Below are 277,732 nucleotides of genomic sequence, written 5' to 3' on the forward strand. Positions count from 1 at the left end.
GGTGACTAGGTATGAAAGAACCAAGCAGCCTTCCAAGGCTAAACCCTTCTGAGATGTGTCAGGCCAGCACAGTGCAGCCACACACGCATGGACAAGTGGCGTTTTGTGATTTACAACCACATAAAGTTGGATCAGGCATAACCTCAGAAAGCAGTGCAGCTCCCTGCTTTCAGGACTGGGCTAGCCTGTCTTAGACCAAGCTCAAGTAACTCTGCATGGCACTGCACCCTCACAGCTGGTCATGCCCCTTCCTAATCACCAAGGACTTGATTTATCCTGGCTGAAACAACAGTGAAGGTGCCTAACAAATCTCCACCCTGCCCGTCCTCCACTCCCCACTAGTAAGCAGGGATGACTTCTTCAGCAAAACCAGCCTACTCATGGTAGTGCTCCAGCACAGAAGATCACAGACCCTCCCAGCTCAAACTCTACAGATGACACAAGGCACCAGCTCTTTGCCAACAAATCATTCCTCACAAAAACCCAGCAGCTCTTCTTCAGAAGCTGAACAGCCTGATATGAGGCCATGGCTGGCCAAATGCTAGCTACACCAGGTGAAGGGCTGAATTACTATTAATGCCAGACTGGGATGTCACTTTGCAATATGGCTGGTCATTTATTTATTGTTTTATCATGACACATAAAATGCTATGGCTGCAATATCAAAATACAGTGCCACTTATAAAATACCAGTATTATTAATGCGGTGGTAAGATAATGTTAACATTTACAGAGAGGTGTATAATAATTCGATAGTCTTGCCTAATGGTTTGCTCCAGTGACAAAACACCCTGACAAGCAGATGATGGATGGATAACAGTGCCTATTTATTATCACAGTTTTTGCTCCTTGATTACTGAATGGCCTATAATGATACCAATAATTGTTGCTGAATCTAATCCTTTTGAATATGGTAGAGAGGTCTTTTTCTTTTACAGTATGTGTCAGAATAAAAGAGAAGCATCTGAAAAATAAAAGAGACGGCATTTCCTTACAAAATGAGATGAAAAAATAAAACAATATAAATGGAACTTTCAAGTGTTTCTTTTTATATTTAAAGCTCTTATTTCAATATACTGTATTTAAACATTTTTAAATAATCATTCTGTACCTTTGATTTTCTGTTTCATCTTTGAAAACAAATAGAGTAATCTCACTATAAATGTGTGCAAATAGAAAATATATAAATATATTTAAGGCCCATGTCATAAAAAGGTGGTCTGGGAATTGTCATTTTTACAATGCTCAGCTGGGGTCCCTTTCATTTTGTCCTGCAAGTTATTTGAGCTCTGTTCTTTTAAGCCTTTGAAGTCCACATGCGAAGAAGAGCCAAGCACACACATACTGTCCTGTGTTTCATTTTGTAAACTGCTTGATGACACCTGTAAAACAGTCCCAATGCGACTGAACAATGGAGTTGATGTGATCCACCTGAACAAACTGAAGTTTGCTTGGTCAACTGCTGAGCTCCATGGGAATGCTGCTCCCACAGGCAACGACTCCATCTCTGAAGTGCCATGTCTAACTTCATGAAATCCCATGGACCTTTCCAGACTACTTGCAGATGAGGGGAGTTTGTTTTCCCCATACAACACAGCACCCTGGGGACAGGCAGCCACAGTCTGATCTGCAGTATGTTTTGCCTTTGTGTGCTCTTGGAAAAGTGACTCCCTTGTTTGAGGAGATGTTGGCAAAGGTGTGCTTTGGTTATAGGCCTTGTAGGAATCACTGGCATTTGAGCCAAGGCTTGGTGAGAATCTGTCTGCAAAGGGTTGTGTCTGACGTACTGTTTCCTTTACATTCAACTTGGTCAGAAGCTGGGTGCGGATCTCTGGGGGTAGTTTACTCAACAGGCATCCAAGCTGAAGCTGGGTTGGGAATAGTGTTCCCTGAAGGGTTCTGTACAGAAATCTGCAAGAGGAGAATGTGCACGTGAAAAGAACTGAAAGAAGGAAGTACCCAAGATATTAAGAGAAAATATCCAAGAAAAAAAGTACAACACAAAAAAAGAGAGTTTTATGTGCCTTTCTTATGTTCGAGACAAGCTTCCAGACAAAAAGCTCTGAATGCTGTGCTAGTATTTTGCTTAATAACAAGCAGTGTAATAAATCTGTGCCTTTAGCCAGTGATCGACCTTACATGATCTTTCATCTTTCCTGATGAGGAATCAAAGACAATGGGGGTCATTCTGCAGAGCAGACTTCCTACATCCATAGGTAGTCAAGAAAGTTCACAACATACTATCAGAATTTCTGTACTGTGCGTGTTCACGGAGGATGGGTTGAATCTGGAAGCATCATGGAAAACCTCACAGTAGCAAATCCCTGCATGGCCAGGAGGTTTGACCAACAGTCTACAATTATCCCACTCCTGTGGTCTATGGTCAGGAGCTGTGGTCTGTTCCTGTGGTCAGGAGCACAGAAGAGGTTAAACAACCTGACTTCATATAATCAGCCACTGAAAAAAAATGACTTGGCTGGTAAGGCAAAAAGAAAGAGGGAGACTGGAAAAAGAAATGTTCCTTGCCCTCCCAACCATAGGCATAAAGTGCTTTCACATATGATAAAAGATATGAGAGAAGATGCAATACCTGGGCAGCAATGCAACGACTGGTGATATAATGCAAGTGAAATAGAACATAGGGTCTCCCATCAGCCTTTCCATAGTCCAGTAGGGATTGGATGGAGGATGGCATACTGGGCAGGAAGCGTTGTAAACCAGAGCCACAAAGAAAAATAAAAGGATACTGAAGATGCAAGATGACCAGTGGAGAAAAGTCTAGAACAAAAAACCCCACAAAATAATAATGATTCTTTATATTCTGAGAAATTTGCTGTTATTCTGAGTTGAAGCTTCTTAATTTCTGGCACCAAATCCATGTACAGTGAAGAATTTAAAGCACAGTGAAGATTTCAGAAAATTAAGAGAATTTTCAAAAATTCTCATTATAGATACAGCACTACAAAGCTGTTCACAGTTCACAGTTTAAAACCTTTTTTACATTTGCTTAAAATGCTCACTAAAAATAGAACGTGCTGAGGGAATGGAACAACCATCTTCTGTTTTTGAAGAATGGCACTAAGAAAAGAATTACATATATGTCAGCGAGTTTCTATATAAGCCTTGGGTTCCTTACCCAAGTTTTGGTTTCAATAGCCAAATGTAGTATGATGGTGAACAGTGCTACTGTGGTGATGGGAGTTCCCCAGGAGAAGATATCCACCTCTGAATCATAGTAAGTCTGTAAAGAAGGAGACAGAATTCAGCCCATGCTGTGTTGCCAGTTCTCCTCAGAATGCTTGAAATCAAAAGTCTTAAACCAAACACTTACAAAATAGGGGATGAAGAAGCAAACCAGGCTTTGATACATAGCATCAATCATGTTCATCCAAAACATGTGTGGTTGGTACTCCTGTGGCATAAAATAAAAAAAAAAAAAAGAAAAAGACATGAGAGCCTAATGAAAATGCTGTTAGCTGGGATAAGTATTTTGAGGGGGATATTCCAATGGACACTTTTAAGGGCTTCTGCAAGTAGCTCCGTGACTTTGCCAATCAGTTAGACACCCTCAGGGATGAAGTATGAGGAGTCTACCTGAAAGTCACCCTGCTCTGGGAGGTGGGTCCTCTGCTGCTCCCCACCCCCCCCTCCCTTTCCCCCCTAGCAGAGGGTATAATTTGAATCTGACACTCAGATCAGTAAACATTTATGAAGGTGTCCAACTCTATGCACTACACTTAGACCACTGATTTCAGGAGGATCTCTCTGAGGTGTAACCATGTGTGTAAATGGGTTTTAGACACAAGCACAGGGTATTTATTCACAAGACAAAAAACAGAAAATGTACACATACTTGAAAGAAGATCCACAACAATGGTCTTCAGCAGTTAATTCACGCAGGAATATATGCTATGTTAGGAATATGTATATAAAACATAGATATATATAACACATATATCTCTGTGTGTGTGTACAAAACTGCTCACCAAGAAACAATATTAAACTAACATATTGGCTTAAAGAAATAAACAATTGAAGAGGTAAGGATGGTCATATAAAAGACCTAGATATAAGAAAAAGTACTTTGTAAATGGCAAAATATTTATTTGATTTTGGGATATAGGCTACATCTCCAACCACTGGGTTCATAAAGGCTCCTCCCCTCTATGGAGAATATTACTACAGCCTAAAAATGGGAATTGAAAGACACTAAAGAATGATGGTGTTCTTTGGCTTACTGAAATAACATGTGGTTAAACACTAACAGGTGGCTCAGAGGGACTGTGTTATCTCAATTGTTGGAGACATTCAAAACTGGACTAGATAAAGACCTGAGCAACCTCATCTAGCTTTGAAACTGTTTTGACCAGGGGTCTGGATCAGATGGCCTCCAGAATTATTCTATAATTCTACAGGCTTTGAGTCAGTGATATCTTTTTGAAAGGGATACTACCTGAAGCAGGACTTTTGGCAAGTTTTAAAAATACCTTTTTAGGTAACTATTCACAGAATATGCTCACTAGATTTCAAACAAATTCAGAATAGTCCCTAGGCTTGCCTATGAGAGGTAATTGTACTGTGAACCTGGGAGACTTCTCTCCTTGGTTTGCCAGCTGAAGACAGGTAGACACAACTTCCCAGCAAGCTTAAGCCATTACAAGATTTCTATCACCTTAAAAATGTGCAAGAAAGGAAGGTATTAAAGTTACAGATTAAATTTTAAAGTACAATACACTGGAACAGAAGAAGTGTAGAAAATGGAAAACAGCTGGGTGAAAAAGAATTTAGACTAAAGTACTAAAAAATAAGTTACACTAAAATTTTCCTTTCATTTTTCCAGGACACTGTCTAGCAATAGCGCTGGATGTGAGGGGTACCGAATGCAGGTGTACAGTTAACGGCAAAACCCACTCACTGTCTCTTCTCAGAGGGCACAATGGCAGATACTTTCAAGAAAGGCTTTTGCCTTGGAAGCAGCGTCTCAATATAAATAGTTTTGCCAAGCAGAAAGATTTTCCCACAGTACACTGTGGCTGTAATTACCAGAAATGGTTTGGCTTGGATCCCTCCTGCAGTTCCTTCTGATTTCATTGTACAATTCATGCAGATGGGGACAAGGTGTTTTCAACAGACGTTTCAACTGCTGTCATCTGCTGGTGACTACCTCCCTCAGAGTCTGTCTGTTGACCTCCACGCTTACTCCTTAAGCCACCTTTCTCTTCTGATGTTTATAAAGGGCTGGGGCCTGAAGTTCTGAGTAAGTACTGTGAGGTTATAGTGTGAAAGTCCGCACTATGCAGTGTAATCTGCTTTACTTTTGTTGTTATTTGTGAGCCTGGACCATAAACGGGGTGTTCAGCTTAGGCTGACTTAAAGCATCCAGCCTTCTCTCCTGTTACATATTTCAAAATACAACTGGGTGGTATTTTTTGTTGTTTTAAATGTACTTTTGGCATTTAGATAGTTTGATTCAGATGAGAAATATAATGAAATAATAATGACTTTTCAGACTGTTTTTATCAGTCATCCATCCTTTGGGAGCAGGGTTGGTTTTCAGCTGAAACTAAAGACATTTAGGAAAAAAAAAATCAAGAAGTTTTTACCTCCATATTCTGGCCACTTTTATAAAGCTGAGGTACAGCAATTAACACTTCAGCTGGCACATCCTTATCCAGCACACCAGTGATCAGTTGTGGAAGGGAAGAAAAGAGTAAATTAAAGAAGATGAGATACCACTGATCAACCATTGATGAGCCAGAGAACCCGCAATAGAACTGGTACCAGAAGAGAAGGGCCACAAACATCTGAAACAGAACAAGCAATGCTGTAAATATGACAAGGTATGCAGGATCATCAACAGCACATCATTGAGTTCAGAAACCATCCTGATGCCAGTTCTGAAACTCACTGATGCCCTGGCTACTTAGCTAAGCTGCAAACATTTGGCACTCCTGCGAGTTTGTGCTGCTGGAACCTCAGATCTCAGGTGTCAGGGATGACTTCACACAAAATTAACTTTCAGTTCAAGTGAAACTCTGAGGTGCAATTTAACTAACCGTAAAAAGCCCTCCCAACCATCACTGATCTCTAGGTACAGGAGTACCGATCTCATAGCACTTGCATTACTATCATGAATAAGCATTTCCATAATAATATTCTCTACTGGCTTGAGATGTTTTGGGAAGCTCTGCTGATCTTCAGTAGGTAAATGCAGAGCTTTTTTGCAAGACCAACACGAGACTAGCAGCAGCAAGAGAAGTGAAACTGTAAGGTCTAGTAAAGCTGTCTTAACTGTCCTATCTTTGTGCTTTGAAACTCAGCAAATAAGCAGTGCTGTAACAATTCTTGTCTCTCTTATTCTTCAGCTGTACACACAGCCGCGCTAGGACTCTTCATGTGGTAATTACCCAAAAAGGGACAAACCACACAACTCATTTCTTCTACAGTCTCAGCATGGAGAATCCAGAGGTTTTTAAGGCTCTGGAGAGGTGCTGATTTCACCTGGTGAGGGGGGATTTGAGCCTAGAAAAAGGCGGGTGGCTGCTTAGGAAAGGAAATAAATTCCCAGGCTTAGTCGTCCTAAAATTGCCGTTTTTATTATTCTTTGTAAAGCGATTAACACTAAATGGAAGGCAATCAGAAAAACCTCGGCAACTGTTCCTCGAGGGTTTTCCCCATTTTAACCATGAAGAAGGGAAATGGCATCACCTCTCCTTTTACTTCCTCTTAACTTTGTATTATGTTCTCAAACACTTTCAGCCAGCTGGAGTATGTTAACCCTTCATCATTTTTAGATATACAGAGGAGAGTCTAGATCTGTTCTATCTGTAAGCCAAAAATGTGGTTGAAATTTAAACATGGGGGGAAAAAATGCTATGGTCTGCTTAGTCAGTGACAACTGCTATAAGGAGATTAAGCCTGTCCTGTGAGGGGGAATTGCCACAGAATAAGAGTCAGTCCTGCTGCGTGTAAATGTACATATATGTGTTTGTATATATAGAGAGAGTATATATATGTTCAGGCAAGGTTTGCATACTACATTGAAGTAGCCTGTATATCAGCAGCAACATATATATCTCACTGTTTGTGAGCCCATACTATAAAATAACATATTAGAAATTAAACAGTAGCATTTTGGATGGTCTGGATGAGAGGACTGAGTGCACCCTCAGTAAGCTGGCAGGTGACACCAAGCTGGCTGGGAGTGTTGATCTGCTGGAGGGCAGGCAGGCTCTGCAGAGGGATCTGGACAGGCTGGATCGATGGGTCAAGGCCAACTGTGTGAGGTTCAACATGGCCAAGTGCCGGGTCCTGCCCTTGGGTCACAGCAGCCCCACGCAGCGCTACAGGCTTGGGGAAGGGGGGCTGGGAAGTGCCTGGTGGGAAAGGGCCTGGGGGTGCTGGTCAGCAGCCGGCTGGACATGAGCCAGCAGTGTGCCCAGGTGGCCAACAAGGCCAACAGCGTCCTGGCTTGTATCTGAAACGGTGTGGCCAGCAGGGCTAGGGCTACCCCCCTGTACTGGGCACTGCTGAGGCCACGTCTCAAACACTGGGTTCAGGTTTGGGCCCCTCACTGCAAGGGGGACGTGGAGGTGCTGGAGCGTGTCCAGGGAAGGGCAACGGAGCTGGTGAAGGGTCTGGAGCACAAGTCTGATGAGGAGCAGCTGAGGGAACTGGGGGTGTTTAGCCTGGAGCAAAGGAGGCTCAGGGGGACCTTATCGCTCCCTACAGCTGCCTGAGAGGAGGCTGTGGGCAGGTGGGGGGCGGTCTCTTCTCCCAGGTAACAAGTGACAGGACAAGAGGAAACAGCCTCAAGTTGTGCCAGGGGAGGTTTAGATCGGATATTAGGAAAATTTTCTTCACTGAAAGGGTGGTCAAGCATTGGAACAGGCTGCCCAGGAAGGTGGTTGGGTCACCATCCCTGGAGGGTTTTAAAATACACATAGATGTTGTGTTTAGGGACAGGTTTAGTGATGGACTTAAGAGTGGTGGGTTAATGTTGGACCTGATCATCTCAAAGGTCTTTTCCAACTTAAATGACTCTATGATTCTATGAATTATTTTCAGGGTCATCTGTAGAAATGTTTCTGTAAATACATTACAGGAGACATTATCTTCCACTGGCTAAACCAAAACTGAGTTACCAGAGCTAACCCTCTTCAGTACAGTTTGCTGGGAGACGGCAATTTCATTTCAAAATTGAACAGATTTTGAAAATGATTTCCTTGACACACCCAACACCCAACAAAATTTCCTGAGTCTTTTCTCAAAAAAGAATTGCAATAAATATATGGATTTAGATAGTTCTCTGTCATTGGAAATAAACAAAATCCAGCTAATCCTAGACCTAAGAAATTTTCATCTCTAGAGCCTTGCTAAAATTAACCTGTCTTGTAAACAGTATGTCTCTGACAAAAATGGGTAGTCTGATGAAAATACAGTGAGCTGAAAATTTTCCTACCACCTCTGGTACGGGTTTCAGCAGTGCTGTCAAAGAAAACTGTACGAAAAAATGACATTTCAGTAACTAAGCTCAAATCAGATTTTTTCTCCCTGAAATTTTATTTTTTATTAAACAAGCATTTAATGTATCTTCAAATATAATGCTCCTCCTTGCTTCTGTGCATTACCTCCTTGAAAACGTAAAATAAAATTTACATAAAAATAGAATTAGATTTTAAATAAAAAAGGTTTTCCTTTTTTTCTCCCAGATGAGACTGTTCTAGGAATGTGGCCCCAGACATAATTTCTCAGTGAATGTCCAGTGCTGTCTTGCAGAGAAAAAGTATAAAGGGGAAGAAGCAGTGCATGCTTGTGCAGGTAAGATTTTGTTTATATGAAACACTTTTTCATCCAGCTCAGATATTTCTAGTCATGCTATGTTTTAGTTTATATTTCACTTGTATTTTTATTATCTCCACCAAGCTAAACATCTTCTTGGATAAGACATCTGAGTTTCCAAATAGCTTTTGCAGCAACTTGGAATTTAAACATTGAGTTAGATAGGTTCTAGTGGGGAATGGAAAATTTCATACTATGAGCAAATGGGAAAAAAAAACACTTGAGGAAACAGAAAACTTGCAGAATGTTTGCACTGTAGCTGTATTGACCCTCTTGTGAAGAACCATCCAGAATAGTCTCCTTGCAAAAGGATCAGGTGCTCACATCTTTCATTTCTGAATATTCTTTCCTTAGGGGCAAGCACTGTATCAGACATATTCATGTCTGCATGCTGGATACCCCACTACAGTTTTAGAGTCAGTAGCAACAAGTATTGCTCAGAAAGCTCCCAAGGCTGCCAAAGCAGAGTCAACACAAAGAGATTTCTTCAGTTATATTCTAGCCTTGAGGCAGCAGCTTCTGAAAATGTCTTACTAAAAATGGCACGAGAAATACTCAAGGGGAGCTGTACCAAAGGAAATGGAAGATTTTACAAGACCTGAACAAAATGTAGATGTATAAACAACATCTCTGGCTGCTGATTGCTTCCAGCAATCTTATTGTCTTATGTGTATTACCCTTGGGTGTTATTATTTATTTTAATGTAAGATAGCTCTGTATACACTTCTTAGAAGTTCAGATTTGATACTCTCAAGGCAAAGAGTATCTTGGAAACGTACAGCACTGGGTGGGGGGAATACAGACGTTCAGCATCATTCAGGATCAAGCCTTAAAACTCAGGCATATGAACACCAGCATATATTTCACAGGTGGCTCTCCACTCAGTGCAGCATTATTTAAATCTGCTTGCTATTTCAGACTCAGGCAGCAGTTCAGATCGTCCAAGACCCTTCTTTCTTTTTTGTCTGGAAGGATGCTTGCATGCAGTTTCTCATCAGACCACAGAAGTTATTTTAACACGCTTGTGTTAATACAAAGACACTTTGTTAATTCTTTAACTCCCTCAAGTATTCCTGTGATGTTTAAAATTTTGAGCAAGTTATGGTCTTCCCCCAGTAAAATACCAACCTTCAGACTGAAATCAGATGGGAATTAGTTAGGCCACCAATTAAAAACAAGCCCTGGATTAGATTAAATTTGGAAAGCAACTTTTAAAAAATTGAGAGCCATTTTTTTTCTGATATTGAGGACAAAATCCAGTCTCCTGCTCAGAATTCGTAGATTTCCCTCTGGAGCAAACAGGTCTGAGAGCTCTGACTCTCCGCCTTTTCCATCTTCTTCATATCCCTTGCTCCCGTGGTGATTTGTAGGTGTTGCAAGTGAGCAGATCTGTGTGTCTGCCAGTGAGTCCCACCCAGCTGATGGAATTCTTGGTTGTCTTCTTAGGCAGTTTTCAATCAATCATCTTTGTACTCCAAGATCAATGCAAAGGGCCTTTGTTAGGGCCAAGGAGTCGAGCTGCTACTGGCTCAGTGCCCAGTACTGGACTAGCTCCCGTTTTATACACCAGGGAGGAAACGCAGACCCATAGTCTGTTCTTTACCACTGTGTGCTTCCTTTCTAATGAACTCTTTCGGTTAGTTGGAAGTGAGATAAAGCAAGAAACTGCCCTCCCAATCTCTGCCACCTGAGACACAGAGAGGACTCAAATTATCTCAGGTCACTAGGGAATATGCACAGTGATTCATAAGCAATGACAAGATAGGGTCAGGAAGAGAAAACACACTAAACTGCTACTTTGGACCAATGCTGAATGGCTTTGGCATTAAAGACTCCTGTGTCTAGCCAGCTAAATTCTGCAAAACTGATCTATAAAGAAACTTTTCTTCAGCAGTGCTTGTTATTTCTGTTACCTAATTTGCACATTCAGCAGGACACTGTAGCTGTTATGGAGTGGGTCCTGTATTCCTGCAAATGGCAGCCAGCTGTCTCTCAACTCTGCAAATTTCTTTGTAGCTTATTTATAAACCATTTGAAGGCTGACCTAATGCTCACGTAGCACAAAATAAACCCTGGAAACATGTGGTAGCATAAAGCTGCCAAGTCAAACACTTACGGCATTTTTGTAGAAGAAATACAGCACCATGTTGGCGAGTCGGGAATAACACCAGTGGCCATGAACAAGCAAGAGCTTCTCCAAATGCCGGAACCTTGGGATTGCAAAGTCGCTTGCCATCACCGCCTTCAATGAAAGAAAAGTTGGAATCATTATTGGAAAGCGTTGCTTTCAACACCAGCAGTGAATCTAGCCATCTTCTCAACCCATACAGCCAATGGAAATTGTACTGATGAAGAATGAAATCCATTACAGTGCATCTGAAATGCAGATATTGTTGCATCGGTTTGGAATACCTATGAGCAAACCTGGCAGCTTGGCAGAACATGCAAGGCAACGTGGTCCTTGCCTAAAGGAGATTACAGTCTACATTCCAGATGGTGACAAGCAGCAGCAAAAAGCAAGAAGTGGGAGAATGGCTGGCAATTGCAGTTGCATGAGCATGAAGGCTCAGGGCCCGTGTGTGTGAACATCTTGGTGGCTGTAATTTCTCTCTCTGTAAAAACTATGGGGTACTTACAGGGTAAGTAAGAAATGAACTTCCAGAGAATACAATAAAAAAAGCACAATTAACTGGTTGCATCATAATTACTGGACTTTAAAAGACAAAACTATAAAAGCATTAGTTTTAATTACATTTGCAATCCTGGCTCATAACGTTTACTTGCCTGTCCTGAGATATCAGTATTTTGAGGGATTTTATAAATTGCATGTTTTCTGTAACTGTCTATGAAAAAATCACACTAGATGAGATGCCTCCAGGACTGTGCAGACTGCCAAATCACACTGACAAAATGAATCACCAGTTTCTCTCTACTTCTGACTAAAATTCAGGGTACTGTACATCTAGATGAGACTTTCTTGTAAATGATGGTGATACCACAATTGTTTCATGATCTTCCTTATCCTTAGGATTGCATTAAGATCTCATTTAATATTATTTTATATTTCATCTTCTATCTTGGTATCACCTTTCTCCTCACAGTTCAGCAAAAACATGAAGAAAAGTAAAAACTTCCAAAGGAGCGATGTCTTCATCACACTCTGCAGGGTGTATTTTTAACTGAGACAGCTTTAAATTTTTCCTAATTCGCTTTCTTGGTAAATCATCAAAAGGGCTGAGTTTTCCCAAGTAACTGTTTGTACAAGCTATTAAAACAAACTCTAAAACAGTATGCAAGAGAAGGTGTAATAATTTGTAATTTAAGTAGTAGATGTGCATAAGCACTGGGACATTTTTTAATATGTTGACACAACCTGGGATTTCTCAGGTACTGAGACACACTTCTTGTAACCTCCCTGCACAGAACAGTCTCATTTGTCTTGCAGACATACAGCTATCTTGCAGTTTGAGGAGAACAGAGCTGTGCTATGTCTGCTTCCTTGAACTCCACCCCATCTCAGCCTATTCCAATGTCAAAACAAAACTGTTAGCTTCTTTTCATTTGTGCTTCTAACACAGTACTTCGCAACACGTTGTGAGAAGTGACGGGTTTTTTTTCTTTTTTATTGCATTTTGATTACTGTGAGGAACAGTGAGGAAGATAGTGTTATCCAACTACATTTGCTTGTTTATTTTGTCTCAAAATATCCCCTTGATTTTCACATTTTTATTTTTTCTTCCAGCTTTTTCACAGGAAAAAGTGATTCATGCTCCACATGCTTCCATAGAATGTGGAAAGAAAACAAGTCAAAGAGTATTGCTGTTTTATACATCTAAATAAATGCTCAACGCCTTCTGAGTACCTGTATGTGTAAGATTCTGACAGTTGTTTACAGAAGAGAGGTCTGCATGGTTCCTTAGGACCTTGGAGTAAAGGAAGGGATCTATAAACATTTTCCACTCTGTTGAACTTTCATTTAGAAAAACCCCAGTGGTTTAATGGGTTAATGAGCAAATCGTTTTCAGATTTGAATACACCGCAAAAGCCAGGGGCATTGAAGACTGGTTATTCTAAGTGTATGAACTCAAACGAAAGTGGCATAATGGGGAGAGGAGTAGAAAAATGCTATGAGCACTGTATGTCTGCATTAAGAAAAAAAGTGATCTGAATTAATACGTAGATGTTAGGAGCTGGTAAGTTCACAAGAGATAGTAAGACCCAAGAAGTTTGGGTCAAATGTTTTTGAATTGATACGCTTGGAGGGGACCCCACAATGCCAGTCTCCTCTGGGGTCTCTGGAGCCTGGACTGCCTGCAGAGTGATACCGCAGAAATTATGCAAAGCTCTCTGATCCTGGTGAAGGCTGTGGAACAACAAATACATTTGGTATCAGCTTAATTCAAGACCTCCTTTTCTTCTGCCCTCTCCGGCCATCAAAGTCAGACTTACAGGGTCCATGGCTGGGAATGCCATATGCATAATGAGTACCTGAATATTTTTGTGATAGCTTCTTTCCAGTCTAATTTTCTCCTGCTAACATGTTTGGAGAAGCATTTTTAATGGACTGCAGGCCCGAAATCTGTCTGTCTGAAGAGCGCTGATGGCCATCCATTTGTCCTGGAGATTACTTTGAACCCACTGGATGATTACAAGAACAAGTGTAATAGCTATGCTGGGTCAGACTATCTTCCCTAGTAACCAACCTCCAGCAACAGCCAAGTGAGCATGCCTTTGGAAGAGTATATGAATAAATAAAAGAAGACATGTACTGACTTTTCTCCAGAGTACTGTCCTAGTTTCTGGTGATCTGCATGTCAGAAAATGCAAAAAGTTGGCATGCAAATTCATAGCTCAGTCAAATTTTTGTTTCAAAATATTTGTGTGTTGAACCAAATAAATTAAAGCATGGAATAAAATTCTATAGCCAACCTGCACATTGTGTGAAGGAGGCCTTTTTTCCCTTTCAAGCAAAACATCCAGCCAGTGTTGCAAAAAATGCAATGTGGGTCAGAGAACCACCCACTGGTAACTAAGTTAAGGAGCATGCTCATCTTCTCAGGTCCTCAGGATGGAAACATTTCCCACCTTCTCTGAAGCACTCTTTGACATATACTCAGCTACTCTGTTTTCTGAGGCGATCAGCCTGCACAGCAGCCCAAACACAAGGTAAGTTGTAGAAATAAGGTATTCTCCTCATCCTCTGTGTCTTACTGCCACATCTGGTGCTAAGACTGCAACTGAACTGCACTAGAAGTAGAGGAGGTAGAGGTAATAGGTAATACAGTATGTAGTACATCCTATACATATACATCCTCTCTTCTGGGGATGGGGGAAGTGCCTCTTATACAGTGGTAAATACAGTAATCACAGGCTGAATACATCCAAAAGACTACAGGGGCAAGGCCCCTTATCTTGCTTTTCCCTGTGGCAGGAAATGGGGAGAAAACCAAGACTTGGAATGCTATGTAGGATCAGTGGTTCTGCAAAGGGCTTCAGTTTTCTCTTTCTTCACTGTTCTGCTGTCTGAATAGGCTGAATGAGCAAGATGTGTGGGTGGCTGGGTTAAGGGTCACCATCACACCATGCAAAGAAGCTGCAGCATCTGGATGGGCTTGTGCAGCTACTTCACAGAAACACAGAAGCAGTACAGGAGAGATTAGAATAAAAGTCAGAATAAGTGAACCTTTGTAGAAGAATGAAGCTGGGTTAATTAGCATTGATAATATACAGCTGTGGGCTGACTTCAGGGGTGGCGGGGTGGTCGATGTAGACAAGGTGCAGCTGTGGCTGGTTCTGTTAAGTGGTTGAGAGCCAATGAAGAGAGAAGAGGAGGAAGCAAGAAAAGAGAGAGCGGGCCCTGGATGAGGTGAGACGAGGAGAAGGCAGCAGAGGGACTGGCATGAAGAGTATGCTGGTATGAGATGGTAAAAAAACTTGTTGTAGCTGGCTAGTTTGGAGAGTGCTGTGACAAACATTTATCTCCTAAATAATGCATAGCTGAACTTTTTTCCTTCTTTTAACCTCTATTTAATAAATGATTTAACAATTAAAACATATTTCTTAGAGGAATTTGATAAGTTGAATTTTCTGAGAAGGCAGCATGTTTAAACTCACTATGGACCTGAGAACACAAGCTCAAACTGAAGCTGAAAGCATTGTTACAATGTGCAACTGGGACCCCCCAGCATGACTTGCTACTTCTCCTTTATTTGTGCTGGCTATCCAAAGACAGCTTGGTCAAGCTGATATATGGGAAGTGCCTGTTCCACCCTTTCATGGGAGAGCTTTTTCAGTGAACAAGCAACATTACCTGCATGCCTTCTTGACCAGAGATCCCCACGCCAACATCTGCCACTTGGATCATGCTGACATCATTAGCACCATCACCTAAAGATGACAAGATCAAGATCTGTTGTCACTAGTAGGCCAGGAACACTTAGCAGCAGCAAAGCAAAGGAAAACCGCTTGTTATTGAGTTATTGGCTGAGTATAGTAAGGGAGATGTGTACTAAGGGTTTGGTGGGTATAGTAAGGCAGATGGTGGTTAGGAAAGGGTCCATCTTCGGAATATAAGGTTTGACATTTGGCAAAGCTGCCATTCTGATCTTTGTAGACTTTTTTTTTTTATCATGGAAAAGTAAAAATAAACCAAGTTCCTTTCTTTTTAGTAAAACCTAAAATTCAAGTATCAGGCCTGAATGGCACAAATACTTAAAAATTGGAAGGCTAAGAAAGAGCTTCCTGGTACTTCTGCTTCTTAACTAATTGTCTGCCTGCAATCAGGTATGACTAAGAATGAAAAGTGCAAGGACACCTAAAGCCAATGACATTGTCTACACAGTAAAAATACAATAAAATTAAAAAGTAGATGAATTCTTGACTTGGATCAAACAGTCCAAGATCTTTAGTACACCCATCACAGGCAGATTTAACTGCAGTGGTTGTACAGCCACCATCTCTGGTTCTGCTTCCAATCATGATACCGCAAGTGATAGGTGACATAGAAAGGATACCAGAATGGGACATGGAGAGACTCCTTAACCTCTTAAATTTACAGGGAGTGTGCTAGTGGAAAATGAGACTCTGTTAGCTGATGACAAGACACACTTGGTTTTAAACTTCAGTGGCTGAGGTGCACATTCACATCGCACTCCCAATTTCCCTGCTGTTGGCACATACAAGAGTGGTATCTGCTCAACTGACAAAGCTGACGTCTTTGTGACTGTACAACACAACCCTAAGTTAGCTCATGTTGGTTAAAAGGGAGGATATAACTGCTAGGCTTTTAAGCCAGAGCAGGAGCTCATCAACTCACAGGCTCAAGATGCTCAGAAAGAATGAAAACACAAGCTTCCCAGTCTCTACTAGTGTTTTTAAGCATTCTGGATAATTCAAGTTAACAGCCAGACGTTTTTGACAACATATGCAAATGATTATGTCCACAGTCAGTCAGCCAAAGACATAAATTCAGTATGAGGGAGGCATATTTGGGCTAGATATAATATAGTGAGCATAAGGATTATTACAATCAGCACACATTTGGTGATGTGGATGTTACAGGAGCCTTGACAATTATTATATATATCTTTAGGGTTTCTTATGGGTAGGTCCAACCCACATGTGTTCCTGCTGCGATTAACTAAGACAGGTAGATGAAAGCTAGTGTGTTTGTGACAGTACTGCAATCGTATTTTCCACTGCAACATAAGCCTAACCTTCAGCTGGCTGACTTTTCTTATGTAAAAATCATGGAAACATGGAAGATGCTGCCAGTTTTACGACAGGTTGACTGACAAAATCTCCCCTTCACCAGCTGAGTGATTAGCTGGGAAGAAGTGCAAATGCTGGCACGATGCCAGTTGTAAATCCATTCTCCATACTGACAAGGCCAAGTCATATCCTGTGCTGTATGGCTGACTTGTGATGAAAAATGCAGAATCTTGAGTTTAAACGTGACTGGATGAAACAACACTGTGCACAGTTTTGTTCTGTGCAATACAGTGACTGCAAAATGGTTATCTGCACAGCAATCAGCTAACCCAATTCTTCACAGCTGTGTTTGGACATGCCAAAACCTCACAGCATACCTGGGTCCTGATTACTTAACATCTGTAGGAAGAAAACCCAAATACCACTCCAGAGTTCTATCTTGGTTTTGAATACATATGTTAGAGGTGTCTGACACATTTTCAGACAAAACTGGAAGGCTCTTTGAATTCTGAGGCAGCTGGAAAGTTCCTATTGCAAGTCAAAAAATCAAAATTCTCAAGGCACAGTATTCATGAAGGCAGACTAGTTTAAACTGAGATATTTACCTATTGCCAAGGTCATGGCTTTGAGTTTGTCTCTGACTAGTTTCACTACCATGCTCTTTTGGAGTGGGGTTGAGCGACAACACAGTACTGAACGGCATCGCTTGGCTAGTGCAAGAAATTTATCTTCTAGTGTAGGTTCCAGGGCGTAAGCTAGAGTCCTTCCATCAATCACTAGGCCCAAGCTGGAAAGCACAGAGGAAGAGGGTGGATAGAGAGGGGTGAACCCAACAGTCATGTTTCCAGTAGCTTCGTCTATTGTGTTGTTTGAAAATTTAGACTCTACGCATTGCAGACACTGTTCCAGCAAGACAGCACATGTCTCCTGAAAAAAAAATCAAAATAAATATGCTTGAGAGAAAAGAACATGTATTCAAATATTTGTGCTTGCTGTATATTTAGGCATAAGGAATATGGGGAAAATATTAAATTTGCTGCACTGTTAAAATTTTAATTTCTAATAATCTTCTATTCACTCTAAACACACTTAATTCTTTCAGATGTGACAGCAATGAGAACTCGAAAGGCTTAAAATCTAATTTCTCTTTAACATGCAGTATTGTATGCTAAACTAATTTCTTTTAGCTCCATCTCAGAATAACAGTGCTGGGAAATGATATAATCAGTATCAGTACCAAGTTAAGTATGGTGATGAGCACCATGTACACGCCTACAACTCAGATCAAAGAGTTATGCATTGTTAAAGGCCAATTAAAGGTTGTTTAAACTGAATTCTCTCTCCTAGCCATATTCAACTAAAAGATGTTATCGAGAATATATGAACATTTTAAATGAAATGCTATTGGTCTTACAGCAAAGTATGACAAAAAGGAAAGATCATGGAAAATCAATTTACCAGTTCAGTTGATACACTCAAGAATGGAAAATGCTGTTATCTTTTCTTCCTTTTCGAAAGAACCTGGAGCTGGATACTGCTGGCCTACCTCTCCTCTGCTGATCTGAAGTTCAATTTTATCACCCCATTAAAGGACTACAGCACTATCAGTCTGGTTCCTTGTATGTTAGACCATATCAGTAAACTCTCTGTGACTGGCTGCTTGCAACAACTTGAGCACAGGAAAGATCAGTAATTCAGAAGAATTAGAAAAGGTCTGTTAGCAAGCAAGGCATTACTGTAGATGTCGTTTTCTGACTCTCAGTGTTAGCATCGAAATTTAAGTATTGCTTCTCCAGAGAAAAAGCCACCTGAGAAAACATGAATGACTGCGTTATTTAAACACTACATTTCAGTGGTGTAAAATAAAGCACAGATTTTCAATAGGTTATCAATTGTTTTCTGCCTCAACACATGTTTAATAACAGGTTGCTTTTGGAGACCTGTTAGTGCCAATAAGCTAACCTAGGGATGTTTTGAGAATGCATACCAAAGAAAGGCATTCATTTATGCTGCTATGGCATCCTTTCATTCATGGTGGAGCCCACTACACACAGTTACATGTTTTCAGTTAAGTTTGTGATACATGACACTGACTTAGAAGCATGATTCACTGAAAAGTATTCAAAGACATGTCCTACCTGAAAATTACAGATGAAGCAGGAAAAGAAGAAAAAAAAAGAGGGAAAGGAAAAAAAGCCATCAAACTTTAGTTGTACAAGCTGAAAATAAGGCAAAGCTAGTTCACAAGTAAACTTGTGTATTGGATCTGCTTACTGGTGATTCAGCATTCAAAGTGATGATTTCTTCATCGTGATCTAGTAGCTTGCAGGCATATGCAATATTAACAGCTGTTTCTTGCTTGTCTCCAGTAAGAACCCAAATCTGCAACCCAGCTTTGCGCAAGTTTGCAATGGTTTCTGGAACACCATCCTGTAAACGGTCTTCAATGCCAGTTGCACCTAAGCACAGAGAAAAAGAAAAATACTCCACATCAAATGAACAGTTAACAGTTCACCTGAAATTGCAAGCTTGGATTTTTTGAAAAGCAACAACAACAAAAAAAACCAACCCAAAATCCCAAACCCAAACAGCAGTCACTTTTATTGAGAAATAGCTAAACTACCAATGGTTGCGAGATTAGGGCACCTTTTTGGGGGTATCAGGAAAGAGGTGTGAAAAGTAGCTGGGTTAAACATCTGCATCAACAGTCATCAATAAATCCAGAATTCAAAACTTCAAAAGTTTTTGAAACTTTTGAGAAAAACTGATGCCACTTCTAGTCTCAGAGGTTCACAAGGCTGATGTATCTTTCCTTATTGTCTCTATGCTCTGTATCTTTACCATCTTTACCATTCTTCCAAATGTTGCTAGAGAAGATACTGCTGCTCCTAGAAGATAATTTCGGTTCTTAAGGCTCTCAACTGCCTTTCCTCAACTAGAAGAGGCTGGGTGACTAGAGATTTCTCCTTTTTCAAGGGGAGTGACAGCGGGACTGCAGCTTGGTGACAGCACATTAGGCTGAGGACACAAACTTTTTCCTGCCTTGTTGCTGCTCTTTGCTCTTGCAGAAAGACACTGGTTGACAAATGAGATACAGCAGAAAACAAATCATAAATCTGTTGGCCATGATATGAAAGTAAAATGTGGCTTTCAATGTATCTTTCTATCTGTTTATAAGAGACTGGGTATATTTCCTACGCTTACATAAATGAATTGTCAGAGACAAGATTTTAAAATACTGTAGCAAAAGCCACTCAGGACCAAGTTCAGTGTCACCACTGATACATCAGTGCTACACTGAGTGTCAGAGAGAATTTCAGAGAGTTTCAATATGAGGAAATGTAAGCCCTCACTGCTAGAGAATGAGAAGGTGACAGACATGCAAGTTACCTGGAACAATAGGAAAAGCAAAGCAAACTTTGCTCAGCTATTTATTATTCCTATGGTTGTTCCTTCTAAAAAACATTTTAGGAAGAGAAGTCCACCTGAAGTCTGAGCACCAGTCATGCAGGTGGAAACACATTCTTAGGGCAATGTCAGGAAAGCTATTATTATCCAAACAAAGGAAAAGATTAATTCCTTTTCTAGACTCACTTTTTTATTCCAATGACCTAATCATGACTGGTCATTGCAAGATACAAACCTCAGTATGAGGTTCTTGGGGAATGACTGAATGGGTAGTTTACTTCTGGCTAGAGCTCATTTACTTGTCTGGCCGTTCAATTTCATTTCCCACCCCACTCCACTCCCCCCCCTCCCCTCCAAGTGCAGGCAGAGCCAACAGGCACAACCATGGTGGGATCTTCCTGGCTAAGGCGGTCTCAATTACTCACCTCATGCTCCCACTTAAGTCAAAGGAGAGAAGGAGACACTTCAAGGGTCTTCATCTAATCCCAAAGTGGGTATTAAGACAGACTAAATGAACTGCACTTTCTCTTTTTTTGTCTCTCCATTGGTTATACAGAGAGACTTAGAGATGTGTAGTAGATACATCAGAAGCTGGGTGAGAAGGATCTAGTCTCCCAGACACAGGCATGTGGGCAATTAGTGAAGGTTGTTATTTCCAACAGTGTTATGGCTGTCCCAGTTTCTTTGCCAGAGGAAGCAGTTGGATGCATGGAATAATAGTGAATATACATACATTTTAGAATCTCAGTGCTTTCAGCATCTCAACTCAGCAGAGGAAGAGTATGACTTAGTTCTTGGAAGCCATTTTACATACATTGATTTTATCTGCATCATCATGAAGTACTGCAATCCCCTTCCACAGAATGCCCTGGGTGCGTGTGGTGAACCAGATAAATATGAGAGTTGATGCCTCTCGCAAATGCAGTTTATGCGCTTTTGCTTTATGAGTGTCTCTGGTGCCCCTGGAGTCATGGAAATCTCTGACATGTTGAAGTGGCACTAAGCTAACAAAATTCTGTAGACAGTTTGGGCCAAGCCCTCCTCCTGTTTACAGCAGCAGTTCCCATTTATGATATTATGTCAAATTCATCCCTGGTATTACTCCACGCATTTCACTAGTGATAAAATGATGGCAGGAGCAGGGGAAACAGGGTAGGCCTGTTATGTTAATTATATCCCATTCCTTTGTGGTGCTGCACATGACAGCCATGACAAAGTCCAAGAGAAGCCAATTTCTGTACTGTCAGAAACCATTTAAGGGAAAGAACGAATTTCATAGCCAAGCTTTCAGAATTTTTAACACATTTTCATTTCATGTTCAGCTCTCTTTTCATTACCTAGCAGATGCAGATTCTTCTCTATCCGCAGTGCTGACTGAAACAGAAGTTCTTCACGATTTTCAATAGAGGATTCTGCTTCTAAATGACTTTTTAACCAACAGGCATACTCTTCCTTGCTGAGAACCTAAAAAGAATATGTGAGGGTACAGTCAATGTGATGCAGAGGCATTCATACTTTTCTGAATAAAATGAAAAAGGAGTTATGAATCAAGAACAATAAATTAATAAATGCCTTCAGTAATCTTTGTCAAGGCTCTCCTTAAAAGCAAACTAAAAGTCTGCATTTACTTACTCTTTTTGCAATACAGAGGGTTCGCAGCCCATCTACAGCATACAGATTAAGGTAATTCTGAGTTTTGCTTTGGATTTTTTTTTGATGTTTGCCCCGAGGGTCATCTAGATAAGAATAAAAAAATAAATTAGTGATTGAAAAATAGCAGCAGCTGAATGGCCTCAGAGAATAAAAACTTGTCTACAGTACTCACTGTACTGGCACTTTATAACTGATCCATTTAAAGAGCTGCTGATGTCTCCTGGGAAACTCAATGAAAACATTCCATACAGAAAAACAATCTCGTCTTTTTGTTCTATCTTTTCTGCCTTCTCTCTTCAGAAGTCGTTGTGAATGTATGTTAGAAAGACCTTTTTTTTACTCCTTAAGTATTTGTTTGGCCAGAATACTTTGAGAAATCATGATAATCTCAGCAAACAACAATGTCAGAAAAAGTATGATTTTAAATACGCTAGTAGAAAATGCTTCTTGCCACATCTCATTCTGTGCAGAAAAATTACACTTTAAAATAGCAATTAATTTTCTGCCAAGGTTAGTATCTCAAAAGAAACAGAAACAGTACTCTTTGTGTATCTCAGCGTATGTAGGTACTTTTACTGCTGTACTGATACTACCTATTGGCCTAGGTCAATGGCAGAAGTTCTGGGTATGATTTTGATTTCATGTACAAGAGAATTTACAACCGTGCAGACCTCCCAGCTATCTTCTACCTTGAACGCAGCAGCACAACTTGCACTTACTTTTCACATAAAGCCACCTGTAAGAACTCAAAACCAGGGCTAAGCATGTGTTCCTTGTCTCTGTTTAGCTGGGATTGGTTCAACGTGATCACACTGTGATCAAAAAAGAGTAATGAATATGATGGTAACACATTTTGTTCCATCTTGTTACCTGAAATGATGTCTTCAAAAGTTAAAAACAGGTGACATACATCTTTTTTACCATCTAGGATCAAGACAGGTTCATGTACAATGTACTGTAGTAGCAATCTTAAATAATATGAGTTGCAGGGTTAGTACTACAGTAAACATACAAGCTGGTAATTTTTCAGATTGGAACCATTGAGTGAGAATGACTTGCACATTATAGCAGGTTTTCCCATCCCTTGATATAATTTTTATTTTTGAAGTCTACATGTTTTTTTGGGGTATAGCATCATTTCAGGATTATAATTTTGTAATTGGAGCTGTTCCTTAATGCAATATTTGTGTTACTGGTAATTGCACAGTAACCATCCACAGAGTCAGGTGAACACCACTCACCACCAGAAGCCTGAGCACCTAAAGAAACCTACTACCTATGGTCTCCGTTCATCATTGGATGTGCTCACCTTTCTCAACTGACCATACTGAGGACCTAAAGGCACTAACTATATCTTTATATTAAGCACTTAGTACAAGTATTTAAATTAGATGGCATAAATATCTTCATGTTCAGTGCCCATTTTCCCAGTGGGCGTTCATACTCAATTTGACCTTACTATGTGTAATAAACTTACACAGCATTCTGTCTATAAACTTACACAGCATTCAGCATTTTCACATTTATCCAGCAGCACAGTGTCTAATGGGGTGTTCAGAGGCTCTGTCACAAACACATACAAGTATTAATGTTGTAGGAAGGAAGGAACTGGGAGCTTGAAATTCCAGCATTCTGGTTTTTGTTCCTGTTATCTCAACCATCTATCAGCATATAATCAGAAGTTAGAAGAGGGGAAGGAATCTCTTGCAAACAAAAGTCAGTTGTTGAGATTCTTTTTAGCTGGGATGCAGTCTCTACGCTAAGCACTGTGACCTCAGGCACCGTGTCAATGGAAACCAGCAAACAAGTCTTCTCCAAAAGCATGACAGAAAGCTAGGGGTGTGCTGCTTGCTTCATTTCCTCCCGTAATTGCTAGCTGCGGAAAGCCAGCCCAGTCATTGTTTTCTCAATGACTTACATTCACAGTTCCTGTGTGAGCTGGGTATTGACTCAAACAGTAACTTTCTTATTTATGAACATGGTGACTGTTGAGATAAAGTAAAAACAATACATGCTTGGGAATAATTTCAAGGCTTTTGAAAATAACTTTATGCTATCAGAAAACATCAGGTGTCACAGTTTCAACCAGATATACCCACAGAGCAAATAGAGTCAATTCAGAAAGTCTTTAAGTTTTGAAGCACATGGTGATTTCTGATTTTCTGTAAGACACAACTGAAGCTACAACATAGTATTTTTACTTCTGATTTTGGGCTGTTCCTGATTTCATATTTTAAAATACTATTCCCCCCAATCAGGGACGTTTGTGTCTGATGGGACCCAGTCATGACACATATGTTTGAGCAGGGAGATCACAGACACAGTGTTGCCTTGGTCCTTCAGTCTAAGGGCGCATGTACCACAAAGTCTCAAAGATGCACACTTGATGGGTGAACAATACACCTGTCCCTGAGGCACTAAGACAGAAAAGAGCAAACACTGGGATTAGCTGTCATGTCCATTCACTTACTAGTCAATTCCTTGAAATGATAAATGCCTGAATTCTCATACATCTCCTCTCACAGTCATGTTCCACCATCAGCAGAGAACAGACTGAAACCACCAATAGATCCCACAATATAGGTAATAGCCACAGCATAATCTTCTGAGGTTTTCTCTACCTGGGGAGCACCTCCCTGTAATGTGAAAAGGATGCTGTTCCCTCGGGAATTGACAACATATCCACTAACATTAGGATACTTCAAGCAGAGACGGTTAATGTGGTTCCAGGAGTGAAGCTGCTCAAGAAAAATGTCAAACATTTTTCAGACAGATCCACTGAAATGTATAGAATTTCTGAAGCCAGAAGTGGCTTAGAGCTTAGAGGGCTAGAAAACAAGGGAAACTGCTTATGATGTTCTAGTAGCTGCACTTGATATTGCTTGCAAAAGCGTAACATGCTAAAACTCATAGTTCAATTTGGGCTAAAAAACTAAAAAAAAAAAAACTAAAAAAACCCCTAAACCCCCACCATTTCAAAGCCACCTTCAGTCTGCTGGCCTGTAAAGATGGTGGAATCCTTGTATTTGCCGAGCTGCAGAATCTGCCCACTGCCAGCACCATCTTCGGGAACTCTGCTTCCCTTTATCTGACATAGACCACCTTTGGTAATGTCACTGTTGTTTAGTTTTCTAACTGTCCTTGCTGTTTTTACCTAGGTGGGTCCTAGATCTGCCTGAAATTTGCCTGAAAATTCCTTGATCCATTTAGTGTACTGTGAATGGACACAGCAGTTTCAAACATTGTTATATGGTGACAAAATATTTAAGACTTGGCATTAAAATAATCTTTTCCTTTCTTTTTAATGGTCAGTTCTCATTCTGAGAACTCACTTTCAAACATTATTTTCTGGGTATGTTATTAGAAATTCTCAATACTACAAATTCTCTATTAGTACTTTCAAGGAAACAAGTTTCTACAGATGCTCTATATATCTTCTGTGATATCAGATCTTTACTAGAAAATTATTGATGAATACTTTGTTGTTAGTTAAGGACAAATTGCTTTTAATTTTTTTGGCTCAGATTTGATTTATAAGGCTGTAAACAGAAAACTAATACCAAAATTTTTCTGTATTTCATTAAACTAAAATTACACAGTATAAGCCTTTCACAATTGTTCACTCCAACTGATGTCAAAGTAATTTCATTGCATTAGTGAAACATGGGAAGTACCTCAGCACTTTCTATTATAGACAGGGCTCTGTCTATTCATACTGGGGTAACCTTTAAACACTGGATTAAATTCAGTGTTGAAAATGCAGTAAATTAGATGCAAACTGATGCATGCAAACTGAAACCCATGCATCTCCTCTAACTTCTGAAAGCTTACAGGGTTTTTCTTGAATCCAACTGATTACAATTAGCAGCTAATTAAAGTTGTCCCTATATCTTGTGACATCGGGGGGCTGGAGAAGTCTCCATGCTTTAGGGAAGTTCCATGTTGACAACTACATGTTCTCAGCTACATGTCTATTCCCTGCTAGTCAATTATGTATTTGAAGCCAAGATTTTTCATCTGAACAGCATGTCTCCTTTTGCCACATCCATTCTGTTTTGATGGCTGATTGATTCCCAGTGCCCTTTAGCGTCATAGTCAAACCAGCATAAATACATTGATTTATGCAAACATATTGCAGCAAAAGGATGCAAAGATTCACAAATGAAAGAAAGAGGGAAGCTGCAATAGGAAGAGCTTGGGTTTCACATAAAATACTCAAATAGCTAAGTACCACCAGGCAGGTTTTCTGAAGAAATGTAAATTGCTTTGGCAGAATTTCCAGAAATTCCTTCAAAATAAAGTTTGCTAGTAGAAGATCTTGTACAGAAATTCATTTCACTCATTCTTGTAAGGTAAGGTACCAGTTATTTATTACAGAAAATTTGCTATAATAACGAAGTATTATAGAAGAATACTTTGATGGCTGCCATTCTACCACTCCCTCTATTCACAACAAAAGCAGGCAGGTCTACTTGCTAGAGAAAGCAATAACATACGATGAGTTTTTCAGCAGTTAAGCAGAACTGCCTCCCACCACTCCCCACTCCCGCAAAGGTAAGTAAGAGGTGTACCTGAAGAGGAGGGCAGAAGAAGATCCATAATAACTGAATCTGCTCCTTTAGTGTAAACATTTATTTCATCTGTGAGAGGATGTCTGACCACTACTGACATCCTCTTCCTGATGGAATCAAAGCCCAATGTATGTAATACTTCAAAGCTTAATGTTCCCAGGTGAGGTAGCTCCACTGATACCTGGTCAGATAGCCTTCCAACCAGAGAACAGTTATACGCCCTTGCTGCATAGACGAGAGCAGCTTCATCTGGACTCTCTGCTTCGTAACGGAGTTCCCCTTCCTCAGGTCCACTCCCCACAGCCGTCCTGCCCTGCTGGGAGCTGTAGCCATTGTTATTCATCTGCGCAGAGTATGCCAGCTTTTCTTCCAGTTTTAAAAAAGTGCTATCCGTAGATGTAGATGAAAGCACACTTAACCCAAATCTGTTCACGGATTTGCTTGTAGCTAGACTAGATGAACTGCTGCTGTTAGATCCAGTCAAGCGACTCGGAGTGAATCTTCGTATGAAGTCTTCTATGGTTTTTACTGGAGATTTTAGTTCAAAGCGATCTCTAACCTTGAGAATTAAAAACCAAACCAATGAACAAAACCCAAAGAAAAGCTGTAAAAGAATTCGGACATGGATATCCAGTCTAAGCAGCCCCAACTAAAGAGAATAATTTCTCTGAGAGCAAAAAGTAATGGAATTTGTATTTTGAGAAAGGAAAGTAAATGGACAAAACTGACTCAACAGCAAAACTTACTAGAACTACAGAACTGTACCTGTGTGTGAAACGACATAAATTTGTGTTAAGAACATCTTTTATTTTTTCACATCCTCAGATATGACTAATGGATAGACCATCAATATTGCACCACCACCAGCAAGGCACCCTAAAAGCTACCATTAGTAGGAAACATTGGCATTCTTTGTGCCCATTCAGTGAAGGTAGTAAAAAAAATGTTAATGCAAAAATTTTCTGTCGAGAAGTGTGGTATCAGAAAAGTTTTATGAGAATATGCCAATGTCAACAACATTCTCAATAGGAACATGTTGAAATAAATGATTTCCACTACCTTCTCTTTCAGCATCAAAGCATTCTGCTTCAGTTTTATCACTCATCTCAGTTTACATAAATCTTTTTCACAGATACAATGTTATTAATAGTAATAGCATATTCATAGTAATATGTATTAAATTATTGTATAACAGTGTAGCATTCCTGAAACAGCAGAACCGAGCATTCTCCAAATGTTTCCCTGGCACAAAATCATGCCATTTTGCAGACTATTTCACTTTTTATTCCAATCTGGACCAGAAACAAATCACAGAATTTTCTCCAGAATGGAAATTCCAGATGTTGGTTAGCTTTAATACTACATTCCCTTATATTTTTGTCTTACAGATCATCTTGAGATTAAGTATTTGAAATTCTCATTCATCAATGACACTGGTTTAGGCCAATTTAACCGGTAATGATAATTATTTCTCATAATGACCTTAAGACACATCTTTTACATAATTTGAAAGTTTTAAGTGATTTTTTTCAACTATATTATTTTTTAAAACTTTTAATAAATGTCTCACTCTTCTCTTAATTTAGTCCATACATATAAAATATTCACAGACAGCTTATATTCTTTTTTGGGAAATCCTGAACAATTATGAATTAGTTTCCACGCATGCTTACACACATACATATATTTATTAACTGAATAAGTTACAGTACAAGAAATCGGGGAACTTTCAGAAGTATCTTGAAATTGTTGATGAAAGCATCTTACCTTGAAGGTAAGTGAAATAGCCAACATACACCTTTTAACTAATGCTTAACTAAACCCATTCAATCACATAGTGGTTCTAAAAGTTGCCTCACAACTAGTTCTAGTTGTTTCTTACTGGAACAGGAGGTTTTCATTTCCCCAATTTACAAGATAAATTAGTATCAATACAAAAGAGGCTTAAACTCTCTTTTGCTGTTTCTTTAACTCACCTTCTGTCGGGGCTGATTTGGTGCAGTAACCATGACTGTATTACATATAGTCAAAGCGATGAAGAAGTCAAAAATATCACATAGTTCTGGACTCAGATGGGATAATGGCTGTTCGTGGCTCCTCATGACCTCCAGATGTTTTGCACATTCATTCACCTTTTCTAACAAGCTTGGGTCAGGTGTGATGTCCTTTTCCTAGTAATAAACAGCAGTGATTAACATCTGTGATTCTGCAGATTTCCAAAGCAGCAACAGGCAATCAAAGCATCCAAAGCAGTGTCAATATCAAGAGTTTTATTGTGGCCCTGCACCACAGAGTGGAGGTGAGGAGGACTGTAAGACACTCATTTTAGACAATAAAGTTAACAGTGAACCTACCTACAGAAAACGAAATGCGAGTGTGTTACGAACATTTTCACTACAGATAATTATAGCAGCAATATTAATCTACTTTGAGGGTAGTGGATAGGAGAAGAGTTACATACTAATATTCCTCCTCCTCCCTGTCTAATTCAAGACAATATTATCTATTACTAAGGAATGGTACACTACAGAGATCAAAAGAGTGGAAAAATTAGACAGCAATGACATTCAAAGCTCGGCCTCACATCAGCACAATAAAATGAAACCATGCTAGAGAACAAAACCCATCCTATATTTGAAGGTAATTCATGAAACACAGAACACCTTCCACTCTATTTCGTCAGTACTTTCCACTTATTTAATCTATTTCTTGTTAGAGCAAACTCCAGTATTATGATAGGAGGATGCAAAAATACAAAAGATTGAAAGCCAAACTGATCCAAGGCTCTTCCTTCAGTATCTGCTGATGCTCAGCAGCTTATGAATCTGAGCAACCACAGAACCCTGTGTGTAAAAACTGCAGATTGAAATTGGACCAAGACAGCTTACTCTTGACTGAAATCATGAAGTTCCATCAGTGTAAACACCATCTTTTTGTGTCTATATTTGTAATTTGTTTTAAGGGTAAATTTGTGTCAACAGTGCACAATACAAAATCCCTAAATGAGCAAAACTTGGCTTCTCTGCTCTCTTATTACCATTCAGCTCATGTAAAACTTCCACGAATTACAGTAGTACAAAATAAATTAAACAAAGAAAAGTTTTAAGGACATAAATTCACTAGTAGTTTGAAAGGTAAAGGTTTTTACTTTTAAAAATACAACATATGCAATACAACATATGCAATCCACTGATAACCCTGAAGTACGCTAAAAATTATACTACAGTGTAGTCAACAGTGTCTAAGAATTGGAATACACAGTGTCCAGCCCAGCACTTTGTTAGTTTTAAAATCCTCTGACAAAAGAGAAAAGGCATACACAGAGCAATTAGAGTCGTTAACCTCACACCTTATGCTACTCTCAGCTTCTGTAGATAAAGGGAAGGCATACATTTTCTTTTAAAAATCTAAAACAAAGGTTTTAGATTGTCTTTGCCTTTAACTTGTTCCCACAGAGAAGGTATTTAGATAAGATCTATGCCAACATTTGATTGTTTTTGTACAAACAGCTCTGACGACAGAAGAAAAAATGCCAAGATGAAGTCAAGTCTGTAAAAGTCTACCTTTCCCTTTCCAGGACACTGTTCTATTAAAAGACACAGGACACTATGCATTCAGGTCTCATGACTTACCATTGGGCTACTGAATGCAGTGTGCTTCGAGAGTATGCTTGCTCTTTTTGCTTCAGCTCTGCTACCCGTGCGCCGGTGGGTTTTGGTGCTCTGGCTTCTGTGTATTACTTTGATACTCTGATGGCTGCAGATACTATCGCGCTGGGATAGAGTTCCTCCTTTTGGAGCTGACTCGTCTTCCTCAGAATCAGGTTCTTGGTACATTGCTAAGCGTTTGGCTATCGGTAAAAATACAGAAGGAGAAATGCTGTGTATGTTCAACATGTCTTGAGAAAGAGGGAGAGGGGCACAAAGACTTTGTTCAAGGGATCTGGTTTTAATATTATACTGTGCTTTCATGGTATTAAAGATTGATTCCATTATCAGGAGATGACAAAGTCTGGTCCTAATTGAATGGTAGTATCTAATGGAGGATGCAGATAACATAATTAAAAATGTAATACAATACACTGCCTCCCTCATCATCACACTCTCTGAAAGGCAGTTAGACTCTGCAGTAACTCACTACATTCCTGGAGACTATTCGGCAGCTCATTCTCATGAAATCAACCAAATAATTTGGTCTTCACTTGCAGTCTGAGAAGGATATGCAATGCTTAGCAACATGGTTTAGTGATGGACTTGGCAGTCCTGGGTTAATGGTTGGACTTGATGACCTCAAGGGTCTTTTCCAACCTAAATGATTCTATGATTCTATGAAATGAACAATCCAGCAAATTTTCTTGTCCTTTCCAACAGAACATGGAAATTTCACAGAAAGTATTTTCCAGCAAAGTGTCGCATTTTTCCAGTACCAGTTAACTGACATCTGAAACATCCTCAGAAGAGCATGTCTATAGAGCACTACTGCCCTTATTTTATATAGAGAGATGAGGTACAGACAGCGTAAAAGCCTTGCTTAAGGTCAGGGCCATCTGCTGCAAAGTGGAGACATGAACACTGATTTGTGACACATAGCCGAGTGCTAAAACCACCCTGGAGTCCATCCCCTCCTCTCTGGACAGTATGATAGCCAGGACAACGCATCATGCAGTATCAGAGCCAGGGTACCCTCACCTGCTGCAACCCTTGTTCTATCACTATTTGTTGCAGTGAGCAGCACCTAGTTTACATGGAATGAAAGAGTTTTTCCAAATGAGATATTTTAGATGAATGTTTCCCCAGCCAAGAATCCACTACAATTAATGTTAGAAACCAGTCCTGGCAGTCTGATATACAGAAGGTAAAAAGGAAACAGAAAGAAGGGGTGTGAAACAGCCGTGCAATCCAGCCCCTCTATTGACAGGCTCTGTTTAGTTCTGATATATAACAAATTTTTCCATTCCAAAATACCACGGACATTTAATAATCTGGGTTATTCATTAGGCAGGCACATGCCACTCCAACAGGTATCTATTTATTCCTTCATTAGGTATTCATTGAAAGGCTTTTCATTATACTCTCAAAATAATCCATACTCTCCAGATATACAGTACAAGTTATGTATTTGTGGCTCGGCTTTGTTTCGGTTCTCTGGTGTAACAAATTAGATTTTCCTAATGTCAAATAATAAATCACTAGCATGTAAGTTAACTATTCAGGCATTTAACACAAAAAAAAAAAAAAAAAAAAAAAAAAAGAGGATTTTTCTTCCAAAATACTTTCTGAGAAAAATCTTGCATTACACGTAGTGAGTTTGGCATGGGATCACTTTAACTTGGCTAGCTTTACAACCAAAAAAGCCACCATCCTCATCATCCACTGCAATTTTCAAACGTATTTCAGCTGTTAGAAAGCAGCTGGAGGACTTGAAATCAGACCACACACAAGAATACATGGTCATAGCTCTATCAGTACAGTATTGTACCTCTGAGGTTTTTTCCGCTCCATTTGGAAAATGTATTGGCTCTGTCTAAAATATGGGAAGCTCTCCCTACTTGTCACCCTAACTGCATGCTCAGGTATGCAACATCCTGCACTGTGCTCTGGCTCCTGCTGGAAGAAAATTCAGGCCATGCAGGTAGAAAGGGTCATAGTGCATTTGGAGACATGAAAAAGAGACTGCAGGGCATGCTGCAAACCACTTGGGTCTCATAGCTTGAATATAGCCCTGCAGCACAGGCCCTGAAGCTGATGTAGACTAATTGTGAATGAGGAGGATTTCCTTCATTAGCATTATTTGGTGTGATTCACGCTCCTCTGTGTTATGTGGTGGGAAAGAGGTTGAGCGATGGCATGTTCAGCGCTGTGAGGGCAGCTGCTCCTTGAGCCACACAGCTGCAAACAGAAGAGCACAGCACCGTCACCTTCTCCTTTCAGTGCCTACCTTGTCCTTTGATTCATACGACAGAATCTAGGAGACAGCTCAAAAAATGAGGGAGGTCACTGGTTTCCTGTGGCCCATCTGTTGCATGGTAATGACTTGCAACGAAATAAAGTTCAGTTCACCTGCACAGGCTTCTTCCTGCAACCTGTTGCATGTGCCTTGGGACAGCACAGTTCTAACCCATCCCATCACTTTCGTCCACTAATTCCCACTTCTGCTCTGTAAGGCTCTATGCATTTTTCCAGTGGAAATGCAGATCCTTATACTGTGAATTTAATTCAACTGATCATAGGTTTGCCTATATCAGAAAGAGTCTACACTGAGGGCCCAAAGTGATCTGCAGCATGTCACAAACACTGATCCAGGTCCTCAATCAAGTTGAAAGCCAGGCTGCTCACTGTTCCCTCCAGCATCCTAGTTTCCTTCCAAGGGAAACCCAGGCAAGCGAAGAAGGAGCCATGTGGACATGACAGTGTGTCATCTTAAGAGGATGCCTCAAGTACCAGAATGGAGCAGCACACTCAAGGACTTCTGTCCCCTTCACTGGGGAGGTGATGGAGTGTACATGCTGGAATGAGGCCAGTGGAAGGCAGTGCCCAGCCTGACAGCGCAAGCCCTGCAATTATCTTCTGCAGGCTCCTAGTTACATGCTGCAAATCCCAGGCTGAAAAACCATTGCTCAGGACGACACGCCAGCAAGGTTTTCTGCACTTTATTAACATTTAAGATTTAAATCATTCCTAAGAAGCATTTAATTTTTGTGCCTCATCTTCACTAAGGCTCTCAGCAGCAAACCCAGTCTAAAGGAGAGTTGGTGTGACATGTGGACACTCAGCCTCTCTCATGAAAAACATAAGAAAAGCTTGTATTTGCCACAGGGATAATCATCCTCACTGTGGATGCTGGGCATTTGAAAGGTAGACTGACAGAAGCTTCTTGTAACAGGTAATATTTCTCGACAGGGAAAGGACTGGCTACAATTGCTCTTTTCAGTTTTGCAAAATGTGCTACCCAGTTGGTCCAACTCTCTTCTGACCACAACTTTTAAAAAAGGACAAGTTTTCTTTAATAATCATACCTAATTTAAGCTTCTGCTCTGAAAATAAATCTTGAAATACATGACTCCAAAGACCCTGAACTGATTATAATTTTATTCCATGTATAAAAACTCTATGGTTAAGCAGAGAATGCACTTCAGGCACAATACAGCATTATGATTGCAAACCATATTTCTGTATTCCTCATTGCTCTTTTTTCTTTCTTATACTACATCTGAAAATATTTTGGTTGTTCAACACAGCAAAAGCTGTTTTCTAATGCAGCACTGAGCTGATTTATTAGCATTACACCAATAGCACGGTCCTTTCTAGTCTATGCAATGTTAACTATCTCTTGCTCTCTATATAGGTTTTCATTGCAGCACATTCATTTAATTGTTCCTGCCACTGAGAAAACAGGAAAAAAGGGGAAGTAGATACAAGACTAGAATCTCATTTAACCAAGTCAAATTATTTTGATACAAGTGGTGCTATTTCAGTTTATACCAAGGTAAGCTTGATAATAAAATAACAGGCCTTAGCACCTTTCAGCATTTTCTCAAGTGCAATCTTACACATTATGCAGCAAGAATTAAGTATGAAGAAATAATGAAACCTGGTTCAATCATTATGTTATGGCTAAGGTTCACAATGCTTCAGCTGTGCAAAGCGTGCTTCTTTAGGAACATGCTGTTCTCTCCACCCACTCAGCCCTCTCCGATTCAGAACCTTTTCCTGTGAACATTGTAACCTGAAAGACTTTGTTGTGGGATGCTTTTCAGTTTCAGCACTGAAAACTGATGGCCTTGATCTTTTGTCTGATAGTTTTTTATTAAGGGCAAAGACACAAACAACTTTTGAGAAACACAGCAATGCAATTCATGAAAGTCAAATTTCACTATCCTCTAGTTTGTTTTATATTTACGGCACAAAGAAGAAACAATAATTAATACTTCAGCCATGAACTCTCTTCCCTCTTTCAGAAGACAACAACACACAATAAATAAACCTCCTGTAGTAGCTGCTAAGTATTTGAAGAGACATTATTTCATTTTAAAAAGGCTTTTATTTCATTATTTTTTGGGTTTGCTTGTTTTTGTTTTATCTTCCATGCTATCTATGTTCTACAATGAGACATCCATTTTGCAGGGTGCCAGAGACACTTGCCACACTGCCAGATGTTCCACTCACTAGAAAAGTGGGACCAGGAAGCTCTAAAGGATTTCCCTTCAGGCAGAATAGAACTGCAGACCCGCTAAACCAGAATAATTCAGCTGTCACTGTGTGGGCCCTGATTTCACCATGGGATGTTCCACTTCACCCCAAACCATTGAGTAAGGCTGTTATTGAGCTATCATGAAATAAATCTACATGTGCAGTACTTACACCATCACACCAACTTTTTTCCTTCTTATGAGTGCAAGCTTATTTCACTTTGAAGTGCACTCTAGTGTCTACATAAATAGTCGAGCAGCTAGCATGCTATAAATTTGTACAAGTGTGCTAACATAATCTTCATTTACTTTGCAAGAATTTCCCTGTAAGGACAAGTATTGAGATTAGAAAACACCAAGATTTTCCTTCCTCTCCTGTCTTAGCATCCCCAAGGGCTTAAAATTAATAACCTTAAGTAGTTCATTAAGAAGTCTTTACTCCAGTTAAAAATGGGTATCATTCCTACCTTTCAGGAGATTTTCCAGAGCAACTGTAAGTGTAGGTATATGCTTAGAAAAAAGTATCACCTGTCTCTAAATATGAGTTATTCTGTCTTTACAATTTAAAATGGGGCATTCCCAATGTACTGAGTTCTATGTGTGCTAGCACCAGTTTTCTCCTCGGTTACCAATAAAATTTTTCAAAAGGCAAGAGAAACTATCAACAAGCTACACAGAGTGTTTGATCCATCCTGTTCTGCTAAAGGTTTTGACCTTTCTGGGGAAGGCCTAAATGGACTCTCCTGATTTCTGAAGATTGTCAAATTGTAAAGGTGGCAGATGAGAAGTCCCATTGGAAGCAACAGACATTTATTGAAACAGTTTTATTGATTTTTATGCCTTTTTTAAAAAAAAAATAACCCAATTCTCCAATGTGGTTGGAATGTGCAGTCTTACATTCTCTTGACTACATACAAGAAGAGTAAGGAAGTTCCACTACAAAACAGCCCCCCAAATTAAGAAAGATTTATTTAATATAATAATGTAATTTTCACATGAAAAGCAGTTGCTGGCCAATCTTCAGCCAGAAAATATAGAAAGCAGAAGAAATTCCTTCTTTCTCAGACTTAGGAATGAGGAAACTTTGCTAGGCAATAGAAAAATCACTGAGGTTTCTATCATCTGCCTGTACGCCCATAAACTTCTGTTATGTTGTCTAGATCTTTTTTCAGTGTCATTGGAAGAAAGGGAGAGGAATGCAAAGAATGAAAAATTAAGTTTTTTCAGATTTGAGTGGTTACATTCATGTAGATTCAACTCATGTTTTGTCAAAAGTTCCATACAATGGGTGGCTAAATCTAGAAAAACAGAGATCACACCCTATAGGCAAGAGAGCGATTAATTAAGCATTTGGAAAAACACCCGGACAAATGCCAGGCCACCAGCATCTGGTTGTAGCTAAATCATATAACGACTTTCAGAAGCACAGTCTGCTTTTGGGCACCTACTGTCTCTGGGATTAGCAGACAGACTTGGGGCATGGCCAGTTCTCAGAATTATTAGAAGCTGGCCACTGGCCTGAAGGGAACAGCTACGGTATGGCAACATAATTTTACATATAGGGAAATAATTCCTTTTTTTTTTTTTTTTTCTTTTTTTTTTTCCCCCTAACATTCTTTTGGGTTAGGAGAAGTAATGATTGGAAGAATAATTCTGGGATTTAACCAGAGTATAGCATCACTGGGTATTCCATAAATGCCTAGGACATTTATGAATGGGACAACCATTCTTCCACTTGGAGTGGTCCATGACATACCCTGCTCCTGAATTAACACTCTGTGAATCAAGAAGAACCTTTGAAGGAGACAACAGAACAGACAGAAGAATGCAGGTCACACAGACGTGAGGTGGGAATTCTCTTCACCTGCGTTTAGAATTCTAAGCCACAGAGAAACAGGCACGTATTACGCAACAACTGTAGATGTCTAAAACAGGTCTGATGAATTACATCCCACAAATGCTTAATTTTCTCCAGTAACTGTAAAGCTACTAGATGACTGTCTTACATACAAGTATCTAAAATCAGGTAACAAGAATCCCATTCCTATCAACATAGTCCCCACTGGGCCCAAATGGGCAGTGCAAATTCCCATAGTTTGACCCCAATCAGCACACAACCATCACCAAATATTATAGGTGACCTCACCAATAATGAATATTTGATAGAGTTTGTATCATGGAACTGTGGCTCACACTTTCCCTCACAGCCTTCACAAGTGTTCCTGGATTCCTCTTTGGTGCTAAGTTCTTGCACAGCAGTACCTATGAGTAACAACACTCTGTACTACCTCCAGCTAGCCAAGAGATTCTGTTCCACACTGGTGCAATTTATTGGCCTCTATTATGCATGTTTCTGTCACCTATTGTCTAGACTAAAACAATGCAGTACTCCTGGGCGTAGCGCCATCAGCCTCATAAGAAACTTACAGCTAATAGAGAATTCTGGAGGAAAATATTTTCTCCAGCAAATTTGTGAAGACTTCCCCTTGTTCCCTATACTACCTAAAATAAGAGTATTACGTCTTGTTCAGAGTTTCAGTTTCTATTTTAGAAGCATTTAATCACTTCAACCCTGCATAAGGTCCATATAAGCCTCTGAGATGAAAACCATGATTAACATGTCCATGTCTGATGCAAAACAGAACTCTCCCTTGTAATCATAAAGCTCACCTTTCACATGGTTTTATGGGACAAATTTCCAAAAAAAATAGGGGCACTCCCACCCCTCATGAAAACAAACCCAAATATGCCAAACCTAATACAGTGTAGCACATGCCTTTTCAGTGGCCCTCAAACCCAAACAAATTGTGCACTGCACACACAGAGAGAGGAAGAAGGGGAAAGACCAAGCTACACATAAGGGAAGTCACACACATTGCTTAGTGCACTAATAGAAGGAACTCATGTATGATGATGACAAATGCAGTGTTAACAATCCTTGTAGAACAGAAAAGAGTGTGATAACTTGTCATTAACTGTGAACAAATTTTAGGAAGAAAAGCTTACAACGCAGCATAGATAAAATTTAGGAAGACTATGCAAAATCTGTTGATTGAGTAATTAACAGAAACGCGGTGGTTCCAGATTATGCAGAAAAAAATGCCTCAACAGAAAATTAAAGTTCCAAAGTGTCGTGATTTATCCCCAGCTGGCAACTAAGCCCCATCCAGCCACTCACTCACTCCCCTCCAGTGGGATGCGGAGAGAAACGGAAAAGTAAAAGTGACAAAACTCGTGGGTTGGGACAAAGGCAGCTTAACAGATAAAGCAAAACCTATGCACGCGAGCAAAGTGAAACAAGGAACTCATTCACCACTTCCCACTGGCAGGCAAGTGTTCAGCCATCTCCAGGAAAGCCGGGCTTCATCATCTGTAACAGCGACTTGGGAAGACAAAATGCCATAACTCCAAAAACTCCAAACGTCCCCCCCTTCCTTCTTCCTTCCCCAGCTTTACATGCTGAGCATGACCCCATAGGGTACGGGATACCCCTTGGGTCAGTTGGGGCCAGCTGTCCCAGCTGTGTCCCCTCCCGACTTCTTGTGCCCCCCAGCCTGCTCGCTGGTGGGGTGGGGCGAGGAGCAGAAAAGGCACTGACCCCGTGTGAGTGCTGCTCAGCAGTAACTAAAACATCCCTGTGTTACCAACACTGTTTCCAGCACAAATCCAAAACGTGGCCCATACTAGCTACTATGAAGAAAATTAACCTAAGCAGCACACAAAGCTAGGAAATTTCAGACCTCAATCTGCACCTGTAGGCATAACTCTCCTGCTTTGCATGAGCGTGGCTGAGCCCCAACATACATGGCCTCTAGATGACTTCAGAGGAAAATCTGACAGAACTCCATTAGCATGGGGGAAAAAAGTGTGTTACATCTTAGCCTTATTCTTGGATATGGCTGAATGGAGCTGTTCTGACTGAATTTTTTCCCCAAGAATTCATGCCTGAGGCAAACATATGGCATGAAAAACTTGAAAAAAACAGTTTTGTAAACCCATTCAAAACTGAAAACAGCATCTTACCATGGGAAGGGTCAAGAAACTAGAGTAACAGGCACTGCTACCCAGCCACAGCAGAATAACAAACTTAGACCAAACTGCTCAGAACAAGGACACCTCCATTCTGAGCTATCTGCTTTTACAGTAGAAAACAGACCTTCACCAGGAAGTGTGCCTGGATGACCAAGTCACTCCTGGACAAACTCAGACACAAAAAAGAAGATAAAGAGGGTGGAAGCAAGGACAGGGAGCCTGGGAGGAATACAGAGAAACTGTCTGAGCAGCCAGGGATCAGGTTAGGAAAGCTAAAGCCCTGACAGAATTACATCGCGCCAGCAACAAGAAAAGCTTCTATAGGTATGTCAGTGATAAAATGCAGACTAGGGAAAATGCGGCTCCTCTCCTGAAGGAAACAGGAGAGCTGGTTACCTTGGACATGGAGAAGGCCAAGATACTCTGTGACTTCATTGTCTCAGTCTTCACCGGGAAGTGCTCCAGCCATACTGCCCAAATCACAGAACACAAAAGGCAGAGACTGGGGAGAATGAGGAACTGCCTGCTGTAGGAGAAGATCAGGTTTCAGACCATCTGAGGAACCTGAAGGTGCACAAGTCCATGGAACCTGATGAGATGCATCCATGGGTTCTGAGAGAACTGGCCGATGAAGTGGCTGAGCCACTATCCATCACATCTGAGAAGTCAGGGCAGGCCTGTGAAGATCCCACTGACAGGGAAAGGGGACCAGTGATGAGTGGCATTCCTCAGGGGCAGGTACTGGGACCAGTGCTGTTTAACATCTTTGTTGGTGATGTGGATGGTGGGATTGAGTGCACCTTCAGCAAGTTTGCCTACGACACTTCTGGGCAGTGAATGGATTGACAGCAGTCTTGAGAAGGACTTGCGGGTGCTGGTTGACAAGAACTGCAACATGACCTGGCGATGTGTGTATCCTGGACTGCATAAAAAGAAGTATGACCAGCAGGTCGAGGGAGGTGATTCTGCCCCTCTACTCCACTCTTGTGAGAACCCACCTGGAGCACTGCATCCAGCTGTGGGGTCCTCAGCACAAGACGGACATGGACCTGTGGGAACAAGTCCAGAGGAGGGCCAGGAAGGTGATCAGAGGGCTGGAGCACTTCTCTTATGAAGACAGGCTGAGAGAGTTGGGACAGTTTATCCTGGAGAAGAGAAGTCTCTGGGAAGACCTTATAGCAGCCTTCCAGTACCTAAAGGGAGGCTACAGGAAAGCTGGAGAGGGACTTTTTACAAGGGCATGTAAGGATAGAAGGGGTAATATCTTTAAACTGAAAGAGGGTAGATTCAGATTAGTTATAAGGAAGAAATTCTTCACTGTGAGAGTAGCAAGGCACGTTGCCCAGAGAAGCTGCAGATGCCCCATGCCTAGCTTCCAGGCCAGGCTTGTTCAAAGTCAGGCTGGATGGATGGGGCTTTGAGAAAGCTGGTCTAGTGGAAGGTGTTGCTGCCCATGGCAGCGGGACTGGAACCAGATGGTCTTTAAGGTCTCTTCCAACTCAAAATATTCTATGATTCTGTGATTGAGACCTGTTGTCTTCAGCTTTTGAATCTTAACCCATGTACAAAAATTCTGAATTCATTTCTTCATCTGAAGTGCTACTCAGAGTTTGATTCCAAAAACCAAACCAGTATGACTGAAAAATTGCTTAGATAAGGGAAGACACAGATCAGAAAAGGCAGATGCATTTTACTTGGTTTTCTTGCATATATGGCAGCATCAGATTGCTTGTCAAGTGAAAGATTTTAGAATGTTCTAATTCATTAAATCTTCAGAAAAACCTGAGGTGCAGAGCAGGATGGCATCAGTTATAACATATGTCCCAGAACCTCAGAGGGGAACTCGGATAGTCTGGTGTAAGACATAGAAAAGCAGCTGTCAAATCTTTTGCATGTAGAGCACACAGCAATGAAATGTTGATGCATTCCCTAAAACCAGAAAGAGCTGACAGACATTTTACCATAGCTAATCAAGAAAGTTTCAGCAGCAGAAAAGATAAGAGATGGTTAGAAAATCAGACTGGAGAAAAGAGCTAACAAAAGACTTGAGTGAAGAATAGTTTTTACTGTGTTATTAATCCTGATTTTAGGGAAAAAACCCCAATAAAAATTATCACCATTTATATACAGAATGACAGAGAAAGACCAAAATTCTGTAGAGGAGAAAAAAAAAAAAAAAAGAGTAAAATATTGTGTATAAATTCCATGTTAATTTAAAATTGTATTTGTCAGAAATTTCATACTGACTGGAGTTGCAAGAAAGCCCAAACATAGCCATATGTGAAAAGAATGACAGAGAAAAATCAGTTTAAGTACTTATTTGACATTTCCGTTTGTAGTGAAATTCACTCTGCTTTCATTAACATTTATATTGTAACCTGAAATCCTAAGAGGAAAGCATGCACAAACTTAGATTTCTGTTAAATACATTACATTTGAAGAAAAAAGATCTGAAACTCAATACTCAAATTCAGGAGTCTGAGTTCAGTCTACATATCAGCTGATGATACCAAGCTCATAAAAACACCCTTTCTGCACTGTTTTAGGTGGCAGTATCGTCATCATTCCTGCAAGGAAAAGTGTACACTCTGAAACTAGTATAAAAAAGCAAACGATCAATGGCAATGAGAAAACAAGAATGAAGAATCAGAGTGTCACAAGCAGAATTAGGTGTCCAGAAAGATGCTCCTAATTCTCTCTTCCTTACCTACAGTACAGAGGTAGGAAGTCATAACTTCTCTCTGTTTAAGTTCTTTCTGTAACACTGGGATCATAACACTACCGAAACAGCAAGTTTCTTGAAAAAGAGTGCCTTAAATGTAAGGTCTCAGTACTATTATAAAGTAGAAGAAAAACCCCCGATCCTTGCAAAATCCAAAACTTAGTATCTTTTTTCAGTTTGGAATCTTATGAACTCTCTAAAGCATGTTTTAGATTTTCCAGTCTATTTTGATTATTCTCTTATTCTGTATCTTATTTGTAAGCTGAACTTCTGTAATGGTCTTTGAGAAAACTTACTGATCTTTATATGTTATGTAGATTAAGAAAATAATTTATTTACAAATAGGAATGCATTATTGTAGCTATCAATATTTCCCCGCATACAGAGTATGATTTGAAGAGTTAAGATATGCTATGCCAAAAATTATAACAATAAAATGTTACAGGAAAATAACACAAATTACAAAGAAGTCACAAAACAGGAATTCACTTACTAATTTTAAAACGGTGATGACACAGGGATGACAACCCTCACATTCCCTTTTTAGTGACTTTTTAGTGTTTCAAGAACATAGTACTTGGAGACATTATTTCAACTACAATGTTCATAGAACAGTGAGCATACCTTAACACAGACCTGTCACACAGGATCACTGAAAAGAATCTGACAAAGGTAACATAAAACAAGCTATTACACCATATTATGTTTCCTGTTAATATGAAACCCAGTAACTTTGTTTATATTTATTTCTCAGCAGAAAAGGATAATCTCATTCCAGGTATTAAATCAGATACTAATCTGGCTGTATGCTTAAAATTGGTATTCCACATAGCATACTTCAAACACCCTAAACAATAGTGATACCAGCAGCACTATTCAATTTGCTTACATTAGCCACATGCTCAAGTGTTTGTGTTATCAGGAGCTAAAGCCAGAAGCTTTAACTGCCTTAATATACTGTAGATGTTACAGAAGACTTGGGTAAAATTGGCATTGCTAGCTGAACACAGCCATCAAATTATACTAATCTGAAAACAGCTATTACAGACTTTGCTGAGTGGATACATGTAAATTTTTTTTAATTTTAATTTTAATTTTTTTTAAGATGACAGTAGTTTTTATATCTAGTTCAGAATGCTCAAAGTACAACTGTTAGATAGAAAACAAGATCATGAGCTCACCGTTATCATCATGGGAATACTCTATTCCAGAAACAGTGCATCTTCGGAAAACCATCTTGTTTTCAGTAAGTGTCCCAGTCTTGTCTGAAAAGATAAACTGCACCTGACCTAAGTCTTCTGTGATATTTAAAGCTCGGCACTGCAGCTGAGAGTCTGTTTCTTCATCATATAAATCTTTATCTTGATGAATAAAGTATACTTGGCAGATTTTAACTATTTCAATGGATACATACAAAGAAATAGGAATCATAACCTAGAATACACAAAAAGGAAGAGAATTAGGACAAAACGGAAGGATACAATGAATTAGTAAAATCTAGTTAGATTGGTACTAGACTAGAACATAAAGAGGCTATGTACTTTAAACATCTACTGTAAAGTTATTATGTTTGAAAGGTATTTACTGTGTTAGATGAGGAAAACCTACGGTGAATTGCCAAGCTGAAATGCATTACTCTGTCTAGAAGGGTCATTATCAAAACTTGGACAGAAGCAAATCTTTTTCAGGCTAATGAGGTGAGCTTGAAACTAGCTGGGAAAGGAAAAGAAAAAAAGCCCCGACCAAACCCAGACAGTACACTAGAATCCTGTAAATGTGAAAGAATGGGATAAATTTATTCTGCATAAACAATAGACTGTTCACAAATTCACCTTGCAGGACGGTGGGAAACAAAATAAGGAGTGTTAACCTCTTCACAGGAACAATCTTTTTGGCCTTAACTTTTGCACTGCAGATTATCTGAACGAAGAACACATTTTATAATTGCTGAAGAAAGAGATGTGAGAAGGAGTTTCTCCAGAAAAGATTTTCAACTGTTTCTTGAGGATTGTTGAAACTCCATGAAATACCTAATTTGTACCTGAGATTTTCTCTGCAGATGTTTTTCAGGACAGAAATTCCTGACAGCACACATTATTTAGCTTGCTGAATTAGATATGAAGGATAAATTATAGCATGTATATAAGTGGCAAATGTGGTTATTTAAACAAAAACTACAGTTAAAAGTTGGCATTTGAAGAATTTGGTGGTGAAATTTTTTAATCAATATCATAATTTAATACTTTATGGAGTAAAAAGTTATTTAACATCCTTTATCATTTCTTTTCATAAAGGAGTTGCTGCCTCCAGTAATGCAGCCTCCTCTAGTGTCCCACTGGGCGTACTTCCACATGTCCCGGTGACATGAGTCTGTTACTTCTCTTAGCTTACTGCCACCTTTGCCATTCAGTACATTTCTCCTCAGGACCAAAAGATTTTTAATGGAGTTTGTTATCTAGCTGAGATATGGAGTTGTTAAGAGCAGTATCTTTTGAAACAGGTGAAAAGAGTATACAACTTATGTTCATACCAGGACACTGTACCCAAAGTGGCACCTGCAGTCTTTGAGGTGTTGTTCCACAGTGGACGGATATGAAACATAAAACTTGTTTTCTCCCAGCAAGGCCCATTGCATCCTATCTTTTCCTACTTGTTTGAAGTAAAATAAACTAAACTAAAATACTTGAGTCTCTTGGGGAATGTTCTCAGATGATTACCTTCCCTAACACCAAGGGAGCTCTGACAGCTTACTGTGTGCATCGGTTTATTTTTCAGAGAAGCTACCACCTTTTTACCACTGGGTAGGCCACTTCTTTTATTTAATTTAGCTTCCTGTTTATATATTATCACATTTCTTATAGTTAAAATTTGATTTTAAAGTGACTGAATGTACTTCTTTTTAGTGCATTATTAGTTTCCTACATGCTTTATTGCTGGAAGGGGTACTACACATACTGTAAATTTATAGCTTTATTACAGCAAACTGTGAACAGAGGTGACAGTATGTACAACTTGATTACCTGGAAAACTATGATCACTGTCAGAAATAAATATACTGAAGCTAAAACAGGAGATAAATATTTGCCATCAGGTCCTGGAACATCAAAAACTGGTTTCTTCTTCTCACCATATTGCCATACCCATAGGCCATGACCTGCAGAAGAGTTGAAACAAAGAAAAAAGCAAATTAACTGCAAGGAAAAATGCTTATGGTATGGATTTGTTCTTAGAGTTGAATTATGTGGGAAAGTGGTATTTGTCTTCAACTGTTCTGCACGACTTTTGAAGAAGGCCCCAAACCCATGGGGGTTTTTTCTGCCTTGAGATTTGGGGCTTAAGAAAGGGATTTGTCTGGCCTTAAGGACAGTATGCAAGAGTAATTTCACATAATAATAAAGTGATCTGGCTAGTCTAGATTAGCAGTTTAGGGTCTTTCTGTAATCAGCAGAGAAAATGAGTCTTCAGAAAGTGATTTATTTCAGCGATATTCAATGTGTTATAATGAAGCAACTCCATTGACTGCACTAGGTATATCACTAGCCAGCTATCACTAAACTAATTTCAGCTGGATAAAGTCAGAAGAGACTAATCTTACTGTGTGAATCTTACCCACCATGTTTACAGAACTAAAGAAAAAACAGTATCAGCAGAGTCAATAGCACGTAAGCCAAGGAACTAAGTACAGAAGGAACTCTAAGCCAGCCTTGCTCAAAACGTTTTTTATTGAATTTGCTGGTAGCTAAATAAATATAAAGTTAATATTATTACTATTTTGGGAAGATGACAGTCTTGTTAAAGAGACAGAAAGGTGCCTTTTTAGTTACAGTGCTAGGATTTGCAGTCCTGAAAGACCTAAAATAGTATGCCTGATGCTTTTAAGGTTATAAACAAGTAAGGATTCCTGACTCGTAAGAACCGTTCAAACTGTCTTCACCATGCCAGGAATCAGAAAAAAAGGGCACAACTATACTTTAAAAGCAATCTTTTTCAGCCACATTTGACAAGGTCATTTACATCTTGATACAGAAACCCAACACTGAACTCTCAAAAAACCCCCAACCAGTACGTAAGCCAAATAAGCAAATTATTTTGTCCCTGTACTACCAATATGAGCATATCACCATAAAGATGTCTTTATTGATGTCTATGTTTTTATTCTTGAGAGCAAAACCTGGAAGTCCCATACTGAGTGCAACCTACACCAAGATTTGTTTCATAAACACCCTAACTCAGATTTTCAAGAGAATTAGTTGTTGTATCTCCACTTACACTTTCTTGACAGAAAGTAAAAAACATTGCCTGACTCTTACAGAACACAGCTTTGCATGTCTTGAAGCATCAGGCACTTCTGGTTTACAAGGGCTCAAGCAAATTTCTTTCCAGCTGTTTTTGGTCATTACCACCTCCAGCAGTTTGCTCTGGCCCTCCGCTGGTGGTTTCTACCCTTGTAGCATGGTCACCTACTTTCTAGCTCTGTCACCTACTGTGTGCCACCTCCTCCCATTCACATTCATACATTTCAGGAGTTTCAGCTGAACTGAAGCCACCACAGTGGGCACCCTGCTGCTGCTGCTCTGGGGACACCACCTCAGATGCATGCAGTGACTATCTGCAATTAAGCCTGCCATGGCACTTCAGCCCTGAGGACTGGGCTCCCCAACACAGATGCTATGAAAGGGTGTCACGAACTCAGTGGAAACAAATATGCTGGCTGAATCACAGCTGGAAATACTCATCTTTAAGAAGCTTTTAACAATACCTGGAAAAAGGCACACAGAGATGTATTAAAATGGCATAAGACTGTTACTAAACTACACCATGGTTGTTAGGAAACATTCTGGTGTTTATGCTGATTGACTCACACAAACATTACAGAAAACACAAACGTTAAGGATATGGAATACATATGCCATATATAAAAAATCATTTTGGGTGCCAAACATAAAACTCTTCTTTCTCACAAATGAATAGAAATAAAGGCTTTAAGAGTATTAACCTGAACCTCAGCATTTCCTTAAACACTACGTGAAGTCTCAAGTGTCTTCTACCTGGATTTATGCAGATTTAGACTTTTATTTATTTCTTCTATGTTAAAGCTGCAGCCTTGCGGACAGTGTGTCAATGTTGTGGACTGTGCCCTTGATTTAATAAATAGTACTGGGGAACAGCACTGTGCTAATTATGTTTATTTGCTGCTCATAAATTACTCTGTTGACTGTTTAATGGCACGTTACACTCTACCACCTGTAATTTTGAGGGGACTACATACTACCAAGTGGCTTCTTTTGGCCTTGACATTTTTGTATGCTATCAAGGGTAATAGAACCTAAACCTTCAGATCTTGGTACTAATAGCATGTATTTGACACATACTAAGAAGCTACTTAGATGAGTGTAGATGATTTCAAAGAAGACAACACAACAAAAATTAGGAAGTAAGGAGGCAGCTTGATGGATTTCATATTTGGACAGATACATATGTTTTTGACATAGCTAAGCAAAGCACATGAAGCCCAAGAAAGTCTGATACTTCAGTTTGTACTTTTAAAGAGCACTTACCGATGGCAGAAAACAGACACATGATTAGAAGTATGAGGACACACCAAAGGACATCAGCATTCATCTGTCTTTCAAGCTTACTGCGCTTGTAACGGGGTCCATTATTATTTAACAAAGCTTTGGTCTCATGCCCTGCAGAAACAATTACATCAAATGATGTCATATGGATTTTTGTTATTATTTTAAGGAAACTATAAAAAGGCAGTATGCCTTGTCAGGCAGAAAAGCAGCTTTTACCTGCATAGATTACTATTCCTGCAACCTCTTCTGTATTTCTAATGGTACATCCACGTAACAAAAGATTTTCTTTGAACAGTCCATCCTTTTTTCCACTTTTATGTACACTGCAGAAAATTTAAAAACAGAACAAAGCACAGCATGTCAAAACATTAAGCTTGTTAAATCATACTACTCTGTAATATAACAAGCCCAGGAAACAGCTTCAAAGTTTAAGTTTTGTCAACCTGATGGTGAAATATTTCCTTAGATCTTCCTCCTGGGAAGATTCTCTGGCAGACTTTGAAAACTGAGATTACCTACCCAAGAATCCCAGACATGCAGCAGCCCAGCTGGAGCAGTACCAGTTGCTGTTGGATATATAAATGTACTGCACAAATGCTCACTAGAGATATGCAGGCCTAATCTACAGCATGTGTGCCGCCTATCTAATTCTTTGAAAATGCATTGGACTTTCTGTGTATGGGCAAATGGACTGTGCAATCACAATTAACCCAGTCCAGCTAAGAGCAGCTGTGTAGTGCATATGATACTAAGGAAGATGTGCCAGGAATAATATGTGTCAGTGCAGTGAAAAAGAAAGGAAAAAAATTGCATGTGTTTATCAGTGAGAACAAGAGAAATTCCTTTCAGAAGTGCCTCGGTGACTCTAAGAAAGGCAAAATGACCTGCACCCTAATGATTCTTGTTGACTAGCACCAAAAGACATGAGAAAAATGAGGCAAAGTAATGTCTGCACTACAACTTGTTGTCTGCTGTGCATGGACTGACTCAAATTTCATACTGACAGAGAAATACAGAAAACAGCCTCATGAGAATTAACAGTCACCAGGGCAATGTTAAACCATGATAACAACAATTAAAAAATAGCATTAGAATGTTTTATTAGTAAAACAGTCGAACCAAATAGTAATTTCAAACCTTTTCTAAATGAATAAAATTTAATCGACTGCAGTATCATGCCTCAGAGAAGACTAAAGCAAAGTCTGAGATGTTTAAATGGTCTATCTTCAGTTTCAGAGCATCAAGACAATCACAATTTCAAAGTCTAAAAACCAGACTGCAATAAAAAACTCGTAAAAGCTGGGAGTTGAAGAGAAATCCTGGAAAAGCATGTGCTATATTAAAATTAACATTGTGCTGTTGCAACATTGAATTTTATCGCTAGCTGGATTTCAGTATTTAAAATCCTGTGTCCCTTGAAATCTGCAATCTGGCTTAAAATTGTGCCTTTTATAAAAAGATGGAGTTCTTTTTATTTGCTTCCTATTTTCTAAGCTTTCACACCTGGGTTATATCTTCATGCTTCTTTCTAATTATTAAAATCTTTTCTTTTTCTGAATGAGGATCAAAATTCTAACTTCAGTGCATGCTCCTAGGATATCAGGCCTAAAGAAAATATCCTGAGATCTGCAAGAAGAAAAGGTTCACAGTGGTGAATCCTTTGTACTTTTCCCCAGCCTAGCAGAACTACATGCAGATTATATAGTTATGCTGCTTATGCTATGCAGCCTCTAGTCAGTGCTCTTAGTGAGTATACACACAAATAAGATCTAGATATACATTCATACATACGTATATATCTACAGACACATATACACAGTCCTTCTAAGTTCAGTGTAATATGTTATACTCACTTCCTGCTCAATTTTAAAATTAAAAGCATTGGTGTTTCAACAGGTATGCTTAGCTTTTCACTGTAGGGATAGAGAGGAAGTGATGGGTTTGACAGCTGAGGCAGCAGCAGTGATAATATCTGACTAGAGACCAGAAACAAATGGAGAAGACGTAGATAACATAATTTGTAATTCTGATACAAAACTGAAGATCTGTTTTTCATCAGGTGAGAATTTCTCCTACCCAGTCCACCCTCCCTGCTGGCCTCAGATACAAGAGCAGAGGTTTTACTTCTGTCCTCTTCTGCAAACCTCCTAAACCCACTGCCTCACCTTTTGCCAAAGGAGCTTCAAAAACGGGGGCTGCCCAACAGCCCTCTTGCAGTATGTTAATAGGTATAAGCACTGATTGCCAGCTAGAGAATTACCCACATTTGGCTGCGCTTAAACTATGGGAAATAACTGCTTAATGATTTCATGCTGTAGAAATTACCCTACTACCAGGATTCTGCCATTCCTCTGCTTTTTAAGGCTGAATTCTACATTAGCATTTCTTGTAAATCATGAGAATGTTTGAATTTCCAATAAAGTCTCCAAATGATAGTTACAATTCCTGTTAATAAATGGGACTTTTTAAAGATAAACCTACTTAAGATGTAATTGCTCTGGCTTATGATTTTATAGCCTTCATCATTTTTTTACACTTCACAGTAACAGTGGACTGTGACAGGTTTATTTCACATAGCAACCTTTACACCCAATTACTTGTGTATTTGTTCTATATAATTATATATCTGTTCATACTATCTTAGCTTATACAAGTGCCCCAAAGCAACAGAGCAACACCTGAAGTTAACCTGCAGGTGCCAAGACCCCAGTCTAGGGCTCTCACCCACAGTCTGAGCCTTCTCACCTACAACTCATCTTTACATTCATTTGCTACTGCTTTTTACTTTTTCACATCCAAATTAAGTCATTCAACTCACCTGTTGCTCACCAGACCTTTAGAAAACATGGATGAAATAAAAAACTGTGAGAAAGAAGCTGGCATGGGCTGGAGGAAACTCAGTTTCCTTCTTGCCTGCACTCATTCCCAGTGACTCGCTAACAGAACATACATGTAAGACAACTGGGCACTGATGACAAAAGGAAAAAAAAATTACAGACATAAAGGTCTAGATTAAAAAATAATGAAAACTAGAGTTAGATAAAACTGCTCACTTTGATAACAAACCTCCCAAGGCTATAACTTTATGTCTGGGTGGAGAGATGGCTTAGATCCCATTTCTAGCCCTGCAGAGATATAAACCTTAAGCTTGTTACAGAGGCTGAACAGTCTGCTTTCCCCTCTCTGGATTCAGGCCAGTGTAACTTTGGAGGCAAAGAAGGAAACTTTTCTCTTGTCGGTATTTAAAACAGCGGCCTGCTGAAGCTGCTCAGACACACGGAATGTGAAGGCTAGTCCACGAGGAAATGCCACGGCAAGTGCAGGTGCAATGCTCTTTTTCTCTGCAATTTTTCACACAGATGACACTACAAATATGCAGTATCTAAACATCTAAAATACACGTGCACCACGAATTAGGAGAAATGGGCAGACCATATGCAGTTAGCTACTACTTGGCTACAGCACTGTGAAAGTGATTGTGTAAAAATTAGTCTCCTGGTTTAAAATAGCAATGCAAAAATATGTCTGATGGTAGCTCACTTCAGCCTTCTATTTATATTTTTCCTTGTTACGTGTTTACCAGCACTAAAGGACAAGGTGATGTATCAAAATTGTATTCAAAAGAGAGTATTTTCACACTCTGGTTTCTCAAGTATCTTACAAAGCAAATGGTAGAGCTGGCATTACTTTCCAAGGCTTGACACTCCCAAAGAAAATATTCAGCATCTTAAACACAGTTTCAGTGCACATCATCAGTCAGAATCTTCCTAACTCTCAATTCTGATGAAACTTAATCTGTTTTTTTTTTTTTCCCCAGGAGAGGTGGTGTCACTATAGTACATTAAGAAAACATCACTATATAGATTTATAGATTTTTTTCCCCTCAAAAAAATTGTAACCTGATTTTATTTTAATTTGCTTTTGTTATCTTATGACAAGCTTTGAACTAGAAACACACAGATGTATTCTTATTATTATAATTCATTGCTATAGTTATTTTGTATGATCAGATAAAGTTTTCTGTTCTTGTCTAATAATAAAATTCTTACTTTCAGAGAAAAGCTGAAAAGCCAGAATGCCTACTATTACTTCTCTTCTCTTTTGCCCATATACACACACAGAGCTAGAAACAAGATTTTAAAGCCTCTTTTGTTATTATTGGAACCTCGCATGGGATTTTTGAATGTTGTCCATGCATACTGCACATAATCTGGCTAGGCCCTGACAGGCAGGAGGCATGTTAGGTTTTATTCTATTCTTTTTACACAGAAGACTTCTTCTAGGGGAAATAGAATGAAGAAGTATGCTTGGGATATCTGAGGGTGCAGAAACCGCAAAACTGAAATAAAGCAAGCACCCGAGTAGAACTGGTAGTGTGCCTGTCTGTCTGCACACCCAGAGTGTGTTCAATGGAGATTGTGCCAATGTAACTGAGGAAGTCACATGTAGTAACGTGCATGCTATACTTTTACAGATATAGGATAGGACCAGGCTCATCTCAACACATTTTGCAATATTGTTGTGATTTTGTATTATCATGTCTCCTTTTACACTGTCCTGCCTGTGCTACATTGGTTTTCTGTAGTGATCTTTTTTTCAGAAGAACTGCAGGTAACAGAACTTTCACATGTTTACAACACAGAGACTCAGAAAGACACACAGACTCTCTCTTCCCCTGCCCGCCCGCCCCCCCCCCCCCCCCCCCCCAGCTCCTTGAAAGATTTGTCAGCACAGACATTAGAACTAAAGGAGCTCTTTATATTTAAAACACAAAAAAATAGTCTTAATCGAAACTGGAAACCTACTAACTGGTCAAAACTTCAAGCAAACCTTGACAGTAATGTCTCAGCACAGCTTTTACATATGGATCTCTTGCAAGTCTATTATTTCATAGCATCCCTGTTTAAGTAGCTCACTAACATTTCTTTTCAGTTGAGCTTTTACCAGCTGAGAGCTATCTGGATCTTTCTTTCGAGCAGTGACTACTGGTAAGATTTTGAACAGGAGTTAAGATCTGAGTTTGACACAGCAATGACATTTCAATTCAGATGTGCTAATTACTATTCATCTTGCAAATGTTTGATTTGAAATAGACCCATGATTTCATGATACTAATGAAGGAAATTTAAAAAGAGAGGGGGAAAAAAGCCTTATCCCATGATACATTAGGACACTGAGAGTTTACTTGTTGAGGGGTTGGTCCCTGCTCTTTACTTCAAGTGCCCCATGGTCCATTAGTTGTAAATTTCTTGCAGCATAGCTGATGAGACCTGGACATCACCTGATGCTTTCTGCCAGATTCAAAACTGATGTCTTGTTTTTTTGCTGTGTCAAAATATATTACAGCATTTGTGAAACATTAAAATATGAAGAAGATTAAATAGAATCAATATTGAACAACAGTCTTCCAAAAGACACTAGCATGTTTTTTGCTACGTAATTCAAATGGTTCTGTAACTTACACACTGCAGAAATTTTCCACATGGAGTACAAAATTAAATATATAATGAAACACCAATTTATGCATATCTTCTACAGTGTTCAACCGCTGCTCAATATTTTGGGGACTAAGATTCACACACATGAAGTGTGTTGGAATAGCTGCCAAACTTTCCACTTCCATATCCGGAAATGTCCTTTCTGCAGTAGAGCAGGCTCTCTATTAAATGTAGACAGTTACAGACTCTTGTGCAGTAATGTCTAATACTAAAACTTTTACCTTTAAATGTACTGTAGGGCTTTGTGCTGCTAAATAAAGGAAAACATTTTCCCACACTACAACCTGATGTAGTTTCAAAAAAACCTGTCGTGATTTACACCAATTGACAGTACATCCTACACAACCTGTGACATCTGAGAGTAGTAACTGAAGTGGTAAATAGCATTACTATAAAAAATTCCCCAAGCTCTAGCAATTTATCTTGAGCCATTTAAGCAATTCAATACTGCTTATCACTATTAATCAATATGGGTAATAAATCATTGTATTCTAGACAGAATTAGTGTCTGTTTAACTCTCTTCATTAAAATTTAGACAAAAATTTAAATATCCTGGGCTCTCACTCTCCATGTGGTTACAGGTTGTAGAAAAATGTCATGCAAGAGTGCATCTCCTAAGTTACCATTATCAGCATGCCTACACACTACAGTCCTGGCTATGTTAGAAGCAAAGTGCTTTGCACATACTAAATCATCTTTTTCTGAGGACTTTCTCCAGGACTGATTGGCCAGAGATGAGAACCCTATTAATACAGTTCAGTTTGCTTAGAATTAAGACAAGTGGACGTAGGTGACTCTGCTTGGTGATGCACAAGCACACCCACTGTGTGAGCCAATTGTTTTATTTTATCTGAATGACAGGAAAGGAATACTGCCATACTTGCAAAAGTACCAGTTTTGCCTTCAAACAGACCCACCTTCATAAAAGTAGTATACAACAGACTGTGTTTGTTTGTTGGCTCTCTTGGACCTGTCTTCTATTTCCTCCCATTTCCAGATGGGCTTTTTTGATCCATGGAAAGAAGGCAGAAGAGTATCTATAACTGCACTACTTCATGCATTCATTGCTGGAGTGTAAACCGAACAAAGCTAACAACTAAATCCACCCTAAGGAATGGAAATGTGAGGCTTCCATCTCACTCTGAAATCTCAAATGAGGATCCTCTAAAAGATCTTTAAATATGCAGCCCGACTTAAATGTGAAGATGCAACTTACAGAACAATGCCCAAAAGAAACCTGCTTTTTTTTTTTCCATATTAAAGGAGTGTATACTGAAGGATATTATATGAAATACTCACATGTAACCTCGAAACCTACTTAAGTCATTGTTTGGCTTCTCACATTCAATGACACTGGTGAACTTCAAGGGGTCAAATTCTGAGTCCTGGAATAATAAAAGTGTTAATTACTTAGGGCAAAGACTTGCAAATTACAGCCAAAATAATTTTATATTCTATTTTTCATAATATGTTAAAGTCCATTTTTTTCAAAGGCAATTAAATGAATGACACTGACCACTGGCACTGAAAATCAAAGGCACCTGGGCACCAAAATTCCTTCCAAAATCTCCCTTGCAAGGATGACTTTTTTTGTTCTACCAGTGGAATTAGAGAAAAGATGCTGAGCCCAGAAGTCAAATGAATTTGGTCTGGGAAGGCTCAAAATATTCAATAGTATTTGATGTTCAGCGAAGCTACTGAAAATCTAGGACATCATAAGTCAATATACTGCTAATTATGAAAAAGCTAATACGAGCTTTTGAAATATTAGCAAGACTTCTTGATTGCTTTATGTCAACACGATAAATTAATCTACTACAGTAAATACACACATATAGCAGAATAACTTTTTCCTAATTAACACTTAAAAACTTCTTTATTCTCTAGCTCATTAGTCTGAAGCTGGTATTTTTGCTGACTATCTAAGTTTACCTGTAGCTAGCACCTTGTTGTGTCTGAAGAAAAATATCGTATCACAGCATAATTACTTGATTTTGTTAAATAAAAATCAAGGTTCTCCCTTCTTTGCCAGACCAAACAAACTATGCAGTGAAATCAGAGATACCCGGTCCTGGTGCTGCTGAGAAGGCTGTCTCCATCAGTGAGGACTGCTTTTAAGTAAACTGCTTTTCACACCATTTAAATGAAAGAACAAATTGTGAATTATTATATTATTAAGCTTTCAACAGTAATAATACTGCAACTGTTATGTTTTGTAATGTTTTTTCTGAGCAGCTGTAGACCCCAACCACTACTTTTCAGAACACGGTACGGGAATAGCTGACTAAGAATCAGTAACTGAAGGACAGACACAATCTTATTGCCAGCCTCTCTGAAACACAGCTGCCTTTTTTTTTTTTTTTTAAAAAATATATTGTCTCTACTCAGAAGAGGTGATTTTAAATAAAAGATAAAAGAAACTAGAGGATATGTCAGCATCACCATCAACGCCCTCCATTTTTCCACCAGCTACACATGCAAGAAAAAAAGACTTAGAGCATACAGGAGACAATTCAAACCACCCACACCTGACACTTCGGGAAACCTTTTCTGTATTTTCAAGAAACAAGAGATGATAGAACCATGAAGATGGGCTGTCACTTAGAGACAGCTACAGCCCACTGGAGGAAAGAATCACTTTTAGATGTAGAATTCAGCTTGTAAACAAGGGGGGTGGGGAGTGGGGAGTAAAAACAAAGGACAGCTCTGAGCAAGGAAGATTGCTATGCTAAGAATCAGACTCCCTGGATTACATTAAAGTGGGCAGACAAGCACCTGAGCCTTAGGAAGAAATCCAGATGATCTCAGCACCAAATACTGTTGGTTAAGATCATTAGATATTTCTCCTGGTCAGAAGAAAATGACAGGGTTACAGTGCTGTAGAATAAGGAAAGACCAACTGACATCATCTACCAGAATTGTGCAAAGCATTTGACACTGCCCCTCGTGACATCCTTGTCTCTAAACTGGAGAGACATGGATTTGATAGATGGACCACTCAGTGGATAAGGAATTGACTGGACAATTGCATTCAAAAGGCAGACTGGGATCAGGTTAGGAAAGCTAAAGCCCTGACAGAATTACATCAGGCCAGGGACATCAAGGGCAACAAGAAAAGCTTCTATAGGTACACTAGTGATAAAAGGAAGACTAGCGAAAATGTGTCCCCTCTCCCGAAGGAAATAGGAGAGCTGGTTACCTGGGACATGGAGAAGGCCGAGATACTTAATGACTTCATTGCCTCAGTCTTCACCGGCAAGTGCTCTAGCCACACTGCCCAAATCACAGAACACAAAAGGCAGGGACTGGGAGAATGAAGAACTGCCCACTGTAGGAGAAGATCAGGTTTGAGACCATCTGAGGAACCTGAAGGTGCACAAATCCATAGGACCTGATGAGATGCATCCACGAGTCCTGAGGGAACTGGTGCCTGCAGGTCCTGAGAGAACTGGCCGATGAAGTGGCTGAGCCACTATCCATCACATCTGAGAAGTCAGGGCAGGCCTGTGAATTTCCCACTGACAGGGAAAGGGGACCAGTGATGAGTGGCATTCCTCAGGGGCAGGTACTGGGACTGGTGCTGTTTAACATCTTTGTTGGCAACACGGACACTGGGATTGAGTGCACCCTCAGCAAGTTTGCCTACGAACACCAAGCAGTGTGGTACAGTTGACACACTGGAGGGAAGGGACACCACCCAGAGGGACCTTGACAGGCTTGAGAGGTGGGCCCGTCTGAGCCTCATGGAGTTCAACAAGGCCAAGCGCAGGGTCCTGCATGTGGGCTGGGGCAATCCCAAGCACAAATGCAGGCTGGGTGGAGGACAGATTGACAGCAGTCTTGAGGAGAAGGACTTGGGGATGCTGGTTGACAAAAACTGGAACATGACCTGGCAATGTGTGTTTGTAGCCCAGAAAGTGAACCGTATCCTGTGCTGCATCAAAAGTATGACCAGCAGGTCGAGGGAGGTGATTCTGCCTCTCTACTCCACTCTCATGAAAACCCACCTGGAGCACTGCATCCAGCTGTGGGGTCCTCAGCACAAGACAGACATGGACCTGTTGGAGCAAGTCCAGAAAAGGACCACAAAGATGGTCATTAGGCTGTAGCACTTCTATGAAGACAGGCTGAGAGAGCCCAGAGAAGAGAAGTCTCCGGCGAGACCTTATAGCAGCCTTCCAGTACCTAAAGAGGGTCTACAGGAAAGCTGGAGAGGGACTTTTTACAAGGGCATACAGTAACAGGTCAAGAAGTAATGGCTTTAAACTGGAAGTGGGTAGATTCATCTTCACTGTGAGGGTGATGAGGCACTGGAACAGGTCGCCCAGAGAAGCTGTGGATTCCCTATCCCTAGAAGTGTTCATGGCCAAGCTGGATGGGGCTTTGAGCAACCTGGTCTAGTGGAAGGTGCCCCTGCCCACGGCACAGGGATTGGAACTAGACGGTCTTTAAGGTCCCTTCCAACCCAAACCATTCTACGATTCTGTGATTCTCTAGGTGACTGAAGTTTGATGCTGGACATGCTTGGAAGTATCTAGTTCTACAGAGGTGCCTAAGACATCCTTGGGCTGTAAAATAAGGCAGATATTGTAAAGCAACACATTCACTTCCTTTGATGCTCACTCCTCAGCTGCTCACTTCAGACAGGCAGAGACACCAGCAGTCACAAGGAAGGAATCTCTGGCTAGAACAGAAATCACGAAGGTTTTAGGCCTTGACATCTGAAATCTGTTACTACAGCTCCTAAAATGTATATACTCTGCCTGTATCCTTGCCTCCAGCAGCCAAAAGGTTCACATTACAGAGACATACAGTAGCAGCCAGAGCTACATGGCAGCTGGCTTTACTTGAGCTTCTTGGAGAAGGTGAAGTTCTCCCAAGTCACACCAAAGCTTGTTTTTCTGGGAAAGCCTGTGCTGTCTGCGTAACACCTGCTCTGCTGCTCCAGAACATGATCTTTTCCTTCCTTGCCCTGGTATGTTCCTTGGCAGGAAAAAAGAAGCCTCAAACAAACCTACAAGAAAAATAATCCATATACACTGCTCAAGGTATTTAATAATATACTGTCTGCCTATGGACTGTGTTAAAGAAGAGTCACCACTGTAACTTAAATTGCATTTATAAAATGAAGATACTGGAAAGGGAAACATTTCTTGTCTTTTTATTATAACATACTATATATAATACAGTTAATTTAGCACAAATTTTCATTCAGTGGTCTTAAAAAAGAAACAAAAGAAATCTTAACATCTTTGATGAATGCTCCTGCGGGAATCCTAAAGACACCTAAAAATAAAACCCAATGTAATAAAATGCAGCTTTTCTATCGCTGCTGAACTCAGCAGAGAGAGCATGGTCTCAGTGCTGTAAGGATACATTAGCTTCTAAAGCAACTGGAAGTTTGCAGACTGAATTCCCTTTCTGCTAAGAAAGCCTGTCAGCAAAGCCAGTGACTTTACAAATAAGAAAAAACCTACTAAAAATCTAGAGATAAAGTCTTCACAAAGAAGAAAGATCCTGTCAAGATCAGAAAGGACTAAACCTACTCAACTTCTTCATTGCTACCATGCAACTACCATGTAGTCTTTCTCCCTCCTTTGTTGGATTCTTTTCATTTATAACTCAGTTTTGGAAATAGAAGTTCTTTATTTTTAAGTTTATCGTCTGTGTATTTGTGTTCTGTTACAATTAACTTGAAATATGTGATTATGGTCTTTAACCAGATAATATCTGGGAAGTGAGAAAATCCAATTAAAATAGTAGTTTATGTAAGGAAACAAAACTGCTGAATTCTGATTTATGGCAGAAACTCTTTCATTTATTAATAAATCAAATAGTTTCATCTCTTCTCTGTGAAATGGAAGGGTAGATATACATTGTATATAACAGCTGATGACACTGTTTTGATGTGAAAATGCCTTCCAGTAGATGAATGAACAAATATATTAAACAGTGCCTGCATGTGACTGCTTTCGGTGGTTATAAAGAAGCACAAAGTTAACATAAGATTTCAAAATGATCAATATTTTGTTCCTTTTTATGCTGATATCCACACTTCAGCAGCAAATAAAACAGAAACTGTGATGCTGGTCTAATATATTAACAGCTGAGAAGCTACAGCTAAACAAAGTTAAAGTCAAAAGTGTTGATTTTACACTGCACAAATCAAGATTTGTGCTGTTTTCTGGGTAGAAGTCCATGAAAAAATTAAATTCTCTGCCACTACCTTTAATTCTTCTCTTTCTGCATCACTGTTACAACACAGAATACAAAATCAAAATATGGTTGAGAATAGCTCTTCCCCAGACTTTTGTGCATCAGTTATCTGATGTGCCTGATTTTCAGTGTCATGCTTGCCACTTACAGAACTGCTGGGCATTAAAGCGGTCCCAGCTTCAAGAGGGATGAAAAGCTCCATGCCTAGGCAGACTGCAACCTGAGTTGAGGCTTTCCAGTTCCTGATTTCCCTGAAAACATGACTGATTTGGTGTTCTTATGGTCTCCCAGTGCACACCAACAAGGCCAGGTTACTCACAAAAAGCAGCTGGAGGCATTTTTTTTCTTTTCTGAAGGTACGTATCGTATTTATTATACAGTACTTCTGCATGTGTCCCAGACTTGTGCCTTGTGCACCGCTGATTTGAACAACTGACTTTCTGGTTGATATAAACCTGGGAGAGATTCACTGACTGCAAATAAGTTCCCCAGTGAACTTCACAAAACTGTTGGATGGCAAAGGCCAGGGCCAAATTCTGTTCATGTCATTCATATATTTCTGTTAAAAAACTGTCCTAGTTTCAGCTGGGATAGAGTTAATTTTCTTTTTAGTAGCTGGTATAATGCAGTGTTTGGGATTTTGTATGAAAATAATGTTGATACCACACTGATGTCTTTAGTCGTTGCTAAGTGATGTTTATACTAAGTGCAGGACTTTTCAGTTTCTCTGGCTCTGCCAGCCAGAGGTCTGGAGAAGCACAAGAACCTGGGAGTGGACACTGCCACGACAGCTGACCCGAACGAGCCAAAGGGATTTTCCATACCATAGAACCTCATGCTGAGTATATAAACTGGGGGGAGTTGGCTGGGGCCTGCAGATCGCTCCTGGGGGATTGGCTGGGCATCAGTCAGTGGGTGGTGAGCAGCTCTGTTGTGCATCACTTGGTTTTTTTTCCTTTTGGATTTTATTCTTCTCTCCCTATCTCTTCATTACGATTGTTGTTGTTATTATTATATTTTATTTCGGTTATTAAATTGTTCTTACCTCAACACAAGGGTTTTATTTTTTTCCAAATTCTCTCTACCCTGTTGGGTGGTGGTGGTGGTGAGTGAGCAGCTGCATGGTACTTAGTTTTGGGCTGAAGTTAAGCCACAACAACAACAACCTGTTCTCCTTTTGCTACAACATACATTTTACTTGCCATGACTAATTCTAAGGATAAGTCCCTGTAAAATAAAGTAAGGCCAGGCTTTGCATAATTTCATAGTTCTTAAATATTATTATCATATATGCAATCTTATCCCATAATTTCCACAAATAATATAGAGGTGTTCTGTGTTGATAAAGAATAATCTTTCATGTCGAGCCAACCAAGTCTATAATATAGGGAGACAGCTTGCATTATGAAGAGGCAGCATGCATGTTTCATGTGTTACAAAGAAGCAACCGAATAGTGACTGTACACGTATGATGGGTAGCTGAAAAGGTTATTCAAACATTAGTGATTTTTGATGCTTACACTTAAGACAAGTATCTCACTGCTAGGTAGTGCTTAATTTATTTGAAGCACAGACTGGTCATTGTTAAGGTATTACAGAAAAACTGTGTTTGAAAGGATACTCAGAAATAAGAAATCTAAAAGAAGGGCCAGAAAGGATTATGCTAGTTTCAGTGAGTGTTGACTTTGAAAAAAGTCACTATGAGCACCATGTATGTTAAAGTCTATGCAAAGTCAAGCACATTCAGTTACGTTAAAAGAAAAAAAGAAACAGCAACCAGAACTCAAATGTTTTTACTCCTGCATTAACACTCTAAGGCTGCAGACAATCATATTGCCACTCATGCTTCTCTCCCTCCAGGCCAATCAATTTCTAATTCTCTTTGAAATGGTGGAAGAGCAATGGTCTATGAGATGGATGATATTTAGAAGTCAAGAAATGCAGATTTGACTTCCATGAAGTTGAAAGGAAACAGAATCCTTGGTTCCCTTTGTCTTGAGCAAATGGGACTAGTGTAAATCCCTCTGCCCATGCTATACACGCTACCTTAGCACTTACAGGCTCTAAAAAACTAATACTTTCATTCTTTTTCAAATGTTAGGTATTGCCTCTGCTTTTCTAACAGAGTTAGCATGGATATAAGCATCATCCATACAGGCACCAATCTGGTTTTCTGCTGGTGTTTCAGATGGATGCCGTTCCTCCTGTTGGATTTGAATTTCACATCACCATCATGGTATCACAACAACGTCACTCTACAACAGGGCTCTCGAGCTGTGCTGCCTGCACACCGGCAATAGGATGCAAGTCACTTCAAAAGAGTAAAACCACAAGATATATCTGGATGCCTTTGCTCTGGAGAATATAGGGAATGGTTGGATGGTTGGTAAACACTGCCTGAAATACAGAATGACCATAGGCCTGCACGTAGGGGATGAGAAGATAAAACTGGTGGCATGCCTTGTCCAGTGCTGTGTGGCCCAGCAAGACACCAGGCACCTGTTGCTGTGACCACTATGGCACAACATCATTCTTTTTCTGTGGGTAGGTCATAACATGTGAAACAGAGGTTTCAGTCATTTCTTCCCATATGGTCTGAGAGTTTCAGAAATACAGAAATAAAGAAATACACCATTTGGTCAACCATTAATGCATAGAAACATTCAGGTGTATCTCCCCATTGGAGTTGTTTGTACCCTGCATTCAGAAGCCTTCGGTGACTAAACGTTATCCACTTCACTCTAGCGGTAAGAATTCTTTCTTACCAATATAATTTTAAAAATGGGTCTTGAAGGTTTCTGCATGTATGAAGTGATGCACAAGATACATCAGAGGAGTGAACACCACTTCTTGCTCCACTCTCCTGCCATAGTAATATCAAGTCAAAATGAAAAAAAAAAGAACAAGAGGAAAAAAAAGAAGGGATTTAATTACATAATAATAAACAGAATTTCCTCAAATACCTGACTTCAGATTTTGATTTTGTCAAAATGCCCTTAGTTCAATGCCTTCCTCTGAAAAAAATGCTGACCCTTTAGAAACTCAGAGGTATTTCTGAGAGCTTAAAACTTGTCAAAAGGACACACAGTGATACTTACATTAGATATGTTATGTACTCAGGGATTCCACAGAATATATTTCAATTCTTCCAGAGTCTTCTTGCTAGGAAACTGTTTAACAGCCTATCCATAAATCCTACTTCTTCCAATTTCTTAACATTTAGGGAAATTAATTCTTACTCTAAATGAAGCAATGGGAAGGCTTATTTTCCTTATGTAAGCAAACTTAGTCATATTGCAAAATCCTGTTAAATATTGATTCCTTCAAAGCTGAATTTCAAATTAAAGTTAAATTGCAGATGTAAAGGGTTTTGTGACTAGGCTTTAACAATGCTTTACCTGTTAAACCTGATAAAGAGTTCCATTTAAAACAGTAACTTAGGTCTGCAAGAATTGGGCTGTCTCTCTGGGGAAGCACAACAAACACAGGAGAAGAAAACATAATGGAAAGGTGTTTTATTCAAAATTTTCCTTAAAATAAGCCACTCTCTGTTATCTCTCAGGTGAATATTGAAAAACTTATATCCTAAAAAGGTATACTGTTGAGGAAAGGAAAATGTTACAACACCTCTACAGAGTGGGAAACCCGCAGGTAGACAGACGAAGGAACTACAGAGATCTGTCACAAAAAAAGGAGACTGAATTTAGCTTTCTCCAACATGACTTTGGAGCTTTAGCTGCAAGATAATTCTGAATCTCTACAGTGAAATGCCAACCTTTCTGACTGCTGGCAACCTCACGAAACTGTCATAGCTCAAGAAGCAAAGCATGCTGCTCTGCCAGATGACTTAGTTTGACAATTACACAGTGTTCAAACAACATATTCCCCTTCATTAAATGCGTGTGGTATGGGTGATTTAATGGCCTGTTAGTGATATTAATAATGCATAGTTATTAAAATGTTTTCCTTTACTCATCTGCCCTACTTTACTGCTGCAGAAACCTGAGTCTGATGTTCAGTCCTTCCTTTTAACAGGACAGCATGAGTACCCCAGGATGCCCTTGGGTGACACTGACAGTTACCCACTTATCACGCTGTGTTTACTGGCTATGCTGGGGAACTTATCCAGACTTCTCCCTGCAGTACAATGGCTAGATGAGGGCTCTGGGACTTGTTTTGGCATGTATTTCTGGAGGAAACAAAAAAGGAGAAATGAAGTCATGGAGACAACTCAAAAGAAATATTTAATAGACAAAAATCTGCCTAGAAAAACACCTTTCCAGTTTGAAAGCTTTTAAGTGCAATAAGAACACATCCTCCTAATGCATTGGTCCATCCTATTGTTGCTTTATATAGCAGTACCCTGCATTTACCATATAAAATTAATCTGACCTTTTATTAATGTGCAACTGGAATTACATATTGATTTTACGTATCCAAAGCATGCAGACTGTTTATAGACTAAAAGACTGAAATGTTTTAATGTCTAAACTGCATTAGTCTCTGACAGAATTTATCTGTGCCACTAATTCACAAGAAAAGGAAGAAACAGTTTGATCTATGCTGTTTAGGAACTAAACAGATCCACCCGTACATCAGAATTTAATAGCTTTGTTTTCCACACTGACAACTACTACTATAATTGGATTTTTTTCAGTACTGTTTGTTTAAATGGAACTGAGATGTTCGCTATTCAGAGTCACTGGAAGAGCTGAGCAAGCCAAATACACATTAGGGGGGATGGTCTTCCTCTGGCTGACTTAAGTAAAAGTTTTCCCCTTTGTACAAAATAGTATGAGGGAACAGCACAATACCCGGCTTGCAGGAAAAGAAATGTGTTGCTTGCAAGGCCTAGGAAGACCTCAACATTTATATGAGAGCCAGCTGAAGAAACTGCTGTTAGTCAATCACAGGACAAAACTACCAAAAAAATGTCAACAATGCTGAAAATACACACATGCAAATTCAACGTCCCTTGGGATTATGGCTATCCTTAGTAATGCACTGAAAATTACAGTGGTGTGAATGACTTCGTTCATGAACTATAGCAGCACTGGAGAGTGGTAAGAGAACAGAGTATGTCAAGGCTGAAATATGGACCCAGACTTGGACAGTTAAGAAAGTGGTATCTGACTGTTCCAAAAGCCAGTCACTGAAATAAATGAATGGCTTCATAGTCTGTCTGTAAGAGCCACCCTCAGCATTAGCTCAGCGCTTCAACTAAACCACAAATCCAGCCTCTCAAGGGCTCACAAAACTGTACAACCCACACTGCTCCTCCAGAAGCTTTTCACTTCATGCTCACAGACACTCAGCAAGATGTAACCCTCCCCACCCTTCAGTGCCTTCCCCTTTCTGGAGAGATTTTAGAAGTCTTTCTGATGCATTTTTTAACTGCTGGAGAAAACTTATTAGTGGCAGAAGCATTGCACGGTCATTTTAATTTAGCAGCACAACAGCTAGCTCAGCTTCTGAATATACCTTGGCCTGCTCCTGCTCTAGTCTGGGCTGCTGGCCAGTCTGACTTCTTGTGGGATGCAGTTCTGCCAGAAGAAATGGGAATGGGAAGGACCAAGACCCTTCAACCAGAAGAGGGAAATGCCAAACACCTCTCTTACATCAATCCACAAACAAAACCCAGAACATCAGAGTCCTGACAGAAGAGACAGTGGCTGGTAATGAAGGGTTTTCCTTATGAATGGTAAAACCTAGCAGTGGTAGCTGTAATGCGAGGACGCAGTTAAACACACGAAGGCTTGATGAGTCCATCTCAACCTGGAGACAGGGAATCTGGTTAAAAGTAGCTTCACCTTGCAAGGCATCATGTTTAAGAAACATTTCTAGGATGTGGGGGAAACCTGTAACATAGGGCAACTGCCCAAGGAACTGAGAGACTCCAACACCAGCCAGTTGCAGGAGAGCACAGAGGGAAAGAAGCAGTCCTAATGAAAAGACACTTTTTTCACCAAATACTACAGGGCAACACTCATATCAGCACTATCACAAGTTTGTCAGCCTTTCCATGAGCATCTCCATCATGAGAAGGCTATATAGCCAAGTAAAAACTCCCTGAGCTGGACACTGGCATCCCATCTTCACTTGGACTTGTGTCTTGTATCAACATGCACTATCACATACCTGCTTTATTAATGCTCCTAACACAAACATGGCATTCAGAGCACACCTTCTCTGCTTAAACCCTTGCTGTTTCTGTACTTCCCTTATAGCTCTGTGGAGAGGGTGGAGGGGCAGCTGTGAAGGTTAATAGTCAGTCTGAGGGCAGCAAGGCTGTGGCTGGCATGCACGGTACCTGGGGGAAGTTGGGATGGTTGCAGAATACTTTGGCTAAGAGCTCTGCTCTCTGGTCTGTCTAGTCTCATCTACTATCTATTTCACTGAACGAGTTCCTTCTTGGTCAACATGCTAAAGACTTCAGTAGCAAAGTGAAAAACACCTTTTCAAAAAATCAAGGAATTCAAGGGTGATTTTTTTCAGACAACAGCTGATTGCATAGATGTTATGAAAAGAAATTCATGATGGCCTTGCCAGTTCCAAAACCGGACAGCAGAACCGGGAAATGAGCTAAGGGGGACGAACATGTATCACTGGGGCCGAGACTGAGGTTTGCTACCCTGTTCAGCACTCTAGCCAGGCTCATGCTTCAGGCACGCACAGTGGTTACAAAGTTCCTGTGCAGCCTTCAGTAATCTGTATGCTTTGTTAAGTGTGGAATTAAAAGCATACATGAATATGACCTGTTGAATCAGAGCACAGCAGAACAGCAGAGTCTATTACTCTTGTACAGGCTTCCCTCGCCAGCTATCTTATCCTCTGGGTAGATGTCATCTACCTGGACTTCTGAAAGGCCTTTGATCCACAACATTCTTGCCACTAAATTGGAGAGATATGGGTTTGATGGATGGACTGTTAGATGGATAAGGAATTGCCTGGATGGCTGTGTCCAGAGAGTTACAGTCAATGGTTTTATGCCAAGTGGAAACCAGTAATGAGTGGTATCCTTCAAGGGTCTGTACTGGGACCAGCATTATTTATCAATGATGTAGACAGTGGGATTGAATGCACCCTCAGCAAGTTTGTGGATGACATGAAGCTGAGTGGTGCAGCTGATAAACTTGAGAGTAGGGATGCCATTCAGAGGGACCTTGACAGGCTTAAGGGATGGACCCTGAAGTTCAACACTTTCTGAAGTTCAACAAGGCCAAGTGTAAGGTCCTGCACCTGGATCGGGGCAATCCCCAATATCAATCGAGACTGGGGGATTAATGGATTGAAAGCAACCCTGTGGAACAGGACTTGGGGATCCTGGTGGATGAAAAATTGGATATGTGCGGACAACATGTGCTTGCAGCCCAGAAAGCCAGCTGTCTCCTGGGCTGCATATGAAGCACTGTGGCCAGCAGGTCGAGGGACGCGATTCTGCCCCTCTGCTCTGGTGAGACCCCACATGGAGTACTGCATCCAGCTCTGGGGTCCCCAACATAAAGGACATGGACCTGTTGGAGTGGGTCCAGAGAAGGGCAATGAAAATTATTTGAGGGCTGGAACATCTCTCCTGTGAGACAGTTGGGGTTTAGCCTAGAGAAGATGAGGCTGCAGAGAGACCTCATTGAGGCTTTTCAATATGTAAAGGGAGCTTATAAGAAAGATGGAGAGATACTTTTTACTAAGGCCTGCAGTGACAGGGCAAGGGGCAAGTTTTAAACTCAAAGAAAGTAGATTTACATTGGATATGAGGATTATTTTTTTACTATGAGGGTGGTAAGACACTGGAACAGGTTGCCCAGAGAAGTTGTGGATGCCCTGTCACTGAAGTGTTCAAAGTCAGGTTGATGGGGCTTTGAGGAACTGATCTAATGAAAGATGTCCCTGTCTGTGGCAGGGGTGTTGGATTAGATGGTCATTAAAGGTTCCTTTCCAACCCAAACTATTCTATGACTACATGATTCTTATGTAAACATTCATTATTATAAGCATTCAATAAATGTGAGATGTGGAAGTGCAAACAATGACATCGAATGTCAGGGATAAGACCAACAGGTAGAGCATCAATTAATAAAATAACTTGTGTAATTTTTCTTCCATGTCATTATCAGCTATCTGCCTTAACCAAAGATCATTGAAACAGCTTCCTGTGAAGCACCAGGAGATGCTCCATTGCTTTTTGTTTCTCAGTGGCTGATGTTCCTACCTCCATGTAGTTAATAGCAGGACAAAGTCATTTTTATCTCTTCCTGTTACACTGCAGCAGCTTGTAAGTCAGATCCCTGTCGTCTCAGCCATACAGTCCACATTGCTATACAGGTATATGAGTATACTTAGCCATCTGGGGCATGGTTTTGAATCTGCTATTCAATCAAGTCAGGCCAAAAATATAATAAGCAGACAAGCTTATAAAAGTTAAATAGAGGCTTATAACAACTTATAAGTGCTTTCTAACCGTGTTGAATGTTAAACATCAAATTCTCTTTCTCTTAGAAGCCAAAGAGCTAAGTGTTCCCTGCTTTGGTGTAAACCAGTCCATTACTGTGTCATTAGTAAGAAAGCTGAATTAGTGTATTAGCACCGCTGTCGGTTAAACTCCATGCACTACTGATGTTTTTAATTCAAAACCAAATGGAAGTATAAGCACTATAGTTCTGTGTGAACAGTATCTTCTCCAGTCACGTACCTACAGCGCAATCATAGCTTGCTCTCTCACAAGAATATACACATATGTAAAGTGTTTGACCATCACAGAGTCATAGCAGACCTTGAAAGTATGAACCTGAGTATAACCAATGAATGGAAATTTTCATAAGTTTATTGAAACAACAGCTTTGAGACATACGCCAGTCACTTCCCATGCAAGTAACATTTTAATGCAAATTTTTACTGGCCTCCATGGCTTTATCAGTACTAAAATGTGTAAAAGACTTGGAGGGTAGCAGGTGGAGAAAAGAGAAGTGGGATGAGGGTTCACATCCTGGATGTTGAGATAAATACAGGAGTTCCTCATTCTGCTGCTCTGCCTTTTCTGGCAGGAAAGCAGACCCCTTTTCCATCTCAGTGCTTCCAAAGGAAAGTGAGCCCATACCATCATGGCTGGGGTTACACATGGCTTAATAAGCCAGCTCTGGAAAAGAAGGTCTTTCCATCGTTACCTAATCACTGATACTGCCAACTGGGGCTGCAGTATCAGAGACAAATGTAGAGTGATGTGTTTCCAGCTCAAAAAACTTGCCCTAAAATCATGAGTTCTCAGCGTTATAGGACAGATATTCCAGATACTTTCTGTTCCCCGCTGACAGGCCAATGTATGGCTAAGGAATAAACAGCTCCAGAAATAAACTTTTGTTCAGTAAAACTGAATTAGGCTAAGAGACCAGAAAAGTCATGACCAAAAAAATAAAAAATAAATAAATTGGAAAATCTCTCTTTAACTTGCTTTAAATGTAAATGTTTACTTCTCTATAACAGAAAAGCAGTATAGCATTTTATTTTGTCTGCAAACCTCATGTTTTCTAATGCTTTTTCAGAGAAACAGCAGAACAGACAGATGCTGGACTATCGATACAGGGAATGAAATGTCCTGCCTCTCTAAAGGTCAGATGCAGTACAAGTACTGGCATAATATATTTCCTTACATGGATTTGCCACTGTTCTACCAGTGCTGGAAGGATTACCCTAGGGATGGGAGGTCCTTCACAGCCAAGACACAAACTTTGATTCATCAAGTTAGCCCCTTTAACCTATATTTAAGCACAAACCAAACAGCATTTTAGCCAATGCTAAAAGTGAAGTACTCGGCACTCTTCAGAACTGGACTCTTCCTCTGCTCCCCACAATGCTAAGATTAAGATGCTAAAACTTTTCACTTACAGTTATTCAAATTCTTTGACCCTCTAATGAACCTCTCTTGATTGTCAAATTTGTGGCCTGGACACCTGCACAATGGAAACTAGAAAGAGACAATAACCTTGCTCAAAGCTCACCAAGGAGGAAGTGAACCATCATCCTTTTTTATTTCCCTATACCTCCAGTGTGAGACTGCTGACTAAATGCCATGGTAAGCCAGCAGAGTGAAAAATTGTTCTCAGCCTTCCTTTAGGACTTTTAGCTTGCACAAGAGTTAGCCACAGCACTGACTTGGTCCTGCTCTGCACCAGGCTGCTCTGCATGCAGCTGCTCTATGTTTGTTTCTCTATTAGAGAGACAGGAGTTGCTTCCTCTTCTAACTAGATGTGTCCATGGCTTCCACAGAAGTCATCTCTGAACACTGTACTACCCAAAAAAAGAGACAACAATATAGGTGTAGAGCTCTTCATAGCAATTCAACCCTCATCACAGAAATCTACTGAACATTCAAGGCATGACCTCGGACAAAGGTCTTAATGGGATGTAACATGCTTGCATTTTGCACTGATAAACACAAGTATTCATACAAGATTTATTTCTCTAATATCTTAAGCTAAACTGTAAAACTAAAAAAAAAAAAAAAAAATTTAATATTCTGGTAGTACATAGGGAAAAACATTGTTTTCTTTTGGTTATTTTTTTTTAACTCTCTTCTCCCTCAGGGAAATCTAATTTTGGCAACGTGCGGGACAGAGCACTAATCTGCTGTTTTAACATGTGCATATCTGGAATTTTTGAGCCACTTTTCCTAGCCTGGTGAACCTTCTCAAAATGTTCCAAAAACAGAAAGGCAAAGGGATAACCCCCAAAAGATGCAATATAGACATTCACTATTCTTGTGGCCTGATTCTACCCTGTTAAAGTACTTTCAGTATAAACAACATTGAGTATGCTGACCAGTTCACATCTACTTGATTATAACATTGTACCATTCCCACTAATTAAAAGTGGATGATAGCATGAGGGTATTAGTGGGATAAGGCCTGACAGGAAGAGTATAGCTATGCCCATTCTTGTGTTACTTTAGACTCAATCAGACCCTTCGAGATAAGAAGCTTGTATCAGCAGCCGAGTTGTAAACTGGGTCTGGGAGTTGTCCTAGCTTAACTTCAACTGTTCTCTCCAACTGGGCTAGTTTAACCAATGCAGATGGCTACACAAGAAATCTCAGTTTAGGCTAACCCTAAATTTGAAAACTGCTTTCTTTCCTTTTTTTTTTTTTTAAATGGAGAAAAACAATGCAAAAGGAACATCTACACTGAGATACCAAAGCTGCCCTGTGAGTTGTATGCATGCAATTAGCATGGGTTGCCCTTCCCAAAGTGAAGCCTCCAGCCACCAACTGTCAGACTTATAGTTCAGCCCTTCTAGAAAGTGGTCTTCTCTTCTGGACCAGTTTCTGCCTAGGACTCACAGGGAAAGAAAGAGATGGTATAAATGGCTTAATGCTTGGAACATGGAGCTGTGGAACTGTTCCTTAAGTCCAGCTGTTCCCAGTATGCTTCCAGCACTATGCAAGAACAGGAATAAAAGCTGGGTCTGTCAATTCAGCCCAGCTTCCAGGCTGGAAACTGATGAGCAAAAGTGCCTGCAGTAAGCACAGGCTCTGAGTTTATAGATATTCCAGAAGGGTTCACATACTGACTTGTGAGGAAATTAGACTGATGTGGTGCTAGTCTGCATGCAAATGAACCCTTCCAAACAGGCAGACACCAAATTCAGATGTGCTTTTTAAACAAAGTAAATAAGCAGCCACATAGTAATTTGCAAGGCCTATCTAAACCTGTTTAATCACGCTAATACAAGCTTGTTTTGAACAAAGGTCTACTCTTAGGAGAAAAAGAGAAGGGGAAAAAATTGCATCCCCTAGCCCCACCAGCTCTGAGAGGGATACATGCACCTTCTCACAGGGGATGGAAGCTGCAAGATTTAGCTTAGCTTTCAGCTGAAGTTTTCCACATAAACACCCAGGACGTGGCCAGTGGTTAATAAACCATAAGCTGCTCCAGAATCCACAGTGAGTCTTTGTGGATTTTGTTAAAAGGCATACTGAGTAGAAACAGTGGAGCAAGGAAATGTAAATGTTTTTCATGAGTCTAGATTCATACTATCAAAATATCCTAAATCAAGTTTATGAATCCTGAAAGGGAGTTTTGAGCTCTTGCAAGCCCAAGCTGTATCTGCTTATCCACTCTGAAGAGTGGCTGACACTACGTCTCAGATGGATGGAAAACATTCCATAAGCAACTGCGGAGGGTGTGGTGGCACAGCAGCCTGCAGAGTAGCACAGAAAACACATTGATTCCTCCTGCCTACTGTGTCTCTGATTAGATCCAGTGCACCAGAAATGGCTGCTGTGACTCGGCAGCAGCAAGGGTGGGTTAGAAATTAGAAGAAAACTGGTGGAATACCAAGAAACACTCGTTTTTTCCAAGAGATGCTTACTGGTCACTGTTAGATCACTCACAGTGGGATTTAGCACAGTGCCTTCTCCAAGCTGCACTCGCCAGCGTGTCATGCTGCACACATGGATCTGATCCGTGTTTCAGTGTGAAGACAGTCCACTATCCTTTTGGCTTTAAAAACACAGCATGCAGAAGTAAATTTCTGACCATTTCAAACACTTCTAACAAATCCTGTCACTGCAGCAGCTGGATAACAAGACTAGAGTATTTAAAGTCTCAGAGGAAAAAATGTCAAGGCCTTTGAAAAATCTGGTTTTTCTTGACTGACTATTTTGAGTATAGAACAACAAGGTATACATTCAAACTGGTATCTTCAGACATACAAGCCACAGAGGGACATATCAGTGACTCTTCTTACAGCTTGTGTATTGATAGAATGCAGAATCATGTACAGAAAGTACAGGTTTATGTCAGACAGATCACATTTGTTAACAAACACACGAAGCTAACAAGCAGTGTGTTCCCAGTCTACTATAAATTACTCAGACAAATCAAAGCAGCACTAAAATTAGCAATATTTCTGGTCACTTGCACTATAAAGGAAAACAGTTTCTTGGAATTCACAAGCAGAGAGGTCCAATCCAAGCCCACAAATGCTGATCTTGGATCTTCTGAGCATATACTTAGAGTAAAATAATGCCTGCAAAGCACTGGAGGCAAGGATATAGAACAGCTTCAATAATTGCTTATTGTTGCTTCAAGAGTCAGGCTAAAAAGAGATCAGAATGGTACTTTTATGAACAAAGGTTTGGAAGGGGGAAACTATAAGATCTTTTACTCTCTGAAACTATGGACCTTATATGCTGCTAATGCTGAAGAGAGACACACAAAGATCCTTCAGAGCATGCTGGCAGAATGGCTGCCCTTCCAGAGGACAGCTGTACTGAATATAACAACGCTGGTCTTGCTGGCCTCCGAAGAGAGCATTTGGAGAGAGTGCTGTGGTTGCAAGAGGACTGCCCAGCACACACCCCGCTTCAGTGACTCCAAATTGGCAACCAGGCTCTCCATGGAAAGCAGCTCAGCACAGACCTGTGGGACTGCAATTTGCATGGGTGGGCATAGGGCAGGGAGACAGAATAAGGAAAACATAGAAGTGGCTTAAAAAAACTGTTCCCACCCCCGCTCTTTTCCCATGCCTAGCAGAGTGATGGATATAGAAATAGCTATCCTTCATCGAGCTGCTTCACAGGCACGTGCTCAGAAGTTATCAGTTAGTTCATTTAAGAAACACAGAAAGGCCAAGCTTTGTAACACAGCTTCTTTTAAATGCTTGAGATACTGCTGGAGACATTATTCAAAGACAGCTATTGACAGCTGATACTTTAAGAAGAAGCTTCCAAAAAATTCTGTTTCTTGTCCCATGATAAGCCACATGACCAGGCATGTCATTCTGTAAGGGAGGTGGGGAAAGAATTTAGCAGTGTGGGAAAGACAGGGTCAGGACTACATAATCTATTTGTTTTACTGTTTGAACAACAGGGCTGCAAAATGACACAGAACCAAACAGCTATAAACAAAACAGAGTTTTTCTGCTGAGTACAATGGTAATATAAAAATGTAAAAGCATTCCTGTCCAATGCATGAACAGGCTGGGATGGACGTCCTATAAAACACTTGGAAATTAACTTCTCTGAGGTTGAGTAAAAGGATGGTCAGTATTTGGTGCAACAAAACTCCAGTCTTGCAATGTATTTTATGAGATCCATCAGTAATCTCTCTCCAGCTGTGGAAACTTAAGACATACCTAGATAGGAACTGTGCTTCACTTCAAAAAATGGGCATTACTTTGCTATTCCATGTAGCTGGCTGTGGGCCTACTATTGATCCAACATTTCCCAAGTAGTTTTCTATCCTGCTGCTGAGTGTCTCTCAACAGGGCAACACCTTCAAGAACCAGTAAAAGTCTACCCCTACTAGTATGGGGTGAGGAAACTAATGCTGCTGCATGAATTAACAGCATGCTCAGACAGGTTTTGGCTAGGACTTTAATGAGGATGGCAAGTATTCTGCTGGATAAATTATAGGATGATGTATAAGAGAGGCTCTGTGATGCTGCAGCTGCTGAGGACTCGGTACTTGCAAGTGTGCACTTTGCCTACAACCTAGTTGACGCAGGAACCTGGGCTTGGGTATTTCCTGCTTTCTTAGCTATTTTAAGAGAGGGGAGGTAGTCACATGTGGTTTTCTTACAAACCCTCTTTCAATACTTTACTTCTTGGGGCCCAGTCTTGTTTTCATTGGAATGAATGAGCTTTCTGTCATTGACCCCAGTTTAAACCCTAAAAATTTATTATGGACCTCACTGCTATCGTAGCTAGGCATCTTGTGACCTAAAATTTATTTTAAAAAATTATTTATCCACGTATTTTGGAGCACAATTCTGAGATAGAAAAGTTCCATAATCATAATACAAAAAATTAAGATACAGAAGGAGGATGGGCCTGAAATGCAAAGTGTGTTAGGTGTCTACAAAGCTGACTGTAAGCGATTTCCTCAGTAAAGCAGGGTATGCTGAGCAAGCCAAGCCACGTATACCCTGATGTACTGAACGGTCTGGCACATAAACTTAGCTTTGCCTTTCTAGGTGGGCACTGTCTCCTCAGCCTTCTTCCCTAATGTGACCCAATTCAGTCTTTGAGAACCTTTAACCCCTTTGAGGAGGAAATGGCACTGCCACTTCATTTCCATGCAACAGTCTAAACGTTACAGGTCTTGCCAAACCATACAAAACCCAGACTTGAAGTCTTTAGCTGCCTGGTTTTGATCAGCAATTTAAACCTCAGCGAGTATGCCAAACACGAGATTGCAGGGATACTCCCTCCCAGTTTTCCTGCTGTATTAATGCATGCATGTGTTCATTGGCTAAAGACAAAAGAGTGACTCCACAACTGATAGCTCAGGCACACATCTAGGCGTCACAGCTTCCAGGAGCAGGGGATTTTGTAGGGTCAGCAGGTCCCCTCTTAGCTCAACAGCTTCCAGCAATCACACTCCTAGTGCTGAATTGTGACTCTGACACCAGGAAGCCAGGGATACAGTATAAGGAACTCCTCTGGGCAGCAAGGCTCTTGAAAGTCAGTCTTGTGGTGATCTGTACTTGGACGCATCAATTCCTTTCACTGTGTTTACCAACACCTCTTGCTGTGTCAGATGGTCTTGGATCACAGAAATCCAACCATCTGCTGTGGATGAGTGGAGGAACTGGTACCTTCCCAGCTTCCTTTGAGACAGACCTGTGACATGCCCTTAGCTTATAACAAACATGAAAAAGCATCTCTGTTCAGTAGCCTATGCAATCTATAATTTCTGCCCTATATAACGTGCCTGAGGTCATGAAGGAAGTCTACGCTGGCAGACAACTGGGATACATCATCTGAGTACCTCCCTGGAGCTCTACCCACTGGGTGAAATTTCCTCTCAGTGGGAACAGGATGGGATGTTTGAAAGCAATTCCAAAAGCTTCTTTGAAACAAACGGAGTTTTTTAAACTTTTGGCCTGTAGCTGATTAAGCTTCTTGCCGTGGCAGGAGCTGCTGTGTCATGTCTAAACTCTATGTGGAAATCACTGATGGTTAAACAAGTTTTTATCTCATGTTTTTACATGCTACTCAAAGGCTCTATCTATCATAAAGAATTATCTGGAAGACACATTGATTTTTATCCTATAGGTTGGATTGCAACTTCAGTAATGCTGATCTACCTCAGTACAAATACAGGCTTTTATAGTTACTTTTGATGACAGTGGCAAGGACAGCAGCTCCCATTGTTTGCAAAATTTCTCAAATGAGGAGAGCTCATAGGAAAAAAAGATGTAGCTGTGCTCTAGAGAATGATGTTTTTTTCCTGACAAAATACAGGAAACCGGAGTTAGCTGGCAAGAGGGATGGGAGAGGAGGGCATAAAAACAAATACTGTTTCAGGAGGATTATTAAAGTGTGTAAAACTTCAGGTAATTTCCTCTAATGCTGCTGACAGTAACTGATCTGGATTTTGTTTATTTAAAAATAGTGCTGTTTGGGGGAGATAAACACAGTGAGAGAGCAATAAAACAGTTTTTCAGCACAGACACCTCCAGAATACATGCATGCTGTCCCTTTAAATCTTACAAGCTTTAATGCTCCAAGTGCTGGAGGGATATTCTGCAATAGAGTTTCAGGCAAAATTCCTAATTGAAACTGATCTGGTTTACAGGCAGGAAAAGCAGTTGTTTATATTTAAATATCTTCTCACTGGGCAGTTAAAATGTGTTTTCAAAACTCAAGCTACAATAGAAGCCATTAGAAATCCCCGTTTTCCAACCGCACACAATTGCCCCAAATAATTCCTATTCAAATTCAGGGGAAAATTATGGTCAAAATTCTGATACTATGATGAGGTCAGCTGTTGGCAAGTGCTAGTATTTTAATGACAACCATAACAGTAATTCATTAACACTACTAGAACAAGCAGATTTAGCTGGTGTAGAGTGGGTTGGTAAACAATTTACTTACCTGAAACAAATTCTTACCTTAAATGAGAGTTAGGAATGGTGACTTACCAGCTCTAAGAACCTCCTCACCACCTGTCTTTGTTTTAAGTTAGTTTCACCATCCAGGTTAGCTGTTTCTATATGGCACAGCCCATCGGGATCACTTGAGGAGAGCAGCAGTATGTCAGCAGGTATAATTTCATTACAGCGAAGCTGCACAAAGTCTCCAACTTTCACTTCTTTCCAGTATCTGCTTATATATTTCTTCTCATTCCTGAAAAAAAAAAAAAAAAAAAGACATTTACAGGACATATATATAAAAAATTAATACATAGACTGGCATGCTTCTGTTAAGATCTGGTTTGATTTGTAACAGGAGTATAGCGCCTTTGGAAGGTCCTCAGGTACTCTCATGTTACGCTGGGAAAAGGCAATGCAGAGTGCCAGGAGGCCACTTCCCACTGACGCAGAACCACGTCCGAACTCCCAAGAAAGTCTTTTAAGGCCCAGAGGAAAATATGTTGTTAGACCTGGCTAAGCGGGGTAAGCGGGAGCTTCAGGCATTCTCCTTTCCCTCCCTCCATGCTTTGAGCCATCTGTCTGACCCCACGAACGGGAGGGGGCTGCTGTCTGTACTGGCTGAAAAGGAGTCACCTTCAGGGCAAGGGGGGAACTGAGAACAGTCTTGGGTGCAGGACACCTGCTTGGCACAGCTCCTGAATGTCCACCATCCAATGCTCCCTCAGATAGCTTCCCCTTGTTCCCTCTTTCTAACAGGGACAAACTTTGTGATATTGGGATGAAGAAGCCAAAAATCCCTAAGTACAAGGAATTTCCACTATTCATCACTAAACCTAGAATTACAAGGGCATGTCATGTGGAAAAATGCAGTTCCAATAACTCTACGGGGAAAGGACACTGTCATTTGTTTTAAATATTTCGGCAGTATTTCCATTCTAGCCACAGCACCATCTGTTACATAGCTAATTGCTGCTTAGTTACACTTAACCTTTTACTTTGGAGTGCAATTTCTTTGTCAGCTCGAAGACTTACCCGACTGAAACAGCAACGTGTATGTTGTTCATTTAGATACAACCATTAAACCTCATTTGATTTTTTTTAAACTTCTTGAGAGCAAGAGCAAAACGGAACAGGTGACTGCTTAATTAATTTTAGCTAAAATTCAAGGTTTTATTTTCATGAGACGCACAGACTCATGTGCTTTCTTGGCATTTGTGTAAATTGCTTTCTGTTGTGTTTCTGAAAGAAATTAATTTCAAAACAGTCACAAAATTAACTTAGTAAAATACTTACTGAAAATGGGAATCTGCTATTCTGACACTTTTCTAAGCTGTCAGAAGACCTTTTGCTGTGTGAGCACCTAGATGGCTGTCAGCGCTGGCACTGTCACCGTCACCAGAGACAGTCTCCTGTGACAGCACTTAAACTGGCAGAATGGGATTCTGATAGGGGTGGAGAGTGGTAGTAGCTATTTAATGTTCTTTAAAGTATATTATTTTAAAATACAGAAATTTCAGAAGTAACATGAATAGATTTGTAACCAAACAGAAACACGCAAGTCCTGTCAATGTTGCTACTTTGGAGTTACTGATAGTTACGCCATGCCTAGTTTATCCTTGTCATGCCTTCACTGCTGTCACAGGAACTGGTAACTTAATTGGCTTTTATGCATGTATTTAGCCCAAATCCTGAACAATAACGTGTCAGGTAGCACAACAAGGATGTATCAGATCAGGTTTTACCTCCCAAAATTTCCTCACATCCAGTTTATAAAGGGAGGAATGAAAATGATGGCTGTGATTTCTAATTTGATAAAGCCTGGAATGTATTAAGAGCCAAGTATAAAAACTTGGTAGTCGAACAAAGGCAGGTAATACACACACTAGGTGCTGAAATTACCCAGTTCCTTCACACTCAGGCCACAACCAACATTTAACTTTTCCTGCTAATGAGTATGAATTGCTTTGAAACCCAGTGTGCCATAACGTAGTACAGATCATCACACCGCTGATCTGAATGGTGTGTTAGCCATGCAATATGTAACTCCAAATCCCTTTAGGTGTGGCCATTGCTCTTAAGCCTTTTAAATTTAACTGTGAAACTGGGTGATGTTCAAATGCATGTACAATGAGTAGTAGTATAGAAGTATGATCAGGATAAAAATAGCAAGTAGGCCCATATTACGTTATAAGAACTACAATTTTTTATTTAACTTCTATTGTTTAAAAAGCCAAGGCTATTTTAGCATTTCCTTGTCTTTCACATGCTTAGCAACTGCCACAACTATACACACTGTGGCAGGAAGGGTGGATATCAAGCAACACAAGGCCAAATGGCTCTGCTGGGATAAATGTAGTCGTTCAGCCTGGAGAAAAGAAAGCTGCAGGGAGACCTTATTGCAGTCTTTCAATATATAAAGAGGGTTTGTAAGACAGACTTTTTACCAGGGCTTATAGTGACAGGACAAGGGGTAACGGTTTTAAACTGAAAGAAGGTACATTTAGATGAGATGTAAGGAAGATTTTTTTTATGATGAGAATGGTGGGACATTGGAACAAGCTGCCCAAGAGACACTGTGGAAGCCCCATTATTGGAAGTGTTCCAGGTCAGGATGGATGGGGTTTTGAGCAACCTGATGTAGTGAAGAATGTCCCTGCCTGTGGCAGGGGATTTGGACTAGGTGAGCTTTAAAGGTCACTTCCAACCCAAAGCATTCTGTGATTCAGTGAATCTATGAATGCAAGACCTCCTGCACACACACCAAAGCCCCAGAGAAAAGCCCCCTTCATCAGACACACAGGAACAATTTGGCCCAGCATTTCACTTGATCAGTTCTCTGCTAACAAGGGCCAGCAGTGGATGAAAATTACTGTCTGCATGGAAGATTAGTTCCTAATCCTCTTCAGCCAGGGTTGCTCTATGTCCTCTAGCACAGCTCTGAAGTCAGACTTGTCTCGCTGCAGCCAGTGACTGATCACTGCAAGTATTCTCAGTAGAGTGGCATGATACCACCTTTAGATGGAGCAGTTCAGATACTAGATGCACTATAAATATATCAGTCCTTTAGAAGCTTTCCATTAACATCCCTAGCCTACTCTTCTGAAGAAACAGGTCCGTTTGCATCGAGACAACTGTCATACCTCTAGCCAGTAAAAACACACAAAGTGACCCCGTTAATACAGTTACAATTTTGCCATTGACTTCTGCAGGGACACTACTTTGTCATCCAAGTTTTATATCAGCTACTAAATGTTTATTTTTGCTGTTATGTTGTGCCAGTAAATCGCAGAAGTTATATGATCTAGAGAGTTAGGAATACCAGACTTCTTATAAAAGAAAGGTTGTCTTTAAAATTTAAGCTCTCCTTTGTGTTTGTAAGGTGCGGCATACAAGTGTGCTTGATTTAAATTTTATTTGAAGTTCAGGGATTTGAGCAGTTTTGCCTCAGTGTGTCCTCACAGACATTATTCTTCCAACCCCTCTTCAGAAGGGGCCCCTTCTACATCTTTAACGATGTACATTGCATTGGCCTGCTGTGATAGAAAACCTGAATTAAACACAATATATCCATGGGTGGGCATTATGTGCATGATCGTGTTTGGTGGTGTTTTCAAATGGTTCTGTACACTTTTCAAGTTCAGAGCAAACACAACATTTAAACAGATGCTTCAGCTGAGCTCTCCACAGTAAGGGCCATGGAGGATACCAGCAGTTTTACACACAGGACTGGAATGCATACCAGATCCCAGGCACCACCTCCTTGCACCTGTAGATATTTAGGTACTGGAGACCACAACCTATGCACTTTTACAGAACATCAACAAAATGCCGCAATGTGGGTACTTGTTACTCACATCGTGTATGAAAAGCCAGACATAAGCGCACAACGTGCACTTGCAGCCCAGAGAGCCAACAGTATCCTGGGCTGCATCAAAAGCAGTGTGAGGGAGGTGATTCTGCCCCTCTGCTCTGGTTTGATCCCACCTGCAGTGCTGTGTCCAGCTCTGGGGCCCTCAGCACAGGAGAGACATGGACCTGTTGGAGTGGGTCCAGAGAGGGGCCACGAAAATGATCAAAGGGATGGAGCACCTCTCCTATGATGACAGGCTGAGACAGTTGGGGTTATTCAGCCTTGACCAGGAAGACCTCATTGCAGCCTTTCAATACTTAAAAGGGGGCTTATAAAGAAAGATGGGGACAGATTTTTCAGTAGGGCCTGTAATGATAGGACAAGGGGTAATGGTTTTAAACTAAAAGAGGGTGAATTCAGACTAGACAGAAGGAAGAAATATTTTACAATGAGGTTTCTGAAACACTGGAGCAGGTTGCCCAGAGAGGTGGTAGATGCCCCATGCCTGGAAACATTCAAGGTCAGGCTGGATGGGGCTTTGAGCAACTTGATCTCATTGAAGACGTCTCTGCTCACTGCAGGAGAGTTGACCCAGATGACCTTTAAAGGTCCCTTCCAACCTAAACCATTATGTGATTCTATGATTCCATGACACTCATCCAACAGTCAGCACAATTTTTCTTGGCAGGGTCCTGTCAGTCCATTTACCATTTTTGAAAGGTGTTTTTGGAAAGGCTTTCCTGTCTCTGGTCCTTAATGTACTAAAATAATCTGCAAATTTTGGTGTCTTTCCTCTCCTAATTACCCAGATGAGAAATTAAGGTTTCAAACACAGACGCCTTGGTCTGTGTCTCTGAGACCTTGACATTTATTCTTGCTTTGTCCTGACTCCATAGCTATTGTGTGGTCAATGACAGTCCTCTGCAGTCTCGGCACAGGGCTTCAGGCAATTCATGCAAAGGACTCTTCCACAAAAGCTTTCCGAAAGTTTAAGTACACATCATCAAACCTCCTGGAACATTTTGCTGAAGGGCTCAAAGAATTCTAGCCAGAACATAGGGCTGTAGGCAGAATCTCAGTTAGTGGGTCCAGCCCCCTCCCACTATTGCAGGAAACCCTGACACGGATATTTAGCCCAGAAACTAACACCCCACAACTCAATTTCCACCTGTTCTCACTTATCACAAGGCTGGAGACAGATTTTAGTACTGATAATAAACTTAAGGTTGATGCTGCAAGAATCCAAAGCTGCAAACCATGATGAATCACAGGAAGAGGTCAGAGATACTAATTCTTATCTTTCAAACCTGAAGAGTTAGACAAAAGTCTTCCAAATCAATATGCTGTCATGAACTACTGCCATTCTGCAAAAGGAACAGATAGATAGTGTTATTACTCTCCAGTTAAATCACCATGATGAACTATTAATTTCAGACAGCTATGCCCACCTAAATGTAGTATGTTGTGTTGAGCTTACATATTAAAAATGTCCATCCTCCTGCACACAACCTAATCTTTATCAACACACTTGCATGCAACGAACTTGTCAGCTGTGGTTTAAACCCACAGTCACATAAATCTTCAAACTCCTCTCTGCCACTATAGGGAGCAGAACTTGCCACTGCGCTCACTTTTCTGAGCATATCTTTACAGGTAGACATTGACTGAAATCTAAAGATGGATGGCTAAAAAGTCAGCTGGTGCAGGTGCATCAACATCATCACTGTTGCTACCCAATAGCAAACGTGGCCCTGGCAGAAGTCAAACTCCTCTAGAAGTTAATGTTCTTTTGCAGCAACGAAGTGCAATTATCCCTGCTTTTGAACATACAAGGGAAAGTCGGCAACAACCTTTCAAGTGTATGAACATAGAGAAAATTATTGTAATTGGTATTAAAATTTTGTATTAGCTTACCCACTGCATATATTTGGCCTGTGCTCTGTTTTGAAGCAGAATAGCCTGCAGGTTTGTGCCAAACGTCACTTTGTATCTATAAAATGCCAAAGATTTCAAACTGTCTCTATTTAAACATTACAAAAATAATTGCTTCCTTCTTTTGAATAGCTTTTAACTGTTTTGGTAAAATAAGGAATTAGTCAAATTTATTTAAAGGGAGATAACAAAACTATACACACACAACATTTAAGAGGAATCTTCCTTTGCTCTTCTCTGTCTTTCTGTTTCCTTAAAGTTTGGGGAAAATATCACAAGCAACTGGGTAAAGAAATGTGGAGGCCATGCAGCTGTGACCTGTTCCACCTGTGCAAGGTCTGCATACTAGGAATTTTATGTTAAATCCAGAAGATGGGACTACTAGGTAATAATTTCTTATTTCATATACTTCTCCACTGACAAAAATTACAGTTAATGAGTGAGAATGGCTGATGCAGATTTGCTACACTAATTCCAGCGAGTGGCTGGGGCACCTGTGCTTCTATGTAACACTACCCTAGCTCAGTCCCAGCACAGACTCCTATATTAATTTCAGCGAGGGTTTTACAATACATTTAGCAAACGATAGAGGATGTTCTCTTGTACCTTTTGGGTTGTTCAGTCTGTTCTGTCTGGCTTACACAGCATACCACTTCCTACACAGGTTGCAGCTGCAACCCAGAGGTTTTTAAGCCTCTCAAAACATCCAAATGAAATGTTGTTTCCCAGTCCAAGCCCATCCGCTGACCTGCTTTTGAAGTAACAATCGTCTTCACTTCAAAAGAAATCAGACTCCTTTTGGCCTTCCCTGCCAGCTGAGGTTGGTCATTGAACCAGTGGGCTTTAAAAGGAGCACAGCAATAAATTAAGTCTGTGGAAGAGGAAAAGCCCTCCACAAAAGGCAGGTCAAACAGTTGTGTATGTACAAGGCATATTTTGGAGCTGTTCTTGATGTCAGCCAGGTCCTTCCTTTCCTTCTCAGGAGGCAAAAATAGTGGGTTAGTGCAAAAGAACGTATCAGGTAATCCGTGGTCCCGGTGACTTAAACCATGTACAAATCAGTTGGCTACAAGAGCCGTGAGAAGTCTCCTGCTTAGGACCAAGCTAACCAAAAGAACTTGGGGCTAATTTGCAGGCTGCAAGTAGAGCAACTCCTGAAGGAGAAATTCAAACTATAACACAGGTAAGTGTCACATCGGCCAAACTATCTTTAAAAAGGCTCCAGCATCTAGCCGTTTCTCAACAGGTCCTTCATGCTCATACGGTTTTCCCAAATTTTCTGTTCTTTCCCTTGTCTGGGCTGGAGCCCTTGCTTTCAATCCTCCACCTCTTCTGACATCCCTGCAGATGTGGAGAGAGTTCATGATAACTGAGCCCATAGCACTCTATGAACACTTTGGTGGCTGGCAGAGATTTTGCATAATTCATCACTGGCTACAAAAGCAGAGCTTGTGGACAGCACTGAAATATATGCAAAAACTGCTGTGTTACAACCAGTACCAATTATGATTTGAAAACTACAGGTGTAGTAGATCTCAGAGTTTAAAAACAAGAGCCATCTGTGAGACCAAGGCATATATTACACAATGTCTGAACGCATTATGTATCTATGGAAACGCATTGAGAACAATTTGGGTACAATTACAATGTTGTGGCAGAATGAAGGAAAAACATGTAGCATAAGTTAATGCCAAAGGAGGTTACATAATGCCCAGAATATGTCTCCATTCCACACAAACGATAACATCTGTTTCTATTAAAATAAATCATGAAGAGGCTCTGAATCTGATATTAATCAGAAAAAACAGATTAACAGAGTGTGTTCTTGAGAAATGTTGAACATTGAAATGAAGAAAAAAATCTCCTCATGAATGAAGTTTCTATATAGACCCTTTAATCTTCACATTATTTTAACAGCACTTCAAAGTTTTCTTGTTTTCATGGACTTCAAATACTCTTTTTCTTTTTCGGAGGATTAGCAAGTACAAACCTATGTTACAGTTACATGAAGCAAATGTGTGTGTATAGCAATGATGAGGCATAAAGGTGCCTTTTATTAAATTCACACTTTCTAAAAACTGCTCATTTTTCTGTTACAAGTCAAACTTCCTATGAAAAAAAATTACCCAGGAAACCTCAGTGATTCAGGTTTATAATGTGGAAGTAATAATTCAGCTTCTCTTGGCACTGTGATCTCCATTATACATCATGTTGAAAGAAACCTCACTATTGTTCATTATAATGAAACATTTGCTATTCAGAATAAATTATTTTTCAGCCAAGAAACTTGTTATTGTGATAACAACATGAAACATAAAAGTGGAACATGTAATGAAACTTTACACTAACTGCAGAAAGAAAACACTGTCTTCAAGAACTTGATTTTAAAACCCAAAAAGTGTTTCAGAGACACAACTAGTATTATTTTTTTTAGTGGTATGATTCTCGACACTGTCAGAATCTTAATTAATTGTTAACAGGAGTTGCTCTGCTTGCAGCCTGCAAATTAGCCCCAAGTTCTTTTGGTTAGCTTGGTCCTGAGCAGGAGACTTGTCACGGCTCTTGTAGCCAACTGATTTGTACATGGTTTAAGTCACTGGGACCACAGATTACCTGATACGTTCTTTTGCACTACCCCACTCTATTTTTGCCCCCTGAGAAGGAAAGGAAGGACCTGGCTGACATCAAGAACAGCTCCAAATTAAAGATTAAATTAAAAATCCAAATTTGTCAGTTTACTGTCAAAAATGTTAATGAACTCCTATCACTCTTCCAGTAAACATATATTGGGAGAAAAGACTGACAGTTGTTTATACTTAGCAGGATGGATAAGTGATGGTTAGTATTGAGGCCTTCTAAATGGATATCACACGAGGAGGCGGAAGAAGTGGAAGAACAGCCTGGATGTAGTTTGCATCTAGTCCTACAGACATTAAAACCCGAGAGTTAGTCACCTCCATACGAAAGCCTCAAAGCTTTTGATAGTTTGAGACATGAGAACTTCTGGTCTGAAGAAAGTAATGCAAGAAGTGCTCATCTTTAGATGTCGTCTTCCAAGTATCATGAAATACAACCCTTGCAGTTCACAACACTGCTTACTGGTACCTAGAACAAAATAACACAGACACAAAGGAGGCAGCTACCTCACCAGAGGGTCCACAGCCAGGTAAGGTTCTCATCCAGAATTTCAGAGCCATCACAGATAGTAGGATTGAATATTCATATTACAGTGCTGCTCCAAGCCACTGCAAAAAGATTCAGCTGAGCTTGGCACTCTGCAAGTATGGGAGGAGAAGTGATCCCCCGCCTGATGGAAACCCACTCAAGTAACAGATACCTAATGACACAAATCCCCTGTATCTGTGCCTGCTGCATAAACAATTAAATAAAAAGAAGTAATTCATCCCAGGGAGATCATAGGTGCCAAAATTTGGTAAGATGTGAGTTCTGTGTAGAAGCCTTCCAGGGCCCCTGTCTTCTAAACTAATAATTAATGGCATGAAGACACTTAGGAAAACTGAGTGCCTAAAATTCAGGTGCGAGCCACATGCATAAATCCAGTGGACTAAATCCTCCATTCAGTGGTATCCCACTGCATTTAAGCCAGTGCTTAATTTAAGCCAGGTGACCATTCCAACAGAGCTCTTCATACCTTAACGATATATAACATGGCTCTGCAGAGTTAATGACGAAAATCCCATTCTGTAACAGAATCTGACACCTCAATGGGAATTTTTTTTTCCTTCCTATTGCTCTGGTTCTATGCACCTGCCTCATTTGATCTACCTGACCTAGGCCATAAAAATGCATTAATATATTCACTACATATACACAAAAAGCCATGTGTAAAGAACTATTAAAAGAAAAGTGCTTCCTAAGTGCAACAGTTTTTATTTGAAAAATAATTAGGTCTTTTAGTTGAACATGTAACAGTTGAAAGAATTTTTATTAGGAAAGGCATTTACTGCTAATTATGTGCACAGCTGTGATGGAGTTCTTCATTGATACTGATACTCAGTTTGGGAGGCTAGTCTTCTCCACATAACTGGGCCATACAAACACATCTCCTTTAAAGATCTGAAGATAACATATTATCTAATCACTGCACAAAAGCACTCTAGAAGTTAATATAGTTCAGCTATTTTATGTTAACAAGACAATTAGTGAAAAGAATATTAATAATTCACTTTCACATTTAACAGGTAAAATCAGCATCTCAGACTGAAGTGTTCGATCTTCTCCAGTTCTTCCTGAAAATTATAAAGTTTTACATTTTCCTGCCATTTCTGCTCTTCTCTAGGTAACATCCATCCATGACATTCATCTCATCTGGAAGCTCTCGTTTGTTCTCATCTGGACGTCTAAAGTTCAGGTTGAGGACAGGAAAAATATTTACCTATCTGAATACCAGCTGAGATCTCAGTGGGTTCCAGAGTGCAATGCTCACTCGGAACAACTAAGATTAGCCTTTGCATGTTGTTCCCTCTAAATTTCTTCTGGCTGCAATTCCAGAAATTAGCTTTAGCCCATACACCAGACTTTGCTACTTCCAGTGCCACACAAAAACTGCTTAAAGAACTGGTAATGATTTTTTAAAAAGTAGAAAAAAACCCCTTTTGCCTGTAATATTATTGGAAGAATCTTGCAGAAGAAAACAAAGTTGGATGCTACTATATATTTAGAGAACATGTTAACATTTTTTTCTACTCTGAAACTGAGGTGCAAAGCTGTGTAATATGTGGGTTACTGATTTGCTAGGATATTGGAAGTATGTATTCATTTGTAAATTATGAATTTTCTTTAACTCTACAGTTACTAGAGATCTACTTCCCTCCATGTGAGGACATGCATTCAATGGAGATTGTATAAACAGGGAAACCTCAAACTCAGGCATACCCAGGCACATCTCTGTTGACACTGAGAGGTACAAAGGGAGATTTAAGGTGCTATCCTGAATAACACTGTGGTCTATCTCCACATCTATTCAGTTAGATGCCTGCACCAAACACCCCCAGCCAGGTACAGAAAAGAGGGAAGTTTTACCTGGCAGTCCTGGATGCCTACTGGCTAACAGGCAAAGCAAACTGGACACATCTGTCTGCTTTTGTGATAGTGATGGAAGAAAGGTTTGGCAGGATTTGTATGCAAACATTGACCTTACCTGGAATGCCAACCTGTGAATAAAAGAGGCCCCAGTATATTCAAAAGTCCAAAATGTGTATCACGGTAGCACCTGACAAACCTTTGTTGATCAGATGCTGTATGCTGCTTTTAGAACCCTGTCACTGGTATGATGACTGGCTGCCCTATGCCCCAATACAAATTCCCAGTGGGGTGAGGCAATGCTTCAATTGTGAGCTACTGCCCACGCACCATCACAGTTATGTCTTCCTAAGTGGCTACAGCTCTGCGGAAAGGAGGTCAGCAGTATTGGGGTAACTGGGTTCTCAGAAGTTTCTTCCCTGTTTGGAGGAAGAGAAGGGTCAGCTAAGAAGCTGAGACATGAACATAAAGATCTTTTCACTTAAAGCCTTTGCTTTTAGTATTTACTATCGTTACCTCTTCTTTGTTGCTATTTGTCCATGCAGTTTCTTAAACACAAGAGCTATGAGACTTCTCAGAAAAGACATCTCTATCACAGTAGCTGAACCAAACCTGGAAGAGCTGGAGGTTATTGCAGTGCTCTCACTAGTGCTTGTACTGGTAGCCAGAGCCGAAGAACTGCCTGACATTTTTAATTTATACCTACAAAGTCACTTTATGAGAAGCAGTATCAGTATAAATCCCTGGAGAGCCCCTATCTAAAGCATAAACATCTATCTCCAGCATCAGTACATCCCCAAGAGTGAAGGAGCAGTAAAAGGCATTACAACTCTGAAGAATCCTAATTCTTCCATGTAGCTGGCAGGAGAATAGGCTTTAACTTGTACTTCGGGCTGATCTAAAAACCACAGTTGAAGTTTTAAACATAGTGCCTTATCTTAGGCTGTATGTAGCCAATTTCTCTATCTTTAGCTGCCCTCACAGGTTATGTAGCCTTGTTTACGTTTCTGGATCACTGCTTGCCCCAGCAAGACAATACCACTAATGCAAGGAAAATCAAACAGCCTCAAGCTCTATCTTAGTACTAAGATGTTTAAATTACCATATCCTCAAATGAAAAAAAAAATCTGAAAATCTCTAAAATTCTGGTATAAAATAATAACAAGGTGTTTCCCAAGAATGCTTTCTTAGTGAAGACTGGTAAGACCACATCTAAACTGGGACCTAGAAGCACTTTCCAATATTCATGACTGAGTACACACACTGGGTTGGATCCTGCCTTAGTCTGAAACCAAGGTGTGCATAAGTCTGAATTTGCTATGTTCTAGGTCCTGATGCAGTCTGAATTCAACCTCACTGAAAACTCAGACTGTTTTACAAAAACTCACAGAATATGAAAATGTTCCTCACTTCCATCAGAGAAGAATTAGAAGACCAAACTCCATGCAAATCATATGCAGTGATATGAATCTTTGAAGGTTTGAGCCAAAACAAGTATGTCTACGGATGCAAATTCTATATTTAAAATTCTTGGTGAAAGTAAATAATAGAGATCTATATTGAAGAAGTGAGAACCACAAAATGCAAAATTCAACTATTTAAAGGAAATGTAGGATGCCTTTAGAAACATTTGAGTAGTTCAGATTCAACAACTTGATTACTGTTGGTATGCACATATAAAAAATTCAGGGTAAGAATTCATTTAATGTTTTCAATGTCAATTTGATTATACTGAAAGCCCCCGTTTTCACACTATCTGTTGCTTCCCCTGAATTCAAGATGTTGGTCTTCTCATTAATATTCTAAACTTGCTGGAGCCAGTCAATGAGTGTAGTTGAATATGAAATACTAAGCTAGAATACTACTTTTGTTTTCACAGAGATAAATGCACTCCTTTCCTGTCACACTGATTTACAATCAAAATGACTGAATTATAGTCAGACCAATGGAATTATGAGACACAGTCAGCTAACGAAGCCAGTACACCTCAACCTGTTAACACAGTTATTCAAAGACCTTGTAATCAAAGAGCTCTGCAGGGAAGCAAGTAATCTTTGCCACTTGTCCACTACTACTGAACTATCATCAATAAAATGGGCAATTTATAATGACTACAGCATCAATATAAATTTTGATAGCCTGTTTCCATCAGTTTACTACACAATACTTTTTCACAATGAAGTGTATCTTTCCATAATAATTTCCATAGTAATTATCCATACATTTTAAAATCACTGAGGCAGTTATAACCTGAATATTTTCAAGACCTTCCTTGTTGATTGTCAGATGTGTACATATTTCATGGAATCACAGAATCATTTAGGTTGGAAAAGACCTTTAAGATGATCAAGTCCAACTGTTAACCCAGAACTGCCAAGTCCATCACTAAACCATGTCCCTAAGCACCACATTTGTACACATTTAAACAAAAACATTTACACATTTGAACATTTACAGACACTTAAAAATATAAAATATTCTTCACTATTGCCCTATTATGAAGAAATAATGTCATTTCTGAACACTGTTTCATGGAAACTCCCTTTTTAATTCATTTTCAAGAATTCAAAATCTAAGTGGGCCAACTAATAGAAATGGATATTGTGCTTTGATTCCTTTTACATGAAAGGGTTACCTCATCAAGCTCAATCTTTCTAGGTAATTGCTAAATAAATTATTTGCAAATATTATTCTTACAATTAGAAAAGAAATGCTCATGCATGGTTTTAACTTATTGTTCACTGAACTTCAAAACCAGGCTACAAATCTTGGCCCAGATTTAGCAAGGTACCTGAGTATGTGTCTAACTCAGGCAGAAAAATACTCTTTCTGGCCAAACTCTAGAAATAAACCTTATCTGTAGCTTGCATTCATACCTTCCTTGGGGTGAAAATGATAAAACATTGAAATTCAATAGCCTACAGAAAAATAAATTTTAAGGTCTTTACAGCAGCCAAAAGAAGAAAGTGACTGGCTGCGAACAACTCTGCTTTTGAAACACCCTGAAACTCAGCTTAGAGCAAGCGATTACAAAGAGACTACTTACTGAAAGGGTTTGAATCATGGAGGGGGAACAGCCTAAAAAAGCTTCTGAGATCTGAAACACCTCAGCAGGTGGCAGGCCACCCTGGTTGCGGGCAGAAAAAGCAGCACTCAGCAGCCTGGCATATACTGAAACCAAAACATTTGTGTCACAACTGCTAAGCAGAAGCTAGCTTAGAAAGGCAGGAACATCAGTTTTAAAACTGAACTTCAACCTGATCTCTCAATGTGCTATTCCAAATTAAACCAATCTAATCTTGCAGATAAAAGTTGCAGACCTAACATAAGAAATTTTTACCCTGAACCCTTCCTCTACAAGTCTGTAAGAAATTCAAAAAGACATTAAAAATCTGAATCACAGCTTTTTAGAGATAGTTGAATTTTAACACATTCAAAGTCCAGTTCTTAAACTTCCTTTGTAGTGATATTTTTCATTCCTTCTCCCCCCATCATAAAAAATCCCACCACATCTTAAATGTCTGCCTTTCTTTCTCTCCTTAATGACAAACTCTTATTAAGACACTCATTTGAAGTCTTGCCTCCATCCTTTTTCCATACTTGTTCTGCTTCAGTCAGTTTCCTTCTCTGTCCTCAGCAATTAATGACTTTGAACTCAACGGCTCCTCTTTGCTACATCCAGTTGGAAGCTAAATCCTCTCCAGAGCACCCATCTCATCTAGCTTTTGCTACACCTCTGTAGATGGTGACCTTTTTTGTTAACGCCTCATGACTGATCATGTATCTTTTTTTAGGACTCATCTAATGGACAAAACGTTTCCAAACATTAAATGGATTGCATTCAGTTCTGTAACTGTAAGGTTAACTAAGGAGAATTTTTGCAAGGAAGACACCTTAGCTTGTAAAGCTTCTAAAACTAAAAGTCATGACTGCAATCCCCCTGTGATGTGGGTCTCACTCATCAAAGGAAAATAATCTTTTATCTGCAGGCACTAATTTAGACCAGGCTGCTTTGTAAATGCATAGTACAAATTCTGAAAATGCTTTCCTGATTATCCTCAAAACAACCCATTTCTTCTGTAAACATATGGCAAGAGTTACTTGTGTCACCAGGACAGAAATTCAGTCTAGACAGCTTCTAATATACAGCAGGTCACTCCATCAGCATGCTGCCAGCTTGCGTGCTGCCTACAGCTTGGTCTGTCTATGGAGACAAAAGCCATACAACATTGGCACTTTCAGAAACCCCTGACCTACTCTGGCAGTTGAGCTGTGGTATTGCAGCAAGAAAGCGGTGTAAAAAGATGTATAAATTCTTCAGGGTCAAACTAAATTTTGTCATTTTAAAATTTTTTTAGTGTAATCCAAACAAACACATTTCCTTGACACTTTTAGACTTATATTCATTTATTCTGCATAAAAATAAGCAGAATGTTTTATGGAGGACAGGAAGGCATTTTTTGTGCAACGTGAGAAAAAAAAAATTGCTATTAGCCCAAAATCTTGTTTGAGAGCTCTACATACAGAGTGTCATTTTCCTTCATCTTTTCAAACAGGACACAGTAGAAGCACTGACATGATCTTAACCTGAGAGGCAACGCTGTAAGCAGCTTCAAGTTCTTCCTGTGACTACAGAGCATGCCTTCAAAAAATCCAAGCTGATAAATTCTAAAAATAAATGGAAACCACTGTGTTCTCCAAGGGTTAAAGTGTCTGTCACATACATATTACTTTCTAACACACAGGTTACTATGACATATTATGACATGAATAGACTCTGGAGACTGTCAAATGAACCATGAGAAAGGGTGGCATCGTCTAGCAAACAGGTTTCTACAGCCTAAGCTACTGCCATGTGCTACTCCATCACAGCTGGCAACCCACTGGAGAAGACCAGGCCACTGTAACACACTGTTCACCTGACTTAGGCTGAGTGAGCCCCAAAGGAGACTTCTGCAGGAAACTATTTGGCACTTTTGTGCAATGGAGCTACATTTGGGAAAGGCACCTGTGGAATCAAACCAGCTGAGTTACAATGCAACTAATTTTCAATTCAGGTTAAAAGAGGGCTTCTAGCCCTACACATTTGCCAGTCTATAGATTTATTTTTGACAAGGAATATGAAAATGTTCTCTCCTTTCTTATCATCTTTATATCAGTAAGCAGATCCCTTTCAGGCTGGGTTTACATCCTTTTAGGAGAACCCTGATTTTACACGTCTCAGACACTTATGAGGAGACAGCAGAATAGTCTGCTGGATGGGTCAGAGAGATGAGAAGTACATGAGATGCAAGAAGAGGTACATGAGAGACGTACATACAGAAGAGGAAAGTGTGAGGTATACATGGAGGAAAGCCTGTAAAGAAAATTAAAAGCAAAGAAAGGCAACTAATGGCCATTTGAAAACACAGAGCAAGGGCTGCTAAGGAAAACTTAGCAGAAGTTCTGGTTTTGGAAAAAAACAGTCAGCAATTTGAAAATGGGGAGAAACTAAGGCTGGCTGGTAATAAAAGGTTGTTGATTCTGTGACTCTGCTTTTGCTGGGGACTGGAAGTTTTATTGCTAAGGCTGCAAAACTGGGTAGTTACTGGACAGCTCTGTCTTCTGGGTCTGCCATATTAGCTTTGGGATTCTACCAGTTTGTGGGCCACAGTGGTCTTTGGAGGTGCAGACTGAAATAAAATCACATGCTGAATCCATGTTGAGGGCTGCACTCTTGAAGTGACTTTCAGCAAAGCAGACAGGAGACGTTGAAGAGAATCTCAATGGACTATTCACATTCAGTTTCATACATGGGGTATATAAGTTTTTAGAGAGAGACTACAGCAAGATGTTGTATTTTATTGTTGCAAAGATCCACCTCAGAGCAGTGAGACTTACACAGTTTCTCCTGAGAAATCTAGGGAGGGAAAACAGATTTCCTTATTTGTGCCTTTCACAGCCAGCCTTAGTTCACTTGGTACAGCATCTTGAGTTCTGTACATTTATCGACATATAAAACTAAAGGACCCAGTAATATTTTTGTATGTATGATATGTACAATACATCCTATTACACTTTGTTATCAATCACTTCCACATCAGTTCATTTGGGAAACATTACAGAAACTCTGTAGATCCATTTTTCCTGCTTTGATTTAGAATTCATTTGAATTACATTTTTTTTAATCAACCTGAAAACTTAGGATGATGACACTGAAAAGTCTTCCTGAAGGATGAAGGTAAAATGATATAATCCATAGTCTGGGATTTTATAATCAGTATGGTTTATCACTAGACTCTTTCTATTTCTTATTAGAGTGAATTTCATGTAAAGAAGTCTATCAATTGAAAACTAAAGAGCAGACTGTATCATTCTAGCTGGTCAACCCAGATAAAGTACTCCTTTTGTCTCCTTCAGCCCTTAATAGAGAGGTAAGTGAAGCATGGCAGCAGATGGGAAAGCAGGAATCCAGCAGAATCCCAACTTTTATCTTTCCACATGCACATAGTTATCTTTGAGTCAGAAAGCCTCAAATGATTTAATCTTGGAGTGGACTTAATATTCTGCACTCAGTTTAATGACCTTAAACTTCAACACTGAGCTCAGCAGAGCTCTATCTTCTGACAGGTATCACTAAAGTTATCCAGTATTTAGCTGGACTCAGGTGCTCAGGCTGGACTCAGTATTTCCCCAGCAAAACATCCATGACATTTCAAGCCTCAGAAGCCCAGATTGGACTTCAAAACCTGTTTATATCAAGTGATTAGTTATTTGAGATAGCATGCACAGTACAGCTTCAAAATGAAAGGTTTTTAATACTGGTGTGGGAGTCATGCAATCCTAGGTTTACTGCAGATTCTGAATCTGTCCAGCATGGCAATGAAACTGAGAGATCCTTAGCCAAATTCCAGCACCTATCAGCTACAAAGTTCTATGTTTTTATACATAAACTTTTTTATACATATGAAAGTTTTATCAGTTTCAAAGTTCTTAGCAAAAAAATGCTAGTGTCAAACTAGTGACAGACTGCTGGTTAGAACTGACCAGTCAGCCGAAACCAAAGCAAGTTGTGTTTGGCATGAGGTCAACACCATCATCATCTGAAATCCAGTGAAAATGAACAAAGATGTCTCCTTGTTTTATAAAACGAAAAAAGTATGAAATAGAAAACAATCAAAGTTGCTGTACCATAAAACACTGAAATACAGTCTTTTAAAATCATGTAATCTCACTTTCAAGAAATCTGCAGAAGTAGGTATTTGGTTTGCATACGCTCCTCAAATATCAGACCTCCCCATCTCAAAAAACCTTGGACATTTTAATGCTGCTGCTGTCATTTTGCTTTCAATGGAAACTTATCTTAATGCCTTAGGATAGACAGAATGTCTGCATTTCAATAGAGAATGAAATACTATATAAAAGTATCACTAAATCTATTATTTCTGGTCTAATATAAACTATTACATATAAATCAGAAAATACAAAAGGTGTTTCCCTAAGATTGATCAATTACTCTGAGTAAATCCAAGAAATGAGCCAAAGTTGAAGTCCAATAATAAAGTCTACAATCTATGAAGGTAAACTCTGATTCCTTCACGGTAAAAACCTATGACTCCCTTTTACGCAAATACACACACTCCTTTCTTCAAGCAGAATCATACACTTTTCTATTTTTTTAAAATAGCTTGGTGGAAAAATGAGAAAAGAAATAACTGTCTGGGGACTATTTTAACTGCTAACATGCCTCATTCCACTCTATGCCTAAAGTAGATAACTTAGCAGGGTCACTGTATATAACTTTGTATGAAGGAATAACTCTCTGTAAATAAAACCACTGACTGTATTGTACTGATTACTATTTTATTTTTTACTAATTATTATTTGAGTTTTGACTAAAAAAACATTCTATTGCATTCTATGAGAAACTGGAGTTTATGGAAAGATGTGGATTATTATAGTGGCTTCTTAATTGAAGTGACATGATGAGAGACATGAGTCTGCATTTGAGTCGCCAGTGTAACAGGGGATTATACAGATATACTCAAAATCCTCACTTTTTTTTTTTTTTTACTTTAAAAAAGAATTGGGTACTACAAGTTTCAACACTTGCAATCATATTTTTAGGGTGATGGTGTAACATTTGAAGAAATACATTAACTGCCAGAATGAGTAATAATGACGAATCACAAACCTCTCAAAGAGTTACATGTCAAAATTCTCACCGATGACAACTGCAGATTTCTGGCTGGCCTCTCTGGCAAAAAACAAGTACAGAAAAACACCTACAAGGATGTAATTCTAAATGTGATTGCATTTCCAAAAGCTTAAAAGTACAAGAAGAAAAGAGAGTGCGTAAATGCCTGACTGTTAGTGCTGTCATCAATGTAGTGTTTCACGAAAGCTTTCTGGAAATGTTACTTTTAATAGTATCAGGTGTAAAGAGCAGTGTAATATGGCTTATAAATTACTCAAAGGCTGTTGACATAGAATAAACGACAGCATATGGAGTAGTGAGGGAGAGTCACAGAGGAGCGCTTGATTAACTCCAGTTTTAGTCACCATCAAAGCTAACGATCTGCAGGCAGTGGTATGCACCATGGTAAACTAGACATATCAAACACACAGAGTACGGGACCTACTGAGCTAAGTTATCTCCTATCTGCAGAGAGAGATTCCTAATTCAGTGCTTCTGGAAAGATGCACAATACCCAGATTAGGTGTAAGATTTCTTATTACTGTAAGTAGCACTGAAGAACCCTTCTCCTGAAAACCCTTTGGAAATTATGTGCATGAAGAAGAAACAGGGAGCTATTAAATATAACACAGAAGCATGGACTTGTAAAGTGTGGGAGGAAGGAGGCTGTACTATCCTCTGGTCAAGTCACAGGTCCAGATGACATAAAAGATTAGGATGTGAAAACACACTGAAGCTCATGTGTCCCACTCATGCTAGATGAGGGTGTGGATAGCAATACTATCTTGAAACACACCAGCTGAAGGTCAGCACAATTTGTAGCTAAACACAGAGATAATCCCATCATCTAGCAGGGATTTCTACTCCTTTTACCGCTCTGCTATTTGAAATATTGCCAGAGATCTCAACAGTGGAATGAAAGGGATGAGAATCTGGGCAGAGTTCAAAGAACACAAACATGGAAAGGTCTTTATAAGGAAATATAAAAATAACTATGTTGTACAAGTGCATTCAAATCATTGCAGAGATGTGATAAACTTACAAACTGGGATCTGTTATGTGAAAGAGGGAAAGCACACTTAGTGTGGTACAAAGGGGCACAGACAGAACAAAATAATGAAAATCCATCAGGTGTTTTACATCTGGCCAGCAAACACATTAACATAGAGTACTGGACTGGGACTACTAGACCAAAACTGCTGTTGTGCCCAAGCAGCACAACATCCACACATGTTCAAAGAAACTTGTATTTTATTCACACTTGAGGAAGGGAAAGGCTGGATATCCCCATGGCTCATCCTGAGCACTAGCATAGCAGAGGCAGTGGTACTTCATGTTTTCCCTGCACTGCTCTAGGAGGATACTGCAATGGCTTTGCCTGTTCTGAGTACGGCTGGGCCCTCTTGCTCACCACGGAGTGCTCACCATTGCCTTCCTGTAACAGGTGACTGACGCCTCCAATTGCTCACACAGCTGCTGGTGTGGCTGCTTAAGTCAGGTCAGTTAAAAAACAAACAAACAAACAAACAGAGTATCACTATTAGAAGCGCTGGAGCTCATCTGGATCATTTTGACTGAAATGACCTACAAAGAGACCTTAAAAGCAGTTAAGCTGAGCATCTGAAGGGGTGGAAGAGGGTCCTGGCGGTAACCACCTCTGCAGGGCTCTGCTGCAGCTAGAACAGGCTGTGTAACCACACTGCTGTCCCTGCTCAATGTTGAGGGGACGTTTCTGCTGGAGAAAGCAGTTCTTTCTCCAAGCCTGTTCAAGCCCTCTCAGATGAGAAAGCATCACAGTTGCCAGTAATTGTGGTGGCCTGTCCACTGCCCACTAAGCTAGGACTGCAAACTACCTGACACTTCAATTGCTATCAGCAAATATGAAATGTTCCTTCTTGTTACTAGTCTGGACAGGATTAAAAGAAAAAAATAAACCAATCAACCTTGAATATGAAACTCTACCATGTTTATGGTCCCTTGCCTCACCCAGTAAACCAAGTATGAAATGAGGAAAACAGAAACAACCTCCCTGACCCCTTCACACACTCCCAGACTTACTTTTCTGGGGGTTTACTTGGCATGTAGCTTAAAAATAAGGTACTAAACAGAACTGCTGAGTGAAGATGTCTGTCATGGACAAGCACCCTGTGAAACTGCTAGTACAAATCCAAACCTGACCAGAGCGACTCCCACTACAGCTACTGTCTGAGAGCCATGACCTTTCAGCGATCCAGCTTTGTCCCTAATGTGCTGCAACACCTTTAGAATGGTCTGCTAGGAGGATAAATGAGTTTAATGAGTAGTTCCATTCTGGGAGACTGCCCCTGCCAGTATATTTCTGGGCTGTGTGGTTCATTTCTTAAACTGTAATAATCCTTACGAAAAAGAAGGACAATTCTTGGCTGCAGGGTGGATACTGAAAGGTGGTTTTCCTAAATAATAAATTAAGTCAGTTTTTAAATAAGTCATCGTCTTCTCCCTGGATAAATATTTACTCCTCCCAAACTAATATTAGGTTTATGTGTCTCCCAACAACTTTATTCTGTTCTGGTTTTCATTAGTTCTGAAGATGGCCATGATACAAATCTGATAGATAGCTTCAGGGGATGAAAAAAACCCACCGAAACAACAACAACAAAAACCCCTTGGGCTTCTATTTTCCAATAGAATTAACATGTGTTAACTCAGCAGCCAGGCACAGCCCACATTTTAAGGTAAGCAATTTGAAAATGTGTCATATGGTCAGCTGAAAGAGCCCATCGGAGCTTACCATCAGGCATTGCTGCAATTCACAGCTCCCCTCTCTAAAGAAGGGAGGTTAATAACAACCAGAGGAATGGAAATTTGATCATTTAGCCTTGAATTTTAGGACAAATGAGAATTTTTCAATTGTTATCTCTTCTTTCCTAATACTGGGAACTGTAAGAGCAGATAGGCCTGGTTTCAGCAAGCTTTACATGCAACAAAAGCCAAGCAACAGCAATGTAAGTCAAGTTAAGTTCTCAGAGGCTTTTATGATGAGAGTTTTGAAAATAGGGTCTCTTGTTGTGGACCAAGTACAAAGCTCTACTTGTTTATTCTTTCTTCCATAGAGTGTGTGCTTAGTTGAAATAGAACAATGAGCCTGAGGAAACATTCCTAAAAAAAAAATAAATGGTTTCATTTTTTTATTATTCAAAAAAGGGGAGAAAAACAAACATGAAATTTCAGTATACGCCCGAGAGTTTTTTTCCAAGAACACTTGTATTTGTTATTAGATCAGTAAGTATGCTTTGCTGGCCACATCAAAGCTCTTGAATTTATCTGTGATCAATCTGGGGTAAGCTTGTAAGAAAATACTTCTTTTCCCCCATCAGCTAAAAAGAATAAGCAGGAAAAAAAATATCCTAGACATCAAACTAATCAAATTATACATGTTTTTAGTCTCTAGCAGCTCCTTAAAAGTGATTTTGGACAACAAAGCTGTCTGCTTTAAGATTACTTACAATTAGAAATATTTGCCATTTTCTTTTCCTTTCAGGAAAGTCCCAGTGCTTTATCCCAAACTCACTGAAGTCGCGGAGGTTTTTTTGCAGTGATTTCTGTGTGCTTTGGAACAGGTCTCTGTTGTGTTCAGATTTCTGCCAAGCAAAAGGCTCTGAACTAACCCCATCCTCCCATGCTAGAATGGATGGGAGTGAGTCTCATTCTCACTGTGCTCAGAATATCTTGCACGATGTTTGATACTGCAAATTTTCCATATATTAATAGCTGATTTGCATGAAAACTAAAGGCAAGATATAGTCCTTAGCAAGTAGTGAAAAAAGAGTATCGTGCTAAAGTAATAAAGCAGTGTGTAATCCATGGTCTGGAAATACAACAAATAGATAAATTTTATTTACTCTACTTGTCCACATTACTTCTGATTCTTACACTTTTACCATGCAAAAAGAAGGAACTAATTTTGCATCCATTAGAAATAATGGGACTTGTGCTATTTGGTCCAACCAAAAGACCCTAGATTCTTTTGATGCTATTCATAATTTGGATTATCAAGGATAGATTAACATTTAAATTAAAAACTTGTCTTTGTAAACTGAATAGATAACATACAACTATGCAGGAGGAAAATCCAACCAAATACTGAGCTTGTGATATACTGTGAATAACAGGGGTAATACTGGGTTTCTATACCATGGGTCCATTTAATTAAGAAAGTGGAGGATGAGAAGTGACCTGATCAAAATTTGTTGACAGCTACTTGGGGCAAAGCTTTCTGAGAGAGGTGGGCAGGCAAGGGAAGAACAAGATTCACTGGTGAAGAACTACATCTAAACAAAGTTCAGATAGAAAACGATGTGCAAGTTTTTCATTGTACCATCAGGGCAATTTCAAAAAGGATGTGGTGGATTTGCATTCAGATGAAATCTTTATGACAAGATTTTGTGCATCGAATAGCAACATGAAAACATGCAGAAATCTTTTAAAGAAGTTGCATCTTGTGCCGTGAAGACGACATAATTATCAGACACCAGTTATCTTGGTATCACTACCTGTAATCTATTTTCCATGATGCAATGCCTTTAAACTTTTTTAGGCTTTGATCACAGCATAAGATTTTGTACCTGGAGTGCCCAGCTCCAGCATGGAGGTTCTGAAACTCCATTTAAATGACCTTATTTCTAGTGGTAGATCAGAAATAGGAACCTGCTAATTTGTAGGAGAATGCCTTTCAAAATTCAGCTTCCCCACACCCTTTCCCCCCTTCTTAATTAGGTAAGCAATAGTGAAATTAGGCTTTTGTAGATTGTGATTCTTAGAATTACTGGGATGCCTCTGCAATCTGAAAGGTTAGAACAGCTTTCTTCAAAACACCTGCTGTGTTATTACTGGAAATAGTGCTTTTCTACAGCAATTCACATCCTAATCACTTCCCATCTGAGGAATGTCTGACTATCACTGTTATTCCTCAAAAGCTGTAATGAAATTGAAGCACAGTGTGAAAATAAAACTTTTACAGATAGTTGGTACACTTCCATTTTCTGTTTGTTTATTTGTCATTTTTTTCCCCCCAAGAGAAAGCAATTAAGAACTCTTCGGAGGAAAGAGGCTTTGCTCACCATCCTTACCTGTTGAGTAAGGATCCCTCCATTTGAGACATGCTGCACAGCTCTCTTTAAAGAAAACATGTACCTCATTCCTTCCTACAAGTCTGCTCAGGTTGTATTTACAGAATAAACTTAGAGCTTCTCACCCTGAAGAAACATCAAAAACCTTTTTTGCAATGGGGTGACAGCAGTAACTGTGATAACAGAAAGACTGAGTACATTTTAATATTTTTTTTCAGTAGAATGCACTAAATTAGATTTTGTCTACTTGTTATTATTTGCAATATTCCAAAATGGCACCAAAAGGTGCTGGGACAACAACTTGGCTCAGATGGATCAAAGTGGATGAACTGGATAGGTTCAAACAAGCAGATCATCTCGTAGTCTTTGCAGTTTGGAGCAGGCTTCAGTCCCAAACAGCAGACATCAGGAAATTTACCATTTCGCTTTTCCGAAGTGATAGCAGAGGTTTTTGAGGTTTGTCTTATTTTTTTAAGTGCAAGCATTTTTCTAGTGAAGAACAGATCCAGCATGTTAAGCCTATTGACAATAAGCTTGTTTTTACCTTTCACAGAATATGCGTAATGCCTCCCACATCTCCTGGGATTTGTAGATGCAGGTGGAAAACTACTGCGGGGAGCAATTCAGGAGAAAATGTCCAAGACCACATAGGCAGACTCAGAGCTGGGGAAGGGAACAGACTCCAACACTACTGAGTCCCAGCATTCATTCCTATACCTGAGTCTGCTATAGTCCAAACCTCTTTATAGGCCTGGTAGGAAAGATGTCTTCAGTTTTTTTAAGGTTAAATCTTGTACATGTGGCTCTTCTTTCTGGGTCAGTGAATAACATGCATATTCTGTTCTGACAAAACAACTTCTTTTCCCATCTTATTTATAAGCATGCCCTCCTTTCCCTGCCTCCCCTCCACCCCACGAAGAGCAAAACAGGAGAGAACTAAAGGCTTGGAAAGAGAGTTTTTCTTCACAAAACAATATATCTCTATCAGCTCTTTAGCAATGTCTCTTTCCCTTCTACATGAAGCAGAACACTTGTATTGCTCAAAATAGCCTAATGTTTACAAAACTATTACAGAGGTACAGAAGACAGCAGGGGCAATGGACAGACTCTCAGAAGTACGTGTCCTTTTCAAACATCTCCCTATTTTATGGAAGATACCATTCTGCAGAGATGTTCAGTGCTATTGAAAATGGAAAAGCATTTAAAGTGCCTATATATCTGACAGAGGAATTCTTCCTGTAGCATCATCGAAGTCTTTGCCAGAAAGACTTTAGCACTGACTATTTAGAAATTTCAACTTCTTAGTTACGGATAACCATAAACAGCATTTGAGTACTATTCAGGAAATGTAAGGTCTCCCAAGTAATTTTTTTAAAGGATACCATAAAGGGTTAACTTCTTTTGGCAGTAGATCTGAGTGGATTCAGATATGCCCACAGCTTTTGGAAGCCTGTATTTTCTTGGGCGAGAGTGGTGGCAAAGGACATGGCCAGAAAGGCTCCGTCTGCTGGCAATACGACTTTGACATTAGAGGGCTCCCTTGGCACCATGCTGGCACAGGGCTGGGGGTGGCCTGGGTCTGGACTTCTGCCTTGCTGCTGGGTTTGCTAGCTTCAATCACACTTGATGGGAAAAGCAAAGTCTCTCCAGTGAGAAATGAAGCATGACAATTGTTAGAAAAACAGCAGGTGCACTAACAAAATTACAGGACTTCTGACAAAACTGGGTCTATAATACAGCACAGGATTTGGTGTTGATGAGCAGCTCAGTGATACATGTACGACAACAAGAAGATCTGCCCCTGAGAAAGCACATCCCTGGCTTGTATAAAGCAACGGAACAGCAGTAATTGGGCTTAAAACTTAGTAACATTTCGGCTAAAATTCTTAACAAAGTTTGATATTTACAACAAAGTCAAACAAGCAGGTGACAGGTTTGTTAGTAAGACCACCTTTACGCACATCCACATCCACACTTCTGAGGAGACAAGGTTTTTATCTCACCTTATTTCAGCTGTCCAGATGCGAGGGACCTCATCTGCTTTACTTGCCTAGCTGTCTCCACTGCAGATGGCAAGGTGGCCAAGGGCACTTCTGATGGTTGATTCTTCCCAGCAGAAGATGAATAAGAACAACAGCTCTCTGGAGATGCCTGTCTTTCTGCCCAGGCTAGTAAGGAGGCAAAGAGTTTGTGGGACTGAATGCCTAATATCCAAACAGCTGAAGCCAAGCAAGACAAATCTCATCTTGCTCTAGACGGTTTCAGAGAAAACCAAGCAACTTCAGCAGTTTAAAGGTAGTTTGGCTGGTAGATACAGAAGGTACTTAATGCCTTAATCTCAACCTTTCTGGGAATCCCAGTTTTCCCTCTGATCAGATTGTCATGTGTAAGTCCTTTCTTTTGCTCACAGAGACACAGAATCACATAATCACATAATGGTTTAGGTAGTCCAACCCCTCAGCCATGGGTAGGGACACCTTTCATTAGACCAGGTTACTCAAAGCCCCATCCAACCTGACCTTGATTACTTCCAGGGATGGGGCATCCACAGCTTCTCTGGGCAACTTGTTGCAGTGCCTAATCACCCTCATCGTAAAAAAATTTCTTCTCAATGTGCAATCTAAATCTCTGAGTTTAAAACCATTGCATAGTCCAGTTCTAGGGAAGGTAAGTGAACACAGAATTTGGCTTAATGTTTCACTTGTTTATCACCACTTCCTCTGTGCAAGTTTTCCAAAAAAACACACCCCATTTTCAGTCTGATGACATTAAGTGATCCTTGTGTCCAGGTATTTGCAGAACTCCTCATTACCTACAGTAAAAATCTGTGAGACTGTTACACAAGAAAAGTTTCTCACCTGAAATATTTTCAGAATATCTGCTAGAGATAGTTTCAGTATTACCCTTCCTTGCTACAAAGTCTTTTTTTATTTGATCTTTCGAACAAATATTTCACAGGATTATTTCTAGCTAAGGAACATGATGGAGGACTTGTAATATTATCTCTTTCTGCACATAATTTGTCACTGTACATATGTTCTAATTCTGCATTGTTCCTTTCCTTTAAGTTCTTCCACCTCTACCAGCTGGCAACTGTTCCTGTGCAGTAACATTTTTTCAGTAAAGAGGTATTTCTGAAAGTGGTTATTTCTACACATGGCACCTCCAAATGTTTTGCTTTGTCTTAACTAAATGCCCATCTTTTTTCTTGACAATGCCCCCTTAAAATATTTTTTATTTCACAGTTTCCCTGAGAATCATGGGAGAAGTAGAGTGATTATAATCCATTTACCACATTAGTGTTGGGACTAATCAGATCCTTTTAGATGGTAGATACAGATTTCTTTATGACCGGGCCTGTAGTTTTTCCATAACCTATTTGTTACTCCATTTTAAGAGATCTTGAAATCAAATCACTAATAATGCAGAAATCCAAGGGGAAAAAGAACAAATAATCAAGCTTTTCTACATAAGATAGCTGCTTTGAAAACCCCTGAAATGAGACAATCAAGACACTGAACTTCCATTCAGTTTTAAGGGGAATCAAATCACAACAAAGACCTCTTTTAAAAGTCCCAGGTCAAACCACAAAAATCCTGTGAGATAGATCATGCTGTTCCCCTTTTGCAGACTATGACTTTGACGCACAGAAAGGGTTATGTAACTTGCCCAAGATCCCATCGAAGACTCTAGTGGAGATCTGCTGACTTCCCATGTTTAAGATTCAACACCATCCTCTTTCCTAAAATGCTTGAAGGCCTTTTAGTAATTCAAAAAGACACTAGTCCAAACAAGAAAAGAAAAAAAGAGGGCAGAAGGGCACATGACTCTGGTGTAGATGGGATATTTAACAGTGCTCTGGATAAACAGGAAGGATATGGTAAGCACATCTTCATCCACTGATGCCCTTAAAGACCTGAGTTGGGGAGGATACAGCTTGCCTTGGGACTGCTGACTTTCTCTCACAGGTGATGTTCCCATCTTGCTGCGGGGAGAGTTCATGTGCTTGTGAAGCAAAATTAGTCTGTCATGATACAGAAAACTGTCCATCAAAAAAAGAAATCAAGGGCGGGATGTAAATCAAAACCATCACACAGAGCCCTAGTCTACTTCCAGGGCTCATTTCAAGGCCCAGTTATAAGCACTAACAGTTCATTTTTCTGACATTAGAGGTCAGAACCACATTTGTCTTTTGCCTTATTTTTTAATTTATCTTAGCATTGGTCTTATCTTAAGCGGCCTTCTAATAATCAAATTTTTCCTATTTTTTCCCCAACTGTCTCTCCCATAGCTGACCTCTACAGTATTAACTGAAAAGCCGTCAGTTTGTCGATCTTGCAGCCACAATGTTTTGTCCACAGCAGCTGGTAAGAAGCACTGTTTTTCTGAAAACATGCAAGCAGAAAATAAAATCAAGAATGCTGATGCAAAAAATAACTTGTTTTGGCAAGCTCAAGTATCTTGTGTATGTGTATCTGCAAGGTATTGGTAGCAAAGTTAATTTCTACTTCATCCTAAATATTGCAGAAGAATAACCAAAACAAAACACAAACCCCCCAGATACCAGTGCTTGCCAAGTGGGAAAAAAACCCAAAACACACTGGTGGAAGAAAAATATTTACTTCCCAGCATCTAAAATTGTTATGGGCATTAGAGAGCATTCAGTAAAATGCCTTTTAAAAAACACACTGAGTGTTATTTTAATAACTTGAAACAGGATACAGAGCCAGTGCTACTTATGCATGAAGTCTGGCTCTATTCTTCCCTCTCCTAGCAGGATGAATTAAGGACTGCTTGTACCACCCTTGCAGCCTGATCTTCTTGTCAGCCATCAGCCCTCTCTGTGCCAGGAGAGTTCAAAGCACAACTTCAGAAGTAAAGTGCCTCTCCTAGAAACGTAAAACCACGACCAAAAGTTCGAGCTGGCCAAAGCATAATCCCAGGTCATGGTGAAAAGACTGAATTTCCACTTTCTTGGCTATTTGCATTGCCTGCTTTCAGTACCATGAAAACACTGTGGTTATTTTGGCCATCAGTTTCTCAACTCTTCAGAGGCCTGGGGAAAAAGACCCACCTCTGCTTTTGTAATGGCCACCCATTCAGTGGCTGTTTGTTGTCTACTATTCAGAGGTTTGTTGATAAATAGCACAGTTATGCAAAATAAGACAGCTGTCCCAGCATACAAACTGCTAACTTGCTAGTTACGAAGTCACACTTTCTCTTGGCAAGACAGCACAACTGTCACCCTGGCCGTTTTCTCCTTGTACCCACTCTGTCGTAAAGCAAACCAACTGAGGTGTACAAAACGCTGTTGGCTGCCTTTACAGAGGAAGAGCTGTGACTCCATTCGTACACATTTTAAGATTTATTAAGCTCCCAATCATCTTTTTAATATTTTCCCAGTCCAAGGACTGAACATTTGATGGTGCTATCTATAGCTGCAAACACTTTAACCTCAATTTTTCCTCTTGATTAGAACATTTATGTAAACAAGTTCACAGAGTCCTCTGAGGTGCAAAATAATCTTGAAACTCAAGTTAGAGACATCTGAACCAACTGCTGTACAGCCAGCTTCCCTCTCAAAGCAGTATGACCGTACCAGAGCATTACGTGCCTTACACAGACTAGTTCACAAGCCTTGCTGAGCAGCTCAGAGACACTAATCCCAGTAATGCCACAAAGGGCTCTGCCCACACTGCCACACTGCCAATACAGACCTCCTTGCCTCATGGCATAAATGTGCCTTTGAGTTCCCTACAGAAATCACCAGGGATTGCCCTTACAACAGGGATAGATGCAGAGAGATGTCAAGTATGAAAGCCGGCAAAGTTGGTCATGCAAGGTGATCCTGTAGATCACATGGTGGATGTCAGATTGACCAAATTATTTTAGAAAGCGAGGGGAAAACTCATGGCACAAAGAGAGTTCTGCTGACTTCAAGCAGGGTGAACATGATTCTGGAGCACAAACTACCTACACAGCTGTGGCACGACAGGTTGCTTTTTTGAAGCTTTGGAAAACTAAGAATGTTATGCTTCCTTCCTAAGTATTCAAAAGCAGCTTTTTCACTTCATTTACGTTCTCAGTAAAAATGGGTTCAGATGCAGAAATATGGTAGGATAACAACTCACAGTAGCACTTGTTTACATCTGTTTCACTTGCGTATCTTAAGCCTGTATCCAGCTTGTTTAATTTGCTTTCCAACCCCAAATTGTGAGTCTTCTAGTAACCTGATCTATGCTGATGTGGTAAATCACACCTATTACATTAATGTCTCTAAAAAAAATTATTTCCTCATCCAAAGTTACTCAAGAAATACTGCTGTCATTAACTGCTAGTAATGAGAATCACGGTTTACCGTCCATTTGGTCAGAGTTAAAATGAAACAACTCCCCAAAACTAAGTGGTCATGTAATTTGCATCTGTATTTACTGAACATTCTTACTGGCTTTTTTCAGTCTAAGGACAATAATTAGGACAGGGTGCAGGGTCCCACACACAAGCACCAGATGTGCCCCATCCACAGACAGAAAATGGTTAGCCATGTGAACTTGGCCATGTTCAAGCTGACAAGCCTTGCTAAGAGACAGCACAGCAGTAATGGCCCATATTGCTTCCAAAGCAGCAAGCACCTCTGCATGGTGCTGTGAAGCTGTTCAGATTTACCAGCTGGGACAGCCCCACTTCAAGCTGAACGTATACCATATAAACACACTTTTTATGGCTGAATTTTAAGGACTGGCATTCATGCAACCAACTGCATAGACAGAAAAAAAATTGCTTCTTATTTGAGTTACACTTGGGCAAAAGGATGAACAGAGTAAGCTTTCTAAATACACAGTGCATAGTTTCTCACTCTATACTGCATATCACCTTAGAGCTCCCACTAAATATGTACAGGTGTGTAGCACAGAAATAAAATTTACAGGGAACACTGACTGGTGTTATGATATTTTTATATTCTGTATGACCTCTGTGGAATGAACTGCTGTGGAATCTAACTGGAACTAATGAGTTACAAAAGCAGGTCAGAACAGAGTTAGACATGGATGAGGAGACATCCCATGGAAGTGCTGGACATCCGGATATATATTCAGAAAGTGGAAAAGTAAGAACTCTGCTCCTAAATGATCAGCAATCAGGTCTGCATCTAGTTTAAATACTGCTTGACTAGCTGGGGCAATGCACCATTGGTCTTAATCACTTCTGTAGATGTGGTTGTGTTTCTAAAGTTTCTTCCAGTGGTAAAGAGTAAAGAACACGTATCCTATTTTTCTTGCTTAAAACTTTTTGGTAGGGTGCAGCACTAGGCATGCTTTCTGTAAATGTGGATAGTGGTTAAAAAAAAACCAAACCAAACCAAAAAACCAAAAACCTTTCTGCAACTTGACAGATAGGACAGCTGAAGGGAATGTTATTATGACAAAGAGGCTGGATTCACTGCATAAACCAGCTATTTCTAGTGATAAAGCATAAAGGTTAAACAACAGAGGATGAGATTGCCAGATGTAAAATAATAAACTGGAAAGTTTCCAATTTAGAAGCAGCAGCAGAAGAATATGAATTAATATGCAAGGACCAATCAGCATTATAAAAATTCTCCAAGCCAAACCAAATGCCATTGAAAATAAACTCAGGAACTCTCCTCCTCCTCTTCTGCTCCCTGCATTCCAAGAAGGATTGAATTTAGAATAACCATGGGGAATTTTAGAGAAATCTTACACTAAAATGCTGAACAAAGTCTTTAAAAGGTAGAGACACTGTATGTGCTTCAAAGACACTATTTCTGTCTTTATAACACTAGATTCTTCTTCAGTACTTCTGTTTGAAAAAAGAATAAATCTTTTGGGCTTAATTTTTCTCATGAGTTTTATCTTTAGTGCGATTGGTAATGATCAGTGTCATCCTTTAACAGTTTTGAAACTGGGGTAATAACTGATAATTTCTACCTGGCTTATTAACTGGAAGAAAAATGGAACACAAAAAGAAACCCAACAAAAAAAACAATCAACCCAAAATAAAAAACATATCAACAACCAAACACTTGGGAAATACAAAAAATTAACTGGTTGTTGATTTTTCATCCTTTCAGTGCTAGCTTTGCTAATATACTGTCAGGCTGGAGATCCTATGCTTCAGTATTCTTTGGCAGATGGATCTTACTGGTGTTCTACACATTCTTCTGGCATGAGCTGGCAGATGCTCCACTCCAGGAAGAAAAGCTATTTCACTGCTAATAAGTCAAGTTATTTTATAACATGGTAGAACTTTAAAAAGCATTCCACTGGGGTATTCCTGAAATTGAAGAGATATCATGGATTGTTTGGTCCATGACAAGGGCTATTACAGACTTATTGGACTCCTGGGAAATGGGTGTGGCAGATTAAACATCAGCACTACTGGACTGATGGTTGGCTCAGCTGTGGTACAGCTTTTCTGTTGAACTTGCATTTTGGAAAGCTCCCACAGGATCATGGTGCTTAGGGCCATGGTTTAGTGGTGGTCTTGGCAGTGCTAGGTTAATGGTTGGACTTGATGGTCTTAAAGGTCTTTTCCAACCTAAATGAATTTATGATCCTGACAGAAACAGGAGCTCCCACACACACCTACGATCCCACGATAAAAAGCAGACAGACACAGGGAACTGTACTGAAAATAAATAAGGGACATAATGTAAGATAAAACCAACAGGAGACTATACATTTAAGCCTGAACAATCAGGAAGAGCAGAGTGTAAATGTTGCAAACAAGCAGATGAACAGGACTTCGGAATTTCAAGACAGCAAACAGTGGCACCACATCTTAGGGTGCTGCCCCTCTTCTACAGCTACATAGTGTCTGCATGTGCCTGTGCTCCCTATGGGTGGGCACTAAAATTCCAGCATCGAAACTGGCAACCAAGGGTAAACCAGCAATACTAAAAAAAGCAAAATAATTTGATCATTTATCCCTCTGATTCAATCCCTGATCGCCTAGTAATGTCACTTGCAGGTTTTAACACCTGATCCAACTGGACGTGAAATGTAAGCCCAATGTGGTATTTGTGAGGCACCTGGCAGTGAAGCCCCACTTTCACTCTTGTAACAGCCATGATTTATGTGAAACACACAACTGCCCTCTGCATTTTAAGAGACAGAGCTTGGAAAGTGGTTTTAGCTGACCTAACATTTAGGTACATCCAGACAAACAGAAGAATTAGGAACATCTTACCTTACGTTTCAACAGTCCTCCCCAAAAGCTGCCATCTGAGATTAAAGAGCAAACAACAACCAGAAATACCAAGATTCCTCACATTATGTAGGCAGCCTGAAAAACTTCAAGGGAATGCAAATGCCATCAGTTATTCAAAGAGGAAAATTATTTATTGATAACAACTCATCTCTTACATTGTTCCTCAGCACTGAGATAAATGATATATATACTTTTCACAAGTATGAACAATATGTTCATGGCTAATGCTGAAGGCAGAATGTGGCAAGAGTTGAAACAGTGGATACTGGGTTATGACCTTCACCTTACAGGTGAACATACTTGCATCTGTTATTCTCAAAGTGTAGTTCTTAAATCATTAAATGTATTGAGAAGGACAGGCTCCCTTTCTACAGTCCAAAAATCATACGGAGCATTAAGAGGAATTAATATCTATTCCCACTGAGCTTACTAATGGGATTCATCTTATCTGAAATCAGCTGTATAAGCTAGTTCAGCTTCACCTATGTCATCACTGGAGAGAGGTAAAGACCTCCTGATTCAAACTAACCTAAGGTAAGTGTCTCAAACTGGAAGGATTTCCCCCTCCTCCTCAAACTGTTCAGTGCTCTCCACAGATCGTGGCACAAGTGTAGATGACTTAGACTGTTGCTAAAAGCAACATGAAATAAATCTCACCTCTTGTCCCAGAAAGAACCTGAATAGGCTCCTTCAGGAAATATTCTCCTCAGGTCACAGACAACCTAATCAGCACTTTGGAGGGTTTCCTGCCAGCCAGCTACAATCAGCAGCTCACTACTGTTTACAGGGAAGACAACTAATGGCATATGCAGAAGAGTTAAGACACAAATCAACTCAGGAGACAGGCACTGCCACCCAAACATCTCTGATAAAATATGAACATAAGATAGCCAAGAAGGAAGATCAGAATGCTTTCAAGTGTGCAGATAAAATCAATATATGTATTCTAGTAAACTGTGTAAGATCAAGTTTTCACAGCTTTGCAGGTGTACAGCAGAGGGAAGTATAGCAAGGGGATGCTGACAATGAGAACATGGGAACTGTGAAAAGTGAGAAAAAGAAAATATGGAACCCTCAAACGTTAAGTGTGGGCCCACATAAAAAAAATGTACTACAACTGCAATATCAGGCTTAGGTGGATTAGATTTCATTTCTTATTATCTACTTTTGCAAAAAACATATTATGTTGTTCTAACGTGCTTAATGAACTTCCTGCATCTTTAAGGGTTTGGCTGCTAAATCTGCCTGCTAAAATTTATCCACTGGCATCTCTTCTAAGATGTCTTGCTCCATGTCTGGATTTTGAGAGAATCTGAACACTGCTCTCAGTTGTATTTAGGTGACTGCTATTCAGCACTTTATGTGTTGCCTTAGTATTTTGCGAGATTCCACAACAATGCCCAATGACTTGTTAGTGAACAAACAGGATCAGCTAAACAGCCAAAACAGCCATATTCAGGTTGTTACCAGAAGGTAGGAAGGTGAACAGTCAAGGGGCAAGCATATAGGTATGTGGCTGTTCAACCTAGAAAAAGTCTAGCGATAGCGAGCGTAAGATAACGTGCAAAGGTAAAACAGCTATGGTTACAAATGCTGTCACTTCAGAATGGACTTTCTCTTCCTCTCCAAAAGGTCAAAACTACAAAAATACCAAATATTCTGCAACAGCGTTCACACCCACAGTGTCAATATAGTAGCAGCACAGATATATAAGAACTGCAGTGCAGTTGTCAGTCAAGCATTTAAACTCTTCCTTGAAGTAGGTCAGTATTTCCAGGCAACCAGAACATAAAAACAAAACAAGTGACCTCCATGCCTATTATAACAAATCTCCAGCAGAGTCTGGGTTTATGAAATGACTGAGCATGATGCAAATGTTGGCCGCTGCACTGAAGAGACTGGCCTATTTGTCACTCTAGAGAAACTGTGATCAGACAAGAACAAAATTGTAATAAAACAGCAGAGGAGATGGACAGATGTTTCCCATCCCTGAAATGCATGCCTTGCCCCTGAAAACACATGCCTTGCCAGTTCAAGACTGTCCTTTGACCAACGTGTCCTTAAGGATGTATGCTGACCATGGCAGAGATCTTCACCTGCAACAATTTCAAAACAGAATAAAACATTGCTGCCATTGGAGCAATGAACTAGATGGTAGTTTCCCCGCTGGTAAGGGTTAGGCATCCTCAGAAGTCCACAGCACAGAACACCCTATTAGCTGGGTGGCTAGCAGCTTTCTATGGACAGGCTGTGTAACGATATCCTAAAAATGGCAAAAGAGAGAAAGTTGTTCCTTGCAGCTCACATCCTGCAGGCACTATAAACTCTCGGTTTGGGCCCCCCTCATTCCCACTTCCTGGACACACAGCAAAGATTAAACCAACTCATTCAGAAACATGCAGGTCACCTTCCTCAAACTAAATCTGAAGCTTGCTTTATCAAATCTTTCAGAATCAAAGATATATTTGTGTATGCACCTTTCCTCAGTTGAGCTCAGTACTTAGAGCTACTCAAGCTCCTAACACCGCATGTCACTGTCATGCCCTTTGCACCTCCTCTCCCCTGCACACCACCACAATCCCTACCCAGGAAAAGCTATAAGCTAGCACCTTTCACACATCTGCGTTGTGGCTGCATTTTGGGTCAACTTTTGTGCTTGACATACATCAGAGGAAGATGCTGCCCATACACCTACGCAAACTTATCACTAAGAGGTCAGTGTCCTGGCTTTTAGCATCAAGTTGGCTCCTCACTTTATGATTATGCCATTCATTGAAATGCACTCTCCCTGGCCCCACGTATGGAGACTCCCACTGTCTGGCTTCCACATCCTGGTGAGACAAGATGAAGCAGAGTGTATTGCTGCAGGGTAGCAGCAGGCTTTGGATTGTGTTTTTGCTGTGGATCTCTTCTGGGTACAAAAATGACTGGCCACTAACATACTTGCGTTAGTGCCAGCTCCCAAGTGAAAAACACTGAGGCTGAAGGTCGGCTGTGGAAACTGGTTCGCCTCCCCAACTATGTGAAGTGAAACAAATTGTTCTGCTTTTCATGAACTTAATTGCTCTCAATATATGTGGTTGCTAAAACCAAGCCTGCACAGCGTAAATCCTGCAAATTGGGCATAACCCTGAAGCCATGTGTTTGGCTTGCCAGCTGCATTGTCCTTACTGTGTACATACACAAAACGCCCACACGTACCCAAAAGGTCTAGTATTGCAGGGAGAGAGGAGAGGCACCTCTTACACTGTTCTTGGGCAGAGTGACTGCCCTGCAAATGCAGAGCATGCTGGATTACATGGCAAAGGGAGATCAGGCACTCGGACTTCTCCTGCTGCTGTTGTCAAGGTAGGCTGCCTATCCACACACGAGTTGTGTAAGCCTGGATGAGGCGTCTGAATTAAATCCTGCCCAGCGACAGGGACACTCCTTCCTTCTCTATTTTCACCTTCCTTATCAGCTAACATTAGTCAGGAGGAGGAGGGAAAATCGCAAGAAGCTGCTTAAGTTTTTTTCATTCCTGGGAGTCCTCCAACACTCCCATAGTAAAATTAAGAACTCCCAGGCAGAGCTTGAGAGCACTACTCTAATAAGTACTTCTGGAGGACTGGTCTGCTAGCAGAAGGAATGCCCTGGCTGAGTTATGCCATGCTAACTAACAAGCAGTTCCACAAAACACTGATCTATAGCATGATTGTCATGGTTTTCAATTCTCGTTTTCAGTTCTGACTAGATGACATGTGGAAGGTGGAATCTGGAATCACAGTACCAGGCAGAGCTGAACAATACACACAATTACTTCCTCTTGTATAGTTTCTTTGGAAATGTACTCTGACAGAACCAAGTGGATCTGCTATTCTTTTGGCCACCTCTAGTTATAATTATGGTCTCAAGGTAATACTGACACATGACAGCAAGTAGATCTGCGTATAAGGTGGCCACCTATATTTCTGGGCTGTGGTCTGCTTAGCACAAGTTATGGTGTCTCTCCAGAGTGCAGCATGCACCTGCAGAAATTAGTTTGGGGACATCACTAAGTCTTTCAGTGGAGACTAACATCATCTTCTTTGGCATTTAGCCAGAGGCATATTAAACAGCCTATAACTGCTCTCATGACAGCCTATACCAATGAAAGAGCTCAATAATGAGGCATTTTTCTTTTCCAGTAGTGAAACTCAGGCACTTAGAAAATCTGCCCTACACTAAATAGCAAATAAACAGCATACTTGTAGATGGCCAGACAGATGGGTTCTCCTGTGCATTGCAGCTGGCTACGTCTCAGCTTAGCACAGACGTCCCTTGCTACTAGGATAAACTACTACAGAATGAAATTGCTCCCTATCAGTCTAATAGAAGAGCCTCTACTACATCTCCCAATGAGTTTACTTACTGCCAGCCCAACCCAAACTGAAGCGAAGGACAAAGATACAGTAAGACAAACAGAGCTGCACCTCTCGGAAACTCAAGGAGGGAACACTGATGTCACCAACAGATTCAGACTGCTACTTTCTGCTTTCAGCTTTCTGTGCACCAAGCTCGCTCACTCACAGAGGAAATTGAGTAATCCCAGGTAGTTTCCTTTTGAATCACATTTAGTGACATTTGTGTTCTGGAAGGAATGAGACAAACTTATTCTGTTGAGAAATGTCTTACCCTGCCAGCACGTTTTGGGACAAGAAGCTACTCTGGTCTATTCGGGTAGTAGTGGGAGATAATCACAACCCATCTCCCCAGAGACTGGTGTTGCCAGCAAAATAAGGCACCTAAGAAGTGAAGTGGTTGCAGGGCAAGTCATCATGTGACTATTTTAGAGGCCATGAGTGGGATCTGCTCTGCCCTTGTGAGGGTTTGGTAACACTGTTGTATCTTCTGCCTCCATGGCTGGAATTGCTTTCAGTGGCGGGTTGACAGAGGGTGACAGAGGGGAAGAAGAAGGGAGTGTATTTTGGAAATTTTATGAAACATGTTGCCCACATCAAACTCTCTTCTCTCCTCCTCTTGAGTTTTGCAGAAAGAAACTAACATTTAATGTAAAACAGCCTGCTTTGATAGCTGCCTGAGTGCCCCATTAAACATTTTCCACACCTGAGGGGAGACAAATATCCAGTCGTAAATTCCAATTTGTCTTGAATTTTCTAAGTCACAGGTTGACAGAGGAAGCAGTTATCACTCCCTGATCAGCATGCAGAGACCATTACACTCTTTAGCAATACTGTTCAATGGCCACAACAAGAGTTAGAGAGTAGATTTAAAAAGCAAAGCCCTTTGCTTTTTAACGTAAGGCTCCTAGAAAAATGGTAGCAGAGATTATTTCAACAACACAGCACTGAATCAGTAACAAAATGTAATTCCCTGCTGGATGAGTGCCATTATTTGTTGTGATTGTAGTTATCACTATTCATCTTCTATTTACATACCATGTAAATGTATACCACACTTTGTAAAAGCACACTGAAAACAAAGCCCCTACTTAGAAGAGTTTTAATACTTCTGCTCCAGTGACAAATTTAGTTGTATCAAATACTTAGGAGCGGCAGCAGTGTGTGCATCCTGGAATTACCTGGAGCAAACATTTACATGTATGATGCACAACTCCAGCCACAGCTGGTGAGCACTGGAGGACAGTAATCGCAGAGAAAAAAAATCACCCTTCCATCCTCCAAGTCCAAGATAATAATGCAGAATAGCCAAATAAGTTTTCACCATTAAGAGTGCAAATTTTTAACCTCCACTCTTCAACCTCCATCCCTGTGTGATGGAAATGAGGAAGAAAAATAAAGAGACACCAAGATGATCACAGGTTTGCAAGTATTATGTACACAGAACAATTTTCTGCAGGTGTGGCTCTAATGCCTTTGGAACTTAAAACAACTAAGAAAGAGTTTTGGCTGTGATCCAGCATTCCTAATTTAAGCGCCTGCACGGAACCTAAATTCTAGGTGTCCTGTGAAACTGTCCCCCTAAAATAAGTGCCAAATTTCCTCTGTATTGCTAAATGGGAGAGCTGCCCTTAAAGGCCTCCAGAGAGAGGCCCCATTAATTTCTCTTGGCTAAGAAACCTTCCCTCTTTGCCTGTAATGGCCCTGACTGCTCTTACAAGCAGACCTGCAAACTCCATCACAGAGCAACACAAGCCTGCAATTCTCTAGCATGTTTCATTCTTCAGCATACACTGCCAATTCAAACTCAACAGCTTCTTCTCATTTTATTCAAAGAATCAGGTCTTTTCACTTGACACCATCTGACTCTAGAAAGAGGTATCTTTTGAGGGACTCTCCCAAACATCCGGAACTTCTAAACAAAAGCTGCCTTCCTTCTGTGAAAACAAGCTGCGTCTTTCTTCAAGCTTTTTACTTTAGGTTGCATCATCCTTTACTGTTCTGTTGTCCACTAAGTGTTGCCAACTATGAGCCACTGAGTCATTGATTCAGCAGTGGCTGTATGAGAACAGGTCATCTGAGTCCACTGGGCAGGCAGGAGGAAGGCAGCCTGGTCTGCACACCAGCGCACCAGTGTCAAGCAGTCAGCCTAGCAAGAGCACAGTATTTTCCCCCAGACTGGATTACTGACATGATCGCCTGAGTAGGCTGTTCCCGAGGAGCTCGAAGTGGATACTGCTCGCACGCTCTTGAACCTCCTCCTGATAAGCTGGCCTGAGTAGCAGTAGGCTCTGCCTACCCCTGCATTCTCTCTGTCCTGTAGATCTTGCATCATTAATTGCTACTTGAATCAAACAGGGGACGGGTACTTCAGCAGCCAGGAAAGAAGCACATGGAGGATATATGACAGAATATACAGGATCTGATTTGAGTATTTACTGGGTCACTAAACAGTGTATAACATAAGATTGAGGTCTTTTCTCTGCTACTGCGAAGCAAAAGTCCCCGTCTTAAGCTGCTGATTTATAATTCGCTGTCATTTGCTGTAGTCTGCATTTGAACGCTGTAGTCCGTGTTTGAGGTGGCTCTCTTGCAGCTTGTGTGAGGCCATCATGGCTCAGAGGACCACCCTGGCACCCAGATACATCCTGTCTCACAGAAGGCCTCTTTCAGAGCTACAAAGTACTGACCAGGAAGAGAGGAGTTGCTGCTCTCTGACAATCCTAGGGGAGCACATCACTGAAGCTATGTTCATTAACCTGCCACACCTACACAAGCATCTCTATCGAGGACAGCATTTGCATCAAAGTCTGCCTCCACAGCACCACAAGGAAGTGGCAGAGTGGGGAGGAGAGAGAGTGTCTGGGTTGGTCAAAAGGAGGTAAAACTGATCAGCACAACTGATCAAAAAGGTCATCACCATAAAACGGCGGATGTGGGGAGAAAAGCTGTTATTTACTACTTCCTTATGTGACATTTATACTTCAACATTTTTCCAGAACAAGAGACTAAGGAAACAAGGTAACAGTCATGTCCAGTCACTTCTGTTTCTCCTGGCATGACACCCTTCTGAGAAAACAGCTTTTCTGAACTCAACGCCCAGCACCTTTCATAACCTTGATACAAATCTCTCAATCTTGGTTCCCTGTCACTCAAGTTAGTGAGAATCTTAGTTTTTATCTCCAAAACAGCAAGTTTCTAGTCCCATCTCACTCACTGGGGGTGGAGCATGTTCAAAAGATGACTCGGTGAAGTTTAAAAAAGGCTAAAAAAGAAGAAAAATTGGGCAGATTAAAAACATTTAAGCAAATTATTTTCACCTCCTGTTTTGTTTTTATTGTTTTAATTGTGGGAGGGAAGCTTTTCCTAGGGACTGCTGGAAAGTGGAAATAGGTGACCTGCTACTGGGGACCAGGCTTCTGCAGTGAGCTGTAAGGACACATTGTCCAGTTCTGCTCACAACCAGAAAGCTGTCCCTGAACAGGTGATGGAGCTCTTAAGATTCCGTGTTTGCTGCCCCACAGGGCCTAGGCTGACACACGCCTGTGATGCAAATGTAAAGTCAAACTACTCCCAAATTTATCTGTCTAAGTATCACCCAATAGCAATCTAACCTCTGCAATAAAAGGAACAATTCTGATTTTTTACTCTGGAACAGCACAAGCATTATAAAGGGCAATGCACTTAGCTGGGAGTCCCTTTAAAAGAGCACAAGTGGTATTAACACCAAAGGTACACCTTTTCTCATAGTCATGTCGACTTTTTTGGCAGCAGAGAGGGGTATGGAAAATTGCAGGGAGTAGAAACATTCCAGAATATCCCAGTACTGGTATCTGTTAATATTTTGAACAGCTTCTGCAACAGGTATTTCTTCTTTCTTTTCAATCTAGGAGATAAGAGAGCTTATTTCTAAATGGATTTTAGTTGGTAAAGGCTAGATTAACCATCTTTATTATCACTATTTTATTTTACTACAAGAATAGCCTCTTACTAGCCCTCCTACCACCCACCTCCCTAAACACCAAAGCGTTCAGAGTTAACGACAACTATAGGCAAACAAGGCACTAGGCACAGCCTTAGGTTAGAAATGCCTACGTGTGTGATTCGGCTAGGTTATTTTCGATTTAGTTTACAGAAATAAAGCCATTTTACTTGTGTTCCCATGCATGTGTACCTACTGGTGGGGGAATATCCCTGGGTGAGATTTCTTGTCCGATATGATTTTGTGAAAAAACAAGCCGAGTCACTGATGTTGAAAATGCAGCCTTTTCAGAGTTCTTTTTATCATTTTATGTTATTTTTTTCCACATGCTTTTCTTGCAGTAGGAGAGTTACTCTCTGCCTCAATGCTTACGTCAGCCCAGAGGACCCCTCCCAGCCAGCCCGTGGAATCACAGTGTAAGCTTCTTGGCACGTGTTTCATTTCTGTTAAAACTTAGAAGCACCAGAAACAGAACTAAAGTCTGCTCTCTCAGAAAACGTATTTTTCTCTCAGTCCCCAGAAAACCTTAGCCTTAACTACTATGTGATTACTATCTAGCAATGAGAGAAAAGCAAAACAAAATTACTGTAAAGCTGGATTCTGAGCACATAAATGATGGTGCAAAAGTAATTTCAGTCTGATTTATGGATACCAAGTGTTCCAAATGCATAGCCCAGATCATTAAAAAAAAATATATTCTGAAGGAGACAAACGACCTAACACTCCATCCATTGGAACACTGAGAAACAGCAAAGTCACAGGGAATGATGACAATTGAGACAATAAATAAAAAGCAGTCACTTAAAAGTAAGCGTTCAATGGAAAGACTGCCTCATTCTTTGGAAAAGCAAACAGCTTAGGCTCGCTAATCCACATGTCATGAAACCCCACAGACCTAACTCAAATGCAGATGCTTCTGACCTCCATGCTTCCTTCACTGAGTGAAGATTTCATAGATTACTTGACTGAGGCCTCACATTACTATAAACCAAATTAATGCCTGAAACTACACACCAGTGTAACTGACCGCTCAACACTGGCAAGTGTTTGCATAAAATCTTGCAAATCAAACACATTCACTTTGCCATGCACTGTCCTTCCTTTAAAGCACAGAACACTAACAAGCCCAGAGCACATGTGTAGACCTATAAAAAATGCTGCTTACTCATAAATCAGTGATTTACTGGGGGAGCCCAGCAACCGCAGGGGACTCACTTCCACCTCAAGGTACAGGACCGTAGGAGCTCCCGCAGTTCTGAGTAAAGAGATGGAAGGCACCAGCTCCAGGAGCAACTGGAAGTTTCTTCATGCTTGGAGCAGAAAGGAAAGCCCTCTGCAAGGGACCTGCTCGCTGCCCTGCTTTCACACTTCTGCTCGCCCACATCCTCGTGCCTGGTGCCAGCTGCCGCCGCCACAGTGCCCCCCATCCCCGTCCCCCACCTGCACCGCCTCACCTGCTGTACACCAGGCACTCCATGTGGTTGATCTCCTTGTCGGAGAGGTAGCGGCTGTAATCCTCCCACAGGTCCTTGATGGCAGTGACCGCCAAGATGAAGAGGACGGGGGCCAAGGCCAGCTCTGGCTGGAAGGCGTTGACAGCCGGCACGAAGTTGAGGAGCGCAATGAACACAAAGTAGACATTGGCCAGGCGGTGGAACTGCTCGAAGAGGTTCTTGGGCAGGAAGGAGAGCGCCGTGTACTTGGTGGTCTTGAGGCGGTTGCAGGCCAGGGCCGTCCTCTTGGACTTCTCCACCTCGGCCTCAGGTAACAAGTTGGAGCGCACCACCCGTGTCTTGCTCTCCTTCTTCTTCCTCCGCCTCCTCTTCCTCTGCCTCTCCTTCCCCTCCGGCAGCACCTGGGGTGCCCCCTCTGCTGCTGCCGTGCCCTGGGACATCGCTGCCGCCCCCCCAGCCGCCCCGGCCCGGGCAGCGCGGGCAGCTCCCACGCCGGGCACGGCCCTATGTTATCATCCTCCGCCGCCCGCCACGGCGCTCCTTTCCTCTTCCCCTCGGGGGGGAGGAGGGCCCTCACACCCGCTCCTAACCGCTCTGCCGGGACCTCTCTCGCTTTCTCCTCCTCCTCGGCCGGGGAGGGGACGTGGGCAGGCGGCGGCCCGAGCCCTCCTCCCGCGGGCCTCGCCCCGTCCCGCTGGCGGGCTGGGCCCCGGGCCGGCCCCGGGCGCGGGGGATGCGGCGGCCGCCGTCCCGTACGCCATGGCGCGGCCGCCGGCGGGGCGCGGGGGCGGCGGGGCGGCCCGCGGGGAGCGGAACGGGAGCGGGGAGCGGCGGTGCCGCACACAGCCCGCCCGGCCCGGGGCGCCGAGCCGCCAGGGACGCTTCGGCGGCTGCTTCTGACTTTCAGCCAGGCGCGGGGAGGAGGACCAGGAGGGTCTGGGCGTAGGATGAAAAAATTCCCGCGGGAGCGCTCCTGGCGCCGCACCGGCCCGCGCCCACGCTCCAGCGGGAGTTTGTACCCGCTGGCTCGTGCCACAGCACCGCGCGCCGCGGGCGCCGCCGTCCCTGTGCGCAGCGCGGGCGGCACAGCGCGACGGCCGGTCCCCGCTCCCGCTCCTCGCTCCCCGCTCCTCGCTCCCCGCTCCTCGCTCCCCGCACACGCTCCCCGCTCCTCGCTCCCCGCACACGCTCCCCGCTCTCCGCACACGCTCCCCGCACACGCTCCCCGCTCTCCGCTCCCGCCCGGTACGGGCGCGGTGCCCGGGGCCGCCCCGGGCCGGCCGCCGGAGCGGAGGTTTCTGCGGAAAGCGGTGTGTGCCGCCCGCCCCGGGCCGCAGCCTTTGCGTGGATGCCCGTGCGGGTCCCTCGGGGCAGGGGTCTCCAGCCAGGGGTGGCAGTGCCTGCACCGCGCGCGCGGCGGCTCGCGCTCCCTGCCCGCGCGGGGGGTGGGGGTGGGGAGCGCGATAGACGGCCTTGAAATACGGAAGGGAGAATAAACCAGGTTGAAAGACTTGGTCTAAAGTCACAAGCACATGAATGTATGCAGATGTTTCAAGATCAAGTAATACCAGAATAACGGAGGTTATTGCTACCAGGCGGGACGTGAGTCTTTGCAGCATCGCTTGAGGTTGGGGTTTAAGAGCAGTTCTTTTAAATATGAGATTCCTCAGGCAGCACAAAAGGTTGCTACAGGTCGCTCCAGGCTGTGCGTTTTGTGGTGTGACCCTTGGTCCTGATCCTGTGATATCCCAAGGTGGGATCTTGCTGCATTCAGTAGCGAGCCCCCGATACTTCTCAGTGAGTTTCTTGTTATCATGGAAAACGGGCACAAAGTGTGGACCTCTCATCTCAAAAGGAGGTCAGGACAGGACAGGGGCATCTCCTGGGGAGAGGACCTGGGTCCCACATTTAAGATGCTGCCATGACAAAATGCCTGAAAACTGCGTGAAAGCCGTTACCTGAGTCTCACAGCCTGTAGTTATAACACAGTGCTGCGCCTTCATCCTTTCTTTCCCCATTTGCAATATGTTTGTAGTTGCTCGGAAACGTGTAGATAATTATGACCCCCTTTCAGGCCCTGAGGCACTAGGTGAGTGCTAGTTCAGTGCACGGCCTGATATTAGTACTGTGTGAAGCCACAAACCCTTTACCAATCCTGCTGTCAGCTATGCTGATGCTACTGCAAGGTTAGCAGGGATTTCCTGGGTTTCCCAGCTCATTATACGGAAGCAACAAGGTTTTACTTTGTGCAAGGGGAAAAGGGAGAATTGGCCTGGGTTTCTTTGGTAAATCTGCTCCTTACTTGATAAGGGAAAAAATACAAAAATGTTATCCCTTACAGACAAAGGAGACAAATTAAAAAAAAAAAAAACACAAACACTACCTCCCAATTTTAATTTTCTGTGTTTGTTTTTTGCCTTGATTAAACCAGTTCCTGACTTGCTTACACTTGGGGTTAACTTGGGGTATGCGGGAATGAACAAAAATCCTTTTCCTGTGCTTTAGAAATGCCAGAATGGGATAAGGAGGATACAGTATGACTCTGCAATGTTCCCAGAAACCAAGCTTACCCACCTGAAGGCTCCTTGCAGGCAGCTGCAGATACGCCAAAAAGCAGGTTGCTGGACTCCACGACTTGCCTCTGCGACCCACTGTTTTGTGGGGCTCTGGTTCACTCCTGGCTCTCAGGAGCTTGAGCAGCGTTGAGGCTTCGTCTTTTCTCTGGAGAGCCCTGTAGCTTGTTTACACAATGGTTGGTGGTTGAGAGGAGAAGCAACAGTAATCTTTGCTCTTTTCTGATGTCAAAGCACATCACCCCTCAGAGCAAACTGTTCACATCTGTATCAGTGCCACGTGACTCACAAGTATGGCATGTCTGAGCCCAAGGAAGGTGCAGACACCAGTGCTGCGGGGTGGTAGGAACCTGTGCTGGGAGGGGACACGAGCCGGTCGCTGAGTCACTGAGAAACAGGTGAGTCCACCGCACCCTGATGCCATGCAAGAAATGGTGTGTAGATTAGGTTTTGCACTGTATGTTCAGCAAACAGTAACTGAAAGGGAATGAAGGATTGGAGATGTAATAGCATTAAATTTTAAATCACAATGCTCAAGGCAAGGTAAGAAAAGACACATGCTCACATAACCCTTAAGCTACTTGTTTAAGGAAAACACCTGTGTACTGGCAAGTATGCAGAGCCTAACCTGGGATGAACTGTGCTTATGCTTTGTGATACTGACTGAACCTGTGACACCAGATATCCCAAAATTGTCAGTTACAACCACATAGCTATGCGAAACGGTCTATAAGTCAGTGGGCTATATTTTAAAACCTGTTTTATTTGCATTCTGTTTTGGAGTGCTCAGGGTTCTCATTAACAAGCTTTGTTCCACAAAGGAGTAACAGGAGAGAAACTTAGTTTAAAGATATTAAACAGAGCGAAAGTTCTTCTGTAATCCCCAGCTCGCATAGCTGAGTTTTGCAAATAGATACAGCAGCAGAAAGATAACAGTTGGGTGAGAACCTCTGTGTTTGCTAAATCCTTAATTTCAAAACAGTTTAAAGCCCTTGTATTTGAGCACACCAGAGCCAAGGGCCACCCTTGCAAAGCTGCAGTATAAATAAAACAGTAGAAAGAATGTAACACCCCACTGGTCGAGAGCTGAAAAATTATTGTTCTCCTATCATTGGCTTGGACTTTCTCTGTTGCTAGTAAACTGCTTTCTTATTAATATAGGCAAGCTAAACTATCACAAGGCAGTATCACAAGAAAATTTTCCCATTGACTGTAACAACCTCTCAGTCTCATGAAGAATCCTGTCCTGGATGTTTATATTAAAATCAGAGGACCCTTAATGTGTGATACATAAAAACAAGAATTAGCTTTATTATAAAAAGCCTATAAAATCTGGTGATTGCCAGGCTTTTCTAGCCAAAGATTTTGGCAATGTAGACACTCCCAAGAATTTAATCTTTCCCTTTCTAAGTAAAACTGTGCACATGAGATTTGAGAAAGCATAACCATTTCTATCTGAATTCATAGTTGATCTCTCTCCGCCTACACAGTCCAAGTATGTGAGGTTGCAAATAAGAGGCAGGCAGCAAATTCAGCTTTCAACTGGTACAAAATACACATGCACAAGTCTGGCTCTACCTTTCAGATTGCAAAATGACAAGTATGTTGCTTTTGTTGTTAACTGCAATACACCAGCATCTCTTTTTTATGGGGTCTTCTGGAGGAAAGGGGGTGGAGGGAGTCTGGCTTTAAATCAGTCCAGATGATGCATGGTCCCTGCAAGGTATCACCCTCTAGGAACATGAGCTAACTGGAAAAGCCTGAGGACCCAAGAGCCAAGGGCTAATTTTACTGGATAACCTGACCTAAAATGTGGGCCCTTTACTGTCTTTCAGGGTCACTGGAGCAAAGCACTAAAACTGAGGTATGCCTGAGGATTACTCTGTGTTCTGACTGAGCAATCCCTGCCATCCATTGATGACCCCTTCCCTTGCAGAGCCCTTCCTTTGATGTCACATGGATGCTTCTGATTGTCCTCCACCTCACGGGCCAAACCATTCTGTGTTTTGCTGGCTGTCTGTTCTCTGATTTCTCCTGCCGTTAACCTGAATTCAGCCTCTGATGCCCAATATCTCTTGCATGTCAAGCTTTCCCTAGAACCTTTCCCAATGTCTGACTTTTTTCTTCAACAGCACAAATTTTCTTCAGATCAAGGACTAAAGCTGAAAAAGACAGAGGCTCTAAGCATTGGTTATGCTGATAATATGACTAATGAGCTCATCTTTGATAGCCTAGACCATTAAAAGCTGAGCCTTTAGGTATAACCTAGCTCTTAAGGCTAGAAGGAACTATAGAATTGTCCAGCCCAAGACATTGTATTAACCTGGCCTTTTAGATCCCACATGGCCTACAGCTTGAAATCATTATCAAGTTATTATGTGAGCAGGCGGGTTCCTTAGAGATTAGATAGCCATTTCTTTTATCTTCTCAGAGTCATCAACTCTGATTATATTTGAAGTATTTCTATGGTTTTGGGGTTTGTGGGTATGTGAGAATCGCAATGTCAACCAAAAAATGTGTTTGGCCTGGTAGTTGTGTGGAACAGTTTGAGAATGTACCTACCTGAACCCTAAGGATGAAAACCCCATAGGCAAGGAGGAAGGATCCCAAATATATTACTGATGTAATAACTCATTATCTGACTTGTCATGGCCTTTGAATGCTTGGAGTTGCCATTATTCCATTTCAACAATTAACTTCTTCCTATCATCAGAAGATGAAACAAATCTAATTTTAACATATTGTCCAATTTACTAGGACACTTTTGTAATATTTATATGATCCTAAAATAAAGATTTCTCATGTTGGATATGGTCAGAAACATCTATCAATTTACCCCGATCCTCATAAAGGGTCACCTCTCTGTTCCAAAGGACTTATTTTAATATTAATATGCTTAATATTATGGAACCACCCAGAGGCCTCAGTCAGAATCTGGGACTTTAAGAACTATAAAAATAGCTGTAAAGACATGGTACCACACATCAGACAAAATCTGTTCTGCCCTTTGCAGATGAGACATATCCCATCTGGCTCTCTGTAAAGCGGACAGGTGTACATGTTTCAAACTAACAGAAAGAAGGCAAGAGGTTTTCAGTGTGAACAGCATGTTAAAAGTGCCAGAATGGGATAAGGAGAGACAACACAGCCAAAATGCCATAATTCTTCATTTCCTTCCATGCTACAGGAGATACATAGATACACACAGACAAGCGCATGCATGCACAGAGGCATATATGACCTTAAAGGCCTTTTCAAACCTAAATGACTCTATGATTCTGTGGTTCTATACATACGTACCACAAGCAGCTTCCAAATCCTGTTTGTTTCTCAACAGCCAGAGTGTGGAGATTTGGGTCCCAAGGTGAGCAGGAGCCATGTGTGAAAGACAAAGAGGGATATTCAGTGTTGCAGCATTAAGGGAAGCGGATCTTGTGCAGGGCCTGAGCAGTCCAGCTAGACTTTTTCAGTGCATTGGTAAGACATTATTGAGAAATGGTTTCTGCCCTTTGGAAGTGAGAGCAACATTACCAGGACCTAACAAGTCTCTCACATTCTGCATGCCTTTCACTGAAATGTTTTTCCCATCTACTGTGCCCTCAGGGCACCTGCATCTTGCATCCTGCCAGCTACATGTTGCAGGATCTCCTGCTCTAGCACACCATCAGCCTGAGCCAGCTGTTCAGCCCCATCTGCCCCTGGCAAATGAGTCAACTGGTCCCTGTGACGCTGCAGGGACTGGCGACAAAGGATATGGAAATCTGTACTACAAAGGATATGGAAATCTGTACTACATTGTAATAAACTATATAAGAAACTAATCAAGGTGTAGCAGAGTCTGGAAAGTAAAGAAATAAAGCAATCAGGTAGCTGTAGTTAGCTTATAGGGATAATTCTTGTGGAAAATACTAGTCTGCAGATACTTAATGACAGTAATATTTGAGCTGTAAGAACTAACCATATAGAGCCATTGATCAGCATTTAGAGATTTCAAATCTGGAACTTTCCTCTAATGATCTCACATGACTGAGTTATTAACGGTGGAGAGAAATCATCACTTTTAGGGCACCAAGAACATCCTGAAGTGGGTTAGTAGGTAAACAGGTCAGGTGAAGCTCATGCTCAAAAGCACTTACTGCTTTCCACTGACTGTAGAAGCCATAAGTCACTAGTGCAGAGGAAGGTGTTTCTCTGGTGGTATCCAAAGCTGGGGGAGGTAAATTTCCCCTTAAAGTCTTGCCCAAGCCAGTCCAGAGCACAGAACAACAAGCTCTCCACCATGAAAGACAAAGTTAAACTGGATGGGGCACACACAATAGGAGATGCATGCAGGAGAAACCCCAGCCTGTCATGATCCTGCGGTGATTCATCTGTGCCTGGCACACTTGCCAAAAAATATAACACACCGCAGCAAGCTGCCCCCTTCTGCAGTGGGAAAGCAGAGACAGCTCCTTACCCACCTAACCTCCCCACTTGCAGAAATACGTTCTTTTCTATCAATGCTTTAATGTTGAAGGCATTTACTGGGGAATAACCATAAACATTGCTTTAGTCCATGAGCCAACATACTGATTCACAGGGACACTGCAGAAGAGGAAATGCAGGAAAATCTATGTAATTAACTGCAGGAGTAAAAGCAGACAGACGCTATTTATAGAAAACGCAGTTTGGGAGGACACAAAAGTTAATATCCTTACTGCGACACTGCCAACTTGCTATTTTATGGTGAGCCTCACAATATTTGTTGCTGTTCTAGAAACTGCATATCCTTGTATAATTGCGACAATCTTAGCTTGCTAAGGCAAGCAACTGTGGTTGGAAAAAGCTCGAAAGTGGGAACCTTAAAGCAGAAAATAAATGGGAGAATATAAAAAAGATGCAAGTTTATGTTTTTGAAGACACTGTGATTCTTAAAGCAATTCTGTGAGTTTTTTAATCCTGGCAATTTTTAACACCATGTGCTTGGCAATGATTCTACTCGTATAAAAGCTGTTGTACGATTTCCTGTACACACGGAGTCAAAAACTCAGTTTCACATCTCTCTAAAAAGAAACTACTGTCTAAGGATACTGTTCCTGAATACCAAATTGGATGTCTCTTCAAATTAAGGGGTATTTAATGACCCATTATGCTTACATTTTGCTATATCTAGGTTTCTTAAAAAACTTCTCCCCAAAAGGCTAATTAGAGCTGCTTGAACGAGTTTTTACAAGGATTTGTCTGAGGGGAGCTATGCCATCACTGGAGAATTAACAAAGGGAAGTTGGGGCTCTCCTGCTATTTGGTTGTTAGTCAGAATTGCTTGAAGAGAAAGTTCTGCAAACCAGTATTACCACATGGTTTGTTTGCTGGCCAGTCATTGCGGTCAGATTTGTCTTTGGATTTTGTGACTCTGCAGGGTGAAAATAAGACTCCCGTTCAGCTGGGATGCTGGGTACGCAGGGGAAAGAGGTGGCTGCAGGCTTTTTCTCCTTCTGGGAAGGTGATGGCCACTTTCAGTCTGCTGCAGGTCTAGGGCAGTGCTGATTGATTGTCTGCTGCCTAGCACTGACTCAGAATGCCCAGGCTTAGTACAAAATGGTGTAAATGGGCTGTAAACAACAAGATTTGAAAAGGAAAGGAAGAAAAAAACCTCAACAGCAGGAGAGTGAAAGGGTGACTTTGCCGCCTTTGGGGAACTCATCTGTAAGTAGAACTGAGCAGAAGAAATTCTGGTTCATTGAGCCTGACTGCTGTGTTTGAAACCTAATAGCCTGAAGAGCTTTTGCTGAAATTAAGGCAGCATTCTCTGTGGTACCTGCTGGGTTTGTCAGGAGACTCGTGATACTGCTTATGGGGAGGTTTGCCCAGTCTGCATTTCCACTTGCCACAGCAGCAAGGGATGCACTAGGGTCTGGGTCAGGGAACCGCAGCACTCATCCCTGGTAGTTGGGGCCCTTCTAGCTGCTTGGGCAGCTTGCAAGCTTCTTAAAGTGTCTGTTCATATTAGCAGAGAAACTGTCAAATTCAGTATTTTAGTAACTTGCATCCTGAAAAATCCTTCAAGTAAAGGAATGGTTTGGGATCAATTCAGACTATCTACAAAATAATATATATATAAAAGTAGAAATATCCCTGTAATAGGGCAACACAAGTTCCTGACTACTTTTGCTTTTAATACCTATGACCAAATTTAGTGGTGAATACCAAGATCCAACTATACAGTTGTTTGCTACTCCCTTAAAAATTCTAAGCACAGACTGCTAAAAGACCACATACTTTAAGAACACTGTGATATATGTCAAACTTATTGTCTCTGTTTATATTATAGGCCACTGACCATAAGAAATAAGTCATCCTTTTGGTCTACTAAAGCTAGTGAAATTCAGTGGAGACCTGCTTTTAATAACCGTTATCTAGTTATTGTGTTTCTGCAATGCTAAATAGACCTGACCTGGCTTCTACTGAAGTTGGTTCAAGAGATCTCATGAATTCCCTAGAATTTCCCAACAGTTTAAAAACCGATAAAGATTCACAGACACTTGTTATTTGGTTTTTTTTCCTAGTGTAATAGTGAAATTGTATTCTCTAGGTATAGTGATTCATCTTACTGTTCTGTAGACCTCTCTATTGTGTAGCAAGCAATAGTTTGTCAAGGTTGTATGGCAGTTGAGTCTATATAAGCATCATATACAGCTAGGTACCAGTGGGGAATGTATGTCACAAAAACAGCTGAAAGGTGATTTCTAATTCAGCATTCACTAACGCAATAAACAGACGTTTGTATGTCAAAGACAGTATATTAAAATAGGAGGGTAGGCTTTTAACTGACTAGCTTTTCACGTGTTTGGAAAAACAGAAAATGAGCACTGGCATTCTTCTGGAAGTAACTCTCAGTTATGGAAAAAAATGATTATTTCTTCTTCTGTTGTCCAGAAGCTGAAACTTCCAACCAGTTCCCCATGAACAGTAAGTACTTCCATGATGCTGCGCTGGCTTTACTGGCTTGGGAAATTGCTACTTCTTTTTTGTCAGCAGTGTCAGTGATCCATTCCTTACTCCAGTCTTCCTTGCTGACCTTAATTTAAATGGGTTTGTATTGTCTGTGGTTTTATATTATCAGGTAACACTACTAAGCCACGCATGACTGAGACTGACCATAAATAAGCTATATATACACTATACAGCACCCACCATATGAACACAATACACATACATGTGTGTATACAATACCCATTGTATGTATACACGTAGTCTGTGCATACATACACTGGATCTATCTTTGCGTAGTATATAGAGATGTAGTACAGTGTGTAGTAACAGTATCATAATCTGAGAGATTTCATTAGGGCATTTCTTGTCTCTCTTAAATCAATTGTGTTCATTAAGCCACAGCAATAATCTCACACTGCAACTCAAGCTCCTGTATGGCTTGCAAGAAAAGCGCTGGACCTGAGATAACTAATGTTTTAAATAAATAATACATGGGAAACCAGAAGGACTGCCAGTGAAAGGGTGGTGCATCAAAAATAGTTAGAAGAAATCTGAAGAGCAGCCAGCATAATAAATTTAAAGGGTGGAGGAGATCTGCAATGGCAACACCATGTTTTGATGAAAATAAAGCAATTTTTACCTGTAATGAAGCACTAGCCCATGATTTTTGAAGGCTCATGTATTCAACAGTCACAGGCTGCCTTTCAAGTTTACAAGCTAATATATCTTTATATTAAAAAAGGATATCTCTTATAATGCTCTTTCAACAAAACACCAGACAGCTAACACAGCAATGAAAAACAGAGGCTTCTCTTTTAAACAAAAAAAATTCCAAGTTTATATGGCTAGAATTAGAAGTTCATCCAGCAAACCATGGTGAGCACTGTTTATCCGTAATATGTTGATCTTTTTTCCACTATTATTCACCCTCTGCTTGGTTGCAACATGAAAACTTCTCTACTCTCTTGCACTTTCATCCTCCTTGTCTGGTCTGTTGACTCCCTCTCTCTTGGCACAGTCCTTGGCCAGATCAGCATGACAAACTGTTGCAAGGTATGTACATCAATCAGGGGAGTGCTGAAGTCTGATTTGCAGCCAGTATAGCTGTGCCAGCAGAAACCCCTAGTACGGATTAAGGCGTATCAGCAAAAGTGCTCTTTTACAGGATGGCTTTTTTTTGTTTACCCCCTTCCTCAAGAGGGCTGCAACAACGCTACCAGCAGAAGCAGAGTTTTCCCGATCTAACCTGCAACTGGAGTATGAACACTTGGCTGGAGTATAGCCTGGCAGTACCAAGCTACCTCATACAGCACTCATAGCATAAATTTGGCTTTCTGCACTCCGAAGGTCAGTGTTAATAAGAATATCTCCTGAAGTCACACCATGGCCTGGGCTCTCTCTCCTCATTTCCTCACTCATCGTTGTCCTGCTTTGCCTCTCAAACACATCCAAGACTGTATTTCACCTCACCACCATTTGTTCTGTGTAGTCTGATCTTTACTGTCACATTCTCCACACACGTTCTACTATCTCATGCCAGCCCTCAGAAAATTACCTTCCTATTAGCTAGATATGAGCATTTTTGTACCAGACTGCTAAAGCAAGGCATATAAAAATGAATCTTTTTGTTCCCTAAGCCCCTCTAATGTACAGAAGAAAAATAGTACGTTTGGGTCTTTTTTATTTGCCATCTGGTATTTGGAGTGTTGGGACTTATTTTCAGGCAATCAGGAATATATTCCTGCTTTAGTTTTTATATGAAAACTGAGATTCTCAAGTAATAACACAATCTGAGTATCTAGGGGTTTAAGGATTATTATTTTTTATCACCTACTTTTTGCTGAACAAACTGGTTCAAATCCTGCAGTACTTCTTTGTTCTCTGCCTAAAACTAGTGAAAACCACCTAACCTCTCCCCAGCTCCCAATGTTCAGGCTGTGCCAATGAGGGGAGAGGGTGGCAAGTGGAAGTACCCAGACCTCAGCTGCAGTTCCATTGCCGGTGGCAGTTTATTCCAAAGTGATCAACGTCTCAGGCAATGCCATCAGACGTGAATAGTCACCCTTCAGCTTCAGTGCTAAGGCTCCATTCACCACAGGGCAGCTCATTTGGGAAGGAAAAGATGTCTCATCCTGTCAGAAGGACAGAGGAGCTTCTAGTTCTGCTATGCATCCAAAGTCACCCTGGGAGGTTACACTTGTGCTGGTGTACTGAGGAACTGACATCAGTCATGACTAAATATCTAAGAACCCAGAAAGTAATGAATGCTTTGTGAGGAGCGTTCAGCTATTGCCATGACAGAGCGGTCACTGATTGCAGGGGCTGAGACCCTACCTTTTGGCAAGTGTGTATGAAGCCTTGAGGTTCTTCTGGGAGACTGGGAACTTGTGTGAGAATGTGTTATTTCAATATCAAGCGACTCAATTTGCCTAATAAAACAGATGGAGCAACTATGTAGATAGTACAAAGTTCGGTCAAATTGTTCCCCCCCACCTTTAGCTCCTCTGTGGATCAGGGCCCCATATGCCATCCTGGGAGAAGAACTGTCTTCTTTGACTCCTCCACGCTTAAGAGCAAAGCAGAAACAAACTTTGGGCACAAGCATCAGTGTATAGTCACCTGGAATGCTTACTTTTTAGCTAAGGATTTGGTCTCCAATAGTGCTTTGTTTTGTGCCACCTACCAGTCTTTCAGGCAACGTCTGGCCAATAGTTTGGAGCATAATATGTACCAGGTATTTGAGAGGGGAGTATGAAGAAGACAGCTTAGCTCTTCAAATGTGAACAGGACCATCCTAATAGCCTGCAGAGATTGGGCCCTGTCCCATTTGATTTATTATTATACAAGCAGCCTCTGAGGCTGAAATTTTTCCTTTCACACTTCCATTTAACCCATGTTTTTTATCTCTTCCCTTTATATCCTCTTCTCCACCTGACTAGCTTGCTTTGTTCCCAGAATGAGCCAAGAAAGTAATTTTTCCTACCTGCAGACAACATTCACCCTAATTCCCATGGCCATGCATCGCACAGCAAAATTAGGCAGTACACTAGCCCCTGGCAGGTACCTGCTTCTCAAAGGATAAATAAAGCTCAGGAAGCACCAGCTGATGTCTGGCTGGACAGACCAGTTCATGAATCTCTTTACGGGTGGAATATTCTCTGCAGTTCATTGACCATCACATGAAAAAGCCACTGCTGTGCTCCATTTTTACATCACTGACAATTGATGGCACAGCTAGGAACTCTCATAATCTCTCTGCTCCAGATGTTTCTCTCCCCTTTCTTCCTACTATATGAAATCCTCTTTTTTCCCTCTAATGGTGGTTTTGATCACCTTACAGAAAAAATTATGTGGGACTTGTTGATTGCCCTGCAAATTAAGGCATCCAAAAGACCCCAAGAGAGGGTCAAAATAAAGCTTTGAGTTGGTATTTAATTAGCATTTATCAACAAAGGGATTTTAAAGCAAATATTAGTATAAGCTTACTAAGAAAGGGAAGTGTTTGTGTAATGTCATTCCCACTCATTTTCACCTTGAGATATTTTAAGGGTTGATGACCTGGAAAAGTAAACAAGTGGTAAGTGCTGTACAGACTGTGGGCAGTGGGAAAAAGTTTGTCTAAATTCAGTGTTGTGACAACACTGTGATAGAGACATCAGGCGCTGGTGTTCCTGGAGTGTAGGTGGGCGGTGAGTCACTTATTGCTGTCCTGACATGCCATAAGTAGGTGGCTGTACTACGTTGTCAGAGCATGGCCCTTCAGTTTTTATTCCATGAGAGACATCACCATTTAAAAATGGATTTATTTTGGCTCACACTTGAATACCCGGTGTCATTTTTCACTCTGGGCAGTGAACCGCTTAAAAACAATACACTTTAGACCTGTCTACTGCCATTTACCAGTCCCATAGTCTCAAACCACTTTGTCTGCTTCAACGCAGTGCAAGTTGTCCGAATGTGGACACTGTAGCTGGAAGCAAAACTGCAGCCAAAACCTACCTTTGAGAAGCAATGTGCTATAAATGTCTTTTATTACTGGTCGTGCTACCTATGACAGAAACCATACATGGGAAAAGGTGTAGGAAAAACTTGTAAGCAGCACGATGGGTAACACACTTATCTTATTCCAGACATTATTTTCTCAGAAGACTGGAAAAATGTGCAGAGGCAAGAAATGTGGTATTGCTGCTATCTAAATGGGAGTTTAACATTGGCTTCCCTGGAACTGGTTTTTGTTAAAAGTGCGAAAATCTGTCAGAATTATTGACACAAAATATTGAAAAGAAACTTCGGAGTTTATAGTTCCCTCCAGTGCACTGCTGCAGTAGTCTTTTGCTAAGGAGCAAATACTGCCCACTAACAACCATGGTTTAGCTTTAGGTAGTCTTGTGAGGAGCAGGTAGTTGGACTTGATGATCCTTATTCCAGCTTATGGGTTCCTTCCAACTCAAGTTATTCCATGATTCTGTGTGGCTGAAGGGGCTGTTACAGAGCTATTCCATGAGGGCTCATTAACTGAAGGTCTTCTATTACCATTATTAAAAATGAAACATTCATCCATACTAACGTACATTTTTGCTTTTATTAATTACGAATCTGGGTAATTTTGTCACAGGCCGGACAAAGCCTCCCAAACCTTAGGAGAAAGCCCTGGAAATGTCTGAATTGTTAAGGTCCAAACCAGCCAGCCACAATATGGCAATCTGAAGGACTTTGTAGTCACGCTGAAAGATACCTGTTCAAAACTGTCATTCCTATTTGAGAGTCCTCCCTCCTCACTCTCCTGCACTCTTAGGAAACTGGGCATGGACCCCAAAAGCAGCACCAATTCTGCAGCCTCAGCAACTTTCAGATTCAGAAACTGGTTATCTGGCTTTGGGTTGATTTTTTTTTTCTCTTCTTGTGGAAGGAAGAGCTTGTATTAAAATTTCTTTTTCCTTCCTATTCTGTTCACTAGAGAACTTTCCTTGGATATGCCCAGACACAGGCCTGTTTTTTGTATTTCAGCCAACACAGTCTGGTCAAAGAGCTGCTGGCCTTGATCCAAAACGGAAGGGCCTTTCCCTGTTCCCTAGATATCCAGCTCTGCTGCACTGGTATCCTGGCTTCCAAGGGCTTCAGGCATGGCCACTAACTCTGAACATATTCAGCCTTCCCCAAGCAATCTCTTTTTCTCTTCTATTTCTTCCTCCCAGTTTCTCTGTTTTAGCATATACCACAATCACTTTGCTACTCCTCATCAATCCAGCCCAAGCCATGAGGCAGTTTGCTTCTTCCTGAAAGCCACAAGGATCTGGCCTCCTTCTGTCTCTCATGGTCCTTGTTTCTCTTGAACTCAATGAGTTCACTTTGTTCCCTCTCTCCTGAAGAAAAAGCCCTCAACAGCTTGTACCTACACACCTCTTCTTCCTAAAGCTTCCTAGTTCAGCTAACAGCCTGAGAAACCCACAGTTAAATGGCTCTGTCTTTAAGAAATAGAGGCAAATTTTAGTTTGGTACAAGTAGTCACAACACCATTAATGCTAATAGATTTATACCAGGGACAAAATTAGTCTAAATTGTCTGTTTTCCATTTAAAATAACTATCCAGAATAGACGACGTGCACTCTGCCCAGCCACATAGTTCATTCATCCTCATTGCCTGTTGTGGCAGAGTGTTCTTCTTAAAGAATTCAGTAATAAAAAATGTTTCCATTTCTATTAATATGTAATTTTTTGCAAGTTTAAATAATTCAGCATACTTTTGATAGGTTTTCGAGGATTAGCTCTTGCATACTGCATTCTTACTTTAGTAAAAGAAAGACTGCTTATGCATATTTGTTGTTATAGTTGAATTTGCTGCTAGAAATAAATCCGTACAGATACATGTTATTTTGAAAATCAATAATGTAGAGATTAATATAGAGTGAATATTTAAAGTTTTGCTCCAGTTTTCTGTCCAAGGCTACAAGTGAACATAAATGGTGTTTGGAATAAAATTAGAAAATTACATTAGACTAAGAGTGAAAGTGCACCTTCCTTACCTTTCTAGCATTCAGTGTGACAGATGTCATAACAAAAATACCTCATTTTCTGAGATTTCTTTTCCAACTTTTCCGTCACCTGGAAAAATGCAGGTGATTTTTGAAAATCAGTTTAGTGACCAGGTAAGTTATATGCATGCAGAATTAAAAAAATTAAATCCTGGCTCAATTTATAGGCTGCCTCACTTTCAAGAACAAGCTTTGCAAGCTACCCGCCTGTCTCAAGGACAGCAGAATACAGCATGGCCTCTGCCAAGAAAGGGAGTCTTCTGGGTCATGGTTGAATAATTCCAGTCAAGGAAGTTTCCACTAAGTCTGCTTTTAACCTGCATCTGCTCTGTAGGTCAAATGGGGACTCTGTCTTTCAGGCTCTGAACCTAACCGCACCCACACACCACGGTGGAAGAGGTTTTGTAGAACAATTTTTTAGAGTTTTGTTCTTTGTTGTCACCATGGATGACTGACAATGTATGTCCTTGCTCTATCACTAGTGACAGGGTCTACCCAGGGCTGGGTCACCTCCCTACTCTACCCAGTTTTCTGCTTCATCTCGTTTCCCAGTTAGCTCCTTAGGTGTTGCCTGGTGTGGGGACCACCTCTTGCTGTGGGTAAGTGCAGCATGTTGCGCAACGGGTACTTAAACTTCTTTGGTACTTAGAGTTTGTATTTCAGTACCACATTACACTGATTTGAGAGGTTAATATAAAAACATAGTTACTGTTGGAGCAGGTAGGCGCTCACGCTCATACATAGCACTCGTGTGACATTTGTACTGCTCCTTCCCTCCACAGCCTCTTGTCCCTGTTCCTTTGCTGCAGGTCACCTGAGCAGTGCATGTGAACAACTGCCTTTGTCCTGATACAGCGGGGGATCCCTTGGTACTTTCTTCTGCTAACCAGCCTCAGCAGAAGAGTGGTGACAAGCACTGGGGCAAGGTGGGTTGGGAACACCCCAGGCAGCTATGTCTGGCTGCTATGTGAGCTGGTACCTAAGCCCTGTGAAATAGTTTTCAGCTGTGTTTGTACCACATCGTCTGGAAGCAGCCTGTGGAGCAGCAGAGCTTCAGAGCCTCAGGAAGCTACAACAGCAAATGAGTTTCTGGTGCGCGCAAGCTGATGGTTTGTTACCTGTAAACGTAAGAGGAAAACAGACAGGAGAGCGTGGAAGCCAGCTGAGCACCCAGCAGAAGTCTGGAGAGAATCACAACTCACACAGTGGTCCAGAGAAACCACCACAAGTACTTCAAGCAAAAGGGTTCCCCTTTTTCCCCTCTTTTGCACCTTTTGCAAGCACATGGACCACTGACTTCAGAGTAGTCCTAGTAATAATTTAGTGGACATGGTGATTTAGTGAACAACAGTGAGAACAGAGGAATGTACAGCAGTGGTCATCCAAACAGAGATGGCGGGGGGCGGGGGGGGGGGGGGCGGGGGACCCCAAACATTCAGAAGACTACTTTTGTAGAGAAATGCCACCATGAGACATGCATGTATGAATCTAACCCACTGACAAGAGTGGACAGACCTAACAATTCGTCCAACAGATCACCCAGGATCTGCTTTGATAATGCAAGAATTTAGCCATTTTTGTGCAAGATGTTGGCTGTGGTGTGGGGGCATACAAAGGATAATGAAACATTTAAAATTCAAGGCTGTCTATGTAAGAGGCAGTATAGCATGAATGGCCTCATTTGAAGCAGATTCCCGTAATGAGGTTTGAGAGGAAAAGCTGTCAGACAGCTAATAACTACTTATAACCTTGTGTTGATTTTGAATTCCTTCAGATTGGTATACACAGCAGAATGTTGACCACATTGGGTTTAAAATACATCTGACAGGACATTATTAGAATTCCCTCTTCCTTCAAGTATTTTATGTCCTCACCTGAAAAACTAGAGGGGGAAAGTGCCATTCAAGGAACAAACTGTTGCACTCAGGAAACCCTCAAACTCTCATATTCTCGCAGGACATGGCTAGGGCAAAGAAATCAGTGTTTGCATTTTCTTCTACCATGCCTGTAATTCCTCTTGCCCAGGGTAAAAATGCAACACACCTCTGCTTCTGTCAGACACCTCTACCAAAGTCAGTGGGTGCTGACACAAGCTATTTTGTTATCATTAAAGTCCATATAGCTTTGCCAGCTTGGCAATAGTCTGCGATTTAGAACGATAAGTAGGCTGGAGTGCCTTGATATTTACAGCACAGTAGCTATTTTCCTTTAATTACAAAATCACTATGGCTACATTAAATCCCAGATGCTTCTTGTTACCTTCCTGTTCCAGTTCACTTCAGTTAACACCCTGAGTAGTACATCTTGACTGAAGTACCATTTCCCTTGTGCCCTTTTTTTTCCCACCTGAAGTATTTCCTCATAGTGATCGTCTGCTCATAATCCAGACCAATGCAAAATCAATAAACTGGAAGAGGGGTACAGTGGGCTTCGACGTAAGGGGGTGTTAGTTATATCCAAGGGGCTTTCCAAACAGAAAAGGTCACTCCCCTTCTCTTGGTGGCCATCATCTGCTGGGAGGCAGGCTCTTGCTTCAGTGCATTCACAGTCTTAACAAAGCGAGTTGGATTTTTTAAACTTTGGAGCATGGTGGTAGTGAGCATGACACCTGCATACAGGAGTGGAAGGTGGGAGGGGAGGGCAGCTGCTATGTTCTTCTTGTCCTTCTTTGTTCCTTGGCTGGTGGATATTAAGGCTTATAAACACAGACTACATGGATGGTTTCTGAAAAAAAAAAACAACAAGCAACCAACAACCAAACCACCCCCAAAGCAACCAAACAGAAAAAAAGCCGCAACAGAAAGTAGCTTCTCAAGTCAGTGCAAGCTAATTATAGCAACTGTGTGCCAACCTGTCATAAGGCCCACAGCGAGCAGACATGGCTTCAGGGTGAAGGACCTGTGGTGAGTGTTTCTGTCTCACAGCTATTTCCCTGGCTCACAGACTGTAACTGTACGCTGTTGTGATTGAAGCCAGGAAAAAAAAAATCTCTTTCCTGTCTGGTTTCTACATTATGTGAATCTCAGAGGCAAACCAGAACTAACATCATGGGTCCCTGGGGAGGTCAGGCTAACGAGGTCAGAGAATGATAAGCATTCACATTTTGCTATAATTATGATTTATTTCCCACATAAAATTCACTCATCTCAATAAAGATGCATGGACTATTGTTAGGCCTACATAAACTGTTTCATACTCATCAATAAAATGGTTTTGGGGGCATGTTGGGGATGTAGCTTCTCTGGAACTAGTTCAGTATTTAATTCCTGCTAATGTACACTATGAGATTGTGTCTAATTCAATTTGCAAAAACATAAAGTGCCATTTGAGGGGAGCTCATATATAGTTAGATGAATGTGTAACCCAGATGCCTCTGTAATTCCTTTTGATGTCATTAATTTGATTTGCTGAATTGTTATTTACAGACTCTAGTTCCATCTAAAACAGAATAAACCTCAGAGAAGGAACCACAGTGAGTGCTTTTAGGAGTTTGTTGTTTTTCTGTGCCATAGCACTGAAGAATACTAATGTCTCTTCATATCTTGTCTTCAGCCTTGTAACTTCATTAATATCATTACACAGAACTATAACAGCACTGGCAAATGAAAACCAAAACAAAACCAAGAATACCCAGAGAGATTACTGAGACTGGTTTTGTTCACTTAGGTATCGCTGTAATCCAACATGTGTCAGAATCAGTAATAGCAAAGTCAAGAGAATTTAGGTCTCAATGTATCACAAGTGTAACTGAAAAGTAGTGTACCAATACATAGCTTGGGGCCTTCTGACAGTCCATTTTTAATTATTTTGTGTAACTTGCCACCTGTGTCATTGCCCAAGCTGCCGCAAGATCAAGCACACAACAGAAGCCAGCCCAGCCTTTTATGCAGCCAGACAGTTTGGTATATACAAGGGTTCCATTTTTACATTCCCAAACTGCAGAGCTAACCTAAATTTTGGAAATGTTCTCTGGTATTTTGCTTTCTTTATTCTATTTCCCTGGAGGCAACATTTAACCCTCCCACCCTGACTGGATCCCATTCAGCTGGATTAATCTCAAATCTAACTGTTATTAATGAACTTGAACTTGGAAAGCAGTTTAGTCACAAAATGGGCTCAGGCAGCAGCAAACTCACCCTCATGTACAGCAAACAAGTCAAATGAGCAGAGAAAAAATGCTGAGGGTGCACTTGGGTGAGTTATAAACACTGATGAGTTGAAAGTATAGAAACACTCCTTGGAGATTCTGGGGCAATTTCTCCTCTCGCGTTCAGTGATGTCACTGGAAAAAGTGGTGTTAAAATGCATTTGTAGAGCAGAACAATTGGTCCTGAGGAACGGCACCCACACAGGGCACACTGCAGGGAATTTTTACTTTGGACTAGTTGTAGCTTTGTCCAGTGGTCTGAATGCCCATTGGAGGCCATCGCAGTATGACAAGAAAAGCATGGTTGGTGGCAAACAGGAGATTAGCTCCAAAAGCACACTTTGGAGCTGAAGTGCTAATGTAGGTGCACCCCTGAGGCCTGGTGAACAAGGTGCCCCCCAGAAATTAAATCTTTACGTGGGAAGCTCAGCTGTAGCACTGCAGTTTCCCAGGAATTAAGAGTGGGACAGATGCACTGGTTTAATAAAGTCAAGATGTAAATAACAGGCATGAAAAGCAGCCAAAGAATGTGCAAGAAACAGAAGATGGTAACAAAACAAGTCTTAGCTGAAAAGGGGGTAAGTTACTCAGAAATAATTAAAAATGTGTGGGGAAAAGCAAAATACAAAGGAAATATTTTCCTGAACATTTAATATCTTCTTTCCTCAAAAAGGAGCGCTGTTTAAGAAAAATCCTGCTAAAAGAAATTGAATGGGAAAGGCTCCACCTACCCTTTATAAACATATAGCATCTTTTCTTTACATAGGATATGTGAGTGCAGAATTTGTGAACATAGATAATGTTGCATATTTTTCGTCTGCTTTGCCCCTCATTAAATGGTAAGCACTGGAGAAAGAAATGAGCCTTATCTGGTTTGCTACCCGCCTAACCATTATCAGCTGGCATCAGGTAAAGAAATGAGCCTGAAAGAGTGAAGGATAGATGCAGATGCTGGAATCCAGCGAGGTCAAAGGAGTCACATGGATGAAAGGGATGGGACATTTTCTTAATGCTTGTTTTTAAATGAGCAGCTCTAGTGTCAGAACAAGCAGCAAAGCATGCTTCACCTAGGGACCTGTGTCTCATGGCTGGATTCTCAGGTGTCTAATAAAAAGTAGATGCGGTGATGTGAGTTTCTTTCTCTTGGGTAGGCTATTCATGATGTCTCTCTATCACGTGCGATTTCTTGTGATTGATGAGTTGAGCTCATTCTAGGGGCCTCCCCTCAATGGGTGTGTTTTTAATGATGTCTCCCTTTACTTGGTAGCTTATTTCCATAAAACTGGTTGGGTCTTAGTATAACTGTGGTTTTGATCTTCATGTCAAATTTGATTGAAATTAACTAAGTGGTTTAAGGATTAGTCGGGTGGTGCTGGTAAGGAACAAGGGGATACACGGGACCAAACACTCAGATACAAGATCGCAGAAATCTTGTGTCCTTTAGAAACCAGGTTGAAGTAGATAGGAAAAAGCTCTGAAAGAACATTATTTCTAGATTCTTGGCATTTTTCTCTTTCATTTTAATTCTGTTAATAGATGTTGAATGAAAAATTAACAGTACTGCCCGAAAAAAGTGCAGCTGCTGCGTGTCATCAAATTTGAATGCTTTGCAGTAAGTTGTTTGTTCTGGAGTTTGATAAAGAAGCTGAATTTAACTGTCTCCACCTTTGGGATCCTCACAGAAATTTGAAAGTGCATTATTTAAGGATGTTCTGAACAAAAGGAGGAGGAGGCTGCTGTCATGGTACTGGGAATTGGAGAAGAAAGTACCTGCTTGACTGAGCTGCCCTTTTCATCCAGAGTAGTGTGAGACAAAAGCAGTGAGTCAAAGCCTGAGCTCCAGATGCCATGTGCAGTTGGAGGTGGCTTCCTGCCGAGTTTCCAAAGCAAACAAGGAAGAGCAAATCTGCGTGGCATGAAGTGCAGCCACACAGAGAGGCAGCAAACAGGGTGGTTCCCTTCAGCGTGGAAGGGAATGTTAAGTGCTTTAATGTAGTGTTGGTTTAGCCAGAACAGGGCCTGAAAGGAAGAATGTAATTTGCTACTCTGATCTTTGAGACTAACCAAGTCAGTAGTTCAATAGTATTTTGGCTGGCTGACACAATACTGTGTTTGTACCTTCCTTTAAGACACATCTCCATGACTAAGAGCAGTTTCTGATATTGATAACAAAGCTAGCACTGAAGTAGACCAGAAGTAAACTCTAGCTCAGCCTGGCTGGGGCCAAACAGGCGCAAATGCATTTGGCAATAAACTTTCAACGGCAAAATCTGCAGATCCATGCAGTTGGCCATAGTGGGTGATAAAAGATGATGACTTTTAATCTCCAGGAAAGTGTATCGAGATTGCATGTAGAAAACCTCTGGAAATAGGGTGAAATACCCATTGGTGTAAAATGCCATCCACACCTAGTATAGTGAAGGAATAACAGTCTTGAAAATAAACACCATCTAAAAGATTTTCTGTCATTCAGCCTCCTTGTCCTGTGTGCTTAGGAACTACAGGAGCTGTCTTTTATGAACGCTAAAAACGGTTCCTGCCTTTCACCTTCTTTGGTGATAGGAGAGCCAACTGCCCTCTTACTCTGGCTGCCACAGAAACACCCAGCTCTGGTTCACAGCTTGGAAACCTCGGTCCTCATTGTGAATTTACTGCTGAGGAGTCTGGTTACAAAGAAAAATAAATGAATATATCGGTATCGGATCCATCCGGGAAATTTCTAAATAGGACTGCACCTTCACAGGCATGACTCCGGGGGATCGCAGACTGAAAACGATGACTTCAGTTTGTTACAGCAGAGGTCTGGGTAGCAGGGAAGCAGTACAGGATAACAATTTGATATCTGAGACTGTGATTCATTCAGAGGCCATAGCTCTGTTCTCTACCCTCCTCCGCCTTTTATCCATTGAGCTAAAAAAAAAAACAACAACCACAAACTTAATGAGAAACAAATGTTGCTGCTGAGTTGGTCTGCAGTCAGAAGCCAAACTGCAGAAAATACTTTGTTAGTGTTTCAGTCCCTTTTTTTAAAATTATAAATAATTCCAAGTTCTGTGCTTGTCCAGAAGTTCCAGAACATCGTCACAGGACCGAGCCGTGTCCCACATGCAGACTCGAGCAAGAAAAGATGCAACTGAAGGCAACAGCATATCCTCTGGGATCAGTGTGAGAACCTCCAATGGCAGACTCGAGCATCTTTGAATACGTAGTGGAACATATGTTACTTATCACGCATAGCAGCACTGGTCCTGCAAACCAGGTACCTACGGCTCCCTGGTGATTGCTTACTGTGACTGCACGGGAGAAGGGGGAATCCAGCAATGTGCCAAAGCAATGTGGTCTGGTTTCCCGTGTTGGATACCTGTGCTCTCTACAGAAGTGTGCAGGATGAATCTTGGGGTTTGAAACAACTACCACATGAAATGAGGTGCCTCTTAAAGCCAAGCAATAATGGGCACCTTCTCTGAGGTTTGGACAGCTCTCTTGAATCCCCACAACGATTCAGGTGGCAGCCGCTGAGTATAGCCAGTGCCATTTCTTAGGGGCCTGGAGGGGGATTACTGACCTGCCCAACATGGCTATGGAGAAAAGGGTCAGAGGATTTAAAATTGTGCTGAGCCCCAGCTTTCAGTTCATGCTCTTTTCCTTACCTTAAAAAGTACCAAAACAGCAAACGTGCTCCAAAGTAATGTTTTATTTTTTTTCTTGTTTTGGCTAGACTCACCATATAGATTCTAACCATGCATATGGTAAAAACAATGCCCACTAATTCTTCCCGGCGCATATATGTATATACATTTTATATATATATGTGTGTGTATATGTAAAATACATATTACCAGTACTTATATATCTAAGTCTTCAGTACTGTTTGAGAAAATAATTATTGCGGAACCCAAAAGTTATTGCATCAATCTGCCATTCTGTCTGTGTGGGCATTGGCTCTTTACTTTGTTAAGAATCAAAGAATAACACACCATTATCTTTAAACTACAGATGTCGCTCATGTTTTTATTCCCGCTCTTCTCCTAATACTGCATAGCACATAAAGTTTTAACTTGTGCACATTGGTGCCACCTGATCTCCAAAGTGTCTGTATGTTTTATTTCTATAGCTCTGTCTGCTCAGAGATTGCTTTTTTATGGTGCAGCATTTTAGAGTGGGTCCTGTTACAAGGCAGCATGAACTCATTTTAGACAGGGTGTATATATATATTCTAAAAATACACATTATGCATACGCGTGTGTGTGTGAGTGCACGCATGTGTGTATTTGAAACAGAGCTGTCAGTTTCTGAGAGTGGAAATATAACTGCAAGTGTGGATTCAGTATATTTCTTCCAACACAATTATATGAAGATGCAGAGACCTGTTATAATAAAAAAGCAGCCACATAACATTTTAGGAGCCTCGTAGGTTAAAGTATATTTCTGATTAATTTGTTACTTAAACAGCCCTGACTCTTCAGTGTGAATTGGGGATTTAATAGCAGCTCCCAGCTGAAATTAGTGGTGTTTGCTTGACTGAGCATCTCGTTCAGCTTTGAAAATTTTAAACCTGGTTGTATCCCTGATGGCCTTTTGGGATCTCCAAGGAACAAACCCAACTGTCCTTGCTAACATCCCTGCTCAGGGGAAGGCAGACAGGTGATGGCACCTGGTGATCAAAGATGCCAAAGTCATCAGGGAACTCTACAGATACCACTTTGGGAGCTCATTCACAGATACAGCCTGGAGCAGATTGCAAGTCAGTGCCATCTGTGTAATCTCAGAGATGTAAGCAAAGCTGAAGCCAGCTAGATGAGAACATCTAGCTTTTCTAATACATCACAGCCTTAACCACAATATGGAAGTTTGTGCAAGTCTGTCCTTGCCAGATTGTCAACCTCAAGTGACAGCTGTCCAAGCAAAGGCTTGCAGAACTGTCTAATGTGCTGCAAAGAATCCCATGCTCTTTCATCCACCTTCATCAGCCAACGAAAGGGCAGAAGTCCAAAACCCAGATTTCTTTTTTAAAAAACAAAAAAAAAGAAATCCTGGCAGATCTAGAACATCAACATCCAGGCATAGACTAATGGCATAACCGAGGGAGGGGAGGGTGAAAAAGGAAACTGATACCACTGTTCTCCCCACCTCCATTTTCCAGCTGCTCCAGGTAGCAGTCCTCGCTTGGCTGTCACTCGTCATCCAGCAGCAGCAGACTGCATTGGACCAAAGCCTTCCCTACCATCTCTGTTCAGTACTGCAGTGGCATTGCCCCTAGGGGGAAGTGGTCATGGGTGGGTTATCTCAGAAGAAGCCCTTGCCTTGCTCTTCTCTGTGTATTGCCTCAGATAGGCCACACAAAACCTAAACTGAGCAGTCTTTCCCCAAAACCAGTAAGACACTTTCTGGAGGGATCACCAGAATGATGTCTCTCCCAGAGCAGAGCTAGCACATTAACAGCTTGGTCTTGTGTAAGGCTGTTCACAAATACATATGAAAGAGTTTTGCTAAAAAAGTGATCACACACATTTCCCTGACAGAAGGTACTGAGTCAGAGAGAAGACAGGCCTTGACCGATGTGTTGCATGCTGATAAAGCCGAAGGCAGAACCCAGATCCCTCCCTTCAAGACCCAAACTTGTGCTTAACCTGTTGAAGACCCCACTGTCTCCATGAAGCAGTAGCTCACTCTGAGCACTGAAGAGCAGATTATACTGGGAAACACCTGCATTTTTCAGATTTTTCTCTTCCCTGAAAAAAGTAACATTATACTGTCTCTGCAGTGGCCTGCTAAAACAGCTCTGTAGGGTAAGCTCTGTAGCTGATACTACCTGCATTTTGACCCCATAACACTCTGTGCTTCTTCAACCTCTTTTTTAGCTTCTGGGTGGCGAAGGAGCTGAGAAAAGGAACTTTATTACAGCCCAGAACTGTATAAAAATATCTGTTCAAGCCTGTAGTGAGAGCAGCTGGGCTAGGCAGAAATATGAAGCCATGCCTGACAGCAAGTGTACCCTGTATAGTGTCACACAGAGAAGAGCAGCCAAGATTCCCCCAAATTATGTCTGTGACATAGCACAGCACCACACAAACCCTTACTGACTTCATGCTGGCTGTGTTGTGCCTAAGGATCTCTGTACTGAACTTCACCATGCAACGCAAATGTGCACAGAGCTTCCAGTGGTTTCTGTTACACCTGCAGCACCCGTCTACGCATGCATGCTTACCTGCAGGTAGGTATCATCATTCATTGTGGCCAGACTATATGGCTTGTTCTGGGAGTGCAGGCAGAAGTCCAAGCCCTGCTTATGCTTGGGTGGTTTGCTCTGTAGTGAAGACAAAGGCAGCTCTTGGAGCCCATCTAGTCTTTCTCAGGAGGAGAGGAAATTCACTGGGGAAAAGCATTGCAGCTGATGCAGGAAAGTGGGATGCAACTCCTTAAGTCTTAGTAATTCCCTGGGAAAGGAAGCACCAGTGATGATGCCATAGACAGTGCAGGAAGGCTGTAGTTTGCTCAGTCAACTTGTATTATTTCTGCACTCACCCTCACTTTCAAATCATTGGTGTCCATGGGGCTCTCAGGTCCCCTAACATTGAGAGCAATTTGGTTGCAAAGCACCACATCCTTTCTTCCCTCAATTTTTTATGAGCTGCAACCTTTCATGAACAAATATCTCTTTCACAGAAGGTTTTCAATGGAGAAGCATGTTTTACACTCTTATTTTGATCAGCATATGCCTGTCAGGACTACTGAATAAAAGCCTCGATGTTTTCTCAGGTTGTTCTCTGAGAAAATTTGATGCTGAGAAAAATCAGATCGTATTTCTTCTTTGTTTACACTGATGGCTCTGACTTTTCATGAAGGGGCAGTGAGTTAATTTGAGGAGAACTTTGCTTTTAATGGACAACAGGTCAGGATGTCACACAACACTCTTCCTCTGCAGCTCCACAACAACTGGATAGGAGGAGATAGCTCTGCCCACCAGCCCTCTAGCTCCCACGTGGTCAGATGGAAAAGTGTGACTTGTTTCAACCTTTAAATAGTTTGGAAGAGAAATTTCAGGCCTTTCATTCTGCCCATACTAAATGTAAAGATTTGCACAACAAGCAGTGTCCTTCTGGAGAAGGAGCTACAGAAGCAAACAGACACTATGGTTAGGATGACTCAGGGTGGCTTTAAATGTCCTTCACCCTGGGTTGTGTTGTCTGTGCACAATTCTGGCTGTTAGCAGTACACTGAGACAAGGGTTTCCCACTCCACTGGAGAAGAGCCTGAGATATTCACTGGGCATGTGCAGCCATGGGTTGCTGCCAGGGTTGCTGGCATGTTCAAAGTGCTTCAGCTTGTGCTGAAATGCTGGCAGCAGCCGCAGTGGCAGCAGCCACTGTCTTCCCTCCTGGGAGCTTGGCCTGTTCCCCGTTTGTTTACGCCTTTGGACCCCGGCTTGGCTGATAGTATTTCTCAAGACAAAAGTCCTTGCTGTTGCACTACTCCACTACTTAGGCTGTCAGGCGTCTAACTGGTGGGTTTGGTAGGGGTGGCTTTGGCAGGAGTCTTGCAGCTGGTTGCTGAAGAGGCAGAGGAAACTTGTTACTTACTAAGTGAATGTTTTGGGCCTGAGCTGCAGCTGGACAGTCCTCCAACACATGGGCAGAAAATGTAGAGTTGACAGAATGATGCTCAGCCCGTGCTCCAGTGAGCAGAGTAGAGATGGCCACCTCTGACAGGTGCCTTCCACCTGTCTCACCAGGGACTGCTAAAGTTCACCCTGAGCTCTGCAGCCCAGTGACCACAGCACAAGGCAGGTAATAAATTGCTCTGGCAGCTGGGGGTTTAGCAGGCAGCACTTTGCACAAGAAATACAAGCATTGCTTTCCAGACACTTGCTCTGTTTCCTTTAGCTGCAGGAATGCCATCCTGACCAAGGGAAATGCAAACTATGTGCAGAAACAAAGGGCAATTTTCTTTCCCTTTGGCCTTTACAGCAACAACTGTAAGCTACTTCACACCCTGTGCTGAACTCATGGGTGCATGAGAAGACTACAGCACCATGGTTGCATACCCATTGGCTTCCTTAGCTTTTGAAGTAGACTACAGGCAAAATGACTTTTTGCATGGGTATGAAGCACAGTGCTGTTGCATACTGTTTCAATGTCCACCCTTCCTGCTCCCTCCATTCTTTCACTACCCTCTAAGGAGGGTGGCTGGACCTGTCCCACAATCTCATACATCAGAGTCGCTGGAAGGGAACCTTACCCAGCGTGATGACAGGGATGTTCCCAGCTTCCTGTCCACAGTCATATCCCAGACCACCTAAAACAAGGCTTCTTCTACATCGGTGGGGAGAGATAAACATCTTTGTGAGCAGGGAATCTTCCCAGCAGTCCCACACCTCGATTGCAGAGTGATCCTTCTCCAGCTGTGCCTTGTCTCTCTCCGATGGCTGCAGAGGGATGCCAGCTGACCGCTTTAGAGAAGGCAGCAACTTCTAGAAGGATAAATTTAGATTAAGCCAATCCTCTAGTGAGAGCATAAGCTCACATAGCTGTCTGGTCCTTATGTTTTAGTAATGTCCGTTTCCCCTCTTTGGCTGAAAAGCACATAGCTCTCCTACTCTTTCTGAGTGATTGCTCAAAGACTTTCCTCACTCTGGGTGGCTGCGTGAAAAACCATCCAGCTGAGGGCAAGAAGGGGAGGTACAAGGCTGGCTGAAAGGAGAGGGAAAGAGCTGGCACCTGGGACAGTGGCACAGGAAAGTAGAACAAGAGTCATTCTCCACAGAAACATATATTTATCCTAAGCTGGTATGCAAACACAAGGCACAGCTGTTGGCTTTAATTATGGAGACTGTGATTTGGTAGAAGTCTCCATTCATAACCCTGGAATGGAGTATTTTCCAACTTTTTTTATTGCATTACTGTCTCATTAAGGATCTTTGAACTTTAGTCCAGAGGAACTGGTTCAGAAGGCAGGCTGTTTAATCACAAACCTTTTTTTTTTTTCATTTTAAGCTGAACAATATCAATGCAAATATCCTAGTAAGAAAAATTTCAAGTGAGTCCCCAAGGTATTAGTATACAAGTACAAATTAAACCAGTAATAAACATCAGGCGAACCTTATCTGGGTCTAGAGACGGCACTTGCAGTAAATAACAGATTGGATAAAACTACCTACAGTTCAAAGACCAGTTTCACTAGAAATGAAACAACCCAGCAATAAAATAAGACCATAGAGTGACACAGTGTGAGCTGCTTAATTGTCAAGCATTTTAGTTTAGTTAGGATTTTAGGGTCTGAGCATTTGTGATAATCATCTCCTTTAGAGCTGCTGCTTTTATTAATTTTTTTTTTAATGTAATGAAGGAGTTGCTCTCGTCTACCGAGCACCAGATGTGGGTTGCTTATATGCAACCATGGATGTTTTATTTAAAAGGAGGTGTGAAAAGCTTTCATGTATTAATATAGATGCTGAAGGGGAAGTACAAGGTGTCTGCATACGAGGGCTTGGCTAAAGGGGAGGGTTGTGTTTTGGGGAAGCCAATTGCTTGGGGATGCTCTTATTCCTTTTACAGCCTCTATGCTAACTGGTGCCTTCAGCTTTTTTGGCAGACTCCAGCTTGTATGCACCCTGTGCTTTGCCATGGTACACCTTGGTGCAAGGAAACCGTCTAAGACCTCCATTTATCATGAGCAAGGGGCAGAAAGTGCTCAGGAATGAATGTGGTGGCTGAGCAGTTTCCCACATGAATTGAGCGACAGGGCTTTTAAGTAGCATCCCCTGTCATCCCTGCCCCTCACTGCACAGGGAACCACCCTGCCTTCCCGCCCCATTGCTTCCCTCACTTCATATGCCCTGCTCAAAGGGCACCAATTTATTAAGATTTCCAGACAAAACTTCTTTTTCCTTCTGAAACATCTTTGCCTAAATGAAGGATGGTGCTCCATGTAAAAGGCAAGAGAAAAGGAATCTTACAGAGAAACTGGGACCCAATGCAGAGTGCAGAAGACAAGAGCAAATCTGCTGCCAAACGTTTCTTGGTACTGGCCAAGTTCTTGCAAACCCTGACAAAACAAGCATATGCCAGCCTGTGTATGATTCGGTTTGTGAGAAGGAGGAGGGCTCCAATTCTGCACACATTCATATATGTGGGCAACTTCTTGCATCTGTGGAGTGCTGGTGAAACTACTTACAGTTGTAAAATACCTTTAATGTGTAGGAACTGGGCCTTTTTATAACCACATTGCCTTTGTTATCTGCTGGGAAATCTTCGTGCATTAGTTTCTCCCTGCTCTCTCAGAAAGGCTACACAGCCGCTCAAGCAATCTCTACTGGTTTTCCCTCCACTCTTCCTTGGTCTAGTTTCATGTGTTAATGTACTATGGGGGATTGTGACAGGGGCCAAGGGGTAAAGTTGCTCTTCATCAAATTCCACATCTGAGTTACAAACAGCCTGCAGACCTGGCACAGCACAGATACGAGACCTCTGTGGCAAGGCAAGTCAGGAGCACTCTCCCCTCTCTCCTGACAGGCAGCCATGCACTTCATTCTCGGCTGCACTCCCTCCGGACCAAAGCCTGTCTCTGACCCTTGCTGAACCTCTCCAACCCTGCTGTCCTCAGCTGACCCTGCAGTATGGATTTGCTTGCCTTTCCAAGAGGTCTGTTGATGCACAAAAGCAGCTTGGTGACAGACTGAGGTAGCATCCACAGCATGGAAAGGGAGACGGGGATGGGGAGAAGCACTTGGTGCACAATTAGCAAGATTTTATTGGCAAGACTAGTGTCATTTATGTGCAAAACAGAAAGTCCACAATAGGTCTCCACTGTTGTTTTTGTGTGAGCAAACACACATTGCAAGAACCCTGTAAGGCCCACAGTGACAGAAAATGCCTTTGAGGTGTGATTCAGCAGCCTGTGGAGTCTGATAACCCGTAACCTCCAATGCCCCTTGTCTGTAAATTGAGCCTGTGGTGACTGGGCACAAGGGGCACTGCTCAGACCTGGGTCCCAGCCCTGGGCTGGGATGGCTCCTGCCTGGCCCTGTGAGATGGGACCCAGCCCAGCCTGGGGACAGGGACTGTGGGGGAACTTGCTCCCAGCCTTCCTGGAGGAGCGCCAGCCTGCTGCAGGGAGGGACTTGCTGCTCTCTCCTGGTTCGCATCTCTGGCTATTAGCTTTGTAACTGGATGTTTTGATTTTACTTTCCAAAATGACTCTTTCATTCACCAACACCCCCACCCCCCCAACCCCATTGCGAACAACTGGGAGCCATGCATTTTGCTGCTGTGGGCAGAGCTAGATACTCCTGCGTGGTGCTAACTCAAGCTATTCAAGTCTGAATGCAAGTCAGGTCCTATAGCTGGATCCACCCCAGATGTTCAGAACGTGTCCTAGCATTCTCTCCAGGTGGTTGGATTAAATTAGTGGATAATTTAACAGGAGTGCTAAATCTTTATGGCAACTAACAAGTCATGTGCATCTTTATCTTGTAATATTTTTATGGCAAGTTTGGAGCTCCTAAAAGCAGCTATGTTATTTCCACACCACTGTAATAAAATTTCTGTTCCCTGTGGCAATTACAGGGCAGAATATTCAGGATTTCTTCCAGGGTGATATCTGGGTTTGTATATTTCTGCAAGTTGTTATAAAGGGTAGATTTTCCAGGAAACCTGTTGGCTGGGTGATAGTGTGACCTGAGCATCTGGGATGAACAAGCAAGGATAGAGTCCTGGGACTGGTAGGAACATAGCCCTACCTGTGGTGAAGGATAAAGGGACCTTCATTTTTCTCTGAGGTGAAAGACAAACACCCGCCTACTTCGAAACGCCCTTCCAGTAGTAGGATTTCAGATAAAAAATTGTCAGATAGAATTTCTGATAAAAGCCTCCGTTTTCTTCTCTGCCAGCAGCTTCATCTAGATGGCTGGCCCTGCGATATCTGTCTGTTCTAATGATCAGGCACTTACAGGCTAAGTGGTGCAAATTTTTACATTTCAGACTTCTAATGCATCCAGGAATGTAATAGAAAAGTGTTCCTTTTAATGTCCTGTCACAGGTAGAAGTGGAGAAAACCTGAAATTAATTCTTAAACTCTAATTTTATGTCTTAGCATAGCCCAGATGAACCATCCATCTCTGACCATATTATGTTAAATACTTAGGTCTTCCAGGACAATGTAAGTCCCCACACCCTGTCAGTTCTCATGTGCTTAAGAAATATGTTAAACTGAGTATTTCACTGATATTTGTGGAGAAACACTTCTACATGTTGAACTCTGTGTGAGTGATGACACTCATTGATTCATAAATATCAGCTAAGGTAACTGTTCCCCACTTACCAGTCTTACCCCTGGTAATCTTCAGCTGTTCCTTTCTTGTTATGTAGAATTAGTGAAGCTCATTCCTTTTTCTTTTCATGGCTGTAACTGTGGAAACTTACTTTTTTGTAAGGGTTTGCTTCTTACATCCATAGAAGAGCATAGTGAGACTGGGTGAGATCAACTACGTATTTACTTGTTCGTAAACCTTAATTTGAAGAGAACCATGTAGTCCTACATATTTACCTTTGCACTAGGTTGCATTCTAATACTTTACTCAAGTAATGTCCTTAAGCAAGCATTGCCCTTAAGGCAGGGATATAAGCAACTTGAGCCATTTGATCTACAAATCAAAGATATTTTGTGCAAGATGTTATGTACAAAACAGCTTTTGCGTTTTTTTTAGAGATGATGTATATTCTCTCATTGTCTGCTGATACAGTAACAATATAGTCAGAACTGAAACAATATGGGTAGATGCTTTCCCTGAAAATACAGAGGAGCTGTTAGCAGTCATGTGTGTGTTTTATAATGCTCTCTTATTTATTTCCAGCATTAGACATGAACAGTGCTCTGAAATCTGTATATCTTTGTGCCCTACAAAGACATGATGCCAAAGCATCAACATTTCTAGAATTTAAGAAAACAACAAAGTCTTGGGAAGAGGCTTGCTTCCTGTGTGCTTGCCTTGCTTAAAGAATTAGATGGGTTACTCGCCTCATGCAGTGAGGGTCAATTCTTCCCTCTGCAACTGTCTGCTTGAGTGGGAGTCTTGCCTGGGGAAGGGCTTCTGAGTTTTTCTGTTCAGAAGGAAGTTATTCCTTTTATTGGATCAGAAAAGCATGCAGTTCTGTGTGCAGCAATTAAATATCCCTCTCACTGTGCAAGAGACAAACCATCACTTTAGATTAGTTCTCTTTTAGATGTTTTCCCCTTTGCCATTAGAGTAATTTAACCATATCCCTGCCTAAGAATCCTGATCTGCTCTACATCAGGGGAGCGGGTATGTGTGTACTTACTGAATATGTGTCATATGCTGTCCTGCCACAGAGCATTAGTGAGCGGTGCTTTTACATAGACTGCAGGCCCCATTTTGTTATCAAAAGGCAAAACATGTGCATGTAGAAGGAGGGAAAAGATATATGAATCATGAAAATTTTGTATCTCTGAAATGTGGTTTTACAGCTGTCGGAGTACATGGAATGTTTGCAACCTATTATTGCCGTATACAAAGTGGTTCCATAGCCTGAGGAAGAACAGGCTTGAGCTGCAAAAAAGGCACCCATGATTGTAGTCATGCCCTTTCTGCACCAGCGCTGCACTTAAGAAAGCAGAGCAATTTCACAGAATCACAGAATGGTCAGGGTTGGATGGGACCTCCGGAGATCATGTAGTCCAAACCCCTGCTAAAGCAAGGTCACCTGGAGCAGGTTGCACAGTCATGTCCAGGCAAGTTTGAATGTCTCCAGAGAAGAAGACCGCACAACTGCTCTGGGCAGCCTGTCCCAGTGCTCTCTCACCCTCAAAGACAAGACGTTTTTCCTCCCATTCAGACGGAACTTCCTCTGTTGCAGTTTGTGCCTGTTGCCCCTTGTCCTGTCGCTGGGCACCACTGGAAAGAGCCTGGCCCCATCCTCTTGACACTCACATTTAAAATATCTGTAGATGTTTAAAAGACCCCTCTCAGTCTTCTCTTCCCCAGGCTAAACGGCCCCAGCTCTCTCAGCTTTTCCTCATAAGGGAGATGCTCCAGCCCCCTCATCATCCCTGTAGCCCTCTGCTAGACCCTCTCCAGCAGTTCCCTGTCCCTCTGGCACTGGGGAGCCCAGCACTGGACCCAGCACTCCAGATGTGGCCCCACCAGGGCAGAGGAGAGGGGAAGGATCACCTCCCTTGATGTGCTAGCTGTGGTCCTCCTAATGCACCCTCATTTCAGAGAGCGGATAGAAGAGGACGAACACAGCTTTCCAGCAAGTTGTGGAAACAAGTTGAACAGTGCCAGTCAGATTAACCAGGCCCAGACTAACTCAGGCTTTGGAAAAATGTTTGGATGTATCACTCAATTTTGAAGGCCTTCTAAAGGAGACTGGACAGTGGTCCACTGGTCTTCTTGTGGATCCTGACAATTGCAGTCAGGTTTTCCCTGTTCTGACATGCACATGAGGGTGAGATTAGAAAGCAGAAGATGTATCAGTTTCAAAACAAAGGAATTTTTTGTCCAGCAGCTCTCCCTTCTAAATAAGGTGGTCATTACCAAATGCCTTGAAAAATTTTGGGATAACTTCATCAGCTGTTCACCTGCTGACACTTTTACAGTGAGGCCTTCGTGAACTCATGTTTCTTGCTTTCTATTTTAAGTCACCATATATGAATCCCAAATTTTAGATTTCAGACTCACAGTTCCTGTTGTGGTGGTTTGTTATGATCTAAAGGTCATTTCATCAGTGACTTAGACTTGAAAATAATCTTTCTGTTTTGGGAACACTCCTGGTTCCATTGGATTTCCCATTGTGAGGCAGATTGATCTTATTACAGCTGGAGTTGATGGTAAGCCGTAGGAAGTGGCTCTCAAACCAGTGGACACCTTCTGCTCAGGAGAAAGAAGAAACTCTCTGGAAGCATAAATACTGTAATTTGGTAAGTGCCAACCTCACATTGCATATGTTGACAGTTCCTGACCACTTGAGGGTCAAGGAATCAATTACTACAGAAAATAGTTGACAATTTAAGCTAATGAATAAATTTAGGGTCAAGATCCCGTCAACTGGACTACTTGATGAATGAATTTAACTGAATGCATAATTTTCTCAGCTTCATTGAAGAAGTGACATAGAAATTGGATTGCCGTCCATCACCAGAAAAGAAAAGAAACACAGGCTGCATGAAACCACAATCACTGGTGTCAAAGACATATGGAAAAATTTCACTCCAACCTTTCAGTATGTTTCTGGTAAAAGAAAACGTGAAGCAGAAGAGTAGGTAATGACAGTACCAGCCTTAAAAAATAGTTCTTGCCCTGTGCAAATGTTCCATTTTAGTAGTGAATCTGACCCAAACTCCATCCTATCTACACACAAAAGATCTTCCCTTGAGTTAAGTTGTGCTTCAACCTATGCAGCATGCAAGGCTGTTGGGGGAGCCAGTGACACTCAACTTTCAATCCTGCAGCTAGCCCAGATGCCGTGCAGTTGGGCATGTGGCAGTTTGAGCTGGACTTAGTAGTGTGCATGTTCCCATCTGTCCTAGGTTGTCCCACTGAGACATAATGAAGCTGTATTGTAAAGCAGAAGGTTTCCATCTGCAGCCAAGGTTTGTCTATGAACCTGCAAACTGCTCCTCAGAAGATCTGTCAAAGCAGACTAAGCCAGCCTACTGTCAGTATGCTTATATTCAATTTACAAGACTCTGAAACTTCCCACCTGAAAACATTTAAGTGTCCAGCAATCAAACTTGAAAACTTTCATTATTAAGAAATTACAGTCTTTATGCCCTTGTACTCCCTCAGTCATCCTTAGTAGCCCCCTCAGCAAGTCCACCTGCTCCTTATTTTCTTTAACTAGAATGGCATGAACTCAAACTCAGAGTGTTGTGCAGACATTACACATCAGGACCACAGCAAGAAGCAGAAATGGACAAAAAAAAATCTGTTTGTCAGTGCAAAAATAAATGACATCTACATGGAGGCAGAGAGTCTAGGTAGATCAAATCAATCTCTTCACCACTCTAGAAATCTGTCAAAATAGGATGCATACAATAAAGATAAAATCAAATGCTTTCTTACTTCCTGGGGTGGCTGCATGTGTTTCTGCAATTCAAAGTCAACATCCAAACTACAGGAGTTGCTTTTGGTTCTCCAGAAGTGTAATTGCTGGCCGTCTCCATGTTCCCTTACAGCAACTAGTTGAAAACCGTGTAGCTGGAGCCTTTTAACAAAGCCTCTAGGTATTTTATTGCAACCTACAATGCTTTTATGAAAAAACATCCTTTCAAACTGATTTCCACAGATGGATTTTTTCCTTGCAGAGTGTAGATTTGCTTGTTTTTCTGGGAGAGGATATTTCCATCTACTGATGATAATTGCCAGCCTGGACTAGGCAGCTGCAGTGTCTGGCTTCAGAGGGCACTGATCCCTGGGGTGGAGATGCCTCCTGTTTTATATATGTGTACATACACATGTATGCATATGTGCATAGCTCAACAGTGTGAGGATGTGGTTTGATGATGTGTTAAAACTCAAACACCTCTAGTACTTGCTGAAAAATGCCCTTAACCTACAATATGAAATGCCAGTTGTGTACAAACTTCTGCCAGTTTCAGATGTGTTCAAAGCATTTTGATGGATTAACTTTCTGTCAGTAGACTTTATATTGGATCAGTATTGCCTGTTCACAGTTATTGCAAAGCTTTTGCTGTTCTTTCTTGTTCCTGCTCATTGCCACCCAGCATCATGCCCTCCAGTTGCTGCAGGTTTTGAGCCCTGTGCTTCCACTTTCTTTTTGCTGTTTTCCTCCACCAGGCTTCCGTTAGATACATCTGTCTGCACTGAAACTTGCTCTGCAGCTGTCATCTGCAATGCACTTTGCCTTGGTTGCCTTTATTTGAATGAGACTTCATGTCTTGTGTTGGACCACTGAAAGACTTTGGATTATCCAAAGTACCTAGTGCAATAGCACCTTAATGACAGTGCAAGCCATCCCGTGCTATATATATAACATTCTTATCTTCCTGATCCAGTCTTGCCCAGTGGAGTCCAGAATGGTTAGAGATAGAGGTATTAGTATTAGTCCTGCCAGGGCTCTGGGTAGGAAGGCTGTTTTGCAGCAAGATGCCACTTTCTGAACCCTTGTTTCAGAAATGCTTCAACAGGGACAGTGAGGGAATGGCACAGAGGCAAGGCCAGCTGTCCTTAGAGCACCTACAAGAGGGCTGAGGTTATCAGTGGCCAAGTCTGGCATCGGGGCAGGGAGAGCTTGCCTGTACTGCAGCAAGCCTGACTGCAGCATGAAAGGTGAGGAGGGACCATTTCCTGAGCACACTGGTGGTTCAGGAACACAGCCAGTCCACCTGATCCCCCAAAAAGGTGAAATCCAAGGATAAGGACCACAGGGAAAGAAGGCCCTTGAGGAGAATGGTCGGGTGTCTCAGTTCCCAGGTGTCCACAGGAAGGTCCTAAAACTGAGGATGGAGCTACCAGCCCAGGTAACAGGCTCATTTCCCATGTTTTCTCCATGCTCTTTTAATAATTTTGTTTCAAGGACAGCAAAGCACTGATACCTCTGCTACTTCTTCACCTGCTCCTGTCTACACAGCTTCTGATCTCTGACCACAGCCAAGTTCACAACAATGTCTTCTGCTCCAAAGCATATATAACTGTGCCTCCTTACCTGTCTGGAGAGTTTCCCTGGGCCCATTCCAGCTGCTGATCTCAACTTCTTGTGGGAAAGTCTGCCTGGCTCTCTAGTCTCAGGTTCTGGGGAAATCTAGCTTCTCACTGGTCCCAGAGGTGTTCCTTTGGCTGGTGTTGCGAAAGTCACATATCAGCAATTAAAACACCTGAAAGTAGGGGGTGGGGGGAGTGGGGTGTGTGTGTGTGTGTGTGTGTGTGTGCATGCGTGTGTACACACATACAGGCACAGAAGCAGCGATGGTTTGACCAGAAGAAGGCTTTGATGAAGTGAAACTAACCTGGGCTTCTACTTAACACTTCCTGATCCTCACCAATCCACCTCAGTTCTTGTATCACAGGTCACACAGCTGCACTGCAGCCCAGCATGGTGCTGTGTTGCTCTCATACCAGCTCTGAGATAGACAGGCTTCCCTGCGAAGGTCTCCTCATGCCCAGCTGTCCAGAATCTTGTTCCCAGGAGAGGCAGTCTGGAGACCAGGTCTGCCTGTGCTGGGAAAGACTGCCCCAAAGCATCCAGAGGCAGCTGGTGTGCGCCATCCCTGTCTGCCTCTCACACATGCTCAGGTGGTGAATCACAGGCATAGTTTGGTGATACCTTTGCAAAAAGACAGCTGCCCACAGAGCTAGCCCAGGCAGCCGAGAAATGCTAGTGGCAATTGCCCTAAAATAGCCCAGGCGAGGAACACAGATAGGGAGAGGGTGGTGACTGGTTTCATTTTCTTGTTTGAGGAGAATAGAAACCTGTGGCTGAAACCAGACAGAAAGGTCCAGGTGTGCACCTCACCCTGGAGGCTGGCTGCTCTGTGGTGGCCCAGCCGTATGTCTGCTGGGGAAAGCAAAAGCTGCCTGGGTGGCCACGGGGAGTGTGTTCTGGGTGAATGCTATTCACAGCCTGAAGCAGAGGTTTCTGCCCTTGCTGTTGTATGCTATATTTGTGAAGTGGGATGGGTGCTGGGAGATGCTTCAGGTGGTGGAGGCATAACACTCTGTACAGGAAAGTCAGCCTGTCTCTTCAGCACCTGATATCCTTTACACCTCTAATCATCCTCTTCAGCCACATTTTCTAGAGCAAGTCTGTAATACAGCACCAAGTCTGCTGCAGACTCTATCTAGGAGTAGCAGAGCTGAGGTGATTCGAGAAGCACTGTAAGGTAACCAGAAGGATTTCTAGTCCTAGCTGCTAAGCTGTCTCCCTCCCTTCTCCCCCACTGCTCTCTCCCATGTTTTCCAGGTGCAAAGTTCTTTCTTTTTTTCCCCACGGTTTGCACTTTCTTTTAATTAAATCCTTGTAATCTCTGCTTGTACTTAAACAGTGTTGATTATTTCTAAGGATGGGATATCAAGGATTGCAGAAAGCCTGGAACAAAAGAAGGTGCATCTGAACATAGCAAGAAATGCAGGATACGCAGAAAGACTGTTACTGCTTCCTTCTCATTTCTGCACAGTTCAGTTATAACCAGCAGCCCCAATGAGTGTCCCATTAAGTAATTAGCCAGGATATTCCTAAACCTCAGTGGTGCACAGTGGTACAAAGACAGCTGGTCCCATCTGTCCAAGTCTCACCAGCTGTCTTTTTTCCTGGTGTCACAGATATTGTTTAGGACTACTGTTCAGGTTAAGGGGATCCAAGTAAGACAGTAAGGATTAAATTCCTCTCTGACTCTCCATTTTGTCTGATGATCAAGTACGCACTCAGAACCACATAGATGCTGCAAAAGTCATTGTAACGGATGAGCTGTGGCAGTGTATGAGGTTGCAGGGGAGCCAGATAGATGCAGTGTGGGACAGCAAGTGGCACAGCTCTGCCTTATGCTGGTGTAAAATGACAAGGTTCTGTGATCTCACTGCTTTGGCAGTGACCTTTTGCAAACCAGCCACACTGCTGCAGCTTGAGCCAGGTCTGCTGAAGGATCCAGTAACACACAGCTCTGGCACTAGGGCTGCTGTGGCCTGAGTCACAGAACCTGCAGAATTAGATCTACAGTTTACTGTAGTTTTGTGTGTGTGAAATGCCTGAATTATAATATGAACATTGCTTTTTTTCCTTTCAACTATAGAAGATTTTTCCCCCAATTTCATTCCTTACCATTCTGCTGTCTCATTAGTGTTAAATGTGCTTCTAATTCATTATTGAATGGGATTATGCTGCTGTAATTTATCCCTAATCCACACAAGTTTTCCGGAGTAGAAATACACCCTTCCTACCTATTTATTACCTAATTGCACAGAGAATTGAGAACAATTGCATACCTGAACATGACACAGTTCACCTGTTTCCTCAGAGGGGCTCATTATCATCCCTAACTCTTCCCTGATCCTGAGTTTTAACTTTCAGGCAAGCTCAAAGAAAATATCATGCAAAATCCTAGTTTTGCAGGATTGCTTGCGCCAGCATCAGGTACTACACCAGGAATGTCTGTTGGTTCTTTGTTTCTTGAGGATCACCACCGAGACAGGTCTGTCACCTAAAGGGGCAGCAGGACCCTGTTTGTGCTCTTCCAAAGAGGGAACTGCCGTTACAGGCACAGTAACCACCTGTGGCTGTTACAGTCCTGCAGAAAGGTTAGGCAAGTAGTTTCTTCCTGGTCATCTCCATGTTCCCTTCCCATGCTTGTTGCCAGCTGATTCATCTACTTCTTTGTTGTTGTTGGTTTTGCCACTGTTATCTAAATTTAAAGTAAATTTTTCTCCTTTCCCTGCTGGGTGTAGATTAGGTAGCATTTGGAGAAGATTTCTTTGGAGTTGTACAGGTGATCTATCATTTATTCCACATCATTCAACACTCCATTGATCAGGGCATAAGGGTTTGTCTTTCCTGTGAGTATTGAAGTTACAAATATTGGAATAAATAGACAAATGGACTGGGATATGTTAGAGTCAGTGTCCTCTTCTTTCTGCATTAATGCCCCCCTCCGTCTTCCTCAGGTCCTGAATAAACTCCCATTTCTACAATTATAGGAATAAAAGGGGGGAAAGTTTCTAAGACCCATTTTTTCCTTATTGCAAACTATTTTCATCTTGTCTGCATCACTAAACGATACAAATAAAACTGGAGCTTTGCTCTCCATCACTTGCCTTCCTTTCTCTGGATGGCACTTTTCATTTCTTGAGATCTGCTTGTCCTCTGTAGCAGTTTTTCCTTCAAATGAGGTTCTAATACTAAATGGATGGTTGGGGCAATGGCTTACAGCTCGATCATAAGTCAAGGATGTTTAATGGATCATGCCCAGTATCTGAGGTAGAAGGAAATAGAAGGCACAACTAAAAATGAGATCACCTAGTAACAAAGTATGGCCATATACGGTGTAGCCTGTTTACAGTGTACATAATCCTGTCGGTGTACAAATCCTGCTCTGTAATTCACTGAACAGTCCTAAGAAGTTTCATGAAGACAAAAGTAATAGAATTATAGAAGTCTTCAAAACACACAAAATGTGATCAAGGGGATTTTCCTGCACAGAAGTTAAGCTAATGAGTTTGAATTTGGACAATTTGTAACACCCTGTCCTTTCTACTCATTTTTATCCTGGCTACGACTAATAGTCATCTGTCTAGAGATCTCTTGTGATGTAGTCACATTATTATTTTGCTATAAAATATTGATTGGGTATTCAAGAACTGCTTAGGTTGTGGGAAGATTTCTTCAAACAGTTCTTTGTGAATTGAGGAACATCCCATCTAACTGTAGCTATGAAAGACTTTTAACCATGATAGCAAAGTTGTAACTACTCACGTAAGAAATCAACTAGTTTAAGGAAACTTCAAGGAACACAAGGAATTGGTATTGGTCATAAGAATTTTTGAAGCTCTCTACTCTCTGTCACTCAATGCAGAGGGAATCCGGAGGCTAGCTGATCATATTTCCATTCCTAAAATTATCTGGAGAAAGATCTCTTTGGACACTGTGTGGCTGATCCAATGCTAAATCAGTTTTTCTGGACTTTATTTGTTTTCCTCCTCCAGGACCAAGCCCACTGTTACTACCTTTGCCCTTTCCCCCTCTGTGTACCGTGCAGGGGGATAGGTGCGTATGTTGTATTTATATCCTGGTGTTATCTTTCTGCCCGTACCATTCCTCTCTTTTGTTTTTTCCTCCTACCCTCAAGTCAGTGTACAATATCAAGTACGTCTGTTGTTTATTGATTTATGCAGTGCTCTGAGTCTACCCTACAGAAGCCTTTTACAAGCAGGGAACGCTTCATTTGTAACTAAATACTGGGACTTCTCAGCTGGAACACAACAGCCATGTAACAGCGCCGGTAACGCAACTCAACAGCTCTCAGAGAGAAACCAAAGAATACCATATCTAATTGAAGCAACAAGGGATTGTTAACTACTGTGGGAAGAATGTAATTGCTTATGCTGGAAACCAGCCAAGACACTAGGGTTAACGTTTCTACTCTTACAAAATGCACGCTGGGACCTTTAAATGGCTACTGCTAATTATAATCGCACCAAATGATGCTGCTTAAACCACCTTTTACTATCACATCACACCATCAACTTTATTATTATTAATGAATCCTTCAGACTGCTCTTCTTGCAGTCTGCGACACAACAAAATAATTCACAGAATGGTAATAAAACTGTACCCAGAGTGCTTTAAATCAGTGGATTGTGCATGAAAAAAGTTCAAAATAAATACAACTCCCAGTTTCAGGTGAGGTTTATTTGTAGCAAAATTTAAAACTGTCAGAAAATAGAACCGGAAAAGCAAAATAGTGCAAATGAGTAGGTGGATTTGGCTTGTGAATTTAGCTCTACTGTCCTGAGTCTGTAAAGAAAGAAAGCAGAAATCTCTCCTCTATTACGTTGTACAGTGACTGAAAAATTCCTGTAAACTTTGGGGAATAAGGCAGCACAGCTTGTGTCCATCTGAATTTTATCCATCAATTCCTTCCCACTCACATATGAAGAAATGTGTCTCTGTGTGCCCCAGGGAAGCTTATAGCCAGAGAAGGCTTTGCACCTTAACATTTTATCTTCATGAATGCATTTAGACCTACATGACCAAAATGGTTGCATTTTCATTAACTACCGGTCAGGTTCAGTGAGAAAAATGTGACTTATAATGCCTATGTTTGAAAGATAATCACTGGTGGTACACAGCAGATGCCTTTAAATGTGTTTTCCTTTCCTACTTCTCCATTAACCACCATTTAATGGTGTATTGCATAGTTTTAGATTTAAGTAAAAAAATACAGCTCTTTTGAACTCTATCAGTTATTTTAAATAACAGCTTGTGCAGGAAATAGTTGCCTAGAAGCACAAGGAATGCAGACAGAGATGTGTTCAAGCATATACTGTCACCATACTCAAATCCACAGCTCCCACAACTTTCACTCAAAACTTCAGTGGCCAATACCTTTGGCAGCAAGCTCCAGAGCTGGCAAGGTGGGGCTTCTGCCAGACCCAGGGATGGAAGGGCAAATCCCACCATCCTGTTGTTCTGTGGAGCCCTCGCTGCCCCTTGCATAACAGCAATTCCAGGTTTTAAAGCTTTTCAAAGAGCCAGGAGGGGGGCACCCTCGGGAAACGTTATTTTGGCTAAAGGCAGTGCTTCTGAGCCTGTCAGCGGATCACGTGGCAGCTGGCACAGGGCAGAGGGACAGCAATAGATGTCCACAGTTCGTGACACTGCTCTGGGTATAGTCTCTTAAACTTGGATTTGATGTCTGGGCTGGTTTGGGGCTTCTGCAAAAAAGTTGTTCAACATGATGCATGCAAGTATGTGTATTGGCTCTAATGGGACCGCTGCCGTGCCTGAAGTTTAGTGTGTCTGTAACTGCTTTAAGGAATGGGGCTGTAAGGTTTAATTTCACAAGGATGTCACTAAAGGCTTCTGCTAAAGCAGCAGGCAGGAGGGAGATCTGGGTGCTGACAGCCCTTCCAGTGACTCACTGCAGCATCTTTAACAAGTCACTTCCCCCACAGCCCAGTCCCTGTCTGTAGAAGGAGCATAACAGAGATTCACACTCTCACACTTCGAAAGCAACACCCAGAGTTACTGGCTTGCTTTCCTGAGGACACTGTCACAGCAAATCGGGTGATCTAATAGCAAGCGTTCTAACAGATCAGATTATCTCTCCCTACAAGTGTTGCCTCTCTTGTATCTTTAACTGATCACGTCTACGACAATACTAGTAATACTAAAAAGAGATTATCCTGAGATCTGGGGAAAATTTGGTCTCCATCCCACTCTCTTGCTCTGTTATTTTCAAGGTACCAGCCAGAAACATTAGTGTGTGCAAGTAGCATCTTCCCCTTCAGTGGGTCTAAGTCTATGATATTATCTCATGTACTCACAGACTTTCTGAAGCATGGGTTTGTTTTATATGTGTGTTTTTATAAATTATTTTCTTTTTTCCTGCAGAGCTAAGAGAGCTCTGTGATGAACAATAGTTCTGTATTTGCAGAATTTATATTACTAGTAGTTAGAAGGATGAATGTTCCAGTCTGCTGAAGATTTTGAAATCTGATTTGTTTCTGAAGAGGAATAAACGTGAATGTTTTAAGGCTTCACAAAGAAGGACTTTGGAAAAAATGCTTTAAATAAATACAGAGAGTTCAACAGAGTGCAATATTTTATGTCAGTGGTGACTTGTTTTTCTATATTAAAATCTATAATAAAAGATAAACATAATTGGAGAGGAAATTCATTTGTGTAGTTAATGAGGCATTTTTATTTATGAGTACAATATACAAATAAAATAAAATGTTGCATAGTCCAAGAACGTATGGCCCCATCAAAGTTTCTTTATCCAGTTCTCCTGGGAAGGATGCTTAAGCCGATAAATATTGTCAGCCTCAAACACACAGATATTCACAAGCCTGCCTCAGCTTGCAGAGACGAGAGGTTGTTAAACCCCTGTTCTTAATAGCTGTTAAGCTGAGCTCGACTTGGAATTCCCTGAGGTGCCATAAACATGCAACCCCCATCTTTTCAGGCTCAGTTTCAGGCTGTGTAGATAGGCAGTAGCTTTCCCAGCACTGGCACACTGCTGGGGGATGCTGCAGGCTGGTGGGGACACTGGGGCAGCAGCAGTGCCTGGCTGAGTGTGACAGCAGGAGGGTGTCCTTGGTGTCTGTGGACTTATTGTCATGCCTGCTGCAAAACATCCAACTTTTGTGATACATGGCTGTGGGAAAGATGTGTCGGAGAAGCCACGTGGCTGACACCTGGAAATGAATATGACATATCCTGGAAAAAGATGAGGTTTTGGGAGGAGTACAGATGTTTGGCCACAAATTTGTGCTACTGCATGTAGATAAAATACTTTTGGAGGGAGCCGTGAAGTTTGGTGTTCTGCACCAATGTGGAGCTCCCCAAGGAAGAGCTAAAGTTCCTCCGGTGCTGACTCATGCTGCCCAGGCTGATGGAGCTTGTTGCTCGACTGACACGCTAGTAACTTAATATTGTTTTTCAGTTGGATTTGTCGGTTATTAGGAACTTAGGCTAAAAATATGCTACAAAACTTCTATTATTTTTACTGCATGACTTTGCATTAGGGTGCTTTAATGGCTGCTTATGGACAAAAGTAGATTAGGAAACCTCATCTGAGTGCATAAAGTCCCTAGAACCAGGTTCTGGTTTTGGTAAATATCAGCCATTTCACACTAAGTTAATGCTGAGGCGTTAATTCCTTATTGTTCAGTATATGTTTTATTTTATCTAAATAACTATCTAGAAAATATCAGAGAACATTTGCCTCATAATGCAACATCCTGAGACACCTACTGCAACAAGAAAAAGGAATAAGAAACAAAACTGACAACCTATACAGTATAAGTCACACAATACAAAGTGTACAATGTCCCTGTGCATAAACTGAGATATTTAATTACCAACTGAGTAGATTACACTGAACTACAAAAAGCATAAATACTTGTGGAGATAAATCCTGGACTAGTTCCATGCAATAACAGCTACAGAGATAAGAAGATGAAAATTTGTCACCTGAGGTGGCTTTTTGTTATTCCAAATGAATCATTAACCTGACAACTTCTACCAATAGAAGATGCAAATGTTCAGAGGAATCTCATTTTTAAAATGCTATTTACAGCATTAAAGCCCTTTCAGTCTCCAGGGAGGGAGGTGTGGTGTTATCATTATGAAGTGCCAGACAAAGGGTACATGCTCAAGAAGCACACAGAGCCAGGAGGCGGTATCACAGGTACCTTTCCTCCCAGAGGGATGTTGCTTCAAGCTGAGGAACCCCAATAACCAAATTAATATTATCCAACCATTCCAAACCCACCAGATTTGCAGGGATTTCTCCACTCTTCACCACCCCATTTTTATGTTTGAAGTTTTGCAGGCAGGATCTTTACGTATCCAGCTAATTCCTAGTGTGGAGGTAATCTAGGAAGCAGGGTAAATGATTAGTCTGTGTAAAGAGACGTGTGTCTTGCGATGAGCTAACTATCTTCTCAGTAAAGTCTCACACAGAGGCAATTTCTTTTCTGTGAGGAAAAGTACCTTTTGACTAGATAGCTTTATTGCTGCATAACTGAAAGGGGGACAAGGCACCGCAGGTGTATTTAACATGTGTAGTGGAAATCAGCCCCACGGGTGAGGGCAGAAGGAACGACACTTTGACTGACTGCATCTGGGTACATACTCCCTGTGCCTCAATGTCACTGTGATTTCCCTGCAGGAGTTCGGCCAGTTCTCGCTGTATATGCGGTCACCTTTTCTTGCAATGGAACCCAGCTGAAGTTGTGCTCCTTTAAGCAACTGACTGCAGTATAGTGTAAATCTCTCACCCATATCTTGTCCGGAGGCTTTCTTCTCTTGGTTTTCCTTGGTGGAAGAGTGATCTCCATGCTTGTGCTGCTGCCTCCTGCACTCCATACCTGAGCTTAGATCTTAAGGGTTTTGGATATGAATTGTATTTCTTCCAGGTTTTCATCTGGAAATCCCTCAGCAAACTTTTTGCTAACCTCTTTTCAGCTGTTTTTCATCCATGTTTCCATTTTGCTGCTCCAGATAACTTTGGCCATTGAAACCTGGTTTGTAACATTACATCAGTGTCTGCTATTAAAGAATTGAAAAGCAAGATTACAGACCTCTTTAAAATGATAGGTCCCTGGAGCACTCAGCCAATGTCCCAGCATGGCAAAATTGGCTGCAAATGCCTCTTCCTTGCAACTCCACTGTTTGCAAATTGTGCTGGCAGCTCAGTGACCCAAGAGAGCCTGGAGATCTCCCGCCCCACAAAGCCAAGGCTCAAGACACTGTGTGGGGAACTAGTAAGAAAAATTATGCTTTGCAAAGAGTCTGGATGGGACCCTGTTGTGCCTCTGACAGATACTTCTGCTTGGTGATGTCCCTGAAGGGGAGCAGAAGTTACCTGGGCAGTGCAGCATATACCCACATCTCACTGCCTGACATGAGACATGGGAGAGGTGAGGGTGTGGGCTTTTCCCTTTGCCATCACCATGGATTGTCTTGTGAGTCAGGCGTGAAGATCTGGGAAAGGACAACACTGGGTACCTGTAGCTTTATTCCCACAACTATTCAAAAAAATGGGAGGTGGTCATTGGGCCCAAAGGCTCTCCAGTTGTTTCCCTTCATTTTGGGGCATGTAAAGCACTGGATAGGAGCTCTGCTCCTCTGATTCCCTCCAGTCAATTGTCCTCTGTACCTTTGCCTCATGAATAAGTTGATGTTGTAAGGAAACCCATCTGTCTGTGTCATCAGTTTCTTATTCAAGCAGAAAACTTATTCCAAATTCAGCTATTGTTGTGTTTATACAGCAATCATATGGATCATGGTTATATTTCTATATCTGAGTGTAAGGTAGAGCACGCCAATTAGCTTATGCTATGTTTGGGTTGGGTTGGGATGTGCGATCAAGTCTTGGGCAAAAGATCTGCAGAGTTCTTTGGCACAGAAATTCCAGTGCTCTCAGTGAAACGTAGGTGCCGGTAGAGTGGATCTTGCTTTTTTCAGACAGTTAGAAAGGGCAGATGCAACACGCTCATATTGATACAACCAGGCAGTTTCTGCACAGTTATATCAAGAATGACTTCTATTTTTCACAGCAGTTTTATTCCAGATAGTGGCTGGCACTGATAAGCCACAGTAATTTTTGCCTAAATTGCTCCTGTTTAATTACATAGCTTGGATTACAACTACACATGTATTTATTTTTTTTTAACAGATTTAGCAGGAGGTCTTCCCACTTATACTTTAGAGGTATTGACAGTGTGTTTTTCATCAAATCCTAGATTCCAGATCAGAAGGTACCAGTACAATAATCTAGACTTTTTTTTTATAACAAGTCAAAGAAACTCAGATACTTTTTCCTTATGAGCCCCCAAGCATCTGTTGTATTCTCAAGATATTTCTTAGAAACAAATTAAATTAAGGATCACATATGATGAAGAATCTATCACAGCACTTGTTAATTTGTTCCATAGTTAATTCTCCTAATGCTTAAAAACGTGCCTTATTTACAGCTTGAGAGCTGTAAAGCTGTATCTGGCTTCTGGATATCAGCACGTTTTTTAACTCCTGGAGTATAGGGTAGCTGTCTACAGGAAATCTTTTTTCTATATGGGTTCTTGGAGATCATGATCAACGCCTTTTGGTCCCTTAAATAAAGTTAATAAATAGGGCTCTTTAAGCATTGCACTAACTTTTACAGACAACAAATTGCTTTTGTGGCCCTCTTCTGAGCCTTTTCCCATTTTTCAACATCATCCTCCCAATGCATCTATCAAGCCTAGACACACTGGCTACATCTAGAATAGCAAATTAATCGGGAAACATTTCTGGGCACTTGAACTTGATTGCCCCTGGTGTTAAATTGTTAGCACAGGCTCTGGTGTGGTTTTGGCCTGGATCAATGGGACAGATCGGCTCAGGCCAGACAATGTCTGAGCACTGTTTGGGGTTAGCACAAGCCAGTAGCCATTCCCAACGGGCAGCTCATCTGCAGCCATTGTGGTTTAGAAATTAAGATAGTTTACGGGCATGGGTACGGACCATTTCATACCAACCAGCCTCAGTGCTAGTGGGTAGCACAGGGCACTTGTAATTTACTGGCAGAGACGTAGGTGGTTGGTAGTCTGGGGTGGCTTTTCCATGCTGTATTTTGAGAGGGGAACACCATCTTTTTCCTTTTTGTCATGCTTCACACCTCCAGATCTACACCCCTTGCTGCTCTGCTGCCCTTGAGGCTTGTAGTGATGTTATTATCTACCATGTTCCCCCAAATATTACCATTGTCAAGGATCCCAGGATATTGGATTCTTCTTCTTCTTCTTCTTTTTTTTTTTTTTTTTTTTTTTACAATAGGAGGGTAACAGGGATAAAATTTGTATTTCTAAAGGCATATTTTTGAATTTGACTGTGTATGATATTTGTCAGAGCACCTGTTAAAAGTTTAGGTGAGCTTTCCCAGATAAGCATTCTGATTTCATCACAGTGTATCACTTCACCATTTTTACTAGAAATTATTTTAGAATTTCTTCCAGAAAATAGTGCTAATAAAAAAGGCAAATGAATAGCATTGTGCCAAAAAAAGATCTTTCTGGGAACTCCTAAAAATCCTAAAAATTCAGTTGGGGAATGTTTTGCCCTGTGTCATTAATTTTTGTGCTGTTTCAGATACCTTACTGGTAAACCTTCCTTTGGCTACACTGATTTCACACATCTGTGTTGTTTTAAAATGGAGTGCTGTACACTTACTCAATAAAAACCTCAAGAAAGTCTTTTTGGTCAGTCTGGCAGTGGGAAGGAGAAAATAAAACCTTTCACAGAGGACAGTAAGTAAGGGTGATGGAGATAAACAGAATTCAGCCAGCTCTGGATCTCAGCCCTCTGGAGACTTTCTCTGTCACTGGGAGAAAAGTATGTGAATTGAAAACCCTCCTACATTTGTAGAGAGGCCTTTTTAGTGATAATGCAAATATGTTGGGCTCTCCCTCAGTTGCAGAAAAATTGAATTCCCAGCCTGAAGTACTACTATTTTTTTCTCTGGCAGTTTCAAGATCCCAGCTACATTTTCATCATTCGTCATCACGCGGAAGGTGCTTGTGTGTCAGCTTCAACACTATCACATAACTGGTTAAGTCAATGCCTATTTCACATCATCTCCTGATAGTTTTAAGTGAGGAGTTAGGATCTTCTGAGGATCTTAATGGCTGAACAAATGAAAAACTGTTCACCTCAACAATAAATTAACTCAGCAATGGGTTTCTGTGTCTCTGCTAATGCTGGACCACAGAACGATCTGTGGGACCAAGATCAAGAGGAGTATGTTTGGAGACAAAGTTCATAGCTTAAATTAAACTATTTTTACTTTACAGTTGACTTACAATAAGCTAATGATTTTGGTCACACGACAGGTGGCAAGTTTTAAAGACACGCTAATTTATTGATTACAAACTTATCACCATACCATAAGGTATCTTGGCGCAATGTCTCAGTCCATATCTAATCTGGATTGTTGTCTGCTTCAAAGAATAGTCATGTGTTAATCTCAGTGAGGTTTTTAAAATATATATATATATGTCTGCATTAATAGCATTAATGCTATGGTTGTGGTACTCGGTTGTTTCTCAGGTGTTGGATCATGACCACTTGGGGTGCATATAGAGGGGAAGGTTCAAAGTGTTAAAGAGAGGATGGTTAAAGTGACAGAGGTGCAGCACCTCCAGTACAGGGGATCAGAGAACCCTGAATTAATTTTGCTGCCAGAAAAAGCCCCGTTCCTCCAGGGTGGGGAGGGATTACACCTGCGACCAGTGAGGAGGAATGGTCTGCTGAGCAGCAGCAGATACAGGGACATTGTAGGAAATGTCAAGACCTCCAAAGCAGGGCAACTGTGGTGCTAGTCTGAGAGATCCTGAGCTCACCTGGATTTGAGAAGCCTTGTCATAGATATCAAATATGTCTTTCTGCTTAACAAATTATTTCTTCCACAATCCTGAAAAGCAAGAATGAAACCATATCTGCAAATAAGTTTACAAATGCCAGAAAGCCCCTGAAATTCTGACACAGCTTCATCAGAGCTCACCTCCTGGTCTCCTTATCTCAGCCTGCAAGACTTCTCTGTCCTCTTCCTCATTCCACTTCTTTCTTTTCTCCCCACCTCAGCTTGGCAGGCTTTTGATACCAAAGGTTGCAGGGGTTTTTGCTTTCCTTTTCCTTCCCCACCTATCCTGCCTGCTCTCTCCTCCTTTTCCCCTCTCCCTAAAGACTGCAGAAAAGCACTGCAGCGGAGGTGGTGTGGCTTAAAGGTACAGAGCCCCAGTGAAAGAAAGTGGAAATTCACGCTCTGAAATTTGTGAGAATCCTTTGCATGTCCTGCCCTTTGCACCTTCGGTAAGCGAAGTGTGTTTTATATTGGCTGCACGGCTTGGCTGTGTCCCAAGGACAGAACAAAGAGCCAAGTTAGAGTTCTTCAAGAGATCATTTTCAGGCTGGTGGAATGTTCCCACAGAAGGGATCGAACTAGAACAGGTTTTAAAGTTACTTTTGGGTGATGAGGAGTCAGGCAGACTCTTGGAAATTTGCAGAAGAAATGGGCATTGCTAGTTGTGCTGAGTTTTTATAGCTCTGGAAGTTTTACCTAAACTAATTTATCTCTTCTGCTTTTGTAGCCAACTCTGTCTATGGTCTACTGGTACTTCTTGCCAAGAGGAATACTTAAGGATTTAGTGTGCATATTACAGCCAGGATGGCACACAAAACCCCATCTGAGAGCTTCTGAAATATGACTGTCTCTCACAGTCTGCAAAGGTGCAACCCCCTCCAGCTGAATCAGGGGAAGCTGTGCTCCCACCATGTCAGCAGGTGTTGGCCTTTTGTTGATACTACTGTTTGTTTTCCTATTCGGGGAGCCAGAAGAGGAAACTGCATTGTTACAGCAAAGGGTGATTTACCACTCCTGCTGTCCAAAAAGTGATCCACCCCGTGGGTCGCTTGGATTGCACCCCTGAGCGGCTGCAGCTTGGCAGTGACCACGCTGCTCCTGCAAAAAACAAGCGATGCAAAGCGGGCGGTTGTGATGGGGAGGTGGAGACATTTTAACAATTAAATAGCACCATCTGCAGGCCCTGCATGTCTCACGCCCCCACACCAGCATGGCAAGTGTGCAAACACCTCAGTCCTCCATGCCAGTGGACCCTGCCTTTGGCTGCTGCCCATGATGGCACCTGCAGCATGTCCATGGATCCGCTGGCTCTCCTGATGGCAGTCCGGGTGGCTGTGCTGCTATGTGTGGCTGCAGGCACAGGCATGGTGCCTTTTGGACAGGACTGGTGGAGACTGGTCTGTGCAGGCAGTGAACGTGGCCTTGGAGCGGTCACCTTGAGGTAGGCTGAGCTAGGAGGGTGTTTGGCTAGGACCTGACAGGCAAAGCACAGTTCGAGGTGTTGTTTTCACAGGAGAAATCTTCATCTTTGGTTATAGCTGCTCACTGGCAAACATCAGCAAGGGCTTTTTCAGCTTCCTTTGCCCACTGGTCCAGGGCCAGCAGGAGCACCCACTTGTGCTGTCGCAACATGGAGGCTGTCTGACCTGCCCTTTCCAGGAAAACCACCACCAGGAAACATGTGTCTAGTGGGAAGAAGGATTCACCCCATGACTGTGAACATGCTTGCTTTTAGGCTTACTTTTCCACTAAAAGGAAAAAAAATACCAAACCAAAAAAACTAAAAACCCCCACGCTCCTCCTGCAGTTCACGGGTGAGAGACAAACCCATCAGGAGAGAGAAAGTGAATGAGACACAAACTGATGTTGTAACATTGATAACTTTCCCTTTAAATCACAAACTTTTTTTATTTTTAAGCCTTCTGCTGCTGGCACATTAAAATGTCTGCTGAATCCCTGACTACTCTTAAATCATCAGCACTAGGTTGTGAACATTTTTCTGCTGATACTTTTCTTTTACTAATAGTATCTCTGCTGTCTTATAGGAATCCTGCTAAAAGAACCATGACTGATTTTTTTCCCCCTCCTTTTTTTAATGCTGAAGGTCTACCTCTTTATTTTCAATAAAGCATTTGCCTGAAATCCACCTGGGGAATTTTATCTGCTGCCCAGCTGCATCTTTCCAACAAACACGCAGAATGAAGGCGAGTTTAGTATATCCTCCGGGTATAATACCAATAGCTCCCTAAAAAAAAAAACCACAAAACCAAACCCGACAAAACCAAACACTTTAAAGAAGTTGAGTACTTTAGTAAAAACTGCATAAAATGAGCCTCTGTGGAAGAAGAGAAACACCTGCGGCTCAAGGTGAAAGATGCTTTGCACTTGGCCACCACTGTGCTGTGCCCCCTCCCACCAGCTTGGCTTGCACCCAAAGCAGCGCCCACCTTCCCCCATGTCTGGGGGAGTGGGTGTGTGTTTTGACCTGATCTGTGCTGGAGCTCACCACTGATGCTAGCAGCCTTCTCACCTTCACAGCAGTCCTGCAGCAGAGCTGGCAGTGGGATCTTTGTCCCTTGAAGGCTGGCCCAGTGGCCACCATCACCCAGCCTGCCCTCCTGCCGGCTCTGGCCACCCAGGAGTCCCACAAGGGACACAGGCACACAATAGTGCTGCTGCCTGCAGTGAGGGCAGCTCTGATGCTCTCTGCACCCAGCTCTCTACACCATCATTGTCCCAGTGACACCACCTTGTGATCAAGGTTACAACAGTCTGGGTCTTCCCTGCGACGACCTTTAACAGTACCTGCTTCAAGGGGTGTATAGGTGGTGCATTGCATAGTGGGTATCTTGCTGCCGGGAGAGACAACAGAACATTAGCTGCTGTCTTGGGAGTGCCCTATGGCTTCAGGCACTCCCAGGATTTCTCAGCTCAGCTATGTGCGACTGCAGTCCTTTTGTTCAGATCAATACCTAAGCCACAAAATCATCCTTCTCTAGTATGCTGGGAGTCGTATGCTCTGAGGATGCACTACCATCCAAGCCTGTGACTTTGTACAGTCAGGCAAATCAGAATTATTAATGTAAGTAATGAAACTATCTCAGAGCAAGCTCTGTCCCTGATGACCTTCTTGCATGAAAACTAAATGAAGGATTTGTAACAAAAGCAGAAAAATACTTTGAACACAATATTGGCTTCCCAGTTTGGCTGAAGAGCAGAGGAAGTATTAATGTATTGTAAAGGGCTCTGGTGTGACATCATGGGGTACAGGATGCAGCCGTGGCCACCAAGGTTGAAGTAAGAGGAACTCCAAGAGAAAGAGGCATGCCACGTTGGTGCTGGAAATGCTGCCATGCTGGCAAGTAGAGGCTTCAAAGAGCAGAGCAGCCTGTGTGCCTTCGCCATACAAAAAGGAAGCGAGAGGAACAAACCCCCTAATCACTCCTAAGACGGGTTGTGGGAGAAGCTGCATGACAGGTACCTGAGAGAGCAGGGGTGACACTTGGTGCTTGGTCTTTTCCAGCAGTGTTCAGCCACTGCACTGGTCAATGTGTAATGCAGCCAAATGCTTTTCAGTAAGGGTTGGACTAACTGCTCTGTAAGTAAGGAGCTGGTGCCCTTGTGTGCATGCCACTGCCTCCTTCTTGCCAGGTGAAAGCGGGCCAACAAGAGTACAAATGATGAAGAGTGGTGAAGCTTGCCCGTGACACAGAAGCCTTGCCCTCATCCAGCGATGGCTGTTTGCTTGACTGCCTGGTGGGAGTGCAACTCTGGTTCTGAGCCCGGCAGAGCTGCGGGCAGCCCACACCTCCAGCTGCCTGCCATTTCTGATCGTGAGTGTGACAGCAGCTGTAGAACAGCATGCTGTGTGCAGTCACCTGGCAGCAATCTCTTCCACAGGTTTTTACAGCCTAAATGAGCTAGGCAAGAGGGAATAACCTGGATTTTACTCTGCTGGATGTGGTGCAATTACACCAGGGATTCAAACACTTCTTAGTTACTACCCAGCAGTTCCTGCAGAAACTGCCGTTCCTCCCTGGGCAGCTGTCTGCCCTTACTGGCAGGCAGGGATTCCTCCAGCCTCATATTCCCCAACACATCGAGCTCTCCAGCCTTTATTGTTTGAAGCCTGGATGGATTAATCGGAGACTATCCTGGAGACCATCACCAGCTTTGCAGAGCTGGAGGGGGAGCACTGCAGCAAGCTCTGAGCTGGCAAGGCTGTTTCCCTGGGGAAATAGCTGTGGCTCCTGCTGCCCTCCTGCTGGGTGCTGCTGCTCAGGGAAAGCATGGCATTACCTGCCAGCACCCTGTCCGTGCATTCGTATTGTTAACGGGAAGCCTGCAAGCAGTGGCTCAACATAGCCAGAGCATGGTGACCTATTCCCTCCTTATCCTGCCAGGAATACCTGGCCTTCTCTTGCTGGGCTGAAAACTTCCAAGTCATTTTCCAGGGCAGTGCACACCTGCAAAGGTTGCACTGGGAGTTAAGAGATGTGTTTCCACTGCGCAGTCTGGGTACAAACCCAAGCCATTTGTGTTTCCTTATTTGTTCATCAGTGATGAGGATTTTCCCTCTACACACAGCACCAATCATCGCTTGAACTCAGCAGCAGATTCTTTTGGCCCATAATGGATTATTTTTTTTCTGGAGGGATAGAGACATCCAAGACTTGGACACTTCTGCTCATGCATCAAGCTAGGCAGACACAAGAGAACTCAGGTCCAGAAGGTGGTGGCAGTGGCAGAATACAGCTCCCGTCAGGTCTTACTAGCTTGGACATAGCTCCACTTTAACCTGGCTTTCCATCTTCTGAGCAGAGCTGGCTCAGGCTCAGACAGTTTGCAGACCACACAGACAGCCTCGGTCCCTCTGCATCCATACACAGAATACAAACCTACGTGAATGGAGAGTCTAGTGCTTGGGTCACCACCCTCCCTGTAATGACATGTGTTGTGGAAAGGTGTCACACTGGAAACAAACCTTGCTAGTGAATCTGATCTACATTTCTAATCCAAGTCAACAAAGTATGCTTTGTTTACCAAAAATGTGCATAACGCTTGATCTGTTTTTCAGTTTGGATCCTCCACTGTGTTCCCTAAATAGCTGAAGAAGAAAACATTTACTACTCAAAAAGGAATGTTTCGTTGCTTGCAACTTCATTAATCGTTGCTGGAAAACATTCTTGCCCATTTTGAAGTAAAAATATCATTACCAGAATGTGATAGATATTGAAACAGCACTGGGTTGCAGGAGGGTTAAACTGAGATGAGAGGATTGTGCAATATGCTGTTGTGGAAAAGCAGCAAACTTCACTTTTAGTTCCAGCTCGCCAAATGATTAGAAGTGCAATAGAGCAGAGATTTTTTCTAAGATGGACCTCATTTTATGCTGAATATTCAAAAGGCAGAGCTGTGAAATTCAGGCATTTCCAAAATGTATGGTTGGGTTCTGCCTTCAGAAATGCCTAATAGCAGATTCCTTTTCCTTTGTAGTTTATGGGCTGTGATAGTGCTTTAGACCTTGCCAAATACAATATCACGGGAGGGTAGAATTACATGTTCTATGACTTGAAAGACAGAGAATGCTGAAAATATTAGCATTTCTTTCCTATTGCACCTGAAGGAATACAAACTTCTTCATTCATGGAGCTGGAACAGGAACAAGGAGGGACTCAATCCCCTAAACCCAATATGAGTTTTGGAAAAAGAAAAAAAGAAAAATTAAGAGGAGGCACCATTTCAGTGCTCTGTTTGTTTTTGCTACTCTTCAGAATTTCTTATTAACTGTGAGTTAGATAGAAAAGAGAGGATTGAGGTACTTAAACTAGGGTCAGTTTGCTCTAGGTCAGTCTCCCCTCCCTTAGCAGCTGCCCAGCTGTGGAAAGGTCTAAAGCTGATTCTAACTCTGGGTCTGCACACACAGTGGGCTTTTTGAGTTGCTGGTTTGAAGTGCTTGCCAGCCCAGAAATGAGGTACCGAGAAGTCAGAAATAACAGCCCTTGCTTAGTGGATGCAGGAGTCTTAACTGGGTCTGGCCTTCAGCTCCTCTTCTGAGCTGTGAAAGGCCAGGACAACTAAAATGACAACAAATGATACTTAAAGAGGAATTCAGCAGATGTAGGAGGCAGGTACTGGAAAATTCAGGCATGTGAGCTGAATGGTCTGAGTAAATGTCATCCATATTCTTCACTATATTTGGCATATTTAGATGGTGTCAGAATATCAGGTGTTTTTTTCTTGCAGAATTAGGACAGATAGACCTGAATATCCACTGGGAATTAGCTGAAGTTAGTCATGTTGCCCACTGCACAACAGGAAAGCTCGGTAGGATATTAATGACAGGGTAACAGAAAAACCCATTTAGAAGAAAGAAAGAGACTTAAGTTACAGACAGATAGCAAAGAAGCCAGACAGCAGCAGCAGCAGAAGGCAGGGCACCAGGGCAAACTGCAGTGGCAGATATTAAGGTTACAAAAGGCAATAGTGATAAATCCGTTGTTGTAAGACATGTATGTATTGGAGAAGGGACCACGTAAGTTGCTGTCCTGCCACCTGTAAGTCACAAAAAGGATGCAATACTTAAGGTCTAGATTCACTAAGGTATTTAAATTTGTAAGTGCTATTTGGGCAATGTTAATTTTAACAGGTTTAGGGCCCTTTTTGCAGAAGGCTGAAACCTGTCTACTTCTGAGGACACAGCCACGGACTACATAATCCACATCCATTGAGCAATACAAAGGCTGGGCACCATGTGTAAGTGTGAAGAAAGAATAGACACTTTGCACATGAGAGTGTATGAGTTTGAAACCCCACTGAAAGCATGCAGTTTAAAGCACTCTGAGAGAGATGAAGTCCAGGTATCACAATCTGAGGTGCAGTTTGCAAAGAGGTCATGGAGCCACCATTCCCTGTATGATAGCTTTGCTCAGACACCTCACTGGTGCCCACGTTGCTGTATGCTACCCCCTTTGACTGCAGAGCAAGACCAAAGCAATGGAAAGGGAGATGCATTTTTGCTGCCAACATGGACAAAACAGTGGCTCTGATGTGATTAAGGACAGCTTTTCCTTGCCTGCAAAAACTCAGGTATAAATATTCACATCTTCATTAGAAGAGCAAAATGGAGGTATTGGACTTGAAAGGTTCTTGCATGAAAAGGCTTGAGATACGAGCACGGCCTGTACAGAGAGATACACCATTTTGGAAAAGGACAGATGCTGCTGTGTGTTTCTAGCTGCTCCCTGAAGAAACACTGGAGATGAGGATGATGGACAGCAAGTGGGTAAGGGTACCAGTGTCTGAGAGACACTGTCTGGAAGCCAGCAAAACAGCAAAACAGCGGCTGCTTCTGAAAGGCGACTCCAAATTAGGCAAGACTGCCTGTATGACAAACAAACAAAAAAAGACATTAAAAAAAAAAGATATGGCTATCAGGATGGACGGTTTGAGTCCTGCCGAGGGAAGGCTGCTTTTCATTAGCTGCTACTGGTGACACAAGTAGCAGCCTCATGGGAAGAATAAGACTCGAGGAGAGGGCTGCAGCAGACTTTCTTATGAGTCCTGTGAATAATAAATGCGAAGAAAGAACAATCTGGATTTTGAAAACAAACTTTTGGCAGAAGAAATGTTAGATTCATGTGATGCGAGGCTTCTCTGAAAGAGGAGCTGGTATGGGCTGGATACACTCCAATTTATCCAGAGGGGAAATAACCTTCTGCTAGCAGGATTAGAGGGGAAGGCTTTAAAGTGAAGAAAGGGGAGGAGGATACATCCTCCAAAGACAAATGAGAAGTCCATAATAAAACACCAGAGCCAGTGTCACATACAGAAGGAAAGGAAATTTGGTCTTGAAAGCAGAGTCTGTTTTGGATCTCAGCTGTCCTCCTTCCGAGATGCTGAATGGGATGCAGAGAGACAGATAAGCAGAGAGACAGATAAGCGGAGTATTGCACAAAGCCAAGCCTTTTAGGTCCAAGCAAATGATATCAGGTTGGTACTGATAAAAAGCTTTTCCATCAGGTCAGTGTGGTTTAGAAATCATTCCTATAAACATCTTCTAACATTATAACACAGATTCGTTAGCTTACTTGCTTCTTCTTCTCAGCAAGGGATTCAGGGACTGGGAGTTACAGATGGATGTTTTATGCCAACAGTAAGACACTTGCCGGTCAGACCTCTGGCACACTCTTAGTTTCACCTTCAGAGCTTGGATTTCTGCAACACATACCTTAGACAGGAGATTTCAGTATCTTGGAAAAATTTGGTTTCAGGAGATTTACTGAAAATCTGCATTTCTCAAACACAACGTTCTTTTCTACCAACATTTTCTTAAGGTGCAGACATCTGCCTTAAACAAGGCAGACTGCAAAACGTCTCACAGAACAGCTGAATGACAGAAATTCAAACCGGATTGAAACAAATTCCGGCTAGATCTCAAGCTCCCCTTCATTTCTTGGAGGGTTCCACCTGCATTGCTGCACCTACTGCTTGTAGATGGTCCTGGGAAAACAAGCACCTACCCACTTAGTGTGAGGCATTTCCTGGCCCCGTTTCATGAGTCAGGAGACAATCCTGATACCCTCCAAGACCTCAAGTATGCTTGAGATGTTATTTAAAGCACAGATCGTTCTCATTTACCCTGCCAGATGAGGTCCATTTATTTGGTGTGGGGTCTTTCATGGTTAGGTATGTTTCACTGAGGTAGCCGTATGGGATGACAGATGCTAGGGCAGGTACACGAAGCTGGGCTTGTTCTGGCAGTGCTGTTGACATTGGCAAGCAGAGGAGGAACCATTAAAATATTTGGGCAGTGTAGGCATGCTGCTCTGAGGCTGTTTCTGTAACGCTCTTGGTACATTTAGCACAATTTGGGAAGCAGTACACTAAAGGAATGTGAAACAAAATTCTGTGTGCAGTGAAGTTATGAATAGTTAATGCAGCTGGATGGAGAATGGTAATTCTTTTTCATGGAGGAGTTTGATATTCGCTTTCTTTCACATTCGGAATCAAAACTAAACATCCTGCAATTCTCCATGCAGTGCCAGAAGGAGATCAGGGTCCTGGCTGGGCCATGCGGTGAACCGTTTGGGAAACATCGACCTTGATGATGCTGCTGTCAGGAGATGCAAGAGTGCATGTTCTGAGGACTGTCAACTCTTTTTGCTTGGCTGCTTAAACATTAAAAACACCTACAAGAATAGTCCATCTAGCCCAATATCCTGCCTTTTTTGTGGTCCACAGCAGATGCCTAGGAAGATAAGAACCAAGCAAATGTCTCCTCAGTACTCTCCCAGGCCCCAATAATCTAAGAATTAGGAACATTGTGAGCCAGAACTGGCATTTTTATTCCAGGTAGTCCTCAGTGCATTTGTCCTGATGCATTTAGCATCTGCAGCATCCTGTGGCAAGGATTTCTGTAGCCGAACCGCAGCTGGTGTGACCAGCTATTTGCCTCTGCTTGTCTTGAACCTGGTTTTGCCTGCAGTGCTGGGATAACAGCTGTGCTGATAGGACAGGAGATCTTCTGGTGTCTGGCATGCATGCTGCAGAAGCCACCTCAGAGCTGGGTGTGTGTCTTCTCCTGTTTACATAGTTCAGACAGACTATGGTTTGTTTCTGAATACAGGAAGGAGAATATTGTAATTCTGCAAGGCATCATTCAGGGAAAATTCTGAACATGTATTGTTTCTACTGCTTTTACATTCTTGAGGTTCAGACAACAAAAGTACAACCATAATAAGGTGAAAGAGAGGAAAGGAAGAGAGAAGGAAAGGAGAGTAAAGGAAGGAAAAGAAAAGAGGAGAGAAAAGGAAGGGAAAGGGAAAAACCAGCCTACAGCAATCTACGTTGAAAGTATTGCAACAACGATTTACATAAACATATCCTGTTGACAGTCTACATGGAGTATTGAAGAGTTATCTGAATCTTTCAACTGATTTTTCATTATTTTTTTATCACATCACTAATCAGTTCCTGTGCCACTAGTAGCTACACTGAAGATTTCCCGCAATATACACTGGTGCCCTTGGCACAGACAAGACTGCGCAGGGAAACGCTGGTAGAGACTGGGTGAAATCCTGGCTCTGCTGGAAGCATGGGGAATGGTCCAGGCTGGGCTGGTGCAGAGGGGGGAGGAAGGTCAAGAGACAATCTCTTCCCTGTCATGGTTAACAAGAGGTCACTGTCGTTCCCTTGAGGCATTCCAAAATCATGATCTGCCTCTTCCAAAGTAATAGGACTGACTCAATACATTTTTAAAAATGGGTTTTGGTCTTTTGTTTTTTTTTTCATGAGCCAAGTGCTTTCTGGACTTTGGGGGTTTGCTTGCTTCACGTTTTTGAGCTTTAGTCTGCGGTTCCAAGGCATAGAAAAGGACACCCTGTCCAAATATCACCCAAAAGCCTCGACCTCTCTCAGGCAGATCAGACCTTAAGATAAGCAGAGAACATTAAAATGTTTATGATAAAGCTGAGTTTTATCTCCACTGTGTGCTCTGCATGGACTCAGAAGGAGTAGATATGCATTCCCTGGAGCACATGGTCCAGGAGTGATGCTGGTTATCCTCTGGTTCACTGAGCCCAGTGTCCTGCAGCCAGGACACCACTGAGCCGTAGGCAAGTGGGAGGGGGAGGCTCCACTTGTGCATGGACGTCAGACATATGGATGCTTCTTCAATGCAACATGCAAAATCTGGCTCTTGGGCAGAGGCGTGCCTGACTCCAGAACAATGACACTTAACCAGCAGATCTCCAGAAATGAGATGTTCTAATCCCTATTGAGCTCTTTTGAGAAATATCAGGAAGCAATTTTAACCACATGGAAAATGAACCAGTATCTTACTGCAAAGTCCCATTATGAATCAGTAATCTACATCAGAAACAGCAGGGACGTGCCAAAACCTTTCCCGAGAATGCAAACAGAAAATTAGAACCGATGCTTTACCACGTTTTGTCTTACCTCTGCACAGCTGGTCCCTTTTTCTACAATGGCTGGGTATACAAAAATAAAAAGGTTGATTGCAGGAACAGCTTGGTGGAGTGGGGAGAGAGATTTTTGAACTGCTTGTTAGTTTTTATTTTTTTGGCTGAAGTGGATGTAAAAGTTAATCTGCGGCAAAAGGTCTCACAGCAGGAGCATGTTTGCGAAAATCACTCATACCAATTAATTACTGAAATTTTTGTAGCAGCATAATTTTTCTGCTCTAAATGAAAGAAGAAAACCAATTCCTACATTCACCACAGACTCGTACGTATTTGGGAATGTGCTGGCTTTTGTTGTTGTTTTTTAATAAAACTATAACTAGCTTACTGCTGCAAAATAAAACAAATGTAATAAAAAAAGAGAGTAGTACAAGGAAGTGCATTGTGGACAATGAAATGGAGGGCTTGATAATAACTATTACAAGGAAAAACATGTCAATAAAGTAGTTCATTACCTCTGAGCTGACAGGGAAATCTTGATTAAATGATATTTTCCTATTTAAGCAAGGAAAGGAATAAATCAATACCATTGACTAAAATACACTTTATTTATCAGAAAAGAAAAAATGTGTCAGATATTATCTTTAAATACATTGCACACAATGCCCATGCAGCCAGAGCGATAACCACAGCTGTAAAAAGAGACATCTCTTGCAATGAGTTATTTTTCTGGCTGCCGATTGCTGTCTTCTTGAAGAGGCTAGATGGTTACACACTCTGATTTAGGAGAGTTCATTAATGTACTGCCCTCATCCTTTTCTCTTGCCAGCTTCTCCCTCATCATCATTCTCTTTAAATTGAATGATACTCCATGAACATACCCTGTGCGTGCTATAGTATGCATCTGTAATTTGAGCACGTAGACAGGGGGAATATCCTGGTGGGCTGAAAAGGCCTGCCTTACTTGGCTTTTGGTGAATGTTTCAGTAGTGTTGGCTTAGGATATAGATGTGAAAGCATAACTCTTTATTACTTGTGAAGCTGGAGAAACTGTATTTTCAAGGACAGTTTCAGAGCTCCAAAACATGGGGCTTTCCTTCTGCTTTGTCTTGGTTTTAGCTGATGATGCTACTGCTTTTGTGTGAAACAGAAAGAGATACAAAATACAGCTGATCTACAATAGCTCTGCCACATAGGCTGAAGGGGAGCTGGAAACTGGGGAGGTCCTCATGGGCAAGCACCCGGGCAGGTGACCCAACTGGGGACCTCCAGTTCCTTGTCTTGGCAAGGTGGACAGGAGACAGAGGGACAAACAAATAAAGCTGGCAGGACTCAGCACTGTGCCTTTCTGCCTGGCAAGGAATGTGTCAGCAGAGTCCTTGCTGGACTGTCTTGGACTTCAGCCATCTTGAAATGCCTTTGGGTGTTTTAGGAGCCTCAGTTATGCCCTGCTCACTGGAAGGAGTCTAGGTTTCCTTCAGCTAAGTGAGGTCAGCCCTGAGCTGCTCTTCAGACGAAGGTGGAATAATGCAGCTGAGGAGGCATATATTAGAGACACATTAATGACATCATATAAAATAAATCTGTGGTGGAAAGGATAGTTTGCTGTATGTATTAGAAAAATTATACAGAGTGCATGTAAGATTTCAAAGAAAAATAATCTGAAAAGAAAGCATTCAGTATATGATTTAGCGGTGTCCTCTTACCTAAAAAACTATAAATAGAAATATTGAAAAGGGAATGGCAACAGGAGCTGGTGGAACTAGCAGAAACTCAAGGATCAGCAGTGTTGTGGAAGGACAAAACCTCTTCAGCAAAACCCTCAGGTAATACCTGTGGGTTCCATGGGAGACAACAGGGTTTAGAAAAAGTCGGTAAGATTAAAAGGAAATGCTCAGCTGCTTTCCTGAAGGGAAGAGGGTGCTGAAAGTTAAGCATATACCTGCAAGGTTTTGTCTAAGGCTTTAAATCTCTCCCCTGTGCTGTTCCCTCTCCAAAGCCTGTAAACATTACTGATCAAGAGAGTATTCACCAGTTCCTTTAGATAGATTAACTCAGACTAAACTTCAAGGCTGATCCTTCATGATGACACAGGGATCTCTAGAGACCCTTGAATGCTTACACTGTAGGAAACCAGCAATGATTACACTTGGTTTTTTGTCATCCCCTTATAATTTATTAAAACAAAGCCCTGCTTCTTCTCCCCAAGTCTTATTCTCAACACTCTGGCCTTTCTAAAGAGGGCAGGTAATTATCAGTGGTCATTTAACCTCCCGCTGAGTTCTTAGATTAGCTTTTGTGTCTGTGTGTTGTCTTCTGTACCTCAGTACTTTCACAAAATAATCAAAATAAATCATTACTAACATCAGCAACAGCAAAATCACTGCATTGTAATCTTCATTAGTACTATATCTCTAATAACCTCCAAGCTGAGGTACTTTAGGCGGAGAACGATCCTGCTTTCATGGAAATCAGAGGCAAGCCCACAGACAGTTGCTCGTCTTGTTTATGGAAACGGGACCCTATTTCTTTTAGGAATGAGTGGAGCACTGTTACCAGGTTATTTCCTGAAGCCAGGAAAGCCCGTTTCAAAGCACATATCTGCTGGCAGATCTCCATCAAGAAAGCAGGTAAATTTCCATGTTTAGTGGTATTCTTTTTAAATGTTTGTTGGGAGAAGGACTGAATGGGGAAAATATTTGTCCCACCTCCTTGTGTTATGCATCCTTGGCGGTTTCACTGCTCAGCTACAATGTGGACAAAACCAGCTTGCTGCACCTCATCCGTCTGTTGAGGTGAGGCTGCAGAAAGTTCCTGTTTTTGATAGGAAAGGCTGCCCAAAGCAGGAACAAGACCCAGAGATTCATACACAGCACAGCACTGCAAATCTACCCTTGTTGGGAAGCCCATGTTACTTCATGCTCCTTCCTCCTCTTCTGCTGTGTGTGGCAATTCTGCTGAAAGTCCTTGCAGGGAGGATCAGCGGAGTGGCCAGGATTAAGTGGCATTTCAATTGAATTTATGCAAACTGAATGAGCAAAGGCGAGGAGAATCAAGATCACATGCTCTCTGGCTCTAAAATCTGCACTCCATGTGGTGGCTTCATTTGGAAATGCATTTTTCATATGTCTAATTGAAAGAACTGTTCTATTAAATTGTTATTAGATGGAGAGGTTTGCATTATGCCATGATTACTAGGGAAAAAGACAGCTATAGTAGCTCAGAAAGGTATGCATCGTATTCATCAGAAATGTGGATTACAGAAATAATTAATCTCTTGTTTTTCCTTGCATTGTGATTTCTATTTTTAATTTCTTGTCAGTACATATATTTTTTAGACTGGAAATTATGTCTTGGTGGAAGAATACATCTACACTTTTAGCAAAATCAACCTCTGTTGCTGGGGAAAAGACCAGCAATTTTCCCTTCTTCATAATAACATTAAGAAAAAAAACCCAACTCTGAAAGCAGCACACTGTGTCAACTTATGAGTTTACTTAAAGCTTATTTTTCTTTAAAAAGCAAATAAGTTGTAAAGTAACTTTGACAGAGCCCCTTTTCCCAAAAATCTTGTTTTTCCAGAAGAGTTATCAATCCAAGTCCTCTGTATGAGCCTTTTTAGGCTTTTGAGATTCGTTAGACACAGTTACCTAATAGCAGTACTGACTTGTTACGAGCCAGTGCTGAAGCAGATAAGGTATGCTACTTGATAAGGGAAAAGTGAAAAGTTCTGCACCTCCATAGGCAGAATCAACTGAGTGCCAAAACAGGAGACAAAGCACAGCTGGCTACAGGAAAGGAAATGAGATTTCAATGAAATGCTGCTACCTGGGTGTGCTTCTCACCAGCATCACACTGCTGTGGAAAATGCAAATCTGGGCATATAAGCAGATGATGCTGTATGTAAAACGAGTGAGGTGATTTTTCCTTTTTTCCCCATCAAAAGAGCTGTTTCAGAAAGACTTTCTGTATGGCTTTTCAAGAAAAATGAGGGTAAAAATTAAAAATAATTTAAAGGAAGACAAGAGTGATCAGGTCAAAGAAATGATGTATGCGGTATGTGAAGAAAGACTGAAGAAAGCTGAGTGTTTGTCAAAGGAAGCCTGAATGGGGATGTTGAAACAGCCTCCAATCATCTGAATGTCACTGAAAAAAAACCCAAAAAAACCCAAAAAGCAAACAAACAAACAAAAACCAAAACCCCCCAAAACCACCTGTAGACTGGGCAAACGATAATTAGGTTAAACATCAGCAGAGGAGATTGATCTAAAAAAAAAAAAAGTATTGTAATAGTCATGCTAAAGAGTATGCTTTTTAGGGACATACAGATTGTCCATCAAAGGATGCCTTAAACACCAGATTATATAAAAGTCTGTCAGGAATGATATGGGGTCTCAGCATGAGATTAGGACAATGTTAATGTTAACACATTAGATGTGAGCAACTAGGTCATCAAATTCCATTTGTATGGTCTGCAGGAAGATACAGGTTAGTCAGGACATCTAATTTGTACCTATAGCCCTGTATCAACTATATAATGAACTAGGTGAGACTGGTCTCCTTTCTCAGTCACTTCTATTATGTGCTTAAATTTAGGTACCGGAGTGCCCCCAACAATAGCATAAAAGCAAGTGAAGTCTTCAGGCACTTTTTGTATGCTCCAGACTCAGAACTGTTTGTGCCTTGGCTGGAGTGACTGCATCAGGAAAGCCTGCAGCATTAGCCTGTTTCTTTAATCTGGTGTAATAAGCAGAAGAAATGTGAAAGAGTAATGTGCGGGAAAGGGAATGCAAATCAGAGTTCCCAAGCTGGAAAGGGCTCTGGGGCTGGGAAGCGACCTGCACATGGAGCCAGGCTGACCTGCCACTTCCTCCGAAAGAGGGAATCCAAGATAATCCCAAGGAATTTAGTAGATGAATCAGATCAAACTTAACTGAACCCACCAAGAAATATTTCCCCTGCAGCATGTCTGCTGCCTCTGAGAACCCAGTCACCTGTAAACCCTGATGCTCAATCCTTTTCTCGCAGATTGAATTAAATTCAGTTTAACTGAATTTTCTGCCAAATGGAGACATGATTTTTGGTTCTAGACAAGCCTTTTACTGATATTTAGTCATCAAAGCATTTTCTTCCAAAGCGATCCCCCTCAACTCCAGCAGCTTTGGGCTGCTAGTGGAGCCTCATCAACAGAAACCTGGTGGTAGATGAGTAAATCAGCATTTTGCCTTGATGGGGCTCCTTCCTCCTTGCCTGGCAGGAAGAAAATGCAGCAGTGTAGATCAGGTTTTCCCAAACTCTTCTCTGATAAAACCCTTGTGAGGACAGAGCATGATCCCCTGGTTCAAAGACCACATTTGTTTTTATGAACTTGTCTTATGACCAAGTCAGGACACGGCCAAAGTAGGTTGTGGTGGGAATGCATTTCAAATATAATGCGGGATGGACTGTGGATGGAGCTCCAGGTGTGTTCAGCTCAGCTTGTCCCTGTGCATGGCTGTCTCTCGTCTGCCTCAGCAGTTTCTCTCCACTCTACAGGATGTAGCTGCTAACTTCAGCGATGCCCACCTCAGCCCTGTCAGCGCTCACCATAAGAACAAGCATTTTAATTTAAAAGTTTCCTTCCTGGAAAGTGTTTCTTCAGGTGCTTTCACTATTGATCCAGTCAAACAGAAGAGATAAAACAGAGTGAAAGGACATGCAGTGCTTCTGTTTTTAAGATGCTTTAAGTCTATTTTTGTAACTTTCAAAATTAATTTTATGAATCACCTGCTGAATTTGGTGTATAAACTTGTTCTCCTTTCTTTGACCTATGCTTGCCTGAAAACTCAGTTTAACATGAGAAGAGAAGAGAAAATGTACTGATTTTTCTTGGGGCATTTTATAAGACCCTTTGAAAAAAGTTCCTGTCACAGGGGACCGGCCGCGATGGCACCATGAAGTGTGCACAGCAGCATGGTTTACGTGGGCGATTCGGGGTGGCTGGCTGGTTTACCTTTGGTCTGTGATGATCCTGACTTGGGACCTGGCACACCCAAACCAGCGCACCAGGATTATGGGGTGTCATGGGCACTGTGGTGAGCCACAAGGCAACATGCATGGGATGGCAGCTGCCTGCCTTCCTCACCTCCACTTAAACATAGTGGAGTGCTTGTCTCCTGGTTTGGCCAAGGGGGCTTGGGGCTTAACTCATGTTACGGAGCCAGCCCTTCCCTTGTGACATTATTTCTGTTGCAAAATACTATCAGACCATTTACAGCCTAGATGATGTATTACCAAGAGCCACTTGCTCTTGACAAAGGTTTGATATGACCAGTGTTTCCTTAAAAACCTGGCATGATGGCACCAACAGATGACCACAGGATAGATAACCAAGGAAAACAGGATCCCAGAGGTGGTCACTAACTTAAGACGTGCTACAGATTATGTCAGCGTTAACATTCATCATAGTATATTTTATTCCCTGCTTTTTGTGGGGGCAAAGGCAAGGTTGGGTGACAAATATTTATCAAATGGTCATCAGTTCCTACAGAAGACATCTTACAGTGTAGGCTGTTCCTGTTAATTGTTGGTTTTAAGTGATCAGAAAATGTTCAGTAATCTTAGATTTGTTATAAGAACTTCTATTTCTTCCATTTTAATCTACTATTCTCTTTTATTTAATTCTGCTCCTACTAGTCAGATTGGTCTAACAATGTGTAGTGCATCAGTAGCTCACTAATTTGCAGTAATGATTACAAACTCTTTTGAAAATAATTACATTTGCAAATTAACAAGTAGATAAGCAAATGGAAATGTGCAATCAGTCAAAAGGTGTGATCAGCTTATTTATGTTGTCATCCCTGATTTGCTATTTATGACAATGCTATCTTTCTATCTGTTGTACTAAGACAATTCTTCATGGTATGCTAGCTAGCCCATGCGCTGTAGCTAGGAGAAATGATGCTATTAATAGAAGACTGCAGTACCTTCCATTAAATCTTAGCTGAGAGGTGGGGAGAGCCTGCCAGCTTCTGTTGCAGATTATAAAGTGTGCAGTCTAGCAAGTGCATATTAGCTAGATGCAAGTGCAAATATCTTGCTATCTATGCCAAGCCCATTAAAATGTACAGACATTCCCTTTTTTTGCCATTGCTGCTGCCATAACAGAGAAATAAACATGAACCATTTGGTAGAAGCCATAGCAATGGTAAGGACTTCTATCCACACTGTCACCATGATCTATGGTAATAATTGTTATTAAACAAACTTAATTGCCGATTTCCATCTTTGAGCAACCATGGCATCTTAAACACGTTCCAGCTAACATTATAAATGGTGGCAGAGCATGACCAAAATGGACTGCCCATACAGAGGGACATCTCCTTTCACGCAGCAAGATGGGCAGCACTGACAAGTCCCTCTGTGGCAGCAAGGCCTGCCAGACACAGCTGCCCAGGGGGCTACAAGGTGGTGGTGCTGGACCACTGCAGCAGTGGTCTCCACCACCTCTCTGCCACCAGCCATGAGTGCCCTCCCACCACAGCAACTGCCTTCAGCCAGTGGCATTGGCGTTCCTGGAGTCGGTTTCTCCAGCACTGGATTTGTACACCTCTGGGGGCATTGCACCAAGCAGGACCTGAACAGCAGGAGCCACAGGGCTGGTCTCATTTATTGCAGCTGCTTTCTGGAAGTGCTCAGGGACTCAGCAGTGCCCTGGCAACTCAACGCATCATCTCCCTAAGGGTCTGAGCTGGCTTCAAAGGCAGTTAAATGGTTCCAAAGCAGCCTACGGTAGCTATTTTTTACTGAAACACAAAGGTGAGAGAATACATGGGGCAAAAGATCTGCAAAACCTCCAGTTTCTTTATTTCTAGCTTTTGATTTTGGGAGTAGCTCTGTTGTGCTAGGTGCTGCACAAACTCATCGAAGTCATAAGGCCTCTTTTGCAAACAGCCTCTATTTTCATACTATAAAAGTTGATTCAGGTAATCTGTAAAACACAGGTACATATTTTCTAATATTTTTTTCTTTCCTGGCTAAAATATTAGATCCATTATTCAGAAAAAAACTCGTGGTATTGGTTTACAGGTTAATCCATTAACAGGGTTGAAATTATTAGTAATTTTTAAATTCATCCTTTAGCAGCTGTTGTCACTGGTTTTACCTGGGATGCTCTGCTCCTGAAATAAAGAAGATGACCTCCTAGGGCAACATGCCAAAAAGGTTTGTTTGTATTTAAGAAAACACAAAGAGGTTAGTGCTAGCTTCTTTCTAGGGTTTGAAGATGGAGACAGACTGCCAGACCATGTAGGGTATAGAAATGTAGGACTATCCTTCATAGCCATCATCCACTATATTTCTCAGTGTCACAACTCTGCTGTCACACTGCTCACCCCTATGTACTATTCCCTGCCATGGAAAGCTATCACAGAAGCATCAGGTACTGGGCAACCTGCTCTGACTTTGAACTTCTCCCTGATTCAAGCAGGGGTTGGATCAGATGACCTCTAGAAGCCCCTTCTAACCTAAATTATTCTATGGTCTTGTGTTTAATGGCCTCCCCTCTGTCGGGAGACAGTAAGTCTGCAATTGCACGTGCTGACATCTAAGCTGCTGCACTCAGCCCTGAAGTTGGGTTTTGCAGCTGCACCCGTTGACTGCATTTATTTTTCACTGAGATCTTGCAGAGTTAAAAAGCTTGCAACAATGCAACTATCCAGGGTCCATCCACTGGAAAGCAGATAGGTCTCGGTAACAAGAAGACATGAGTATTAGAAACTTCCAGCTATTAACATAGTAAAACCTGGCATGACAGGAACAGGCTTAGGAACAGCAAAGGGTGGATCTTTCTCATGACTGCACTGCTTGGAGGTTCAGTTATTGACTGTGAGATGAGTCCCACAGAAGTTCTTGGTGAAAGGGTAGAGCCCACTGAGAGGAACCTCCAACCTCTTCACTCTTGCAGTTAGGATAGGATTCAAACCAAGTCAACAGAGATGAAAGCTTTCCTTTTTTATTATTATTTTATTTTATTAAGTTTACTTCATAGAACTGCTGATTGTAACATTGTTTTAATACATTAATAGACCTGTGAGACTTTGGGCTTGATCACTTTGCAGAGGAAGTGGAGGAAGCCTTTAAACCTCTGCCCCTACATGGAAGACTAAAAAAAATGTTGGGTACTTGCAGCTCTGCTATTTTAAATAAGGTTAGTATTTTTCTAGCTGCTTATTCCTAATCTTTGCATATGAAAAAGGTTAATGGGATCATTGCAAGATCAAATGTTTATACTGCAATGGATTAACCTTTACTACTAACTCTGTTTCTTGCAAATGTAAACTGTATTCGGTATGGATACCTGCTAACTACACCATGGCAATATAGACAACAGTTCAAGCCTTCATTAACTGAGTACTAAATTACAGTGATAATTTAGTAATTTTCAATCATTTCAATCCTTCTATATTGCTCATTATGACACAAGCATAAATGACACATTCAAACTTCAAAAAACTTGAGTGAGAAGTAGGAATTACCATTTAAACCCACTCTGTGAAGTTGACCTTGATATAATTTTATTCTGCTTTCTGGTAAGAGTATTATAACTATCTGGGGAGGAAGAGATTTTCAGCTTAAAAACATTATTTAGTTGTGGCATCTTTATTTCTTATCTAGACCAACCTCTTTCTTCAGTCTCCAAAATGTATGCTACAAGGACAATGAGTGGTGGAGACTTTTCTCCCTTTTTCGTGCTTCTGCCTGATTCTGAAGGATAAAGTGGTGGCTTTGTGCTTTTTTACCACTAAAATGTAGCTCTAGAATAGGATCAGCCACCAAGAGAAGGATCATCTGACATCAACGTGGATGGGAAGCCTCCCATGATGGTCTGGCCTTTGCAGGGACACACAACCAGAGAACTCAGATGCAGTCAGCCTCCCTCCATGCTTCAATAAATTCCAACTGCTGCACTTGTTCCCTGCAGTTACTGGGAACCAAGAAGCCTGCATGTTCTGATCAAGGCTGGAGGCTGCTCTTAGCTATGCCAAGTTTGTGACATTACGATCTTTTAATTCTTTGTGTATTATGGATTGCTCTTTCGGGCTCTCAGAGTCAATGGTTTTCTGTAGAGGAGTTATAGGGGACTGTATGAAAAAATTATTTGTAAAAAGGTTGTAATGATTGTTAAAAACAAAACAAAAAACAAAAACCAAAAAAACAACCAAAAAAAAAAGAGGGAAGTGTAGTGGAATGAAGCTGGGTTAATTAGCATTGATAATATACAGCTGTGAGCTGGCTTCAGGGACGGTGGGCTGGCTGATGTAGAAAAGGTGCAGCTGTGGCTGGTTCTGTTAAGGGGCTGAGAGCCAATGAAGAGAGAGGAGGAGGAAGCAGAGAGAAGAGAGAGTGTGCTCTAGATGAGGTGAGGAGAAGGCAGTAGAGGGACTAGCATACAAGAGTATGCTGGTATGAGATAGTAAAAGACCTTGTTGCAGCTTGATAGTTTGGAGAGTGTTGTGACAGTTTTCTATAGGTTTGTCTTCTGGAACTTCAGCCTGTTGCTTTTCTTTATATTTTCATTAAAAAGTATACTTGCTGTGAAGTTGGGGAGGAGAAAAAGAACAGGGCAGGTTTACATACATGAGAAATTCTTAAAGAATGACCATTCCAAGGGCTTTGTTCCACAGTGTCTCCACCCAGGCTCCATTTCAGGCAGCCCTGTGCAAAGTATGGCCCCAACAGATAATCCTGGAGACCAGATGTTGCTGAAGATGTGATAGAACTAGACAGGAAGAATCTGTTTCCTTGTCTGTTTGAGATGAATTTCTGGTGAGGCTAAACTGAAATGTAGAAGCCACAAATCAGCTCACAAACAACATTACACTTCATTGCTAAACAGCATTATCCTGGGGTGAAGGTGGACTTATTGGTTAGTGTCAGTTTATGGATTCTCAGTTATCAGTGTGACTTTAATTATTTTATATTGCAGGGGAAAAATATTCCTTCCTTTACATATATAACATGAAAGAGAAAATAAAACCAAAATCAAAAACTAGAATAGGGGTTGGTTCACTTCTGGAAAAAAATGACACAAGAAAGAAGACAATGAGGTAACAGTATTGAAAGAAGATGCTTATGAACATCAGAAGTGCCATGTGGATTAACTCTATCAAGCTTTTTGGCTAAAGAATAGAGACAGAAAAGGAAGTACAACACATGAAATTTTAAAGCTTTTGTGCATCTTCAGTCAGGTACTATATTCTACAGCTTCCAAAGTTATTCAAGAAGTCATATTTCAGCTATATTTGTTCATTTGCAAGTGTTAGGACATATCTTTAATAGATTAAAGATGCCACAGCATGAAGCACCTAAGGAACATATCCAGGAGGGTAAAGCAAAAAACCTTAATGTGTATTTATATTGTTCATCATTCTTAGCTCTGCATCTGATGCCAGGGCAAACATTTAGCTTTGGGTTGCACTAACTTACAATATTAAAATTTCTCCAGAGGAAAGGTATTTCTTAATGAAGATATTAAAACCAGCTCCTGAGTGAGCTTAAAGAAAACCTTGCCCTTATGCTTCCTTAATGTGCTCAGAAGACCTTGCCTTTGCAAGAGACTTATGACTTAGACTCATTTTTGGCTGTAGACTAGTGGCAATGTTGAAAAGGATGAGTTTCCGTAGCAGAAAGCCCACTGAGGATTTTTTGTGCTGTTTAGGGGTAACACATGCCTCATTATTCCTTAATAATCAAAGAGATGCTACAAGCAATCTGGAGAACATATTTTCAATCTTTCAGACAGAAGCTGGTAAGAAAGGCCATATTCCCTAGCTCCCCAGACTGTTTGTTTCCACTGTTTTGAGCCCTGCTAAAGTATTATCTTCTGTATGGCCTTCATTGTTATTGTGGAGTTCCACCATAGCACAAAAATAGCTAAGGATGTCATTCTTAGGCTTTAACCAGCCTTAAACATAACTTAGGCCTAAGCCAAGGGTTATGTCAAAGGCAGTGCTAGTCATTTTAAATATGATTCCATGCCCTTGGAGAAGTTCTGAGGTACTTAAGGTGGCTGAGGAGACATGTTTGTTGTACGTCAAACTTCCTAATGAATAAGGTTGTAGACCTAAACATGTTGCGTTGCTAGGAAAGGGCAGAGCACCACTGCGCATCTGTCAGTTAACATCTGATGATAGGTAAGGTCACATCATCATGGAGCAGGAATTAGAGGAGCGCTGTAGGCCTTGGCAAGTGACTGAGTGGGCGCTGCTGTGTGAGCATACAGCAATGGGGGACCACACAGGACACTGAATGAGTACAACCTGACCTGCCTACGTGTGGTGTGCACTTAGGAAGGGGCGTCTACACTGGGCTTGGAAATTCTTAAAAATATGTTCTTCCACTCACCTGACTTACTCAGGTTTGGCTCAGGCAGCTACCCTTTATCCATCCTTCACATTGTTCAGCTAATAATTAACATAGGACAGTTGTATTTGTACCCTTTGGTAAAGATAAACCACTGAGTCATGATCATATTAGAGGGAGACAAGTCCATAGTATTACTATGGTTGCTTTTAAGTGTTCAAGAATGACCAGAGAGATACCTGGCCAGCCAACAAATATGGCTATTTCTTATCATCTACTGAGACAGGTTTATAATCCTTCATTTACTATGGGTCTGTACTGGGAGGCGACACAGAAGTTTCTTGAATGGTCTCCAAAGGATAGTCATGGGCAGTTAACTTATAACATAGACTTGGTCAGCAAGATATTCCCTCAGCTTGATTTTAAAAACATATCAAATTCTACTTCAGATTGCTTTAACTTCTGTAGATAGTAAATTACTCTGTATATAAGAAGATTTGCAGTGGGAAAGCAATCTATTTTGGCTGACTTGCTGATGTTGGAACATCTGATTCTGGAGCTCTTTCTTTCCGAACCTGACCACAAAAGTAAGCTGGAAAGCACAGAAGAACCCAATACTGTAGGAAGAAATAGCCCTAGCATATCCCTCTGTTCCTCTCTCCTTACTTACCAGTCCCTCTCACCACTTCTGATGGTGTCCAAAACAGAGATGCACTGGAATTTTCTTGGTCCAGGATGAGTGAAACCTGTTTAAATCTGTCCTCTTTTGTAATTCTTCTCACCCTTCTGATTTGGAAGAAGCAGTTTGCAACAGTTGTTATCATCTTGCAAGAGAAATAAGAGGATTTATAACTATTAAGATACCTGCTGAGAATTCCTTCAGAGAGTTCCTTTCTCTTTTTACTATCTAGATCTTGAGCTTGACCATTTTGCAGGAAAATAGCTGAAGAAGATCTTTGTCTAGAACTTCTTTCAGAAAATTATCTTTTTTATTTTTAACGATTGTTTTATTTTTGCAAAAATTTTTCTTCTCTCCCCAAGATCTGCTACAAACATTTTAAATGGACTTAGGGCCAGATCTAGAAAGCATGTGTATTTAAGGAGGATATAAAACCCCAGAATCCTTATAAGTAAGAATAGCTTGCTCCATGGCCACCTCAGAGCTGCTGAAACTCATTGGACCTCTCCCTCTTTGACTTAAAAGCCAAAGTTCCCCAGGTCTGAGCATTTCAGGTTTGAATATGCTTTCCTAGCTAGAGTGCATATGTTCATCTTTCCTGCCTAAACCCTACTAGGAGCCAGGCACTAGGCAGAGCACAAGTCCTCTGAGGGACTTCTCATGGTGCCACACATGCACACACAAAATGTGGCCCTCCACACAAAGCCTCAGTGGCTACTATACTTTTAAAAAGTCATCAGAGGAAGAGGAGTCATTGCTTATCTTGTATATAAGATAAACCCGTTTCTCATAAAACCCCTTTCCCAGCTTAAAGGAGTCCAATTCCTGACATGGTGCCCCAACCAGGCTGGCTGTAAGGTTTCAAAACCTTGTTTCTAGTTAGACCCTTGCAGAGATGCTCATGCCTGCAGACAGTTCGGATATCTAAGGGACTCTAAGGTGGGATTTTCTTAGAATTATAATGGAACTCTGTGTTTAGCCCACAGGAACGAGACTGATACATAAATTCCTTAGATAACTGAAAATAGCCTGTGTTTGGGCAGCCTGTGTAAGGGGGACCATACAAAATGCAAAGAAAAGGGATTCCTGAATCATATATCCCGATCTCCTTCACTCTCTACAAATGTGCTGGTGCATTTTCTGGCCAAATTAGTCATCAATACAGAAGTATTATATTAGAGGTCACACACATAGAGCTTCACATGGTGATGTGTATAATCCTTTCATCACGGTATTTTACTGGGAAAATTACAAAAGTGAGATGGCTGATGAAGCGTAATCGATTCTTAGACTGAATAATATGTTGATTTAGTTTATGTTGTTCCGCAGTTGATGCGATATGCCAGGATAGCAGCATCCTTGACTTAAAAAGTAATAGCAGTAACTCATGGTAAGTGCTTATTGTTATGGAAGATCAAGGCAAGGCTGTCTGGTAGTCAGTACATTTGGGGAACTTCATTAGGAGGATAGAACATAACAATTTATGGTGAAAGATAGGAAAAAAGGAACCATTTATTCACTAGTAACAGCCAAGCATAAAAAATGAGGGAATTCTACATCACATGATTTCAGTAGCAGTAGGTAATTTGTGGGATTGTAGGTTGAAAATGAGCTAGGGGAGGTGACCTGGTCCAACCTCCTGCTCAAAGCAGGGTATGCTATGGGATCAGACCAGGCTGCTCAGGGATTTGTCCAGCTGGATCTTGAAAACCCCCTGGGAGGGAGACTGCACAACCTCTTTGGGCAACCTGCTCCACTGTATGACTGTCGTCATGGGGGAAAAGCTTTTCCTTACACCCAGTCTGAAACTTTCTCATTTCACTTGTGCACATTTGTATCTCATTCTCCCACCTTGCACCACTGTGAGTACTCCATCTCCTCAATGACCCCTTGCAGGCACAGGGGGGACTGCTAGGTACCCCTGAAACCACCTCTTCTCCAGGATGAACCAACCCAGCTGCCCTTACCTCTTCTCAGTCTCCAAGAATTCCAAGCCCACACTGCCTTGGGGGCTTCTGAAAGCTCCCTCCAGTTTGTCCATGTATTTCCTGCACGGCAAGGCCCAAAACTCAATGCAGTATCTAGATATGGCTTGGTGAGTGCCATATCCTTTCCCTTAGTCTGTGTGCCATGCCTCTGTTCATAAACACAGGTGCTGTCAGCCACCTTTGCTGCCAGGGCACACCATGGGCTCATGTTTGGCTTGCTGCCTGCCACCATCCCAGGGCCTTTCCCAACAGACCTGATCCCCAGACCCTCCACCTTTTTCTGGAGAAAAAGCCTAATGATGGCCTGATATCAGGCTCCTGCCTTGCAGATGTTTGTCTTTTCCACTGTCTTGGGTGGAATAGAAACTGTCATCCTAACATGTGTTCCTTACAAAAGGTTAATTTAGTACCCTTGACTGTACTGGGATGACTCATGTGTCACGAGTTAGTCATGTGCATAAATGTTTTAAAGATCACGCCTGGAGCATGTACTTGGGTTTGGAGGGCTTTTGATTGACAAATTTATTCTGTTCTCTTTCTTTAAATATTCATTTGTTAACTTAAAAATCTACTTATTCATACATTACTCATTAAAATATGAATAAAGTTAGTTATAAAAGGTCTAACCTAAAAAAAAAAACACCCGCTTTTTTTTTCAATTCTTTTGCAAGCTCTTAGGAAAAGCGTTATTCCCATTTTATCTGAGGGATGCTAATGATTAACAAGGTTCATTATTAGTGGTGTATGCTGATATTTTAGCGCTTTGAAAATGAAAAATCTTGGCTTTTCATCAAAATGATTAAACTGTTATCTTTGTCCACTTCAAAATCCTTTATAAAAGATCATTTATTAGTAATAAAGGATTAAGACACTTAGGAATGATGCAAGGACATCTTAATTTTCATTGCCTAATAAAGCAAAGTGTTAATTCTCAGTTTCTATTTTTCACCTTGTTTTTTATTCTTGAATTTCTATCAAGGTCTCTCTATAATTCACTTCAGCTGGTAGCTAATTCACCTCGTTATTGCATCTTCACAAGTGCATCCTCCCACCAAACACTGCAAAAACTTAATATGCTGGGTCATCTTTGCAAAAACCTTTCTGAGTTTGATGATTTCTTGATTTATTGAAGCAAAATTTGCTGACAGAAAACGATTCCAGCTTTGAGATTAATTTACCCAGGGAATCTTTTGCATTAGTAAAGAAATTGATAGGACCTGTTTGGGTTTTTTTTTTGCCAGATAGCTGCCGTTGACTGGAGATATATTTTACCTCTGAGAATGAAGTCCAGGTACAAGATGAGCTTCATTCTTTTTGATGGCAGAAAAAGGTCCATTTCCTTCCTTTTCTCCCCTCTTCCACTTCTCAAGGAGTTTAACTGAAAATGGTCAGACTGAGGAAGGAAAGGGACTTCTACTGAGTCACTGAGTTCCTTCCTTCCTCCCTTCCTCCCTTCCTCCCTTCCTTCCTCTTTTTGTCTTTCTATTCCATTTTCTGAGCAATGCAAGTTGCTCCTCAGTTGTGCACTGAAGTGCAACCATTTCCAGAGCTGGAACGGATAGTTATTATGGTGCAGCTTGTTTCAGAGAGCATAAGGGGAAGGAAAATATTTGGAAGAGAAAGAGGAAAAGTAAAGAATGTTCAAGGCTACAGAAAAGCTTCTGAAAGCAGAGAGAACTTAAATAAATTCTAAGATTTTTCTGGCTTATGGAAGAGGTAAAGAAAGTGACTTGTATGATTCTATGACAATTAAATATAGGCATATCTTAGCCAGGATTGGACAGTGAATGATAACTAATAATCTATATTAGAATTAAAATCTAAATATTTAGGCCTTTTCTTATAGAAAAAGTGAAGTGCATTGTAAAGAATAGTAGTGGTATGACTGTGAAGCCTATTTGCAGACCATGACTGCCCAGTTGGCTCTATAAGCACCTGCCTGCCAGTGACACTTTGACAGTGAGAACATAAATTAATAGTTACAATTTCCTACACTGGGTACAATGTAGTTCACCAACACACTTTGGAGCACCATGTCTGACATTTCTGTATGTGGCAAAAAAAAAAAAAATCAATTGTGGCAAAAAAAAAATAAATTAATTGTTGCCCTTCTTAATGCACCTTTTTTTTTTTTTTTTTTTTTTTTTTGAGAAGGAGGAGGAGGGTTAGCATGTTGTCAGGGCATGAGCAGAGATCTTCCCACTTGTAATCTTGACTATGAGTCTGAGACATAAATCTCATTATACAGGCATGTTTCTTTTCCAGCTTTGCTTGAGCTGGAGGCAGTACGATGGGGCATCCATGGCAATGGCAGCACCAGAAAATAGGCTTTGTCTCCCTGTATGGAAAATAAAGCCTTGGAATTTATGACTAGAGGAGAATAACAGTGCATCGTATAACTTTGGGGCTCCCACCTTCTACTTAGTTCTGTGGAAGGAAAGCTGAAACTCAGGTGGAATTTCACATGGGCTTTGCTGTTATTTGAAGCTTTTCGGTTGGAATTAAAAGCATGGTCATTAAAATTTCATGATGCTCTTCCAAGAAAAATGTTCTCTGTTTAGTAAAATAATTAAAAGCCTGCATGATCTCTGCAGTAAGTAGCTATGGAGGAAAGAATGGGAGTGCTGTAGAGGAAATGTGCTTGCTTTAATCAGCATTACATCAACCAAGTGGGATCCATGCAGGACAACTGCTAAAAAACTATCATTTAATAGAGCCGCACCGTTTCCAGACCCTTGGGGAGAGCTCAGTGCTACTTTACATTTCAGACACACTGTGTTTGGGTCAGACCAGAGTAAATCTAAACCATATCCCTCCCCAGGGTGCTTATATCATTCTAAATAAATAAAAAACTTCCCACAACAGAGTATAATATATCAGAAAACCGCTCCTCTGTCAGCCTTCAAGGTATTTCTGTCAGCCTCTGTGCTATTTTAAGCTCCTATATAGGTGGCAAATGCTCAGCTTGGCACTGAATCTCAGTGACATAAATGCAGCATTTCAGCAGCAAACGCTGGTGAAAGGGAGGGCAAGGGAGCTACGGCACTCACTCCTCTGTATAGAGAAAGGGTTTATTTTTAGATTCTTTATCCATCAACCGCTACAGCCCTCTCTACTCCTTTGAATGCAGGCAGGCTACTCTGGGTATGAGATTGTATGTGGTGGGCACTAAAATTATACTGGTGGCTTCTAGAAAAACTCAAAAGAGAGCAACAGGTTCCACCATAAGGAACAACTTAGAAATGTCTAAAAATGCAAGAAAGTGGAAGAAGAGGTTTGTCATCCAACCCAAAGGCTCCCAGTAGCTCCTGGATATAGTGCTGAGGCTATCTAGATTATACCCTGGCGAACTGCAATATTCAGCAGCCTGATTTCTAGCTTTGCCTATTGCTATACTCAAATTAATGACAGACAGTATGGTCCAGAGCTTATGCATCTAACTGCAGTGGTTCGCAACAAAAGCTGCTTCCCCACAAAAGCTGCTTCTAAGTGTTCTATGGACAGCATACGGCACAAGTAATTTCTTGTGCAAAAGCTTCAAATCATGGGTGTGTAGAAGAGAAATAAAGAAGGAGCCAAGTTCCCAACACACCTTGTTGGAAAAAACAATTGCTTCTGAAAGCTGATCATAAGCTGTTGTAAGAGGCATTTAACTTGCTTAACTTACAGAAAATCCATACTTCCTTTCTGCAGGATGGAAAACATTCTGCTCTTTTTGTAAGCATGCCCTGCTTGGTCCACAAATTTGAGATGAACCTGCAGAGGTCTTTGATCCAGCAATTTCTCTTAAGCAATATAATGCTTTAATTTTGGTTCCACATATGAGCAGTCCCATTAAAGTCTCCATAAAGTAAAATGAAATCTTAAGTGCAGCAGTACTCAACATTGTCATAACTAGGGAATGCGGTGTTTCAGATTGCAGGTAACAGGCTGGGAAATGTTTCGGTGTATGTTTTCTTGTGTGGTGGCACCTTTCTATTTATTATTTTGGGTACCAAGGCATGCATGCCCTCTTCTGCACTTTCCTCAGTACACTTCACAAAGTTTACATTTCCTGAGGGTTTTTTTCCTAGCCATGTTCTCCTGTCACAGCCTACAATTTTTGTTTTGAACTTAGTAGCAAAATGCACAGTAATTGGACTGCAGTGGCATATGATGAAGATTTTAGGTCTGCTTTACCTCTCTGTCACCAAGACCTCTGCATGACCCAGCTTCCACAATCTCTGCCTTCCACACTGCTACCGACTCTTGTGGGATGTTAATCACATATTGTTTCCCTGGCTCTAATCAGGAGGGTCTAAAAAGAATTACCTATTCCTGTCATTGCTGGAAACTCTGGGTATCATATGGCCTATACAATGACACAAGTCTCACTCCTGAAGAAAGCTCCATGGACAGACTCAGGGAGGGGATTTTCCTTAGAGCCCATGATATTTGTTGCATGGGTCTTTGTGTGCAGTTTGACTGAAATGGGTGGACACTTTCCAGAAAGTGTATTGGTATAATATGTGGTGCACTTATTTATTATTAGCTATTGGGAACTTTAAATTAGGCAACTGTTTTTCATGCTGCCCCTGGCTATGTTCCCACTACTGGCACAAGATGCTATAGCAAAATGCCACCTCTCTTAGCTAGAGAGGAGAGTTAGTTGCTTGCATGCAGAGGAGAGGAATTCAGCAGCTTTGGATAGAAAGTTCCTTTTTTTTCTAATAATGCCACTTCTAATGTCTTTGCAAGTCTTCAAATAAATGAAGTTGTAAGGCTCATTTCTAATCTCAAGGACATATATGCATTTCACAGATCTTAGTTCTTACGCAGGAATTTTATGATTTTGCAGAAATACCACATTCATCTTGATAGTCTAGTGTGACTACTGACCCAGGGAAACTGCTTTTCTGCCTCCTCGGAGGCATCTCAAGACCAGGAAGTATGCCTTTATTGTACCTGGGATATTCACATGACGTTACTCTGAGCTGCAAAGCTGTATGTACATTACCATGCTTGCCCAGAAGGCAAGCAACAAGAAAGAGAAGGATTTTAGATGGTTACTAGGTATATGATTTTGTGTATATGATTCTAGGGAACTGATAAATATCCAGAGATTTTACAAATATCAACTTATTTTCTGAAGCACAAGCAGGTATCTTTTTTCACCTAGTTTCTCTGAACAAGTTCCTTTACTGTTTATAGTGATTAAAGTATATATATATATATATATATATATATATATATATATATTTCCCTTGCAGTGAATTCACAAAATTTGGTCTTTCTAGACAAATTGTTAGTGTAGGCTGCATGTTGAGGAAGTAAAAATTTTTTACAAGCCCACAAACATTTGCTGGAGTTATGCCTTACTTCTAGCCATTCTCTGTATCTCACTGCCTGATTCTCCTGACAACCTTGTGTACTCTTGCACTGAAGGCTCTCTTATGTAGATCAAAATGTAGTATTCATAAATTACTCCAGAAAAGCTCCATTTCTGTATGTGGGGTTTTTTTCCTGCCTGATGCAGCCAAAGATGTAAGAAATACTCAAGACTCTGTTGTTCATGGCAGGAGCCTGGCTTATTATTCAGCCAGCACATTCTAGCCACAAGGTATTATTTCAGTCAGTGTTCCTAATCAGTGCAAAGTCTGAAATAAATTAACCAATCTAAACTCATTAAAGACACCAGTACAAACATTAAGAATATTTATGAAATCTTAAAACCTTCTTTCCTCCAGGTTAAATATTTGTTATTCGCACATGCGTTCTAAAATCATCTTTGGCACAGGTATTTGGTTTGTTTTCAGTATGAAACTCATTTTCACTTGCCATCATGGATAATCATAGAATTATAGGATCATTTAGGTTGGAAAAGACCTTTAAGATCATCATGTCCAACTGTTAACCAAGGACTGCCCCTAATCATAATTTTTTACTCCCTTTTATTGCTAGTCACACTTTTTTAGCTTTTTAAGAAGCATCCCAAAGTAGAGTCAAAGAGGTGTTTATATCATGTAGTGCCCATCTCAAGGTATGAGTAACGAATAAAGTGAACAGTGAAAAAATGCCATGGGTTGATTGTTTTTACAAAAATATTCAGTGAATATTTGTGGAGGTGGAGTTGATTAACAAAACTCAGCCTAATTTGCTAGGTTCTATCACTGCAAAATAGGGCTACATTTACTAGGGGAAATTTTTCTCAAAATTTCTTATTGTCTAAGTTCTATTTTTCACACTCTAAGTGAAAATAGGTTTACATTTGAAAATGACAGTGCTGGAAACCAAGTTGCCTCAGGTTCTTTGCAGAAAACACAAAAGGCTCATGTAATATATGTGTCAAATTCATCACCTTTTGGCTTTCCTGTCCAACCAGTATGACATATCAAAAATGCTTATCACTGAGGGGTTTTAGCAGCAAAACATCTCATAACTCCTAGTGACTCCAAAATAAAAAGTGATTGGAAGCTGCTAATTCTTTCTTGCTCTGACCTTTCAGATTTCCATATTTATCTTAATTTCTTATCAGAAAACCGGTAAACATCCGGACTGTTTTCAAAACATGATTTGTGCTGAAATGTCTTTTGGTTTAGATCAAAGAAGTCAGATTCATAGATTTGAAACAATGTTGTCTTTTCTTTCTTTCTTTTCCCAGTTTGACCTCAGAATCTTCCCACTGAAAACTTTTCAATTTAAGATCTCTCTACAGAAGTTTTAGTTTACCTGAAACAGCAAAAAGTACTTTGTCAGAAACGTCCTAGGTGTTCACTGAAACACCGGTGTACAAGGGGTAATATCCTATAGTTTGTAGATGAGATAGACACAATGATGTATCTATGTTTAGGAGATGAAAATGAAAATTCAGAAGTCTGTGATATTTTTTTTCTATAACCTACCATGGGATATGCATTAATGGCATTTTTAAAATACAATAAATTTCTTCACAGGAAGGATTACAGGAAGCTAAGAAAATCTCTCTTCTGTCTTTGTGTTAGCCATATCTCCCTCTTCTTTGTGTCCATCGTTAATATGCATTATTTATCAATTACAACCTTCTCTTTCCCCCACCTCCACCCCATAAAAATTCCCCCTATTTCAGAAATCCATTCTCACTTCAAAAGGAAGAGTAGTTTAAAGCACAGAAGAAAACCAATTAGGTGATCTGAAACTTTCAGAGTATAAAGGTATTTCCAGAATATATATATTTTTTAAAAAGTTTGCTAAGGCATTATGGAGAATAATAAAAATTTTCATTCATTTTCCTTTGGAATATAGATCATATTGAATGTTGCCATTCTCGAAAGACACAAACAAAAAGCAATTATGTGAAAGTAAAGTAAGTGTATGGTCAGAGTCAAGTAGCTCACTGATCTGGACATTAAAAATATCTATGTGCACATAAGCTTGACAACTGATCGGGCGATATTGGCACACAACTCCCTGCATTTCAAGTACTATATAACAATAGCTTCATCTCACTGACTCCAACAGCATGAATATATCACTACCACTCAAGTGACGGAACATTACTGATCCACATAATTTCTGTCCTTCATTACTCATTCTTAACCTAGGTCATTGAGGTGGCATGATTACAGAATATTATGGTTCTAGACTGATCTGTGGTAGCTCTTATAAATAACTGGTCTGATTTTCTTAAGTTGCTAGTTTGGCTTTTTTTTTTTTTTTTTTTTTTTTTGTGAATTCTCTTTCCAACCTTATTTTATTTCAAATGATTGGTTTTATCTAATTTTGTCATCATGGCAAACATTGTAGGTGATTACAGAGACATACCGTATCTAAAAGACCAAGAAAAAAACACCATTAAAAAAGAACCACTTTCCCTTTGATCAGCAACCCATAGAAACCTGCTGACTTCTTTCAGACATTATAGCTCTTTTAATTAACTTAGCACTGGCTTTGCTATTATACAGAACTAAACCACTGCAAGAATGTTAAGGCGATAATAAACATCTCATTTAAATCCACTAAAGAGAGAAAAAAGTAATTTACAGCAAGATCTCTGTCCTTAGTTTACCCTTTTGTGTCAAACATTTGGAGAACATTTGGGAACTGACACAGTTTTTCTTAGGACAGAAAGAGGTCCCTCTGGAGGAAGCAGACTTGCTTATTGAGTGAGATGAAAAATATCAGTTCTTTGCTGCCTAAAATCTGTTGCAGAAGCTGGAATCAGCATTAGCTTGCAAGATTTCCTGCTTTTTCATTTTCTTCTTTTAGTAAATGTAAACCCCAGTTTTAGAATTACAGCAACCTTCTATTTTTTATTATTATTATTTATTAATTTCTCACATTTTTCAGCATTTAAACCTTGATACACTGCTGACTTTTAATCTATGGAATTTCAAAAAGAAGGAAAACTTGACTCAACTGGATTTCTTCTCACTGAAAAGATGGTGTTGTCTCTATAGTACTGAGGAAAAATGGTCTCATGTAAACAAGTTTGGTGTTTATCTTTTAGCAAAGAAGAAAGGAGGAGTTTAGAGAGGGTTTAGGAAAAAGCACTAAAAATAATCCAGAAATCTAGAAAGCCTGCTTTCCACAGCAAGGGAATTAAGAAGTTCAGTTTGTTTATTTGTTAAAGAGTAGTTTGAGAGATTATTTGATCGAGTGTGCTAAGTACTTCCATGAGGAAGCGATTGCTGGTGCTGTATAGATCATTCATCCTCTGAACTAACAGCAAGAGGCTGAAACTAAACAAGTTCCAAATGGAAAGAAACGGGAATTTCTGGCCATGGTTGTGCCAAAACACAAATGGACGTGATAGAATCCAGGTTGTCTAATAACTGTGAAATGCAAATAGATATAGTTCTCAACATTATGCTCTAACTTTGTCAGATTTTGTGGCCATGATGAAGGCAAGTAGACAACTAAATGAGCCACTCATGCTCAGACAATACCTCCTACCATAGGACTGTAACTCCATTTCATTTTTTCATCTCACATGATAATAATTACATTTAAACTGCACACTCAGAAGGAACTTGATAATCAAACATGAGCTTTAAAATGTATTAGATGCTTTTCCCTTTCCTAACTTTCTTTTTTTTATTATTTTTCAGTGGAATTTCTATGCCTTGACAGGCTACATTAAGCTTAATATTCTATCCTTAAATACTGATTTGTAATGAAGAAGCTCTACAGATTGCACCTAGACTTAGCTGTAGGTGCTTACAGCAGCATCCCTCCCAAATCCTATCTGCCATTCATCCCAATCAAAGTCCATTTCTTTTCACACCACTTCACTTTAGCTGGCTAGCAAGGACCTAGGAGCTTGGAAACACTCTGATGCTCTAGGTAGGGTGCAGCCATTGCAATTAGAGGATGGAAAACTGCTCTGCAAGTGCACAAGTATACTTACATGGTGTCTGCTGTGTAAAAGAAGCTGGGGACTTCCTGAAAAAGAGTTTTTTTCCAGTGAGGGATGAAGATCCTTTTGGGACTGATGCTGTTAGATGTGGGCTACAGAGATATGTCTGTTTGACAGGCACTAGGCAGTGCCCCTCCGGGGAAGCAGGTAAAAAGGCAGCTTAGGACACAGCATTTGTTACACAGCTCTTTGAAAGCTTGAACTCCTTCAAGATTTTCAGTAAAGCCTTCTTTTGATTATGCGTCATGCTAATCTACTCAGGGGACAACAGCAATTCTATATGATTTGGGACTATCTAGTTAGTCTCAGCTAACCAAAGTGGTTTCAATTCCAGATTGAATCAATCCAAAGAGGTCTGAAAAGGCTTGCAACAAGATGTGCCATGTAAATTCCAACAATGAATAAATCAGAGGTAATTGTGAGCTGTTGCTGGATACTCTGTGAACAGGAAAAAGAGCTAAATTAATCAAGTGCACTATTCATTGCAAAATTACTTTTTCAGTCTTTGTCATGAAGTATTGTGCAGTAGGAACTGTCTGCTCTCATACCTTCTGGTCCCTAATGCAAACAGTTTTCCAGGAATGGGGTAGGGTATTGCTTTACCCTCACTTATTTGCCATCCCCCCACTCCCCCGGAGTGTCATTGCAGAACCATTGTGCTTTCCGATGCTGTGTTAATGGCCTTCACTGTTGCTGACCTAAAACTACTGTTGCACTTGGTGCTTTCATTTCTTCCATCTCGCTTGCCATAGCTCTAAACCGCTTGCTTGAGGTGGAGGACAAACTGAGCTAATCCAGGCTCCATGGTGAGACACATACCTGGACTCTACTAATGAATTTATTTGAAGTTCTTTCTCTTGCTGCTTGCTGTTGTTTAAAAAAAAAAAAAAAAGTGACATTGTGATGTTGGTGGTGATTATGGGCTCTTGTGGGAACATGTTTTCCTGTTCAAAACTTAAAGGGAAGATAGATGTTTTCAAAATGTGATGAGGGTACCATGATTATTTCACTCCAGCAGCTTCATTCCATTGAAATGATGAAATTGTCAAAACATTGGCTCAGCATACTTCTTGCTTGTATACATTCACTCACAAGGTGTAAGAGTTCAATGCAGAACAGAGTAAAGGAATGTGGTTAACTGAGTATCTTTGTGAGTCTGTAAGCATTTGCAATCACAAGAAAAATGGAGGGGGAAAAGAAAGATTCAATCCTGTGTGCTTTGTAGGTATTTGGTAACATACTGGACATCTGTTAATGTCTTCAGTTATGTGACTCTGGATTAATACACCAGCTTTCAAATCCAAGTATGAACCTGTGCTTCCAAACTATTATTGAATAAACTGGCTATCTTCCGCCTTTTCATTTCAGTGCATCATTGGCTCCACACAAACAAGTTACAAACCCAAAAGTTTTTGGCTTATAAATTTGTTAGGAGGAGAAACTTGTGTGTGTCCTACTTCTGCATAGGCAGCTTGATTTGTACAATACGCCGGCATGCTTCATTGAATCCAATCCAGTTCATAGTCCATTTGGTATGAAATAAAACCAGAAGAAAATTGGCATTTACTGTCACCTTTTATCTTCAGGTTTCAATGGGGTATCCTAAATATCTCAGAAGACCCAGTAAAGCGTTACAAGGACATTCATCACAGGCACGAAATCACTGAAGGCTTTACACAAAGACTCTAGTGCCATAGAGGTTGTCTCTGCCGTATGTACTTCTTGCTCTTGATGGTAAAAAAGAGCACGGGAAAGACTGGATTTTTATGTGAGAAAAGCAAGAACAGGAAGGAAGAGCAGTAGGTAGTCTCTTCTGCAGCACTTAATGTTTCAGTCTTGGAGGCCCAGCCATGTAGGATTATGGGAGAGGATTCCAGAGTTGGGACTATTTTGGCATCCTGAGAATGCCAGGAATACTCACTGGCTGTTAACACAGATTAAAAAGGGAGAGGAAGAAAAAGAACCTTTACTGAGAAGATGCAGCCAACAACAGGGAAGCTATTTCTATTCTACACACCTTGGTATTTAGAGCTTTGCATCCAACTTGCTTCTGGCAACTAAAAAATACATAATAAAATTAATAACAGTTCATTGCCACCAGCTGCTCACAAAAAATAGATGCATTTGTCGAGCCATTTAGTCAGCATTTATTCCTTCCCAGTTATACCTCCACTTGAGCGGGGGATATTTGAATAATGAATTGCGTATTTGACTATGAAGTAGGACAGATATAAATCAAATTATTCTCTTTAACTACTGCATTTTACTAAGAAGTAGTTGCACAGTTAAGCACAGGAGATTTAGGAGAAGCACATCCGTGAGGAAAATTCAGGTTTGGCTTCATTCAGTTGGGGCATTTCCTCTCGGTAACATCCAGCGTGAGAGACATGCCTATGTGCGCAGGGAGGACAGTCCCTTGCCCTGCCATGAAACAACTGGATTGGAACTCTGTCTTAGGGATACCCCTGGATTTTGCCACCTTCCTAAATCTTTCCTTTCCTCTTTACAGCAGAGAGACAATAACACATCCATACCTGTGAGCCCTCTGCCAAGGCTTCTCTACAAATTCTCATCTGAAATGTTGTGGATCCCCTCGCCTGAAACATGATGCATACTTCCCCTGCAGAAACATTTTCATGTTCCTAAAGGAAAATCGCATGAGTTTCTAAGCCTATTAAAAACATGATTTACATGTGCCATAACATTCAGGGTAAAAAAAATCCCCTTGCCCAAAAGCATAAAATTCTGTCTGAATATAGAGGCCAGCGAACAAGGAATTTTTCCTTTGACCTTTGTATAAGAATAGCCAAAACAGCTTGGTAAACGAAGCCTTGGATACTCTTTGCAAGACTTTAGAATTCCCGTATAACACAACCGGCAGAAAATTGATAGGTTATTCAGATAGTAAATTACATCTTAAATGAAAAACAAGCTGTAAACATTCATAACTTAGAAGAAATTCACAAGTCCCAAGAGAAACTATTTTAGGTACATTTTTACTTCAAATTAAGCAGTCATATAGTGACTAGAGCTATGCCTGCAACTTACATCACATTAAAAAAATTAAGTAATACTAGCAAAAATGACAGTAATACATTTTGACAGCTTTATTTAAAGATCCAGGGGGTTGGAAACAAACGGTTACAGCTGGAGATAAATATAGTCCAGGTAAAAGATTATGGCAATAAGGAAATATGAAACATCAGGATAGGAAAGAGTTGTAAGTGGCAACACCAAAGGCTGGCTGCTTTTCTGCAGCCCCCGGTCCCCTGGCTGGTCAAGGAGATGCCTGAGAAGCGTGAGCTGCAGCAGGTCACAGCATGGTGCTCCCATGAAGGAATCCCCTGAAGCTGAGCCAGGGTGGCTTGTCCCCCACCTTGCCACCTGCTGCTATTTTTCAGGAAGAACCACAGGGCATCCCCCTTGGCCACCTGCTTCCATGGAGTTTCTGTGAATTTTTAATCAATTTTGATCTGTTTGAAATCGACCAAAAGGTTCAGACAATGTTTGCGAGGCAGGAGAGACACAGGCATACAGGCAGTGATCAAATATATCTAATTACCTTAGGAATGCAGCTGAAAAATTAATGCCCCAAGGAAGAATTTCATTTAAAAGCTGTTTTTCTTTTGTGCTCTGTGGTTCTTTGAGCTTCTCAGTCTTGGGTAAGTTTTAAGGGGAAAGGATGAGCACAGTTTCTCTTCTCCAAAGCCTGGAGAACTGAATGGATCCTGTCCCCAGTTTACTGATGAAGGTGTTGAATGTGGCCGTCTTCCAATACATTTCAGGAACGGCTACACATTTATGCAAAAACAAGGCACTACTTTGCTGCTTTTTTTTTTTTTGTTTCTCCCCTCCTCTGTTTTACATTGCAGTTTCCTCAGGAAATAAAAGTTATGCAGATCTGTGTGCCCGTGCACATTTTCCTCATTTGAGGGAGGGATCTGGGTCTCAAATATAGTTGTTTCTATGAGGTTTATAAAAAATCCATAGTTAGGAAAGTAACAGTTGTGAGGGTCCAGACTTTAACAGGTGCATCTCACTGTGACTCAGATATCTCCTACTTTCATTATCTTGCTGCTTTCTTAAGAGACTCTAGCTGATTCCTGCTGAGAAAGACAATTTTTCAAAATTTTCTGGCATCTGCATTTCAGAGGTTGGTGATGCCAGACATTATTGAGAATCTCAGAGTTTAGTGGGACAGAGATACCCTTCTCTGCTTTGGAATAGTGATTTCAACAACTAGGAGAAAGTGTCGTGTCAAGCCCGTGCTATAAAAGTCACAGTCAGATTTAGCATTAAGCAAGACTGAGTGATAAAATGATGTGTTTGTTTGAAAACACGAGTTTGCCACTATGGAGTAAAGTTACAAAAGATATAGCAAAGTTATTGAGTTTATGCTTAATATAAGAAACTTCCTGTGCAGCTCCAACATTGCTGTGGCTTTCCAGATCAGCCCAAGCCAGCCTCTGCAACCTGCCCTGGGCTCGGCATGTGCTGGGGAGCTCCCGGAGCTGGGTCTGTCCTGCTCCTGGCCGAGGCTGAGAGATTAGGCTAGAATATCCTGTCCCTGCAGGGCTTTTTATCTTTTCTTATGACCAGGCATAATACTGAGTTCGTGTTCTCCCCCTTTCTTAGGACTGCAGTTCTGATTCACATTTCTATTGTAAACTTTAAGCAGCAGAGATCCGTCTTTAGGTATCAGGCTGTTTTCTTCTCTTCACTGAGTCCTTGAAATATGACAGATAGATACAGCAATCAATAGACAGATACACAGATCGATCCATTTTGTCATGAGATATGAAATATACAAAATTTATAATTAGAAATGTACAAAATTTATAAATAGAAATAAATTAGAAAAAAAAATCTTGTTATAGTCATGACTCTACATATGGCAATAAACATAAAGGATGACAGATATGAGCATGGGCTATTTGGATGGCACAGCTTTTCCATATACTTTGTGTAATAGTATAACAGAGGTTAACCACGTTGCAGTTGAAGTAGTTTTAGGTCTTTAGGTAGAATGTAAACACACAACACTTCTGACTACTATGAACACTTTTATACTTGTGGGCTTTAACAGGTACAGACCCTGATCCTCTACATAATAATATGGTATCTGGTTGAGCATTAATTCTGCTCCTCACTGTGGTTTGAACAAGACGGTACGGCCAGGCTGATATTTAATGGGATTTTAAAAATGTCATTCAGCCACAGTAGATGGCATTTTCTCTGAAAACTGGCTAGAGAGGTTTAAACCGTAAAACTTTTGAAAAGCATAAACTTTGCAAGTTATAGTTGTATACAACCATATAAGGGATATCTGTACATGCAACACACCACTAAATCCCTATAGGAAATAGAAGCAATGGGCACTGAGTGTGTTTGCACTTCAGACGAAATGGCTTTCTGGGGTGGGGTATGCCATGACATGCTGTTGTCTCCCCTAGCTGATTATGACAGTTTTCATATCATTGCTGAACTCCTCTGAAGGAGGAGATTTTAAGTGCCTAAATAAATATTAGGATATTATAGTATAATTCATTTAAACAATCAGTCAGCTAGCTGATAGCTGATGATAAAGTTGAATTATAAAGAAACAGATTCAGAGTAACTCCTGACTTGTTAGCTGGGGTGCTCACTGGTTAGTGCAAGTGACTGAATAGTCACATTATTAGAATGGTGGGACATACTTTATGTGCCTGCTGGAGTGGGTCTCTTGGGACATACAGACACTAGGAGGCCAAGGTGTGTATCCCACGTAGGCTTTGGTTTCAAGCAGGTGTTGAGACTGATGCTCAGCACAACCACAATAATGATGTCTCAAGCTATGCAAAACTTTGACATCCCTGGCCTTTCAAGTACCTAAGCACTTAAGTAGGATTTTTGTGAATGCCACTCTTAAATGTAGGAGCTTATCTTTAGATCATTATTGATGCTAAAAACTTTGTTGCTGACCTTTAGCAACTCTATCACAAAGTACAAGGATATAAAGGTGTGGAGTATGAATTCAAGCATTTCATTGAAATCATGTGTATCAAGTAATGGAATTTCAAGAAGTGTACAATTAATTACTGAGCTATCTGAATGATGAATAATTATACCATTACAAATACCCATTGCCCAACGCATTGGCTTGAAGTGTTGCTGCATGATGAAATATGCAAGGGGACTGAAACCCTGATGCTTTCAGGGAGATCTTGCATAGATAGTAGATAGATGGGGACACAGAATACAGTTTTCTTTGTCATGATGGAGCAGTTTCAAGCCCTCCAGCAGACTGTTGTTAGACTGGTGGAAACAAAAGCCTGAAAGACAACGTGGTTGTCACCTATGCTGTGCTGTAAAAGGGGCAGCACTGAATGGATGCTCAGCTCCTTCGCTGCCACCTCACAGTACCTATCCTCCACATGACACCTGTTCCCAAGCATCTCTGAAGCAGCACTGCAGGGCAGAGCAACTGTTGGTCTGGCTAACAGACCCAAATCAGCTGTTACTGGCTAAAAATGACAATTGCAGCACTCTTTCGAAGGCAGTCAGTCAGCTAAACTTACTGTGAAATGTGCTATATCTGCGCTTAGCACGCTGCACCACAGTGACTATTTTGATTGAGCTTTCCCAGTCCTGAAAACACAGGCAGCACCTGGTGGTGCACAGCCATGCAAATTTCATGAGTAGGGAAACAGCATATTTTGGCACTTCACACTGACACTGGCTTAGTGCATGCTCTCACTTGAAAAAAAAAAGCCTGAGAGAGAAAGGTAGGAAACCCAGATGCAGCACAACAAGGAAGCAGCAAGCCTAAGTACACTGGAAGCTGGCATTTTCTGAATGATATGAAACAAAAAGATCCTATCATACCTTTTCCAATGACATATGACACATAATTACAGACAGTCCATAGGGTTCCTCTGTGTAGCATATCTCCCCTAGTACTGTGTTTGGGGGTGCTCCAGGGGGTGCCTGTGCCTGCAGGTCCTTGAGGTCAGCCATTTGGGTCCACACACATAAGCCTCCATATTTTCTTTAGACCTGACCCTACACAGTAGCAGATCTGGCTTTCTCCAGTTGATTTTGTGATTAATGATGGTATGGCAGAGTGATTTACTTAGCCAAACTCATTAAAAACCAAAACAGCCTATGAGAACATGCTACTACATAATATAGCATACCTGTGAATATGCACCATGAATGGGGAGTATCTGTGGGAAGTTTATGAGGACCTTTAAGTGCTTATACTACTCTTCCTAAAAGCTTCAGATGACAAAAGAAAAGAGAAACCAGCTATTGCCAGGGCAGAATTGTTCCCTCTATTTTACAGCTGAGCAGCTGAGCAGAAGGTTGGTTGGGCAGCTTGGTCGAGGCCAGACATCAATGCTGTGACTGTGAGGTGTTGTAACAGAGGTCTTATGAATTCCTGTCCAATGCAGCCATATCCTACACAGTCAGCAATAGCGCACAAATGTGTATGGCAATTCCAAATATCATCCAGGGCAGCATGTGTGTACAGGAATAGCAACACTGTGAGGCCTGTGGAGATACTGATGAGAAAACCAGATTTAGAAAAAAGAAAACCCTTTGCTTTTTGTATTCTTCATTTTTATAAGTCAGAGTTTATTTGTTTCCTTTTTTTCTTAGTTTGTGTTTTCCCTGGAGTACTTTCTTTTCATCTTTTCTCTCTGCAACAGAACATTTAGTTCTCAGTAGTCTCGTTACATGATTCCATCAATAGATGTTTCTACTCTTGATGACTGAAAAGTGTCCAACAGCAACCCATCGATCATGTTTGTGCAAGAGAAACTTCAGAATACTGATTTTTCAGGGCACAAGTAGTTATTATGAAAAGTAAATACTGCTCCTAATTGAGCCTTAACTTTTTGTAGCATCTGTGCACAGTTACAATTTCTGGAAAAATGTTGGCATCTGTAGATTAAAACGTAATGATCTTGGGGAAATTTAGAAAGGAGGCTGACAAGATTCTTACCGGCTTTATTCTGGCACTCAGACAGCAGAAACACTGTAAAGAATCATCAGCTTTTAGCTCTGCTTTCCATCGTTGTGTTTAGTATTCCTGTCAGAGAAATACCATTTAGTATTTCTCTTCTCTTACATGTCTCATTTATTTGCCAACGTTTTTAGCGATGCAAGTCTTGTTGATACCTGCGAGAGGAGAACAATCGGACGACTGGTGCAGAAAGTACAGTTGTAAATGATGTTCATGCTTTCCATTAGGCTGCCTTTAGTTCTGTCAATAAACATCAGTTATGGAGATGTTTAGAAAGCACGCTTTCCAAAATATACAAAAAGAGCTGCATCGAGGTTACACCCTACTGTGCTGTTCAAGCAGCGAAGAGTATTATCAGTAGGGGCTGCTACCTATGGAAATGGATTGTGCTCCTCAGAAGGAGAAATTACATGCTGCAAAACTGTAGGAATGCGTGCTTCCTTCTATTTTTGCTGTCTCTGGGGCCTCTGTGCACACTCCAAAACAGTTATAATAAGTAACTTGAGTCCCAGTACGCCTCATAGAGAAGCATAATGAAGCTGGCTGTTTAAAAGCTTGTCTGGCCTTTAATTAGCTCTGCTGCAGAGCCAAGCATACCCTGCCGCAGGAAGGAACAGCCCTGTACATGTTTGGAGAACGTGACTTCCCACCCCTCTGGCTGCAGATCTGGGGTCCACTTGCTTACATGTGCCCCCCCCACAGACATGTCGCTGATGCGGCTGGGGTCCCCAGGGCACCACCAGGCTGCCCAAGGGGGACTGCACCGTAGGTGGCACTGAGGAGGGTAGCACGGCTGCTCTCGGGAGCATGGGCAGGGTCTGCTCCCATCTCCTCTGACTTGGCAGCTGAACACTTAGCAACATATTTTGCTTAAGAGTTTCAGGGAACAACTTTCAAAGGTCTTTGGACTGAAAAAACAAACACCTGTAGAGGTCTCTCTTCACTTTGGTGAGAGATTTATCTCTGCTCCTCCAAGGCACTTGCCTGGAGAGTAGGCTCTGTGCTTCTCTCCAGCAAAAGCAAGCACAGTGGTAAAGCTTTCTGAAATACTGTTTTGCAGGTTGAGTTAATTCATACAGAATCTTTACCATTCAATTTCTTCTGCCATTTTTGGAGTGATAAATTCACAACATACAGCATTAATCGCCAGGCAGCTACATCTAAATCATGTAATAGCTAGATGCTCCAACAGGAATTGACAGCTGACATGTACCTAAAGTGTTACTTACCATGGCCTGAAATTGAGGGAATTATGTGACAAAATTAAATGCTTGCATGCTTCCAGGCAGCAGCTCCAATTTTCATAAGGAGCAAAGGAATACAATTGCTGCACAAAGATTTACTGCATGTAAGTCTGATCAGGATGTTATACCTACAACATACTACTTCAAACTATGTCACCAGGTATGCGTGTAAACACATTCATCTTGATGGATGTCACAACTTGACTAACACAACCAATAACACAATGCCTTACAGCAGCAGTATCTCTGGGGAAAAAAAACCCAGCCACCCAGTTTTCTTATTCATTTAACAGACAGCCATTTAAAAATACTTCTTTGTAAAATTAAGCATACAGGATTCACTTAACAGGATTTTTTATCCATTACAAAGAGTTTGAAGGCAATTTTATCACCCTAATTCGGTAGATCTGATTATTTTTTTTTTAATGCTTTAAAGGCATTAATTTGTCAGATTCTACCAAACAGAATCTGTAGCAATCCTGTGCTCTGTTGCATGACAAGTATATTTTGTAAGTAAAATTGATCTGTTTCTTTAAAAGGCATTCCTGTAGGTGGACTCCCCAGTAACAGCTGAGAAAGTGGAGGAACTCTATACATATCAGTCTGCTTTGCTTTCCAAACTGCCAGGTTAGCAAGGATCAGGTGATGGTCTAATGCCTTATGCACACTCAAAATATCTTTCCAGCAGGGGGATGTAGAATTCCAGGTTTTTATGGGGTGCAGGACTGGTGGGACACTTATTTTCCTGTGTCACGAACACCAGAGTAGATCTATTTCAAAGAAGAACGAAGTAAGAGCAAAAAACAAGAAGTTGGACTGAAGAATTCCCAAATCTAAGCAACTGTTAAATTGCTTCCCTGTGTGTAATCTGAATAAATGATGACAGTGGATGCTTTTGAATCACTTGCCAGATCACTGCCTGGGAAATGACTGGGGCAAGTATTCCTGAATCAGTTCAGAGTAAATTATGGATAAAAAGTGAGATAGCATATGGATGATTTAGAAACTATTTGGCCATTATGTGGCTGGCTGAAACAATGCAGAGTGGATCTGGCATTACTCTGGAGCATGTTTTTTCCCTGGTATGAATCAATTTAAAAATAAAGTAACATTAAAAAAAGAAAAAATAAATAAAATTGACTAGGCACCCTAGAGCCTTTAGACCAGCAATTGTAATTTCTCTTATTAAAGTAGTTCAGTGCCAGGCACAGGGAGGAACCTGAGCCCAGGAGCCCAGTCCAAAGAAAAAAAAATGCTTTGGATTTTAAAAGACAAATTGGGCATTAATGCCTGCCATTGAATCTCACCTGGAAATCCACAGCCTGCTTCTGTGAAGCCAGCCTGCTAGATCCCCTCTTTCCAAGAGGACCATGGCATCTCTATTCCTCAGGGAGTTGCAGCTGTATTGTGGCAAGGGCACTCTCCTGCATGCTTCTCTGTTTTGAAGAGAGATGAAAGCTGGCTTGTCTTTTAGGGCAGAGGACCTAAATATGATTAATTCAATGAGGAGATCAGCCAGAGCAGCTCAAGGCATGTGGGAGCTGAGCCAAGGGCTATCCCAGCAAATTGTGAGTAGGAGTTCCTCACCTGCTGCCTATGAAGGACCTGAACTTCAGCTCAGGTAGCAAATACCTTCTCTCCACCAGCCTTTGTCCATTCCTGGCTGGTGTAAAACAGCAGCATTACATTGAGTCACATAGGCTTCCAGATTACACACCTGTGAAGCTGGCATCTGCCCAGGGCAGGGAGCGTAGGTGCAGCCTTTTGAATCCTTTTTGTTTCCTCCTGAGCTACAAACCTGGAAGAGAAATAGATTGGGATAATTCTTCTTGAACAACTAGTTCTCAGATTGAATTTCTTCTTCCTCACACTTCCCTCCATCCAGTCCCCCACCTACCATGTTTCCTTCCTCACCCAGGGATTCCTGGCACATGAAAAAATGCTTTTGCAACATGCAAGTTGGAATTTGTCCTTCTGCTAAAAAGCTGCTTATCATACTTGATGTATGTCAGTTGAGAAAGGAAACATTTCCTATTTCATTATAGAAAATTGCATTCAGAGATATAAAATAATCATACAAAACAAAGTGGCTGGTTAAGCCAATTAAGAGATTCTAAATTAAAAAAAAAAAAAAAAAGAAACAAGCTGTTATCAATATACCAATGTCAATTCTCACCAGAGCTTTGAGTTATCCAATAATAAGCCTTTTTCATGGGGTCTAGTCTTGCTCTCATTGAAGTCAATGGCAGAACTCCCAATGATACCAGGAGGAGCAGAATCTGGTTAATAATCTGCAAGCTGCTGGTTCAGTAAGAGTCATAGTAATTACGCAGATGGCCATATAAAGAAGTTTAGTTGGAAGTAATTTTGTGTTAAAAATACAAAGGAAAAGATAAATATGGAAGAGAAATTCTGTTGTAATAGGAAATTACTGAGGGCTTAGATTTCACGGACATAAGGTGAGAAATCATTTGACATTATAAAGCGTGGTGGACAAATTGTAGCAGAATTACATAATGTATCAACATGGGCATGAAGAACAAGTCTGTTGGAAATTATACCTCTATTTTGGTATTAAGATAGAATCTTACAGGTTTAATTACATGGTGAGTTTTGCACTGTTGGAAGCAACTGATTTCAGTTGGGCTGTGAAGAGTATATATTAGTATATTACTGACTTATTCAGATTTGTGTTCCTTGAAATAGGGAGCTGGGTTCAAAAGAAGGGAAATAAAAAGATAGAAAATTGTGTAGATCTTAGGGTTAGAAGGAACCAATTTAAATTGCTGCAGGGGAATTTCAAGTTAAATTGGGTAATAGTTTGTCTCCAGAGGCTGTGAAATCTTTGTTAGTAGCAGTCTTTAAGAGAAGGTGTTAGGCAAACATTTTTCAGGCCTGTCAAAAGAAGAAGTAGATCCTGACATGGGATGGGAAGACAGACTCAAGAATCTCTTGAATTCCCTTCCAGACATCTTTTCTATGAATCTTTCATTTTTATTTTATTTTTTCAGGCAGATGATTTTCTCTCATCTATTGGTCACATAATTTTACTCACTGCTGCTGTACAGAGTGTAATGGCTCTTATTTGGCTTCTGATTTGGTTTTAAAAGCATTATAAAATAAAGATTCTCTTAATCACATTTATTACTGAAGTGCCTAATGACCAACAAAGAATGGTGCTACTGCACTAAGTGTTATACTCAGCAAACATTAGAGGATCAGCACCTCTCAGGCTTTTGGACTAAAAAGCATTTGGTAGTTTGTGCAAGCGGTGAATCACCCTCATGCTGCATAGTTCATGCGATGTCTTTCTGCTCCATTTGGAGAACTCTGTTGCACTTCCTATTTTCTTCCTCTGAAAGTACTTACAGTGTAATAAAATCAGTGCTTTTGGTCAGTGGTGCAGGTTTGACTGTTCACTGAGCATATCCCATTGGAGCTGAGATGCCTATGTTGAGAGGTTCCTTACCTCTTCTGTAGATGAAAGAAAAGGAGGAGATTCAGGAGATGGTTTAAGTCTTGTGAGGTCTGTGTTGCCTTGCAGAGGCGATTCCCCTACCCCTGCCCCCACAGAGTATGAAGGGAAATTCAGATGTCAGACCCCCTGACTTAGGAATTCTAACCTGGTGTTAGGTTTTTAGATGGATTTAGTGTTCAAATCGCCTCTGTAAGAAGTTTTCTCAATTTCTTCAACAGGCTTTGTGGCTTCTTTCTTCACAGGTGAGGTTTCTATTCTCAATCTTTTATCAACAATGTCAAGTGCAGACCTTGTTTTTTCCATGCCTGTCATGAAGACCCTATTGACAAACACTTCTGCAGCAATTGTCTTGCATCATCATCTTTCTACTCATTGCCATTTACATTCACTCTTCGCACAGCCTTTTTGGGTCTGGTGAAATTACCCAGCAGGCAGGAGCATGCATACTCTCCCACCATACAGGTATAAGGTGCCAAGAAGAGATTTTGTTGCCAGTGGGACCTTATCCCCATGTTAATGTCAGCAATGTGCCATCAATTAGGCATTTTCTTAGACCATAAAAGAATTGTGTTGATCTTCCACTATTGTATTGAAAATCAGAATTTGCTTTGAAGGACTGGGCTGTCTGTGGGAGATGGTTCACATCTAGCCCAGTACCTCTATCAGATGTGATTCTGTGCTTGGCTGTTTCCTTTTAACATCCCTCCTCTCATGTTTTGAAGGAGGGTTCGCAGGCTAGGTTCACCTTTTCTGAAATTAGCTGTTTTCCCTCCTGTGGTACCATATGGTGAAGCTCATTGCACAGACTCACAGAAATTAGTCTGCCATGAAACATGAGAGAACTAGTTCATCTTATTATTTTGCCTACTTCTTACCAGTACACACACCGTGCAGTACAGCAGTGGTCAGCCACCTACAAGTTGATTCCGAACCAATCTGAAAAAATCTGACGTGCTTGGAAACCACGATGTTCATCATTTGCCACAGCAATTGAGAGAGAGCTGTGAAACATCACAGCCTCACAGAAAATAAAATCAGGCCTCTACTGGAAGAGAGACAGTGGGAACAAAATACTCACGGCAGATCAGTTGCTTTTAATAAATACCAGTAAAGCTGTAGTGGGCTTCTGTTGCTACTAATGGACACCCAGTCAAAGCTTGGCCAATGCAGCCTACTTTGATATGGTTTCACTGCTCTTAATGCCTGAGCTTGCAGTAAAGATAATGTGGTAATACCTATCCATGCTGAAATCACACCCTCAAATGCACCATAGAGCCTTCTAATGATAAAGATAATGAGCCATCAAAATTGAGTGGCTGGAAATTGTGAAGCCTCTTTTGTTGAAGGCCTTTAAATGGAAGCTGAATAAAGAGCTATCTGGAATGATGTAGTTACAGATGATCTTGCCTTTGGGCAGATAGATAAAGTAATTGACCTCTTGATGTCCTGGCCAGGCACATTTTTTTGACTTTATAACCTTGCATTTTCATTGGGTAACAAACCTTGCTAATCTGTTTTTCTGAGACTCTCATACTGCCTCAGTGCAATGTTGATGCATCAATCTTCAGACTGACATCTGAGCACTAGTAATGCCTCCTATTAAGTTTGCTTGCAAAATTAATTTCTAAAATGACATTATTCTAAGATCGCTCTGAATGTAGCAAGTCACCTCGTCTTGCTGCCAGATTTTGTAGATCTTTGGCTATCTTTTCATCCAGAGAAAGCCTTAAAATGTAAAGAGCTATTGTCAAGGATGGCAGGTCCATACTTTTTGAATTCAACGGGGGAAATATATCTCTACTGTTGCCGTGGTTTAACTCCAGCCAGCAACCAAGGACCAATGCAGCGTCTTGTTCATACCCCCTGCCCCTGGTGGGATGGGCAAGAGAATTGGAAAAAAGGTAAAACCTGTGGGTTTAGATAAGAACAGTTTAATTAATGAAATAAAGTATAATAATAACATTATTATTATTGTTGTTGCTGTTGTTGTTTTGTTGTTGTAATGGAAAGGGAGACAACAAAGAGAGAGAAATAAAACCCAAGAAGGACAAGTGATGCACAATACAATTGCTCACCACCCGCTGGCCAATGCTCAGCTAGTCCCTGAGCAGTGATCAGCTGCTCCTGGCCAACCCCCCCCTAGTTTATGTAATGAACATGATATTCTGTGGTATGGAATAGTCCTTTGGCTAGTTCAGGTCAGCTGTCCTGGCTCTGCTCCCTCCCAGCTTCTTGTGCCCCTCCTCACTGGCAGACTATGGGAAACTGAAAAGTCCTTGACTTAGGGTAAGCACTACTTAGCAACAACTAAAACATCAGTGTGTCACAAACATTATTCTTATACTAAATTCAAAAACAGCACTGTACCAGCTACTAAGAAGAAAATTAACTCTATCCTAGCCAAAACTAGGACAAATGTATAAAATTTTGCAGGCTGGATGAGTGTGCAGACTTCATGTAAAGAATTCCTTGCCCTTTAAATTCTGTATACCCCTCTCTCCAGCCTACCTACAGAATTTTCCTGGTGACTTCATGTAGTTTTGTTACAGGAATGAAGGTTAAAACTATCGTTAGAGTATGACTCTACCAGATTTAATTTTACCCATTTCCAAAGCACTTGTTCAACCAGGTTTCTGATTGCTGTTATAATTAATTAAAATGGTAGTTGGTTGGCAGTCTAGAAAATGCTTCTATAGAACAAATCAGACAGAACAGATCTACACTTTCCTCCTGGACTCTGCTTTCTTTGGGTGTAGTGATCCATACATAGACCTTGATGTGGCAGCAAATTCCTGCTGATTTCCTTGGGAAGAGTAGCAAGTCTGAGAATATATTATGATGAAGACATCTTTGAAATAAGTTCTGTGCAAATAGACAGGGTTTGTCTGCATGGGGTCCTGCTCTAGGTAATGAGATGCAGGACCCTCCTCTGCATTTCTTTCTGTGAGAATGTATCTTCTGTTGAGCCAAACAAATCTGGATTTATGCTTCATTGTGTCTTCTTATTAGGCAAGATATTCATTATATTATATGATTTAGATACAGCCTCTGAATAGAGAGAATGTATTCCTGTCTCAGACTTGCTCTTTCCTTGGGCATTTTAAAAAACCGTTAATATACAAATTCAAAATTAAAGATAATATGGTATTTAGGATGTAACACTCCTTTGTGGTTTAACCTGTTATTATTTCTGATTATTCCACTACATTATGAGCTTACCCAGAGTAGAAGAGAAAAACATCTTGTCTTCCTGACAAGGCAAAGGAGAAGAAGAAAATGATTACACAAAGGAGATAGTGGGTCCAATTCTGCCTCTGTTATGCTGTATTTGCACCGCTGTTATTCCAGGAATTTCAGCAAAGTTATTCTGAATTTACATCTGTGTTGCCAAGGGCAGGATTTGGCCCACACTGTGTAAAGGCTGCATCCAGTTGTTATGGCAACAGGAGTTCTAAAAATTGTGGAAGAAAAGAACACCAGGTTGTTTTGATAAATGATGCATTAAAAGTGACTGCTTTTTTGTAGTTTCATAGTTTTAATTGATGCCTTTTTGTGTGGAATCCATTTTTGTTGATGGACACATTTAGCCAAGATGCTTCTATTAAGGCTTTAATATTCCAGTGGCCAGATATCACATGAGAGATGACCAGGTTAGATTTTAGAGAAAGATGAGTGATTGCTTAGCTTAAACTTATATGACAAACTTATGTTCTGTGCATTCCAACTGATGTCTGCACCAGCTGTCATGCAGCAGCAGAAATCAACCTAAAGCTGATGTTATCACAGTGACAAGAAGGAAACCAAGTTTTCAACATCTGAAGCATTCTATATTCTGAAACAGGCTTGTGGGGGGCGGGGGGGAAAGTTTCTGTGAGTTCCTTTACCTGTTTCTTTTAACATCCTTGCCTGGAGATATAACACATCTGTCTGGTCTGTGCTGGGCTGAACTTTGAGGTCTGGAATCCATCCCAGGCAGCCCTCCGAGTTTAGAAATCATTGGGTTGGATTTGCTTAATTGGCTGCACTAGCCCCTCCCTGACAGGTTAGCCTGCCAGCAGTCATGTCCATGGGTGGAGAGACCTGAATCACATCCTCCTGGAGATTTATGGGTGGCACTGATTAAGCAGCAAGTGTGGAAATGAAACACTGGGAGGCTAAAGGCAGCCGCACCTAACATGGCAACAATATTTAGGGAACTGAATCTTCTTCCCGTTACCTAGACTGGACAATTATACAGCTCAGACATTCAGCTGAGACCAATGTTAGTCTTGTTTTGCTTAAGATGTCTTACTCTGTTTTTCATTGAGTAATGAGAGTTTAAACCCCAACTCACAACGTAGATACCTGTACTGTAGACAACTTACTGCCCAAGAACTGGTGCTGAATTTTGTACTCAATTACAGTTTTCCAGCTGTAACCCTAACACCAAATGAAACAAGAGAAAGCAAGGGTTTTAGTACTGGGGGGGGGTTTTGCTTTTAATTAGTGTCATTTCCCATCAGCTCAACTGAAATCAGAATAAAATTTCTACTGATTTCAGGGAGGAGGAAGACAGAATGCATGTGATTTAGATATATAGCTCATTAATGATAACTGTGGTTCCCAGTCTTCTTAAGCTTGTTTTGTTTAAGCTGTTTAAACATAAAGTATCTAAAGTAATATCTACACTCTTTCCATTGTCATTGGAGGGAGAGGGAGACCTGCACAGGGTCTCTTTGCCATTATTAACTAGTGAGCCTGACTCATGAGACTCATGAGACATTGTTTATGTCCAGAACAGCTTCTGGGTGACCAGAGTTAGGTGAGATTAATTGCCCTGAATGATTGCAAAGAACTGGTACAATAGCTATTTGGGTGCCCCATTAACACCAAGTTCATAGGTAAGTGTGAGCAGACAAGAACAGCTCCATGCTTACACCTGGAGAAACAAATCTAAAATATTCACAGGAATTTCTATTGAGAGCTTTTAGGACAGGTAGATAAATCTGCCAATTAATTGATAAACTAAGTTTTCAGATAAAATCATTGTTGTGGTTCTGATAAATATTGATGATTAGAAAAGGGACATGAACCTTTCCTGAGGCTGGTTTGGCTTCTGTGTTGGTGTCCTGCAGTGAGTGTGATCAGCAAATTTCAGGATACATATCAATCAACAGGAAAAAATAGTCACCAAAACTCAAATTCAGCAAGACACTTGAGCACACAGATTGTTTTTTACTGGAATTTTTCCTGTGCTAAAGATTAGGCATTTGCTAATCAGAGCCTAGGTTGCTACAAACTATAATCTGCAGCATTACCCACAATGTTGTTCTGTTTTTCAATTGTTCTACTTACCTGGAGGTCATAGCAAAGCATTGCTGAGAAAAAAAGGAAAGTTAACTCTTACAAGAGTTATGCTCAGTGCAGCTCAAGCACTGTCTTGGAGAAAGTTTCTTCTCAGAAGCCAGGGTTTGAACATCCCTCAAAAGGGTGTCATGCCTGTGGCCAAGCTCTGGGGGTTCATGGGTGAAGCTGCCACGTTGCTTGTGCACTTGCTCATTGCCAGAAATTACTGCCCTGCTGGAGGAGCTACAGAAACCAGCATGTCCCAACTCCTCAGCTCATGCAGTTCCTCAGTACACTCATGGGAAAGTAGCCTGCACACCACCTGCTTCCATCCTACCATGGTCTGTACAGTCAGCCCAGCTGGTGCAAAATGGCCTGGAAAACCACAGCAGCGCAGGCAGGAATGTGAGCATGACCAGCACGTGGGAACGGAGCACCAGAAACATGTTAATAAATCAGCCAACACTTTTGAGTTAAACTGTTTGATCTGAGCAAGTGTTTGGTTTCTTTTGCCTGAGATGTGTGCATGCACACATATTCAGAGGAATAACTCATGTTTTAGAAGGCAACGAAGTTGAAAACTACATTCCAGTGAAAGTAATAATGGCTGGGGGCTGCCGTAGGATTATCATTTTTAGCTCTTAAACAGTGACAGTACATTCTGTGCTGTAAAATAGTGAAGGTAACATGTAAGTGCTGCTCAGATTAAATAGCTGGGAAGAAAATACATAAATCCGCAGCTTTAATGAAAAGAAAATGTGGAGTTGGTTGCAGTCAGAAAAACACTTACAGTGTCTTTTTTGTTTAGTCTGGTCAAATATAGGATGCAGATTTAAAAAGTTGTATCTCACAGGAAGCTAGCACTGGCCTTGACTACACTAAAGCTGCTTTCAGATTTGCAGAACAGGTGATGGCTTAGCTTATTTTTAACCCATGAAACTCCAAAATAGGATGATATTAAACAAATCTCAGAGAGTGTACATAAAGCAACAGAACCAGCTCCTGCACTTTCCTCCTGTTCTCACACTCAATTGCACACCTTCTGATAAAATCAGAGGTAGCTTATTTACCATCTGATGTGTTATTGGGAAGCTGCAGTTTTAGCTCAAGAGAGGAGAGACAAAAATGAGCAAGACTGGACTGAGCTAAAATAGTAACGTGAGCCTCTCAGCAGCAGCTGTTTAGCTGAAGTTTTGTTTTTCAAGGATCTTTTCTCTGAAGGCAACATCGATTCCAGGTAGTCTGGAGTAGTTAGAAGAGTCATAATGTTTCCTTCTTCACTGGAGAACAGTCAGAGGGGAAAAATGCACCTGGAATGGGGAGCAGACATCAGCATTTCTTCTGTTCTCCCCATAATGGGAGATGTTGATTGAGGCAGCAGCATGAAATACTGCCTTGGCACACAGAGCAAGCACCTGAGCTGGTGAAGGTCCCTCTGTTGGGAGCACAGGGACAACTTCATCCATCAAATTGTGTATAAAAGAATAAAAAGAATATACATTCTTTGCTTTTATGTTTGCAGAGCTGTTAAAAATTCATTGCCCCATTCTCCAAAAAAATTAATCAGGCATGAACTGAATGAACTGAAAAGCGTGTTTTACATTGCACGTGTATATTGAAGTGGAATTGAAAAGTGGTCATAACTCATGAACTAAAACTGACTTTGGTGTGGCCAGCACACTATAATGCTGCATCCACTTCCTTGGAAATATATGTGAAGATTAAGCAAACAGAAGAGTCTTTTTAAAAACCCTTGCTGTCCCCTAAGAGATCTTGTCAACAAAGATCAGGTTATAGCTGACCTGTGGCATCACAGGTTGGGTTGGAGCCACAGACCAGACTGGGGGGTTGAGGATGAGAGATGGGGTACACATACTTGTTGTTCTTTCTCTGTCGTCTGCAGAGACACGCAAATAGGAAATAGAGCTAGGTGATTACTGAGACCCTCAAAGGATGTCCACTTAAACCTACTGATGGATTTTGTGTCTCTGGAATGAAAATAGTTGAGTAAGAACAAAGCAGCATGATGGCAGAAGCTGATGTAACTTTCTCTTTCTTGCTGAGAACATGTATTGTGATACAGAGATCAGGGAATTAAGAGCACATGAAAAAGGTACTTTCCATAAAGAAGTATATTATGGCCATTTAGCAAAGTTAATCATTGCAAGTATTAAAATACATAAAAGCAAACAATGAAATATATTAAATTTGTGTCATTTCAAATTAGATTTAAATTTCAAGAGGACATAATGTGACCAAGTATTTTGCTGCCAAAAATAAAGAAGATATCAAGTGTTACTAAAATAGTTGGAAATTTGTATAACTTACTAAGTTATGTCGACTCCAGTAAATTGTGGTCTGTGGTCAATGGAAATACTATAAGCATTAAATATTACAAATGTCAAACTACATTAAAGCCTGAGATTGATACTTCTTAAAATAAAGATAGATGCACAAATTAGGAAGTAGTAAGATGATACTTTCAATTATTTCAATGAAAACATTTAATCTAATAATTCAATGAATTTTGCTGTTTGTTGTTTCTCAATGACATAATAATCACAAACTTGTCAGGAATTTGATTACTCCATTGTTGACTGTTGACTGTACTTTTTAGTCTCATTTTATTCATGGACTCTTTAGATTTGTTCTGATGGTGTTCTCTTAATTTATGGTAAAGGGTTTCTTGCATCTGAAGCTACTTCAGAATAGATATTTTGTGTAAATTTCCCTTAGCTATCTTTTTATTCCACACTAACTGCCTCCTTCTATTAATTTTCTTATTCCACCTAATGGCTGATTTACTAATCTGAAAGGATATCCTATTCCAATCTTCTTCAATTCTTATGACAAGTAGTCTTAAGATTTGGCTTCACCTGGACAAAAGTGGAGTTTTGGAGCAATCATGACTGACTCTTCTTCATTCAGAACTCATGTTTCTGAAAGATTTCAACCACAAGCTGTTTGGCCCCAGGTATCAGGATGAGAAAGTTATCCACCTGATAGCTGCATACATCCTTTCTTCTTGAAAGAAAGAGCACAGCATCTCTGCGAACAGTTGTGTAGACACTAGTAGTCCTGAAAGGGAGTACTCTGTATTAAAAGTATCTGTGGCCACAGGAAAAGTTAAAAGAATCTCTGAATAATGTGCTGATTACCAGGTAATAGTTAAGGCTTCTTCCTTGGGGTTTTCGTTTTAAAGATTTACTTGTACATTTAAGAGAACAATCTTGTAGTACCAGATTCCAACACTTGCACCAGGAAGGTCCATCTCCCTGTACCATAGCAGCAGTCTGAAATCTGCATCACCTTGTTTCTTCCTGCACCACAAGGCATCTCTTCATTTTCTCCCACAGAACTGATTTTATGGTCCACATATGCCAGAGACTGACCATTGGATCCATCATCTCCTGCCATTCAGGATTCAACATGTTTGTTTAATTTAATTTATTCTGAGACATAGTTAGAAAGTACTATCCCAGATTTACAGGTTTGTGCTATTTCCTTCAGGACCTGATGGGAAACATTATCCTCCCCCAGGCTCTGGATCAGACTGAAAGCGTGAAATATCCAGGGAGGAAATGTTGTTAGGTGGACTGGCAGAAGAGGCTGCAGGCACATATCCTCATGGCTTCACAGGAAAAATAATAGTTGCTTTATGTCTTGCAGTAGGACTTGAGGAAAGGTGGAAGGAAAGTTATGGAAAGAGTGGCAATAAGACTTTGTGTCTGGAAGTAACGGGACAAAAAAAGAGTATAAAAAAGTGTAAAGAAGCTTTGCAATACATGTCCCAGCACTGATTCAGCCAATTGCCACCGCTAGGAGCTTCCTTGCAGTCAGCCCAGCTGTCCCAGCACATATTTCGCCCACGCACCTGCTGTAAGCCAGGCTCCCCCTGCCCTACCCTCTCCATCTGTCACTGCTGCCTTGGGAGGAGGGACGGGCTCCTTCAAATGTGCCGCCAAAATGCTTTTTATTACTTTTAGTAATTTTGAGAAAAAGTGGGGTGCTGGCAAGGAAAACTGCTGTGGGGTGCTAGTTCCCAAGGGGAGACATGGTGCTGCTGCCTGGGTTGTGGGAAGCTAAAACCTCTGGGCAGCTTTATAGAGAGGGTCCTCTGCTGAGAGCCAAATTGTGTCCTCCTGTTGCCATGGGGATGAGAAATGCTGCTCTGCAGAGACAGCAGCACACTGGGGACCAGGGGGAAGAAAGATTGGAGCCTGCTCCTCTTTCCCAGACACAGCACATGCTTGTCTAAAAGGAAATTAAAAGTTTGGTTTCCACCTATCCCTTAAACCTGAGATGAAAACATCCTGAGAGCTGTATGTTTCTCCTCCCAGACATTCATCCTGCTAATTGATAATTCTGCAGTTGGTGACAGGAGGATGATTTACAGCCTAGTGCAGTATCAGGCTTACACTGCTTTGTTGATGTATTGATGCAATATATTATGGAGGCAATATCCTGCAGTGAAATATTGATTCAAAACATGGTTGTAACCAGCAGCAGCATTACAGAATAGCCCTGTCTACCTTTTTTCTTTCTTTTTAATGTCTGGCAGATGAAAACATTCAGGGTGATACCATTATGGCATTGCTGGTCTCCTCAAAAAGAAAAGATCCTCATTTCTTTGAGAGTCACTCTTGCACCAGCTGCCCCCTCCAGCTGGTGCACCAAAGGTGTTTGATGCTGTCCCCACTGAGGGCAACCGAATGGTGAAGGCAGGCTCTGGCCACCACCTACTTGACAGCTGGGTGGACCAGGTAGCATTTGCAGCCTGGTTAGTGGGGGGCTGCCAATGCCTTTGAAACAGAATAGGCTGCCTGACCCGTCCTGTTGTATCACCAGCACGGTCTGTGTTTACTTGCTCCTTCCTCTCTCCCTGTCAATGATGAGCAGTGTTTGTTTTCAAGTGGGTTTGCTTTTCCACATTCTCAGCAAGCTAAGTGCATTGCAGCCACCCAAGTATATCAAGCAATAAGACTACATTAAGAAAGCCTCCTAGGGAAGGCAGCGTACCACAGTGTTGAAATTAGACAACATATTGTACAACACAGCCTCAGATATTCAGATGAACATTTTTGCTTGAGGTCCCGCAGGTATATCCAAGTCTGAGCAGTGAGGAGTACAAACAGCTGCAATCCTCAGAGGCCAGTGGGCACACTGCTGTCACCAGCTACTGATGTGTAAGTCAGTGACTTTGGTGCACCTTGAGGAAAAAAGTCTGCTACCCAAACAAAATAAGTTTTCTCATCAGGGAGTAGAGCAGTGGCTTGGAGGAGGAGCAGGATCTGACTGCAGACTGCCACAAGAAGATTTGCAGAGGGGAATTAAGTGTTCAGGTATTTTTCTTTGGTTTTTTTTTTTTTTTTTTTTGTCTGACTATCGGCACAGATGTGCTGGCATGCTCTGATGCAGAGTACTGCCTGCTCAAAAATTATAACAACTTATTTTCTGGGAGAAAATAGCAATGAGTTATATGCAATAACTGTTCAAAGCTTGTTATAAATCCAAAGAGCCAGCAAATAACTAGACTACCCATGCATCTAAGTCCTCTGTGTGCCTCTCAGATACAACAGCTGTTTTGGAGCAGATGGAGAACTGAGAAGACACCCAAAGCTAAAGGGAGCACCTGGCATCCTTTCTAGGGACTGCATAACCATGCATCTTTGGGCTGTGTACATATAGCTTGTCAGGGAGCTTTACAGGATGCAGCTAATGGCATTAATGAATTCCCCTAGCTCTGTGATAAGGCCTATCAGACAAAAGAAGCATCCAAGAAAGAAGGATCTGTTGGAAACCTTATTTCTTGAGTAAGACACAAAAACAAAAATCAAAACTGTGGTCTAGAAAAGACCACATTCAGGCTGTTCACTATGTGTGCCTGGCAAGTACTGCATCTACTTGCTCCCAGTTTTGAGAGGGTGACAGGAAATTTGTGTGGTTCTAAGTTGAGGGATCACCACACACAAAAAAAAAAAAAGCCAACAAAACAAAACAAAACCAGAGAAAGAGCACGTGTTCCCTTTTTTCCATATACTGAAAATATACTGAAATTAGATCAAGAAACTGAATGCTCCTGTGGAGGGTGATAAAAGGGTCCTTAGTAGCCTGGATTGCTAAGGAAACACAGAAAGTACAATGAAGGAGATGAATTAGATCTATTAAGCACTTGAAATTATTTTCAATCAAAAGTGGTCTAGTATCCAGTTACCAAGCAGGGTACCACTTACAGTACTATGCACTTGTTGGAAATTTTCAGACTAGCTGAGAAATACTGGTGCATATATTACTTTTGTGTCTATTTCTGGCTATGTTGCTGTGCAATTAAACTAGAACTCATTTTTGCTCACCTGAAGGATAGGGTAGCAATAAGTGAAGTTAACTGTACAGTACTTCTATGAGGATGTTAGCATTTGCAAAACATTTCCTTGCTGGACTCTCAAAATACAATTTGATGTTAGTTACCATCTTCTGAAATAAGGCAAATCTTAACAGCAAGGAACTAATTTGTGGCTGAAATTTCACCTTATCACCTTAAAAATAATGACAGAATCTGGCACATAACAGTGTATATCCTTTGCAGTATGTCTTGATAAAAGTTTCATGTTGATAAGTTGCTTGGGCAACTGGCCAGTGCTCTCTGCTAATTGTAGAAGACAGAACATCTATTTTGTAATAGACTTGGAAAAAAAACACCCTCCAACATAAATTAAAAGATGCTAAATAAAAGTGGGTTTGACTTGTGTTCTGAAAGAAGAGAAAGAAAAGAGGAAGCAGCACTGACGCTTGAACTTCAGAAGACATACATCTTCCATTACATTTTACTTTGGTTTCTTCAGATTTCTAAACTGGAGATCAGGGCAAGAATTTATCACTTTTCTGAATGCTTCCATTCTGGAGAATAGCCTTAGCGGTAGAGCACAGAAAAGAAACATTGTTGCCAATCTGTGCTGAAAATGATTTTTAACCAGACAAGAAATTATTGAAAGGTTTCTTTTTATGCAGAAAAACCACTGAAGGTACTGCTTGTCCTGCCGCATTTGTGTGAAGTAGGTTTTTGCCTGTACATTTTTGGTTTTGAATTATAGCTCTCTAGAGCACTATGTAATGTTAATTCTTTTTTTCCACAGTAAATCCTGGTTAAAGTGGAGCAAACTTAGATCTTTAGCTGTTAGAATGAAACGTTCTTCTTTGTTCACTGGAGACTTTTCCTGGAGTCTTTGCTTCCTTCAACCACAAAAATCAAAGATCAGACTCTAGATAGGGCTACCTAGTTAAACATTGGTACAGAGAAATCTGCATCCTTCAGTAAGTGTTTTGGAGTGTGGTGGTAAAAAGCAGCATTTTCTTTTTGGTAGGCAGAAGGCTGCTCACTGAGGAGGATTTTTCTTTGCTATGTCTGCTTCTACAGAGCTAATCAGCTAAAAGAGGCCATAAGACAACCTGGATTATGTTGCAGTCATTGACAGCCATAACAGCTTGTATATACTATTAATCAGTTTGTCACACATCTCAGTATGCACTGAAAGTATTTTGATAGATGCAGCTACTACTGTATTCGGAGCTGTCAGAAAATGGGAGATGCAGGGACTGTGCCTTCAAAAATACAGAAGTTCCCAGGCCTATTTCATCTAACATGTTACTTTTCAGTTGAGAAGCAGTGTAATTCTTATGAAATTGTTCAGTACTCTTCTCGTCCTGGATATTTTCACCTTGCTTTTCCCCTATCTTAAGAAGGTCAGAGTAATCTAGCTCAATAAATTCATGTCAGGTGTAACTGAAAGAGTAAAAGATCGCTTGTACACAAGTGGTCTTCAGAAAGTCAGGGTTTCAGTAAGGAACAACTGGTGAGGAGCAGAACCATGTAAAAGAAAGCTTGTTGAGGGGTGGGATGTTGCAGAAGAGGAGCACTGAGCTTGGTCTACAAGAGATGACTGGGATTCGGAACAACGGACCTCAGTGATAGGACTGAAGGTTTTTACATCTGAGGATGGACCTTGGAGAACAACATAATCCATCTCCATCCCAAAGCAAGACCGAATTATGTGTACATTGTTTCTGATGAGCGTTTGTCTAAGCTACAGAAATGGGAACTCGACCGTCTCCTCAGGCCACTTTTTCTACTCCATTGCTCTCGTTATCACTAGATACCTTTTTAGTAAGTCTAAATTGTATTTTTCTTATTGCTACTAAGGTCTCTTGCTTCTTATCCTATCTATCACATGTATATGTGGAATATTCTCTCCTGTTTTCACAGTCCTTTAAACATACTTAGACTGCTCCTCCAACTCTCCTCATCCTTAGGCTAAACAACTCTTGTTTCTTCCAATTCTTCCTGCCAGCATTGTTCTCTTGACCTAAGATCATTTTGTAACACCTTTCTAGATTCTTTCCATTTGATCTGTCTTATTCTTTAAGAATGCCTATAGAAACTGGATACTTTACTGTTGAAGTATTTCCAACAGAAAATACAGCAGATAGACATCAGCTGCTCAAAGCCAGGGAGCAGTAAGAACAGCTGCTCCTCAAGAGAAGAGGAGGCAGGAGCTAGACAGCCTCTGTCACAAGCAGGGGGAGCAGAGCAGGTCTGACAACACTAATAAAGGTCAGGTCGCCAAACAAATCATAGTGATGAGGCAGGTCCCAGTTCAAGCTGGGAATTTAAGCCTGCATGTCAGGATCATGAGGGAACTTGGCAAGGCATAGGCATGGATGCCACAGAGCTTATTGCAATATGCAATATGTCTACTGATTCTGCTTTTTCTGTTATCCTTTTGTAGAAGGTGTTTGTTATCACCAGAATAGAACACATATTCATGCAAAAATAGCATACTTTGTTCCAATGGCTGATTTTTAGAGAGCGCCATTAGAGAAAGAAATGTTCTCATTTAACCTTAGAATAGGAAAACTATTTGACTTAAACTGAAAATCTTCAAGTCCATTTCTCAAATGCAATGATTATACATATGCTTCCATACAATCATTCAAGACCTCATCTCCTCACTCCAGCTTCCCTCCAGAAGAAAATGCTCATATGTCGTAGAATCACAGAATCTAAATGATTTGTTGGAAAGGACCCTTAAGATCATTGAGTCCAACTGTTAAACTAGAACTGCCAAGTCCATTGCTACACCGTGTCCCTAAGGGCCACATCTAAATGTCTTTTAAATACCTCCAGGAATGGTGACTCAACCACTTCCCAGGGCAGCCTCTTCTAATGCTTGACAATCCTTTCAGTGAAGAAATTTGCTCTAATATCCAATCTAAACCTCCCCTAGCACAACTTGAGGCTGTTTCCTCTTGTCCAGCCACTTGTTACTTGAGAGAATACATCGACACCCACCTGTCTACAACCCCTTGCCAAGTAGTTGTAGAGAGAAATAAGATCCCTCCTGAACCTCCTTTTCTCCAGACTAAACAACCCCAGTTCCCTCAGCCGCTCCTCATAAGACTTGTGCTCCAGACCCTTCACCAGCTCCACTGCCCTTCTCTGGACACGCTCCAGCATCTCCATGTCTGTTTTGCAGTGAGGGGCCCAACAATGAACACAGCATTCCAGCTGTGGCCTCAGCAGTGCCGAGTACAGGGGGACGATCACTGCCCTAGCCCTGCTGGCCACACCGTTTCAGATACAAGCCAGGACGCTGTTGGCCTTCTTGGCAACCTGGGCACACTGCTGGCTCATGTCCAGCCGGCTGCTGACCAGCACCCCCAGGCCCTTTCCCACCAGCCACTTCCCAGCCCCCCTTCCCCAAGCCTGTAGCATTGTGTGGAGTTGTTGTGACCCAAGTGCAGGACCTGGCACTTCTGCTCGTTGAACCTCACACAGCTGGCCTTGGCCCATCAATCCAGCCTGCCCAGATCCCCCTGGAAAGCCTTCCTGCCCTCCAGCAGATCAACACTCCCAGCCAGCTTGGTGTCCCCTGCCAGCTTACTGAGGGTGTACTCGATCTCCTCATCCAGATCATTGATGAAGATATTAAAGAGAACCGGCCCCAGTACTGAGCCCTGGGGAACACCACTTGTGACCAACCACCTGCTGGATGTAACTCCATTCACAACGCTTTGGGCCCAACCAACCAGCCAGGTTTTCATACAGCAAAGAGTATGCCCATCCAAGCTATGAACAGCCAATACCTCCAGGAAAATGCTGTGGGAAATGGTGTCAAAGGCTTTACTGGAGTCTAAGTAGACAACATCCAACAGCATTTCCCTCATCCGCTAGGTAGGTCACCTTGTCACAGAAGTAGACCAGGTTCATCAAGCAGGACCTTCCTTTCATGAACCCCTAATGACTGGGCCTGATTCCCTGGTTGTCCTGTATGTGCTGTGTGATGGAACTCAGGGTGATCTGCTCCATAACCTTCCCCAGCACCTAGGTCAGGGTGACAGGCCTGTATTTGCCTGGATCCTCCTTCTAGCCCTTCTTGTAGATGGGTGTCACATTTGCTAACCTTCAGTCAGCTGGGGCCTCCCTTGTTAACCAGGACTGCTGACAGATGACTAAAATGACATTGAAAGCGCATTAAACAGGAGTCAGCCCTTTGAGATTATTATTTAGGAAACACAAATCCATTTAGCCAAATGGTCTGATGTTCCTGTTGGACCAGTCAAGTGAATAGGATTTTGTATCTGACAAGCTACCTCAGATGTGTAATTTTAAAGTTTGTGAGCATCAGCCTTAGAAAGGTATGCACTTCGACAATGCTTGTTCATATTTTTCTTCCCATTCCTAGGCTGTCCTGGCCTGCTAAATGCTTACTGCAATGTGGGATGGGTACACTTAACACAGCACTTACCATTCCATTTTAGCAAATAGATAGATTAGTCCTTAAAGCTCTGTCTCAAGGCCTCAGGTATCTCCTCATGCCTTCTAAATGATTCCTCATTTACTTTCCCTTGTGAGTTCTTCCTCCTCAGTCGCACTCCCTGCTGTCTCCTCAAGTAGCAAATTCGTTTGTATGGTGCCAAATCTATGTGCCATAAAATCAACTGGTGATCTTCAGAAACTGCTAAACCGACCTGAGCCTTTACCAGCAGGCTAATGCCTTTGCACCTGAATTTGGAAGGAACACCAATATGCCTTTCTACCACCTTGTATCATAAAGACATTCTCATTGGTCTTGTGCTAAAAATATCCTCCATAAACTGCCTTAGAAAAAACTCTTCAATGATTCACTGCTGTGCTCTGAATTGCTCATAACAACTGGTCCCCAAAAATGTTAATGATGAATTTATTGTCATGACTATCAATTGAAAGTCCCTAAACAAATTCTTTTGTCTTGTCACTCTTTGTGTCCCAAAGTTAACAAAGACACTGAAAAATAGTATCATGTTCAGAGGTAAGTTACAAGAATGAATCAAAATATGGACAAATGATATGCACTTAGACACTGAAAAGGACACTATGAGGCAGCTTAATCACCTGCTATAAATACCTGCACTGGAACATAATACACTAATGGAAAAGACATACTGAGAAACAAAGACTTTTTGCAGCTCATGGAATGCAAATGGATGTGATTAGAAAGGTGGGGTACAATTACCATCAAATGATTTGCCAAGGGATATAGATATATTCTTAGTCTTTTAGAGGTACCTTCTAATTCCAGCACAAGTTCTCGGAGTCTGCATGAACCATGTGGGATTCTGCCGGCAGAACAACGAAGGATGTCAGGTCTAGTGCCCTGTAACTGTCCTTTTCCGAGGTCCCATTTTAATTCATTGGTCTTTATTTTTTCCTGGCTTTAGTCAGTCAGTACAAGTGTAAGCAGTGAAAATAACTAAGTTTTCAAGTCTAGAGTAGTAACATTTCTGAATATTCATTCTTGCAGAGACTGTTGTTCTATCAGTGTCCATTTCACACCAAGATTTATGGGATTTAATAAGGAAGATGATTTATAAGGAGAGCTATTCCCCCAGTGAAACCAATTTGTTCTAAAATGCCCACTAGAGTCAAGAATGATTATGAAAAACAGCAGAAGATGATGTATTTTTGACTTCTAAGTCATAAGCAGAAGATAGACAGGTGGTGTATGACTGCCAGAGGAATCATGGATGCAAATGTAAGCCATTGCACTGTAGCTACTAGCAATAAAATAGCCCTGCATGACACAGAGTAAAAGAAGAAGGAGGAGGAGATCCTCCAAGCACAGTGCAGACTCCCCTGTAGCTCATGGAGAGCTATGCTGAGATATCCACGCAGCAGCCTGTGGACAACCCCATGCTGCAGCAGGTGGATGTCCCCTTTATCTTGACCTTGTCCTGTCGAGAGAGCAGCCGGGTGCTCATCTGGCAGTCAGGCAAGGTTAACCCAACATATATAGCTAGCACTTTCCAGTTCCACCTATGGACGCCTTTTACTGTAGGGCATTGCAACATACATAATTTCCACAGGTATAGTCAAAATAACTGCAATCATCAATTCTTTCCATACCTTTACATGTTCCTGTCAGTTCTGTGTATTAAGCCAAATCACAGCAAAGAGACCTTTAGGAAGAAGCTTATCAGGATCAATTTGTCCTTGCAGTACATCTCTAAATTTTAGCCAACTCCTCAATTCCCTCACATTGTGCTACATGTTCACTGTGTTTAATTACAGGCATTAATACATTTCTCAGTATGAAACTTACTTGTGACTTTTACTTTTGACACTATATAAGTTAGGTCTGATAGTAGGAAAAAGGAAAACCCCAAACACTGACACTGTTACGGTTAACAACCCAGTAGTTTACCAAAGAAGCTCTGTACCCTAATTTGAATTGATCACCTAAATAGTTTCATTACAGGATGCTAACTAAATCAAGCCAGTTCTTTCACAGCGGCCCAGAGAAATTACTTTGCTGCTCTGTTTATGAAGGTAAAACATCCGTACATTTTGAAACTTGCTTGTGACTCCTGTCACTTTGTTATGTAAATTATAAATGTACCAAATACTAAACAGAAAGGTGCATGCAGAGAGAGAGTGCAAGAATATAAATTAATCTTTACAATTAAGAGGAACAGAGATCCCAGTTAGCTAATTCCTTCAAATTAGTTCAGTTTAGACTTAAGTTTACGGCCCCTTTCATTGCAAAATTCTTGTAACCCTGAATTCAGTGTAGAATTAATTTTGCAGTGTCATGGGAAAGCAGGTAAATGTAAGGATTTATAACATGTTGAGATCTTTTTACTGAAAAGTTAAAAAAAATATTTCAAATGTCTTTATGATTTTTTTTTTTTCATTGAAAGACATGTAGACTTCTCCCACACACTGTTTGGTGAAGTCTGTCACAGTGGGAGGCTAAAATGTCTGTCAGGGCAGAGTGCCTGCTTAGCACTCAGTGTGCAACCCTGAGCCCAGGATAAGGCGATGGGGAAGGGGGGGGGGAGGAGGGCAAAAGCCTGGAAGGAGAATGAGACTCCCAGTGCAAGGGGCTTCACCTGTAGAGATCAGGCAAAAAGTAAATTTACATGGGGGAGAAGTCAGGTGGTGAGAGTTTTTGGGGAAGACAGAGGGGGCAAAAGAAGATGGAAACTGCAAGGGCTGAGCAGCAGGGTCATAGCAATCTCTGATAAGTCTTCATGTGAATAAACCACTCCTTTCATTGAGTATTTTTTCTAAAAGTGGGCAAGTCCCATGCAAGGGGAGAAGCTGGAGGGAGGGAGGTGAACAGAGAAGGGGAAGCACTGATGGCAGGCAAGGCAGGGGCATCTCCAGCATGCCGCTGGGGGGGTGCCGGAGGTGATGCAAGGAAACGTCATTCTGTTTTCTTGTTCCAGTGCCTTGTCCTTTCCTCAGAAACCAGTTAAATGGTCTGTACAGGTGTTACATACTGGCTGGAGCCTTAATGTCTCTTAAACTCAAAAATGTAACATGTGTTAAACTTCTGTGGCTGAGGCTACTGTCAGAAAACACCAGCACTTAAGCTCACTGCCTCTGAAATAATCAGTATCATAGCCTCCTTAAAACCATCCTTATACAAAATAGGTCTTAATTATGCACTCACTGGATTTTACAACGGATGTCTCCAATAGTCCTTGCACTAGACTGCAACAGCTTCACTCTGTTTACAAAAATGTCGTCTGCTGGGAGGGCATGTGAAAACCAAAGGCATTTAATGAAGGGTCTCTAGCAACCTTGGAACAACAGAGTTTTTGTCTCCTTTAGATCACATTACACAATCTTCTTTATCTTGTTTCCATTTGCATCAGGGATACACCAGCCTGAAGAGTGACCTACTTTCTCTGCAATATTTGCCTTGCTTTTAATTATAGCAATTATAGGGCTCTGATCATTGGCATAGTCCCGAGAATGTTGACTTTTTTTCTTAATGTTATTGTTATATAGATTACACAGACTCTTTGCCAGCATGTTGCCCTTTAATTATCCAGCTGAAGATGTTGCCTGTGCCACAGACAAGCAGAAGAGCTTTGTGTGTGGGATCTTTGAAGATTTCTCAGGAGGCTGCTGCGCAGCAATTGTTATGCATAGACTCCTTCAGGGGACAGGTACGGCTGTATGTTGCTCCTGAACACCCTCTTCTTTCTTATACTGTTCTTCAGTGCAGTTCTTCTTTCAGTGCAGCCTTTTTAGCAAGGTTTATAACACAGACAGAGCAGCCTGGAAACCATCAAATGGTTGGCACGTCTCTCAGCCTACATTTCACAGAACAATTTTTTACTGTTTTTAGATAGATGCATTAGGAAGTTCGTTCTTTATGCAGATATTTTATGTCTTTTTATTAACTAGCTTATTAACTTTTTTCTGTCTATTCTGTCTTTATTAACTCACTTCACCTGACAACTAACCTAAGGTAATTATACTATTAGTCAACAACAGAACAAGTTGCATGCGGTTCAAGAGATTAGGAGGGTGAACCAAGCTAGGCATGGTAAAGCATGGTATGTAACACCAGAGAAGAAAGGAGTAATGCTTTTCTGCTTCTTAAATTGACCCAACATTTCCTGGTTTCAGAGTAATCAATATTTAGGCTTAGAAAAACAGATAGTAGTGAAGATTACTTTTGCCGAAAACACACTAAAGAGGGAAAATATCCTTACATCACAAATTTCATAGGAATGATTGCATGGCTTGATTAATGGGAAACTGTTTCAAGAACTTCCCTCTGGTAGAAAATGCCATCGTTACTGCATCAGAGTCCTTCTTCCCTAGTCTCAGTCCTTGCACCTGCTCTGTCCTGGTTTGTTATTAAAGGATCTCAATTAAACAATGAACCAGAGACTTTTTGCTGAGAGTTGGATGAGATCTGTGTTGTGTTCTGGTCTGGACAATCAGAAAGCCACTGGCGAGCCCAGACAGGGAGGGTGCAGCTAGCTGCCATCTGATTTTACAGGGGCTTTTTCTTATTGTCCTTTTCTGAAGGAGACTCTACATAGGTATGTGAAAATCCTTGGTGTCCTACTTCAACAATATTACTGGGCAAGAAACAGTTAACTGAGAATGTTTTAATATTTTCAAATATAATTGAAAGATGTAGTAAATATATTATTGGAACTACATCAGAATCACTGGTACCTCTACACTGTCTGATAATTTAGTTCCCCAGTTCACCCCTGGGTGAACTGATCCCATAATTGCTCATACTGCAGAGGTGTTAATTTGCTTATGGGAACTTGCATTTGGAATGAGCCAATATGTTCCCATTAATAAAAACAAATGAAAAAAACCCAAAACTCTGGGTTTGCTTTTGAGGGAAGTCCAGCCCAGGGACTACTCCCAGTGGGCAGTGTGGAAGAGTCAGTCCCAGGTTTGGGTCCCTCTGCCCAATATACTTCAGTGCTATCAGAGCAATTTTTGACCTCCAAATACACACCTGCCTTCATACCATGCCCCAAGGCATAGATTGCATTCCCAATATTCCATGCTATAAAAACATCATCCTGGACGGCTGAAACACAGCCCGCAACATTTCAGAAATTTGCATCTGCAATAAACTCTATATTTAAAAATACCCTATGCCTGATGGCTATGATGATAGCCCACGCATCCCTGGAATGACCCTGGGCTGTGTGCTTTGCAACACAGACTTGGCTGCTTTTCTCTAGCGGGGACTCAAAGGCACTCTGCTCTAGTCGCTCCACACCACTTGGCAGGAGCTGAAGATCATTTCTGAGAGCAAACAATTTTTCTAGTGTAGGTGCATCTGACAAGGGGTCCCAGCTGTAACCCTGCCTCTGTGCCAGCTCTAATTCTTACGCAAGATGAGCAGGCCATGTTCATATAAAGCTATTCTTGTTCTGGCAGCCCCTGGGACAGATCTCAGGTGCACCAAAATATCTTGCTTGGGGAAGGCAGGTGGCCTAAAACTGCCAGGTCACATACAGCTCGGTACCTCCTGACAAGACCCTTCAGGTCCTTCCTTGAAGGACGTCCATGGCCACTCTCATCCCTTGCCCACCAGTGTTCAGGCTTTCCCAGGGAGATGAAGGGGCAGTTGTGATTAGTACAAGCTGTCCCACTAAACCATCCGATTTTATGACTTGCCAGACTTCTACCGCCCCACCCCACCCTTCCTTGCATCTGAATTTGCTTTTTTTGCTGTAAATGCATGCATGCCATGCAACATGTTTCTACTCATCACTGCACTACCGCAGCGTCCCTCAGTTTTTAAGTAGCGATATTATATAATAAACATTAAAATCCTATGAACACGGCAGGAGGCTCCTGACATTTGTAATTATATTCCACAAGGCATGAAATTCTAATTGTGCTCCACTGGTGATTCTTTTTTTTTTTTTAACTGGAAAGGCATTTTTTTTTGGTTGATTTCATGCCTATAAAAGCTGAGGAGGTGTATTCCTTTAGGGTGCTGTGAAAGGTTGACCGCCTATGCAGACATAACAGGGTGTAGACAAGGCTCTTTGTAAATATAGCAGAGCAAACATCAATTTTAAGTAACGCTTTTCTTCACAGGTTGCTTAGGTAGTGTCACAACACACACGTAACAATACGGGGATAAATTCTGTTTCTATCACAGCTTTCTTGCCAGAAGGGAAAACAAAACCTTTACAGATATGGACCCCACTGTTAGCTCTACACATTAACTAACTGTAAAAATGCAATGAAGGTAATTGGCATAGCAAAGACTTTTTGTGGTGTTAAGTGTTAAAATGTGTTAGAAATCTAAATTATTAAATTGCTATCTGTACACACAAATTTGGTCTGGTTTAAGTAGTGTGTGTGTATAATCTTTCAATTTAATGGTGATTTCCCTTTCCTTACTTAACCTGTTTATGAGTTATTTAAGCATCACCGAAGTAAGTAACTCTCTAGACAGTGCAAATATCTTATTTCAGTTTCATTAAACCAGTCTAAATATAGTCCATATTTGAAATACTGTGGTGTTCATTTTGGACAAACCTTATACTGTTGAGTGAGATAGGCCAATCTCTCCTTTATTTATGGATATGATTTCATTTGTTACTAAAATAAAGCTATTTTAGATAAGCATTTGTAGTCAGAGATACTTGACAATGTTATTTAAGATGGGGACAGGAAAAGTCTGAACTATGGCTCTGACCCTTTCATTCCAGAAACAGTCTTTCGTGGAAGATCTTGTTATTTCTGCCCCTTGATGGGGAACTTTGCCACTGCCAAAGTTCCTGCGTCTCGTCTGCCTTAGCCCTGTGGGCTCACCTGGGCTTGACAGATCTAAGATCTCATCACAGGAAGTCAAAGAAACTTATTTCAGAACAGTGCATTATTGATTCCATGGCAGAGGGAGGGTGTTCAGCAGTGTTGCTTTTGTTATTTCTTTTGCAATTCAGGGAGTTCTGCTCAGTTCAAATCCAAGTTCCCTAACCCCAGCTATGCAGAGGTAGGAAAACCCTGGAGCTGTACATCAATGTCTCTCTATCAGTGACATCTCTGAATGCTGCTGCCCGCAGACTGGTCTTTTTTACTGGACCAGAAAATGCAGTAGATTAGTGACCCTCTGACTCCAAGCATTGCCCTAGAGCGAGAAGAAAACTTTGTTAGCCTCAGCTAGGCTAGCTGACCAGGTCCCATTTAATAGCTATATTGTAAATGATAATTGATAACAGTCTCCCTGGTTGTACTTTATCTCAGTTATTATTTTACTTCTTTCCCCTCCCTCTCTCAAATTCTAAGAGCCTTCTTTTACTTCACTTTATGCTTTCACTTTTAGAAAAGCAGTAAGTTTCTCTTGGTTGGCACAAGAATTCTGGAAGAAACTTGGGGGAAGAAATTACTTCTTCTGGAAGAAATTACTCGGGGGGGAAAAATACTGGGACAAGAACTGGGAGAGTCCTGAGCACAGCCTGGGAATGCTGGGCAGCTGTAGCTCAGCATGCAACCAGAAAATACAGCCCTTGATTGACGTGGTACCCAAAAAACCGAAACAGTGTAGATTCTGAAGTGTCTTTCAGATGAAAAACAGTATCTACTGAACTTCTTTGGAAAGCCAGCCCTAAGAATTGCTTTCCACACATCTGTCTAACTTAATTTTTACTAGAGAACAGCCCAAAACAATTCAAAGAGGCTTGTAACATCTTGTTCCTTCCTCACTTTCTCTGAAGTTTTAATGGACTCTCCAAAAAGGAATAAAACTATGGGAAAGGAGACAGGGAAGGTTAGTTCCCAAATTACTTAGCATGTTCTTGCCCACGTATTTCTTAGCTCTGGCCTGGCTTATGTCTGTGCTACAACAAATGCTCTGCAGGCTATTTGACACACATGGGCTCTGTTAGCTCTGTGGTGAGAACCATCCTCAAGTGTGCTTTCCAACCTCAGTCAAAGATGAACTTTCATTCTGGCAGGTTTCCATTTCAATGGATCGATAACTTCCATCTGGCATCTAATGATCCTGCTACTCTTGCTGCATGGTGGAGATGGAGAAGAGAGAAGTGGAGAGGTCTGCCAGGAGCGGTGGCGGTTTGAGTCAAGCCTCTCAAGTTCCAGTGTTTTTTAAGAGAGGAAAGCACATATCCAAAAGGGATGTTTCTGAGCTGCCTTCCCACTGTGGGCAACGATTTATTCCAGTCAGTAGCTGCTGACACAGGATTGCTAAATGGTACCAAATTTCTATAAGCCCACTTTTTCTAAAGCCTCAGTGTTGGCGGACCATTTGAAGAACTACAGATAATATGTAGCTGAAAAGAACCTATAATGGTATGAGTTGCTGTAAAAAATTTATTACAAGTTTGAGATGGTTGCATTACTCATTAGCGATATTTCTTAGGCTAGAAGCAGGAAAACTTTTACAGCCCTTCACATCATCATATAATGGCTGTCCCAACAGGTTTTCAAAAGAGGCATTAAAATCCAGTAAGGCCAGAATCTTTGTCAGTCTTTTCTCTCATTCATTTCCTAAATATTTTGGAGCCCTTACTAATACCAGGCAAGGGATAGTCACCAATGTAGCGTGAAGTTACTTCTCAAAGTGATGAATACAATGGCCATTTTCTGGGAAATAAAGGTGTTCCCTGTGCTTTTAATGGGAACATACACTATAACATAAGTAAATCTTGACTAAAATAAGAGCTTTTCTTTTTCTGGACAGAATTTGAAATAAGTCATGGAAAGTACCTTTTTATGTGTGGCTTTCTTTCCATGTTCAAATGAATGGTAAGTTTATTGACATTTTTCAACTTTTACATTCTTCATACACACACCCCCCATCACCTCCCGTAGTAAAAAAAAGGGACAATATAGCTGTTCAGGGGAAATGTTAACAATTTAAAAGTTTTGTAATGCAGATATTGAGGAGAGGACTTCTCTTTAGCAGAGCAATAAATATTAAGATTAGGCTAGGGAGGCAGACTGATAGTGCTTCAGTTTACACCTGTTGCAGCGCACAACACTTTATCCAATTTGCTTTCATTACCACCCCCCTTTATAAATGAAGAAGCCACATACCTCAGTATTTATAGGTCAGAGCTGCAGGTCTATTTAGTGACATTATGAATACTGTAAATCAAGTCATATCGTAAACTATGAAGGAGGCCAACAGTGTAAAAGTAAAAACAGAGATAATTTATTGCCAGGTAGCAAAAAAAATATTTTACCTAAAATGAATGTGTTGAGAGGGTAGAAGTATGATTAACATCCTCAGGTGAAGCAGAGCCTTCTGTGGGCAGCCAGGAGTGATGAGAAGAATCATTGGTGTGATTAATTTTGTCCATTTTTCTCTTGTCTGTCTGGAAAAAAACCCCAACCCAACAAACAAAACCTACCCTGGAAATAAACAGTGCAATTCCATACAGTTTTGCTAGAGGACATGGAAGGACAAGGGACACAAAAGACCAGAGAGAGCATCAAGCACTTGGGTGCTGTGTTGTAGCCCTTTTAGAACAGTTTTGTGCAAGCCCCTTAGCAGCTGACCATGAGCTCCTGTTTTAGGCTGTTCAGTTTTCCTCCAGCACTTCCCAGGTTCATCCATCAGCTGCAGAAAAAGAGGTGGTACAAGTGTTTCCCTGCCTCCGAACTGTGTGTAGCTGCATGCTCTGAGGTACAAAGTCAGTGGCAGTAACATGAACTACCTGATTTGAAGGAAAACTTCACAAGCCAGAATGGTCTGATTGATGCCTCCCTTTCCAAGAAGGATTTTGTAGAGAAAGGGGAACAGCTCACTTCAGGCAGCTCCTGAAAACTCCTTTTCAAAGCTCCTTAGGAGGAAACAACTCTCTGCAACAGCATGGATGGTGCCAGTAGGAGAAATAAGAACATTTGCTGTAGATTTTTCACTTGCAGCAGCCTTTGTCAAGTTGACATAGATATGTGTGAGGCATGCACCTGGCCCAGGTAGTTTTGTCTGAGATTAAATACTACAGTAATCATCTTGATTATAATTTTTGCTGCCTGGATTTCTGGGCCATTTTTCTTACTAGGGGTTTGGTCCTTTGGTCCTTTGAATTCAGTATTGCTCTTGACCTTAATTTCATGTTTGGCTTCCTGTGTTAGCATCTCCTGCTGTTAACAGGAACATCTATATGATACTTTATCCCAGACATAGCACCATCCCCAAACCTTCCTATCACATTATGAGCCTTCATGGATAGCCGTATCGTAGCATATCTCTGTCTTACTGACAACTGTACAAAAGTGAGTGCCTTAGGAATCCCAGTGTTGGTTTTACCAGCAGTATTGTATGCTTTAAGAACTGAGCCTGCTTCTGTTTTTCTTGTAATCTCTTTAAAGAATTGGATTTAATTGTCATGGGCAAGGTAGTCCTTACATCACCCCAGAGAGTAATATTTGTTGTACTTAGAAAACTACTACGCCTGAAAAAGATAAAAACTGAAACCTTGCTTCTGCATTATTTTTCCAAAAGTAATTCTTTTTGGTGGGTTTGGACTCTACATTTTTCAATAATAACTGCTGCTGGACATGGCTAGTTTCAGGGAATGTTGAAGTCTGGGAACACTTAAATATTGGATTTTTTTATTGAATGGCAAAGCCAAGCTGGAAGTTGTCATCCTAATTGGTCATAGTGGAATTATGAAACATGTTTTCAGAAGAAAACTCAAAGCTGGTGAAATTTAGCTAAATGTGCGCAAGTAGGGTGTGTTCTGTCTTTGCAATGTACTGTCATTGAATACGAGGCACTGAGTAGCCTTTAAGGAAGGGAGCCTCTGTTTCCAAAGTGGAGCATGAATTTCATAGCTGTTATTTATAGAAAGATTTATAGAAAGATGCCTTAAATTTATATTCATGTCTGGCTAAAAGTGGAAATTGTTTATGTTTGTGAAATACAGCTGCAGCAAAAGGGGTAGTGTAATACAGGTATTTCCCTGCCTCTGAACTGTGTGTAACTGCATGCTCGGAGCTACAAAGTCAGTGGCAGTAACATGAACTACTTGATTTGAAGGAAAACTTCACAAGCCAAAATGGTCTGATTCATGCCTCCCTTTCCAAGCAGGATTTTGTAGAGAAAAAAGAGCTGCTGTGTGGTTATAGCAGAACTTTGAGTATTCAGCTGGCACATTTGAAAGATCCTTGAGCTTTGTTGCAGACCTTGTCAGCATTGGGCCAAAAAATATATCAGAAGCTATTGGAAGTTTAATTCTTTATTCTTAGTATATTCTTGCATTCCTCAGGTACAGAGCTGTATTTTGAATACATTGGGCTTTGAGTATCTAGGTATCTGAATGTAAACGTGAAGGTGCAAACAAAGGGGAAAATTAAATGTTTGGGGTGACATAAGGTGAACCTAACATGAAGCAAAAGAAGACGCAAGACAAAACAAAAATGTCAACAGTGAGTTCTCCTAAACCACAAGATTTTCTCCCAAGTGAACCTGGGAGGACAGCAACTGCTGAAGGCATCCGAAGCTAGGCTGGACCTGTGCAAATCAATGCCAATATCAATTGAACCTGAATAAGCAGTCAAGATAGTTCTTTTCTGTGCACAGGGGCAATTTACAAAGAATTAATTGTCTGAATATTAGACCTCTGATGGCAAAACTGGAAGATATTTCTGGCAGGAACTGGAAGCTGTTATTGACCAATTAATGGCAGTTGATACTGAGACTGAGTGATGATTGCCACTAAAAACTGGGGCTCTGAGAAGGAGTGGGCACTCACTGAGTTAGCATATGACAGCACACTGGAGGGAGAGCTTGATGTGTTAGTGGGTAGGGTTGCCATTCACAAGAACCTCAACAGCATGGAAGAATGGGCTGAAAAAAGCCACAAAATTCAACAAATTAAAAGACAAAATTATGCACAAGAAGACTCCATGTAAAAGCACAGGTAGGGTGCAAGGGACTAAGGAGCAGCTTTGCCCAAAAAGACCCAGAGGGACCTGGTATACGGCAGGCTGAACATGAGTCAGCACTGTGACGGTGAAGACTACCATGGACTGGGCTGTATTAGCAAGAATATAGACAGCAAGTGTTTATTCCTTTCTACCTGGCTTTTTTTTGGGGGGAGGGGGGGATACTGTGTCCAGCTTTTGGCTTCCCAATGCAAGAAGGACATCAATAAGCAGAAGTGAGTGTGTGGAGGACCACTGTGATGGTTGGGGAGCACACGATGAGTGGTGGGACACTGAGGGGCCTTGGCTTGGTCAGGCTGGAAAAAAGAATGCAAAAAGAGGAGTTTAACTGCTTTCCTTTACTTTGTAAAGGGGGCTTGTAGGAAAAGAGAGGTGGATACTTTCCAAAGGTGCAAGGACAAGAGGTGGTGGTCACAAACTGCCGTAAGGGAAACTTCACTTGGATATAGAGAAAAAAATTCTTCCTGTGAGTGTGATTCAGTACTACACAAGGTTGTCTCAGGATGCCATTGAACAGCTTGGAGACTTGCAGCACCTGGTGGGAGAAGACACTGAGCCACCTCACCTAATTTTGAAACGAGTCAAGAGAAGAAATTATAAATATGTTTGAAATACTGATAGTCTAAGGAAGATGGATAAGTAGCTTTTCTCCTCTTGGTCTCATAAAAACCCCAAAGACTGTCAATGAAATAAAAAGTGGCAAACTCAAGACTGATAAAAGCAGAGTTTTTCCTGCATTATGAATTATTAGCTAAAACACTGAAGTTACAGTTTTAAAGCATTGATACAGGTGTCTGCAGAGTTACAGGGAAAAGTAGAATAAGAAAGGTTTTATTAGTTACAGTGCCAGAAAAGGGAGATCAGAAGAGAGATAGAATTCTACATTTTCATTTAAAAGAAGTTCTAAATGTCTGCAACTCACATGAAGTCTATGTCAGGGTAACTTAGTCCTCAGTTCTCTGCTGCAGAATTTTTTTAGAAGTTACAGACAGGAATTTGTTTTAGAAAATCCAAAACAATCCCTTCCAAAGCAATACAAAAGTGCGCACAGGTTTTTATAAAACAGGACCGAGCTTTTCCTGCAGAAAGACATGATATTCAAATCTAGACCATATATTAAAACCCTAAAACTACTAATAAAAGACATCAAATAACAACCAAAGTTTTCTTTCCTTACAGCTAACAGCCATGTTCAGAAACTTTCCTTTTTCCATTAAATAATTGATTAATCTGAAAGGACTGAAATCCTTCTGTTTCTTTAAAAGCCACGCTGAGATCATAAACCGTTGCTAGGGAATATGAACAGAGGTGTTGCTGAATTACATGAAAATGTCACGTACTACTTGCAAACATGGCCAGCAGTGACGCCTGAGTCTACGTCAGCACAAGCTTTGCCTTTCCCAAAATGAACCGAGTACCTTCTCCTCTGAGAAATGCTTTTGCTGACTCCACCCGAGCCCTGAGGCTCAGGAGTGCTTCCTAGTCCTGGATGGGGTTTCCTGGCCCCACCACATGTGGCTAAGATCTGAGTCCTTGAAGGTCCCCAGGTTTCTTGAGCTTGAGTTTTCATTAGGTGGAGGCCAGGTGTGGGGACAAGGAAGGACAGGAGCATGATCCTGCAGGTGCCCCAGTCTGCAGGGCTCCCCAAGACCACCACCCAAGGGTGTGTCCCCTGGACCACGTTTGCCTAGAAGGTAAGAGAAGCCACTATGAGGTATTCCTTCCTCCAATATAAAAATAGTGCAATTACTCAGTTTAGCAAAGAATTTCAGCACAACAAATTTATGTATGCACATACATCTGAAGAGAGCATAAACTATTTAAATCTAGACTAGGGCCATTTGGACAATTGATGCATCATTGCATACATGGACTTTTCTTCAAAGTGCAAAGCTTTCATACACCGCAAAGAACTGTATGAAAGAAGTAGCAAACCAGAAACCATTAACAAGTAATTTGATTTAAAATTACAGGCTATTAAAAGCTTACAGATCAAAGTGTTAGATTCCAGGTATATCTGAACAAGAAGGCAGAGAGGTTTTTTTCTACCTATTTGATACTGCTACAAAAGGCAAACTAAAAAAAATGAAGTTGGGTAGGCATTAGACCTGTAGCACTGATGTTCATAACCAGTCTGATGATGAAAGACCACAAAATGTTATTGAATTTCATGCATGATGCTTTCAAAAATTCTTTCATTATCTGTTTATTGGCCTCAGTTAAAGGTCTCTGCAGAACTCTGCACACTTCTACTGCAGGTTCTATTAAAAATTACAAGGAAATTATAAGAAGCAGTAAATATTCAAGTTGATATAAAAACTATGAGATTTAAAACTCACTAAAATACTGCAATAAACTGCTTTCAGGATTTCTCCTGCTTCTTGTTTCAACAGCTCTCTGAACTGATGTCTGAAATAGTTAAATTAAAATTTATAGAATTCAAAATGCCTCAAGACTCACATTTTTGCTCTGATTCTTGGACATACTGCACCAGTTTAATTAGCTATCTAACAGCAATTTTCACAGGAAATTGGAAATAAGAAGGGGAGCACTTCACAAGAAACAGGCAAGAAGTTTGCATGTGCACTTATGAAGTATTGTAAACATGTCTGGAATAACTTACGTGCTCTCCCATCTGCTCTACAAATGATGTCTGTTCATACCACAGCCTTGAAACCACTTCCTTTAAATTGCCACATACTTCACTTCACCTGAATGAATACTTCTTTTCATAACTGGTAACTCACTCATTTCCCATACATATTGTTTTTAAAATGTCCGTTTCAGGGAAACATATCATTATGTCAAGCCAAACAACATCTCTCAGAATTTTCTATTAATGAATGACTCTATAGTAACAATGTTAGTCCTACTGAAAGATAACACAATACATTAGTTAACATTATAGCAATTTCTTCAGCTTTTGTGCTTAATAATTGTGCAGAATTCCTTCACTTCTAATTTCTTTTGCCCACCAACACCATAAGCTATCTAGTCCACACTCGTTTGACTTCTGATATGTCCTCACTTGACCTATATCAATATGCTTTTGTCATTCAGTTTTGATTCTCATTGACTTAGGAGACTTCTGATAAACTTCAAGATGCCAAAGTTTCCCAGTTTTTACTGAAGATGTTCTTATTTTTACAGTCCCTGTCCTTGTGGAGAGCATTCCCTGGAGAGAGATGTTTCGGGCAATTGGAAGACTCAACATTAGGACATGCAAATGTTTAAATTATGGCTTGCAGATCAATGACAAGAAATAGGACATCTATTTCTGGTAACATTGTAGATTTATAGTTATGAGTCAAGGCTAATGCAAGGTGAACTCCTCCCTTTATGATCACTGCCACAAATGCATTAGCTCATCCGTGAATTTAAAAATCGACCTCCAGACAGTTAGTTGGCAATTTGGCACCTTGCTTTGATTGTATACAATTTAACAAAAGAACATCCAGCACTAATTCAACAGTAATATTGCTTCTGCCTTTCAGGAATGATTTATTCATTTGGATATGATGTCCAAATTGTGTTTTCTTAAAGAACGATGTTTACTTTGTTTGCGGTTTATTGTATTACTTCTCAAGGACATGGCAAAAGTAAAATTGTTGCTACTGATTATTAGGTTGAATGTCCTGAATGATGGTTCTCTGTAAAGAAAATCCAGGGGGTGGACGGGTGGGTGGGAGGGTAATTATTGCACCATGCTTTCTGACACTTCACAGACTGTCTCATCTGGAAGCTACTGTTCCAACTGTCATCTGTATAAAACAGACAGGGGTCTTGAACACCAGCACTGCAGACCCCGAAGGATCCACTAGACCTTTGTGCCGCCTCATTCTTGCAAGTGTAGCGTGAGCATCTCAGCACTTCTCAGGGATTACCAGGCAAGGGGCTTTGCCTTGCCTATGTTGAGCTCCCTTTTAGTGCTATAACTACAGTCTTGTGCTGTTGTAGTGTTACAGCTGTTGTTTTCCAGTAAAACAGGCTTGGGCTTGTTTAACCCCTTTGGTAAGCTACACTGATGGACAGAAATATATTGTACTGTGTTTCTGTACAGATCCCATCCTTACCCTTGTCCTGGAGGAAAAGGCTTTGCCTGCAATGGTGATGTATAGTATGGCTTACTATTACGTACAAGGTACTATTATGTACAATGTTGGTTTTGTTTGTTTTGGTTTTTTTTTTTTTTTTTTGTCAGGGCATAGCTAAGAATTTAGATAGTGGATTGTTGCGCTTATATTTTCACATTAACAATATGCTTTTTTTATTTTTAAATCATACAGTATAAGTGTTTATGCGTTGGAGACTCCCTACATTATTGACATTTCCTTAGTTATTACCCCTCTTCTTGGCTTACTTTTTCTAGCTGGGATTTTCACTGGGTTTAGCCACTTCCTGGCTAAATCCTGTGGAAATTCATGCCTATCTATTTATTGCCCCTAGGACTGTCTTGGATGTGGGCATCCAAGTATAAGCTAACATACGTTCCCGTCATGCTTTGTAGCCATAGTCCTGCTGGATACATGGTGGAGAGCATTTCAAAAGGATATTCTCTGAACAAGATGGTTACCTGCCCTACTGAGGAGGTCATGCAGCTGTAGGTCTAAGCTGTAAATATCTCTGTATCTGTGTGTCCTGGTTCCAGCTGGGCTAGGGTTCAGTGGGGTTAAACCATGACACTGTGGATCTTGCACCTACTCAGTGAGCGCTCAGCTCTCCTGTCATTGTGTGTTGGGTCTGCATAGCCGTCTGGACCTGAAACAAACAGCTTTGATATCTTCTTGGGCTTAGTTCTCTCCCTTTGTTTCCAGATCAGGCAGATAAGTGGTCCTATCAGCGGGGGAAAATCCAGCCAACAAACCAACCAACCAAAAAGTTTAGCATTGCTATCTGACTCCAGCAAATCAGCTGTCAGTGATGGATAATATAAGGTGGTCAATCAGGCATGTTGTCATTTTACCACAGGCAGCGTTAGGGTTTCCAGAATAACAGCAAACAGTGCTCCAGCATTCTGCTGGGGCTATCACTGTGACATTTGATTTGAGAGCCCAAGCTATAGATATGTCAGCTAGACATATTTACCCTCATTAATTAAGCCTTGATCCATCAAAGAAGGGAGTTAACAGACTTCAATGTAATATGGATCTGTTTTACCATCTCATGATGCAATCTTTGCCGTGTGAGCGACCTGAGGCTTTCCTTCTACCGACTTCCACAGACAGCCAGTGGGGTGCCTGCCCACCAGTCTTTCATTTGGCCTCATCAAGCATTTGGTGGGGGGGGGGTAGCTGGCGAGACAGTTTAGCTACCAACGCAGCTGTATTTAACAGTTTAATTTAACAGTTGCAATTTAATTTAACAGTTGCAGAGTGGTGTTGGATGGAGTTTAGCTGGAAGAGTAACAAGATATTACTGCTTACACACCTCTTTGAATGTCAGTCTGTTCAATGATGCTCTCATTACAGGTAAAGCTAAACACTTCAAGAGTTTTAGTCTGGAGTAGACTGATATTTCTACTGATTTCCTAACGCTGGTGCAGGTAACTAACAAGATGACATCTGAAAGGAGGCTGCACCCCGGATAACAAGGCAGTTTCTGTCCTGGACTTGCACTGTTGCTGTACACATTCTCACATTCTCTTTCTCCGATGGCTGCATTTGAATAGAGAAAACCCATAACATTTTCACCCAGGAGCACTCTTGTTTCCATGGTGCATTGACTAGCTCCTTTCCCACCAATGTTGCTTATATGTGGCAAGGTGGATGAGAGTCACATAAGGACAGTGATAATGTTTCATTTGAATCCGCTGAAAGACAGGTTCAAATCACAGGTGATTATGCCAGCAAATTTCATTATATTAAAATTTTCAGAGAAGGACCACTGTCTTTTTGAGAGAGGGAGAGGGAGAAAGGGAGGGAGAGAGGATTAGTGCAGGTTTCTTTCTTTCCCTGTCTTTCTCGCTCCTTTTCTCCCTAATTTTCATTCTTTTCCTTTGGCTGAAAATTTGTGGGGGATTTCCATCTTGAAGAAACCTTCTCTTTCCCCTTTCTGCTCTCTGCCATTTCTCAGGATAGTCTCTTTTATTCTGTAGCCTTCTATGTCTGTAATCTTCCAGTATCCAAAGCCTCCTCCTCCCCATAATGTGCATAATAAATCTGCACTGCTCAAAACTTGTCTGGGGATATGTGAAACAGCTGTCAGACAGGAGCAAGGAACGACTGTGGCTCACCTCAAACCTGCTTTATTACCTTAGCTAGGAATCTTATATACTACTTACATTTCCTCCTCCATAAAAATTCTTCTAAGTCATTGTACAACAGAAGATGGGGAGCTCAGATGCAAAAGCTTTGCAACAGAAGTGCATTTGTGACAGCCTGCCTTTGCCTTACAGTTCCACCAGCAAAAAAAAGTAGAAAGGGGGCCAACCATATCAGACATTCTTCAAATATTATGGAATTAATATCTTGATTGCCTCTACCACAGTTTTAAAGCTAAGACCAGTGTGAAAGGAAAATCCTACTACAATTATTTCCATCTTTACTTTTGCTGTAGATGTCTTTTTATTCCTGCAGACTGGTCAGCTTTAAATTAGCAATGCCCCTTCTGCGGCCACAGCCCTTGTGCCAGGCACAAAGATGGTGTCTCCATCCTGTCTACCTCCTAAGGCAGAACTTTGTCCTGGGTCCCTTCGGGCTTTCTCTTGAACCGGTTTTGAGACTTCTGTATGAAATTGCATCGAGCTTCTAACCTGCCTTTAGCAACCACAGTAACTGCTCTGAAGGCCTTTTGGTCCCAAAAGCTCATCTCAAAGAGTGGGAGGAATGAGAACAGTGCACACAACTCTTTCTTGGAGAAAGGGAAGGTTTGAGACTGCAGTCCCAGGCTTGATTTAGGACTTTGCAATTGCAAGTATGTGTTCCTCAGATTTGTTATTGATTTTGTGCCCTGATGCCCAAATGAATTAAAATTTCCCTTTTCCAAAACCTGTTAGAGAGGACCTTTAGCTGATTTCAGGAATAGTGCCCTAAATTGTGCTCTGAATACCCTCATGGTAACGGTATACTAGGGATAATTCCACCTCTGAGGCACTTACTATGTGCCAATGATAATCTGGATTGCCTAGAATACAGCTTCTGTTTTAAAAGCTAACTTTTAACAGAAAGCATTTATTCTGTGCAAATTCAGTTCAGTTTTGTCTACTGGACATGGATGTTAAATGTCCAGCCTCTATAATCAACCATTTATTGGAATTGCAATCGAGTTATTTTAACCTAAAAGGGATTTAGTAGACTATAAAAATTACTTTTCTAAAGCAGGGCCAAAGATGACACTGTCTCATACTCAGGTAAAATTCCTGCTGACATGGAGTTTTACCTCTGTAAGGACTACAGTGTATGCTCAGGCTCTGGCAAAATGGCATTATTAGCAGGCTGCCGGTTTAAAAAGGAGATCTGTCTGAATGGGATTAAAGATCAAGTCCCCAAGCCCCTGCCTCATGTGGGATGCAACAAGGCTGTACTGGATGACACTCTTCTCACAATGTTTTAGTTTTTTGTAAAGTAACTCATCAAATAGTAGTTTGCTACTAAATCATTTCACTGGGGACTGCACTGATTTATAAACTGTAGTGGCTGCATTTTTGGATTTGTCCAGCTGCTGCCACGTATTATATTTGAAAAGCCTCCGGCACAAATGACAACAGTGAGTTTTTCTTCCTAAGAGCATTAGATAGCAAATCTAAAGTGTGTGTTTTAAGGAAAACGTGCTAAACAATCTTTTCACCCTCTCATTTATTCAAGGCTAAATCTTCTTTCGCATTCTGTCATTGCCTTACTGAACATCACAGCCACATCTGAAGATCTTGGTGGTCTTCTCAAGCATAATACATTTGCTAATCTCACCACTATTTGTAAGTAGTGTTTATTGTAAAAAGCTGCATTGGAGTAACAGTAGAAGTTGAATCTGTTTCATGGATCACAAGGCTGTAATACAGAAAGGGTTAGAACTACCCTTTTTATGACTCACCTCACTGCTGCTTGGACCAAGCAAGCAGTACTTGCTGTACAACGAGGATAGGAACACTGAGTGATCGAACCACTTCTCAGCTAAGATGGAGAATCGCTGTGTCTTCATTTTAGCAGGTAAATTCACCATCCTCCCATAGCTTCATTTTCTTGCCTGCTGTCTGTAGGTGTGCTTATAACTCCTGTGTGGACAAAACTGTTCAGAAAATATACCTAGATACTATTGCCCTTCAGTTCTAACAGGCTGCACTGCTGTATAATCAAATGTCTGTCTAATCAACCAAAACTAATTAAATAGCAGCTTTTAAAATCATATTGATTCAGCTTTACAGTTCCCTCACTTTTGTAACAAGATAATGCTAAGCTTAACTTTTTATATAACTACAGAAAAAAAGTGCTTCCAAAATCTATAATTAAGTCAAAATAAGAGAATCCAGCTAAGCCTTTTTTTTAGCTTTCAGAAGGCCAGAGGTGCAAGTATAGATGGAGAAGAGCATTTTCTTCTCCCTTGGGAAACTTCATACCAAGAGTTCACCTCCACAGTTTGAAATAAAGTTTCATCGTAAAATGTGATTAGGTGGAGTATGAAGTTGGCACAATGTTTGGGAAATTTTTAAGCCTGTTTTTTCTAGAATCCAAATCTAACTTCACCTTGATTACAACCAATGTTTTGTGGGAAGTAACTAGTGAGGGATACTGCTGGCTAACAGAGGGAACAGGACCTGGTCCAGCAAGGTTTCACTTTAGACCCTGACATTACAACAAACCCAGGACACCCTCTGGCCACAATACAGATTTGCTGGTTTGACAGATCAGCCCTGCAAGAGGGCTTATCGGCAGAAGAGTGCTTAAAGCTTCTACAGAAATGTGTGGTATTACCTTAAAGCCAGTGTCAATAGATAGGGGCAGGCTGTGAAACTTATGCGCAGAGGGCCAGGTACTTGCTAGCTTGTGCAAGCAGGGAAACTGATGATGGTGGTATAATGAGGAATGTAACTTGCGTAGGGTGCCAGCAGAGCAGCAGCAGACACAGGATGGCTTAACAGATCGATTCTCCCCCCATCTAACAAAGTTTGGCTTCATTCTGTGTGAAAGCAGCTCTGTGATTCTTGCCTCCAATTGACTTCATGACTTTGTTTCCAAAGAGGGTACTTTTTCAAATAGCAAAAAACGGAGAGAAACTCAAAGTGCAAATCTCCACAACTTGCAGTTTAAGAAATAAAAATAGCACATAGATATACAATATGTATCGAATAATATGCAATATAACATGATATATAGCATAAAATATATACCGTACATTGTGTGTTCTGCTATATGATATATGATTGTATAATTTATCACATGCCATACCTCTTATATGGTATTTAATATGTTAATAAAAGATATTGTATTTTATATATTACATTTCTACATGATGGCAGGAATCATTCAGCACATTTTAGGAGCTGACTCAACCAGGAAAGAACAAGCTAAAATTCAGCCCAATGTGCAAACAAGAGGAGCTGAAATGTTTTTCTCTAATATTTCTTTTAAGTGAGAAGTGCAAGGAAGAGCTGATTTTGTTCTCAAAGAAAACCTTGTAGAAAGGATTAGTAATCTTGAAGAAACAAGTGAACAAAACCCCCCTCATAACAACAGGGGATTCGTAGAAAATACAACGTAGAGACCATGTCCAGGGTGCTGAAAAGAGGTAGGAAACTTACCAGACCCTCTGAGTTATTGTGATATAGATAGATAGATAGATAGATAGATAGATAGATAGATAGATATAACCTTGTGCTGCTTGGGGTGCAGAATGTCAAACCTCTTCTGCAGTTAGGTACATAATGCCTTTCCTTATAAAGTACAAGAGTGGTCAGACCTTTGTTTCAAAGCCCTGGCAATGCTGCAGAATGTTAGTATCTCCTTCCTACCTTTTTAGAGGTAAGATTTCATTTTTACCAATTCCTTTTAAAATCAACATTTACTGGATTTTGGAGAGCTCAGTCTAAATTCAATCTGCTCTTAAAGGAAGATGGGTGTTTCAGGGAGTGCACCAGCTTCTATCTACTAGTGCTGTGTAAGCTAGAGGGACTATTCTTTTTTATTTTTGAAGACTCTGATTTATGCCACATACTTACACACTCATTAGAGTGAAGCCCAGGACACAAGTCCTCCCCCATACTGGGTTGCTTTAACAATTAACTTGTAGAGGCATCCACCCGTTCTCACTTTAGCATGTCAGTGATTGATTCATTTTGTAAGGTAGTGGAGGGGCTACCAGGTGCAGGATGGACACCCACGGCCCCTCACACACAACTGGGTGCCCCCAGCTGGCAGAGCCCCATCTCTCTCCAGGGTCCACCCCAACAGCCATTCCCCAAGCCCCTTGCCTCCTCACCAGCCTGTAGTCACCCGTGGCTGCATCCCTGCTCACGCACCCACAGCTCGCACAGCCCCATCTCTCTGGTGCTGGCCCTGTGGTCCCAGCCCCATGGCAGGGTGGGTGCTCAGCCCTCCTTCACATGGGTGCAGGGTGTGGGGAGCCCTTGCCCAGGGAAACCATCTGAAAAAGAGTTAAATGAGGAGACAGGAGAGGCTGTGCTGGCCAGCACAGACATGGCCAGACAATGGACAGACTAGCATTTGCTTACACACCACCAGCCCCTTTTATCCCATTTTCCTTCTGTTTCCCCATGCTTGTTCCTCTCCAATACCCCTTGACCCCTCCTTTTCACCACCTTTGTTGCCTCCTCTAAACATCTCATCCAAAATACTGTTCCCCAATACAGAGTCTTGTGCTTGCAGGCATTCACCTCCCTGTGAGGTAACACATCTGTCAAGTGACCAGGGCAGAGCCTCTCTCATGGGCTCATCTTGATGGATGTCATCAGTCCATGGGATGGCTGCTCCCAGTGATACCCAGGAGGGGCCAGGGCAGGGGACACCACTGGCCCCCCTGGGCTTAATGAGGCTCACACCCACACCTTTGGGTCACCCTGCTCCTTTCACAAGTCTTTTTTTTTTATCACACAACCTAACAAACTTTTGGGTAGACCCGGTAGATGGTGAAAGCATGCCATGGCCATGTTTATTTTGGAGGTCCTCAAGGAGCTTTACGCCTCATTAGTCTGCTCGCTGGAAGCAGGCAAGCAGGAACCTGGAGACTGAGACCCCTTTGAGAAATGGGGAACATTTTGTGCATGCCAGTTGTGTGTAGATGTCTGAGTCAGACCCTAGAAAGCGGTTAGCCTGCTGTGGTTTCCCTGGAGGGTCTAGACCACTTTGAGATCCCTCTGGGGGCAGGAATGGGGCAAGTTCCACCACAGCCACTAGGCTGTGTGATAACAGAGTGAATTGCCAGAGGGAGAAAACAAGGCTCCAGAAGGCGGCAGTAAACGCACTAAACCAGCCCATGTTATTTTGTATAACTGAGAGAAACAAAAAGGTCCTTAGGCACTGTGAAAGCTGGCTATCAGGAGTCAGGTTTTGATAACCTTTCAGTATTGATTAATCTGTTACTGTGTTCATCTGAAAGAAAGCCCACGGCTTGTTTAGGAAATGGCAGCATTGCAGCCTAGTAGTGTCCAAAATACCATATCACTATCAAGGCTAATTTAACACTGATGAGATCAATAGGGTTCCTAGAGCTAGGAGTAGATGAGAAACGTGGCTCATTACATGCTGCTCTAGTTCTCCATGGGAAAGAGGGAAAACATGCAGTAGGGTAAGAGAAAAGGGACTTAGAAACTGTGGAGCCCTGAAAATCAGGTAGGTACTTTTGGCTTGCTCCAGTGAGTCACCTAAAGCAACAACTCTCTTAAAGAGTGACAGAAAACTGGGAGAGGTTCCTTTCTATATCTGACTGAGTTGCACTCCTTGACTGGAAGATCTTTTTTTGGCTGTTATTGTCAGTGTTGGATCGCTTTCCCTTGTCTCTTTCCCTCTCTATTTATTTAAGCTGCCAAACATACAAAAGCCAAGTTTTCTCTACAAAGGCAAGTCTCTGTGCAATCCTATAATCTTTGGTGGTACCCACATAAGCATCACTTTTATACAGAATTGCTTCTGGATATTGTCCGGTAGATATTGCCTCCTGGCATGAAGCTTTAGAGTTAGACACAAAAAGGCACCTTGAAAGAGGGGTGTGATGATGCTCACAAACTGCAGTGCAGCCCAGCCCCCTGTGTTGCATGCCACACATGCCTGTGGCATGCAAGGGGAGACATGGAGATACCAGAAAAAAATCCAGGCAGCAAGGCCTGCAGTCAGCATGATCAGTGGGAAGTAGCCAGTAGGAAACACTAAGGGAAAAGAAGAAATCCTGGTTGTCTCTGGGAGTTAGGTAGCTTTGCCAGCCCTGGATGGAAAGCACAGACCCCCAAATGCAGTAGCTGCATTCTTTTGTTGAAAGTATCAAATGAGGTGATGGGAGAGTGTGTGGCTGATACCCTCAGTTTTTCACAGTTTAAAAAGTGAGAACCTCTTTTCATATGTGATCTTAATAGCTGAACTAGCAATCTATATAGCAGACTAATAAAGTGCTCAGCAAGAAATTGGGAGCAATCAGTTCCCTTCCCTCCCTGCCTGAAAGACTTCAGCTTCATGCCCCAGCAGCATGGCCAACCAACAGTGACAGCATCACATTCCTCTGTGTCCTTTCTGCCTCCAGTCTTGAAAATTTTCTTGCAAGTGACACCACTATGGTGCTGCCAGAGAAATGGGGAATGGCATTTCTTTCTGTCTCCACCTCTGGAACCAACCAAGAATAATACACGTGGTCCTTACCTCTTCTTGCAATATCACTAGGCTCTGTGATGTTTTGAAGGCTAAAGTTTGGTTGAATTCCGGTACCTTGTAAGTTAGACAAGTAAAGACGATCAGAAGAACAGCTTAGGTCTTCTGGTCTCTACCAGAGGATGCTAGCACTTCCTGAACAGGTCCAGGGGTACGATAAGTTGACTGCAAAGTGCTGAAAAGATTCACACAACCAGAATATTCCCTTCAGGGTTGCAGGCTCATACCCAGCCTGTCATCGCAGTGATAAAGAGGGAACTTCAGATGGCCACTGAGTGATTTATTTAGGAAGTGTTTATTTATACATTTCTATCTGGCACATACATCATCGACAGTCATATTTCATGGTGATGGGAAAGACACTGTGTAATTATCTCAACCAGGCAGTCATTTCCTCCTTTTAGAGAAAAGATGAAGAGTTCTGAAGTCAAAAGCATGGCAGGCCTTCTTCCCAGAAGCACTACTCCTTTCAATAGTAAAAATTTATGTAGTTAATGAAAATCTTCATGTCGAGAAAGCTAGCTGAAAAATGTGTTTGGACTGCAATATTTTTTGCCAAACACAAACAATTGTCAAACACTCCAGCATGAGATGGTGGCAGTTCCAGGCAATATAAGGTGATATTTTTGTACCTTTTTAGAGATGCCTAGTTTTTTATCCATCCCATTTAACTTCTCAGCAATGTCACACACTGACCCAGAGACTGGACTTGGTGACCTCAGGATCCTTTCTAGCAAGTTAGATCTAGCAGGCTGGGGATAGGAACAGCACCAGGGCTCTGCCTCCCTCATTAACTCTTGTCTCCCTACTCCTGCCAAAAGCTTTGGAGCTGTACTGGAAGTTGTGGTCGTTCTTCCCATAGGTACCTCATGTCAAAGCATCCCCACAGTCTCTGAAACTCTGGGGCAGAGCCCCACTCCAGCATCAGGGAAGTTGCCCTCAGACTGGCCAGCTGCTGTGTGCCAGACCCTGCCCCACCAGCTGTCAGTCCACGGGGTCCTTCCCCTCATGGGACCCCTGGCTGAAAAGGGGCTCAGGCTTCCCATTCCCATCATCTTGATTATGTCATTTCTTTTTGAGTCTTTCCTCCTAACAGCAGCTCCTTTTCAGGTCATAAGCATATGCATAGTTTAGAAGAGTAGGGTCCTAGAGACTCCCGGGGCTTTCTGAACACTGCAGCCATGGCACAGTATCCTGAAAGAGAAAAAATGCCCTGAAAAAATTAACATCAAATTGAATTCAGGGATTTATGCAGGAGTACAAGGCCTTGTCCTCAATATGTTCCATGGAAGCTAACTTTCAATCAAGTAACACAGGCAAAGTTCAAGCCGAAGAAAATGAGCTCAAATAAAAAATGAACAGAGCTCAGCTAAAACTAGAATCAATAGAGTAGCAAACTTAATGACCTGTTCATCTTAGTATCATGTAATTGAGCCCAAATGATATTTAAGCAGAAAAAAACTGGCCTTACCGTTTGCTAATAATTATTCACGTTCCAGTAATGAGGCTACGGGAGTGTTCCTTTAAATGCATGTCGTGTGTGAGCATTAGTCCCCTACTCCAAGTAAGGGTAGCTGATGAACTCCAGCCATGAGAAAAGAATAAAATACAAATTAAATATTTAATGGCTTTAGCAAATGCAGTGGAAGTAGATACATAAATTACAGGGGAAAAAAAAGAATCCCCAAAGTAAGAAGAACTTAATTCAACAGCAGCCTGGTTTAAGAGTTTCCAGTCTCTTTTATTTTGGAGAGTTTCACAACAATGACATATCCAGTGCAGTAGCTTGTAAGCCCACATTTTTCAGTCAGTTTTCATGAAGCAAAAGTGTAAGTAACATTAAATGAAGGTGCATTGCACTTACACAGTACAGTTTGCATGCTTTTGGTCTGCAAGTAATTTCATATACAGGTTTTAAGACTCACGATAGCTTTACAGTAATTAGCCAGTAATACACAAAATTAAGAAGCATTGTATCCAGCCACAGAAGGGTATTTCCTTGTTTAATTAACAGTGATGTTCAACTAAACTAACCAAATAATAATGCATGAAATACATAGGACTGATTAGGGAAAGAAAACAATGTTTTAATTTTTGAAGAAAACCTACACATCTGTCTGAGATGATCCTTTTCCTGATGACATCCTGCTTCTTTCTGTCTTTGGAAGCTAGGAGGATAATGCTGAATCATGGTGCAAATGAAAGAATTACTTAAATTTTAGTAGATTAGTGTTCTGCTCCACCTTTTTTTTTTTTTTTTTTTGAGTGATAAACATGTTTCTGTGTGTAGCTAGGACCAAAATTATGCTCTCTGAGGTTAGCAAGCCTTTGGATTGATTCCAAGGGGGTTTCTGCCAGGGATTAATTTTGCAATTCCATTGCATCACTGGCTGAGCTTTCCCCATTTGGAAGAGTAACTGAAGTGTCAGTACATAGTCTCAAAACTAACCAAGATACAGTTCCACGGCTGAAAGGCACTGTTCCCTAACCGAGATGTAGCAACTGACCGTGTTGGCTTTCAAAGCCCATTCAAACATAAAGTGGAATTGATTATTTAAATCAACAGGAGCGTTAGTGGAACTGTTAGTGGAATATCAGGTTTCAGCCATCTGTGACATGCAACATTTTGCATTTTGAATCACATTAAAATTATGTGGTAAGGGAAATAAATGTTGTAACACTAGATAGTCAACAGCAAACCATTTTACTTCACAGTGCTACAGCTGAGGAAGATAGTTGGTTTCCACACCCCAGATGAAGTAAAACAAACTTCTTGTAAGGAAAGCAACTTTTTCAGAAGTACTAATCCAATTGCTTGCACTTATGCAAAGATACCCATACCAGGGCATCAATATTTTCAATACACTGTGGACCTGAACAATCAATCATTCTATCTGCAGCACAGTTTCTCTCTTTTAATCAGTCTTTCAAGGTATCCTTTCTCTGTTTGTTGTATAGATTAAAAATAATTAAAAGATAATGCTGCAGAAATGAGATGACTGTAATTGCTTAAAACTTATTCCATTAATATCTGTATTCCTTTTCTTCAGCTGGTCTTCATGAAATGCAATATATGGAGGGCTGATTTGAAGGGCATGCAGTCATTAAGCAGAACTAGTCTAATCAAATCAATTTTCTATTACACTTGCCTTTCAGTATGCTGGAATTTTTTACAATGTACGTTTCAAAAGTCTTCATATTTCTGTAAATATTTTGACTTGAGTCATGAGGATAAGTCATCGTTACTTATCATTTGAACAATTCTTCATTTAGAAGAACTTTGTTTATCTCTGCTTCATTTTATTATCCTGCATTTTCAATTTTATATAGTATGGACAACATCCAACAAGAGTTTTTCCAGCAGAGCTCTCAAATACAATCCTGCCTCTGTTATGAAACACTTCTGTGGTAAGCTTATTAGTTGAAAAAAGTAATAATAGAGAAGTACTGAAGAACTTTCATGTCCAAAACCTGGGGGGAAGAAGCTGCCAGCAAAAAAGGCTGCTTTGACTTTAGTCTGAGTGACAAGGTAGAAATGACTGAGGAACTATACCTGGCATATAATGTGGCTAAGTGAGACTGTGAAGTGCTGGAGGTCACTATTCCCAGGAAAGAAAGGTATAAGGGTCAGCAGAAAAAGGTTAGAGAAATTCACACCTTTTCTGAAGATAATGCAGAGAATTGCCTGACAGATTGGGTACTTGGAAAGATCATCTGAGCTGCTTGGGAGTTCAGGTCCAGTTCTCAGAGAACATAGACATCATAATATGGCAGAGCAAGAAATCTGAATTTTACATTGGAGGCTTGTAGCCTACACTGTGACAAATTATATGTGTTGGATAAATTATTATTATTATTATTATTATTTAATTTGTTTGAGTTGGTAGTAAGTTTTGTTTTCTTTTGCCTTAAGTACAGCCAAGCTGGACCCCTTTCTGGCATTTCCTGGGTATTTCCAGCTCCTTTCTCGACTGCTATCCTTAACAGAGGTTTTTCTTTCCTGTCTTGTCCAAAGGAATCATAATCAACTCCTTGTTCCAAGCTAGCTAGCACTGGACGTATTTTGCTTACATAATATGTCAGGAGTCTGTCATGGGGTTTTGTTCCAGGAACTTTTTTTTTGATGGGTAGAGGCAATTGCCAATGGTCTGGTCATTAGGGCTTTTCCTAGTATATTATATATTAAATAATTATATCTAACTTTCTCTGCAGCACTATGTTATGGAACAAAATATTTCAGTTTCTGCATTGGGGCTTCTACTTTTTCTATCAAAATCATCCAGTGTTTACTCCTAGGAATGCTCTCTGACATATTTTTGTCCAGTATGTCACATTTCTCTAGAATCTTTAACTGAATCAACATTTGCTGGTTGAAAAAGTATCTTGTTTTTGAAAAATTCCAAGCTGCAGCTATTTCCACTTTTTTGAAGACACTTTAGACATCTGCAAAACCATCTGGAAACAGGGAGAAGCAGGTGTTTTGTAACTTCAGTTCTTTCAAAAAAACACAATATAATTGAACCATCTATTTTTACTACATAATCTCCAGAAGTGTGGGTACTTCCATCAAGCACCATGGTCCACAAATCACAGGGCTTTGAAACAGTAGTTTAGGTAAACCGGTACAATTTTTAACTTTTAATTCTTTGTAGAAGCCCTGAATTTATAGACATTCACAAAATAAGCAATCACAACAGGTTTGCTTATCATAGACAACCAGAAAATGTGTCAGAGTGAACCTTACTTGGGTTATAATGCTGCTGGAGGTACTGTGCAAAGGTTTGCTGTATAAAAGTTAGGTAGGAGGGGAAGGAAAAGTACTGTACTTCTCCAAACCTTCCTATGTTCCTAGGAAGAGTCAACATTCCATTTTTTCCAGGTACCAGGTATGAACACTGGATCTGAAATCATGACCTCTCTCAAATCACTGGAAATCTTGTTGTTAACCAGGATGGAGCTCGTATTCAGGGTTTAAAACATATGTCAGTCACTACTGAAATGCACAGCCCTTCTATCCAGCTTAGCTTCTAGTTGCACTAACCACACCCTGTTGGGTTAATATTGCCCTAAAAACAGGGAGGATCTGGACTTGCCAAGGAATGAGAGAAGTTCTGCATCTTAATACCCAGTGTGTTAGTGGCCCTGAAAAAGCTTGCCTTAAATGGAAAAATATTTCTATGAAGAAAGCTTGAAAAGAAATGGGAAAACATTAAAAGTTACAAAGGAAGTACCAAAGACACTCGGGCATTGATTAAGCAGTCTGTTTTTATTGAGCAAATCCGTGAGTGCTAGTACAGTGGAACTAATGAATGCATTGACGCGCTGTGATCCTCTGTGGCCTGACGGAGATCCCTGCTGCAGCATGAAATGAAAGCTTCTGTGTCTGAAAGCATAAGCGGGTTCCATCGAGCTGGATTTCAGCCCTCCAAGTGTCCATCCTACAGATTCAGCCCTGTGGGAAGAGAGTCTCGCTCTTGGTACTTCTGGAAAATGGTTACTTGCTTTCTTCTGGAAAAAGCAAGGAAGTGCTTCTAGTCATCTCCTCTGTCATTTTTGCGTCTTTCACTTCCTGGAGCCTTTCCTCCTGCCAGAGAGTAAGTATGAATCAAGACATCAGCCTGTCACAGCACTCTCCAAACTATCAAGCTGCAACAAGGTCTTTTACCATCTCATACCAGCATACTTTTCATACAGTCCCTCTGCTGCCTTCGCCTCACCTCATCCAGGGCTTATGTTCTCTCTTCTCTTACTTCTTCTCTTGCTTCTTCCTCCCTCCCCTTCTTCATCAGCTGCTCTCCCTTCACTGTCTCTCAACCACTTAACAGAACCAGCCACAGCTGCACCTTATCTACATTGACCAACCCGCCGCCCCTGAAGCCAGCTCACAGCTGTATATTATCAATGCTAATTAACCCAGCTTCATTCCACTACACAGCCTGTTGTGCTGAACAAAATGGAAGCATTTTTCCCCCCAGGATTTTCATTGTTCTCTGTCTAAACAGTCAAGGAAACTGCCAATTCAAATTGCAAAGCATAAAGTAATGGGTCAGGAGCCCTCTTAACTTTGTCTGATAGCACCCAGCATGGCAGGTTGTGGTCTGTGGCTTGGATTTGGGAATTATATGCTGCAAACAGTAAATGTCATGGAAAGTTGACTAAAACAGGATGAATTTTGAAAAAAAACCAACCTCAATAGCATCTTTTGTTTGTCCATAATGCATGAAGAAAGATTTTTATACAAATAATTTACCATAGTCATAAAATAATATCTAACGCTCTTGTCAGGCAGAGAAAACAAATTTGCATGAAGCACTTTGATGTATTTGTTAACTGACCCCTTTCCTACTTCCTTTAATTAGAATTTCATATTGGTAAAATGTATCATTTTTTCTGATTGCTATGTACCAAAAAAAGAGGGAGAGTCATTTTAGAACAAGCATTCACACCTGGTCTATATATAGCTAAATATTCTACACCTATTTCATAGCTGCCTTGCAGAGTAGATTAGAAAAAGAGATAAATTACTGCACCATTTATCTGACTTTTCAAAACAACACCTATTTCCCTAGTGAGAAGGAGATGGAATAAGAGAATTGTAGGCCTAATTTATTTTTCACTGTTTTCCCTCTCACGCTGTCTCTCTAAGGACCTTATATTGTCTTTATACTATTTAGAAAATGAGCAGGGAATTAGGGTTCATATATATTACTTCTTTCTCTAGACACAGTTCTAGAAGGTGAGTGAAAAGTCACAGAAAAGGCTTGGGCTCAACATTACTGCTGTCTGTCTCGGTGAGATGGTGTGTCAAGCAGATATTACCACTGATAGGTGTCCTCCCTTCGTGTCACAGTGTCATGACATCTTAAAACTTAGGCCAACTGCACGAGCCTTCTATGGGGGCTACCTTGCCCTCAAATTGCTGAGGCACCCTCCTACCTGCCCACCTTGCTGCCCCCTTGTATTTCCTCCCTGCAATAAAACCATTTCCTACTGCAGACCATTTCATTTGATTATTGCTATTTGTAGCCACAGGCTACTTCCAAACTTAGTTATTAGCCTAAGAAATGGGAGAGGGTTGACTTCTACCTCTTGGCTGGACAGTCATGAAATCCCATCAGTGCACTCTCTCCCTTAGCAACTTCCCACCCCGTGATGGCAGTTTAACCTGGAGGAAAAACGACAAGGAAAAGGGTTTCTGTGAAACTGTTTTGGTCAGCTAATAGAAGAGAGTACTGCAAGATTTTAGCTTATTAGAAATACAAAGTGCACTTGACCGCACACATCTCCTGGGAAATCTTTGCTAGCTTTCCAGCACCAGGTTGTACCATTTCATAGCTGGTTAAACAGGTCTTGCAAATTTCTTAGAACCGATTTGGAATCCTTGTCACCAGTGTGGTCCCTCTCCACCTGAGGCACTTGCTGTTTCTCTCTCTGGATGCTACTTAGATGACATCACCTTCCGACACGCTTACCTGAGTCTCATCAAAATATTTATTTAGAATGAACCAAGCCATACCAGGTATTGCAATATTCATGGGAAGCGATGGCTCAGAACTCCGTGGGACTTTCTATCTGCTTTACTTCAGATTTGCTTCACATTTCAGACACTCCCTAGAGACATGAGGATATTTCCAGGGGAAATGCAGCATCTTATAAATTGTCTTCACAGTCTTTCTGTTCTTAGTTAAGAGGACACATTTGGAGCAGATACAAGGGTACTCCAAATTTCACACGGTGCATACAGACCAAGAGCAGAGAGAGGGAAAAGAACTAAATTCACCTCTGAGTTAATTTGGGCTTTTGGCATGCCCAAAGTGAGATGGGCATTCACACAAGCTCACCAGAGAGTGAATCAGTTCCCAAGTGCTGAATAGCATCTGAAGGACCTTATTTCTTTTAATTGGCAATACTGGAAGCCTAGGCCTCTCACAGAGGGGACAAATTAGATGCCCAAAGATAAGTTGGTGTCCTGCTTTCAGCTGAGATGGAGTTGATTTTCTTCTTAGTAGTTAGTACAGTGTTGTGTTTTGGCTATGATGTGAGAGCAATGTTGATAGCACACGGATGTTGTTAGTTGTTGCTGGGTGACGTTTATAGTAAATCAAGGACTTTTTGTTTCCTTGGGCCCTGCAAGCCAGAGGGCTGGGGGAGCACAGAAAACTGGGAGGGGACACAGCCAGGACAGGTGACCCGAACTAGCCAAAGTGATGTTCCATACCATAAGATGTCATGGAAGGAAGGTGGGGACATTTGGCATTATGGTGTTTGTCTTCCCAAGTAACCATTACATGTGATGGAGCCCGGCTTCCCTGAGGATGGCCGAACAGCTGCCTGCTCATGGGAAGCAGCGAATGAATTCCTTGTTTTGCTTTGCTTGTGTGCGCGACTTTTGCTTTACCTATTAAATTGTTCTTATCTCAACCCTTGAGTTTTACACTCCTTTCTGATCCTCCTCCCCATCCCTCTGGGTGAGGGGGAGTGAGTGAGCGGCTGCGTGGTTCTGGGTTGCCGGCTGGAGTTAAACCACAACAGTGGGGTGGGGAATCTGAGACAAGGAGCCCAAGGACCAAAGCTTTATCAAATGCTGAGGGAGAAAAAAAAAAAAATCACATGAGGCTTTTGTAAAAAGCTGCTCTTAAAAATGGGTTCAGGGACTATAAAGTTAGGCTGTAGAGATGGCAGCTTGTCTGTTTAAACCAGTTGTCTTTCTGATAAGGCTTTCATGTGCCTTTAATCTCTCTTGCCTCCCAGCCCCTAGAAGTTGCTGTGCCTAGGGCTCAAATTATGCATATATATTTCAAAGTTTGATGGTTTCATAGGGTGTGTGGACAGAATACGAGGCCTTAGGCCCTGAAATAAGACCCAGCACAATTTGAGGATCAAATATTTTGGGGTCTGGGTTGTAGATTTTCTGTAAATCTCCTTCTACCAAACACTCCCAGGAAAACTTTGCAGTGTTGTTAACAAATGCCTGTTTTGGAAAGGCTGGTTAGTTGAGCCTGTAGATCTATAGACAGCTGTAACACAAAATTATGCAAATAGCCTTTCCTGCATTTGAAGTTCATTAAGAACTTTCATTTTGAGTGACACCCACCTCTGTCATAGTGGTGTAATAGACACACATTCACAATTACAAACCTTTCACTTTTTTGTACTCCTATTTACTTTATAAAGACTTCTCTTTTCAGAAATGTTTAGTGAGATTTTAAAATCTAGATTACTGCTTTGCCAACATTTTGTTGCATATTCATAACAGCTTATGACATGATGCCGACGACTGAATTAATTATTTAGTGAATATTTAGTGTGACACTTGAAAGAATGTGATGAAAGTGCTAGCTCTAGACCCTATTTTAAGAACTCTTATTAATGAGTGTTAGAGGTACCTCAAGGTATGCTACAGTCCTGGAGAACATGTAATACAACAAAAGGAAGTGGAGCAGCAAAACATTAAATTCCTTATTTTCCTTGTATGATGTTGAAGAGACAAACTCATTTATAGGTGCCCGTCCCTTGCTAGCCTGCAATAAAGAAAACTTTAGTGTATCTAGAAAAAAGGTAAATAACCCACTGACACATCTTTACACGAAGTCTGGAAATGTTAGATGAGACATTCCACTTTTTAGCCATGCATTTTCTCCTTTGTCCTTTCTTTCTTTTCCTTTCCTCATGCCTTCTATGGACTATTTCACATAAGTATTGCAATTAGACATTGTGTATTCAGTCATCTAGTCCAAAGCCTTGCTAATTCTGCATTCTTTACAATAAAGGCATTTCCTAGAGGATTCAGGTTTAGTTCACTCCAGCACCAAGTGTGCCAGAGAGTAGATCTTCCACCATTTCCCATAGGAATCCACGTCTCAGCCTAATACAACTTCTGTGATGTGCAGCTTAACTTTCCTCAGACTAATTCCATCCCACTGCTTCTGGCTATAAACCTCCACAGATTTAAAGAATTTTTCTTCAGACTTACAATCTTTACACTGCTACTGTTCAAAACACCGTGTTGATTTCTACTTGACCAAGGCTCTTTATATTTATGACAAAATTTTCTGAACAGGATACATTAAGATAGGATTTTGAGGTAGGAAGCTGGTGTTGTCCCTAAGTGCTGAGTATGACTGCAGGCATTGCTTGGATCTCAACACTTTAATAAACTCAGCAGTGAGCCTTTGGTTAGTAATTCTTTTGGGGCATCCACGTTGCTTTCAGCTTTCCCTCAATCACATCTCTAGGGACTGACACTACAAAAGTGGACATCAGAGGGAAATCTTCTACCAGGTGAAAGTGAGGGTGAATGCCACTGTAATTTTTCATGCATTTTCTTCAGTTTCTTTACGTATCCCAAACTTTCAGCTCTCTATGGAAGAAAGCAACTCAATTTGAAATTATTACTTACTTATATTTGGGAAAATGTCTCTTGACCTGGTTTGCTCTTTTCTTTCCAGAACTAATACTTTCCTTCCAACACACATCATTCATAACAAGAAGGCAAGTACAAAAAGGCACTTTCCATTCACTTTTCTATTTCTAAGTCTGATGAACTTCAGTTTCATAGCCTTCATCGTTGTCCTGCTTCTGAGGGTTTTCTGCCACAGTCCAAAAGGGAGAGTACGTGAAGTTGTGATGTGAGAGGTGCTTAAGGCAACTTCAGAAATACACGCTAAGATTAATGTAATGGATTTATTCATACTTTAACTCCTTCATGAAAGAAAGAGGGTACAGTTTCAACAAACAATTTTCTTCTTTAAAATCTTGACATTTGAACACCTAGAAGTTAAAAATGTGTAAAAAAGATGTGTAAAATTAAAAGGTAAATCTTATTGCAAATGGATTTTGACCTCTGTGTCACTCACTATCTGGACAAGCTACTCCCACACTGCAGAGCAGACAAGGCGAGGAAGAGAAAGAAATGGGACACTCACCCAGAAGACAGCTGTGCAATTCCCAGCACTGAGTATTTTCAAATTAATGCTTGCAACAATTCCATTGATTTGAATACTATTACAGCATAACTTTAAAAACAAGGGTTGAAGAATGTAACTTGAAAGTTTTCTGCATCCTAGGAAGAAAGATATTTAGAAACAATCTCAGTAGTTTAGCATGAAATCCCTCATCTGCAGACATCTGGAGTGTGAACAGATATTTTTAAAAAGTCAGGAACATGAAACTTCTGGCAAAAATACTCTTCAAAGGTGATAACAGCAACTGTGAATGAATACATAGAGATGAAATCCTGTCTGCAGCCACTAGCACTACTCCTTTGACAGTCACTGCTATCTCAAAGAAAACTTAAATTTTTCTGCAACTGAGGGTAGATCCTCCAAAAGTCCAAAGAATGGCATTAATCAAGAAAGAGGAAAAAGAAAACCACCTCCAAGTCTTAAAAAGGAGCTGGTAACTTGCCAGTATTTGATAAGTGTCTGTAAAACTTTCCCTCTCAGCACATTTGCAATTCTAAAAGAAAATAAAAGTTCTTTACTTGGCACTGCCCCTCTCAAAACATTCTCCCTGTTAGATAGCTCTTGGGATCTACTAGACTAAAAGGTGTCCTGCATGCTCATGGTCTTGGCTGTACCGTGATGACAACATCCTCCCTCCGTAGCATAAGCCATGACTTCACCCAGATACTCTGATCTCCCTGCTGGCTACAGGCTCTGAACCCTGTCAGGGAGTTTCTAATGCAGTCTTGGCTTCTTGGCATCCCTCTTGCCATGTCTGCTGGGCCTTCTCTGTTTCTGTGACTTGTCAAGGTGATTAATATATAAATAACTGGGCAATTACCTGGCCGATATTATACAAATAAAGAAATGGAACAGAGAAAATGTAATTTCCCAGGAAACAGCCTGGGATGACATTATTAGCTCACATTATTATAGGCGAGCAACAAGTACTTGTTGCTTAATAAAGCAGGGGCAAATATTAACAGCTGCTACCAGAAGAGCGCACTGCTTGCAATAATCAGAAACAAGCTGCTGATGGGCTGTGTAATAGCATTACAAATCAGTAAATCAGTAAAGAAAAGCTAGCACTCTTTCTGACAGGTTGGTGTAGGCAGAGATGAGATATTAGACCAAATAAACACCACAACAATAAAAATTCACAGGGAGGGCAGCGTCAGGCAGAGGCAGGCTGCAGTGCAGAACTAATGAGCAAATTGTTGCTAAAATTCAACTCTCTTTAGCTGCAAAATGGAGATTAATTTGCTTTGTTATAAGGCACAGCTATTAAAAACCTCACAGGCCTACAGACACATTGCAGTGCAGAGATGGTGAAATGAGATTTCTGTGTCAGATTGTAGTCTTACAATTATGCATGAGGCTTTTGCATATTATTGAGAGGCTGAGATTATTAATGATTAAGAATCATTTATATAGCCTTTGAAGTTACAGCTCCTTTTACAAAACTGGTTAAGATGTGCTTGCTCTCTTTTTTCTCCCTCTTGTCTCCTTCTCTCTCCTTCCCGACATGTGTCAATAGATGAACAAATATTGTTTCCTCCACTTATCCACAGTATCCAACAGCATTTTTAGGGAAGTGTAAAAATCACATCAAACTGCCAGCCCTTTGAGGTCTACTCATCATCAGATTGTCTATGTTTAGTTGCTCTCACATGTTTGGAAGCTTTTCAGAAATCAAACATATATTGTAGCAAAAGAGTCAGCTACATGGGATCTTCTAGATACGGAATGCAGATCAACGTCATCATACCTCAACATCACATTGCCTTCCCAAGCCTTTGCTGTATGACACACCAGGCTGGCAGACCTTACCAGGCAGACACCCAGAATCACAGGGTAAAGCTGGGCTAGGAGGGATCCCGAAAGGTCACCTGGTCCAGTGTCCACTCAGAGCAGTGCTGGTTTCCACATCAGCGCAGGCATTGCAGACAACAGTTGTTTACAGGGTCTTCCACGTGATCTTCAAGCCAGTGGTACATACATGTGGATGCTCCCTCCCTGCTTTGCCCTGTGTCAAGCTATTCTTCCTCAGTTCTTGGCCTTTTTCTGGTCTTCCTTCTTCACCCTTTTATTTCACTGATACCAGGGATGAGGTCACTTTTTGTTCTAGTAGCATTAAGTCCACCTTGATGCCACCCCATTCTTTCAAACCTTTCTAGGTATACCAGCCACTGCTATCAAAGATGTTATTTCTACCCCATTCCTTTGCCTTTCTTTCGTGTGTTTCCTTTAAACTCTGTTTAGACAGGAAATAAATTGAGGCAGCTTCTGCTACATCTTAAAATCTCTGTAAAGTGTCATAGGATATCATGGTGTCATCCAGCAAAAATAATAATGAGGCTAATGACTTCTTCTGTATGTCATACTTACTGTGTCAAGAACTCAATTTTTAAAGACTAAGAAAATGAAATGTTTTTCTTGACTTCCTGTCAAAAACATAGAATTTCAAGTGGGTATGAATTTCATTTATTATCATTATTTTCACTCATATAGGTAATCAATCTGCAAAATGTTAGATATGCAAAAGCACATTAAGTGACATATTGTCAGTTTATAACCAGTTTCATACTGTTAAAATAGTGATTTATACTGTGTCTGCTGTAGCTCTCATATTGTGGTGTCTCATGAATGCCTGCAGTTAACTGCATTAGCTTAATAGCGTTGCCTGCGATTCAGGACTTATCTGTTTTCTCTTGAAAGGTTTTTGTTCACAATGGTTCAAAAAAAGAAAAGGTGAAAAAATTTATCCATTTTTTTTGCACTTAACAAAATTTTTTTGTTGGTGTTTGTTTTTTCATAATTCACTGGGAGATAGCAGGGTGCCCCTAAGTTTCTGGAAGCATTTACTTGTGGGAGTATACTTACAGAAATATGTTTTTGACTTCATACGTGTAATTTCATTGGACTTCATGAGTTGGTTCCTGTATAATTGAGAAAATTGAGTGGTCTGTAATATATACATAGAAAATAGGCTTGAAATCAAAGTAGTCTGTTTACTACTCAAATAAACTGGCAGTCTTCACAGAACTATTTGCAAAGCTTGAAGAAAAATTATCGAAAGTTGAAGTATGAATTTTTTTAGCCCTTCAGGATGATTTTGTACAAAAGCAGAACACAATAACATCTGTCTAATAATTAAACTTTCATCATTATACAAAATAGTGAGAGATAACTTCAAACATACATGAAAATGGCTTATTCTAGTAGATGAAAGCAAGTCTGCTGTTTTCACATATCTGATAAAGCATCTTACATAACAGAATGTAGGTACATTTCATTCCTTCTTCTGTGACTAGCCACAGGATCATCTGATTATACAGCTGAATGAAGAATCACACTTCATTGAGGTACACACGTGACTAGCACAGTCATGAATACCTGAATGACCAGAAGAGGCTCTACACTTATGAAACTCACAGTTGGAACCTTTTTTTTCTTTTTTTTTTTTTTTCTGTTTCCAAAAATATGTTTGAGCATATCATAGGAGACCTGGAAACCCTCTGCAGTCCTCACACAAAAAATAGTATTTATGTGTGAACTAGATATTTGGTGACTTTTCTAGTTATGAGCACTATTAGAGTTGTACGCATTACCTGTTTGAAGGTCTTCAGCAAAAAGCATGGCAGGCAAAACCATTTCAGGATGACAAAATGAATGTTCTCATGATCTCGTCTGGCCTAAACATGTTTATTTTGGTTTCTGCATTGCTCAGGAATTGTGCTTATCACAATCCTCCTGCTTCATTAGTTTTGTTGTGCAACCAGCCACATTAATGAACTTGGTTCATACTTCCAAGACATTTAGGCGTCTATTTCTAGGCAGGCTTCAACCCACTTCAACTTCAGAAAAATGAGATGTCTAGATACAGGCTGGGGTATCCTTCCTGGTGCCTAATTTGGTGAAGGGCTGAAACTGGAGGTCTTGACCATCATGATGGAGTCACAGAGTTGAGAATGGAGAGGAGCCTTCCAAACAGTATACTTCCTTCTTTACTATCTCTGGTCTACAAAGCTGGTTCGACATTATCAAATTAATCGGTGCCAGAAAGCATTGCAGGCCCTGAACAAGGCTCGTACTGACAGTCTGGACCAAATTCCTGGGCACAGCTCAGATCACAGCATGGCCAAGCAACCATTCCTGAAGGGCAGTTTGCATGCAGCCACAGTATTTTGGGAAGTAAGAGTGTTATTAATGTGCACTTGGCTCTTCCCTGCCATTTGGCCTCAGTGCCTGAGGGTGGTCCTTAGCATATGTATTTACTAGTACAGACACAGTCTAAATGAGATGTAATCAATGGATTGAATAGCACCAGTTCCTTTTCCTTAGCCTGGCTGGTTGACCAGTTAACCAAAACTGAGTAAGAGCTTGCAACCTGTTGTTACACCACTGGTTTCTAAACTGCTTACCTAATTCTTTCCTTTAAATTTTCCTTGGCTTACTATCAGAATTGTACAAGTCATCCAGTGCTTAGAGCATAAACCAATCTTATTTAAAAATAAGAACTGACCAAAGATAGACCGTGATGTTGAGAAATCACTCTGAAAGATCCTCTTCGATTTCAGTAAGACATGTTAAAGAATTTTTCACTCTTAATATTCTTATTAAGTTTGTACCATCCCTGCATATTAATTTAATATGACCCAGTGCTAACCTACAGATGAAATTGTCATTTTAATTAATACTATTTGTCTTGAAATGCATATACATAAAATTTTATATAACCTCTGAAAACAGAGGAACACTGTGTTCAGAAATTAAAGCCAGCAATGTCAGATCTGCCCAGTAACTAAATAAAACCAGTGAAAGAAAGAACATGATGTGCCTTTTAAAACATAGGCATGCTCCTAGAGCATTACTTGATAAAATTTGAAGAGCACTCTCTCTATATACAACCAGGTTGGCAATTAAGTTATTTGCTGTGTGTCTAGGAAAGCTTCCACCACTTATTTGTTAAGCCAAACAATTTTTTCAGGGTTCCACACCCTTTTGAAACGGTATGTGTTGAACCCATCAGTCAATATCGACTCCCCTACCATTTATCGTGTTTAGAAAAGCTGCTTTGGAAGCTGTTTCATACTGTAGCAGACAAGCAGCTTCAGCCTGTAAATCTCTTGCTAGCTCACTTTTAAGAGTTACATATGAATACATTATGAATTATGCTTCTGGATTGCATTGTGTATTGCTCTCCAATATATATACCAGCTTCTGTAGCCACCTCTATAATCTTAACCCGATGTGATCTGCAGTATATTTACTTGTCTTATAACTCACTTGTAAACAGACAATCAATCTTGGTCCAACAGAAAAGCCTGAAGGCACACTGAAGGCAATGCAAAGATTCTCCATATAATATTTAATATAAATCCATTTTGTTCTAGGTGAAAATATTAGGGATCAGAAAGTGTCCCAGGGTTTTTCTGGGTACTTATTGCAGGATGTTTGCTTTTGTTCTTAAAATGGCTCAGATATTTGGATGTAATAAGTCTGTATCCTTCTCCTCAGAAATTTCTGGACTATGCTGTGCCTGTGGCTGCAAAAGATGATTTTTGCAAGAGTCCTTAACTAGTGTGTTGCACCCACCCCACCTCATGCCCTACAAGTTGAGCTTTATGACTGCCTAAAAATCTCCATGTGATTGCTAAAGTCCCTCGTCTGCTCTTGTGCTTCACCATCACACTCCACTGAGGCCTTCAATCTGGATTTGTTTTTATGGGTTCAGGTTTTTCTGGAAGTGTTCTGCTGCACCATACACACACAAACTGTTACCGGAAATCTGAACTTTTAAACCCAGAGTATGTATCCGACAATCGGCCCTGTGAATTCATAACTGTAGTGAAGGGAAAGCCATGAAACAGCTTATTCAGTCCATTGAAGAGGCTTTTCTCTTTCTTTTCACTGTTCTGGCTATCATTTCTCCCCCTCCTCTGCCTCCAACTTCTTTGTGCATTTGGGATTGATGGTTACTCAATAATGAAGAATTAGGTACCTTCAGGAAATGTGCCACTTTCCTTATGATTTGTTTTTTCATATGTATTGTAACATTAAGTTTTCTAAAAAGAAGACATGCTGGAAAATAAGGCATACAGTGCAGATTTTAATTGCGTTTAGGTAGTGCCCCAGTCCTGAGTGGATGGCTGGACTAGTCCTGCTGTTGGCACAAGTATATGCTAACATCTTTGCAGAATGCTAGGGAGGCAAGCAGTGTGCTTACATTACAAATTGTATCCCAATCCCAATATTCTATTATAGATTTGACACTTAGCTTCTTTGCAAAACTCTTACTTCCTACCTCAGTTACATCAGTGTAAGAGGAGTGGCAGGCTGAGTGAGCAACAACTTCCCAGTTTGAATCTTAGCATTTTTTCCTTCCTCTCCCACACCCTTCTGTAAAAGCTACACAGTCTTTATCAGGAAAGGATCTTTTCTATCAAATCTCTTTTAATGTCTTTATCATAAAAAATCTTTACTATATTTCATAAGAAATATGTGAAAATTATGGAAAACCTTGCAATGTTGGAGTCAGGAGCCATTAGTATACATGACTGTACATAGTGCCATTGTGCCACTTCAAAATGGTGTTCAAGTTGGAAAATGCTCTTGGAAGTTACAAATCAGGTAAACAGAAAGTCAATTTTATACATAATTGTTAAAGCAGGCTGAGTTTCAAACTAGTAGTTTATCCATAATTGTATCCTAGATACACCAGAAACGTTCTTTATTATGATAGGACCCTCTTGACAGCACAGTACAGTATTAGCTGGGGCAAAAAATCTTTGCATTTCATTCAACTAAGGGAACTGCAGCAGAACTTAATATAAGTATCAGGATCAGCCAGAAACCAAGTGCGCTTGATGTTCTTTCCATTCCCATGAACAAAAGCTCAAGCAGCAGTGCTGAGATACGATCACTGCCAGAAGACCTTCTTCATCTCCTCTGAAAATAAAAGCTGCACTTGGAATTTCATCAGCTAGATCAGTTTCTTTTCCTGGAGTTTGTAAGAGACAAGAAGATGGGTGACTCGTCTTTGTATTTCTGATTTTAAGGGTATTTAAATATAATATAAGAATTACACTTGACTAAATAGAATTACTTTCCTCCATCATTAATCATGATGGAAGAAATGCATCATTAATCATTATGGAACTTCATACAATATGCTGTTCTCTTATTTTAAAAGTAATAGAACTGAATTCTAGTGTGCAATAAGACGGGGCTGCAAAGTGACCTAATACACACAATATATGTAAGTTTAAAGGGTCCAGCAACACTTACATTGTTCTCTGCAACTAGAGAAATGTTAAACTTCCAGTATTAAGCTAAATTATTTTTAAAATTTAAAGTTAAATTTAGATTTCATTCTCTGCTGGGAAGTAAGAGATTCTTCCCCTGAGTAAAGGAACAATAATCCCTCTTTAGAATTAGCAAAATCAGAAAGAGGATAATAAATAGGAAAACAGCATTTTGGTTAAAGCAGGGGTCCTCAAACTTTTTAACCAGGAGGCCGGCACATGGATGAAGTGGCAGGCAGCCATCTGCGGCTGCTTGGTTCCCCCTCCAACCCCCGGCAGGGCGGGGGGTTCTGTAAATACCGGGGGCCGGATTGAGGACCCTGGGGGCTGTATCCGGCCATGGGCCATAGTTTGAGGACCCCTGGTTAAAGATTCAGGTGAATTCTTTTTATTACTGGACTGTCTAGAAAGAAGTTCAGGTTATTTGTACACAGACGATGCATGTTTACCTCTCTGTTTCTTGTTATGCCATATGGTTCCCTTACAAACATTATGACTGTTGACACAGTCTGAGGGACTCAAAAATGGAACAGATGACTACTGGAAAGTATAAAATATTTGTAACTAATTCTTAAGCTTCTGGCAGATCTGTGCCACTGTAGCATTCCCTCCAACCTTCTCCATCTCCCAAAAAAGAATATAAAGGAACGGGAGCTATAAGGTTTGTGGGAGACAAGTTTATTTTGTTTACCACAGAGTTGCTATATGAAGAGAAACTGTAGAAATAAATCACCATTGAAAGTGACACTAGAAGTGCAAAAGACTAAAAATGTTATTCATCAAATGGTGTATTTTGCATTTCTAGGGTTTAAACCTCTAAAGTTCACTTAAAAATACTGCTTTTCACAAATGTCATGGAGGCTTGTCAATAATTTTTATTTCAAGACAACGTAAATGGCTATGGTAATGAATTCAGTCAGGAATTGTTATCTTGGATAAGGAAGGCAAGCAGACACATGTAAGAGTAAAAACATGCTACAACAGCAGTAGCCAAAAGCGTAAGTAAAAACAGTTCTCTTGATTAGCAAGAACTGTGTAAAGATATCAAAACCAACTTGGTCTCTTATCTTCAGTCTTGGAAAGCGGTAGGGAGTCAACAACAGTTGTCACATAGAACTGTGCTTGGAAGGCTCCTAACTGCTCCTGCCCTGCAGAAACATGTAACCCAGGCAATGCAGGGTAAAGTCACATGGTAAACTCTAAGCAAGGACATAAAGAAGGAACATTGTCCTCTGGGGCACAGCAGAAAGAGGGTTTGCCCACAGCTTACATGAGAACGATCGGAGACCTGATCTACAGAAGCAAAAGACTGTTTTCTCTCATTGGTGGCTGCACTCATAATATACAGTGTACAAAATGTTCCTTCATAATTAATTTTCTAAAACCAGACCATTACTTAATAAGTAAGTCTATGTGGGCAGTTTAAAGGGGGAAAGGATTTTGCTACCTCCCCAAAAGATGCTTAAAAGCAAGGAGTTTCTTAGGTCAGATCCTAATGCACCCATGAAGCTTGGCCCTGTTGTTGGCAGATGCAAACTATTCCAGAGTTGCACTGGAGAAGACAGCATCGGGTTGGTGCAGATGTCAGGTAGAGCAAGATGACAGAAAAAGATAAACTGGAGGAGAGATGGTAGGCAGAACTACCAGTGACACAGTGAACTTAATATCACTGTACATGGAAAGCATGCATCCAGTGCTGCTTTTAATTGTTAAAAACTACAGCTACTTATATTATCAGGGATAAGATGTTAGAATAATTATTGTAGCTATAAAAACATACAATAGGCTTTACTACAGTATTTGCTGCTAGTGAAT

At 41.2% G+C, this 277,732-nt stretch overlaps 1 protein-coding gene across 1 annotated transcript; it reads right to left on the reverse strand.

Annotated features, from left to right (window-relative positions):
- Positions 1–592: 592 nt before the first annotated feature.
- ATP10A (ATPase phospholipid transporting 10A (putative)) lies at positions 593–119,039 on the reverse strand. The gene is made up of 21 exons (XM_037377772.1): positions 118,447–119,039; positions 75,340–75,544; positions 53,503–53,588; positions 46,921–47,027; positions 46,684–46,815; positions 44,146–44,279; positions 42,307–42,559; positions 29,816–30,033; positions 28,160–28,354; positions 26,184–26,742; positions 21,592–21,695; positions 21,297–21,423; positions 18,826–19,010; positions 17,157–17,478; positions 15,152–15,228; positions 10,958–11,083; positions 5,604–5,804; positions 3,332–3,412; positions 3,137–3,241; positions 2,591–2,778; positions 593–1,911 (listed from the first exon to the last, which is right to left on the reverse strand). The coding sequence occupies exons 1-21, from the start codon at positions 118,884–118,886 to the stop codon at positions 1,206–1,208; spliced, it is 4,551 nt and encodes a 1,516-aa protein (XP_037233669.1). The 5' UTR covers positions 118,887–119,039; the 3' UTR covers positions 593–1,205.
- Between the last annotated feature and the right edge of the window lie 158,693 nt (positions 119,040–277,732).

This window comes from Falco rusticolus, chromosome 2 (assembly GCF_015220075.1).
Source record: "Falco rusticolus isolate bFalRus1 chromosome 2, bFalRus1.pri, whole genome shotgun sequence".
Taxonomy (NCBI): Eukaryota; Metazoa; Chordata; class Aves; order Falconiformes; family Falconidae; genus Falco; species Falco rusticolus.

Excerpts from the sequence above, each read along its gene's own strand:
- ATP10A (XM_037377772.1), bottom strand. The coding sequence starts at position 118,886 with ATGTCCCAGGGCACGGCAGCAGCAGAGGGGGCACCCCAGGTGCTGCCG. Across the intron at positions 75,545-118,446 it reads GAGTGCCTGGTGTACAGCAG|GAATGAGAAGAAATATATAA; the intron begins GTGAGGCGGTGC and ends TTTTTTTTTCAG. Across the intron at positions 17,479-18,825 it reads CTTTGAATGCTGAATCACCA|GAGACATGTGCTGTCTTGCT; the intron begins GTAAGCAGATCC and ends TTTTTTTTTCAG.